Source organism: Camponotus vicinus, unplaced genomic scaffold (genome assembly GCF_025532165.1).
Source record: "Camponotus vicinus isolate PSW18456_S1 unplaced genomic scaffold, iyCamVici1.0 SCAF_11, whole genome shotgun sequence".
NCBI lineage: Eukaryota > Metazoa > Arthropoda > Insecta > Hymenoptera > Formicidae > Camponotus > Camponotus vicinus.
In genome coordinates, this window is record NW_028141947.1 from 9252356 (window position 1) to 9538008 (window position 285653).

Below are 285653 nucleotides of genomic sequence, written 5' to 3' on the forward strand. Positions count from 1 at the left end.
CGCGTTGATAAATATTCACGGTACCGATAGCGGAATCGTGGGAAAGGTAGACGTTATTAAAAATGAGGCGAAGCCACTACTTTATTCAGATCTGTTCAGCTACAGCAAATAAGCGGCCAAAAAAGAGTTTTTAATCAAAGATATATTAAAATCGTGTAATTCTCTCGATATAAAATGTATGAAACGTCCTTCAAAGAAGGAAGATGATCGATATATCTTAATATACGCGATTTATACATATTTTTTAAGCGATATGGAATTTGATAATTTAATAAAATTAAATTATACATAAATAAAATAATATATATAATTTAACACTATGTCAGTAGAAATATGATATGAACATTTATTTATTATTTCATTGTTACTAATGCTATTATCATGCGGTTTTAGGAGATGGACTGCATCGTGAATCAAATGATGAATGTCGCGGAATATCTCGGCTGGGATGTCACAGAGCTGAAACCGGTAAGCAGGAAAAGAGCTTTTAACTAACTATTAACGAACTATTCTGAAGATTGGAAAATCATCTTCCTATTAATAAATCCAATAATAATTTTCTATTCTAAGAAGATATCAACAAAATTATAAGAAATTTGCCGAAGCTGCCGCAATTGGAATATACGGGATCAATAAGTGGGAAATAAAACTTTATATTCCAGATCCTGCAGGATATGATGATAGAAATTGATTACGATGCAGATGGTACAGTCTCATTGGAGGAATGGAAACGAGGGGGTCTTACAACAATTCCTCTCTTGGTTCTTCTGGGTCTGGATTCCCACGTAAAAGAGGATGGGAATCATCTGTGGAGATTGAAGCATTTCAGCAAACCAGCGTATTGCAATCTTTGTCTAAATATGCTGGTTGGTCTCGGCAAAAAAGGACTTTGTTGCGTTTGTGAGTATAAGAAATCCATAATATTTTTCCTATTTCACGATGCTAGCATAAAACAAAATTGTGCAATCAATATCTCTAAAAATAGGACACAAGTACGTATTTTGTGCATACAATGCAACAAAATCAACGGATACATGCAATCATTAAATGACCAAGTTCTCTTTTTCAGTTTGCAAATACACAGTACATGAGAGATGCGTTCAAAGAGCGCCTGCCTCCTGTATAGCCACTTATGTCAAAAGCAAAAAAACATCCCAGACAATGATTCATCATTGGGTCGAAGGTAATTGCCACGGGAAATGTTCCAAGTGCAAAAAAACGATCAAAAGTTACAACGGCATCACCGGATTACATTGCAGATGGTGTCAATTAACAGTGAGTATAATCAAAGTGATACACAAAATACAAGGCAATAGGCATCTATCACACATATCGTTTCAATTAATTATATTTTATTATTAAAAAAATTAGAATTTATTTATAGCAATATAAAAAATAAAAGAATATTCTAAGTATATGGTTTAAAACTCAAGCATTAAAATATATGTATATATATATATATATATATATATATATATATATATATATATATATATAAATTTAGTAATTAAAAGAGAAAATGTTTTGTGTATTTAATTATGTTATATTACTTTTTTCTTTATATCTTCTTTAACAAGTTCATTTATTTAAAACTAAATAATTAGATAATGCAAGTAAAAATATTTTAATTTAAATAGTACGCAGTTAGAATGTTATAGATATGAGATATGTTAAATATAGATATGAGAATGTTGTAGATATGAAATTTTTATTAATTAAAACGATAATGGATGAGGATACTTATAACTGTATGGATATTTCCATGGGAATGTTGCAGTTGCATAATAGATGCGCATCACAAGTACGAGCGGAATGTACGCTTGGAGAGCATGCGGTACATATCCTTCCACCTACAGCGATTTGTCCCGTTGTGCTAGATAGACAAAGATCGTTATCGAGGGACAGCAAACGAGGTAGCAAACACGGTCAAGATAACTCATCGGTCAGCTCCGTAAGTGCAATATAATGATCCGCATTAATTGTCTCATTACGTGCCCTTTTCGTATAAAAGAAAGAACATACATGAAATACTTTCCTACTTATATGTTTAATTATTGGAAAAATTATAACTTGTTTAACTCTTTTGTAAAAGATTTTAATTTTAAAACGCGGTAGAATATTTTTAACTAACAAAATACATTATTTGAAGAAAATAATATTAAGAAAAATGTTTAAAGAAAATAACGAAATAAGAAAATAAAATTCAATGGGACCATAATAGAATAAACATATTCTGCAACACGAGTAAATGTAATGAACTTAATAGGGTGGTTTCCTAAGCTGCGGTAGTTCGAGTCAACAACCAGCTATGTCTTTTCAAATTTCACCACCGGACGACACGATACCGCTCTTAGTATTCATAAATCCAAAATCGGGTGGCCGACAAGGAGAGCGAATGCTACGAAAATTTCAATACATTTTGAACCCTCGACAGGTCCATAATCTAGCAATTGGTGGACCTATGCAGGGTTTGCAAATGTTTAAGGATGTGGAGAATTTTAAAGTAATCTGTTGTGGCGGCGATGGAACGGTTGGCTGGGTTTTAGAAACGATGGGTAATGCATCATGATTTAATAATATCTTATTTGATTATTATTTTATTTAATATTTGTTATTATTTTATAAAAAATTTATGAAATATTAAAAATATTTATTTTATTATTTTATTTTATTTAATTAAATTTATCGAAAAACTTGTGAAACGAATAGAAGTGTTATTGAATATTGTAGAAAATGCGAATAAAAATGGTTTTTTAATAAATTTTGTAATATGTTACGTGTTAGATATAAATTGTACAAATTATATATAAATTCAATAATAAATTACGGAACTTCGTCGAATATCATCCATATAAATTAGAAATGAAATTTAATAGATTTTTGATTAACTAATTACGAAAAATAAGTTATTATTTTGATGCTGCCTTAATAAAACATTAACGTTAATTAATATTATATTGATGTTATTTAATGTTAATGTAAGTTTTAATGGCATTGTAATCAGTGCTTTTACTACTATTTAATTCAGATCGTGTGCAATTTGAAAAACAACCTGCCGTTGGCGTTATACCTCTCGGCACAGGAAATGATCTCGCAAGGTGTTTACGCTGGGGTGGTGGTTACGAAGGAGAAGCAGTGCACAAAGTGCTTAAGGTAAAGTAAGCTATATATATTTTTAATATTTTAATAATATTCCAATTGTGAGAAATTATTTTTATTTTTTACACATTATTGTTTAAAAAATATGTGACTTATTTAATGCGCCATATCAGAGATTGCTGTAAGAATTCGCTATATGAAATCTAAATGATTCGCAGAAAATAGAAAAAGCGACGCAGGTAATGATGGATCGCTGGCAAATAGAAGTTTCGGATCAAAAGGACGAGAAGAAACCGAATCAAGACAGTATACCGTACAATATCATTAATAATTATTTCTCGGTAGGCGTTGACGCTGCCATTTGCGTCAAGTTCCATATGGAAAGAGAGAAAAATCCCGAGAAATTTAATAGCAGAATGAAAAATAAGCTGTGGTACTTTGAATACGCAACTACGGAACAGTTTGCTGCCAGTTGCAAAAACCTTCACGAAGATCTCGAAATAATCGTAAGCATAAATTAATAATTTTTCATTCGATTAGTAAACTAGTACATCGAATATCAAATACTCGATATTCAGATATATTAATTAATCAATCGTATCTATTTTATAATTTCGAATACGCAATAGATGAATTTGTAATCGTTCAATCAATTTCATGGAATTAATGGAATTCGTGACATTTCATCGATTGCAGTGCGATGGTACACCTCTAGATTTGGCGCATGGGCCATCTTTGCAAGGAGTCGCATTGCTAAACATTCCTTTCACTCATGGAGGTTCGAATCTTTGGGGTGAACATCATACGCGGCATCGTCTTGGTAAACGAAAAAAGCGACCGGATAAAGAACTTAGTACCAGTAGTTTCAATTCCGTAGATCTCACCGCCGCGATTCAAGGTGAGTTATTCATTTAACGTGCAAGAAATAATCAATTAAGCACGAACAATTTAATAAATGTATTTTTGCATCCCATTCGTGTGCATAAAATGTCACAAGCATAAATAGAATATATTTGAAGAATTACCTTTTTCGATGATATTATGTATTTACCGGCAGACATCGGGGATAATCTCATAGAAGTAATCGGTTTGGAGAACTGTTTGCACATGGGTCAAGTGAAGACTGGATTGCGACATTCCGGTAGAAGACTAGCCCAATGCAGCAGCGTCACTATCATTACAAGCAAACGATTCCCCATGCAAATCGACGGAGAACCTTGGATGCAAGGTCCTTGCACGGTGAGCTGAAACGAATAGTGAAATATATAAATATTTAGTACGATACTAAAATAAGCGGAACGTATATTTTAGCATGATATTTTTCACATGAAAAAGTTCTACCGGCTTAATTAGAGAGAACGGAACGGAAATATGTTTTCAGTAATTTTTATTAAATTTTGTTTTATAATAAATATAAATTTATCTTGAATTTTTATCAAAAGATATTTCGCACTGCATAAAACTTTATTATGTAAATGAATTTATTAAAACTTTATTATAAATGAATTATTTAGAATGAATATTTTTGTACTCTTATTTATTTTGTACTCTTAGTTTATTATATCATAATATTATATATGTAATGTACCATTTTATTTTTATATTGAACAAGTTGCAAATTGAATGAAAATGGTTCTCTGATATAGATTCGCATCACACATAAAAATCAAGTACCAATGTTGATGGCACCACCGCCAGACAAGGGTAAAGGCTTCTTCCGGTTTTTAAGGAGATGAATACAATAAGCTTTACGCTTTTAGCGAAGGAGGATGGATTCTATCGAGTGAAAAGATCAATTCTAACTCAATCTCTAATCCAGTCTTGTTATTGTCCGGCACGTTTAATCCTCTTTATTATGACAGCTGTATCGATTTCATACGTAGTCGCAGCTTTTCATCTAAATGCGAAGAACGCGAGCTCAGATACTCATTTAAACACGAAGAACGCGAGCGTCAACGCGTCATAGGTATTTTTATGTACAGTATTTTTCAAACTAAACGGAATTTTATGTCTTAGTCTTAGATATGCCAAGCGGTAGGCTCGACTGTCTTTAAGCCTTGAATGCTAGCAATTTTCGATCATTTTTTAATTCTCAATTGGCGAAATAAAAATATCGAGCGGAAAAGGATCAATTCGCCATACGATAATAATTCTGTCGCTTAACTTACGTATTGCCTTTCAGCTGCGAATCGATAGAGATTATATTAATATTAATAAAAAAGAAATTGTGATTAAAGTATCTTTCAGATTTAGCGAAAATAAACTCGTTTGCAAAGATGTCGCCCTTTCAATTAAGAGTCAAGTTACTTCGCGCAAGTCATCAATTGCTCGGCGAGAGCTTTCCGAATTCTGCTGCTTTTTATATGTGTGCAAATCGACTGGCGCACATATTTATGCAAGAAATAAACAACACATTGACACGGCGAATTGTGCGGTGTCGTGCAAACGAGAGTGGAGTTGTAACAACTACTTCAATTTAGAGCGCGTATGTGGATATAATTCTTTCAAGATCTATCGCCGAACAATTAGCACTTTTAGCGTAGAAAGGATGGGCAAACAATTGGACTGGACTGGTCGACATATTTTCGCTTACGTGATACGTGATATATTCCTAATTCTGGTTCTCCTTTGCACGAATCCGTCCGTCAATCTCACGAGTCACATACCTTCCTCTCTTAATTCTAAGTTTTTTGTAAGGCTTAGTCGTAAACGCTTAGATATAAATCAGGATCTATTTATTTATTTATTCAATGTATTTATTTATTTATTTTTCATATACTTTATAAGTCAGAGCAATATATCATAAGCATATCAACGAGCGAGTGCGGTTGCGTAGCACGTTGTAATGTGTGCTGTTTGGTTGTTAACATTTATGAGAAATCATGAATCACGAGTTAGAGAATTAATAGATATCATTTAACCCACATGCAGATTATAATTCTCGATAATAAATACAATATAATTTGTGTTTTTATGTCACACTTATTATATCATTTTTGATGATTGTAATTATTACTTTTCATATATATACTTCATATTTTTCATATACTACTTCATATACTACTATTTTTGCACTTTGTGCTTGTAAAGAACTATAAGTAAATTTTTCATAAATTCATTGATATATGTTCTCTTATTACGCGTACGAGCGCCTGTATTTTATATACTCTTGATGGCCCTATACTGTTAAGTAATAGAATGCTTCGAAGCACTTTTCCTTATTCTCTGCTACAGTTACTTCGATTAAAACTTTATATATCAATAACACTATTGGGCGATTCATTTTTTAGTATTTCCGTAAATGTTAAAAAAAGAAGTAGCCAATCTAGCCATTAAGTGTACTGTTTATTAAATCGTATAAATTCTATTTCCATGCACTTGTTAAACGCATTTTGTTAATGTATAATATATCAATTTTAAATCTAATGTAGCGAAACGAAATTTTGTTTTTGTAATTTTATTAAATGTGCTGTTTATTAAATCATATGAATTCTATTTCCATGCACTTGTTAAACGCATTTTGTTAATATGTAATATGAAATCTGAGATATGTATCAATCTTGAATCTAATGAGTAGTGAAACGAAATTTTATGTGTTTTTGTAATTATATATATATATACACATATATGCAGCCAAAGAGGAATAATATAGTAAATACGATTTAAAATCCCGCAGGGACCATCTCGATATATATAAACAAAGACGATTTTAAATTTTCATATCTTCGTGCAGACCGAGATTTTAATCTTTTGTAAGATGCTTAAACCGTCATCTCTCGCGGCTATCTAGATTTTACTTGCGTCTACTATGCGGAATAAATTAATGAAATGTGACAATTAGTTGATTTAAAAACGAAAATACCGTGTAAGTAAAATAGTATAGAATTTACATTTATGATGATTCAAAGTACAATATTACTTCCGCAAAGTAGATGATTTAGTCTTTTTCCAAGCACTGATCGCTCATAATCGTCATTGTTTTTTATCGCAATCTTCCGTGACGATTAATGCGGTTGATTATAGTTGATTAGAGTAATCGAAATATTACGCTTAACAAATGAAACTTGTAACCAATAAAAAGTCTTAATTTTCGAGTTGTTATCTATTAGTGATCAAATTTTAGGGGAATAAAAAATGAAGAGGAAAATGAAAAATCGTCGCGAGGACAAACAGGAGTCTATCCCTGCGGTCCATTTGACATGTGAATATTAACGGCACAATAACGACGATATTGTTTTTCTATTGGATTGGCGCAGTGTCTCAGTGTGCTTTGTCATTGTGTAACATTATATATGATGTAAAAAGACCCAAAAAATTTACTCATTTATGCGGCAGTACGAAAAGTAAGATATTTGCTTGAGAACTTGGAAATTCGAATGCACAATTTACGGCAACAAATCTCTAAATAGTTCCCGAGATAAAAGTCAGAAGATAAATGCCGTATTATATGTGAACGATATTCCAAGAAGAATCTAGCGAATATTCAGTATCTCAAGAACATGTAGCTATTTTATCGTAAAGAAAATACGTACAATAGCAAAGCGTGAATCGGACAAAGTATACATAAAAGTTATAAAATAGAATTTTATTGCAAAATTTTCACACACACACATGCATGATTCTAAAGCAAAATATAAATAAATCAACTGATTTTGCAAGATTGATATGTAGAACAAATAACATACAATATATATAATAATAATAAAAAAAATATCTATAAGATTAGGATGAAAATTTATGCTAAAATTGCAATTCTTTTTCGGACCATTAACGAATTTCAAACAAGAAAAATTCCTGAAGAGATTAGTATATTAAAGACAAAATAGATAACAGCAGTGCACATAATTTTATAAATTTAGATATAAATTAACAATTTATTTTAGAATAACAAATTTGCCTGTAATTTCCTTTCAATTTTTTTATTTTTCGTACGACTAAAATGCGTAGCAAATTACAGGAGATTTTGAACCTTTTATGTCGCTAATAATCGGGCAAATATTGAGCATTATTGAGAGCATTATTGAGATTATTTAATTATTATTACATATAATATATTACAGTCCGATTCACACTTTTCTCCTCTCGCTTTCGATGGTGATCCGCAAATACGTCTGATATACGAAACGTATGCGTTATAGTTGTTAAGCGCTACTTACGAATATCCGACATTAGCTGAATTTACTGCCATCTTTTTTTGGGTCTATGTACGTTTGAGCACTACTGCCATTTTCCAAAGGATAGACACGTACGCGAATGAAAAAAGCCTGTCTATAGTGTAATATAACATAAGAAATAAAGTGTAAATTTATATCACGTATATTTTTCCTATTAATGATTTTTCAATATTTCAGAATTTCGAAGCAATTGTCGTTTATCTTATCGAATAAAGATAGAAATATTCGCATGGCGCAAATAATTTTCCGACTTAAATGCGTATATATCAGATATTTAAGAATTTATCATATGTACATTTAACACTTGCCAGAGAGTTAATTTTTAAATATATATTTCTCTCTCTTTAATTTCTAAATATGTTATATATTTTTTACAAGTGAAAATTTTCTCTCAAATTTAAAAAAAATTCTCATTACCCTATTAACTTTTTTAAGATTTTCTTCAATTTTTATACTTTTTACGTTACATCTCTAAAGCTCTTCTTAGAAATCTTTTTCTTAAATGGAAATTGTTATATTCGATTAAGCAAATTTCCTCTTTCATTTGTATATTGTAAACGAGATGCATTTAAAAAAAAGAAAATATATATATATTCGAAAAAGAGAGAGAATATATATTTCATATTTCTTTTATATATTTAATATAACACTTACCAAGCAGAGTTAATCAGCACGGTACGAATATCGAAGCGTCCAATCGTCATGGCAATTGTCTAAAACAAAGGGTAAAATCTTTGTAGATCGCAAGAAAAAGACTTTAAACGTGTTAAAAATCTTCAATTAAAATGTTGATTAGACAGAAATACCTCATTCCGTGACAAAAACCGTATTAAAACCGCATCCGACGACGACTTTATCCTCGCGCACTTTCACACTTTCCGCCATGATGGCGACGCGATATTTCGAATCTTGTACATACGCGGAGGGAGCTTTACATTATTGTATTTCTTATTTCATCGGATGATATCTGCGCGCTATACATACACATTTTGTCGACTTCACCGGGATACAATTAACTATTCTCTTATTACTTAAATAAACGAAATCCGATAACGTTATATACAACGGAATACAAAAAATTGTGTATTTTTACCGTTCAAAAATGCTTACGCGCGCATGCTTTGGCGCTTCATGACGTAACAGCGTGGATGACATTTCATCGAACGACAGGCGTCGCGTCGAACGCGCTCATTGGCTACTACTGCGAGAAACCTTCGAAGCCCTAGAAATTCTCTAGCGGACAGCCAATCGGCATGGATGATCTTTCCATCGTACAAATGTGATATTGGCCTTTAAGATACATATCAATCTAATATCAGTCACGCATGAGTCAACGTCAGTGTGAGTACAGTATCAAACGAAAGGCCTTGTGAACGACACTGGTTTCCACTTTGCTTACTGACAAATGGACGAGAGCCGTCTGACGTTTCGCTCTCGTTGAAATTTCTAAATTGACCTCGCGTGCGCACGAATATCACGACGACCTGTCGGTGATGAACGCACAACTGCTCGATTGATCATATTCGTCTCTTGAACGAGCGACATAGCAGCATTTATGCCTGAGAGGTGCGTATGAGAGCCAGTTTATAATATATCGAATCTCGTGGGGAGGGGAGGGGAGGAGAGGGGGGAAGGGGCACGTTACATATACCGATTACACTGGTTAAGGTTAGGAATCGCTTGGACGAGCCGGGCGCGTATAATCTGTGGAATTTCGTTAAATCGTTATTTTGCAGGAACGCGACTGGCGAGATGAGTAAAACCGGGGAGGGCAATTTGAGGCATCTCCACTACGAGCAAACAGTGTAAGCATCTCCTAGAAATCGAACGCACGCTTTGACAATATATATGGTATATACATGGGTTTTGTCTCACTAAATGGCAAGACCGAATGCAGACATTATTACACAATTGTTATAGCTCCTCTATTCAGTTCTCTTGTAAAAATATAGAGATAAGGGAAGATTGTCCAAAATTTTAAAAATCCAATGTTTGTCACACTGTAAAATGATTATAACTTATCTGTTTATTAATTTGTCTCTATTCTGCTTTTTACAAACTTACATTTCTAAGCCATTTTTTTTTTTTTATATAACATTTTATGTGGAAAATTGAGATATATTGCATCGAGCGGTAAATTGTATGTATCATGGTTTTATAGCTCTTATCTCGAATATTGTATTTCAACTATCTCAAATTTCCATGTGAATGCTATAATAGCATATTCTTTCATTGATGTATTCTTTGCATTTATATTTGACTTTTTTTCTTTATATTTAAGAGAAAAATTAATGACCGTAATATATAAAATAAGTTTATTTTGTATAAAAAGAATTGTATATATAATATTCTGTTCCTGCAGGGAGTTCAATGGACGAGAGGATCAACATTCAGTAGAATTATGTAGCACAAATGTAACTATTATTCCTTCCCCTGGTGATCATGATCACGGTAGCTCAAAAGTAAAACTGAAAAATATCGTTGACTTTACTTGGGATCATCATCTTTATACTGGCCAATTGCTGGCTGTTCATGTATCTGGAAAATATTTAGCCTATGGCATAAAAGGAGGTAATATTTTAGAGAATTATTGATTTGCTATTTATGATTTTTTGCCAATGTAATCAAAATATCTCCTGCTTTACTTAATATACAATTGTTTCAATTATTAAAATTGATTCTTTAATTAAATATTTATATATCTAGAAAAAATTTGATTAAGTTATTATACTTAAGTTATTATATTTCTATTTAAATTTTTTTCTATCTTTTAGTTACTGGTACTGGTGGTGCATTAGTTCGTGTTGTATATAAAGAGTTGGAACATAGGGCTCTACTACGAGGAATGCGTGGTGCTATTCAAGATCTTGCATTCGCCCATGTTTCAAATGCGATTCTTGCCTGTATCGATTATACAGGATCTCTTTTTATACATACAATTGAACCAACACCATCTGAATTATTATGCAGTTTAGTATTACAAGTAGATGCGGAAGATGTTTCTCCAACTAGTCATCGAGTAATTTGGTGTCCATATATCCCAGAAGATGATGCTTCCGATGGAGATGAAGTATCAAAATTATTAGTTCTCACTCGTGGTTCTAAAGTTGAATTATGGTCTGTTGCAATGGTGGCATCAAGATTTAGATCAATAGAGGTATATTTAAGTATACAGTTTGACTACACTTAAGTGAAAATACACAATTGAAAAATATTTTTATCCTCTTTCTTCTGTCAGATAACAAATCCAGCTGTTAAAGAAAGCGGAGGGATGATGGAAATTGATCAACACTCAGGAACAATTATTGAAGCAACACTTAGTCCAGACGGTACTGCTTTAGCGACGGCTAGTACAGATGGAGAAGTAAAATTTTTCCAGGTCTTCCTGCATAATAATTCACACAATGGCCAACCACAACCACGTTGCTTACATCAATGGAAACCTCATGGAGGACGACCTATTTCCTGCCTATTTTTCCTCGATGATCACAAGCATTATCAACCCGAGTGAGTATTTTAAAGATATTAATTCAATTTAATATGTATAGATTCACTTATTAAATGGACTAATAAAAGTGTTACTATTTATTTCTCAGTGTTCAGTTTTGGAGGTTTGCTGTGACAGGATGTGACAATAATTCAGAATTGAAAGTATGGTCGTGCGAAGTGTGGAGTTGTTTACAAACGATTAAGTTTGCCCCAAATCCTTCTACTGGTAAAATGCCAGTGTTGAAAGCAGGCTTAGATCTTAGTGCCGGATATCTATTCCTATCGGATATTTATAATAAAATTTTATATATATTAAGTCTTTCAAAAGACAAAGGTGAAGCATTGGCTTGCATAAGCACGGTATCAGAGTTTCTCCTGCCATATCCTATTCTAAGTTTTGGAATCGTCGATGCCGATCAACGCAAGATTCGATCGAATGGCGAATCATTAGAAGACCTATGTACATGTGAAGAGATTGAAGAAAACGATGAACAACTTGTCATTTACATGTATCTAGTTCAACCAAAATCTTTACAAGAGTGTCACATTGCCTTTAAACCTGCTTCACAAGCAAGTGGCAATTATCTTATAGATACACTTACTCATGATTCGTTAGATTATTCCGAAGATTTGCCGGATATGGGAACCGTCACTCACAATGGTATTTCCGGTGAGAATTGCGAGAGAGAACGTTCTTTATCCACTACAATTGAAACAACGATTAATCATAATACCAGTGGCTTAAATCTGATGACACCCGATGCGTTTAGTTCACCTGCAAAAAAAGAGAATAACGAACTAGAGTCTAATTCTGGAAGCCCGGAATTAGGAAAAGTTTTATCCAACAGTCCTTCTCTTGCACAAGCAGTGCAAGCTTTGAACGTATCTGATCCACCACTTGCAAAAGACGAGATGGAGGAGCAGACCCCTGCTAGTTGTGGTAGCAGTCCTTCTAGAGAAGTAAGAGAAATTTTGTCTCTTACTAAACCAGACGAAGAAACCGAAATTGATAGCAAATCAGAAACAAAAACAAACGCCGACGAAGATTGGTCTAATATCCCAATGGTCTTGCTCAAAGATGTAAATGTACATGCTATGCAGGAATCGGAGGAATTTTCTGATGAGAATAATGAGAATAATTTACAAAGACAAAAGGCGAAAGATGAGCCGAAAGCGATATCTCTTTCAATCGATGATACTGGAACATCGTGGCGACCGAATAGTGATATCAATAATGTCGAATTGAATAACAAATTGAAATCTGTTTTAGAAATAATTCAAGACCAGTACCAAGAAATAAAAGAATTGCGGACAGAGGTAATCAGATTACGAGAAGAATCGCCATCCACGCGAATAGAATCTGCATTGGCGAGAATATCTCAGCAACAAAATGCAAGTCTAGAACAAACTCTGTACAATCAAATGGCGCGTCAACATGAATTTCTAAACACATTCGAAACAACGATCAAAGATAAGATTGAAAGTATCTTGCCACGTACAATTGAAGAAATGATAATGCCTTTAAAACATCAAATGAGATTAGACGCGAATCAAATGGATGAACTCTTTCAGAAGAATATAACTGAATTAATAAACAGTGCGCGTGTAAAAGATGCCTTAGCTTTGACAGCTGCAAATGCAGCTAAACCTGCTCTGGACGTTGCCTTTAAAGAAATATTCACAAGTTTTATTTTACCTGGCATGGAAAAGATTTGCCAAGTTATGTTTAAGCAAATTCAAGATATCTTTATTAAAGGCACTCATGAATGTAAATAGTATATGTATTTTATCATTATAAGAATAATTGTCTCTTTAATGTTTTATGTACATGATATCTCTTTACATAGATCTACAACATATTGATACCATCGTCGAGAAGCAATGTCAGCATCGCAATGAACAACTCAGTGAAGCATTATCAACATCAGTACGTGAAGAATTACAAACTGAACTGAATAGAATTTTAACGACAACACAAGATAGTACCATTCGAGCAATTCGTGATTCCATACGAGAAAATCTGAGTCAGCAGCTTACAGAAATTTCTAGTGCGCGGTAAGGGATATGTCGCAAACTCGAAGTTTAGAATTACTAATTAGATGCAGATAAAAATTTCAATAAATGTTTCTCAATTTACAGATCAAGAGCTACAACACCTGCTATACCTGTAGCTGCTGTAGCTGATGCTCAAGCACGTGTCATGTCTCTTCTTCAAAGAGGTCAATTAAATGCTGCTTTTCAACAGGCTTTAAGTGCAAGCGATTTAGGATTAGTAGTATTAGTATGCGAAAAAACGGAACCTTCGAGAGTATTTTCGTGTCCAGGAGTTCAGGGACAAGGTTCTAGATGTATCTTACAGCAACCTGTGATTCTTTCGCTTGTACAGCAGTTATCTGCTGATTTAGGACATCGTACAGAACTAAAACATAGGTAATTATATTCCTTTAATTTAGATTATATAAATCATATCGATTGACATAATATAAGAATAGGACAATTTTTGTCCTATTTGTAAAAATATAAACAAGAATCATATTTCTTTATTGTATACACAGGTGGCTAGAAGAAGCAATATTAAATTTAGATCCAACTGATCCTGTAACACGAGAACATATGGGCACCGTGCTAATAACTCTACAAAATCAATTGGCTGCATTTGTAGCAAATAATCCGAATCATCGATCAACGCGTCGCATGAAAATGCTCGCTATGGCTGCGCGTGCACTATTAAATCAGCATCCTTGACCGCCACACTTGTGAGATCATTTAAATATACAATATAAGATTTTGTACGTTTTGTTTAAAAACTACTTTTATCTAAAAAGCAATATTTGCGAAAGTTATGTTTAAGACTGGCAGTGATTTATATAAAATATGAAACAAATACTTTAATGAATTTACTACTCATGCTATATCAAAATATATTTAAATTCGATTTAATTTTATCTTATATCTATCTATGCATTTAATATGCGATTAATTATGTTATTCATTTTTATCTGTTTAAATATTTTACAATAAAAACTTTTTTTAAAGAGTTTTTATATAAACTGCTTAATTCAATTTTTGGACAAAAATAGAAATGTTTTAAGTTGAGCGCAAAATATTGATTTGACGATAAATTAATACTAGAAAATATTCAGTATTAATATTGATGAAAAAAAAAAAATATTTTTTGTTCTATCTTTAAACTCTGCATGAAGGATGTTATAGAAGGATGTAAAGATGAATTTTCACTTGTAAGTTGATAGTAAAAAGAAATATAAAAAAAAATATTTCTTCATATTTCATATTTAAATTTTGACCTTAAATATAATACATGGATTTCACTCACTATGAACTTGTTATATTTAATTATACTTATATGTGAAAATGTGGTTGTAAAAATTTTTAATTAAAATATCTAACTTTGAAAGAATTTTTTGCTTGATAATCATTTATAAACACAATCTTTTAGAGACAAAAATCTGTATTGAAATAAGTATAATTAATAATTATATTTAATTGAATAGTATAATTATATTTAATTGAATTGATAAGTATAATAATTAACATTGAATTGAATGATAAAGGTACATATATATATATATATGCATTTTTAATGTTAAATTGGGCTGATAATAAGTATTCAAAAATATTTTTATACATTTTTAATTTTATAATTTTTTAATTTTGAAAAATTTTTAATTTTCTGCCACTTTTTTTCATATAATAGTAAACTTACCAGTTATTTTACATATATAATACTGTAGTATATATAAAATGTAGTATTGGATTTTGAATGTCTGAAAGTTCTTAAAAATTACTTGTAAATAATGCTATGCTGTGTATATTGAAAAGATTATTTTTCAACATTTTTGTACTTTCTACATATAAAAGTTTTGAATTCCAGATTTATGTCAACTATATGTGTATATATTATATTATTAGTATATTATTTTATATATATATATATATATATTCAGATATGGCGTATTCTTGATACTGTACGTTATCTAATATTAACTAATATACTAAAGAATATTGTACTTTTTATCTACATCTGAAATTACTTTGAAACTGTAAGCATTATTCTTTTTTTAATGAGAAACAAAATCAAACGCATTCATTGTAAATTATTGCATTAAAAACAAGTAACATTTCTTATTCATCAATAACAAGTTTTATAGATATTGCATATTATAGTAGAATCAAGGAAAATTCACAAATTCTTTAAACTTTCTATAAGAAATCTTGTATTTATACATTTTTCAAATTCATTATAAGAATTCTATACAACCAATTAATTTATATTCATTAACAAATACGTTTATAAAATAAAATGTTAATAAGGTATATTTTAACTTAGAATAAAGATAAATGAATGCTTTATTCTTTTTTAATAAATCAATACACAGATACAATAAGTATTGTATCTTATATACAAGAAGGTACTATTTTTTTCTTTTCAATTATCACATTTCAATCATTTTTATTTTTTATATATCACATTCGTGGATTGTTCAAAATTCTTGTGAATTGAACAAAGTTCTATGTCTCACATTTATTCTTCAATTCTGTTACTAAAGCCTCTTTAATATGTGGTGCAATTTTAATCTTTCTTTTTCTGACTTTCCCAGATTTTATACTAGTTTTGCTCAATATTGTTTCTGGTTGTTTCTTTTTTTTCAAGCAACTAAGTGGATTTGGTCCTCCTTTTTTCTTCTTTTTCTTTAACTTACCATCTTTTTCTTGCATTATTCCTGCTTGCTTTTCTAATACCTTTATATTTTCTTTTTGCCATGTAGTCATACCTAAATCTTTTTGCATAACTTCTGCACATTTACGACTTGCTTCTGAAGGAGATTCTAATGTAGGTGTCTTTCCATGTAAATAAATTAGAGGAACTCCCGGAATTAACCTTAACCTATCTTGAAGCTCACGATCTTGCGTTGCAATAATGTATCTATAATAAATATAATTATATACAACCTTATATATATCATAAAAATATATCACATCTCCTATAATTATATTATATATCTAATTCTTCATGATTATATATATTTAATATATGAAAACTCATATAATGTACCTTGAACTATTATCTTTTCCTATCATAGATTGTAAACATTTTGAACCACTTATTGGTTTTTTCTCATGTCCACACTTGTGTATAGCATATTGTTTTACTATTTGTGTAGCACCATTAATTGACGTAGAAAATATACCAAGTTTTTCAGTTTCAGAAATAATACATGGTGTTGTTAACAATTTTAATTCAGATTGAAAGTATTTTTTAAGTTGCTCTTGTATATTGAATTTGTTCTGAAAAGTAATGAAGCATACAAAATATAAAAATAACAAATAAATATAAATTTAACATTGAAATCTAATAGAAAAAATTGAAAATTTTGTTTTATATATATATATATAGAACTAACCTGTAATGCTGCGAATGCAAAGGTACCATCAATAAGAATTTGAAATGGTTGATGAAATTTATAATTATTTACATAAAATCCAAGATTTTTTCTAGCTTTTTTATTTCGTAAGGTCATTTTCAAATTATAATTAAACTTTTTTTTCAAAAATTATACAAAAACAAAGAATACGTTCTATCTCTCTTATTTCACGCTATAGCTCTTTTATTCCACAGAGAAAATCAGGGATCCTCAAGGCTGCGTTCGGAAACATCACCCGAGTGCCCCCGGGTATCATTTTATCCTTGTTGTTCACCGAATGTTAAACAAGGATAAAGCGTCGTCTACAATGAGATTTTAAGGAGACTTAAGGCGTAAGACTTAAGAAATTGACCAATCACAGTCAAGTATTAAGAGAATAGTCTTACGCCTTAAGGTCCGAATTCATAGTCGTTTCTCAAATCTTAAGACTAGAGAATTTCTTAAATCTATCCTAATGCGACCATTTCATTGGTTGAATAGGATAGCTCAACCAATGAAATGGTCGTATTAGGATAGATTTAAGAAATTCTCTAGTCTTAAGATTTGAGAAACGACTATGAATTCGGACCTAAGTCTCCTTAAAATCTCATTGTAGACGACGCATAAAATGCAGAGAGAAGACTGAGGCCGGTATAGTCCGATCTTATATTTGAGATCGTCTTAAGTTCGAGCTTGAAATGCTACGCAGCCATTTGATTGGGTGCATCCAGAAGCACAACCGCTCACTGAGCGGCTAAGTAGCACTCGAATGTGATTGATGAATTCAAAGATAGAAACCAATCATATTCAATTGCTACTTAGCCGCTCAGTGAGCGGTTGTGCTTCTGGATGCACCCATTGGTTGAATGAGGTCTTAAGTCAATCTCGGACCAGACTTAGGGTGGGGTCCCATGGAGCGTATTACGATACGCGCGTATCGGGCGTATTGAAAATCTGACCAATCGCAGACGTTCCGCTGTTTGTGATACGGGAAAGTTACGTCTGCGATTGGTCAGATTTTTAATACGCCCGATACGCGCGTATTGTAATATGCTCCATGGGACCCCACCCTTAAGACAATCTTAAATATAAAGCCCCTTGCACAATGCTAGGCAACAGGCAATAGAAATAAGGAATAGAAACTATTCACCAATAAATACGCGGAACAGAAAATATTCGCCAATAGGAGCAGAGAATAGATATTATTTCTGTTCTTATTGCCTGTTGCCTAGCATTGTGCAAGGGGCTTAAGATCGGACTATGAATACCGGCTTGAGAGATGTCATGGCTCGCTTTTAGGTGATCCCTGGAAGCAATACTCCCTCTGTGGACATTAAAAACGTGAACATGAACTATAAAGCCAATGTCCACGAATGTTCTCAGAGGGTAACATATATGTCTCTCTGATAATATAAATAATATAAATAAAAATATAAATAATTTAATTAATAATAATTTATTATACAGGGTGTTGAAAAAAAAGGGTCACATATTTTGATAGCAGGTAGTATTGATCAAAACAAGAAGAAAAGGTCTAATTAACATGGGTCCTAAGACTAATATCTTCAAAGATACAAGCTATTTTGTTATTTGAGCTCTTTGTCATTTTCTTATTAGTCGTGTCATCTTTAGAATGTAATGAACAAAGGAGTAGGGGAGAGTGGGGTACAATGGGGATATCTTTTTTCTAGGTGCCTTAAAAAATAAAAAATAAACAAAGAGAGATAAAGAAACAATTTTTATTTTAATATGAAATGTAATCATTTATCTTCCATAAAAAAACTGAAGTAAAGAAACTGAATGTATGATAACAAAATAAAAACTCTTTTTTTACAAAAAACAAAAAATTTTAATGCTGACTCAGCATTAGAGGAGGTGCTCTATGTGATTGCCATTCACTCTCACGCATCTTTCAGCCCTACGTCTTAGAGAATCACGCACTTGTTCATTACATTCTAAAGATGACACGACTAATAAGAAAATGACAAAGAGCTCAAATAACAAAATAGCTTGTATCTTTGAAGATATTAGTCTTAGGACCCATGTTAATTAGACCTTTTCTTCTTGTTTTGATCAATACTACCTGCTATCAAAATATGTGACCCTTTTTCTTCAACACCCTGTATAAAAATATTAGTATGTTCTCTCTTTCCACGCTATTATTTATTTATTTATTTATGTGTGTTCTTTTTCTTCTCAACATCATTTATTTATTTTTTATTTATTTATTTATTTATTTATTTAGCTCGCTCTAAGTCAGTCTTCTAAAATGCAAAACTAAATATTATAGAATTTGACTTTGAAAATAAAATAATCGAATAAATTCAAATAATTAGCATAACGAAAGGTTCCGTGATAAGTTATTTAATAAATAATCAATTTTAATTAATTAATGAAAATACTTCTATAATTTAATATTCCGCGTTAGCGTATATTTTATAATATATAAAATATTTCGGCAACGAATTATCGATAACACGGTGTTCGACTTTGGCAATACAAAAAATAAACAGTAGCGCGCTATGTTAAAGCTTTAATATTAGAATTAACTATATTTCGACCAATGTTTTAATTTTCTCAATCCTTGTTACTAAACAATATACAATTTAATCGAAAATCGATTAAATGATAGAAATCCAAAATATTAAATAATTACTTCAATCGTTGCGATTTTTACGGACAATAATTATTATTATAATATTTAGAGTCACAAATATATTTCATCCGTGTTACTTTATCGTTCTACTTGACAATCTAAATGTAATTTGGATTGTGAGAGAACACGAAGTAAATCAATCGAATTATAGATGCAAATAAATTATAAATGCATTATAAATGCAAATAAATTATAGATGCAAATAATTAGCATAATGAAAGGATAAATTGTTTAATAAATAATCAATTTTAATCAATAAATTAAAATACTTCATTAATTTAATATTCCGCGTTAATGTACATTTTATAATATATAAAATATTTTGGCAACGAATTATTGATAACACGGTGTTCGACTTTGGCAATATAAAATATAAACAGTAGCGCGCTATGTTTCGGCTTTGTCTTTGACTCTCGAGTAATAAGGTAGTGGTGAGAAACGTTTCGTATTGTATTGTAATTTTTTTATTAAACACGATTACGATTAGTATCGAAACATAATTTGTTTTAAATATTAATATAAATTAATTAATTAAAAATTAAGTCACACGACATGAAACTGTATCGCAACTATAAATCTTTATCGAATCGCAATCATTCATTACCGTGAAAAATTGAAACAAAATATACATAAAAGGGGATAAGAGACTTAATTATGTTATGAACTTTCGATCATTGATGCTTATTATATTTCATTAACAATATTAGAATTAATTATATTTCGACCAATACCTTAAATTTTAACAATCCTTGTTAATTAAACAATGTACAATTTAATCGAGAATCGATTAAATGACAGGAATCCAAAATGTTAAATAATTGCTTCGATCGTTGCGATCTTTACGGACAATAATTATTATTTCAATACCTAGAGTCACAAATATATTTCATCCGTGTTACTTTATCGTTCTACTTGAAAATCTAAAAATAATTTGGATTATGAGAGAATACAAAGTAAAACAATCGAATTATAGATGCAAATAAATAGCATAACGAAAGGCTCCGTGATAAATTGTTAAAAAATAATTAATTGAAATCAATAAATTAAAATACTTCTATAATTTAATATTCCGCGCGCGAATATTTTATATTACAGAAAATATTTCGGCAACGAGAGAATTATCAATAACACCGTGTTCAACCTTGATAAACAGTATCGCGCTATTGTTAATACGTTACACGGCTTTATTATCATTCGCACAGTAACCTTGAGCAATAAAGTAGTGACGTTTCATATATTATCAAATTCTTTCCTTTCATAGTCGACCCTGGCGATATATAAACAGAACCGCGGTAATGTTCTTGACTTACGATCATTCGTTCAGTGGCTCTTGAGCAGTAAAGTAGTGATGTGAGACGTTTCATATATTATCAAATTCTTTCTCTAAACACAATTGCAAGTGCAACGAGGAACTTTTCGTGAATAAGTGTAAGTGCAACGAGGATTAAAGTGCCACGAGAAAAGAGCGAAGGAAGCAAAAGAAAAAAGGAGGTTTTGGAAGTGGATGGATCAATAAGATATGATGTAAGTCATTAATATAAATTATTTATCACATTCATTATTTATTATATTGTTGCGTCCCCGCGTCCCGTCCCGCTGAATGTATTCGTTACCCGTTGAATTCTTTCGAAGAAGATCGTTTTCGCGCGCGTTGTCAAGATATTGTTATAAACAACGACTGTCAGAGAGTCTAAGCCCAGCTATCAAGTTGTGCGGACGCGCGTCTATTTGTGATCCGTTTTACGATTATTCTGAATTCTTGTATGTTACTCGCGATTTATTAAAATTCTTGGGCACCTTAAATCGCGTTATTATTTACGAGTGTACGAGCGTCAGCATATGCTAAGTATTTTGCCGATTGTGTCGCGCGCGTTCGATATATATCGCGTTCGATACATACCGCGTTCCGCGGACGCAACAATATATAAATTATTTATCAATAATATATATATTCAAAATATACATATTTCTCGTTTCGTTTTATTTCTTTGATTGTGATTTAATAATGATTTTAAATTGTATAACATATATAATACATAAACTTATAAAAAATATTCCATTTTATTTTAAAATAATTAAAACATTTATAAAATTTTTTATTAATTAATATTTTCAGATACTTTTATGTTTTATAAAACATTTCAAATTAATATATTTATTTAAATATTTCATATATAAAAAAATAGAAATTTTTTTATTTATCATATTTTTAAAAGTTTATATCTAAGAAATATAAATTATTTTGTAATTACGCAGTTTATTATATTAAAATATATCTATTTAAAAGTAAAAATGTAAAAATTAATTGCGCACAATAATTAGGTTTAAAATCAATTATTTTGAACATTGCTTTGTATAATATATTCTCTCTTATCCTTTATATTTTTATTTATCGTTTATATTTGCGAATTTAAATTTGTGTACTATATTACAAATAAATTTCAAATTATGTATTATATTATATATAAAATTATATATAATATAACCCTCCCATGGGGTACACCTTGTCGCGGTGGGAGGGCTTAGTACTTGGATGGTGCCTTGAGGTTTATCTTAAATTTTTCTATTTATGATAAATCTTAAGGTGCCTGAATGGGAAGCTAAGTACCCTTTCGCGTCGTCGGTGCTGTCAACGTGCCGGCAAGCGCTTCGTTACCGCGTTTTCGCGTTGTAGTATTCTCGCGTCGTCGCGTTTTCGCGGAACTTTTGGACTTTTCATATAAAATCCCAATTTCACTTATTGTCACGAGTCTCTACTTCCGATGCCAACTAACTGGGATGTTTCGAGTTTGCACACGTTGCTATGCAACGTACACTCTTGCTTCGTGCTTCGTCAAGTGATTCGGCCCGAATTAGTTAGAAATCGATCGATTGCTCGGAATGGTCGTCAATGGGTCCCTTCTCTTTGCTCGTCTACAGCCACACGCACTACGTGTGTTAACCCTGTCGAGGAGTCGAGTGGATTCCCCTAGGCACAATTTTCGCTCGGTAAAAGGGGTTGCCTCCCCATTTTCTAAATTGCTGAATGTAAGCATTTAAAAAATGTGGGTATCCTCTTCTTTTGCCGTCTACTAGCCTGGTGTAGCATATAGCAACCGCGGGAGGCATAATATGTCCGGGCGGAGCACCTGAAATCGTGCTTAGCGGGCCCAGGTTCGATACGAGATAGGATAATTATGCGCGAAAAAGAGCTGGTGAACTTCATTTTCCTCTATTTCCGTCAATCGTTTCGTCTTCTTTCCGGTTTGGGCTTAATCCTTGCTCGTTGTATCGTTGCATTCCCGACCGGTTGACTCGAAGCTGATTCTCCTAAGTGAAATGGGATTTTCGCTCGTACCGAAACCGGGAGTGCCGTCTAATGTATAGGTATACATATTAAGTATATACATCGCGCGATCAAATATAAAATTTTTAATCGCATCGAAATAGTGCGGAAATCGTTAAGAATCGTGCGTAAAATAGCGAAAATAGCGATATAAAAATATCGCTCGTGAGTGCGGGAGTGCCGTTGAAAGTATCGCGCGTCAACAACATGAGAGGAAAAGGAGGCCTGGGAGAGGCATCAGGCACCTGTGAAGCAACTCTATGGTAAATAAATTATCGCTTATATATAATTATTTATTAATTGCGTACGCGCGATTTAAATTAAGTAATTAATCACGTAATTTAATTTTTTATGTACATGACTTAAACAAGAGAAAAAGAGAGAAATTTTTACATAAAAACTGTAATTTAAAAGTTTCTACATTCGAATAGTTTTTAATAGAATTATTAAATTATTACTTATTAGTAGAATTTTTTTTAAAATTTATAAAATTGTTTATCTGCTTATTATTTATGTGCGTCGGATATAAAATTAAATGCATATAATAATAATTTTTTGACCGTGACTACAATTTGAATCTTCTTTGTATGTTACAGACCAACAAACTATTGTGAGAGGAGGAGGAGGCCTGGGAGAGGCATCTTGCATCGGCGAAGCAACCTGATGGTGAATATTTATTATTTGTATATCAATTGTTATAAATCGTACGCACAATAATTCGTTCTTATAATTTAAAGGAATTAAAGAGAAAATTAGAGAGAGAAAGATTTTTATAAAAATCATATATAAAAATTTCTATTTAAAAAGTAATTTTAAAATTTATAAAATCTTCCCACGTGTTTATATCTGCTTATTATTTTACACACCGGATATGAAATTCCGCACAATAATAATTTTTTAAAATATTGATTGTATTTTGAGCTTTGTTATAAATGAATTTTATATTTGTATGTTACAGACAACCTAGCTTCGATAATGACAACTCTTCTGTGGCACATCAATGCTCCGGTAAGTAATAAAAACTTTTATTTAATTTTAAAGTAACGGATTCATAGAGATTGTAGATAAATCCGTTGCCTTAAAATGGATGAGCTAGAATAGATTAAATTAAATAACTTTTAATAAATTCGTTCGAAATATATTGCATCCATTGCGAAAATATATTGCAGTATTTTAATTATAAAGAAAAAGATAGAGAAAAGATTATTTTTGTATAGATTTTACCTAATTTATTAAAAATAAAGAACACAAAAAATTGTATCAATTACATCTAATGCTAATTTATTCGCTTATAACGCGCATTTATCTTATTCACTTATCTTACTCTAATTTCTTATTAGCTCATCCATTACAACATTTGTTGTAGATATTGTTTTTAAACTTAATGTAAAGCCAAATGATTAATTAATGAAATAACTTGTAATGTGATAAATGTAATATAATAAATGTTATACACATTAATTTTATATTTTATTATAAATTATGCATTATTATAAAAATTTATTAATTACATATATTATTATAATATCAATCAATTTTTGTTGGTAATCTGCACAGAGACTTTTATATTATAAGAATTTTATATATTATACCAGGCTGCTAACAGCTGAAGCCAGGATAACCATTTACATTTGGGCAGGATATACATATACAGATTAGATTAATATACATATTATGTCGTACTGTCAATTTTTGCCGGCATTTATTAAAATAAATATAAACTTCTACGAGATAGTGATTAAAATGAACATAAGTAGTTACAAAATATTAAAATATAGTATTTAAATAAATATAAGCAATAACAAGCAATTATTAAAATAAATATACAATGGATACTCATATAAATTACAATTGCATCTTTCGAGAGCGATAGTTATGTTATGTTAAATTCTGTGATACCCGGTATAAATTCTGTCCAGTTATAAATGGTTGCCTTTGTTTTACATTTTATCATATGAGATATGGCCGTGTTAGCAGTCTAATATAATATAGAAAAATTTGTAATTTGGCTTTATTTCAGTTTAAAAAATTAAATTGAATTTATTTTTAAAAATGCTAAAAAAATGAAAATATTTAAATTATTAATTTAAATTATTAAAATTATTTTCAGGAATACTAAAAGAAATTGCAAAATTATTAATGTTTAAGAAGATTGTAAATTGCGTAAATAGATTCTTATGTAAATTACACGAAAAATTATCCAAAGTATACGTATAATGATTATATAATAGTAATTCATTAAATTAACATATTTATTTTTATAGTATATATTCTTTAAATATTCATAAAAGAGTAACTATTTATATTTTCATATCAAAGAGTCATTAATAAATTCGGAAAATTTTTATATAAAATGTAAAAATTCGATGCTAAATTAATGATTAAATATAAGCGTTATAAAATTTGACGAACGCCTTTGTTATAGAATCGCGAGTCAATTATTATAAATTTTATGATATGCTTTCCGTTAGATTTATCTATTTATGAATTCCACATCGCGCGGAGCTAAATATTCTTAAAATAAATTATTAAATTATGATTGCGAAAATACCGTGTTCTTTCCGTGTTCTTTCCGTGTTCTTTCCGCGTTCTTTCTGCATTCTTTCCGCATTCTTTCCGCGTTCTTTTCGCATTCTTTTCACGTCCTTATAAAAGATTACCGTTTTAACAAAAGAATTTTATCGCTGTCCCTCTCGTCAGATAATATTCCTAAATATTGCTAATTAAATATAAAGAAATATCGAATAAAAGTGTGAAGATTCGATATAATAAGTCAACGATTAAATAATAACTTCACAAAATTTAACAATCACCTTCAATATTATAGAATCGCGAGTTAATTATTATGAATTTAATAATTAGTTTTTTCAGTTATATTTACAAATTTCGTATCGGAAAATATTCATAAATAAATTAATAAATTACGGTTGCGAAAACACCATGTTTTTCCCGCGTTCTTTTTGGCGTTCTTAGACGAGATTGTCGTTTTAATAAAAGAGTTATATTGCGTCATCGACTTTCCATCGTCGGTGCCGTCAACGTGTCGCGGACGGCGGCATTTCGTTACCGCATTTCCGCGTTGTAGTATTCTCGCGTCGTCGCGTTTTCGCGCTTCTGCGTTGGATTTTTCGTATAAAAATCCCAATTTCCTTATTGTCACGAGTTTCTACTTCCGATGCCAACTAACTGGGATGTTTCGAGTTTGCACACGTTGCTATGCAACGTACACTCTTGCTTCGTGCTTCGTCAAGTGATTCGGCCCGAATTAGTTAGAAATCGATCGATTGCTCGGAATGGTCGTCAATGGGTCCCTTCTCTTTGCTCGTCTACAGCCACACGCACTGCGTGTGTTAACCCTGTCGAGGAGTCGAGTGGATTCCCCTAGGCACGATTTTCGCTCGGTAAAAGGGGTTGCCTCCCCATTTTCTAAATTGCTGAATGTAAGCATTTAAAAAATGTGGGTATCTTCTTCTTTTGCCGTCTACTAGCCTGGTGTAGCATATAGCAACCGCGAGAGGCATAATATGGGGGCGGAGCACCTGAAATCGTGCTTAGCGAGTCCAGGTTCGATACGAGATAGGATAATTATGCGCGAAAAAGAGTTGGTGAACTTCATTTTCCTCTGTTTCCGTCAATCGTTTCGTCTTCTTTCCGGTTTGGGCTTAGTCCTTGCTCGTTGTATCGTTGCAATCCCGATCGGTTGAATCGAAGTTGATTCTCGTAAGTGAAATGGGATTTTCGCTCGTACCGAAACCGGGAGTACCGTCTAATGTATAGGTATACATATTAAGTATATACATCGCGCGATCAAATATAAAATTTTTAATACAAGTTCTTATACAAAATTATCGTTTTAACAAAAGATTTTTATCACTGTCCCTCTCGTCAGATAATATTTCTAAATATTGCTAATTAAATATACAGAATTATCGAATAAAAGTGTGAAGATTCGATGTGATAAGTCAACGATTAAATATTAGCTTCACAAAATATAACGATCACCTTCGATATTATAGAATCACGAGTTAATTATTATGAATTTATTAATTTGTTTTTTCAGTTATATTTGTATTTACGAATTTCGTATCGGAAAATATTCATAAATAAATTAATAAATTACGGTTGCGAAATCACCGTGATTTTCCCGCGTTCTTTTCGCATTCTTAGACGAAATTATCGTTTTAATAAAAGAGTTATCGTTGTTCCTTCCGTTAAATAAACGTTAATAAAAGTTGCGTGGCTCGTACCGCCGAGGAGTCAAAACGATTTTCATCATGGAGAATTATTTCTCACCGGTTCTTGTGAGATCCATTCGCGACGTCTAGTTCGGTGCCCTGTTAAAAATTGGGAATTTTTACTGTAAGATTGGAATTAATCCCAGGTTTTCCTGGCAATTTCCGAAAGCAATGATTTCGGTAGTAATTCAATGACGATACGCTTCTTTAACGTCGAATTAATTTAAATAATATATATTTAGATGAGAGAAATGTATCTTTCCTTTTCTTCGTTAAAAAATGTTCTTCATTATTAGGATTGGTATTATTATTGTCTATATAATGCCAGAAAGATTTAATAGTAGATTAAATATGGATATAGCGTTGTGTATAAACTTTAATTTTTCAAGAAATTTCATATTGTAATTAATTTTTATTAATTTTTTGATAAAGATGCTTACGAACGAATATATTTTATTAATTATTAATTAATTATCTCATTTGAAAAATTATTTCTTGGTACTGGGGATATTAATAGTAGTTATTAGTTTCTTTTAAGAAACTATTTGCAAGTATTGGACATCCATCGCCAATTTAGAATATTAGTTTTCAGATATATATATCATTTTATATATATGTATTTATTTATTATTTATTTATTGTTCTTAATCCATGCCTTACGGCTTTGGATGGACTTCCAGTCTTACAGAGCTTTACAAGTTTTGTATTCATTAACGTATAAAATATAAAATATAAAATGTGATATAATATATAAAATTAAAATAGAATAGAAATAGAAATAGAATAAAGTATAATATATAAAGTGTATAGAGTGTAAGGTGTAAGTTACAGTACTTGAATGGAATAAAATAAAATAAAATCTAAATCTAAAATCTAAAATCTACAATCTAAAATCTAAAATCTAAACTTTAGCGTAACAGGCGGGGAAAGTAATATGAGATATTATAAAATAAAATAAAATAAGATAAGATAAAATTAAATTAAATTAAATTGTAACTGCTGATAAGAGTAAAATAAAAGTAAAATCAGAATAAAATCAAAATCAAAATCAAAAATAAAATAAAAATATAATGAAAATAACGTTGCGAATAAGAAAACATTATCTGTCTTAGCTCCTATCTAATCTAATCTAGTCTAAATGAGTAAAATGTTAAATGTTATGTATTATATGTTATATGGAGTGTGTAAAAACTCTTAGATCTCCCTTTGTAGTTTAGTAATTCTTTGTGTTCTATCTTTATTATCTTTGGTATCTTTGGTATCTTTGGTTTCTTTGGCTTCTTTGGCTTCCTATTTTGTTGTTGTTCTTAGTCATTATTACTTCTTGTCTCTATCTTTCGTTGCACCTCGGGTTTCCTTGACTTGCGATGGTTTTATCCGCCTTCTCCGTCCTCTTCTCTTCTCGTATCTTGTCTATTTTTCTCATTATATTCAATCCGTTTCCCTCTTCGCTCAAGAATTCTTCCATTGATATTTCGTCTTTTGTTGCTTCGCATTCCTTTAGTACATGCTTTAGGCTTTCTTCTCCTTTTCCACATATCCTGCATTCTCTTTCTGTCTCCTCCTTCCAGTAGTATCCTCCTCTCACTTCGCTACCACATCTATATCTTGCAATTCTGCTCCTATCTTTCTTACTCTTTTTTCCTTTCAGATAATTCGGTACTCCTTCTGTCTTTATCTTTTTATATATATCGTTATATCTTGAATCCTCTGTTTTCCTCTTCCTCTCTTCTTTTTGTCGTTCTTCAATTCTTTCCATTATCTTTTCGGATATCTCTGTCTCCCCTTCTTCTCTCTTCTTTTTCAGTTCTTCTTTACCCATGTCTGCCTCCTCTAGTATCCTTCTCCTTTTCTTTTCCCATTTACTTTCTTCTCCACTTTCTCTCCTTTTCTCTATTTCTTTCATACATTCTATTATTATCTTCTTCTCCGATTGCCTTGCCTTTTCTTCATATTTTATTGCTCTTTTTATGGCCTCCGTTCTCAGTTCCTTCATTTTTGTTTCTTCTTCCAGTATGTAGTTTGGTGTCCTCCTGTCTAGTTTCAGTATCCATTTTATATATTTCCTCTTTATTTTCTCCATCCTTTCTTCGTTTCCCCATCCCCATATCTCTGCCCCGTATAGAGCCACGCTTCCTACTAACGCATTAAACATCTTTATTCTTCTTTCGTAGTCGTCCGCGAATATCCTTTCTCCTATGCTCCAGGTCTGCTTCATCGCCACCATCGCTCTTCTCATTCTTTCTACTATATGTTTCTCCGCTCCGCCGTTCTTTTGCATAATGTAACCTAGGTAGTTCATTTCTTTTACCTCTTCTATTTCTTCTTCTCCCCATTTCCATTCTCTTCTCTTTGTGCGTCCTCTTCTTTTCTCGAATACCATTACCTTTGATTTCCCTGCGCTTAAGGTTAATCCTTTCTTGTCAATGTATCTTTTAAATCTTTTCATCATCCCTTTAAGTTCTACTTCGCTTCTCGCCATCAACACAATATCGTCTGCATATGTTATCGACCATAGTTTCTCTTTTCCTATCACTACGCCTCCCGTTTGCTCCTTTTTCATTTCTCTTTCCAGATCCATTATGTATATATTGAATAATGTTGGACTCATGGGGCATCCTTGTCTGACTCCGCATTTCGTCCAGAATTCTTTGGACTTTCTATTTCCAACCTTTACTATATTCTTTGTCTCTTTGTATGTTTCCATAATTCTCCTTCTCAGTCTCTCTCCGATCCTTGCCTCCCTCAGCATCTCTCCTAGTTTTGCTCTGTCCACTCTGTCGAATGCCGCTTTGAGGTCTGCAAAGAAGGCAAAGATCTTACCTTTACTCTTTGATAATTCTCTGTTGACTATGTAGTTCAGTGTGAAGATTGCATCTGTTGTCCCTCTTCCTGTCCTGAAACCGAATTGTCCCTCCTCCATCCTTTCCTCCGCCACCTTCTTCATCTTTCCGTTCAGTATGCTAGCATATATTTTATATGCCGTATCCATTAGTGTTATTCCCCTATAGTTCTTCGCCTCCTTCCTGTCTCCTTTCTTGTATATTGGGCTTATTATCCCTTTGGTCCACTCCTCCGGTATTCCTCCTTCCTTCCAGATTTTTATATATATGTATAATAAAATACATGAACAAATTAACGTATCCAAAATATTTTTATAATTTTTGTTAATATGATATATTATATATACGCGAAATTATACATGAATGTTACATAAAATGTGCGAATACTTAATAATTTAGAGACGAATCGAATGGGTACCCTTATATCAGTAAGATATTAATTAAAAGAAAAAAAAAATATTAATTTAAACGTTACAAGAATAAGAATCTAGATAATTAATCTAGAATTAATTATATATTTAAAATTATTTCATTTATTTTATTTTGAACACTATTCGAATTGAAATTTTTTAAATCTTGCTGTTATCGGGTTCGATTCGTCTCGCGCGCGCAGACGGTACCCCAAATTATGTGTTCGCACATTTAACACAAACTCCAATAATGCATGTATTTTATTATTTATAAATATAATCGTTTGTAATCACATTTGATCAATGACAATGGTTATATCCATTTAATTTTCAATAAAGAAATATATTTCTTAGTAATGGAAGAACATGTTTTCTGACGTGAATATCAATTTCGTGAATTGAAAATAATGACGAGGGATAATTGTCTTTGATTTAATATTGAAATCATTGCTATCGGGAATAGTCCGGAAGATCCAGGATTCGTTCCCTCCTACGATGGAATTCCCGACGTTCAATAGATCACTTAACTTTTTTTCGCAGATTGATCTTGCGAAATCTGATGTAGAAACAAGATGTTAATCGTTCTCCATTTTTAAGATCGCTCCTCTTTTTATCGGATATTACCGGTATATCACTCGCGTATCTGCAATTGAATATTTTGAACATTATCGATTTATTTATTCGTCACGTTTTATCGCGAATTTTAAATCGCGGTTTATCTTATAAATATTCGCTAGTAAATCGGTCGGTGAATTGTATATTCACAAACATTACAGGCCTCAAATGATTGTTGAAATATTTTTGATTTTTTATACTTACGTGATAATAATTATATCGCGCTCGTGTCTATTGAGAGCTTCGATCATTATATTTATTTGTCGCGTTTTCTCGGGAATTTTAAATCGCGATTTATCTTATAATTTAATCGTTGACTTATACGTCGAAACTTTGTCTATCTTTCCACGTCTTTGAATATTGTCTTTTATAGTCTTCGCTAGTAGTGCAAATATTTTTTTTTTATTATTTAAGAAGATGACCGATAATTTTATTAATGATTCATCGCGATTATTTAAATCATTATATAAATCTTATTAAACTCTACTAATACATCGATAGTTAGAGATATCGCGATTTATCTTATAACTTAATATTATCTTATAATTTAATCGTTGACTTATACATCGAAACTTTGTCTACCTTTCCACGTCTTTGAATATTGTCTTTTATAGTCTGCGCTAATAGTGCAAATATTTTTTTTACTATTTAAGAAGATGATCGATAATTTTGTTAATGATTAAAATCGCGATTATTTAAATCATTATATAAATCTTATTGAACTTTACTAATACATCGATAGTTAGAGATATAGTTAGATAGTTAAATTATTAGAGAGAGACTTTGATAAAATTATTCGTTCCGTTATTCTCTATTAAACCCGTTATTCTCTATTAATTATATCACGCGTATCTATTAGGGGCTCCGATTATATTATAAAAATTATACATATCGCAATCAAATATTCCGAATATTGTCGAATTATTTATTTGTCGCGTCTTCTCGCGAATTGTAAATCACGATTTATCTTCTAAAAATTTGTAATAAATTCTATATTTGCAAATATTATAAATCTCAAATGTCTCGAAATATCTTCTCATTTGTTTGATAATAATTATGTCGCGCGCTGTCTATTAGCGGTTTCGATTATCATATTACAAAAATTATGCATATCGTAATCAACTATTCCTAATAATCGATTTATTTATTCCTTATCGCTCTCTCGCGAAGTTTAAATTGTTATTTATCTTGTACTTTAATCATTGATTTACATCGAAGCTTGATCTATCTTTTCGCGTTTTGAATATTAATAATCTACATAAAATGCGCCAGTAATGCAAATACTTTCTTTTACAATCGGAAAAACTATCAATAATTTTATTAATGACCCTTTTGATCACTATTATTTATGTTTAAGCGTTATTTATATAAAACTAATTTCTATTCTTAAATTCTATTATTGTATGTCGATTATTAATAATAAATATCGCGTAATTCATCATCGCTAATCAGCCTTGTTTGGACTATGTAGAAATTTTTAATAAATTTTATATTATACGTATATTTTGGATACTTTTGTAATTCTTTGTAATAATTTAAAATTATTCTTAAAAAATTAAATTGAATTTATTTTTAAAAATGTTTTAAAAATTAAATTTAAATTATCAAAATTATTTTCAAGAAGATTAAACAAATTGCATAATTATAAATGTTCAAGATATATTTTAGCATGTTATATTTGATTTTAAAAATTAAAAATATATCATATAAATGTGTAAATTAATATATAGCTATAATATTAAGTCCAAATGTTAATGTTATCAATATCAAATTATTTATGTTATTAAACATTTGAATAAATCGAGTACATTTATTTGATATTGATAACATCATAAATTGTATTTTGTAGATTGTACTTTGTAATTAATAAATTGTGTTTTGTAAATTGTAAATAGTTATAATTGTATATTAATTATAATCTAATTTTGATATTTTTAATTATTAACATAGTTGTATAAAATACAATTATAACTATAATTATATTACATGAAATTGTATTTACGATTGTAAATCGTATTGTGTCTATTTAAGATGTAAATTGTAAATAGTTATAATTGTATATTAATTATAATCTAATATTGATATTTTTAATTATTGACATAGTTGTATAAAATACAATTATAACTATAATTATATTACATGAAGTTGTATTTACGATTGTAAATTACGTGAATACATTCTTATGTAAATTACACGAAAAATTATCGAAAGTATACGTATAATGATGATATAATAGTAATTTCATTAAATTAACATATTTGATTCTATAGTCTATATTTTTGAAATATTCATAAAAGAGTAACTGTTTATATTTTCATATCAAAGAGTCACTAATAAATTCGGAAAATTTTTATATAAAATGTAGAATCGCGAGTCAATTATTATAAATTTAATGATATGCTTCCCGTTAGATTTATCTATTACGAATTCCATATCGCGCGGAACTGAATATTCTTAAAATAAATTATTAAATTATGATGGCGAAAATATCGTGCTCTTTCCGCGTTTTTATACAAGATTGTCATTTTAACAAAAGAATTTTATCGCTGTCTCTGTCGTCAGATAATATTGCTAAATATCGCTAATTAAATATAAAGAAATATCAAATAAGAGTGTGAAGATTCGATGTGATAAGTCAACGATTAAATATTAGCTTCAGAAAATTTAATGATCACCTACGATATTATAGAATCGCGAGTTAATTATTATGAATTTAATAATTTGTTTCTTCGGTTATATTTGTATTTAAGAATTTTTTTTCGTATCGGAAAATATTAATAAATAAATTAATAAATTACGGTTGCGAAAACACCGTGTTTTTCCCTCGTTCTTTTCGCGTTCTTAGACGAGATTATCGTTTTAATAAAAGAGTTATCGTTGTTCTTTTCGTTAGGTAAACGTTAATAAAAGTTGCGTGGCTCGTATCACCGAGGAGTCGAAACGATTTTCATCATGGAGAATTATTTCTTATCGGTTTTTGTAAGATCCATTCGCGACGTCTAGTTCGGTGCCCCGTTGAAAATTGGGAATTTTTATTGTAAGATTGGACCTAATCCCAGGTTTTCCTGGCAATTTCCGACAGCAATGATTTCAGTAATCATTCAACGACGAACGCTACACGCTTCTGTAAAATCGAATTAATTTAAATAATATATATTTAGATGTGAGAGAAATGCATCTATTCCTTTCTTCTCGTTAAAAATGTTCTGTCATTATTAGGATTGGTATTATTATTGTCTAATCCCAGAAAGATTTAATAGTAGATTAAATATGGATATAGCGTTGTGTATAAATTTTTATTTTTAAAGTAATTTCATATTGTAATAGTTTCTATTAACTGTTTGATAAAAATGATTACGAACAAATATATTTTATTATTAATTATTAATTATTTCTAGGTACTGGGGATATTAATATTAGTTTTTAGTTTCTTTTAAGAAACTATTTGCAGGTATTGGACATCCATCGCCATTTTAGAATATTAGTTTTTAGATATATACCATTTTATATATATGTGTAATAAAATACATGCACAAATTAACGTATCCAAAATATTTTTATAATTTTTATTAATATTATATATTATATATACGCGAAATTATACATGAATGTTACATAAAATGTGCCAATACTTAAAAATTTTGAGACGAATCGAATGGGTACCCCTATATCAGCAAGATATTGATTAAAAGAAAAAAAATTATTAATTTAAACATTATAAAAATAAGAATCTAGAGAATTAATCTAGAATTAATTATATATTTAAAATTATTTTATTTATTTTATTTTGCACACTACTCGAATTGAAATTTTTTAAATCTTGCTGTTATCGGGTTCGATTCGTCTCGCGCGCGCAAACGGTACCCCAAAATTATTGTGTTCGCACATTTAACACAAACTCCAATGATGCATGGATTTTATTATTTATAAATATAATCGTTCGTAATCATATCTCTATAAAAAAAATCGTTATATCCTTTTAATTTTTCAATAAAGAAATATATTTCCTAATAATGAAAGGACATGTTTCCTGACGTGCATATCAATTTCGTGAATTGAAGACAATGACGAGGGATAATTGTCGTTGATTTATTACTGAAATCATTGCTATTGGGAATAGTTCGGAAGATCCGGGATTCGTTCCCTCCTACAGTGAAGTTCCCGACGTTCAATGGATCACTTAACTTTTCTTCGCAAATTGATCTTGCGAAATCTGATGTAGAAACAAGATGTTAATCGTTCTCCATTTTTAAGATCGCTCCTCTTTTTATCGGTTATTACCGGTATGTCACTCGCGTATCTGCAATTGAATATTTTGAATATTATCGATTTAGTTATTCGCCGCGTTTTATCGCAAATTTTAAATCGCGATTTATCTTATAAAAATTCGCAAGTAAATCGGTCGGTGAATTGTATATTCACAAACATTACAGACCTCAAATGATTGTTGAAATATTTTTGATTTTTTATACTTACGTGATAATAATTATATCGCGCTCGTGTCTATTGAGAGCTTCGATCATTATATTTATTCGTCGCATTTTCTGGGGAATTTTAAATCGCGATTTATCTTATAATTTAATCGTTGACTTATACATTAAAGCTTTGTTTATCTTTCCACTTCTTTGAATATTGTTTTTAATAGTTCGTGCAAAATGCTGGTAGTGCAAATATTTTCTTCTATAATTTAAAAGACGATCGGTGACTATATTAATGAAAATCATTCGTTCCGTTATTTTCTATTAAACGTGGCCACAACGCGATTTTTAATTATATTTTAAAGCTTATAGAGCTCATTTCTTCTTATTCAGCTAATTATGCGCGAAATAGGATATGTATTTTATTCTCAATCGTGAAATTCGTATAAAGTCGCGTATATATTAATCACAAATAAATCGGACAGTGAATTTTATGTTCATAAACAATACGGATCACAAATATTTGCTAAAATATCTTCGTCTGTCAACATTTGTATGATAATAATTATATCGCACGCGTGTCTATTGATTCGATTATTATATTATAAAAATTATGCGTATCTCGCAATTGTGTGTGTGTGTGTGAATATTCGATTATTGTCGATTTATTTATTCGTCGCGTTTTCTCGCGAATTTTAAATCGCAATTTATTTTGTAATTTAATCTTTGATTTACATCAAAGCTTGTTCTATCTTTACACGTTTTAAATATTTCTTTTCATGGTTTGCACGAAATGCGTCAATAATGCAAATACTTTGTTCTACAATCGAAGAAATGATCAATAATTTTATTAATGACTCTTTTGATCATGATTATTTACGTTTATACGTTATTTATATCAAACTAATTAAATTCTATGTCGATTATTAATAATAAATATCGCGTAATTAATCATCACTAATCAGTCTTGTCTGGTCTATGTAAAAATTTTTATGTAAATTTTATATTTTACGTATACTTTGGACACTTTCGTGTAATAAATTTTATTTTGTATTAAGTTTAAAATTATAGTTTATATTAAATTTATATTATATTTTGTAATACATATTTCTAATGCATTGTATTATATATATTCTGCATTAAATTTTGTAATATATATATTTGTAATGTAATTATTTTTATATTACATAATTTAATATTTTGTAATGTGTTTTTTATGTAATTGCAAATTAATTATAATTTACGTTGTATATGTTATAATTATGTAATATATATTTTTTATATGTATTATATTCTCTGTTTAAAAACTCTATTAAAAAAAATAAAAAAATAAAAATTTTCCTCCCCTGTATCTCCACCTTAACGAAGGCATTTGCCAGGTGAGGAGGTTTCAGTACTCTCATGAACCTGAGAGCTACCCAGTGAGAAATGATAAGTCGGATAGACGTTTGTTAGACGTCTAAGATGTTTAATAAACGTCTATTGGACATCTATTAAACGTCTTAGACGTCTATTCGACTTATCATTTCTCACTGGGTATGCCGGCAGTAACATACGCCGATATTCATATAGTCTATTCTTATATTTAAAATCATTTGGACAACGTATGGGCACACATACATACACATATAGGTAAGTAATTTATAAAAATTATTATTATAAAAATTATTATTTATCATATTTATATATTATTTTCAAAATAATGATTGTTATACTCTGGTGCTACCGGCATTTCGTGCACATAGCACGGAACAAAACCAGAAATTGTGCACATTATACATATATTACCCTCTGAGAACATTCATGGGCCTTGGCTTTGTAGTTCATGTCCACGTTTTCAATGTCCATAGAGGGAGTATCGCTTTCAGGGATCACCTAAAAACAGACCATGACATCTCTCAGTCTTCTCTCTGATAAAATGATACCCGGGTACACTCGGGTGATGTTTCCGAACGCAGCCCAAGTGAGAGATGGGACAAAGCCGCCATTAATGAAATAGCGGAAGTGGCATTACGCGTCATTTTTGAATAAAAAAAATAACAATCGAAAATGTCTACATAAATTCAATTAAAAATTTTTTGTATCTATAGGATAAGAAATAAAATGATTGACATGTACATTATAAAATAAAATAATCATTGAGAAAATATAAAACATAAGAAAATAAAAAAACAATTTTTTTTAACAAATTCAAGAAATTTATTGCTTATATTATTGTATATATTCTTACATGCAAATACAATTCACTTACTTTAGGTGAAAAAGTCATGTCTATTAAATTATAATTAATATAACATATTAATTTGAAAGTGAGATAAATACAAATTTTTATTGTTATGGTTTATTAAAAACATTAAAAATAAATTATATATATATATATATATATAGAACATATATTATATTTTCGATATGTATTAATTATAAATAATATTATATCCTTGTCTGTTAAAAAAAATTTGAACAATACTACAAATATGTTTCGTTTCTTTCAAATTTTTTTATTTTTATATAAGAAAATTTACGCATTTTTACTTTTAGTATATTTTCTTATCGAAAAATGATTTAGTCTTATCATTTTTGTCATTTTATTCTATTTCAGATCCACTGATTATGACATGACAAATACTGGATTTCAAACCCTATAAATAAAAATGCAATATATTTAACATTAATATACAATTAAAAAATTATATATATATATGTGTGTGTGTGTGTGTGTGTGTGTAATATTTTATATTTACGTTTTCCCAAGCATAAAAATGCATAGATGTAAGCTTTTCTAATGGATCAATCATATGGACATTTAAACATTGCGATTGATCGATGAAAGGTCCACGACAGGCGGCCATTTCAAAAATAGTTTTTTGTGGCATTTCCCAAGCCGTTTTATAAAGAAGTTTTAATTCGTTTGGTATGTCCTCAATATTCTGTGGACAGAAACGAGAAAAGTTTATTTTACAGTATGTCGATTTTTTAAAGCATCTATATAACATAAAATCAATTTGTGTATATAAGTAAATTAAATAATAATTATTTACTTGTATAGATCCGTCATTATTAATGATTTTATTACATATGTTTTCATCCCAAAGTTTTTTTTCAATTAGATCTCGCAACAAACGTGGCTTAACAATTCGGAATTGTTTAGATAATGCATGTATCACATAAATGTTGCTTGTATATGGCTCAACTGATACATTATTTTCTAACATTTGTGCCATAAATGCATCTGACATTTGCGCTATTAATAAAGAATTGCGCACACCATGTTCTTCGATCTTTTTCTTTAATGTATTCCAGTCCCATAAATCTGTTGGTTTGGCATTCCACATATCGTACTGCAATATCTATGAAAAAAAAAGCAAAATTGCCTGGTTTATACATGAATAATCTTCATATGTAAAATTAAAAAATATTTTTTTAGAATACTTACACCTTTACTAATTGGACTACCTTTATATGATGCATATGAACCTTTCTTGATAGCTATTTCACAACTAGCTTCTAAAGCACCATAATAGAGGGTTTCAAAAATTTGAATATTGAGTTTGCGAGCTTCTTGGCTTTCAAATGGGTATCTCATTAAGATAAATGCATCTGCTAATCCTTGTACACCAATACCTAATGTTTTAAAAACAGATTTTTAAAAAATTAGATATTTAATGTGTAAATTATACACAGATACTTACCAATAGATCTATGTTTCTCACAAGATAATTTTATTTCCGGAAGAGGATAAAAATTAGCATCAATCATTTTATCCGAATTGTAAGTGACAATTTTCACAATTTCTTTAAGCTTATTAAAGTCAAAAGTTTTCTTAATAGGATCTACAAACATATTGACAGCAATTGAAGCTGTATTACACATAGCTATTTCGTCGGAACTTGAATACTGAATGATCTCAGTGGAGAAACCACTGCATTTAATTGTGCCCAAATTTTGATGATTTGTTTTTCTATTACAATGATCTTTATAAATTATATATGGAGTGCCTGTTTCAAATTGTGTTTGAATGATGAGAAGCCACAAATCCCTGGCTTTAATCTGTTTTCGAAAACGTCCTTCTTTTTCATATCTATAAATATATATTTATTTTGTAAATTATATAAATTATATACTTTATATAATATTTAATTTTGAAAATAGTATATTCAGAATATTGTAATAATTATGTACCTTGTATACAAAAGTTCAAATTCTTCACCATATGCTTCAATTAAATCAGGACATTCATGTGGACACATCAGGCTCCAAACATCATCATTAAAAACACGTTGCATAAATAAATCTGGAGTCCACAATGCATAAAACATATCTTTAGCTCTCAATTTTTCCTCGCCTATAATAGTTAATTTTAAAAAACATTTATATATGTATATAAATATGTGTGTATGTGTCCAAGAAGGTACTAAGAAAAATAACAAAAAATAATAACCAATATTCTTTTTAAGATCCAAAAACTCAAAGATATCAGCATGCCATGGTTCTAAATATACAGTAACTTGTTCTGTATTTTTTTTAGAAACAGTTGCAATAGATGTATTGTATGCTTTCAACATAGGTACCAATCCATTTGATACACCTCCTGTGCCTCTTATAGGTGTATTTTTTGCTCGAATACAATGCACATTGAATCCTACATCACCATTATAATGACAAAGAACAGCAGATCTTTCCAATGTATCCAATATTCCATCTATGCTATCTCCAGACATTGTCAGTAGAAATGAACTATAAGAATCATTCATTCAATAACACATATATTTAATGTATAAAACTACTTAAAAAAAAAAAATAATCACCTAGCCATTTGTTGTGTAACAGTACATGCAGTATCTAACGTCTGTGCAGGATATATAAAATATTGTTTTGAGAGAAAATTGTATGTTTCAATAGCTTTATCAACATCATCACCATGAATAGCTACAGCAACTCGCATCAGCATATGTTGTGGTCTTTCAACGACCTTTCCATTCAACTTTAATAAGTGATTAGTTTCCAACATTTTATATGTAGTATAACTATAATTAAAATCTCTGTCATATATTATTGCGGAATTTAATTTATCTGCATTGCTTTGAATAATTTTATAATATTTTTCACTGATTATAGGTAAATGTTTGTTTGTAATGGAGCTTTTTGCATCGTATAAATCAGCTATCACTTCTGCATAATATAACAAATATTAATAAATTATATCAAAAATAAACAATATACAATAACAATACATTTCTTACCACTAAAAGTCTTTTTTGTCTCTTTATGCAGATTAGATATGGCAATTCTAGCTGCTAAAATCGCATAATCTGGATGTTGATTGATCATACTTGCTGCAATTTCAGATGCCAAGTTGTCCAATTCAACTGTTGTTACGCCAGAATACAAATCAGTTATAACACGAAGCGCAATTACAGACTGTAAATAATATAAATATTATGTTTTTTCAGATTCATATAGTTTTGCATATATTATAATAAATTTTTATCAATTTTACAAACACTTTTTCAAGAAAATATTACATAAATTACGTTAATGCATATAAATAAACAAAAGTTATATCAATTAATTTCCTTATTTGTAATATACTTACTGGATCCACATAATTCATATCCAAATCGTAACATAATGTCTTGATTCTTGCAGTTATTTCATCGAAATGAACAGGTTCTTTACGTCCATCTAATAATAAATAAAAGTTATGCTTAAAGGCAGAAAATCAGTGAATGACATGTATTTGTTAAATGACAATGTATGCAAATGTATTTTTATTTTTTAATTACCGCGTTTTAGTACATGCATATTTCTTGTTCAGCCACTTTTAAAACAATTTATATCAATATTTTGATTTCTACTCAATTCTAAGTAATTCGAAACAATAATTATACAGTAACTAGAAACCATCAACTGATTGTTATGAAAATTTTACCCGCGAAACGGAAGTGGAAGCAACGTTACATACCGAGATTTTGCGCACGTGCAGCAATAATAGCACCAAATCCACCAAGGCTGTGTTCCATTTAACGATCGCAACGCTCACAGAATCATCTTATCCTTGTTGTTCGCTAAAAGTTAAACGAAGACACATCATGTTTACTAGAGACCCTATAATAAGAGACCCGACAACTGGCGGAAGTGTCCACAAAATGGCCGCGAATGCCGTGATCATATGGTCATTATATCATCTGTGATATATGGTCTTGTGTCGTACACTGCTGTGTCGTGTAAGTAACATGACTTTTTTATTTACACACATTAATCTGTGATAAGTAATAGCTGTATATAACATGTTTGCACTATTTTGTAGTTTGATTAAGAAAGTAGAAAAGTATTATCTTCGATGTATGTTAATAAATATTTACAATGTTGAATATGTCTTTAACCTTATTTTGCAAAGTAATTAACAGCAATGAGAAATGTTTATTTTAAAAAATTGTGTGTAATATGTATAAATATGAAAAGTAGAACAAAAAGTAACTAAATAATTATTTTTATAGATATAAAAATGCCAGCTTGTTGTGTGTCAAAATGTTTAAAACGCACAAAGAAAGGAATAAAAATTTTTATGGCTCGTTTCCCAACGAATCCAGAAAGAAGAGATGTTTGGATTGCTAACATAGGCAAACATAGACTAAGGAATTGGAAATCGACAACAGATCTGTTTGTATGTGAAGTAAGTAATATGTGAGAGATAAATTAATTTCATTTGAGTTATAAAAATAAAAATACTGACAATATATAAAAATTTTTTATAGACGCATTTTGCAAATAATATGTGGGAAAAAGTACGCGATGACGGGAAAAAAAAATTAAAAGGCAACGCTGTGCCCACAATTTTCCCTGCTCAATTGGAAATAAGCAGTACATCTATTAGTACAAACGTGAGTTTCCTTTCTTTGTGTATCTTTGTTAAAAACAGCAATAAGTATAACCTTTAAAGTATAACCTTTTCATGAAAATAACGAATTTTTTAGGATAAAACTAATGAATCTTCACAAAGGCAGTCTGGTGCATTTGAAACATTTAATGTTGAAGACAAGCAGCAAGAGGACTGTCTCGGAGCAGATGTTCCTGATATTATTCCATTGACATCGAGTAATGTTGCAAATCCAATAACAATTTATTACTCTTTCTGTGGTTACAAAATTCGACTTACTATAATATACCATTATGTTACTCATTATTTATAATTACTTATACGACTTCTTATATTATCTTATAGATTCCTCTATTCCTACCCATTCAAGAGAAATAAGCAACCAAGAACTTAATGAAGTTGAACGATTAAAGAAAGAGCTAAAAGAAGCCAATATAAAACTTAATTTGGCCCAGAAAATAATTTTGAAAAGTAATCGATCCGTAAATGTGTTAAAGAAGCATATTAAGAGGTTGACACAAATGAAAAACAATTCAAAAACCCAAAATTATTTGAGATTGGAATCATTACTCAAGCAATTGTTTAATGACGACCAAATAAGAGCTCTCATGCGTCCATCCTCTCGCGGCCATATGTGGTCTAATGATACTATTAAAAAAGCACTTCGATTGAAGTATGCATGCGGTTCCAGTGGTTATGAAGAATTACTGAAGCAAAAACACCCTCTACCGTGCGAACGTACACTTCAAAGGAAATTAACGAACAAAATATATAATAGTAAAACTATGGCGATGCATGCGACAATACGATAATTTACAATAAATATAATATAGTCATATCATTATGTATATGTATATGTATATATATATATAATATTAAATACATATTATCATATCTTTTTCACTTAATTTATTATTATTTCACTTATGCGATATATGCATGTTTCAAAAAACATATTATTCATATATCATTACTTCTCAGTGATACTATATTTAAATAAATTCGGAGAGTGAGTGTATTTCAATCCAAATTGTCTGCTTCTTCGCGCTGGATCAGCAAGGGTTCCTATTGGGCGGCGCCATTTTGTGGACACAAGTTACGTGCACCAATCACGCGGACTCCCAAGAAGTCGGGTCTCTCTTTTAGGGTCTCTAGGTGATCCCTGAAAGCGATACTCCCTCTATGGACATTGAAAACGTGGACATGAACTACAAAGCCAATGTCCATGAATGTTCTCAGAGGGTAATATATAATGTGCACAATTTCTGGTTTTGTTCCGTGCTATGTGCACGAAATGCCGGTAGCACCAGAGTATAACAATCATTATTTTGAAAATAATATATAAATATGATAAATAATAATTTTTATAAATAACACCTATATGTGTATGTATGTGTGTCCATACATTGTCCAAATGATTTTAAATATAAGAATAGACAATATGAATATCGGCGTATGTTACCGCCGGCATAGCTCTCAGGTTCATGAGAGTACTGAAACCTCCTCACCTGGCAAATGCCTTCGTTAAGACGGAGATACAGGGGAGGCAAAATTGAGGAGGAAAAATTTTATTTTTTTTATTTTTTTTAATAGAGTTTTTAAACAAAGAATATATAATACATATAAAAAATATATACATAATTATAATATTACATAATTATAATATATACAACGCAAATTATAATTAATTTGCAATTACATAAAAAACACATTACAAATTATTAAATTATGTAATATAAAAATAATTACATTACAAATATATATATTACAAAATTTAATGCAGAATATATAAAATACAATGCATTAGAAATATGTATTACAAAATATAATACAAATTTAATATAAACTATAATTTTAAACCTAATACAAAATAAAATTTATTACACGAAAGTGTCCAAAGTATACGTATAATATAAAATTTACTAAAAATTTTTACATAGACCAGACAAAACTGATTAGTGATGGTTAATTACGCGATATTTATTATTAATAATCGACATAGAATAATAGAATTTAAGTTTTTAGTTTTTAGTTTTATATAAATAACGTATAAACGTAAATAATCAAGATCAAAAGAGTCATTAATAAAATTATCGATCATTTTTTCGATTGTAGAACAAAGTATTTGCATTATTGACGCATTTTGCGCAGGCCATGAAAAGAAATATTTAAAACGTGTAAAGATAAAACAAGCTTTGATGTAAATCAAAGATTAAATTACAAAATAAATTGCGATTTAAAATTCGAGAAAACGCGACGAATAAATAAATCGACAATAATCGAATATTCACACAATTGCGAGATACGCATAACTTTTATAATATAATAATCGAATCAATAGACACGCGTGCGATATAATTATTATCACACAAATGTTGACAGACGAAGATATTTTAGCAAACAATTGTGATCCGTATTGATTATGAACATAAAATTCACTGTCCGATGTATTTGCGATTAATATATACGCGACGTTATCGATAATTCGTTGCCGAAATATTTTACATATTATAAAATATACATTAACGTGGAATATTAAATTATGGAAGTATTTTAATTTATTGATTAAAATTGATTATTTATTAAACAATTTATCACGGAGCTAATTATTTGAATTTATTCGATTATTTTACCGCGCTTTTCCGAAGTCAAATTCTATAATATTTTGTTTTGCATTTTAAAAGACTGACTTATAGCAAACTAAATAAATCAATAAATAAATTATGTTGAAAAGAAAAAGAAGACACATAAATAAATAAATAAAAAGTAGCGCGGAAAGAGAGAACATACTAATATTTTTATATAATAAATTATTATTAATTAAATTATTTATATTTTTATTTATATTATTTATATTATCAGAGAGACATATATGTTATCCTCTGAGAACATTCGTGGACATTGGCTTTGTAGTTCATGTTCACGTTTTTAATGTCCACAGAGGGAGTATCGCTTCCAAGGACCTAAAAGCGGGCCATGACATCTCTCAGTCTTCTCTCTGTATATATAAAATTATGACAGGTAAGTCTCTTCCAAAAGAAAAAAAATAAATAAAATAACTATATTTATATACAAAGCCCAATGTAGCAAAATGATTTATTAAAAGACAACAACACTAAATGATGGATGAAAGTTATCATATGTATGATAACCAATTATATTATAGAATCGACAATCATCTATAATTTGGAGCAAATAAAAATAAGACTCGTTATTCTTCAAATTACATTCATATATATATATATATATATATATATATATATATATATATATATATATATATGACGGATAAAAATTTTGAAGGATGAAAGGGCAAAATTGATTGGAATAAAAAAAGTGTATATCGAAAAAAGGTGTTTCATATCGCGCGCGCTTACGTGTAAATGCGGCTTAAAATTACAGTCAATTCACGCACGAACAAGAGGAGGGGGTTGAGGGGGCAGGGGGCGAAGGGGCGAAGAGGAGGGAGATTGACACGCGCGCTGTCGCGCGAGCGCGAGATTCAGCGAGATGCACTGCTATATATGTATGTCACCGAGGTGGTGTGGTGCACGGAGATCCGTTGTATGCTGGAGCCGTTAAATATTAACAACGTACCGCGGATGTTTTTACCGGAATGACGCCCCGCGAGTGACGGGCCCATGTGTCGCGGACGTTCGGACGGCAGCTAGACGGCTGCGCGGCCGTGCTCGGCCCGGCTCGGGACGAGTCGCGAGTAAAGCGAGATATGTGGACGCGGCCATGTTTCCCGCTAGCAGAAATCCTATCCATTAATAATTCGCGTTAATCGTGGTGGTCACGAATCGTGCGGAGCGTGCAGGATGCCGAAATGCGACGTGAAGACAAGATATCTGCCAGCTACGTTCGCGTGGACGGTCCTACTCGGCACCACGGCGCTCTTCTTCATCTTCCCGTAAGTTGTCGTCGCGCGAGCACGACAATCTGTCGGAGTGTTCCGATATGGGAGCCTCTCCGCGCCTATTCCTCTTGTTCTCTTTTTTTTTTCCCTCTTTTACTTTCTTCGCCGTCGAGAGTATCAGTTTACATCGCTGTCGTTTGTGTTCACGCAGGTGCTCGAACTATTATGTCTCTCGATGGGGTTTATGGGTACCGGCTCTGCAAGGAGTCATCACCTTCTTCGTGGTGATAAACTTCTCCCTGGCGACGTTTATGGATCCCGGTGTTATACCGAAAGGTATGACATTTCAAGACGAATTTTATTCGATATATTTACATAGCGAGTTATCATATGCGACAGACGATAGATATGGAGAAATCCCTGTTGTTCCTTTTTAAAGCACCTCCTGACGAAGAACGTGAGGACGACTTTCGAGCTCCCTTGTACAAGAGCGTCGAGATCAATGGCATCACTGTACGCATGAAGTGGTGCGTCACCTGCAAGTTTTATCGACCTCCACGTTGCTCGCATTGCAGTGTCTGTAATCATTGTATCGAGGTACATATGTTTCTCTTTTGTTAGCATTCATTGAAAAATGAATCAATGTTTGTTTAAATAAATTATGTATATATTTTTAGACATTCGACCATCACTGCCCATGGGTGAACAACTGCATCGGTAGGAGGAATTATAGATATTTCTTCTTTTTCCTCCTATCGCTCAGTTTTCATATGCTCAGTATATTCGGGCTTTGTTTATACTATGTACTGGAACATAAACAGCAACTGAGTGAAGTTAATACTATTGTGGCGTATCCTTTACATAAGAAATAATTTTTGGAGAAGTAGTAAAAGTGTGTTGCATGTAAATCTGACATTGATTTTATGAGATCCTTAACTTTAGTACAGACTCGTACTCATGGGAGTGGTAGTGCTCTTATTCATTCCAATCTTTGGACTGACCGGCTTTCATGTAGTCCTCGTTTCCAGAGGGCGAACCACTAATGAACAGGTAACAGGCAAATTTAATGGGGGCTACAATCCTTTTTCACGTGGCTGTCTACGCAATTGCTGTTATACACAGTTTGGACCACAATACCCAAGGTATTGCAAGGAGCCAAGGTATTGTAAAATTAATTTTCTATACAAAAGTTACTTTATTATAACGCACTTTTTCCATATTTTGCAGTTTACTTAAGCCTGACAAATATTCGGGAAAGCGACGTGGAGCTTGTGCATCAGAGATATCTACTATAGGCAGTGAGAACCAGGTAAAGACCTACATGGATAGCAGCAATGGTGTTAGAAATGCCAGTTCAAATGCTTACAATAAGGTAAGAGCTAGTGCAGTTTTGCTTTTCTTCATATTCTGTGTACAAGATGACTTTAATTTAAAATGCTTGGACTTGAGCTATTATCATCGTAACTCGTTCAATTTATTATTTATTAGCATAATTACAAAACACAAATGGACAAATTTTAAAAGCCTACATTCTTGAGCACTTTCCTGCTTATATGCAGTGCATGTATTTAAGCATGACTAGTAATATAGTATTACTATTGTTAATAAATGTATTTATGAATCTTGTTTGCAAGTTGTTTCTTATAGTATTTTAGCGCTTCTTAGTATTAGATGTTTTACTAAAATTATTATACAAACATATTAATATATAAATATTTTTACACATCTTTTTTATGATATCTGTAGAGTTACAGCGATGATACCTCCTCTATCAGTTCCATTCAATCCAGAGTTCTGAAATGTCTTCACTTTTAACTGGTTTACATACATATCCAATCCATCCCACAAACTCATCCTAATGCTCATAGAAAATGTGTAATGTATCATAATATATTTTTGCTTGAAATATTTCCTGAGCTGAAATGAATAACGCATTGGTCTCATCTTTACAGTTATCTCCTGGACGAGATGGATCGGATACGGATATGGAACCGACGGCGTCTCAATCCGCGGACTGTGAACCTACGCCCCCGTTGCAAAGACACGGTTCCAAAAGCAATTTTTTCCTGCCACCTGTGGAGAACAGTGAATCTCCCAGGCATCCTCCGCCATCGCAGCTTCGCCATCCACTGCATTATCCTAGAGGCAGTCCACATCCGAGGCCAAGGTACGTGCGATAAATACACAACAGTAATTGACATTCGAAACGCTCTTTAATATATTACTCGTTCTATTTGTAGAGGGATGAACGGATCTCGAAGTCATACACCCGATCCATTATCACCAGAGACGAGTGGTTCGCCCGCCACAGTCCCTCAACGTGGTCAAGGTCCGGGTGGCGCAAGTCCAACGATGCAACAACGCATCAAAGCTATTGGAGTACCTACTCCGCTTGCCATATCCAGTCCTATACGAAGGTACATTATACTTTATACATCTGAAAGAGACCAAACTATATATATATTATATATATAGCTCGATTTAGCTTGGAAAAATTGTCTTCTTTAATCGTCTAATGTAAACATATTTACATGTGATACAAAGATAACGAAGTTGTTTTTTTGATCGAGTTTTTATACTTGGTCAGCTCTTGAAATACTTGCATTATAATTTCTAATGTACTATACTTTTAATTATATATATATATATACATATCTCTCGATTTTCGCGATTTTCACATTGCACAAAATTATCTCAATGTAGAGAGCAAGAGGGAAGCGCCACACTAGTAATAGTTACATTGCATCTCTTGAGCACGCTGCCAATATACAAATTGAACGATATTCCTCTTACGATATCCTCTTTGCTATACCCTTTAATACGATGTCGGCCTGTTTTGTCAAGATGTCCTTATATTCCTTGTACTGTCAAACACCTCACTCTTGCTCTTCTTTCTCCTCTTCTGTTCACCATTATTCTCACCTTCCGAATGACGAAGGAACGTGTCAAAAAGGAAAATTGCGCAATGTAGCTTATAATAATATTGTAGAGGATTAGTCTCTGCATGTATATACTACAAGATATATGGTATATAGATAAGTTTGTGTCCCACTGCAGGGGGTGGTAACTGCAAGGAGCTGCTTTCTACCATCATGTTGCAACCTACTGCAGGTAAACACGAACTTCATCCTACGAGGACATACCGTAGTTTACAATTATGCTTTCTTGCATATATTATATCTTTGTATATATAGAAAAACATATGGTTATAAAAATATATATACTGTTGTACACATACATGCACTACCACATAGACATACACAAACATATATACATATATATTTCCTAGATTCGCTATCTTTTACGTTTCTTGAATAGATGCTAATTTTTTAACAGGAATGATGCGCTGCTCTCTCTCCTGTATGTCTCGCCAGAGCCGTATTTGTATGGCTACAATGCTCAAGCACTCGCATATTCATCTTGGTTCACTGTACTGTGCATTTGTCGATTACTCGAAAGCATTTTGTATTTCTGAGAAGATATCGGAGAAACCTAAGATTTACGTGTCTGTTTACAGATCAAATCCAGGTACACCGACGCAGGTTCGTCGGCCGGATTTCATAGGCGTGAGCGAAGCACCGACGTATTATGACGTACAACAGGGAAACAATACACAAGGAATAAGTGTTGCTAGTGCTGTCGTTACTGGCTACAGTCCGCAACGGCGTTTCCTCTCGGAAAGCGAGCTTGTGCGACAAGGCACTGATCATCCGTATTCGAGAACCAATAACACAACGGTCGACAACATACGCGAATTGGCGGGTTCGCCGCAACGCGGTGTTTACATGTGGAAAGACAACTCGCCTGGCAGCTATCCTACTGCCGCCGGTGGAGGAGCGATGAGCGGTGCGCCCCATCAATCGCCTTCCCAACGGCCGCCCCCGCCCTATGACTATTATCGCTCGAATCCCACAAGCCCGACAACTCAGCAGTACGCCACGAACGCACCCAGAGCGGCATATCATCCAGCTGTGAGGGGTGGAGTGCCAGTCTTCCCGCCACATCAGTCGCCGCAGATTAAGCGGAAAGCGGCTACGATGGCGACACCCACCACACCGACTTCATCGGGAGACGCCCGGCGTCGACCGATGTCCTTCGTCAGAGCCCTCGAAATGACTGACTCGATGGAAATGGTTTCGGCGCCTAATGATCCGAGATCGTCGCAAAGACCAACGACACCGACACCGGACCGGGCGAGCGTATACGACATGAACTACGAGATATCCGTATAGCCCAGCTTTTCCGTCTCCGTGCCATCCTGCGGCTGGACGGAGATTCTACGAGAGCCGCCGAGCAGTCTACGTATCTCACGCTCCAATGAGGAAAGAATGTACAGTACCGTTTACGAGATATCCGTCTGAATTCTTCCGCGATCGATGCATTTTAGATCGCGCTTAACGTAAGCGTTAAATTAAAACGCAAGCCCGTGGTTGGTCCTTTTATTATAGCCGTGGGATCGCCGTTATTCTTGGAACTTACCGCAGTAATCAGGCTACATCAGGCAATTGTACATCTGGATAAATCGCTATTAGTGATGTGTTGCGTGTGTGTGTGTGTGTGTGCACGAATTATTTTGAGATTGACAGTATGTGTAGAAATATATATATATGTATGTATGTATACATATATATACATGTATATCGCACTCACTTTCAGCAAGAAAGTCGGTTCATCGATATCTTCGCTGACAAACGATTCATTGTGTGAATTTATATGAAGTAAAGTAAATATTTGCGCGATGAATCTTTGTTTTTTCGATTCTTCCTTCGGCATTGGAATCTTACAACAATACGACGGTAGAGAAAGCTTGCATTTTACACAAAAATGTACCAACATGCAAGTATTTTGTCGTGTTATGTAACATTATCGATTTAGTCATTGTTAAATTGGAAAAGATGTAGATTTTGGAAAAGAAGTAGATTCCAGATGCATAGCAGCAAAACATGTCCGTTACGTCAACAATAACAGTGTTCGGTCTGACTGACGATCCGAATTAACGAGTCGTGGAGACGTCAACGAAAGTATATCCCGAGCGCACAGAGGTTAACCTTTATTGGAAACATCACCGATAAATCGGCCCTCTCGCTTGACAGAAGCAATATTTTTTAGTACACGTTTAAGGTCAGTTTAGATTTTTATACAATGATACTACGAGTCTCATCCTCATAAAGAATGCGATATTAATTCAATGTCATCTTTTCCGTTTTCTTTTTTTTCTATTTGTATCTCCATTGTCTATATAAGTAAATGATTTGATAAAATGGGAGGAGCGTTAGGGATCACACTTTATTAAATCCTTATTAGCTCTTCGGATACCAGAAAAGTCCGTCTCCATTAAAAAAAGAAAAAAAAGTTACGTCATTATCGGGATAGAGAATAACAAATTCTGTGTAAAATAATCGTGAAATATGTAGTAAATTTTTAATATACATATTTAACACACAATATTTATACGCGTAAATGATAAAAAGAATATAAGACTTTATATAATTTGACCTGTTTGTTATAAATGATGATTTTATGGATGTGCCCACTAATATATTTTATTTCTATATAAAAGTTTTGTGAAAAAGAGAATATGAGTACGAGTGTAAAAATAATGTGTGAATGAGTTTAATTGCATTTTCAGAAGAATGGAAAGTACACACAGTCCTAGTTTCTCAAATATAATGTATACAGGGGTGGCTGTTTATATGCGCGTGAATATAAAAAATAAAAACTATTTTAATTTTGTTAACAAAAAAAAATTGTAATATATGTATTGCATAAATCATTGCTGCATCCATTGCTACTGTTAAATTTATGATGCACCCCGCTTTTGAAATTGCATGACGGTTTCTCTATTGTATATGTGTATGAGAAGCCAGTATTATATTAGTTATATTAAATTAATACAGGTTGCAACGTGATATTAATTGAAATTTGCGCACGCATTCGTTTCACAATGTGTGCGGAATTGACTTGGTGTTACACACAGCACATATCATTTCGAGACAACGTCAGACATCGAATATTTTAGATTGAAGAAACTTACATTTGGCAGATATAATAACTGTTCGAAATAATATTACGAGGATTATAAGCATTTCTTCCGTATTTCTGCTAAGCTATATTTAGAATTCATTTAACGCGGAAACTCTCTTTGGATCCTGTTTTCATTAAGATAACAAACTGTGCCAAAAATTTCCTGTACTCTTCAATCGTGTAGCCTTGCTTAAAATAGCATTTAACGAGACAACGGTACAATGTTACGAATTGACTAAGGTAATAATGTGTAAGGTATGACGAGTGTTAAATGTTTATAATTCGGTGTACTTGTACATATAACATTACTTCTCTATCACTTAAATGTACATACATATACATTCGGTACTTACGTATCGCCGCAGCAATCTACAGAATAAAAGTCATGGAACATAGTAAATTGTACTGTGTTGTATCGTGGCAATATTTTTGATGCAATATTTTCTGTCTTTTTGTTAAGCCTGTTATTTTATTAAGAAGAGATCACGCGTTATATCGTTAGATTAATCGGTTTTAAATCCAATCAATTTAATTACAAACAAAATTTATTAATATTAAAATATATCTCAACTAAACAAAATGTTGCATGAATATATTGATGGACATTTTGTATTGTCTCATGTTTTTTCATAAATTTGAGAATCATTTAAATATACAAACTATCAAATAAAGTAAAACTATAAACTGTATATAAATTAAAAGTAATTTTGCTATTTTTTTATTGTAAATAAATATTTATATGATCGTTCATTTTTATTATGATTAAGGTGAAAATAATTTGAGACTTGAAACTGAAATATATATATATTATATTACTAAATATATATATATTATATTACTATTATATTACTCACCAAAATACTTATCTGTCTTGAGAAATATTATTATTTTCAAAATAATGGTTTAGTTTTTTAAATAAATCAGCATATATATATATATATATATTATGTGTGTGTATGTATATAATTTATAAAAAAGGATATTTATAAAAATTATGATCTGCTTTTTTTCTGTTGACAATATGAAATATAATTTGTGTAGTTCTTATAGTTCCAGTTTCTTCAGATGTTCTTGTTTTGTATGATAATTAATATGCATCTTCTGTTTCCAAATCCAAACCTTTAATTTTAATACAATATTAATACTTCATACTTAATAAATGTTAATAAATTATTTGATATGTACAAAATAATAGAATCTTACCGTGATAACGATAGGAGGTATGATATTTCACACTTTCATTAAAATATATATTTGGATGTTTGAACAAACTATCATTAAAACAATTATGTTTAATTTCATAATATTTGTTACATGCTGCAGAATATTGGCCATCCTTAGATAAGTTCATTATTGTTGATCTTTCTGGTTTAAATATTAGAGCAAATAAAATAAAAATCCATTCTGTGTGTGTGTTTTTGTATATAAATTAACATCTAGTACATACTTACCCAATGCATTGAAACCACAGTTAGTAAGTTCATTTTCCAGTATATCCTGCAGCATGTGTTTAAAAGGACATCCGTGATAGTCTCTGGGTCCAACAATTGATTCCATAATTTTTAAGCACGTAAAGGGTTGATAATCTCGTCGACTACCTTCCTGTCCAAAAGCAAATCTTACTTGATAGCTATATTCTTTGTTAAACATAGCCTCATCCATAATTTTTGTGAACTCATTTTTCCATAGAATCATTGCATCGGACAAAGAAATTCCTATGCCCTTCAGAAACAAACAATATTGTATTCTACCACCATGTGTAAGATGATGATTCTTTCTTAATGCTTTGTGAAGCACTCTCATACAAAGAGGATAAGATGTTTCTGAAAGCTATAACAAAACAATCGCCATTTATAAGAATGTTTAACATGTTAATTATTACAAGATATTATAAAATTCAAACTTGTCATAATGATAAAACTATCAGTGATTAACAAATAATATACATTTACCTTATCCAATCGATCAAGTGAAACATATTGTTGTAGCTCTTTATCTTGTACTAGTATAGTATTCTCAATATGAATATTATTTTCTAAATTGGCAAAAATGTGAGTGAATCTTTCGTCATTATATAAATTAGCTCTATCTTCACGTGCAGCCTAGAATGTAATAACAGAATAGAAAATAATTGTTAACAGATTTATAATAATTATTTTTGTATATTTCACAAATGCTTACTTCAAAACTTGATATTAGAATTCTCTTAAAATATGGCACAAATACAAATGCTATTTCTCCTTCAGGTACAAAAGCTTCACCATTCATAACAAAAACTTTACGTTTTTTGACTAAACTAGTTACATGAGAGAAAAGCACTTTGTAAAATTGTATACTATTGATGTTACTAATATGTAGAGAAGACATTTGAAGATATTCCTTGATATCTTCTTTTTCACTTTGACTGATCTAAAAATAACAGAATATTTTACTTAAGATATATGAAAAATAACAAATTCAAATGATATAACAAGCGATAATCAACGTACAGGTGTAAAATTAAAGTTATTAATGCGCATAAATTGCTTGATTCCTTCGTTATTTAACGAAGAAAATCTCCATTTGAACAATCTTGCTTCTTGCTTAAAAAACCAGCGCTTTTTGAGTGCATTGAAGGCAACCACAGATTTTAATATAAAATGAGATATATGATCTCTTCTTCTAACACGTATATCTTCATCTGTATGTGATTCACATCCAGAACTATTAATCAATCTCGCAAATTCATCTATTCCTTCTTTGTACAATTCTTTGACCAAGGCAACTTTGCGTTGTGACACAGACATTGTCAATTTTTCTAAATGTATACGTTCCACCAAAGTAAGAACTATATATACACAAAATAATAATATATTAATTATATGGAAAAAAGACATATATAATAAGTATGATATTATATGTTGTGAAATACATTTAAATTAACCTTTAAGTCGTGTCTCACATATTTCTTTCAGTTCATCTAGCATTATCTCTCCAAATGGAACATTTTGATATAATTGCAGATCATGAGAATACATATCGCCAAGTTTTTTCGGCGACTCAATAGGAATTTGAAAGTTTGCCATGGATAGCATATATTTCTTGAATAAGATTTTTAATAGAATTCAAAACGTATAATAAATTAAATATATAAGCTAATTAAGTTCTGTTTTATCACAATTGACATTTCGCTTGTCATTTAAATGCTCAACAAGTATCGCTAATACTGTTACATTTCAAACTGATTGCGATACGAAAACGATCTAGCATCCATAATCGCATAACTGCAATCAGAAGTGAACTGTCACTTTCTTTTTCATTCATAAAGAAGAAAAAATGCTTGTTGTGTAAAAATAATGAATTAATCCTAAAAAACACTATAAAAATTAATTTATTTATTTTTAAATAATTTTCAATTTTTTTGTGTAAATTAATGATCTTTATTTACATCCTTAGACCCATCTTTCTTTTTCTCATTACCTTTCTTCCTATTTATTGTAGCAGAGAATTGCAATTTTACATATATTTTTGCGAAAAGATAATTGGAAGGTAAAATGAAAGAAGAAAACAATTTATTGAATAAATTAATGATAATTTATATTTTTTATCCCGCCTTCCTTCTCCTTTTTTTCCTTTCATATTTCATTGCAAAAAATTACAATAGTACATATTGCGCGAAAGAAAAAGATATGTACACATATGCGCATAAAAAAGTCGACTAATTACAAAATCTTAAATAAAAAATATATATCACATGGATGTAAATATTTTGAAATATTGATGTAATATTTTAAAATATTTTTTTCTACACGTCGACGCATCTTGTGTACATCAATTATGTGGTCTTTATTGGGAGCGTCACGTTTGACCACAGCCAATTATATCGACTTGTGCCTAGGGAAATCTGCAACGATTGACCAATTAGAGAGTCCTATTTTGAATTGGCCAATTGGCGACGTGGTTAATCGGGTGCCATCCTCCTTATAAGGCTCGAGGACTCATTTGACTGACCAATCAGAATGAAAGAAGCAAAGATTCTTCGCTCTGATTGGTCAAGCACTTGGAAGTTTTTGCAGGGTCAAATGGAACGAAGCAACAATACTCACTAATGCTGTGACGATCTAGCGGTAATCATATTTATGTTTATCCATGCAAAGTGTATGTATATAATTATTTTAACGATTTAATAGCGCATTGTGCGATTTTTTGATATTGCTATGATCAGATATTGCTACGTGATCAACTTTATTCGCGTACATATCTATAGCGGGCACTTTACGAATGATATATCTGACAATGGTCCATATTCTGAATCCTCTTTTATCGATAAAAGTGCCTCTAAAAGTGGCTTATAGCCAATCAGAAGGCTTATAAGCCACTTTTAGAAGCACTTTTATCGATAAAAGAAAATTCAGAATATGGACCAATGAGTAGTCCGGATATGAACCATGTACTACGTCTGTTATCGATGTAGTTTATGTCCACTTTTTCAGGAAGCGCACTAGAACATGCGTCCGCTGAAGCGGGATGGCCGCTTTCAAGCTTCTCTCTGCTGTAAGTGTACTACGCGAGAACTAAATACCTCGGTAATCCGCCATTATTGTCGTTTACGCGGCGTATCATTGACTTTTCTTTAGAATTGGCTTTGTTTTTCGGGCGCTGGCCGAAGTGCAATTAAGAAAAATTGATCATCGTTAATCATGTAAGTAATTCTGTTGCGTTCGATCGATATCGGCCGTTTAATTGTGATCATTCGATTTTAACCTTTCCTCTGTGTCGTATGTGTTTAGGGCTCGAAGCCGGAAGGATAGCACGGGTAAGAGCGATTCTGAAGCTACAGACAAAGAGAATAAGAAAGAGAGAACCCGAGAAAAGGAACGAAAGAAGCGGGCTGCTTCTTCTTCCAGCAGTGGAAGTAGGTTAGTAAAATCAAAAAGACTGAAAATACAAGTTAAGTTTGTGTGTTTACTGTGCAAGTATTTTATTGATATTTGTGAAATTTGTTTAATTTGTAGCTCGTCAGACAGCAGTTCTGGATCTTCGAGTTCTAGTAGCGGCAGTAGCTCCAGATCAAGTTCAACTTCCAGTAGTTCATCAAGCAGTTCAGCTAGTTCTTCCGGTAGTTCCAGAGACCGAGGAAGAAAACGCAGTCGTAGCAAAAGTGTTGATGCTTCGCGGAGACACGATAATAAGGAAAAGGAAAGGGATAAAGAGAGAGAACGAGATAGAGATAGGGATAGAGATCGCGAAAAGGAGAAGAAAAAGGGAAGCAATTCTATTCCTGATAAACCTAAACCTAAAGGACGCTCTAGGTATTTCACTCGTTGTAAAATGACTTTCTTCCTGGTTAATTAGCAAGTTATTGTCATTATTTTTCACAACTTTGCAGATCTCCTTCCCCACGTAGAAAGCGTAGAGAACGTTCACCAATCCCTAGACCAACAAAAATACATATTGGCCATCTGACACGGAATGTTACTAAAGAACATGTCATGGAAATATTTTCGGCATACGGTCAGATAAAAATGGTTGACTTTGCAATGGATAAACTTCATCCTAATCAAGGAAGAGGATTTGCGTACGTCGAATTTGATACTGCGGATGAAGCTGAAAATGCTATGAAACATATGGATGGAGGTGAGTGTAAATTGATCATTTAAACATTATTTTGGTATTAATGGACGTTGTAATTTGTTCACAGGTCAGATAGATGGTCAAGAAATTACGGCTGCCCCAGTATTATTGCCGAAACCTCGACCGCTGCTGATGAGACGCATGTCTCCTGGCATGGGAAGACGTATGCCACCGCGATGGATAGGCGGTGGCAGAAATACGCCACCACGTTATCGCAGACGCACTCCACCTATGAATCGTCGTAGAAGTCCACGACCACCACGACGCCGAATAAGGACTCGATCGCGAAGCCCACCGGGAAATCCGCGGCATCGACACCGTCGTTATACAAGATCCAGCACTAGTAGCTCACGATAGTTTTTTATCGCATTGTACATACATTGTATTTTTTGAACTTGATATCACCACGACATTGTTGTACGATCATATTATCATATTAAATAATACACGTATAACAGCTATATCGGATTGTGAATGTGTTTACCAATTCATGGCAATCATAGACTCATTTATGAATATCACAATTTCATGTTTTGTCAAATAAGCACTTTTGAAATATACTAATTTCACAACATGTAATGGTAACACATTTTATAGTTAATTAACATCTTAAGTCTTTACAAAAATAAATAGCATTGACATTATTCACGACATCGTGATGAAATATATAAACATTTTTAGTATATAAATTAGTGTAACTATTTGTTAAAAAAATTGATATTAGCATATATAATTATATAATTTATATATATATATATATAATTATACAGGGTGTCCGATTCGTGAGGGACCAAACGAAAAGTGATGATAGATTGGGTCAAACTAAGAAGAAAAGTCCTCTACCATTTTGCAAAATTCGCAATAATTATTAAGTAATAAGCAAAAATGTCACATGAAGGTTTAATTTTTTAAATGGAACCCCCTATTTTTTATTATGTATTCTTATAGCTTATCTCGAGAGCTTTCCAAAACACTATAATAAAGTATTTCTTCATTGAGTACTTTTCGAGTTATGGGACTTGAAATAATTTCTTAATTTTACACAAACCATAAAATATCTAGTAAAATATTCATTTTTCGATTATCTTACCTTAATACTTTTATATGCAAAATAATGAGAGGAATCAATTGGTGTAAAAAAAAAGTTGTTTTTAAGAAAAAATATGTAATTGTTAATTGCAAATTACATATTTTTTTTTAAAAAACAATTATGTTTTTTCTTTACACCAATTGATTCCTCTCATTGTTTTGTATATAAAAGTATTAAGGTAAGATAATCGAAAAATGAATATTTTACTAGATATTTTATGGTTTATGTAAAATTAAGAAATTATTTCAAGCCTCATAACTCGAAAAGTACTCAATGAAGAAATACTTTATTATAGTGTTTTGTAAAGCTCTCGAGATAAGCTATAAGAATACATAATAAAAAATAGGGGGTTCCATTTAAAAAATTAAAGGTAACCTTCATGTGACATTTTTGCTTATTACTTAATAATTATTGCGAATTTTGCAAAATGGTAGAGCACTTTTCTTCTTAGTTTGACCCAATCTATCATCACTTTTCGTTTGGTCCCTCACGAATCGGACACCCTGTATATTGAATATATATAACTGTCTCTTCAATCAGTTATGTCTTAATTATACTGTGTGCACAAAAAATAGATTGTGAAATCCAGTCAATAATGATTGAGTAATTTTTACATATGGATAAATAATAAAGATGGATATGTGTGAAATAAATTTTTCAGAAATTGCATATTGTTATTAATAATATAACGTAAAAGTAATTAACTAGTAAGTCTTTAAGGGAATCCGAGAGAAAAGGTTGGTAAAAATATTGAAAACAAGATTGATAGAAACTATGATTATTAGATCCTTTTACAAAGAATCAGTTTTAGAAAAAACCTATTCACACAAAATCCTCTTTACTTTGCGATATCTACACGAACAAAATCATTACATCGCATTGTAACTTTGCATCGATGAAAAATATCTACAATTTTTAAACTGCGTGTAATATATAATTATATATATATATAAATATACGTGTATATGTGTGTATATACATATAATTATACACGCCATGTATAATTGTTAATTGTATAATATACAGTTTTATGGTGACTTTACAGTATAAACGAAATAGGGTTTATAAGAATCTGGTTTATAAGAATCTGATTTATAAGAATCATATTCAAAGTTCCTTTTTTTTTTTTTTTTTTTTTTTGGGAGGTACCAGGAATATTCTAATGTAACCTGGTCCATGGCACAGAACTTAGAGATCTTATATTGGCTTTCTGGTAACACAACGACGCATATGGCTGAGAATCGAGATAATGATCGGAAAAGAAAATAAAATCGCCGTAGTTTGTCTTGTAAACGTAAAAATCGGGCTTTATGAACATATTCTTTGATTGAAGCAACTTTTTGGCACGCACGAGCTGCTATTATATTAAGCGTCATCCTGTGTTTTTCGAAAGAACATCTCTAATCGCTGTAACTTTATCTTGATAGTTTGATTTATTTGCACTTGTCAAATCTCTATTTGTTACGATTTACGCGATAGGAAATTAAAAAATAATTTACTACTCTTGAATCATTTTTCTTTTTATATCACAGGAAAGCACCGGAGTGCTATTGTAGTCAGCATGCAAATGAAAAAAGCACGTGCTCGAAAGCCAAAGAACTTTCCACTTTATATATGCCCTCTCTCCTTTTTTTCTCTACTGTCTCTAATATACAAATTAAAATCTAAGAAGTGAAATTTATACATTTGATCATTTTTATATTACATCAATTAAATTAAGGGCAAATCTTACATCCGCATTCGTACACCTGTAGCAGTAGAGATTCAAGTTCGTTTATACGCGCCGCAATAAATAAATAATTAAATAATTTTTGAATAATAATAGAGATCCACTCTTTCTTCTTGAATGCTTTTTTTTTCTTTTTTATATAACCATCGCCTCGCATTCTATAATAACTATTTTAATATTACACACGATACTTTTTTAATCTGTACGCATAGTTATCATCGTCGTGATTACGGCTTGTTATCACTATAAACAGTCAGATCACTGAAACTGCAGAAATCACAAAACATCAGCATGATTATTTGTGACACATTAGCGATGCCGTGCGCCTTCCATAGTCATTTTTCATTAATCGTTAGCTGCCGTTATAGGTGGTACAGTGGCATTATTAGCAAGGCATCTTCGTTACGTTTTCTTACGTATAGTTCTACGCGCGTCTTGTAATTTTTCTCTCTCTTAAGATAGCTATAAATATTACATATATAATATCTATATACACTTTCTTTTTTCAGATAACGCGCTTTTTTTCTGTTAGCAAAATATCAGCACCGGACTCCGAACGCTACGGGGAGGGAGGAGGGGAAGGAGATGGAGGATGGAGACGCTTAAAATGTCGGTCCGTCAGTGCGTTCTCTCGCGGAAACCGAGGACGCTGAAACAATGTATCATCGGGACTGCGATCCATCTTCCTTCTTGTGAATATCCGCGTGCATAATGGTATTTTCGAGCGGACGCGTCGGTACTCCTGGACCGGGCCCTGCTCTATGATGCATATGCAAATTGCTGAGCGGACCTGGACTAGGATCCTTACTCCTGAGAGCATTCACCGGTGGAGGAGGATAACTGGCGTATAGTTTCGCTCGTTCTTCTTCCTCTCTGAATGCCGCCGCCATTAATGGATTGTATCGTAACTGTTGCAAGGGATCGTATCGATAATCCCGGAAGGGATCACCTGGCCAAGGAGCTCCCGGTTGACCAGCGGGTGCGGATGGCGGTGGAAAATGTTGTATCGGATGTGCGCTTAAACTGGGAAGTATGCTACTACGTGGCATAGAATGCGAAGCCGGCATACTATGTGGATGCCTCGAGAGATAAGTATGCGGATGCGGATGATATCTCGGATCGGGCAGTGGATTTGGTCCTGGCGCGGACCCGGTCGTTCCGGGACCGGGTACCGGTGGTCGTGGAAGCATTACAATCTCGTCGTCTTTGCTGCGTGGCTCCTCTTTTATGCGCACTTCGGTATCCAAAGGCGCCGAGCCGTTTCTGAGTGGTGAACGATCTCGAGAAACAATCATGTGTTGCCGATTTTGATGAAGTAGTCTTTCGCGCTCCATCTCGCGTCTTTCCATCTCACGGCGTTCCTTATCCCGCCTCTCTCGTTCTCGTTCGGCTGCCGCCTCCTGTTGTTTCCTCTTCTCCTCTTTTTCGCGTTCCCGCCTTTCTCTCTCGCGTTGTTCTTCTCTCTCCCTTTCCCTTTCTCTCTCGCGTCTGATACGCTCGCGTTCCCGTTCGGCACGTTCACGCTCCCGTTCGCGCTCTCTTTCCCGCTCGCGTTCACGTTCCCGTTCTTCCAACTCGGCGCGCCTGTCTATCGTGGGTGGTTCCGGTTTCAAACCCCACGAAACAGTGGTCGGCGGAAATCCGGTAGTAGCACGTTGTAATCTACAAAAAGTTGTACATATATTTTTTAATATATCTTTATTTCTTGAACAAAATAGAAAGAAAATGATAAAAAAAGAATAATAATGATAGCTGATTAGTAATGTAATATTATATAGACGTAACATACCCTCGCCATGGATCATGTACCGAACTAAGTCCACCCAGAGGCGGCATTTCTCTTGGCGGAAAGGTTGAAAGACCCGGAAAATTGGGATTCGGCGCACCGAACGTTGAAGGATATCTTCCAAAAGGAGACATTCCTGTTCCTAATATAAAACAATTATAATTAATACACTAAAGAAATAATGTATATAACTACAATAATTTGAATACAAACATTTAAATAAATGTGAATTTTTGTTACCTCTATTACCTAAATGTGAAGCTGGTGTAGATAGAAAACCAACGGGATGAGGTGGGGGTGGTGCAGGATGCGCAGATGGCATGTTAGTGGGAAATGGAGGTGCCATTGATGGTGCACCAAGTCCAAGACCACTGCCTGGTCCCCCTGGATAAAGATGGCCTGGTGGTCTTAATAACTCAGTTTTTGTACTAACAACACTTCCTGCCTTAGCTTCAGCCTGTTGCTTTTGTTGATGATGATAAATTTCCCACGCAATGCGTACATGCATCGCATTCCATTTTCCACTTTTCTGTATTTAAAAAAAAAAATCAATCATTGAAGATATATGCACAATGAAATGTACAGTATAAAATGTCAAGCTTTTTATATATATATTTTTTTTTATAAATGTACCTTTGGCGCAAATGAAGTTAAATGATTAGGTGGCACGAAGGGTGTCGAAGGCGGACCAATTCCAGGATGAAGAAGGCCAGTATTAAAACCGGAATAACCGGAAAGATTTACATTTCCACGAAAAAATGGCGACTCAACTCCTCCCAATTTTGGTATATCCTTAAACTACATATTGATAAGTTTAGACATAATATTGATAAAATATAAAAGAGATATAAATCTTCGATCATTAGATAGTAGATGTTTCTTACAATTGGAGGTGGAAAAAGCGTTGTTGCTGCAGCCGGTGGCAGTAACGGTGTTGTATGTTGATGTACATGTGTGTGCTGATGCTGATGATGATGCATTTCTGTTCGAAGGTATGCCGGTGGACCCAAATTTCCCACTCCAACATTTCTATCCTGAGACGCTAAGAACCTATTATCAAGTTCTCTCCTCAAGAGATCTGCTTGACCTGCAACATGTGTCACCCCTTCTTTTGGTTAGCGCATTTATTATCTGTGCCTATGTTTATATAGATATATAATATATTGGAAAAAATTTGATTATAAGCTTACTTGTTTGAAACAGAGACTCCGCGGAAAACGGATTTGGATTGGTCGTCGGTGGAGGAAGCGAAGACAGTGAAGTATGCGGGCTTGAACTAGACACAGGTGGTGGTAAAGGCGCCGCAAACATCGGTGGTGGAAATGTGTGTATACCTAGTGGTACCGGTGGCGGAGTTGGCCTCGGAACAGATGTAGCTGTTGCCGGAGATAGCTGAGAAGCCGTGTTGCTGCTATTTTTTGTACAGGTAAAATATTATCAATATTATTTTTTAAGCAATACATTTCACTTTGTGATTTAAAAATTTGTTGGCTTACCTAATCCAACCTTGTGGTTTGGTGTATGCAGGTAGACTAGAATTGGCTGGAGAAGAGGTGTTTGGCACACTAACAGGCGTTATGCTGCCGCGACTTAGACTACTCACGTTGCTGCTGTAACAAATATTACAATTATCATAAAAATTTCCTGTCTGTCTGTAATGAATCAAGCAACTTTGACAGCTGTATCTGTAATACTATAAAAAAAAGAAAATATTTTACCTGTAACTATCTCTTTCCCGACTAGGACTGTGTCCACGTGGAGAATTATTGTTTCGTCCGGACAGACTACAGGCTACCATGTCTCTATGGGCGATAGAATTTGCCGTGGTAACTGTATTAGTTATGGTGGACACGCATGTCGTAGTGGCAGCGCTCAATGGAGTATTATTATGACTCGCAAGGTTATTTCCTATGGTCTGTTTATTTATGTTCGTACAGGGAGAAGCTCTACTTCCTCTCTAAAATACAATTATTACCCTCATTATTAATACTTGTATTTCACAACTTGGAACAAATAATAGTCAACAATAATACAATGTGTATCTTACCACATCTGCGCGTGATGAAGCAGAATGAGAAGGAGATGGTACCGCAGGAGGAAGATACGGGCTATGATTTAAAGCAGTATACGGAGTGTAGAGCGGTGGATACGAAGGTTGTGTCTGCGGATATGCAGCTATAGGAATTGGCGGTGGATAACTCGTGGTAGCCGCTCCGTTCGAAGGTGCTGCTGGCGTGACACCTAAACTGGCTACCGCTGGACTAGTTGTATGACTTGACGAGACGAGGGGCACATTAGGTGGATGTAATGCAGGTATCGTAGTATGTGGCTGCTGGGACAGGGAAGGTGGTGGCAGAGCAGGGGAAGCTGGCCGCTGTTGCGGAGCTATTGCACGTGGATTCGCTGCCAAAGGACTAGTCATCTGAAATATCATTGATAAACATAATTTTTTTCTATGCGTAAATTTTTATAACATGGAGTTATACTTACAGGAGGCTGGGATATGTGTGGAGGCAACGTTGGACTGGGAGGACTCGGCGCTGTTGGAACTGGTGCAGATGCAGGCACAGGAGGCGGTATAGGTGCCGGAGCATCCGTTGCTGGATTAGAAATTTGCCCACCCGTATCCGGTGGAGATCCACCTGCCCCGTTTGCGGGTGGCAAAACGTGTGGCGAAGAAGAGGGCAATTCGTCTAGAAAAAATAAATAAGATATACGTTACATAGAAGAAAGAGATATGAGAATAATATTTATAATTCTGAAACATAAATATGTTGCTCATATTTGTATTTGTTATGTTAGAAAACATTACTTACATTTACGTGCAAGAGGTGGTGGGGTAGAAGATTCAAAGAGTATCGATTCGGCATCCGAGCCCTGTAACATAAAAATAATGATTAAAATGAAACAATATATATATAAATATTTCCTTTATAAATATTAAAAAATGTGAACATACCTTATCGTCTTCTCCTTCACTATCACACTGAAACAAAGAAACAATTTATAAATAATCTCGTTAATATATCACGTTTATTATTATAAAGAGAAATATAGGATTTATATTTACAAGATATTTCTTATCAGCAATACTTACGATATAACCTTTACCCGAACTGCAATGACTGCTAGCCTGTATTATAAAAATAGATTTGAGTAAACATGTAAGTATATTTTACGAGTAAACACACTAATTTATGACTTTACATTCGATGATAAAGAAATGTACATTGATCTTTGTATGTGGTAAATAAGTTTTTGTTAACTATAGACAGGTTAACATTTATTTACCATATAAACTCTAAGTTATATGAATTTAATTGAATTATAGTATATGAGATTACATCGCTGAGATGGTCCCTGGAACTGTCTGCGTCCTGGCAATCCCTAGGTATACCAGGGCCGTGCAATTGTTCAGATGCTCTACCACTATCGTCACTTGTACCTGCATCTAGGCCCTGTAAAAGAAATTTCCATACATTGTCACGTGGTACTTCTCAAAATCAGATCAGTAAGAAATTCAATTGCTTACATAATTCGATCAAGATACCTGGTTTAACGTCGAGGGTGTCAGTATGGAATTATGTGTGTAATGGTTGTGCTTGAAATTATTTTTGATGTGGTGCTCGTGCCTGTTATTCTGTCCTGTATCCACTTTTGGTTTCTCTTCCACTATCGACAACAATGTATGCAGCTTCTTGACATTATTTTTACCAGCTAACTTTATTGCACTCTGAAAACATACAAAATAATATATAAATATATATATACAAATATACAATATAATACATATATGTATATATGACATTTATATTTTACACATATAAATATAATTTTTCTAGATTAATTTTATATTAATTGGTTCTACAAATCATCTTGAAAATATTAAAAATATAAAGAAACAATATTTATAGCAGTAATGCACAATTATTGTCATAAATTTTAATTTTACACTTAATATGAAGGAGAAATTTTTATTTGTATTACATTTTTTATACATATATAAAATAAAAAGTAAATAAAAATTATGCAAGAATCTCGCCGTTGTTGCTGTCAGTAACGAAATACTAGGCACGAGAAGCGCTAATCTGACAATAATTATCAATCTATAATTAAATCGGTCCACAAATATAGATGCCCACCTGTGTTCGCGAGAAATGAGAGGCAACGCCGCTATCGAATTCCCGAAAGTCGCTAGTTGTATCCCGCTCGCGAATCCGCGGTGTCGTGTTTCATTTCTCGCGCCCGCGCGATACCCGCTGCCGCTCTAGTAACGCACGGTGACGATACCGACGTCGCCGATAGCCATGCTCTCCGACTGCACGATCGAGTGTTTTCGCACTGTCTCACCGCTAGACGCACCTCGGGAACACATACAAACACCCCGCGCAGGACAGGAATCTCGCCGCGAAAATAACTCGGTTGGAGCGACGAGGGAGAAAGATGAGAAACAAGGACGACGACGACGACGTCGGAAGGATCGTCGACGACGCGTAGAGTCGAGAGTCCGCGGCGGAACGATCGCGGAACTTTCACACGCTGTTGCGCGCGACCGCCGGCGAAAAAAAGGTCGGACGTAGTTGGGCGAGACGGGAGAGAAGGCCTCCTTCTCTCCGTCAGAACGAGCCTTCAAACCGCGACACCAGGGCACATTTCCGAGCGCGCTGCCGCCTTCTCTTTCTTTCCGCGAGCGAACGAAACGAATAAAACCGTTTACCGTTGATACGCGATAGCGGGTCTCTGCGATTCTCCGCCGACGAGGAGGAGGAGGACGACGACGACGACGGGGACGACGATGACGAGTCGGTGGCGCGAGCAACTGATTTTTCGCGATCGCGCACGGCGCGGGATAATTTCCTCGCCGCGGACGGGCGTTCGCAAGATGACAGAGGGATTTCGCAGACACCCGTGTCTCGTGTGTGCGCGATGCAGCACGGGAGCGCTGCTGGTGGGGGGGAGCGATGAAAGAGAGCGGGGAGCGAGGAGAAGAAGCGAGAGAAAGAGCCGCGAGGAGACGACGATGGGAGGGGATGAGAGGATGAGGGAGACGGAGCGAGAGGGCTGGCGAGGGAAAGAGCGAGGAAGAAAGAGAAGACATTGACCGAACGAGCAGCCGCGCGACGAGGCCTCTTCGCTTGTGCCAGGCCAGCTGGAAGGAACGAACCACGATCCGATTGCTCTTTCTCTCTCTCTCTCTCTCTTTCCCTTCGTCTCTATCCTTCTTTTACGCTCTCTTTCTCAAACACATGGCTATGGGATGTCGTGCTCCTCGCTTCTCCCTCCGCCTTTCTCTCTCCCTCCCGTATCACGGGCGGGTACCAAAGAAAAGAAGGGAAAAAGCCACTAGAGACCTCGCGGTTGGCGCAAAAAACCACCGCCGCCGCTGCTACCACCACCATCATCATCGTCGTCGTCGTCGTCGTCGCCACCACTGCCCGGCAAAAACCACACTCCACCTGCGCACGTGTGCCAACTGCGAGTCGAAACCCCCTAGGACGTGTTCGTCGCGGTCGGATCGCGTGTTCCGCGGTGTGACGCGAATTAATTGAATAAAAACCTTCGCGCCCGATCGGGGAAGCTGCTTCGTGGAAGAAAGATACCCGCGAGGGCACTCGAGTGTAGATCGAATTCTACATCGTCGGAAAGGGTTCTCGGTACCGATCGTCCTCGCGAGAGCAAAGAATTTTTCGTGGAGTACGTAGCGTGTATTTTTTTCCTTCTTTTTTCCCGGGCGAAGATGCCAAGACATGATTGATGAGAGCTATCACAGTTGGCAAACTCCTCGTTCATTCATACGGCTAAACTGAATCAGCTGACGCGCATTACTCTCCGAGATAGTCGCATATTGTGCTTGTACGATGTGATGTTTTGTCAGATTGAGATTAACAGGGGTCTTGTACCACTAAATGAGACGTCACTTTAGAAAGAGATCGCGAATTATCGATTATTTTCCGAGTATGTAGGATCTTGGAGTTATTTTTAACGATAATAAAACCGCGATCTCTGAAACGCATCTTTTAATAAATTCGTTTTTTTTTACTCTGCGAATCAGATACAGCACGAATTCACTTAGCTTTCATAAGAATAATATTTATGGCAAATACTATAGAAAAGTTTTCAAATGATCGTTGTCTGTGTAAGAATAGAATATACGCGCATACAATCTGACACTTATCACTTTGTAAATATTACAAAGATTATTTTAGATAAGTGAGTATATAAAAAAAAAATCATATGATTTTCAATCTACGCAATAAAATTCCATCTACAAAAATGGAGCAAATATACTTTGATTGACGTTGATATGCCGTTGTATAAGAACGTACACTATCATTGTGTATACCCACAATGTGATTAAATCCTTTCTCCCGTTTGTCCGATTACGTTGCATGCAAGAATGTATGGGTTTAATTCTGCAAGCCCTGGCTTTTACTACAGGTATGTCACAATGTTTCTTTCGCAAGAAATATGCGCACGATAATTCATTATGGCTACATAATCGAAATATGCTGCAGTTAGTGTAGAATGTCTAATATAGCACAAGTCCATTAACTGTATAACGTATTATTACGCATCCTGAATCGCCTTTATTATAGTGTTTGTGAAAATCTAAATATGAGAATAAATACCTTCGAGTGAATAGAACGGAAAGAAAAATCGCCAGCGAAGCAACAGTTGTACGAGTGCAATTCGAGCTGCGAATCGCTTGTTAATGCCATAATGAATTCGTGCTGTTAATTCGTTTACCACTCTCAAGGTTCTGTCTTTATTATGAAAATTTAATTAGAGAATTACTTAGAATTACTCGTACGCGAAAAAAAGACTGGCGCGGTTTAATTTTTTTTAAAAAGTGCTCGTGTCAAAAAAGTTACCTTATGAGCATGTGTAGAGAACTATTCTTTTTTTTGCAAGTCACGGTTTATATTATTCGAAGTAACGCGATGCGATAACGCGTTCTTATACATTACACACACTTGGCGAAAAGTTTCTTCACACACAACGTTGCATTTTAAATTGTACATATAATTTATATCGCTCTCCACATTTCTTTCATTCGACTGTGATTAGTGTAAAAATAAATCTAGATTTCCCCTCTCTCCCTCCCTCCAATGATTATGAAACATACACTTTACTGTTATAATAAAAATCATGATTACAAAAAGATAAGATAGATTATCGATATAAATATGTTTATTTCTTTCGTATTTATTTAGCTATAAATTTCTTGTAAAAATGTATGAAAAAGGTGAGAGAATTAATGTGATTCAGGCTCTTGAAATATAGAAATCATTAATACATGTTTACGAATTGAAAAATTGGATGCAGATAAATTTGCTTCTTTTTCAATAAATAATTTGCTATTTAATATTCAATGAATAGTGATCAATGAGTAGCAATTATTTTAAAAAAACATTTATGCAAGAAAATATATATTGGAGAATAATTTATATATCAGATTTGTGCGCGTGTATGTCTTGCAATAATTGAAGCATTTCATTGTGTTTTAAAAGAATATCTCGTAAAATAATATCTCTTATTATCAATTTTCTGCTTAGTAAAGTTGTACATTAATTAAAAGTTTTGTCACAAATAATTATCATATCTTTAAATTTCGAGCCATCTTCATATATGTGAAGAAAAATAATTATACGTAACCCTGTTTTTTTTTTTTAATTTATAAATATTTATAACTCTGCCTTGAACTGTTTCTTATGCAAAATGTATTCAAATTTATTCATAACCAAAGAATGTAACTTATGACTGTCTGTGACAAAAAAACGCATCTCCTGTAAAATCGCCTACAAATTCTAATTTCCACTTCTAGATTATAATCAAGTACACGCAGGACAAACGTCATATTTATAAATTTTGGTTCATCTTCGCCGATCGAGGGGCTAAGATGAGCTGAATCTCGCTTGTTCGCGCAAGATTTGCACCCGAAGAAGCGAGGAACGCGGCGCGCCTGAAGAGAGCGAACGAAGTAGAAGCGCTCGCGCAGAGGCATAGGCACGGTAAGCGAAGTTCCTCGACACGACGCGAACCGGTGCGGAGGGAAGGTCGTTCTCTCGGACGCGCGGACGTTCCACCGAGCCGGACGAGCGTGCGTTGCATTCGGCTACTAAAGTCGTCCGGCCGCGCTCGCAACGTTGCCGGCGCGGGCGTCCCGTTCCGTTCGTTTCGTATGTTGACACGACCGGGCTCCGCTCTAATCAGTTGCCCGTCGCACATATACCCTCGCCGCGACATTGGCTGCGTTCAGCAGAAAAAGCTGCTTTCCAACTGTTGTAAAATTCGTGAATCTGATTGGTGTATATGCTCTTAGATTCAGTCAAAATTAAGAGCATACACCAATCAGGCTCACGAATTTTACAACAGTTGCAAAGCAGCTTTTTCTGCTGAACGCAGCCATTAATACGCTCTCGTGTACACACGGAGGTATAACAGGGTATACGTCGACGCGCATTTACTCGTGAAACGCCGTTAATGCACTCGCAGGACCGGGATGCCGGTGATGCATCCTGCGTGCAATGGCCAATCTTGTCGAGAGCGAGGAAGATAAGGATCGATCGATCGTTAAATCGAGTGCGGAAATTCATGAACCAGCAAAAATGACGATTTCCCTACAGACGTGTCTTTCGTTGGCTTCTTACGCTCTTCGAACGTCCCGTTGGTCTAATGCGCACAGTATGTCCATGTTACATTGCAGCAATATTGCTGCAATGTAACAACAATAGTCTGTGCTGTACGGGATAATATAAAATCGATTTTCTTATATTTAAACGTTTATCGATGAAGTAAAAGCGCGGCTATACTATAGATAATACGAAGTTACAAGAGGTCATTCACCTGGAGCGTTAAAATTGCTAAGCTTGATTGCAGAAATATATTATATACCTTAATTTATACCTTAATATATACCTTAATTTGGTGCAAATTAAATTATTTACGTACGAAATAAATATGCATAAATTATGCGACATGACACGCGAGTTTAAAATTCAACTTTTTATTTTCACGTTTGTATATTCATTTTTATCTCGGTGTATAGTAGAAAAGTACAACCATGAATTTTATAGATTTAAAATTACGTTGTTGATGTAGACAACTTTTTTTTTGGCGCGAGCGGGTTTTTACGATCTTACCTACTTTTCCATTTAAGCGTTAATGAAATCATTACCATTAATAACGGTGTTTGAGCAAAATGTCGTATAAATAAAATATAAATATAAATTCTCTGTGTACACTTTGACGGATCAAAACATACGCGATTCGATAAGTGTATGAAAGGATATATCTGGCTTTAAATCTTATTAAAGTAAATAGGTTTGTTTCTGCCGAGTAAAACTTGAAACGAAACAATCCGTCCAATTATTATATTTCTGCAGCTACTAAATTACATACGCCGTTATAATCTTGCAAAAATCGTGATAAAAAATGATGGTCGTGCAAATTTCAAATGTATAATTGTTCAAATAATTATTACATATTTCCAACCATTTTAATAATTTTTACAGTGCTCTCATGCTTAAAAAAAATTGAATCCACTCGTTTACTGATACTGACAGAAGCTAGATTGCACGCCTGGGCGAGAAGGATTTTCCGGAAGAGCGAGCAAGATAAATCACTCGATAACGCGCAGCTTATAACGAGCGTTAAATTTGACAACAACATTTTCCTTTTTGCCTCCGCGTCATAACTCGTGTGTTCGTTCACCGTTAAAGATTCCGCACAACATACGCTGACTTTTCCCGGCGAGTGGCTACGGGGAGGGCAGACGGGAAGAGGGGGAGGTGTGATGCGCGGACATATGGTTTGACAAAGATTTTCGGCCGTTTGCCAGCGCCGGGAATTGACGTAGCGGTGAACGGCGCCTGGCGATCGTCCAAAGTTATATGAAGGTAAACACGTATCATCGCGAGCATTGTTTGCACTCGCGGATTTACGGCAAAATCGTCGTGCCATATTTCCGCGGGTATGTGTGCGTGCGCGCTCGCCCACGCACACACGCGCACACGATCCGTTCATTAGAGACGCACGTCATTAAGCGCGCCCGCTAAAATGCGGCGAATAGCGGCGGTTAACGCGATGTGCGAACTCTTCGACAAGATGAGAGTCCCCTGACTCTCACCTCATTTAATCTCGTATCCTATAATAATCCTATAATAATAATGTATAGTGCGCATCGCGTCTACATGAAATCGTATTTGAAATTTGCAGATTCGCTATTATCTTTTACTCTAGCTCCTGCTCGTAATTGCAAATTTATGTATAACGTACTTTGTATATTCAAATCAGTCCTATCAATCTGAACGGTGTTACTCTCCTTCATCTCTCTCTTTCTAAATATTTAAAATATTGTATAAATATCTCGGTACAAAAATCCTATTTAAAATTTTGTGCCAAAATACAGTATTAAATTAAGAGAAAATGCTCAACTGTGCAGAGGATTTATTGATGAAATGAAAATTAATTTTTAATTTATAAAAGATTTTTATAAATTAAAAATTAATTTTCATTTCATCATCATATTTTGAAAACTATTGTTTCCAAATTAACGCTTTCAATTGATCAAACAATCCTGCCACAAATGGAGCACGAACTTATTATTCTTCCATATGACAAAAACAGATACATATGTATCGGAAGCACAAAATCACCTAGCAAAGATATTAGATCATCTGCGAGATATTTATCCGGTGCGAGAAGGCGCATTCGCTTGCGCGGGATAATAAACGAAAGACGGGTCGGATTGTTTGGCTTAGCCCGGCGGCTGAGCACGGCAGTGTGTTTAAAAATATTGTCAAGATATACCACCGAGGAATAACGTCCTCGGTGAAAAGAGATACGGCTCGTTTTCCGTCGCGGACGGGGAAAAGTTCTTATCGCGTCCCGATGCGTTTTTCGCGTTTAAAACGACGTAAACAGAGAAAGAGGAATGCGATTACGAGCGGCAGGGACGAGCTTTAATCCTACGTTGATTCAAACGAGAAAGCTGCGTTATTACTCAACTGATAAAATTATGTTGCATCTCCGTTAAAGTAGCGTAGCACAAGTTTGTTAATTGCCTCCGTATAATATCGCGCATTTATTAGTGGAGTTATTAGTACATATTAATTTTATTAATTTTATACATATTTTATTACACTTTGCTTCTTTTTTGTAAACTTAAGACTTAACTTTGCATAGGAAAGAATACAAGTGATTAGCACAAATATATATTTTCATATACATTGATTTATTATTTATTAATTGTATTATTATAAGTAACGAATAAAATTACGTTTTAAATTATTCCCACAAAGATTAAAAAGAGATGCGCAACCGAAAATAATATTTCGTAGGATAGATTACCTAATAGAAATTATGTAAAAAAGCGAAATTTCTGCTTGTCGGTTCATTAAAAAAAAAAAAAAAAAACATGTTTTATAACTCGTGTCTTTCCTGTTTCAAAAGTTGGACACCGCCTTTTATTGGACCTTTCGGTCCATTAAAAATGAAAAGCACGTCGTATTTTAGACACGTGCTCGTCCAGTTACGCCACTGGCCCGGTTGGTCGGATCGTCGGGCAATAAAGCATTTATCCCGACGTGGACGAAAAGAAAAGAAAAAAAGAAAGGACAGAGGGGGACGAACACAATGAGAGGGAAAGAAGGGGAGAAAAAAATAGCGGACCGACAAACCAGTAAAGAGATTTAGGTGCGAGAGGAGGCGGCGCGATAAAGTCTCTCCCGGGCGATTATTTCGCGCGCGCAAAAATCTTTGGGCCGATTTACATAGCCGCGAACCGCGGTAATTTGACCGGCTCGAGATATTATCGCGCTCTTATTTTACGATTCCTCGGTGCTCTCTCGTTCTCCTCCTCCCTCTCTCTCTTTTAAATCGTCGCGCCAGAGACGACGATTTGAAAATAAGTACTCCGCCATTATCCTCGCGCGTGCTACTCCATTCGCGCGACGTGTTCCTAATGTTTATTGCGGATAATGTTGCCGTTTGATCGCTTCCGCGTGCGAATAATCGCCCTTGGGTCGTACCGTCGCTTTTCCAGAGAAAATCCGCCGATCCTTGGATCTCTCCGATTCTTCGATCGTATCACAATGCGCAGCCGAGTAAAATTTTTAGATTAGACATATTGCCGATTATTTAAAAAAATGATAAAATATACAGGGTGTTTCTTAATAAGCGAAAAATTTTAGGAGATGATTCTTTGTCGAAAATTAAGGAGGTTTTTCATATAAACATTAAAAAGTTCTAATAAAAAATTGAATAGGGGTTGCTAGTTTCATCCCCTTATAATAATACGAGAGATTGAAAAAAATATCAATAAATAACCTTTTTACTAGTAGAAAATATCCATCTAATTTCATTTCTTTAACCTCCCTTAATTTTCGACAAAGAATCATTTCCTAAAATTTTTCGCACTTATTAAGAAACACCCTGTATAATGATAATTTGTCATCATTATAATTGTTTTTGATAACAGTTGTCGAGTTATGAAAAGACATGAGCGCGATATGAGAAATGTTTTATCGATATCAAAAATGTTTCAAGAATTATAATCTCCGTGTTTCTTTTCTTTGAAATGTTATCTCTTTTGGGAAATTTGGATTGATAACTATTGTCCTCAATATACATCTCACAATCATAAAACATGTTTGGAACATTCTTTTATGCGTCTTGTAGTAACAATGCTATTCAGAAAGATATCAATTTATCTTTGAAAAAAGTTGTTTCAATTCCTCTGAAAAGAGTGCATATGAAAGAATGCATATCTCTATCGTATCACGACATATCTGAGCTTCTTGTGTGAAAATCAGAGTAGTACATCTAAAATGGTTTTTCGTTAGACGAGCTTCTTTCTCGCAAAAGCGACCGCGATGTAAAGGTGGATGCGAGAGTAAAAGACGGACTTTCTTTCGTATCTCGAGGAATTACGGAGAAAAGTAGGTCACTTTTCATACAGGTGCGGACGACTCCTTTGTCGCCGGACATCGTCGATGCGATTCCCCATATCGATCACTAATCCGCGTGCGATTAAAAGCATTTTTTTCACCCTTTTCACACGAAAAATGTACGCGCGGAAAAAAAAACGCGTTACGATAACGTGCCATTTTTCATCCATATTATTCGCCTGGAGATAAATCGATATATTTTGTCAAATTAATGGAAATGTTTATTTCGTCATGCATACCTCGATATCATTTCGTTGATAATTAATCGCTGGTAATTATCAACGGATCTCATGTATTTGCCATCGGTACCGTTGAATCTCATTTATTTATCAGTATTAATAAGAGCTTTTGTATAATTAACTAAAAGCGATAAATGGGTAATGCAGTTTTTATTAATACTCTGCAGATTTTAAAGGATAATGATGTAGAAGCGAACACGGCCGAGTCGATCGAGTACATTTTGATTTATTATTAAAATATGCTACCTCGTTACATATTCATCATTGTATCGCGTAATTCACAGGATAATAGAATTATTCGTCGATGATAGCCAATTGCAATATATTACCTTTGAGTACCTAGGTGATTTTTATAAATTGCTCCCCGTAAAGTAATTCAAAGCGTATGCTTAATTATGCGATAATTAAGTTGCAACGCGTCACCCGATTGTTACCTCGTACGGCAATTAGTGGGCTGCCGATCGGTCGAGTTTATTATTTTTTAACGAACTGTGAATAAGCCGTAGCCCGATGCGCTCTCGAATTATTTCACCGAGTGGTCGAACAAAACGAAAAAAAAAAAAAAGTTATAAAACGTGAAAACAGAAGAGCAATAGATTCCGTTCGCGCAAAATAAAACCGTTCTATGCAATAATCTCTCTCAATGTTATTTCAACTGACGCTGAAACTGCATATGTATTTCAAATTATTACAAATCCCTGATAGTCTTTCAAGCTGAAAATAAATGGGCAAAAACGCAATCGATACGTATCAAAAAAATGTATAACGCATAAATAGATCGCATAACATTTATTTCTCGATGACATTGTGTCATAAACAAGTAATAATTATTATAACAAGTAATTTGTAAACTTATTATTACATAACAAGTAATAATAAGAATAATAATTTTCCTTTTAAAATGCTTCCCTGAAACAAGGAAACTAGCAAGTTCAATGTTGTAGATATCGAAAAATATCGCGTTTACTAAAATTACAGGAAAGCCAGCGATACGATTGCCATATTATATAACAAAATGTAACTCATATATAATGAAACATATAACAGGTAGAATATTTTACATGCGATATCCGCGATGCAAATAAAATAAATTATAAATTCCCTCATACACAAACGCAGACATAGACACATGTCATACATGCGTATTCAAAATTCCTATATTTCGCCGCAAAAATAAAATTCATATCTCGGTGCCGTAAACTTTTGAACGCGGTTGATTTCTCCGCTTTCTCTTTCATTCACGTCTCGCTCCCGACCTTTGCTAGAAATTCGCAACGCAGACTCCCGGGTTCGCATATATGCATATATCCGACTATATATGTTTTGACCGGGCGATCTCCGTTGACAGATCACGTGACAGAATTTGACCGACCTCGCTTCCCAACGCGTGCAACGCACAGCAGCAGCAGCAGCAGCAACTCTGATTTATTGAGTGGCGCACCGCTGCTGACCTCACTCTCTCGGCGCGGCTAACGACACCGCGAGCGAGCCCTCGGTATAATCTGGACCGAACGCCGGCGGTTTCGGCCGACGCGAAATTACGTTTCTCGGCCGACGAACTCGAGAGCTCCTCTTCCTCGCGCTCCTTCTCGCACCCTCTCGCGCTCTCGCGCACCGGGAAGACTCGTTCGGACGATATAAAAGTTTCGAGACACCCGGTCGTTGGCGAGAAAAAGCCGCGAGACACCGTTCGCCATCTCCCAGAAACGAGTACGTAATCCGAGGTGGTACATCGGGTCTTATCGCCGACCCTTTATCAGCGCGAATTAGCGGAAGGGGAGGCTCGGTATTTATTTTACATCGACCGCGCGAGATATTTGCATCCGTACGTGTATGACTGTTCGATTCGCAATTTATATGCATATTTTTTTACAACGTAGATAAAGTTTCATACTTTTTTTCTTTATCGAATTATAACAAAAAATACTATAATAAAGCAAGTGAGCTTTTCCAACGTTATTTTTATGTTTTATATTGCCTCTCGAAATACGAGAAATAATTCTAATATAGATCTGTTCTCTCCATTATTTTTTCTCGATGCAATGAGGAAAAATTATACATGCACATATTGATCTAAATCTGATTTGCTAAAAGGGACTGTATGATTACGTATCAAATTATATAATTCTCTTTGTACAACATTTATAACGTCCGTCGTCTACATCTCAATATCAGCAATGTTTATAATATTATAATAATTATATATAATTTGATATTTGATACAAGTCGCGATAATAAATGATCGATTGAATTATATCGTTAATTAAAATATTTTACGTTACACCCTAATCTCACTTTTTTATTGCTACCAATGAGACAATATCACTCGAAATTTATTTTATACAAATTAGAACGAATAATAAGTCATACTTAATAAGATTGCAACAGCCGTATCGGTGCTTCTTAGCTCATAATGCTGGCTCATTTATTACGTCGACGTGACACTCATTCCGAATTCAGGAGTGTGTGCGTCGACGATTATCGATCACCCGGCGCTTTAGGCTTTTTAATAGAAAAGCCATCTTTGGGATCGTCAACGAGGTCGATAATCAACGAGCTCGATATTTCGATCAACGTAAATGGACAATGACTCTCCGCGAGAGGAGAGTACGTTCTAATATAATGTAGTTTGCGGACAATTTAATAGGCAACGATAAGTCCGTTCCCCGTTAAACTATTCACAGAGCACGCCATTTATTGTTGGCTCTTTACGACGCGAAATCTTTTTAGCCCAATCGGTTATAAATAACTATTCCAATATTTCCCAAAGTGATCTTAGTATTTTTAAGTTTGTTATACGCATTTGTTATACAAAATGCAACGAAAATTACAATTAAATGTAGAAGGAAATAATCTTCGATGAAAAAATATATGGAGAGCGTGAAAACAGTTTTTGTTTGCATACGAGTCTACTTCCGGAAAAAAAGGGACATTAAAAATTCAATTCAATTTAGCCGATCTCGCCAGCAACCACTATTTTTCTCGTGGCTGTGCATATCGCGTGATTCGCTGATATTTTGTTGAAATAAATAAATTGACTCGAATAACATTGCTAAATCATAATAAACCATATGAAATATTATATGCAAATGCGAAAAAGGAAATATTGACTGTATCCCGCGTACATAATAATCGGAATTTATTAGAGGGGAGAAAAAGAAATCCATTAGTGGTGATTAGCAGGGAATCTGCGTGTGTGTTGTAGTAGCTCATATTTCCTGGACATAATCTGATCGCGAATAATAATTAATGAATGCTGTGATTTCATTACGCGCCTTAAAAAAAAAAAAAGTGTAGTTGCAAAATGTTTTGTAACTACGTTAAGCGTTAAATTGCATGTTATTAATCGCGGACATTTAATTAGCGAAGAGAGAGATACGTTGAAAATCGCAGCCGCGTTTACATTAAACCCGCGTAGAGTGGCTCCGGGCGTTGTTACAACATAATTACGCATGCACATATATTTCACGGCGATTTTAGCGCGCGCGTCGATACTTTTCCGAAAACGAAACGAGAAACGAAACGATCTTGTCACCGAGGAGGCCGACAGGTGACGAAATAAAATAAACGGAAAGGAATGACAGTTGAAAGACTGTTGTGAGAATCGGCGTCTGGCAGCGAGACCGGAGCACGCATTCCAGGATCGGCGATACCAAAAGGATCTGCCTCCTCTCCTGCCTCTCCACACGCGCCGACGACGATGGCAGAAGGACACGGTGGAAACGGGCGAAAACGCGCCTTTGACATCGGACGCGCCAAATGCAATCCGAACGACACTCCCGCCGAAACATTTCGCAAATCGGAGTCGAATGTTTAGCGGTGAGCAATTTCACTCGCTCAGACAAGGCCGTCTCGCTTTACTCGTACCAAATAAGAAAACCAAGGTCGCGCGCACCGATACGTTGTTTTTAACAGGCTCGAATTCCCTCTCGCCGTCTTATCCGAGAGACAGTGAGAATCGATCGTCGTTCCATCTCGGAGCATTCGCGATAACGAAGGATTAATATAAATAAATAATAAATAATAATAATAATAATAAATAATAATAACCCGAGAGAAAAGCGCGAAAAATATTTTCTATTAATTAGCGACAGATTACGGCGGTGCCTTTAATTAAGAAAATAAGAAAATAAAAACCGAAAGGATTTTTTCACCGCGTCTTTTGAACGTTTGAGACTTGATTTATGCCAAAATATTTATTCGGGAATGATGGAAAGACCCGTTTAGACGGTCCGCGTATTCCGTTTCGTCATTTGCGATAACAATAACATCGCATTTTACGCTTCAATGCTTTTAAAAGATACCGATTGTTTTTCAGCGCCAATATCGCAAGGATGTATAATGTGTTATAAAAATATTCCGTTATATTGCATATATATATATATATATATATATATATATATATGAAAAAGAAGTGTTCTCATATAAACCTCATATAAATAAACAAATTTTATTATTAAACCGACGAAAAATGACTGACGTTTTCCTTATAAAATTTATGAAATCAATCTACGTGTTTGCCAAAATGTCCTCAGATTATGCGCCAAAACGAAAATGAGCATTTCTGCGAATTAATATCCAAAAAATAAAGTAATGCTTTCTTATTTTTCTTTTAAATAATAATTATTGTTATTAAAATATTAATATATACGAATATATATGTATCTAATGGACTTGAATTTATTATTAATAATTATTTATTAATTATTTATGAATATTATTTCGATTTAATCTTGCACATGTAAAAAAGAAACGATCTTTTTATTAAACGAAGAATATATCGTAGATACCGATATCAACTGTATGCACTTATGTAATATAAGTGCCACGATTATATTACATTATCAAAAAACACAGAGCAGTCATAAAGAGAGACACGTGTCTGGCTTCGTCACTTTTGTCCTTCGATTGTGACACGAGTATAAACGACGGCATAAAGTAAAAGAAGCCACGAGGCGATAAATTCATGAAGTCGGTTGCATAAACAAGCATAGCGAGCGTAATGATTATGGTAATGAGCGGTTACCTATGGTGATACGTATTTTGCGGCCGTCTCGCAAAATGGTTGCCCGAAGATAAACTTCGCTTTTTCGCGAAATGAAAACAAACGCGAGAAAGGCCGGAAAACCGGTAGCTCGTGTGACGGAAGTTTGTCAGATATTGAATTAGCTTACAAAGCAGCGCGTGCGCGTATTACCCCAATGATTATCCTGATATTTGCGTAAGAAAGTTATCGATCTCGGGCAAGGATTTCCATATTTTTAATACATGAGAAAGTTTGTGAATAATTTCATGTAACGAAGATGTAACAACTTCTATCGAGAATGTATTTCGTACTTACTTAATATTTGAAATTCAATTAACGATGAAGTCAGTGGAGCTAACTTTATCTCTGAATATTTCGGGTATATAAAATCTTTCTGCGGGAGAGAAATTTTTGCGTTATTGCGATCGAATGGAGCTTCGTTTCACAGATTTCGCGATCCCGTGTTATTTGGAAAATGACGTATCGACACTATGCGTTATTTAGAGAGTACAATATATGCTATAAATGCGGATTATACTTTTATTGCTATAGTGACACACATGAAAACAGAATAGATGCGTAAATCGCTGGGATCGAGAGACTGAAGGGTTGCAACAGGCGAGCCACCTGCAGATTCAAGCCGGCTGCACGGATATTGTCGTCGTAAATACGGGGTAACCTTGATAAATAAACTATGATGTTACATCGATACGCATAAAGATCCTTATATCCTTTCGTTTTATTAAGTAAAAAAGACGAGACAAAATCGATAAAGTCCACATCGTGCCGCATATCACACTAAAATCGCACCAGGCTTTGAACATGGTTTACTTTGGAAATATGTGTGTGTGTGTGTGTGTTTACTAAGTCGAGAAATAAGCATCTATAACCTTTGCAACGATAACTACATAATTATTAATTTGCAAAGCAAATCGTCGTTTATAGATCGATATCAAAAACTGCATAGTTTTACTTTTTATTCCAACAAATAATGATAGAAAATTAGAATAATTAAGGAATATATGGAAGCTTAATTATATTTTATTTGTAATGTAATCATTTCAAGGAAATATATATTTAGAAATAGAATAATTAATATTGTGTAATTACTTAATTTTAAAATGTTTGAATTTTATCAAACGAAATATATAAAATCTTACGTAAAGGAAATAGATTTCACACAAGTAAATATTAAATCTCTCTTTGATAATGCAGATTCATACAGATAGAAATCAACAGATATTCATTCGAAATAATATCGCAAGTAATTATCTTGAATGTAATTTTGCATCGCGAAGATTAAATTTATTTAAATTTTTACGAATTTGTATTGTGTCAATCTCTTTAATAAAGGGGCGACAATCGGAGACACACCCGACAGACAATAAAAGGTAACGATTAACTTTCTGGCCGCGTTAAATCACGATAAAAGCGTGTAATTGTGCGGCGTGTCTTCGAGTTAATTTGCGGATTTAAAACGCGACGCGTCGCGTTGTATCAAGTTTTTACAGCGAGAAATAATAATTTCGAGCACGCGTACATATAGATAAATCACAAAGATGCAATGTGCAATTAACAACATGACTTGGAATCAGCTGTCATGCAACGCGCCGTAAAACCGCAAAAATAGAAAGTTATGAGCGAGGCGTTAATTCATTTTCTTCTCGCCGCTCTTTATGATCAATTCGCAAATAAAAAGCACCAATGACGAGATGACCTTAATGTAGGGCTAACGTGCGAGAATTCATATGCGATGAATGCAAGATCAATTACGTTTACTTGCAATGGAAAAAACAAACTTTTTATTAATCATTACTGCTCCCTTTTAATTATATATAAAGACAAGTTTTTTGTTGAAATACTTATTTCTTTCATAAATTAATATTAATGACACTAATAAAAGCTAAGAGATTAAATCCTTAGTCATTATCGATGCGATGTAAAAAAGTGAATCGCTAATTAGAATTAGATGATCGAAACAGTGGATGCAGAACGATGCGGCTCAATGCCAGCGAATTTAGAGCAAGAGGAGAGAATCAAATATCTCGCGATATATCAAAGGTTAGGCAAAGTGCACACTCGAGAGTTTTATTATCGAGGATCGCTCTCGGAGAAAACTCTCAATTAGACACTCATTAAGTGTCGCTCTCAATGTACGATGGAAATTTTACTGTCGAGGATTGCTTGCAGAGAATAAAATTTTCAAGAGCTACTCCGGATGACGTATACACCGATGAGTTTTATTATAGCGATGAATCGTATTTGTCGCAATAATCTAATTAATTTTTAAGCAAGCAGCAAGAAAGAACAAAGCGTCCAGTTTTATTTCTACGCCAAATAATTTTACGAGATTTATTTTTATTATCTGCAAAGTTTTTTAAACGTTTATAAAAAATTGATTCGGTCTGATTATTAAATAAGATTGGATTCTAAGATTGTGAAAAATTGTTTTGTAAAAAAGTATATATATTTTATAAATAATATAATAGAAAGGAATATATATATATATATATATATATATATATATATATATATATATATGTGTGTGAAGGAATATTAATAATACACACGTGTCGCAATATTTACAAGGTCGCAATTCGTTATGATGCAAATTTATGTCAATAAGCGAAAAAATAAGCATCGCGAACAATTTACGATATCTCTTATCGACGAGCTCTTGCGAGCTTACTTATCTGTCCTCGAAACATATCTAGAGTATATTCGAGTAATTTCCGTCTTAAATCAGTTGTATCTTTGTTATGACCAAGTAACACTTGTTAGATTCTTAATCGAATTTTCGATTATATTAATTCTCTTATAAAGTTTTCGTTTGTTAAACTTTTCATATTAGAAGATATCGTTATTGTATGCATTCCAATGAATACAGATTAATCCTCATATTATATTATTTTAATATAGCATAAAATAATTTGTATACACGGACTAGATTAACAGTAGGATTTTAGAGATAATATGCTCTCGTATTTAAAAAAGCAGCTTCCACAAATTTTGACTTTCCAGCTCCGTTTACCTTTTAACACTTGTATGTAGGTTTATATAAAGAGGGAAATTTTCCCTCTTTATATAAACGGAGAAAAGTGCGTGATGGAGAAAAAAAATGTGTGCTCGGTACATATTATGCGGAGTTAAAGCGCGAGTAAAATTCGGATTTCTCTCACGCGGCAAACAAATTTTCATCTCGCTGTTCGTTCGCGCGAGATCCCCGCGAGTCTGCGTCGCGAATACCGTTACACGCCGCAAAGAAATGGTCAGTACGTGCATTACAGCGATGTGCGATCCGCGATGAAGGAGAGAGGCCGCGAGAGGAGATGACGATCAGCCGTTATCAGCTGCCGATATCGCGCGTTCCAAAGGCCGGTTGCACCTAACCATTCGATTCGGTTTCACTCCAACCACGATCGGAACCGCACGAATGACCAAGGTTTATCAGAGCCAACGGCGTATTTTCGTAATTCGCTGATTGGAGGGAGGAGTATCTCGGGCTGTGTTCGGAAAATAAAATGGCTGTGATATTAATCTGATATAAACCGCTTATCGCAATATAAAAGCAGGCGTCCTCTCTCTCTCTTTCTCTCTATTTTTTTCTCTCTCCTTCGTTCAGCACGCATGGTTTGTGAATTTATATTCTTTCCTGTTTGTTTTCGGGCCAGAGCTTCTCAAACTTTCCCCGGTTTTAATATACGATACGTATGTATGCATTTTGCGGCGACGAATCATTTTTTTTTTTTCGTACATCTTTCACGATTGCTCGAAATTAAATTTTATGCGATTGGAAGCATTGTTTTTATTTGTTTTAGATAACGATGCAATAATTGTTGCGTTTGTATTTTGTATTTTCGGAATTTGCGGAACTCGGTTTGAGAACCACTGATCTGTTCTGTCAATATTTTGCAAGAACTTAATTTATGTTATCTCAACTCACTAAAAATAACGATTGATCATTATTTCCCAATCAACTTTATATTACTTCGTATGAACCTATCTATTCGAATGAATTTGATAAAATTTATCGAGAGAGTACTGCGTTTTCTTTAACAGAATTTCTCTTTAAAAATCGTAAAATAAATAAACCCTTTCTTATCGTACATATTAATTAAATTATTCCCTCTTTACAATCGAAACGTAAAAATGCAAGAAATCATTAGGTAGCCATTAGCAGAATGATAATCCATTATCAAGTGTATCATCATATCTTTTCAATGCCCCATAATTAATAGTAAACACGATTTGTCGAAAATGACTCAACAACTAATCATAAATAACCGTAAGTACATAACCGTAAATGATAATGTAGTCAAATATTAAGGTAAAATAACGTGATGATCTATTCAACAACAATAAAATTTCGCTTTTTATCAATCGACAAGCATATTAACTAGACAGGACGACAAACTTAACACATGGAGTATTGGACGCAATGGGTCTGTTTTCTTTCAATCACATTAACTGACACCATGCTGTGAAGGGTAGTCAAAGAAGATAATTTCCTTTTTTCCTCGGCAAAAAATTGGAAATTTTCAGAATTTCAGTTCTCTCGTCCCTTTAGATTTATATCAAAATTATATAAAATGCTTTATAAAATGAAAATTTTGATTTAATATATTTCGAAGAGTAATTCCATATCGATATTAAGTACTTTTCGTGTTACTTTATGTTAGAATGAACATGTAATAAACTTGATATGCGTGACTAATGAACAAAACCAGGTTAATTCAAGAATAATGTTTCAGAATGTAGGTCTAGTGCTCGAAATCCAAAGATCAAATTTAATTTGAACTTTATACAGTTGATATAATTCCGTATAATTTAAATTCAAAAGAAAATTGACTCGCAAATAACTGAATGCTTTTCTTGAACCCTCCTTATGTCTGCATTTTGTAAGCAGTTGAAACTTTGCATTTCTGCTTGTAAATCGAGTGACCATTGATATCCCTTCGAGTGTTGCACAAATTGTCTTTGCATTTCTGCTTCGAATCGTACTCAACCAAGCGATTTTTTCGCATCCGGATATCTTTGTTCTAGTCTCGACTCGGGAGAAAAAATATCAATAGATTCAAAACAAACGTAGCAAACAAAAGCACCGTCCGTACACACACTTTGGATGACGTTAGGTAACCGAACGACATTGCGGGAATCAAAAGTACACAAAGATAATCGAATAAGATAAAAAAAGAAATAAAAAGGAAGAAAGAAAAGACGCGGAAACGGTCTCTCACCTCGAGATCCTCGTACGTGCGGAAAGCGAGGATAGCGAATCCGTCGATAATGTCCTCCTCGAAGGGTGGCTCCTTTTGGTTGGCGGCCGCGAGGGAAGACTTCTTGCGAGGCCTCGGGGGTCGCGGTGGCCTGGGCGGCCGCGAGTGTCCGTCCCGCGGATGACCGGTCTTGGCACCGAGGCCACCGCCGCCGCCGGCGGGGTCCTCGTCCTCGCCGCTGTGGCTGTCCTCCTCGTCGTTCGGCGGCCGTTGCCGCGACTGCTGCGACTGTTGCTGCTGCTGTTGCTGTTGCTTCGCGGTGGCCAGGCTCTCCCTCTGCGCCAGCATGCGCTGCGCCCGCTCCCGTCGTCGGTTCTTCTGGCTACGCTGCTTCGCCTCGATCTCCATCTTCGCGCGACCACCTCCTTGGCACTTCACTGAAACGTCCGATATCTTGTAGCCGATATCTCCGATATCACCCGCGGCGCGGCCTCGTGGTCAACGTAGACGTAGACGTAGGACGACGCGGAGGAAGGTGACGCACGGGACGACGACAAAGGCAGTACAAGAGCAGACGACAGCAACGATGATCGTAGCAGCGTTCTCGTCGTGCATTCTATGGTCGTCTCGACCGATGGCAAGAGAGCGGAGAGGGAGCGAGAGAAAGAAAAGCGAGACGGGGAGAGAGAGGGAGAGAAGACGGGGGAAGGACGAGAGGAGGGCGAGGGAAGAAAGGAAGACGAGGGGACGCAGAGTATTAGAGGAACGAGCAAAGGCGAGTAGGTAGGAAGAGAAGCGAACAGGGGAATGAACAGGGCAGAGAGAAAGAGAAAGACAGAGGGAGAGAGAGAGAGAGAGCGCGCACTACACTGCCTCGGGATACGCACTCGTGAGACGACTTACTGTCGGCATGCACTCTGTCGTACGTATGTACACACGCTGGCCTCCGCGATACTCCTTTCCTGCGCCCGTCCAACGAGTTCTTCTCGACGCGATGCGTGGCCGCGATACCGCCAGCACGAGAGAGGCCGCGATGTCACATCGATCGTGCGCGCTGGTCGAAGAAGAGTCCCGGATGCGTGTGGCGAGGAAGCACGCGAGAAACACGCACGCAGAGACGAGATAGAGATAGAGATAGAGAGAGAGAGAGAGAGAGAGAGAGAAAGAGACAGACAGATGGACAGGGAGATAGAGATAGAGAGAGAGAGAGACACACACACACACACCGAGATGGAGCACTTTGCGGACGAGACGGTCGCCCAAGATCGGCGAGTACACACTCGGAGTACCAACGTGCACGTAAGAAGGCTGGAGTAGTGGACGCGCACCACCGTTGACACACGCACGCACGCACACACGCGCACGCACGCGCTATTTAACGTCCGACGGTTTTGCTATATCTCTCTCCTCTCCTTCGCTATACTCGCACAATCGCGAATCACGGGCACGCACGAAGCACGAGAGGCTCGGGAAGCTCGCGGCGCACGGCGGGGTGATTGATCATACGTTCCGTCTCCCGTTCCGTCTTCCTTCCGTTGGTCGTCGCAGCCGTCGTCCACGTTGCAATTGTGGTCGCGCGCGCTACCGTTATCATCCTCCTCGCGTTATCGTCACGATCACGTCCCTCTTCCTCCTTCTTCCACTCCACCGCCTCCTCCTTCCCCGCCTCCTCGCTTCCTCCTCTTCCTCCTCGCCACCGTTGTCGTCGCCGTCGACGTTCGTTGGCGAGACGACGTTGGCGTCGTCCACCACCTCCAGCACTGCCACTCCGTCGTTGTCTCGTCCCCGCGACGTCACGTCGTCTCTCGCAACGTCTCGAATCGGCAGCGCACCGCCTTAACGTGTGCGGGGCAGCGCGTCTTGCGCGTACATGCGTGCGTGCGTTGATCCGTCCGTCCGTCTGGTCGGTCGGCTGGCTGGTCGGTTGGCTGGCGCAGCGCCGCGCTTATCGTTGTCGTCGCGGCACGGCGGTGCCTCCGCGATCTGCCGTTGTCAGATGCATCCCGCGACGAATGCACGTAGCGCACCGATTGTTTAGAATGGCGGATCGAACGGGCACGCACGGTTGCCGCATCGTGCGGTGTGGAAAAATGGCCGCGCCGAGAGACCTGCCAGCGGGATCCGCTCCCGTCTCCTCTACCTCGGTCTACCTGACTGACTGACTGACTGACTGTCCACTTGTCTTTCCTGCGTACTCCGTCCCGAGGCTCTCTCGTACCGCGAGAGAGGAAGAGGGAGGGAGGGAGGGAGGGAGAGAGAGAGAGAGCGCGCGCGTACACACGGCGCACGACGACCAACGTCCTAATGTCACGGGACGGTGACGCGTGACGTACGCCGTCGTTGACGCATATTACACGTCGCCCTGGCACGTACTACACGTTTGATACACCGGGGTTAATATCCGAGAGGGACGAATAGCTAGAAAGAGACGGAGAGAGAGAGAGAGAGAGCGAGCGAGAGTGACAGGAGTGCGGGGGAGAGGGGACGGGACAGAGACGAAGCGAGAAAGCCGCGGTCCACGGCGAAAGGCACACGCCCCGAATTACGCGCGAACGACGCGATCTCGCCGCCGATTCCGTCCGCCGTCGACGCTACGCATTCCTGTCATTCCGCCTGACGGCGCCTAGAGTCTCGTCTCTGTCGCGCCACCGGCCGCTGCGAGAGAATATGGCGTACTTTTACCCTATACGGGCCTCCGCACATACGGCTCTACGTGGACGCGCGGATGCAGAAACGGAGAATCGCGTTCGCTAGTGTAGTGCGTTCCCTCGCCTCTGGGGTCGTGCCTCTCGTTTCGGAGCGTTGCCTCGGCTCTCCTCGCTTTCTCTCTCCCTCTCTCTGGCTGCGACTCCTCTTTACCTCGTTGACGAGCCCTCCTCTCTCCTCTGTCATTTCTCCTCGACTGGACGCGACTAGGTACTTTTCGTTTCCTCCCTAGAAGAGCGCCCCGAGTCGACCATGCTGCGACGCGTGGCGCCCTCTACGTTGTTTCCGACTCGCTCCGCCAGATGTCGCTACGTACTCCGCGCCGCTTCGCTCCCTCTCCCTCCTCCTCCTCCTCCGGTATCGATTTTCGATACACTCTATGGCGGTAATTTTGGTATAATCGTGCGGAGAATGGGAAAGCCGAATCATGAATCCGGCGAGGCGAACGACTGTTAACGTCTTCGTGGCTCAACTACGAATGCTCGGTGAGCTTAGCGCCTTTTTCATGCCCGCTTTCGTTAATTGGAATCATAACGCGCGAATTTTTACGGTAGACAAATGTTTCTGCACTTTGCGCTTTACGATTCAAGTTTTCAAGCGAATAAAGTAGGAGATAGTTAAAGAAGATTATCTACGACAAACATGGCATTATGCAAAATTTGTAAAGATAAGAAAAGTTAAAGATTTGCAGAAGGAAAATATTTTATTATCGATAGAACATACACTTTATCGATCTTTATCGAGTTGCTATTGACATGAGTATAACCCTCATTTAGATCATTCTCATATGTTTACATTAGTCTGTATTGCATGGCTTGCACTGAAATTTTATTTATGATGACTTTAGGCGCCGAGGATACTGATTCGTTGTCATTGTCCTTAAAATGATGAGGGAGAACACATCGGATGTACAGCGCAAACCGAGCTGACGATGACGTCACTGACGCGATGACTGGCCGCGTCTCTTTCCCGCATCGGTTAAGCCGCACCTGGAAAGGCGCGTCTCCTTTGGACCAGTTTGCCGCAACAATTACTTACGCCCGCTTTTGCGAGAGCGCATCTCTGACCATTTCACGCAGCCAGTTTTGGAAAACGGTATGTTTTCAAATCCATATAAATAAACCTGTATCACGACGGCTTCTATATCGGTCGTCTACCTGTCTACCTACAGTAGGAGTACAGAGTGTCCGAAAAAGCATGCAAATGATCGGTCGCTCTCAGCGAATTTCAAACATCTTGTATGCATGATTATGATCTTTTCAAAATCTTGATAAAACAATATTAAATCATGCTTTTTAATACGCAAATAAATTTTGAATAAATTTAAAATATACACTGAGAGAAAAAAGTTGTTAACTTGACTAAACCGTTTAACTAAATTATTATTTTTTTGATTGAAATATTTAACTATTTAAATTAAATAATACATATTAAATCTAACATGATATCTATTTAACTTAAATATTTAAATATTTCAATTTAAAAAAATAATAATTTAATCGAACGGTTTGGTCAAGTTAACAACTTTTTCTTTTCAGTGTAGATTTTAAAATAAGTACATTTCAAAATGAAGCTATAGCTTAGATTTTTCTTTTATTAAGAAGGAATTTATATTTGACGCAATGAAATCACTTTATCGATATTCGACATTCGTAATCATGAAACAAATATAAGTCAGACTACATAATTGAAGAATATGGAAATATCATTGTTACGCAATCGTTAACGCTCGCAGCAATTAGTATTGACATTGACATCGTTTTCCCGATATATCAAACTCGTTATGCGTATTGGCGTCGAGATGATTAAACGTGCACATTCCAAAGTATCCATAAGTTCGATCTACTTACACAATTCGCCGCGGCTGCGTAGAATCAAATTGCCGTCAAGGAAAGCGAGAAAATTACGAGCGTAAATGGAGAGAACGGCACGTAATAGATATATTTCTCATATAGTTGTCGAGCTTTCTGATTCTTGATTTACGATCGCAATTTACGTTTCATATCGCACATTACATTACATATATATCTAAGTCGTGCAATGTGAAATTTAGATTGCGATGTTGATTATAAATCAGAAAGCCGACAACTATATAAAGACGATACCCAATCACTATCATGATTAATTAGCGGCGTGAAAAACATCGATAAAATGATCTTTTTACTTTCACAAATCAATCCAGATCTGTCCGCAATCACATGGCGAATCAATAGCATACTGATCTGCTCTGTCACTGACAAATATATATATAAATAATATAAAATATAAATTATTTTGATATAAATATCGTATAAATTTTATTCAAAATTTTTTTATAAAATTATATTCTTTATAAAATTTATACGTCAAGCAGTAATAAATTAATTTTATCCTTCTTTGCATTTCTTTTAGCGCTTTATAAGGTAAATTGCGACCGATTTAACCACATCTACGACTAATTAAAAAGTAATCGCTTATACGTGTAACATGATTTTCGACAAGAGAAATAAAGTGGATAATAAACATCTAGCAACAGGTTGATCATTCAAAGACATAATGATAGCGATGATTTTCGTTGTGAGGCGATTCTATTTGTCGAAGGAAACAGAGCAGATCGGTATACTATTGATTTGTTATGTAATCGCATGTGGATAGATCTCGATTAACTTGTGAAGATAAAAAGATCATATACTGCTTTTCATACTAATTAATCATAATAGTAATTGGGCGTCGTCTTTTTAGGTCAGCCTTGTACGATATTGCGCATAAGTAAGAATTATAGAGACACGCGTCAATGGAACTCGAAGGCGATGTATTTTGATTATGAGCGCGGATGAATCACTTTACATGATGCCAAATCCGTGCGCGATATAAGGCATTCGGCTGGAACGCGCGCATTTGCATATTAACGACCTCGAACGAACGCTAAGAATGGGCTTCTGAAAATGTATATTCGCAGGCACACCGTCGCGCAGTCGAAACGTACTTACTTATCGCGATGGCTCCATTTGGAGAACCACCTTGCTAAGTAGATGCGTACATTTAGTAGAGACTTGATAAAGACAAGAAATCGCATGCTTAAAAACCTTTTTGGATTACTCGTTTGCTAATTCGTTTCTTTCAAGCAAATTAGGTTTTCAAATATCAGGTATAAATTATTATTGTTACTCGACGATGCAATTTTATTATCTTTCCTCAGTCAAGTTTCTACATCTTTTTAAAACTGTACGATATAATTGATTTCTTTGTTGAATATATTTTAGTAAAATCTAATATTTCTTACATTACATGTTTTATTCCCACATATTCATTTCTCTCACGAGATGTACTCAGAAATTAATCTGTTCAGATTAATTATAACCATAAATGATCTCGATTTTATTCGTATAAAGTTTTAGATCAGATGTTTCACGAGAGCATGTTATATTTGAATTCCAAAGAAAATACATGGCGTTTTTATTTCAATAATATTCTAAAAACGATAAAAATAAGCGTCGGCAAAATATGTATGAGTCAGGATAAAGCTATATCTCAAAAAGTCTCAAGGCGATTGTGGGTTTTAATGGGTTAATGGGACGTTAATCTCCGTCTCTCACGGTGAGTCTCTGATTGGACGACCATGCCATTGTGGTAAAGATACACACAGTGCTTGTCCATTCGGGTGTGTACTCAGTATCGCGTACGTGCCTATTTACAGTGGCTTCGCCCTGATAATCTTCTCACCTCCTACTGTTCGAGATGTCCCGCTCCGACAGTCTTGGCATGAGATAGAGCAAAGATATTTTCTCTGTAAAAAAATTTCAATGTGTAGACATTTCTCTCCTTTCAATTTGATTTAATTTTAATCATTTAATGACCTATAAAATGTTGAAAGTGTAAAAACATTTGTTATCTCCTATGGAGTATTTATTGAAGCACTTTCAAGCTACTCAAATACGAAATGAAAGATATTGCTAGTGTAATTCGCACCATTGAAACTCTTTTGCGTGTAATAGATGCGATAGTTAATTAAAAATCTGGATCTATTCGAAATCTATTATAAGATTCGTTAGATGATAGAAAAAGATATCTCATATTCTTATCTGTTCTTTTAATTGATATGATTAGATTTCTTAAAAGATTCTGCTCGACATTGTCGGTTAATGGAAAGATTCAAATTATATATTAGAATTTCATAATAAACCGAGTTAATATTCCGTGATCATTTAACGTTTGTCACTTTGTACACTTCTTTTTAGGAAACCGATGAAGAAGCTTTTACAATCGATGTGTAGTATCTTTATTTTTTTTAGAAGTTGCATAGAATTCCGAAAATGTGTTAGATGAATCTTCCAGATGATAGGTGTACGGATTACATATTCTAGGGCGCCATACCTGCTAGATTCGATCCTGAGATGCCCGGTGGATCCGTCAGAAAGTACTCGACGGCCGGACAGTATCGCGAGCGCTGGCGCGAAAGCATGCGGCGCGAGTCTCGTCGAGTACTTTCGTTTCGCGCGTCGTGAATTCATTCGCATCACTCGTCATTCATCGCCAAATTATCCCAGCGGCAAGGTCTAGTAATTTCTTCATTTAGATTCAATTAAGCGACTCGAACCGCTCACCATACATTAATTTTTTTTGTTAAATTTGACGAAAGTAGTGCCGATCCTTTGAGATCGGCAATTTTAAATCCGCCCATAAGAAAATAAGCGTGATTGTGCGAATCACATCGAGGTGTCTAGGTAAGTGTATAAACACTTCGTCGCGCTCTTTCTCCTCTTCTTTCCACCATTAAATTTCAATGTTTTATCTTTGCTCTGATTCTTCTTTTACGCCGATACGTGCATGCATTTTGCATTTCCGAGAAAGAATCGACGAACGGCTTTTCCTAGGATATTACGCGAGTGGTATTGTCAGACTCTTACATAACGAGCTATGCAGCCAGAAGCGATGAGAATCTTCCCAGTGCGCGAGTGTGTTAAAAGTGATGTGTTTTCATTCGATAGATCCGTTCAATTTCGATCATAATGATAATGATGATCATTGATAAAGATCAACGGATCGGCAAAATCGTTGTCGCGTAGACCTCAAACTATATTTGGCGTGAAAGCCAAGGTATCGTTCCCGTATATGATTGATCTTCAATGTCGCACGGTCCTAAAATGGATTCGAGTGCGATCGAACGAGCCCGCTTCACATTTTCAACCAAGATGGCGACGTCTTTGACGAGGTCACGTGTTGCATCCGCGCTGCATGCTAAATTGTTGGTCCATTTGCTCGCGATGCTTTTCGCCGCGCATTGAAATCACCGCGGCCGGCAATTCAAATATTTCATGCACTGCGTATATTTTATCTTAATTTGTTTATTTAGCCTCTCCAATTTCGCTACTATTAATTGAGTAATTTAATGTTCTGTTTATTTATGTTAAATTTATATTGCAATCAGTATGCATTACAGGTATAATTGCATTAAGTTAATTAAAGTTGATGAAACTTTGTTGATATAATTTTTTGAGAAAAAAAATATATATGTACATTTTAATCAAAGAGAAAATTTTTCTTTCAAAATAAGATATTAAATAGATATTTATTTAAAATACATTTCCTTATAAAAAGTTTTATATAAATAATACTTAAAAATAAACTTTATTAATGATATATTCGACGAACATGTAAAAAAATGTTATTGAAAATTCTTCAAATATTATGAAAATATAAAAAAAAATTGGCAATGAATATATATTTATATATGAATTGATACATATAATTATGTCAATTATTTTAATTTACTTTCATGAAAAAAATATTGCAGAACTGATTGATAATTCGAACACGATCGTAGATGTATGAATAAGGAATAAAATTATCAATTAATTTTTTATTGATGTGTAATTTAACGATGCGCTTCTACCAGAATAATTATTTTTTACATCGAATTTACTATATTCTCACCATTCATTCTATTCTAGACAAAGTGTGTAAAATGTCACGGACAACTTTTCGAATCGTTTACTTATACGTGCTGACGCATCCCTGACGTCACACGCATATCCAATAAGGTGAGACTGACATGGTTGTATCGGATTGCTGAAGAAAACGTGTTGTCGATGCAAAGTGCATGTTTGTCCTCTTAGATCTATTTATGAGATATAAAACGTTCGTTGGCGTGATTTTCTTCAAAGCAACTTGAAAGCAAAGGAATCGGAGATATTAATAGACACATTTTTGTAAAATTAATCTTATAAGTACAATAATCTTAAATGTACATCATTCTATACGATGAGTGTAAAAAAAATGTTTACTAACATTTACTAAAATATTTATTTTATTAAAAACAATACATTTTAATTAAATTTCTTGGCTATTTTCTGATATAATTAAATTGTATGGCAAGATAATTATCATAATTATCATGCAACTAAAAAATTTATAATTAACAGTATCAGATAAGTGAAACGTCACGGCACACGCATTAAAAGATTATACTATAATTATACCCTGTGTACCACAAACTTTCATGAAATACCTGAAAATGGCATTAAGCACATTTCATAGTAATATGCAGTTATTTTAAAACCACATTTTACGATCATACATCCTAAGGGTAGAAAAAATTGAAATATTTATACGTGTACTTGTCTGTAGAAGTGGGGAAAACGCGTGCGTAATTCTAACCGCAAGGACGCAAGTGTTCAGAGGCGTAGGCAAGGTTCTCTTTAAAGCGGATTAAATTGCTCTGCTTGGAAAATTCATTATGATCAAGCGGCGATTAAGATTGCGAACAAGAGTTAAGAGAGCGCTTAATACTTGGTATAATTGCCAACACAACAATGAAACATTATCAAAGTAATACATCGCACGCTGATACCAGTATTATCTCTCAATTAGAGAAAATAATTATGTAGTTTTTTATTCTACTATTATAATAGTTAACTCTATACTTTTTATTTTTTATTACAGTACATTATAATAATTAACTCTATACTTTTTATTCTTTATTTCCAATATCACTTGCTAATGCTATCACTAGTTCCCTCAATTTCTTCTCAATTTCTCGAATCATTACTCTCAGCTTTTACGGTGATGAATCGATCGTTTCTCAATCGCGCATCAATTAGCCTTTCGGTCAAACAAACAACTCAATCTGAGCTACGATCAAGGATTCGCGCGAATGATTAAGGGAAAAGTACGCCATTGAAATATAGAACATAGGCAACCGGCCGTATGTGGTGTCTTTAACCATCTCGATATCATATCGCGTGGACCACATCGAAGTGGCAACTGCAGAACCGCGGCCTTCGGCTTCTATATGCGCAGAAAGAGCTTCTCGATGAATTATTGCGGCCTCATGTTTTATACACGCACTCGTCTTCTCGTATTTTCCACACGCACATCGACGACGTAGCGGAAGAATCGAAAAGAGGGCTCTGCACTTTCGGCGCGATATTAATATCTCGAATTGAATCGCGTATTAAGCGGAATTTGACATCAAAGGCATTGGATAATCAAAGTGTTAATTTAATTCGCTTAATGCGTCCAAAAATCTTTGATATCGATATTATTTTCGTTAATATATTAATGTATTTTTTTTTACTTGATGAATACGACGACGATTTTTTTTCGCTATAAATTAAAATAATATTTCCTCTATCAGAGTTTCACTTAAATAACGTACGTTTTTGTTATTTATGTGCAGAGAAACCGAAATTCATGGTATGTCAATTGAATTTCTCTTCGCAAAGATTGATAGAGTGACCCGACAGAAACACCAAGATTTCATAGTAGACATGATCGAATGATGGAGGTAATTTCAACACGCCGGTACGAAGTCCGTCCACCGACAAACACCCATTCCTCTATTCTCGTGAGTAACTTTTCTCCAGCTCTTTAAAATCCATTTCTTTTTTCAAGTATTTGCTCGTCTTTTCTTCGGAAGTTGTCTTACACATTTGCAATTTCCTAATATATGAAAAATTGATAAAATGATAAGTTATTCAGAAATAAGTTGAAGAGAGAAATATGAAAATTTGCCGAGTAAAAAATAAATAGGGGCTAAAACTGCAAAATCGATCAAAAACAATTTCTCGAATAAAAAATTAACTTTGATAGATAAATTCACTATTTCATAAATTCATTGTTTGCGAAATTTCTTTCGATTAATTTCCTTTTAATAATATTTTTTGAAGTTTTCAATAATTTTTTAATTAATTATTTTTGATTGACTCGAATAAGTGTGTTAGATCGATTTCCCGCAAATCATTCGTGCGTCTATTCAGAATTGATCTTGTGAATAATCTTACATCACGTTAACGTCCCTGTCGGATCGGAATCCGCCGGGTGTCGGTCAGGAGTTTAGTCGCGTGTAACATGGAGTAAGAAAGCGGTTACGGCAAAGTTATTTGCGGTAGACGTACTTCTAGCGATACGTAACTTCCCTGGAATGTCCTTAACCAAAAGGAATCGCCGTTTCGCTTCTTCGCTGATACTCGTAGGCGGATTTACATGCGTATTGTTTCCTTTTCCAGGTTGACCCTGAGAACTCCGTGGCATTAGTCAAAGAAGGTAAATTATTTAAAAGAAATGTTAATCTACGAACGAAAATGGTAATCTATGGTCATTCATATTATCACAGCGCGTAAACTGAAAAGGTGATGCTATTAACATCGGCATAACTCATCATATAATTAGAAAAACAATAAACAACAGGAATGTATGATAAATGTGAAATAGCAGGTAGATAAGATATTCCAAACACATAGTCAATCCATATTCAAATCATAGGAGACGAATATATAATTAGAATTTCTCTTTTATCTCTTCGTTTTTGATGAGTTCAAACATGCGAACGCGTTATCAATGTTAAGTGGAGGTACTAAAAATGTCATAAGATATCTAACCCACTCAAGAGATTCTAATATTTGAGTATATCGCATATTCTCCTGTCAAAACCCTCATTTCTGTTATTTAAATAAAAGATTAGATAGTGTGAGTCAGGTATTCTAGAAACATAAATCAACAAATGCATCCTCTTTTCTGTTTGCTTTCTTCGGTAAACATCACGATCGCAGAAATAACTGTTTACTTGGTGCATAGCTATTGTTTGGCATAGTCCGAAATGTTTGCAAAAGCGATAGATGATTAGAAATTATAAAAGATATTTCTGCTATTTCGTTTTGTTGTTTTCTCCCGCCGATTTATCACCTGCGTTTTATACCCGTTTGTTCTGGACTGGGAGATTACTTTTGCGCAACGAGCGAGACTGAAAAGACACCCGCTTCCGGTTTTTAGAGGAATGGGAGACTCGCAAGAAAAAGGAGATCACGACCACCCGTCAGATCGAGACCAGGGTGAAACGGCAGGTCGTTCTCGAAGATGGCGAAGTCGTTGTCGATTCTGGTCCTCTCGTTACCACGAACACTACCGAGGATGTCGAGCAACAGGAACATACGACTCAAGAGGTTTGCACGTGTTTATTATGCGAGTAATAAATTTTGAAATAAAAAGTATATTTATAAAAGAAAAAGAGATATAAATTTTGAATATAGCGGAATCTCTCAACAAGTATGATATATAAATTTATAATTGGATTTAATAATGTCAAATCATTCTCTTGATCTGAAATTTTTCTATAATTTCATCTTTTTATCTTTCTTCCTTTATATACAAGTCAAAATTTTGAGGAAATAAAAGATATAAAAACCAATTGCAAAAGCTTTGTCTCACTCTTTTTACGAGATGCATCTATTGTTCGTTGAGTCTACATACATTCGCGCATCGGAATGGAACTCAGCTTCCTTTGTAACATCACGCGCAAACGTGTACGGAACGTGCTTTTAACGTTCGCGAACCGGTGTTTAGAGACGCACGACCGGGGATCAACCACAGGAGGTCGACTGGCGGCCGGCGGCAGGTGGTACTGTGACCGGAAGTGGCGGTAACATCGTGCAAAAGGAGCTCAACGAGACGGTGGTGAGAAGTCGCGAGGAGATCGAGGAGAAGCTTGAGACGGAGGATTGTCAACAGCTGGGGGATATCTCGGATGAAGTATGTATATATACATATATATGCACACACGCGATGCACCCACACCTGAATTCCACCTGCGCGTGCCGCAGGGAATACGGCTTTAGCGCATTCTCTTTCCCGGCATCTCACGCGCCGCGAAAAGGTCGTGCTGTTTGTTCTCTCTTTAAAGATTCCCCGTCCCATCTGATAACTCACACGCGCATCGTTGTGTTGGGTAAAGACGTATCTTATGTTAGCTCGACGGGATTCGGTCAACACGATGTGCTAGAAGATCTTACGAAATAATTTCTAAAAATTTTTAAAAAAGATACATGAAATTTAAACAATGTTTATAATATTAATATTGTCAATTTTTGTTAATACTAGACTTATTATTAACTAGACTTTTATATGCAAAGAGGAGACTTGAGATAAAAATATTGCAATGTAATTTTTGTATTATTCTATAACATTCAACATGAAACTTTGAAGAAATTTTTTGATCATACTATGAAATATCTTTTATTTAACTGGAAATATTTTTTCTTTATCTTCTTTTTATAAAAGATAATTAGATAAATATGTATATATATCCATTTGCTTCTAAATTAATATATTGTTTTCTGATAACTGTTTCACTGTCGCGTTTATTTCTGTAGTGCAAAGTGTAAATTAAGAGTATTAATTTGACGTTGCCTAACATAGTAATAACAACATACGGATAGTATTACTTTTTGAATGACATAATGGACACATGGTGCACTTACGCGCGTCTATTACGCATATACAAGTGAAAGAAAATAGTATTAGAAATATAAAAAAAACCCTTTCCTTCGATATTGATCTATGCAACCGCATCCACGGTACAATCGCAATGAGATTTCACAAACCTCGCGAGGATACCCGGGAGAAGAGGACTGGATTGCGAAAGACGGGCAACAGGTATACGCGCAAAAGACGTTCTCGCGCGCATGAACGATTCAGGACGGAGGAGGTCAGATCGTTCTGGACGAAGAGGACGAAGGAAGGACGGAGTTAAATGGCGAACGGCGAACTGGAAAGCGAGAGAACGAGGGAGAAAGAGACCGATAGAAATCGAGAGAAAGAGAGAAGGAGAGAGAGAAAAAGACAGAGGGAAAGGGATCTCGAGAAGTGGAAGTCGATGATCTCTCGATTTTGCTCTCCCTTCACCCAATGGCGATGAAGGAGCCATGAGATGCCGCAGCCGCAGTCTCAGCAGCTGTTCCGTACGTCTCGCGACCGCACGAGTGCGATCAGCCGCGAATTCAGCCGCGATAGTGTCCCGTGTTTGACGATAGCGACGAGAGGGATATCGTCTCCGACAGAATTTGTCTGTTTCTTCGCGCTGTTCTGATCCTTCACAATCGTAGCCTCGAGATTCCTCGCTTGTCGTCGTCGTCGTCGTCGTCGGACCGGACCAGTTGTCCTCGCGCGAGAGATGCCGCGAGAGATAACCGGCCGGAAATACACGCGCTGCTTAATCGGACGCGACATATCGACGGGACGTATCCGTTTTTCTCTTCAGCGAGACACAATAATCGTTGACAGTCATATTTTGAAGCTGGAATAGCTTTGCTCCAGAGTGCATAACGCGTCAAGTAGACCGGAACATAGAGTCGATCGTAATCGTGTCGGAGCACGGTGGACAATTTTTCCGGTGCGTATTATGACGATTCGTCATGCTCGTCATGTTTTCGACGTATTCGCACACAGATACCGGTCGTTTTCTCGGCGAAGGTCAGGAGAATCGCGTCGTGTCATCGTAAAGCCGGCACTTTGCATAATTTTTAATTCATTTGTCATGGCTTACACGCATACAAATGAGTGTCATGCATCTCGTAACTAATTGACATACATTGTAGAATAGCGAATTTGAAGAGATTTACTGTTGCGAGCTCTCTCGAGTTTTAAAGGGAAACTACAAATGTATAAAAATTAGAATTACAGTTTTCATATTTTCGAATGTAAATCAACGATTAAAATCATGCTATTAAGATAAAAAATGTTTTAATCTGCGATCGGTAATCGCAGAATTATTTATCGCAAATTGTCAGGGAGATCTTATTACGATACAATGAGCTAGTTTGCGAAAAGTAATAATAACCGGTAATTGTAATTGCAATTTTCTCTTATTAAGTTCAAGTAATTTAGATGCTATCATAGTATAAATGTTCGTGTTAATTGAAATTCATCAAAGATACCTCGGCGATAATTTTCAAGCTTATCACGTTTTGATCTGTATTTATCAGCGTACAGTTGCGTGCACTTGTTCCATTACAATTATTCTTGAACGTTGCATCCCTCTTGAAAAAAGCAATGTATTTTCGGAAGAAAGATGCAAACAGGCAGAGCCGGACCAGCCGGTTCTTCTGATGAGATTTCGAAATATGTATATCGGGAGGAGAGGAAGACTTTCGCGCGGAGGTAATAAACTGGTCTGACGGGGGTTAATGCAGATACATCTGGTTTTCAGGCATATCAGAAGGCAGTGCGTAACAATAGAGGCGACTTGCGAGTCGCTCTTGCTGAATCTTCGAAACAGTTGGCGCCGCAGTCCGGTCCACGGGTCATTCAGCACACAACCAGGTCGAACAAAGTCATCGACACCGAGAAGACCTTGGAGAAAAAGGAACTGAAGGCTGATGGATTAATCGTTACCGAGAAGAAGCGAACGGTCGAGCACGAAGAGGTGAGCCGCGCAAAAACCTGCTAATACACTTTTGCTTTCAATTTTCTCTTCTTGTCTAAATCTACTTTGCTAATTTAACTTTCTTTAACGAAAGAGAAAGACAATATATTATTATTATTGATGTTATATTATTAAACAATAATAAATATTTATACAAAATAAATAATATTGATATATTAATAGTAAAAATTATACATGCAACAATGCAAATAATATTAATGATTGTTTTCATTTCAGATCAACGACAACGAGGTTCCGGACGACGGTGAAAACGACGACGACGCCGCGGAAACGAGAAAAGAAGGCTCGCAAAGATACGTGAAGAAGAGAGAAGAAGACGTGGTAGACTACATCTCGGCCGGCGAGAGAGTCGGCCGAGAAATGCGCTACGTTGCAGAGACAACCGAAGGAGAACGAATAGGCGACTGGTCACCATCACCGACGGGTATGCGGACGACTCGTTTCCACAAATACTCCGGTAAGTCGCCTTTCTCTATTCATTTTCTACCATCACGTTCCACATGTTTACGAATCGTTGGCAGTCACGCGATAATTGTGCGCGATATTGAAGTGTAAGCATTGATGGCTGATAAATTTACGATCTTCCTTTCCATTTTTAAGTATATTATCATCACACTCTCTAGAGTATATTCAATAATATTTCATATATTCAATTATCAAAATTTTATATTTAACAGACACTGTTTGAAGTTTTGATCTTGAGCAATTGAAGTCTAAAAAAAGTCTCTCATCAGTTCAATTTTCTATAAAAAAAGAAAATTGCAAATTACTACAGGCTTCTCGGATGCCGGGCGAAAAGATGCTTTAACAAAAAAGTCGTTGGATCTGGAAGAAGAGGATGAGGCGAGAAAATTCGAAACGTCCAAATGGCTAGAGAGTCACTTTGGCAGCGATTCGCGTTCTTCTCACGGATCTCTTGATGCCGATGATTCTCCTCTTCCAACTAGCACTAATACGAGCTACATCAACGTCACTATGAAATCTTGCACTCCGAAAGAACGCGAATATGAAAATGTAAACTCCAGCCGCCATCAAAGACGTGGTAGAGATTCGACTTCACCTTCAGGATATTATCATGGAATCAGTGAATGGTCGGAACGATATCAAGGAAGAGGTATAAAAACAATTTCATTATAATCTTTAGTATTAATTCGACAACACTTACGTTTAAATACATATTATGTAATATACGTCAAATTATTTTTACATAATAAAAATAATATGATATTAAAATATGAATATTTTTAATATATTCTACGTAGAGAAACAAAATCACGCACGATCAAGTTCTCCAGTTCGATATGTGGAATCTGTTCGTACCAACGGACATGCCCATGGGCATAAGAGAAATCCAATTGAATCATCATATTCGAAAACTTACGAATCGTTTCGACGCGAGTATCAAAATTCTATGGAGGAACGACAACGTACACCTTCCCCACCGATTCGTCGGAGATCAAAAGAACAAGTATAAACATTTTTCTCCTTTATTCTATATGTGAGATAACAATATTTATTATTTAATAAATAATTGATAAGAAAATAATATTAAATGATGAAAAAGTTTCTATTATTTTTATTGTTCATTGTTAAATATAATTATAAGTATATTGAACAACTTATCAATATGTATCGTGTAAGATTTATAAAATGTTTCATTGTAGTATGTAGTATTGAATTTTATTCATATAATTTTTAGTGGGCAAAATCTGAAGAAAAGATTAATTTGAACGAATCACAGCCGGGTCGTACTTCAAGTCCTGTACACGTAGTACAAAGAACCTGGGAGAGTCGCAATCGTGATGTTCAAGCACAGACTCCAGAAAGAGACGATTATAAGAATATTTCGCCGCGATCGCGATCAATCTCACCAAAGTTGCCCACAATCAATCGCGAAGAAAAGAAGTCTGACACTTCACGAGGATCGAAAAGTAAGTTTTTTTTCCTTTTCCCTTCAGTTCAAGATAATTAAATCTGGTCACGTATTTATAGAAAAACTACATCATTAGTTAATTCTATATATTGTCAAATTAAAAAACAAATTGATAAAAGTTAAACTTGATGAGAATTATTAAAATTAGCATTAATAACATTTTAAAAATTTGCAATAATACTTATGGCTGATGCATTTAAAAAATGGTATATTGTAAATCTTTTTACAGATTGTGGTTCTAAATATAAGATTGGTGAATCCTTTCGGAAATTGGTAGGGAAATTACGTTCAGCCAGTACAGAAAGGAAGAACAAGCGAGCAAGCAGTAATTCGGCCTCGCAATTGACTCAGACCGATGACAATGGTCCGACTTATTTACAATACAACGTCGTCGACCGGAATATTCCGCTCGTCAGCGAAAGAGATGTGATAGAGGATAAACCGCCTGAGAGACCGCCGCGGTCGCCACGAAATGTTAACGTGCCGAACAAAGTCACCAAAATAACCACCAAGACGGCCAATCAAATCATTCAAGAGCAATGGCAACGTAGTGAATCTACACCGCCGCCTTTACAGAGGTATTACTTGGGCGAGGATCCTTTCGGCGGCAGCATCTATGGTCGCGAAAAAGGGTACACAGAGATCGGCAGAGATCGGCAACGACACGGAAGACCGCGGAGCTCTGGTAGAGTTACCATAGATTCTGAAAACAGGTAATCGAAATATGACTCGATATATGACATAGTTAATTGAGAGCGAGACAAATTTCAGCTGAGTTTTTATTATTTAGATTAAATCGCATTGTAAATAACTCATTATAACTGTTCATTATCGAGGCATTTTTACTATTGAAATTGTATTTCTTATAAAGTGTTGTATGTTCTTCTTTTTATCTATATCTTTGTTTCAATTAGACACTAAGAATTTTTATGGACTAAGTTATAGAGAAGGATCGATTAAACAAATAATATATTCATATTTTATACGTGAATTCAAAATAAAATTTATTTTGAATATATATACTTTAAACATAACAAAATATATAAAAAGATGTTAAAAAATTATGAAGCATAATTGATTTTTACCATCAAAAAGAATAAATTGCGAATTGAAAATAAAAATACGAAGAAGAAGCTCTATAATTTAATCCGAAATATATTCTATACATATAATGCATGAAATGTTTGTTTCGAAAATATTTTATAATTTCCAATATATTGTCGGCAAAAATTTGTCTCTCACTATCAGAGTCCGTCCTATTAAAATAGAAAACTCGTTATCTCGCGTTGTCGCTTGATCGCCAAAGGCAGAGTTAGCTGTATACAAGCTTCAGGAGCCAAATTACGCAAACGTCTAAATCCGCTTGGGTGTCTTTAAGTCTTAAGTCATCTCGATGAATCCAAACTCGCTTCGATTTCGGGTGAAGGCTGCATGCAGGGACGCATGAATCGTACGTGTATGATGAATCGTACACTACTGGGCTCATTCGACGAGAAAAAGTTATCTTGTATGACTCGGAAAGAATCATCTTTTGGGAACGACCGCGTTTCAGCGTTGCCTCCAGCTCCCTCGGCAGGTTTAGCAAATCCACCAGCAGACTGGTCGGCGATTACGAAAAAGAGGAGCAGTTCCGGTCCATCCAGACATTACCGCGAAATCTGCACTCCACCGGTGCTGGACAAATGGCTCGTTCGCAGACAACATCGCAAATTAGACGACACCAGGCTAAACCTCACATTGGTAGACACGGCAAGAAACCAGGTCAGCAACACAGTAGCATGATCAACATATCGATCAAGAACGCAGTGAATACTCCGTCCAAGTTGAACATGACGAGTACATACAGCACTCTTCAAGCACCGCCGAAACCCGAACGGACATATAAATCTTCGCTATCGCGCAGCAAAAGCTTTAACGTCGAAGTCGACAAGAACGGCGTCGACATCTCGACACATGCACCATATACCTCCAATTTGCACCTGAACCGGTTGGACGAAACACCGCCGCTGAAGAGCCCGGGCATTCTCGCCAGCATTAGTCGTAGTAACAGAGATCTTTTAAGAGAAGGTAAATATTAAGGTGGTCCCGTCAGTGATCGTATATATCAAGTTTTAAATTGTATTTTCTTCTTTCTCCCCTCTCCTCTTTCTTCCTGACAAGCATACGCAAAGATCCTCCACTTTAGCGTGAGCAAAAATTACAGCTCTAGTAAAATAACGAATATATATACATATATATATATATATATATATATATATATATTATATATATTTTACATGTATTATAGATTTTTGTACGTATATATTTTCGGTAATCTTTGACTGTATTTATTCTTCTGTAGAGAGAGGTCCACTGCCACTGATCCCTCCTATCCTTAACTGCATCATTGATGATCACACATGTTTGTTCTATGTAGATATATAATACTGTTATATCGTCAAATTTATCCTCATTAATCAGTTGACCTTTTTTATTTCCACATTTATGTATTTTAATGTGGAGTACTATCGTACTCGATATGAGTAAATAATAAAACAGACATATCTTTGAAACTGCCCAACAAATTAGCAGATGGTGCTAGAATTTATATAATAGTCGATAATTTTATTTAAATGAGGAAAAATAGTATAAGTTTTTATGCAATATGTGCAATATTTTTTTTTACAAACTTTTTATGTGAGTCAGATTGAGTCACACTAAGATTGAAATACGTTGAAAAATTATGACATAATTCCAAATCTTTCTAAATTTTTCTAATTAAAAAAATTCTATTTTTTAACATTTATGTGCTACGTATTCTTAATTTAAATTAAATTACTCTGATATTCTCACAAAAAAACGTATAATTGGTACTAATTTTGGTGATAACAATGTGAACATGATATACAATGTGTCTCGTGTTTATCGTTTTTTTATTGTTCATATATTCTTTAAACGCTTCGAAATATATTTTTTATTAACAAATAGTTCTACTTGATTAGTTCTTTTCAGTTAAAAAAGATAACCAAAAGAAGGTATCGAAAACTTGAAACACTCTGTATATCGGTTAACATGTATAAGTTTTATTAAATGAATAATAAGTATATAAGTTTCATAAAGATTCGATATTACTTATATTTTTGGTTTATATATAATATAAACATGTAATAAGTTTCTTTTCTATCACTTTTGTGTGCATCCATTATCTCTTTTATTAAAAAATATATTGGATGTTTAGAAATATTTTTACATAATATTATATATTTTAAAAACGTAAGCAGATAATTAACTAATAAATTTATTTAATAAAACATAAAATTTATGTAAAAAATTATACATTATTATACAATATTAAAGTAAAAAAATTGCAATATCATCTTGTTCGGTTGTAAAAAGTTGCATTTAAATTTATATAAATATTTTAAACTTATTTTATCTTCTTTTTGTGGGCGACTCCAGTAGATAACTTTCGAAATTCTTTAATAGCAAAAAATGTAATCGTTGCGTTTACGATGTATGTGCCAATGCATACTACACAAATAATATTGAATACATATAATATATATGCCAAGTATATAGATAAAATATTAGAAAGTATTCCCAAAGCTACAACAGCAGCAGAACAGGAATAGTTATTAATTGTACCTATGAAAGAAATGTTTTATCATTAATATGTGAAAGAATATAGATACAGATTATTCATTAATAATTGAATACGTACTTAAAACTGCAATCTGAGTATAAAATATTAAACCATATATAGGATTCGGGATGTTAAATATGGAATTTTTTGGCATTAGTCCAAATCCTTTGCCATATCTGAAATACAATATATTAATTGATTATTGTTATATGTATCTTAAATAATTTCATGATCATACACATATACTCCAATTTAAAATCATGTCATGTATCATACAATTTTTATTTTATTTAATATATTTATACTACTCTCTTTGTATTATTGATTTTAAATCGCGTTGAAAAGAACAATATATCTTATTCTTTATATCATCATAAATTTCAATATACTTTGTTTTTAAAAATTCGCGCTTAAAGGCAATAATCATGGCAGATCATGTGGTGTCTCGTCGATCGCGATGATGCGGAGCAACGAGTAGAGTAGTATAACGCGATTTGTATGTACAACTTTCAATCTGATAAATCGTTAAATATTGATACATGATATGTCTTGCTGCTTTGATTATTCGACGCGATTAAATCAGAATTTTATTCAAACAAATTTTATTCAAACATGAGAAATTATTCGCTAAATGAAAAATAAAATAAAATCACATGAAATGGTAATTAAATATATGGAATAAAAATTGTAAATAAAATAGAATAATGTATAAAACAGATGATATATAATTAATATCACATTTAGTGAAACATATGGTGAGAAACATTGTTATCAATCGATATGCGATTATATGCTGACGCAATATTTCTTACGTTCACTTACTCGGTCATAAACACTTTAGTACAGCTGACATGCTCCGAAATGTCACACATGGCTTTGTATGAATCATCCTGTTCCTTTTTAGTTTCCACGACGTACGCATAATACGATAATGTCAAACCAACAATGCACGCGGATAAAATTCCGATGTTGATTTTTCGCAACGCGCAGTTTCCAGCTGACATCCTGTTGAAGAATTGAATATCACTGGACACTTACTGGAATATAAAATTATCTCTATGTCACTATGTACATATATGTATATATATATATATAGATATCACATATATACACGCTGTGTGTTTGTACTCTGAGATTCACCAACGATGTAATCGTACACGTGTACTATAAGTGATCCTGAGATGATGCTTCTCGGTGACGCATTCGCGTTTGAATAATTATGCTGATAACGCGATCGATAATAGAGTATTAAGACAACGGCATGTTGAATTTAACTCATTGTCACATCGATTTACGTTTGAAGTGCATTGATATAGAAATCTATTTTCTTTCAACAAACACATTTGCATAAAATTTGCCAAAACATCAAGGAAAAATATTGTGGAAATTAAATTTTGCCATACAATCCGATCAATCAAAATCTTTATTTTTTTAATTTGTACATTACTTAGTAGATTCTTAAATAAGTTTATCTACAAGAGAACAGATAGTCTCTGTGTTATATTCAAAGATAGAATAGAATTCAGAAAGAGCAAGACATTTATTTATATATAGTTGCCATTACTTATATCTTTCAAATCTTCGTTTTAAAAATAATATCAGTGATTACTTATAAGACTTACAAATCAAAGTTCAGATTTCAAAAAAATAATTCTGTCTTAAAATACATATTTCACAACATAATTCTTAATATTAAGAGAGTACCTATATGTGTGTGAAAAAATTTGTATTCGATTTACTAAAAATAATATATTCTACTTTGAATTTTAAGAAATCTTTATAATGAATGAAAATAATATTCGGTAAATAAATTTTAAAAATATAAGCTAGTTAACTAGTTATAATATATGTTAATTTTATTTGTAAAAAAAAGTTAATTGTAAGAGTAATGGACTAGCTTTTTTTTTTTAAGTTTTGTCCACACACATACAATGTATTTTGCCCAGATTTCAAGTATCTCGGTTTGATATTTTTGCGCTTATTCTTGTGGAGCCATTGCTCTGGCTTGAGCTTTAACACGCTTCTCATATTCCAGACGATTTTGGCTGTAAAAAAAAATAGGCAATGATAATCTTTAAATATTGATATTTTTATATCTTGTAATAAGTCTCATAAACAATACCAATATATTGTGTATGCTTCTGCTTGAGCTGGATCTTTGACATTTGGTTCATTTAGTAAATCCTGGATACCAAGAAGGATCTGTTTGATCGTGATAGCTGGTCGCCAATCTTTCTCCTCGTCCAAAAGCGACAAGCAAACTGTACCAGATGGATAAACGTTTGGATGGAACAGCGGAGGTTCAAATTTACATTTTGGTGGACTCGATGGATAATCATCTTTGAAAATCATACGTAGCTTATACAATCCACCTTCCCAAGGAGTCTGCAAAACTACGTGTTCAATACCAATGTACATAATTCTGTAATTCATCTGAAAGAAGTTTACCCACAGATTTTTTTCCCGGTATTGCACATTCCCAACTCATTAAGTTGAGAGAACCATCCGGGTTTTTGGTTGGTCTAGCCACAAAACCCTGCAATCAATGATTATTTTTGCATCATCCTCTGCTAATAAAAATTTAGATATTTCTATAAAAAATGCTAGAGTGATATTTCTATGAGAATTTTTGAAAATTTCGAGGAATCTTTATATTACAGATTTCAAGCTACAATTATCATATTCTCGAGAACTTAAAATTCCACTTTGCACGCAAATGTTATAAGATATTAATATATTAATATCAATATATTAATTACAGATTAACCTATTCCTTCTAGGCAAACTAGTCACTTCAACACTTATCAATTAATTAAATGAAAAATTTGTCGAGCCATTTCTCTTATTTATTTTATAAGGATGCGAGCCATTGTTTACAGTCGCGGAATCGTGAGCGACGCATTTCGCGCGCGCGAAAAATGAGACGATGCCGGTTGTCGCAGGGACGTGGTCTGCTGGACCCGGAAACTCACGAAGGGATGATCCTTCCTCCATGCTTTTCGCTCCTCGGCGAGCCTGGCGATCGCTATGCCTGACATTAGGTTTGCGACGATCTCCGGATGACAGGATACGCTCTCACGGTCGGACGATGCAAAACGGAGCCCACGTTCTCTCGACGCCCACTTGATATAAATACGGAGATAGTCCACCGAATTGGAATGTTTTGCCGGATGCTGTTTTGATGAAATGCACGAGGACGCAGCCGATGGCCAGCCGGAGGGTTACACGCTGATCGCGTCCGTAAAAGCGCTAAGGATTCGTTTGCGCTCGCACGGTTAGGACCGCGGAGAGGATTTTCACAGATAAAACGGATCATTTGAGGCTCGGTCGATAAAGAAGGCCGGTCTTCGTGGAATGCATTTACGCGCCAATAAGAATGGCTAAAAACTTGTCCAAGTCATTGATTGACATGTCCAGAAATTAATCGTATATGGCTCGCGATTTAAAATTTATCGCTCGCATGTTCCTGTCATTTCAACGCTGAGAATGATAGATCCAAGCTATCAAGAGAGATAATTTTAAAGAACACGAAGAAAAATTGTAACTTTTTATGATTCAGATAAATAACTTTAATTAATTTGCTTCTGTTACTTGTCGCATAATTTCTATTTAGGTAATTAATATTATTATACATTTTTCGATAAAATTATTGAATAATTCTTCTTTTTGCGAATATATATCATGTCATGTCTATATATATTTTATAATCTCGAAACTTTTTAAATGTATTTCCTTGTCAAAGATTTGACAGATAAACATTTTGTAGTTATCATAATAAATATCTGTATTAATAGATTAAATCGATTAAACTTTTTTTATTTTTTAAATCTTTGCTAATTTTGTATCGTCGCATTTATTTTAAAATATCTTTGAATGACTATATCTTTGAGACTTTATGCAAACAACACACAATTTTCTTATTAAATAGATTTACTAATATTTATTCGAATCAGTTTTTTTCCCTGCGATAGTATAATATATTTCGTACATTATAAACAAGAATTACATATTTTTACATTTTACAATTTTTTCGAAAATTTATAACAATGTTTGCGTCATTCACCGTTTGACGTTTCAAGTTGCACTGTTTGAAAAATGCATTATCATAATCTGCATCACTGCACAAGGCAGATTGCATCTCTGCATGCTGCGCTTGTTATCGCGCAATATGTTCACTACACATTAAGCTATCGTTTTAGTTATCCACCTGCTGACATGCCGAATATACGGCTTCTATTTTCTCATTAGCATCACTGCCATTCTTCAGACAACACCCGTTGTGATCGTACATGTGATGCGAATCCGTTGCTAGATCGACATCGCGTTAAAAGAGTGCCGAGTGATACAAAAATTTGTTTATGATAGACAAACACATATTTGTTTGCAAATTTGTTTGCAAACACTCGTCAACACTTATTTTTATTTATAGCATCTTAAAGTATTTTAAGCGACGAGAATGTCAGCGCAACGAACTTTTTTGTGGGTATTTAAATTTTATTCTATTTTTCTGGATCTAATATTTTGTACAGATTAATAAATTAGTTGTTGTCTATAGCTTGTAAAAGATTGTACATAGTTTCTTTAAAGTTATATGAAATCCTTTGAAATACATATTAATTGCAAACTGAAAACTCGTGTTTAGAAACCATTAGAAGGCATGTTTATAAAATTTTATTAAGAATATTTAATCATTATATTGCTAGATATTTATTGATGAATTATAATTATCTATCAAAGAATGATGTTAATATAATAATACAGTTTTTAAATTATTTGAAACAATAAACTTTATTTAATTTAAATCTATGAATAATTATTAATCAGATATTACTTATGCATTTACATATTGCGCGTAAGTAGAAAAGTTGTACTTAATTAGTAATAAATCACATTATTGCTAAAATTCGTGATGAAATTCTTTGCGCGAAGGATGGGCCATCATTAGCAGAGATAACTGTAACAATATTTGCACGATATTTAGTATCAGCGCGGCAAATTTCGCGTTGACAATCAAAGCGCGAAGATATTTGTGTCGCGTGATTTGTTCGCATTCATTAGGCATGCTTAAGCATGAAACAGAATTATTTGAAAGGTTAAGTTTAATTAATCGTGAAAAAGTACTGATAAGTTAAGACAGCTGCGATACGATTAAAAGGTGATAGATGAGGGAGATATTAAATGCGAGGTATTAAATTATATATATAAATTAATATATAATGAGGAAAAGACACATAATGATGCATTGGTCTCGTTATCGCGTCTTGCACAAACAATGAAAAACTGCCAAGTAATAAAGATTATAAATCTCTCACGCGCATTTTTCCGTTACATACTTTTACGAGAATCCGTGAATTATGTAACATTGTTAAATAAAGTTCAAGATTTTGTTATATGATTAAATACCCAGCAAACACAGAATATTGTAGCAACATTGCTGCAATGTTGTAATATTGCCGCAATGTTGCCGTAATATTCTGTGTTTGCTGGGTAAAGTACAAATTTTCGCGTAATCGTATGTAGATATTTAAATATAATGATGAGCAAAGTTAAATTCCATTAAAGAACATGCCATCGCGATTATTTCTCAGCAATTTAATTTCTCAAGATTTTTTGCACGGTTATACAAATAAAATCATTTCAATTACAGAATCGCATTTTTCTATATATATGTACATTTCTCGCATGGCTTTACGAAGGACGATGATATTTGTTATTGGCATCATCCACATGCCAACGACTATCCCGAATGCGATTTTGTGAAAAGTCGGCAACGTCTCGTCTGTTTCAACGGTCTTAAGGACGAATGGAAAGCAAAGTAAGTAAAGTGTTGTTAGAAAATAAATTTAAAATATAAATTCTACATTTTCGGAAATTTTTTAAATTATCGAGCTAGAGAATCGTTCATTCTTTGATACGAAATTAAATTGTTTGAAATTTATGACTATAAATTGTCTATGATAACATTCCTATGGATGATTTCCTTATGGATGACATCCTTATTGGATTTTCAGGGCTGAAAATGTGCAGATTCTTATTCTTTGCGAGTGGCCAAAAGCAACGTTTGATCCAAATGTTCTACGAGGATTCACGTCTTTGCGAAAATTAATGATCGCAAATAGTAATTTAACTCAATTGTCAACTGCATTTCCGATCGAGACACAATTTCTTGAGGTAGAGAATGTTTGTCAAATGCTCGGAAAGCAATTGAGAGCTTTGTGTTTAGAATTTACTAAGGTTGCTTCTTCGAATTTTCATGAACAATAGAATAATAATAATAATAATAATTGTAACGTTATTTCGTCTATTAAGAGACTAAAATAGAAATTAGCAATCTGTATAGGAAGATATTGATCATGAAAATTCATTTTTATGCGTGTATGTGTGTGTGTGCGAAATATATCTTACGTATAGATTTTATCTTGAGAATATTTATGAGAACTTGGTGGGGAGGTGTTTATATTAATAGAAAATCAATATAACCGGCACCAAACTGCATACATTTCCAAAAGATGCGTTTTCTAATCTGCGCTCTTTGAGATGTCTTGATTTAAAAAACAATGCTCTCGAAGAGATCAACATAACGGCTTTTAATATGCCTGCATTGAAGCATATTCTTCTGACTGGTAAGGATAATTTCATAAAGTTTTTAGTTACATACATCTAGAAAAATCATATACATCTAGATCGTCCTCAAAATGTGCATTTCTTTCAAAAGTAAAATTTATAAATGAAAAATAATAATTAAGAAATGTGACAAATTAAAATATATTAATCTACTTATATTAAAAATCATAAATAACATTTTTTCTTGTATACGGAGATAGTTTATTAGTCCTCAGCAACGAATTGTTTAATTAAGGAATCACATAATGTGCGCGTCATGGATAATTAATGAAGATATACTGACGAAGGTAATCCATTGAGATGTACGGAGGATACAGCATGGATTTTGGACCCCAACGAAGGATCAGCCGCGAGTAAAGTCGTCGACAAAGACAAATTACTTTGCGCTACGCCGTATGATGGAAGACCGCTTCTCCCGATCGTCGAGATAATCGCGGTAACGAGAAAATACACTCCTCTCTTGTAACTGAAGAGCTGGGTAGAATGTATAATATATACATTATTTGTATATTAAATTTCTCATATTAACTACATCAATATAATTTTTAGATATTAAAAGAGGAATGCAAGCAAACAATTTGTGATTGTGAATTGATTTATGTGATTGGTGCGGGCATGTTTACACAGAAACAGCTTATAGCTTTCACTTCAGTCAATTGTAGCCATCGCGATCTAACTGAAATGCCCAATTTTTTACCTGCGAATACGACGACTCTTCGCCTAACTGGAAATAAGGTTCTATCTGATTCTTGTTTTTTTCACATGAAATATGAATAAAAATGAAAGAGAATTATAGACAGAATTCACATTATATATATGCATTTTTGCTAATATATTTTAAACAATAAATATCAATATATGAATCTAATTTAATATAAAATATTTTATTCTTTCTCTTACTATTCTTGTATAATGGATATATATATCACAGATATAGATCCGTGATTATATAGGTTATTAGGTAGATAAAATATGTATGTGGCAGAAATACTTTTAATTTCTTGTTTACTGTGCAGATTACGGACCTAACTCCACTCACGACAAATCCCTCCTACAAGTCGGTTCGAGATCTTTACATGGACGATAATCTAGTAGAATCTATCGTTCGGCTAGAAGGATCAGATTGGCTAGACCATTTTCGGCTCCTTAATCTCCGAGGGAATAAACTCATCGATGTTAGTTCATCATATCGAAGTGAATCGAATTACTTGTGAAGACTTGAATTTATTTTGCGCGGTAGACATGTTGAAGTAAAGGAAAAATTGATTGAACTAATTCCATGCAGTCGATGATTAAGAAAATCAAAATTAAACACGATTTAAGAAGATTAGAAATTATGCGCACTGTTCTATATCAACATAAAACTCGTTACTGTTTAATGAGTCTATAGATATAGTTTATGATTCTTTGTTCTGCCTCTTTCAGTTGCCTACTTACGCTCTGGAAAACGCATTGTTGCACAACAGCAATGTAGCTGACCTATATCTCGGTAATAATTCGTGGACATGTGACTGTCATTTTACACCGAGTTTTCAGGTATGATTCTACTATATATTTAAACGTATTTAAAATTGACAAAAAACAATTTTATTGGCAATTAATTATTCTTTTCGTTTAATTGAGGTCAGCACATTTTTTATCTAAAATTTTTAAAGAATTACAAAATAATTATGAATAAAAGTTAAATAAAGATAGGAGGAGATGAAAAAGAATTGTGCAATAGTAAATCTAATTTTTAATTTCTAATATCTGATATTCATGAATTCAATAATGTTCACGCTTTTTTAATGAACGCAGCATAATTCATAATTTTTATTAATTTAACAAAGTGCTATTTATATCTTTGTAGGATCTTTTGATTAGGCATTCAAACTTGGTAAAAGATATCAATGACATAAGATGCGCTCTCACAAGCGACAACGATAACTCGAACAAACAGGTGACTATTTGCATGTTTTTCTTATCAAGACGTATTATTGAAAAATAGATGTATGAATAATGAAATTGAGATGCAATTACATCGCGCTTTAATGTAATAAAATTGGTTTGTAGATTCGCGATCTTACGAGGACAGAGATCTGCATTTCACCGGATGAAGACTCTTGGTTTCATCCCCTCGATATTTTGAACATTGTATTGGCATCATTAATATTCCTTGTGCTTGGTAAGCTTTTGTACGATTATTGGTCTTTTAAGAAAACTGGAAAGCTACCTTGGATCGTTGCCAAAATACCATGATAATGCTATAAGTCTTTTATTTTTTGTAAAAGGATGAAGTGTTTAATTTTATTAAAACACTAATGGAGACTATAATGATAAAATCTTTGTATTAAAATATTTTCTTAATCAGGTTCTTTCTAATATTTGTGTTGTAAAGTTGTGTGTAAGTTGTTTGATTTTGATCAATCTTTTTTCAACATGATAAAGAAAATCAAATGTGAATTTAAATCAAGCGTAGAAGAATTCAACAGCATTATATATATATATACATATTGAAATTTTATTATTACAAACAAGTATGAAATAAATCATATCTTAGTATTTGATAAATCTCTTGAGTGATATCAGCTTACATTGTTTGTTGTTCCGTTTCTTGAATATATTTTTGATATAAATTTTCAGCAGCCGCAATCTTAGCACTATCTTTTCTAGAGCCTTGTCCTAAGAAATATTAGAAAAAATATTAAATTATTAATAATTATTTAGACGAAGAAAGAAACATAATAAATTATTGCGCTTCTTTTATGTCAAATTTTTTATTGAAATGTCAAATAATATTAAATCTTTGTACGTGATAGAATAAAAAAAACTGACTGAAATATTGATTTAATATATATTGGCATATATATATTGACTTTTATATTTTAAAAGAGCATATATATACCAATTCCAATACGGCCTAAAGCTATGCATTGAGCTGCATACATGAACCCTTGAGTTGTTCTCAAATTGCGTATAGAGTACTCAGGAGTAGGTTCACCTTTCTCGAGGCAAAATTTATAGAGCTTCTGCGACGCGTTTTTTAATTCGTCTTGATGAAGTGCTATTATCTCTAACATCCTAGATATCAGATATATAGGATTAGAAAATAAGCGTACATTTTTTTTAGATTTTTTAAATACTTGTTTAGTACTTTTGTATGTGCATATATTAAGTATAAATTAATTTTCACTATGCTCTTACTCAATTTTTTATATTATATGAAATGGATCCATTATTTAAAATGAATGAATTTTTTTCTTATTCCGACAAACTTTATATTGCTAAAATTTATATTCTGATTTATTATATTACATTATTGAACTTACTCTTCTCGCGAAAAATCAGATAATCCGCAGATGAACGACGAAAGTTTCGAGCCATCCATCTGACGCTCGGCTACCATCCATAATATTTTTGCCGCCAATTCGTTTTTAGCCAGATCCTTGGTCGCGGAACAAGACATTGCTGGCACATTATCCAAACTATGTTTAACAACGTGTAAAGAAGCACTTGCAACATTTTTGGACGTTAGATAAAGGACAAGTTATTAATAATTAAGAAATAATAAGCATTGTAATTTGCACTGTTACCGAAAGATGAAAAAATAGTATCTAACATCTATAATGATAATTCTATTTGTAAAATATAAAGTACTACCGCGAAATCCACACAGATCACCATTTATCACATATAGATTCGATTTCGGTTTATATTCGTATTTGATTGACACTTTGCACCGCTTCGCATATTCCTCAAGAATAGTCAATGGCGAACGAGGATTTGCAATTACTGCGGAACATTTTGCAGTGATATCCTATAATATGTGAATGCTTTTATCGGAATAAAGTACTAAAAATAATTTTGCATAAGTTAAAGACATCTTCATAAGAAATAAAATCATAAATTAGAAAATGTAATAATACAAATCTATAAAAGTTTGAACATGATTTTGAAAAGATTTGTGTTGTTTACTTTTATTTAAGCATGTTATATAAATATAATATAAAAATGCATCTGATACCTGCAAATTATTGTTTATAATTTTTACATCATCGGTCCTGTTAGGTTTATAAGCATCAGTTTCATCACATTTATTGATCATAAGCAAACAATTATCTATATTTATGTTTGGCTGAGTTTCTGTATCATTATCATCTAAAAGCAAATTTATATCTAAAAGTACATTTTTTGTGTTATATGTGTTGTTAATTGCAAAATTAATTTTATATACACGTACTATAGATATCGATATTTTCTGTGCCATTATCGTTGTACCATTCTTGTAATGCATCATCAGCGACTTTTGTCCACCCTTCCAAACTATTCTTTTCTTCTATTGTTTCTACCAATTATAAATTACGTAACATTATAGATATTTTCAGATGTGTGCTGACAAGTACTTTTAAAGGATTCTACTTTTTACAAATGTCATATCACTCACTTTCCTCAGAACTAACATTGATCTCTTTATCACCGCTATCCGTTATATTCGTGTCTGATTCCCCTTGGGAATTCTGACATTTATTCATCGAACTCGTTTTGAAATGTTGAACGACTTTATCGACTCTTGAAGGTGAATTCAAATAATATCTCTGATTGGGATATTTTTCTTCACACTGAATAGATTGTCCACTATGATGTTGAGATAAGTCGATTTGCTTTTCGTCAATATCGTGCGTTATAAGTTGCATTTCAATATTCTCGGTGGTTTCGGGGTGTTCTAAAATCTTGGAAAAAGTACATTTTCGTTTAAAATTCCGATCAATAAAATAGTAATGTAACAATAAGTGAAAAATACGTCGATCTACGTACATTCGTTTCATCTTCAGCGAGAACGAATTCTATATCTGACACTATCGTCGTGTTAGAGTCCTGAGAATCCGGGAAAAGAGCTGTGTGAAACGAGTTGGACGTGTCTATAATATCAAATGAGTATTAGATAATAGATTATGTTAGACATTATTCATGTTTAAATATTAAAGAGATTTAAAAAATTTCATTTATAAAAATTGTTGAAATTTTTAAAATATTTAAAAACTGAAATTAGACACAAAATTATTTCATTCGCAATAATTTGATAAATAATATTGTGTTATATTGATAATTGTAAATGGATCTAGTAACTAATATTGAGCTAACTTTATAAAATTCTAAAAAAATCGGCATATGATTTATAGATGCGACAATTTGTCAGTAAATCCATATTAATTCCAAATATAATTGAAACGAACAAATGGATGTAGGTCACTTATGTATATTACATCATATTTCTATGAAAGATAAATTTTCCTCGTGAATAAATTATTTGTATTTCTCATTCTATCATGAATACCATTAATTTAATAGCGTGATAATTATAATGAGGTTAATCAAGTGCATGGCTAAATGCAGACTCTGCATAATTAGATCACGCTACTGTAATCATTAATTTCAAGCTATTATTTTATTATTCAAACCATTTTATTATTACGTACTAAATTCATATTTTATATGCAAATTATAAAAAAATTAAATTATAAAAATTCTGTTGTTTGAGAGAAATTGCTGTAAAAGAACATCATATATGCATGAAGAGCTTCTTGATCGATTGCACGAGGAATTGTACCGTTTCCTTGAGCGCAGGGTGTCTTGAGTTGCTGCAACAGATCCTCGGCCCGTTCAATTACCGTTTCCATTTCGCAGAGAAGCGGTGCCGCCTGCGGAAATCGCCGTGTAATGGTGTCCCAAATGATCTCAGCATCTTCGACACCGTGCAACGATCTCGGCGGTTCCAATTTGGCATGTATCGCCGTATCGGCGAACGATGCGCTTCCGTTGGACATTCGAGGATTCCTTCTTTTCGCGGACCTGTTTACGACGTGATGAATATTTCATCGAGATCGACGCGATAAATCTGTCAGACCACAAGCGCGCGGTTTTACATTTCTCGCGGATGGAAAATTGACGGGTGGAAAATGTCAAGAGGCAAACAACGTAAGAGCGCGATATTGATGTCGCGTGCGATCTCTCTCTCTCTCTCTCTCTCTCTTTTGTGATATAAAATTTTATCAGATCGTATAAATAAAAATTAAGCTGATATAATTAGTTAGAAAATAGAAAGAGAAAGCATTTATTTTGAGAAATGCAATCGTAAAAATCATATTCAAAGATTTTATGTGATTAATTTATCGTATGTTGTTATACAAAAAGTTACTCTTTCTGTATTTTAAAACCATCTTCATTATTCTAAATATCATAAATATAACTGTCTTCTATATTTTTCGAAGGATTCCCTTTCAAAGGATTTCAAAAAAAATTAATATATTGCAAATCATAATTTTTTTAAATCGTAAATAATTATTTTCAATGTGATGGATTTTGTATGAAAAGTATACACTCATATGATAATGTATTCGAAAATCATTATAAGGATATCTTGTATTACGAGAGATCGAACAAAAATTACACCATGCGCATTATGATGCACGAATAATATGGATTTATCAATTTAAATTAATTTTAATATATATAAATAATATTAAGATTCCAAGGAATAAAGTAATTTAATCGTGAGGCAGAATATTCGTAAAAAGTCTATCTAAATTATATAAAAATTTGTCTGTATGTAATATATTTAAACAGCGAAGAACTTTTAAAAATTAAAATTATTCTAAATATGTTTTGTTTCTTTCTTTTTGTATATCTTTTCATTCTTTACTATTGTAATTATATTGTATATGTATTGACTCTATTAACTATCTTTCTTCATCATATGCAATGTATTTAGTTAATGTTTAATTATTATTTAAAAAAATCAGAGAATTGATATAAAAAAATCTAATTTGAATAATTCTAAATTCTAACGATTCCTCTTTTATCAGGTTTCATAGTTCTTTTACAGTCATCCTTTATCGTACTGATTCATGTAGAATCCCATTGGATCCTATTGAATCCCATATATTGGATCACAATTCTTCAGATGATTCTTCATGAGTAAAAGCATACACTTTTTCTCTACGAGAAAATGATTTAGAGAGTGAAACGAATAATGAATTAATAACATACTTCCGACTACTGTTCTGCTGGATTTCTTTAACGCGATGGTATTTTATTAAAATTATAAACACGGGATTACAATACATCGTGTAACGCGTAATACTTGCTTAGAAACGTCGTTGAATCAAGGCCTCTTTGATTCAAAACTCTTTACCATCCACTTTTTTAGCTACGTGTGTGCGAGCCAGTTTGTGCTACGGCATTTTTTTTCGTGTACGTACTTACATACATGCATATTACTATATTTTCATAATCGTAGGACGCATTCTCGATTGAGCGCGAGACGTGGAGTCGAGTCATATCAACATCGAGTCATATAAATCTCATAATGTGACGTGCACGCTCCACGATTTAGACTTTTACCCGTCGAAGAAATCAAATTCCATACGGATTCGCTCGAAGTTACGGCATGAAGACAGGAACGACTTTTCGTACGTGCTTTTTAATGGCCGGGTCACATCGACATTTCGTGCCTGTAGAAAGATATTGGTAATATAAATCGTCGTCCCCCATGAAACGATGCGTCTTACTATGTGTATTACATTGGTTTTCATCGTCGAGGGACTTGCGTTTATTTATTTATTTAGAGACAGATGTGAGAACTCTACCGGCTCGTGGATATATCAAAAATTTCACGAGAAATGAGTTCTTCTTTGACAGAATCACTTTGTAAAAAATAAAAAAAAAAAGAGAATTTCGAGAGAATTTCTGTTTGAAAGGATCGTTCCTCGTCATTCATGAAAACGATCGCTACTTGAGTCTTGCTAGGCAGTAGTAATAGATGGAGGCGCGCTTAAATTAATTTCGAACTTTCGATATGTTAGAGTAAATTTTAACATGTCTTTAATATTGCAATCGCGCGCTTAACACATCGAGGAGCTTGGCGTATGCACAGTTTCGCTTCTGATGCACGCTACGTTATTCGCTAGTACGTTACTTGCTTTCGAATTCCATGTCTTTATAGTATATAGTATGTCATATACTCGAACAGTTTTTCGTATTCGGGTAGAAAGAGACTTATAAAACTTTATGAATAAATAATATAACTGCGGCAGTATTCGTGTAGATAGACGATGTCTTATATAGGTAGTGAATTATTCACGGAGCAATTCATGAGACTGGCGAAAGATATCTTAACGCGACCGGCGTAGGAATTTTTAAACTTTGTGACACGAAGTCTATGTATATGAGTTTGCAAAGATGTACAAAAATACCACAATTAACACGTTAGAAAACGTTAGAATCGCGATTGCAATAAATTCTAATTTAACGGCCATTTTTATATAAAATTATGCAATATACAAGCCATTGTTCAAAACAGTGGTGTAAGCAATTTTTCTCCTCACTTTGAAGTAGACAAGAAAAGTTTACGAAGATATAAAATCCAATTGCTTTATCGCGATCACTCGCGATATTTTTCTTAAAAGAGAAGTAATATATCTAGAATTTTTTATTTCACTCTAATTTTTACGTCTCAAACTTTTATTTTTGTCGACTTATACCGCTATTCCGTCCAATGGCTCACTATAAACTCGCTTCTCAATCAACTTTTCTCGAGTTTACTTATTACTCGAGTTTGGACCACGTATCTTTTTTCGAACGATTAATGATCTAGAAGTTATATGCTGGACAGCGTTAAGATATCGACGTCAAGGAAGATCGCATCGAAAGATCGCGATCCATCTTCGCTGATGGTTTCGAGGATGCGTATATGCGAACGTGAGTTCACGCGAGAGATTTATTTCCGATTGTTGATACGCTTACTTCTATCACAGCATACAGACGTACGTTTAAACGCGCTTTACCATACAGTGTCTATAATAGGCTAACGCATGAAGATCGCGTCCATTGTTCGCTTAATCGTTTCGTTTGCTTAATTCCTGTTGCATTCGCAATAGAATTACGGCGTACACGCTCTTCTTCGGCATTCAATTAGTTACACATGGATATCTACGTTCGAGCCACGCGCATCGATACCAAACCTATTAGATTAATGCGAGTGAACTATCTACGTATCTCATGCTGTCTCTCATAAATCACCTATAAAGTTTAGATAGTTGAAAACCGCGGATCAGGGGATAATATAAAAAAAAATGATCATTGAATTGATGTGGAATAGAATTACAGTGAGACGAATGACTAAATCATTGCATAAATAAATGACAGTATAATGGGCATTAATATATTGCACAATAATGCAATATAATGCATAACTAATTAGCTAAATAATGCACTAGTAGATAACACGCAAAGACTATTTGCGATAATGATTAAGATTACAAAGGGCATTTATCGATAAAATGAGGATCCACTTAAATTTAATTAGATTCTTTATAATATTCATTAGAGCCAATAATATGGTTCTGAGGATGTCATGTTGACTACTAGATTTGCGAATGTACGATGAACGTGAAATTTTAATTAAATCCTGACGTTATTATAATTTAATAATCATCTTTTAATAATAAAAAACAATTTTATGCAGTTACCTTAATACGAATCACTGTAACATATTCAAGCGATTAATTTGACAAATGATGAGCTAATTTCATTAACGGATAGATAAAATCTAGATAAGTGCAAAGGATCCGATTATAACGGATTTTCTCGCAGATCTCAAGAAATTAGTGTTAACGATAAGCACGAGTGTCGTCTCAGGACGCATGCAATCAGGAGCAATCAGGAATACAATCGAATATTTCTCAATCTTTTCTCAATATACACTCAGTTTAATGCCGCGAATATCACTCGCGTATCGCACAACTTTTAGCATCCTATCTTTTCTCGTCAATTCGCATGAAAACTATCTGTGAAGAGCTTCTCTCGCGTTTTAGCGCTCGCATTTTCATCCTTCTCTCTCTTCATCTCGTTATTTTTATCGTCGTAGTCGCGTCGTAGACGTTATGTTTACGACGTTCATCCGATAACCGACCGAAAGTGCACTCAACGAAAACAGCATATCCTACGTCTTTTAGAAGCATTGTATATGTGCGTATATAAACGCCAATTTCGCTGCTCTTCGTCCACTCGCGCGTATCTTGTTACTCTTAAATCGTGTGTATATCTAAACCTACCATGATACTGCGGTGTTATTGTAAATGCCATATATACGAGCGTACGAGAGGTGCGTGTACATCTTCCTCTCATCGACTCGTTAGAATTATAGGCGTCTTGCAATCCATTCTTGCGCGATAAGCGGATTGTCATCCATCCTGATTTAATGAGTCGAACCGTAATCTGCTTATTCAAAGTAGACTAATCGTTATAAGATTAGATTGAAGGAACAGAGAATTCGAAGATGGAACCATTTTCGCCACCAATTGAGTGCTTCATCTCGTGCGCTCGCTTCTATGTGCTTTGGATATATTCTACGGGATTTCGTACGATTACTGCAAGAGTATGTATATGTATGTGTGTGTATGCACGTGCGCGTGTAATGTGTGTGCTCTTGGGATGGGAGTGTCTGGCTGCCGTACACTCCGGTCCGTTACTTCAGGGGTAGCGGAAACAGGTAAAGGAAGGGAGGGGGCCAGAGCGAGGTAGGCATTTAAAAATCATGACTATTCACACGGTGGTCTCGATATTGGCAATGGCGTATTGTCAACAAATACTGTCCTTCCCATAATTCTCCAGGTACATCTCCTGGGGCGTGGCTAGGTTGTAGCGTCCACTCAATCGGCTTCCGGTCAAGCCGTTATTGTGGTGGGTGTGATTCACGTGGAGATGATTGACGTTCAGGGCGACGTTTTTCTTCTTCTTGCGCGCCTTGTGCCGATAGAGGCAGTACTTGAGGCAACCGGTGGCCAGTAAGAGGATCAGAAATATACCCAGAGCACCGGCACCCACCGCGACGTACAGCAGCGTAACCCCGAAACGGTAGGAGCAATTAGCCTCTTCCTCGTCGAAGCCCGAAGGACAATGGCGCACGCCGTCGCACCACAGAACCGAGCTGATGCACGCTTGAATCTCTGGACATCTGACGAGAGATAAGATATTTTCGATTACATTTTGATTTTATTTTTATACTTATTTATATTTATTTACACTTATTTATATTTATTTTACTTACAACAAGTAAATGTTTAAAAAATTTCTAAATTCTTTACTTTACTTGGATATTTAAAAATTCTACATAATGGAAATCGCAACAAACCTGTAGGGGCAATCTTCTGCGGGTAATATGGCGAATGCGTTAGCGCCTAGATTGGATGTGGTTGGTGAACGTTTGGAGATCGCGATCCACGTGACGGCGTGGAAACCGGGTTCCCGCTGGAGAAACTCCACAACGAAGCTGCGGGAATGCTGTGCCATTGCCACGCTCGCGTTCACGGCGCTATAGTTCCAGCCGCCTGAGAAGAAGTCGACTGTCCTGGCTGTGTCGACGCCACCCTCTGGACAGATCACGCTGCGTTCTTTCGTATTTGCAGCCGAATAGACGATGATTCTATTCAAGGTCAAGCAATCTTCGACGTTATCCAGGGTGATGCTATAGCCAGCAGTTCTCAAATACAAGAAGTTGATGCGCGCGTCTTCGGGCTCGATCAGCCACGGTTCATTCACGCATTGCGTCGCCGTGAGATCTTCCGTGTTCGTCAAGATCTCCTCTACCGCGGCCACGCCGGGGATCACCCGCGGTAGCGGACTTCTAATTGAGATCTCGCCGCTGGTGCCGCGCAATCGTCGTTCTTCGAGTCTCGTCGAACATCCATGCTCATTCGATTCGGCGCCCACGGGAACGAAACGATATTCTCCCTCGAAAAAGAAATCTCGGTAATCCTGGGTAACGTTCATGAGCGTGACAGTGAACCTGACCTCCACCATGTTTGATGTCAGAGTTCGCACGACGATTCTCTCGCTCACGTTCGAGCATAAACAATCGCGAACCTGTAAATAAAGAATTAATATTGTTGAGTAAATAAAGATATAGTCATCTTTGGCAGACTTTTAAATATACAGGGGAGAGAAGTAGTCATACGTACAAGTTCGACTCCTTGCCAAGGATATTCTGCGACAACCAGATTCGCCATGCCAAACTTCTTAACATCTGCCATGCGCCGATCGCACGTCCATCGGTTCACCAACGGGTCTATGTAAGATGTGCAGCCCTTGCCGCCGAAGGATGCCCTGACGAAAGACAGCTCTATCCTGTGATCGGGCTCGGCCTCAAATTTATATACGCAGCTCAGATTCTGAGCCCCGCCGCGACCGTAGAAGAAAACGCTCTTTGGTGATGCGAATTTGCCGGTATTAGACAAGGAAGAAGAGGAGGAAGATGACGATAGGGACAATGTGGAAGACGTGGATGAGGTCGACGATGTTGAGGTGAACACGTGGTTGCACGAAATGGCTTCGTGCACGAACTCGTAACGCAGCACGAAACTTATCGGATAGAGCGCACTACCCTGGCGCAATATATGTTCCAGGGTGAGATCGCGGCCGGTCGACACGTAACTCTCTGCGAGACTGCACGGTCGCGTGTGACGGCTACTGTTGCGCAGCAAACTGTGGTCGCACAACCGCGGTATGTCATCCTTACAGAACTGTCCCATCAGTGTAACATTCTGCAACGATTATTACACAATGGCATCAGGATGGAATACCGAGTGCTTAATTGACTTGATAATAATTCAGACATCTTAATGGTCTTGTATTACATAACGTAAATATTAATATAAACAATTTCTTTAATAAATCGTTAATTATATCCGTCCAATATCTTTAGGTTTCATAGAAGAAATATTATCGATTATACAATAAATTCTTTTTTACGAGATTTTTATAAAAGCACAGGGCGCTCTCCTTTAATTTTCTGTTTATATCAGTACATATTATTTTAGTAACAAAGTTATTTTAGTATGAAACTTAATATGAAATTTATTTTAGCACGAAATGAAAAAGTTATCAAATAATAAACTTTGTAGTTGATTCAGTTTGTACGTACTTTTCGACTAGAAGCGAGTTTGTCCATATTGATATCACCATCCCATATCAGAAGCTTTGCGTTGCAATCAGAAGTAGAATCGATATTTGCAGCCGCTTCCACGGTGGCGGCATAATATTTAACGAACGATAACCAAACAATCTCATTAAGCTTTCCTTGGAAGTGATAACGACAGGTAGTATTTGGCGGTAAAGAATGTTTCGGATTTTCCAGAATGCCCGATGAGTTCTCGTCGCCGGATATATAAAAATCGCAGTTCTCGTTTTCCTTCACAAAACTTCGAGATTTTTCATCGACAAAGATCACCTGTACACGCATGAAAATATGACATATGATTTATAAACAAGATATCGAGAGACAAATATTTTTATCGGATATATTTAATATTTTTACTTTTATTTAGATTTGATTAAAATAAACCCTTTATTAGTTTTTATAAAAGTCGTTATAAATGTTTATATTTTATAACAAATTTCTAGCACGGTGTACATACGACATTTTTGTAAAATGTTACAGTAATGTTACAGCATCCAGAGAATTACCTGAACCTCGAGTTCAAATCCCGGCAGGAAAGACAATGGAACCGGATGAAACGGATTGTCGTACGGGGATGTATGAAACTCCAACAACATCGTATTGTGACTACTGACGATGTCGGGTACCGCATCTCCTCCGCACAATCTTACGAGCACACGATCTGAAGTTGAACCTCCGTCATATACCGTCAAGTAGTCTTGCACGACGTTACACTGATCCCACACCCTTGAAAAGCATGCAAATTTTAGTTGGAAAATTTACTCCGTTTCACTCCCATTCGTTTCGCTCTCTCGTTCATGGTTTCTTTTGATTTTTATAAAAAGTTTCTTTTATGGAAAAAGAATGCTCGCGGAATACATATGTTAATTTAATACTTATTAAACATGTCGGCAACTTACCTAAGCACTCGTTGACTTCTGTCGTACTTGACGACCTGGTCCTTAATGTGTATCTTGTGACTGTTTCGTTGACTAACGGCGAGTAAAGCTCGATGGCCCACTGGCGCGCGGTTTTGCTCCACCCGATAGTAGCAAGTGACATTCCTGGGGTAAACTCCGGGATAATTCGGTGACTGCAGTCGGCAAGCTCTAGTATCACATTTGGTGAGGACACGATCGCAATACGTGCCGTTCACCAGCTCGCCGCGCCATGTGGACATACTGCTGTTTCCGTATCTGAGATGTGCTTCGCTTCTTCTCAGGAACTTGTACGATAGCTTGAAGTCGAAGTTGTAGCCGATTCCCTGAGACAGAAAAATTGCGAAACTGTGCCACGACCGTAACACGACCGCGTCCCTTTTTATTCTCAAACACCTTCCCGTCGTCGATCAAATTTTTATAAATAGATGGACACTCTTTAATAATGATTGTAAGTGAAGAATTTATTCTAATAAATTTCAAAATTCGATAGCGAGAAAACAAATGATGTACCTCTCTTACAATTTTTTCGAAAATAAAAAGTAACTTCACAGATATTATTTTATCCAAATTACAATTTTTCGATCTGGAGCATAATTTCGATAAAAGAATCTCGCGCAAGTTTCATATTGTTGCAGCGAAATTGTGCAAAATCAGAACGCGCATTCCCGTGAGCTAACGCAATTTCTTACCTGTTCTGATAAACGTAGTAAATATAAAGTCAGATTGATGGAAGGAGTTTCGCTGTAATAGACGGTGTAGCCCCACGCGCTGCCGCACCATTGTCCTCCTGTCGCAGGACGACCTTCCTCGCGAATAGTCATAAAACCATCTGGACATCCTTCCGACGTAAAAGATAGAAAGCGGCCAACCGTGAAGGTATCAAAAGTTAACTGTAACACGAGGGCATTATTCTAAAAGTTATGAGTAGGCGAATATCCGCGTTCCGCAACTGGCTAACGGTTTTTGTTGCAGAAATAAAATTACAGATATCAAAAGTTGGAACCACAAGTTGAAAAGTCATTGACTTTTTGCGTGGTTATAATAGAAAAAATATTTCGTTAATTATCTCGTAATGTTAAAATTTAAATTGTAGCAAAAATAAAATAAAATGTGAACAAAATATTTCAGCAATTTAAAAATAATTATATTATTGTCGTAATGTAAAAAAAATACATTAAAGGACTATTATATTAATTTCTGTAAATTTTCTATAATATAAAAGTTGTATGTTATTTTTGCATAGCATATATACTAACTCAATTTTGCTTTATAATTTAATGCATTATAATTTTGTTTTATAATTTAATGCATTATAATTTTGTAATATTGTATTTAATATTTTCTATAATTCAGCAGAAAAAGATCTGAACGATTTTAGCGCAGTTTCGGACATTCTCACGTCTTCTTTACACTTCTGTCATCCGGATTGATCTTTTTTACACTTCTGTCATCTCCGGATTGATTTATCGCGATAAATAAAAGTTGCCCTAGACTCCTCACTGTATTCCGCTAACAACATAAATATCGATTCTATTATTGCGGGGAGATATAATAATCGATGTGTCAATATCAATCGGAATCAAAAATGCACTCGGTAACTTTGATTCATGAGATCAAGGATTTGTAGAGTAAGCGTATTCCATGATGGTGGAATGTTTACTCAGCGCGCGCGAGAGCCTGATTTAATTTCGCCAATAAACGCGATAAGAATCGTAAAAGCCAAGGATATAAATTATTATCCGGGCTCCGACGCGGCGCGGCGGCGCGGCCCGGCTGTCTGCTCCATAACAGACTCCCACGCCGGTCGCGGGGCCACCACCCCAGTCAGCATTATTTTCTACAACTACATCATTTCTATGTCCGACCTGGACTAGATCCCCGAGATCGGATCCGGCGGCAGTAAAGTTGAGATGACACAGGAATGGCAGTCGATCCTCCCTTGGTCGGCGTATCTCCACTCTGTAGGTCCGACCGACGTCACCGTACAACGTCCGATTGCAAGCTGGAATGTTTTTGATATGCAATAATTATACGTGCAAATATGTGCATATAAACAGCGTATAATTCTTCGTCCTGGATTAATAACGAAGCGTGTAATAATATCCGAGAAAATTTCAACTACGCGCACGAGAGAGATGCTTCGTACATCAAAATATATAATGTCCGATACAAGTGAAAATGTTCTCGCTATAATCGTGTGGAAAAGATATATCGTGGAGAATATCAATATAGCATGTCGTATAATGGCGCTTAATATATATGGTGAGACGAAATATTATTTGCAGCAAAATATTAACTCCTCTAACTACTTTCACGATTTGTATATCAGGTCGTACAGAGTAGCAAGCTGAAATGTTTTTATTACGCAATTATTATGCGCGAAAAATAAATCCTGGAGTGTAATTATTCCAGATTATAAAAACGCGGCGCATGATAAAATATTATTTTGTAAAAAGGTATATCAACTCTTGAAATAAATCTCTCTTGCGGAATGTAATCTGTACGCACACAGCCAGAGATTTATATACACGTTAATTACACAAAAATATACATTGCTACTTTTAAATATATATTTTTCACTTAAAGTTCGTCAATCAGATTTATTTTCAGCAATATGTACTTAAGAAATTAATAACGGCTCGAAATACACCAGCGCAAACACATTCAAGTATTAATTAATCAAAATCTTTCTATACTTTGCTTATTTTCTTATTTTATAACTGCTGTGCGTTTCTAAGTGTAAATAATTATTCTTCATAATTAGCTGTATATTTTAATGTATAATTTGAAATTCCACGAAGGAATTGGATCACGAATGGATGCTATAACAAATACCATTATCGTTCTATTGAGACGTATCATGCATATATTATTGAAATTAAAAATTTACAACGAAAATGTGATATTTGTATAACATAATTATATTTGAACCTCGCGAATCGATTAAATTTCATATGCAGTGGTAATTAGTATTATATCAATAACAAGTGGTTAATTTATTTATCTCGTTATAAATTATTGAATAAAAATTATTTGACGGTACATGTTATAACAAAAGCCACATATCGAAACGAACACTAATGGGACTAATAACATATATTCCATTAATAAAATTTTATAACGCGATATAGTTTTGATTTTTACACGAATGGAGCTAAAATGATAATGCAGTTAAATAATTACTGGCTCGAAACATTATCCGCTCGGATGAGCGAAAACTTTCCTGGTTTAATATATATGCAGTAATTCGTAATATTATGAATATATGGAGTAAATATGTATTCGCTTGCTCGTTTATAATAATTATTTTTCTGCTTAATTTTATAGACACGTGCATCGGTTTTTACGATAATGCTTTTTACTTATATTATGCGTTTCTACATATTTAATTGTTCATTCGATAATAATTTATTATATCCGATAGAGATATTCCGACGTAAAATTTAAAAACAGTTGTTTTTATCCTTAAAGATGTAAAGCTGATGATATGAAATTCACTTTGGATTTCGATTACTTCGATCATTCAACAGTAACAGGGTATAAATTCGAATTTAATGCGAGAATCGAATCGCAATAAAATACTAAATTTTGTTTTCAGGAAGGAAAATGATCGCTTGGAAGTAGCCATTCATTATTATCTTCGGCAGATCTCGACATATATCGATTCTCTCCGAGGAAAACTCGCCTCGTTTAAAACTTATCTCCGTTCGCCCGCGGATTCGATACTCACGAGTGCAGTATCTCGGCTCGTCGGACTTGTCGTCGCAGTCATTCTCGCCGTCGCAGTACTTGTCCTGCGCGACGCAATGTCCGCTGGTGCCGCATTGGAACTCGGACGGTCGGCAGAGCGACTCGCCGTTGCTGCCAGCGGGCTCCGACGTCGGGCTGGACGTCGACGAGCTCGACGACGACGAGGACTCGGGTGACGTCGCGCCGGAATAGACCGCGTATCCGCTCGGGTATCCGGAGTAATCCGACGACGAGATACCGAGAGAGTGGTAACTAGCCGAGCCAGCCTCGATCGAGGCCGCAATCGCGGCTGCGATCAGCAGCAACCGCCGACACACCAACATGCCCCCTCACCCTGGAAACAAGATTATAAATTGCATCAGTAAAAACTTTTATATATCAAATACGTGGAAGATATTACAAATATATATGTATGTAGTATTCTAACTTTGTCTCGTCACGCAATCATGAGATTTAGCACAACATGAGAGTTTGTATTCGCTGTAGGATTACCTTTTTTCGTAAAAGATATTTAAATATAATTTTATTATTATTATTTATTTTGTTTTTGTTGGAAAAATATTAGATAAATTTAAGCATATTTTATAATCGTCCTGATTATATATATAAATTAATGTTAAATGAAATGAATAAAATATATATCTCTTGTGACAAATTCATTTTAAATAGCATGTAAAATTCTTAATTGAATTTTGCCTCGAGTTTTATTAGAGATTTTAGGTCGTCTAAAATGAGCTTAGTCTCATCGATAAATAATTGTGTTAGAAATAATATATGTGGAATCGATATATAATATATATCTTACTAACTTCATCCAATACTGTTCTGTATCAGACATCTACGGCTTCTGATAGTAATGGTAGTTTTATAAGTCTTTATCTGCACACAAAGTTCACAGACAATAGAGTTCTAAGGGCTCTACAAATTATCAATAAATGGCATGAACTATCTGATTCTATCAAGAAGAAGAAAGTCTTGTTTAATCTTTATACTAGGAAAGAAAGTGATTCACGTATAAATAAAATAATATATTTTTAGTCATTTGTTGCATTGATACTTTGAGGGCATGAGAAGAAGAAACGGTATAATTCAGAATCTTGAAAAAGTAAATTAATATTGCAGAAAGACCTAAGGAAAGTCTTGGCAAGACTTTGGATATATTTATTGGTCGAGGATATATTCTTAAAAAGAACCAAATAAATAGTCGTAATATTTCACGGCTTGCAGGTGTTGCTTCAGCTCGTTTCGCGTAACGCTTTTTAGCGACAGCTCTTTTACACACAGCAAAGCCCTTCTCTTTTGTGGTTACATTTTTCTTCCACCGTGTGTATTCTCCTCTTGTTGCTTCAATTTCACGTATATAGTTTTGGTGAGATAATTATTTTGATAAAAGTGGAATAATATTTTTTTCCCTATTGTTCTTAAACATTAAATATATTTCAGCTTTTTAAATCATTTTACAAAAATAATTATCGCCAGATTTGTGTTATTTTGAATGTTTCATATAAATGTGAGAAAAATATCACTCTTTCGACATTTTTCTAGAATTTTTCTGATTTTTAATATATTCGGCTCAACGATCAATGAGTCGCCCGATTGCGTGAGAATAAAACGTTCCTCGCTTTACCTCGATCCACTCGTTCTTTCTCTATGTCACAGAGGCTGCGGAGAGGGCTGTGGGACGTGAATCATCAACAACATTGGTTTGTCCGATTTAAAGTCTTCCCTTCTTGTGCTCTCCATCTCTCTTACAACTGGATCCTTCATTTTTCATGATACTTTATCCATTCCACTAAAGTCCTTTCTTTCTCAGTGTCGTAAACGATTACTCAAATACGCCTCGAGAATTTCTTACATCAAGATGTTCCAACTCGACACATTCTCTTTTACATTAAATAAAAAATATAAAGACTTTAATAATTTACACGACAAGCCTTATTGATGAAAGGAAATATATAAATAAAGCGACAAAATAAGCTTCGGGAAAATGCGTTTATTTTGTGCTCTTTAATTGAACATAAGAAGATTCCGTTCATCTCGATGTGCGACAAAGTTCCGAAACATAAAATGAATATCCCAGCTTTAACTCGTTAAGACACTAAATGCAACTCGGTCGGAGATTCCCGCAGAGTGTTTAGAGAGAAGCGGATTATGCTAATTCTATTCAGAAAACTAACTCCTCTTACGTAATGGACTCACCAATGTTCTCTGAACAAATACCGGGGATCTATTAATTCGTACATTTCATTCCGTACGGATCGATATTGCGCGAGTATTCACAACAAAGTTCACCGTTCTTATCCGGGCGAAGCTCGCTAACACCAAACGCACGTTTACAAAGTAAATGCGACGCCGCCGCCGCGATACTTGCGTCATTCCGCCTTTTAACCCCGCGTTGTACATGCCTCTCCGCAAAACCCATCGGTTGTCACATGAATAATATCCATGCTAATGTAACGTCGTCACGAATGTCAACGTTAACGAGCGACACGACAGCGCGGAAAGAACTCGTGGAATAAAAATCTGACTTCACCAACAAGCGAGTAAAAATAGACTCGGACGCGTTGAGCGACTACGGATGAGAATCGAGCGAATGGAGGGTAGGTGCGAGGGGGTTGCGCGGGGGTGGAATCCGCAATAAAAGATAACCGGATTCAAGTGCGGAGACTGCGTTGCACGCGAGCGACAGTAAAGGCTCTCTGCTTATTAAGTAGAGAGGAGCGGAATCTGGAACCCCCCACGAGAACGTGTAGCGTCCAGGCGGACAACGGAATATGGTAATTCGCTCGATGGGCCAGCCAGAGTGGAACGGGACTGCCTCACTTCGCAAATATATATGCGCCATACGAGTGTCACTGAGATTGCACGCGTGTGAAGTTTACGCGATCGTATTCGCAGAAAAACAGTTTACGCCTCGATCGATTACCTTAAATTAAGTCACGTACCCGAAATATCGTAAAAATGTTTCACGCGTTACAGGTATTAAAAGATATATATCAGTAGAAGCGTCCTCTTCGTTTTTTTGAATACTATTGAATATCGCGCTAGATGCGGAAATATATTTTAAAATATTTCGCATCTAGCGTGTATTGAAATAAATGAAAATATAAAAGAAGCGACACGTACCAAAGATAAAAAAATTTTGACAAAAATTTTTTTCTCTTTAAAGAAGATATATATTTATTTAGAAGAGCCGTAAAATAATATTTTTGCGCCTATTTTGTATTTTATTTTGAATTTTACATTTACGAGATTATATATAACTACATAAATTAAATTTATTTAATTCATTTCGCTTGAAATTACATACGTTGCAATAATCTCACCTTGTAAAACTTTTTAAATGTCTAAAACTCGTCGGAAAAGAATTTTTTACGAGAGGTTCGTTTCGCTACTCCCTCAATTACTGTAACGTCCGCAGGACTCGCTCTCTACGGCGCTCTTAAAAATCGGTTCTGACCCTTATCCCACGATAGGCACTGAAAAAGTGGTCTTTCACCAATCTGGCATGGCGAAGTGGAGGGAAGACTCGTGTGTTAAATTGCCCGTACCGGCCTGGGAAATTGGGTCGATGCACGAGAAAATCGACTGCAGATTGAGAGAGAAGGAGAGAGAGGAGAGGAGCTTCCAGAGCATCGAGGATCGAGCTTCGTCGATGCGAAATTGGAGCTGGAAATCGTGGCGTAAGAAGCCAAAAGGGGATTCGAAGGAAGCGCAGAAGGACGAGCAGAGAGAAAGAGAAACAAGAAGCGAGAGCAAGTTAGAGTCGATCGAACGAAACGCCAGGGATCGACGATTTTCGCGATCGTTCGAATTTTCGTCCATCAAACTGACTACGTTTCGATGGCTGGCATCCCTTCGCCGCGGTGTTTAAAGTCGAAGAAATTGGCGCGGATCGAAGACGAGCGATTTCGGCGTAACAACCGAAAGTAGCAGCAGTCCTCACGCTCCGATTCGATTTTATATGCCGTCGTTACCGGACGCTTGCATCTATTCAATAACGACTCGAGCGTAATTTAAGTTTTCGCTTAAGCGTACACATTACGCTCCTGCGAATTCCTTCAATTCCTCGTCCCGGATTTTCTTCGAGTTTCAGCGAGTATCCTTCGCGCGCGATGCCAGTGCAATTCTCCTTCGAGACGAGGAATAAATGCATAATAAATGCCACAATGTGCGCAACTAGCGAGATTGATTGTCTGTTGCCGAAAAAGAGATCGGGGAATCATCCCGTACGCAAAAGCATGCATTCGTTGCTAGTATTTGTTAGAATCTACCAAAATAAATCTCTATTTTGTTTTTAATTTCCGAAAGCAGCGAGCATTTTAAAATATGTACGAGGATTGTAAAAGAAAAGACTTCTGTGTAATGTAAAATTTCCTTTTTTTCTTTTTACAGAGACAAACTGAATTGCAGCCAAGAGATAGTTGAAAGATGATTGAATTGGCTGGAGCAAAGCGTGCGATTACGTAGAAACTTAAATTACGCAAATCATCATTGAATAGGTGTAAATGTTCGGTGATTGCATACAAATTCCAATCGAAATGTGATGAAGATTCGATCCTTTTTTATGAAAACACTATAAAACTTCTGCCAACGTGTAAGCTCAAATGAGACTTAATTACGACTCTTTTTGAAGTGGAACAATATTTTTCGATAATGAGATATTTAACTGTCATTTTTAATGAATTTTTAAATATCTAAATGATTATATTTTTGTGATTTTATTTAATATCTAAATGAGCATATTTTTGTGATTTTATTTAATTTGTATAATAATTAATATAATAATTAATTCCCCTTTATATTATTAAAGAAAACATAATGCATTGTCTTATTTATCCTGTACTCTTAATAGGTTGACTTCATCTCATTAATTAAAATAGAAATACTAAAAGCGTATCTTATTTTAATTAATTTTGTATACGGAAGAAATAATTGAATTGTTGGATGGAAGAACAAATATTTAAATAAATTCCAATTCTGTTCTCATATGAAGAAATCAAATTATTAAAGATAGTGAGATTAATTTAAAATCTTTATTCTATCGTAGTATTATTTTCGTAGTATTTTTTATGATTTTATAAAGAAAGTTAATATAAGTTTGTGTCTAAAAACTGTATAAAAACTTATGGATATATGAGAACTTTATTTTTATATATTGATGTATAGTTCTTTTATGTGGCCAATTATGATTAGATTTAAGAAAAGCAATCAAAGTTTATATTCTTCTTTATACATTTAATACACAGATATGCATAAGCGATACAATCTAACAAATTACCATAAAATATCATAGTTATTCTTTAAAAAAATTGCAAAAAATTCCATCATCTCTCTTTTAAAAAGTGACATTTTATGTTTAAGATAACATGAACACAATTTGTTTTAAATGTACCTATACGTTTGCACTGAGATCGTTTTATCACGCAAAGTACTCTTCAAAAAACAGTTGTCGTAGTAAATAAGCGCGACGGATACGATAAAAAGCAGAAAAATTTTCTACGCGGCCTCTTCTTTTGGCAGAAACAAAAGATCGCTTAAATCGCGACCGAAAAATCTCCTTAACCGAGTTGCGAAGAATCCGCAAAACTTGACGAGCATCGACCAGCCTGTTGCTTTAACTTGCCTTAACTTGTGCCTTCATCGTTTCCGTTTTGCTCGAGACAAAGAGCCCCGAAGACAACATCTGCCTTTTCCTAGAGAGCTCGTTTCCGTCGCCGCGCGCAAGACACGAAAATCAATATCCATTTCCATTCGAAACATCGCGCCGGTCATATCACGGTGTCTTCCGGTCGGCACTTCTCTCAGCATAGTACTCTGCCTGTTTCCACTTTCGAGGGACAGCCAGTGGTCGCTAAGGGTCGCTTCCCCTCCCAGATATGGCACAGATATCCGGTGGTTATTCTTGGATATCCGCTTGGATATCCAATTGTCTTGCAATATTCAAGACGTTAATACATTTAGAGTGGAAGATGTGATTTTCTTTATAACGATTGTCTAATTTATATATACCTAATATATAGTGAGCCGCATTTAACTTGTCGTTCTTATTGTTTTATTATTAATTGTCGCGTACAAACGTTCCTTAAATATTTTCGGAATATTGATTTCTCCTTTTGTCGTTTGTGTAAAAAAAAAAGATTTAAAAACAAGTATAAATATACTGGATGCATTTCTACGAATTTTTATCTCCTGTAAATAAAAAATGACGTAATTTATTTATAACGATTCGGTATAAAATATAGCATCATCAAGTAGCGAATAAAAGCGATACGAGAATAAATATTGAAAAAACTCTATCGAGGACACATGTATTGAGTATCCAAGAATATCCATCGGATATCTGCGTTGCGTTGGACCGCGGTCACCGAAAATCGACCCTTCGATCCGATAGTTCCCAATGAGGCTCATACCTGGTGGTAGGCCGATACGATCGCGGCCGACCGGCCAGATCTATTCGATCCGGAATAGTCGGCATTCAGAGCCGGCGGTCTGTCCGGCCGGACGCAACGAAGCCCGACCGCATATCTGGTTCTACTACTTTGTCGCGCCAGCTGATCCGCGATCATGATGTGGCGCGGCGCGACGCGGCGTTCGACGCTGCAGATATCTAGTGTATATTCGTGGACGGTCAAATGTGTCCGAAAGCTTTTGCGTTCGCAAAATCGCTGCTCCAGCAGAAAAGCGCTGAGCGAACAAAAGCCAGTTCCAGCCCGAAGGGCAGACGTCTAATTTCCGTAAAAACGCTCGCGTCGCTGGAATTTGGCTCGCATGCGACCGATAGCTCATTGTTACCGCGTATCTGTGTACAGCAGCAGGATCCAGGATACATTGATCCGTAAGATAGGTATAAATACTCGGTAAGCTTCAGAAAAATCCTTCTCGAACATATAAAGGAAAATGCACTGAAGAGAGAAATGTGCAGTCATTTATTTTTCTATAAAAACGTTTCCGCCCATTCTGCTATAGTTTCGCGATCATGCTATTATTCAGCATATTATCGCGATGATTAGAAAATTATCCATATTTAATATATTTCAGATATTGCAAAATATTGTAAGATATTATTATAAGATAAGATAAATATTAGGATTGATATTTTTAATATAATATTATTTATTATAATATTATAATATTATAATAATATTAGAATATTAATATTATCATAATTTATTGTAACATTAGATATATTAAATACGTTCATCTTAAATGTAGACTAAAAGGTCATTATATCATAAAGATTTTAGACTGTACACAGTGTGACAATTTTCCACCCAGACTTTAAATCTCCTGCCTAAACGCGTGGCGCTATTTGTCGGAACTATATATCGTTAGAAAGGTGAGAATGTCTTCTATACGTCAAGCGAAGTTTCAACGCTGTGCCATGTAAGATGGCTGAGTTATGACATTTCACGTGACAGTCCAAAAAAAATTGTGTCGGAAAATTATAATGGAACAACGTGTTATCTATTCAAAAGAAATGATTAGCTTCGCTGTAAACAATCCCAACTTCACAAAATCTATAATAACTGGAGACGAGACATGGTGCTTTCAATATGATCCCGAAACAAAGCGCCAAAGTACCTGGAAGTCATCCGGAGAACCGAAAGTCCAAAAAACACGTCAAATACCATCAAAAATCAAAGTAATGCTGATCGCCTTCTACGATAGCAAGGGTCTGATGCATCACGAGTTTCTTCCAAGTGGCCAAACAGTAACGGGAACATTCTACCTTGAAGTTCTACGGCGTTTGGTTGCAAGAATTCGACGTGTTCGGCCAGAATACAAAGATCCGGAAAGTTGGTGCTTGTTGCACGACAACGCACCATCTCACAATGCCATCATTGTACGCCAATTTCTAGCGAAAAATCAGATCTGCTTGACCAACCGTCGTATTCGCCGGATTTGGCACCGTGTGACTTCTTTCTGTTCCCGAAACTGAAATTAGTACTTAAGGGTTGTTTTTTCAAGGATGTAGATACCATCAAAGCTGCGGCGACGCGACAAAAGGCAGTACCGGTCAAGGACATGTACCACTCATTTGAATCGCTATTGAGTCGCTGTCAAAAGTGTATAGATGCGGAAGGGGAATATTTTGAATAACAAATAAAGAGTTTTAAAAATTATTTAATTGTTGGATTTTATGAGGAAAGTCTGGGTGGAAAATTGTCACACTGTATATTTCAGTTAAACGTACCATATAATCTTAATTATATAATTTATGCATTATAACTTGCGAGAATGCTTATACATATTCATCTAAATCCATTCTATAAATAAGAAGACTTACATTTTAATTGGTATCCTACAGATCAATATGCTGCATCTGTATGTCTGTGATTTTATAGTTTTAGAATTATTGCCCACAGTCTTGTTTTTTTCAGGATTATATAGCGCGTCATAAGACATACGTAATGTGACTACTTTTTCTAGAAACATGGATTTTCGTGTATGTGTACAAAGTGTGGTCGCTGCAAGTTGAATGGTCGGGGAAAAGTGCCAGCAAAAGGAGCGAAAAATGGAAAAATAAATATCGTACTGTAGTAATGCGAAGCGTTGCCAAAAATCTCAAGTTTCTCTACTCTTGCATCATGAAGTAAAATACGTTTATAAATAAAGTTACTAAAATTTGATCGTAGAACAAGAGCTTCGTCCAGAGTAGTAGATTTTAATTTTATTTTTGCCAATATATGTGGCAGCATCGAGTGATTTCGATCATTATTTAACATTGGATTTGCGTTTACATAAAAATTTTAAGCGCATATAGAAATACTCGATCGCTTAATTAATAAATTAGCAATGCAAGGTTAAATTAAAATCTAAAAAACAGATTACGCGCGATATTATCTGAGGGAAAATAAAAACGTACATTCAATATCCGTTGTTAAAATTGAATTTTATAGAATCTTGATTCTGCCCAGTAATTCTGTTATAATCGCATTCGTGATTTAAAATTTCAAGCGCGCTCGCGTCTGTTGCGGCAATTGTGTTTTCAATTGACATAAAAAAATCACTCACACATTAAGCGGAATAAACGCTGTAATTGTCTCGTTTATGTCATTAAACTGTTCACCCCAACGATGAGAATATATATCTTTTAAATAGGACACTCTTTCGAAATCGTGCAATTTTGTAACGTATTATTGTGCAATATAATATTACATAAAAAATGATTTAATATAACAGTTTTATTTTTGCCCAAACAAAGAGAATCGCAAATTTCACGTTACTATAAAGTTTTGTAACTGAATTAAATTTTTTGGAAATTAATTTTTTTGATAATTGATTATTGATGTAACGGTATAAATTATATAAAATATTTTCGATTACATTTATACACACACTGCGTATGATTATCTTTATACATATGCTATGTGATACTTTAGATATAATGTAAATATATATTAATGTAAAGTTCTGATTTTTAAATTCCTTCGTTCATATCGCGATTTTCTTAAATTTAGTTTTCTTAGTACGCTTATTATTGCGAAAAATATAATATTGCAAAAAAGAGGGAGACAAAAGTAGGAAAAGGAATAAGAACCCTCCGCTAGCGAAGTTTGTTATCGAATTGCTAACCGATCGACCGACTAAGAAAACAAATACAAGCAATCCCAGAGGAAGAAATAACGGTAGTTTTCTTCTTGATATAGCGTGAGCTGAGTAAGTAAACGGCGAAGCAATGCGACTTGGTATCATCAGGATTTTTATCTACGTCCTGTAATTTCTCTCTAGCACTCTTTCTCTCGTCGAATATAACATGGTATAAAGACGTATCCAGATATGACCTACATTTGATTATACGACATACTTATATATGTGTAACTCGCTGTATTGATCATACTTTAAATATGAAGAAAGTTGAAAATAATATTAACTTAAGAATCTCATATTATAAATTAAAATTCAGATTTTTAAAAATATAGATTAAAGTTAGAGATTTTTAAAAATATGAGGAAAATTATATTAACTTTATTTTTTAGCATAGATGTATCCTTTTCTCTCTCTCTCTCTCTCTTTTCTCTTTTTTACTCTTATTATTCTCAATATTTTATATAAGAAAGATACAATAGCAATCAATATTAGTTCTCATCGCGATTAATCTAAAATTATATCTAAAATAATATCTCACAAAATCTGCAAAGATTACATTTCGATGTCCTTTGAATTCTTATAGAGAAACAAGGTCTTTTGATAAAATGATTATATAATTACGTCATTATATCGCTTTGAAGTACTCATATGAATTCTTATCATATATATATATATGATAAGAATGTATCATATATATATATATATATATATATATATATATATATATATATATATATATATGATACATTCTTATCATATATATATATATATATATATATATATATTGTGTAATAATGATAATAATAATAATAACCACAAATCAATACTTGGTTAAGCATGGAAAGCCAAAAATGCGGTTTATGCACAATTAATTTTGCGGCTATCGAGTTATCTATTCTATATCGAAAATCGAACGAGTTCCCTTAGAGAATGACTGTTCTTTTCCGTACAGTTTAAAAAACAAAATCAACTTTTTAACTTGAATTGAGATTGTAAATTGTGATCAATGCATATATATACATACAAAGCGTTAAAAGTTTTAACTAAATCCAATTATCTATATAAACGATAATTTGTTGCCGTAACAATACAGTCCATTCACATTGAAGTACAGAACAATGTATAAGATAAAAAATTCCAAAAATAATCGTAAAAACGAGTTAATTCTGTTTGACAAAATAGCAATTTCGCTTAAAGTACTTTAGTATCAGTCTGTTTTATAAAAAATTCAGAGAAAAAAATAACACAGTTCATTGTATCACATTATAATTAGTATAAGTGTTACATTATAATTAAAAGTAACAAATTCTTTATTGTTGCCGTCGCAATAACGCAACTTTTATTTATTAATAAAAAAAATAATATCGAATCTCTCCTTTGTAATACATTTAACTTTTTTTCTTAGCAAGAAAATAGTTAAATTCTTATAAAGATTATAATTTCATTTTACAAACCTTATTATTCATTTAAGAAAATACAACAACAACACAACACATGCTGAAATCTCGCAAAGATCCCATTCGATCGAGCATTAAATTCTGGGCTTTAGAGACACCATGTGCGCGTTTCCTGCACCCGATAAGTGTGACCGTGCTGCAAGATAGAAACTCGTAATTCGTGGATATAAACTACGAGCCTGGCTTCTGTCTAGAAATAGTGCGAGCATTTACCGGCGCAATCTAGCATCGTCAGAATATCTTATCTAACGATCCGACGATCTCTTCCGTTCGTCGCCACCTACGAGCGCAGTCATACATCATTCTGTGTCGGGGAACGTTCTATAGAGACACGCGCTCTATATAACTATCACAAAGTCTGATTCTTTCATTTCCTTTTTTTTTTCCTTTTTTTTTACTTTCGCCGTATCTTTTCGATATGCGCGTGCCTGGACGCCAAGAGCCAGGAACTCGTTTCATTATATTGTTCTACCCGCTCTCTGCCTCCGCTTTTCTCTCATTCTCTCTCCGGCTTCTTTTCATCCTGATCGTCATCACGTCCGTCGTTCTCTTATTCGCATGCGGGAAAAAGAATCTCGGTCAACGGAATAATAGCGTACGATTGTTGGGTATTTCTCCCGATTAATCCTCATCCTCGTCGAGATTGCGAAGATACGCGCGTACAAAATATAAGCTATATATATATCTGAATGAATACGCGCCTCGTCGTTCTAGCAGATAAGAGCGCCATCGACGTCGACAGTATCATTCAACCCCTTTTCTTCTCGTGGGAACACAATCAGAACTGCGAGATGTAATCTCCCCGGACGGAAAAGTTTACGACAAGAAGCGTTAATTAATTAACCATTAAACCGCCGTCGTATCTGTACTTTCGTTAATGTCGTGCGAGAGTGTTAAACACTTTGGAATAATTTCAGAAAATGAATCTTCCGTGCGTTGCTACACGTCAGGTCGCATGGCTGCGACCGAGATAGTCACATCGACAGAGCACCCTTTTTTCTCTCTTTCGAGCGGTAATCAAAGCACCGCGTTGAATCCCCTTTGAAAGATGTAGAGGGATATCGGAAGAAGCAGTTGAGTGTGGGTGGGACGATCCGCGCGGATAAAAATGAACGATGATAATGAAGCTTCTTGCCAGAACGTCATTTCTTTCGCTTAATATAATGCATTTCGCAATAAGCGACAAAGGCAACGGCGATTGCTAAAGAATAATTTGTTAGTCCGATATTACATTTCATTAACGCTTTTTTTATATTATTTCATATTAAAAATATACACATATGTGTGCGACACATTAACATTACTCCATAATGTTTTTGTGGAATAATATATTACTTATTATTGCATAATCTTATTATGTTTCACTTAGAGATATTAAAATGAAGGACAATTTCATTAAGCGATAAAACTTGTTAAAAACCTCGTATTTATTCGTTCGACGATAATGAAGGAAGAATTAATAATAACAAATATTTCCATGACAAAATAATTTATAAGAAATAATAGATAATGCAAAGGGAGTTGAGTTTCTCTCTGTTCTCACCATAATCTCACATTTGAGTAAAGAGTAATATCTGAAATATTAAAATATAATAGTCAAGAAGATCGACAGAATATATCTTTAGCAACTCCAACATCTCTTATATGATATATTTACAGAGGATATCTCTCTTATGCAGAGGAGACCGAACTGTTCCGATTTCTTCAATAGAAGATTATCGAGATATCTTCGAGATATCCCAGCGGTCCTTCGATCCAGTTTCCATCACCGAAAGGTCGATCGAAAAATTCGATAAAGGCCTTCATAAATGTCTTGTTCGCGCAGTGACAGGGCGTAGGAAAAGGGCGCGGAAGTGGCGCGCGAGGAAATCGATAATGGCGAATATCTGCCATAACCGCTCGCCATTAAACCCCCCTTCCCCCGGGTCAGCCAGCGTGTCTCACTAAATTCCCTCGGGCCATAATGCAGTCGTCACGTCCGGAGGATTAATACGCCCGCCGTGCATTTATTCAACGTGGCGTTTGTTGTTTCGTCCGCAGTCAAATGAACGGCGACGAGGCGAGCGGGGGAGGGAGGGGGAGGGAGCGATCGGGATCAAAATTTACTGCCGCTCCTAGTCCGGGGCCCTTCGAACAAAACCGTTCCGGTGAGAGATCGATGCGACGATCGGACTAGACGGCCGGCGAGATCCCAGGCGAGGGCGGTCGGTCGGGGTTGCAGCAACGGATGCATACGAACTGGTGCTCGCCGTATGCATCGCTAGCTGTTTCGCGGTCGCGTTAACGCGCCGTATTGTCTTTCACAATATTTGCCCGTGCGAAGAGCTCCGAGGCAATAGACGTCGCATGATTACAGTAACTGGTGACTTAGGTAGGCCCCCTGTATTTGTAGATCGTGAGGGTATAATCGATTCGCGACGCGATGAACTTCTCAGATATACACTTGAGATACTCGTATGTAGTACTAAAACATTCGAACGAACAAATACTATAAGAATCTAATCATCATAGGTTAAGGACAGGGAAATATATGAGATATGTAGATAATGAAAGAAAAATATTAAGTAAGATTGGAGAGTCTGGAAATGTAATCTTGACTTTTCTGAAAGAATTATACAGGGTGTCCCGAAACTAACGCTTGATATTTTAAAGGCAGATTCTCTGGCCAATTTAAAAACGATTTTTCCTCAGCGAAAATGTCGCGGCACTAATAGTTTTCGAGTTATAAACGATTGAAAATAAAGGATTTTTCGCAAATTAAGACTTATGGAAATAAAATATTAATAAAGTCACATTCTTTAGTTAATTTTAGGTAGAGTTTACTTTAATAGAATTTTAATTTAAGGCTCAGTTAGAAAGATACATGATGACAAAAATTGGGAATATGCAAAAAATAATGATCTCCCTCGACATTTTCGCTGAGGAAAAATCGTTTTTAAATTGGCCAGAGAAGCTGCCTTTAAAATATCAAGCGTTAGTTTCGGGACACCCTGTATAAATTGTGAATACTCCTCTTGATAGTCTACACAATTTGCATTTATGTTACTGCGTAGATATAAAATTTGGAATGTAGGTAAAGTTTTCTCTCCAACTATTGTTAAGTAACAATTACATAATATATGTTAAATTAAATAATATCTACAACAAGCAGATAGATATAATTTTATTTTGTTAAATTATAAATTTTTTAAAATTTCCTTCTTTGAGTCCTCTTTACACTTCACACACTTCATGACGCTTTATTAATTTTGAAATTAAGTTTCTTTTAGGAATTTCAATTAGGAATTACAATTATTCTTCTTAGGAATTACAATTATTTATAAAATAGCGAGAATAACGTCAACATCAATATAGAAAAATCTGGACAATGCGTTGTATCCAAGAGATATCGATAAGATATCTGTTAAGTATTCGTATCGCATGGATGTTTGCCCAATTTTTTTTCTACTACAAATCGTTCACCGTATACAAAATCGCCCACGCGTTTCCTCTCTGAATGCGTGCTTCAATTTTTCCATCGACAATGCCCGGCCGCGCACTTTGATCTTTTATAGAACAACGCAATTTATGGTTCGCTTTTTACCGAAGTTTGCCTGTTATACATCCGCACAAACGTTCCCACGATGGGACCGGTCGTTTCCACTTCGCGGTCTCAGCTCTCTGTAATTGCGTCACGTAAAACTAGAAGAAGAAACTTTTGCAAATGGAGTCATTCGTTATCGACCGTGGCTCTCTGCGGAATGGCGAGCAAAGCGCTACGCGACTTTTACTCGCCAGAGCGAATTCATTAAAAGCGATGATCCAGCCATCCATTCTCCGGAACGGGAACGTTTAAAAATCCAATCTGTGTAGCATGCGATTCTCCACGATCGAGGGATGGAAAACGTCGCTTTCGCGCGTAAAAGAGATCTCGCGCTGCGTTGCAATTGTGTGTCTTTCTCTCTCTCTCTCTCTTTCTCTTTTGTTCCGTCAATGTTTAAACATGAAGCGCCATGAAATATGCATGCGTGTTTCGAATAAATAAAAATTTACGCATCTCTCTTGCCGCTTGGATCAGCAGCATGTCTCGATATACGATGCCGGTTACGAAAGTGCACACGTTGCATGCGTGCCTCCGAGGTGCGAAGTTCTTTCGTGTGTGCAGAGTGCGCAATCGATATCACTCATTATTTTGGTAGCGCGGCTCCAATACGCTCGCGAGTATCCCCGGGTTAGATCTGTCGGATTCGTGACATTTATTTCGCGATTCTTCGCGTCGTGGAGAATAATTAAAATTGGCGCAGAGAGATGTTCGTGCGGTTTCCGCTATGACGATCGTCGGCTTAATATCGCCGGGTTCGTCACGTAGTTGGCAAGTAAGAAAAACGAGGAAAGTAGCCCCCGACCGACCGAGAATACGAATTTTCAGTAGGTGCTGCTCGGCAAAGTGATAAAATTTAATTATTCATAACGGTATCGTCTACTCGGGGAACATGACAGGAACTCTGATGACAAAGAGTATAATAGTTAATTGATGTCTTCGTAGAGGTTGAGATATGAGAGATATCCCCTTTACTGGTTAGCAAAATTGCATATCACATAATATTAATCGTGAATTACATCAGCGAGAAATCATTAATAGCTAGCGCGTAATATTTTGTTATGCCACGTAAATTCATTTTAATCTTGATTATTTAATCGATCGACTTGAAACTTTTCTCGTAAATAACCTTCTCTTCGTTAAATACCGAAATTTTCGAATAATTGAAGTTCTCATTTCTCATTAATTATAATGTAGATTGATGAATGGTCCCTTTTCCCTACCGCACGAAATTAACATGAGTAATAAATTGATAAGTGTGAAGAAACACATGCCCGTGTACAATCCATTAATGCATAAATTATTCACGATCATCTGCATACACACGTCCGCACTCGCCCCTCGCTTTGGAATAACGCTGCAAAATTCCCTCGCATCGTCAGTTATTCCTTCACAACTGCGCGTGTACGAATCCCGTTAACGAGCAATTAACGTGATCCTACCTTTTAAGTGGGTTAGAACAATCTGAAATATTCAAACGCGTGCAGCTTTTGGCAACTTGTCGAGATACTGGCGAATATTCTTCGCCTGTATTCACTGTTTATAAAAATCTCTCTTGAGACAAAATTTCAAAGTATTTTCTGATTTCAATTCGGACATCAATTCGAATTAATCTAATCTGAAGAGAGTTGAAAATGTTCTTCTGTTATCTATATTTATCGATCAGATAGGTTTATTCCAGCTTAATCAGATTTTACTCCAGCTTAACTAAAATTCAATATTTGGTCTGTCTCATATTTGCAAAACTATTTCAGAGTTCTTTAACACAATAAAATAAAGATAAATATTTTTAATACAAAGTGGCTATAAAAATTCCTTGAAAAATCAATTTCGCGAAAGTTGATCATATTCGGTACTCAAATTTTCATATCTCAGTAAAATGTTTAAGTGCATCAATTAATTCTTAACTCGCTACTTTGGTTCAAATTAAATATCCGTTTTTCCCGATTCTTTTTTCTCATTGATTTTTATCTTATTAATTTTTAAATATAGCTATACACATAGATATATCTGCTAATACATACAGAGGCAACACAAACAGATAAAAACTTGGAAAATCCAAGTTAAGTTCCCTGTAAAAGCGGATAAAACGTGATTCACGACAGGATGGTTTACAAGGTACGGAATAATTGGTGTCCGCGCCTGGATTTCGCGAGGCGCGTAAACGCGTATCTCTCGTTCCGGCTATCTCTAGCGAGAAATACGACGAAAGAAGGCAAAGTTTAAACAATGCGACGCGATGCAACGGCGCAGTCGTGTCGCGTCGCGTCCACGTTGTTGTTAATCCGACCGTGCCGTGCGAGACAACTCCGAAGCACGAAATAATGCTGCGAAATTCTCTGCTGTTGGATTACAATCGTTTTGTTTTAAGGACCGAGCTCCCGTTTGCGCGAGACGGTGTGTACACGTGCCTGCGCGCCTGTACCGGCTCCGCCAGTTTACGACTAGTTTCCAAAGGAACAAAGGGAGCGTTGTTTCGGGGAATGTAATTATTCGGTCCATTTTGTAACGCCGAACTCGCGCGTACCGCGATTAAAGGGCCTCTACGTTGCGCGTTAATCGACCGAATCAATTTATTTTTTCCAATGCGCGCCGCCGATTTACTTTTTTGGACCGGTCTCCCTGATGGTCGTTTTCGACGGATCAGCGGTTTTTTTCGTTTAAAAATTTCATTCAATTTCGATATGTGGGTCCGAAGCGATTGTTCTATCGGCTATTCAAATAACAAGTGCCGCACTTGTAATTCCATCCAGCTCTATCACAGTATTATCATATGTAATTACGGTCCTTTTTAATCTCTTAATCCTAAGACGCAAAGCTAGCGTAGCTTTTAAATCAATTAGGATTTGTGTTCGAAGAGCAACTTGCAATTTAATTCCTAATGAAATACAATTTGATTATTATAGCAGAACTAATTGTATTGTTGAAACGGGATAGTAGTTCAATTAGAAATCATATTGATATTCGATTTTCAATGTAGATATCTAAATATCCGGATTTGCAGAATGATGAGTATTGTGACGCAATCGCGCAAGTATAATGTTTCCCAAAGATAATGTTTCACGTAAATAATTCTTTTATTGGATCAAATTTGCTCGATAGAGCAGCATGATATAGTTCTCGAATTATAATCAATTGAAACATTTACAGTTAATATACGATTATACAGTTAAAATACGATTATGCAGTTAAAATATTTACGTAAATTAAGCTGTAGAGAAATAAGAAAGAAAAATGATTTCCCGTTTTTCGCTTTTAATTTCAAATAAATTTTATTTTTAAACATTTGTATTTTTAAAATCAATGATGAAATAACTATTTATTTAATAGTAAAAATTATTTAATATTGAATTATTTAATATTAAATTTAGAAAATGCCAATAAAATTAATTTTCGTTAAAAAGATTTCTATTCCGAGTATGTTCAAAAAATTGTCAAGACATACTTGAAGATAAAGAGAATATATCTCGCAATCATTGAATAATCTATATATAGATACACAAAATTTTAATTTAAATATCGATTTGATATAGAGAGAGATTCAAGAAAATAAAATATTAATTCTAAATATATATACTTTGATAGATAAAAATTTAAAATAACTTTCATTGAGTATAATCGATAGCTAAAGAATCTACGTTTAAATAACTTTAGACATTATAAAGTATTAGCATTAACGATTAACTCGATCATGATTTGCGTGTGTTCTATAGTTACTAATTTTAAATGCAATGTTAAATATTTTCAATGCCTAAAAATATTCAATTATATTTCAGAAATAAAAACAAATTATTTAAATTAAGAACCAATCAAATGCATTACTCAAAATGATCTGTCGTAAAGCATCACGTTTATGAAATAAAATCATATATTAAAGATTTTTACATGTAGTTAGGAGCTTGATAAAGAATACAAAAATAAAATCCTCTATGTTACTTCTTTGAAAAGACTTTTCTCTTGTCTATGACTGCTCATGCATATTTCGTTAATCCGCAGCTCTTTTGCCGTTTACACGATCTCCTTTACATTATAGCCCGTTGCACGAAAAGCGTAAGTATAAGTAGAAAAAGACTGCATGTCTTCAGCCCATCACGAAAGGCGAACAGAGGAAGTATTTGAATTTGTGATTTCGTCTTAAAATATAAAATATATTCGTGTATATCGTTAGTATATATCTTCAGAATTAAAAAATCTGTACCAATTTCACATTGTAAAATTTTAAATAGATTTGTCGCATAAAGAAAGAAAGAAAACTTGCGCCAACAAAAAGGAAAAAAAAATTTTACACGATAATCTATATAGATATTAGTCATTTAGCCATCAATAGATAAACAAAGTTACTCAAGTCCTTGTAATATGTTGAAAATCTCATTTCTCAAGTCCTGCTGCTTATAAAGAATCCCAGATCTAATATCTTATCTTCGATGTAGAAAAAAAGCGCAGAACGATATTAGAATCGACGGAGAAGTCTCTCGAGATCTCCGTGATGTCACCGTGGAATGATCCTCGCATAATCTAATTTTCTCTTATTTCATACTCGCATTGGTGTTCCTCGCGCTTTTCCGCCAAGCAAACAATAATTTATCACGTCGTAAATTCTTCACGAGGATTTCATATGGTGAGGAAGGAGAGAGGCTGGACGGGGCCGTGGAAGAGCTCTCGAGAAGGAACACGCCGGTAGAGGACCAAGGGAGCGTAGACTGAAGAGGGCTGAAAAGGGCTGAAGAGGGTAGGGGCGAAAACGCAGAGATAAAGAAAGAAATCATCGAGAGGGAGCCCGGTCGACGTCATCCTCGTCGTCCTCGTCGTCCTCGCTAATATTCCGGGCGATCGTGGGACAGGACGCAGCTGCGCGCATGACGGATACGCCCCTGGCATAAAGGCGACATTTAGGTCGCCGCCAGCTTTTACCGGGCCGCGATGTACACGCGACGAGCATACAGCCGACGATGACGATGGGTCTCTGTTGCTGTTGTTGCTACCGGCGGTGCGTCTCGCTCCGGTGCATTGTTCACCCGCCCGCTTCGGCTGAGTCTACCGCGACCACTACTACTGAACCACCATCCCCCGTCGTGTAATAAGGATGCGCTGTGCGATAATGTACTGGCTGCCGCCGAAAGAGCGACGAAACGCGTCTTTTACTCTTTGCGAGCCCATCTGTTGTGTCTTGTATATTCAAATATCTCGGAATTATATATCTCTTGCATTTTTTCTAGTATCTAAAAATCATTTACGAAAAACTTGACATTTAATAAGAAATCTGAAATTGAGAATATAAGTCTTTCTTTGCGAAAGTACCTTTAAACAGGTCAGATATATTGTATAAGTTATAACGGATACGAGAAATTATCTAGTCTGTCAATCGTTTGTAAAAATAGTGAAAAAAAAGATGACAAATTACGTAAAACTGAATGCGAATTGCGATTCCTCGCGCATATGTCCTGCACGAAGGAACAGGGAAGCCGTGAAACATGAGTTTCCACAGCGGTCGTTCCCCGAGGAAATTAGTGCGGCATCGCCGAAAAACATTTCAGCAAAACGTAGTGTCGCGTCTAACGATGAGTCGCGAGCCCCTCCGATTTATCGCAAATTCGTCTCGTGTTCAAACGGAATTCAAAATAAGGAACGTATACACGTATACCGTAACAGCAGACGATGGTTTCGCTCCAATGAAGTATGCTTTGGAAATTAGCGGCATTCCAACGAGATTATGAAAATGATACTTTCAATTTTAAAAATTGCCATATACGTAAAATTCCTCCTTTTAAATAAAAATTTTAAAATATATATTTAATTTTACATTTGTCAGGTACATAATTTAATCCGCGATTGCTTTAAAGGAATAAAATATCATTCCAGTACAGAGATAGAATTTTAAAAAGTTTGAAAAAATAGAGAATCATATTAATATATTGTATTCAAAATTAAACAGAAGCAGTATTCCAGATATCCAAATTTAACTCCAATAAAGTTCATTAGCCAAGAGTTAAGTGCAGATTCAACGTCAACGATTTCACGTTCATCTCACGTTCATTGTGTACTTTTTATCCGGAAAAATCAGAAGAGAAGATGAAAGGTAAATATACAAGTGAAATGTATATGAAGTGTCTCATTCGTTCTAGTGTTAAGCCCCGCGCGATATTAAAAATTCATCGCAATCTAGCTTCTCCGTGGCAGCCAGTCACGCTCGCCGCTATCGTCGTTCCTTATACACGGTCATCTTCATTTCCGTGAGCGAACTCGGGCGACGGTTAAATGACAATAATTTGACAGCTGCGAGCGCATACCGAGATAGGAGCTGGCTTATAACAGACGAAAGTTATCGCCGACCCGGGCGCCAATTTTGATCCTGACAGGGCATCACGTTGCACGCCGTCGCCGCTGTATTTCCAAATATCTCCATACGTACGCATATAGCATGTACACGTAACGTTATGTACTGGCTGTCCCGGAACTATTCATGTCAATTACGGATATTAAAAAGTTTAAATAAACGCAATTTAGTTGAGACAAATAATATTCAACTTCAAGCGCTTAAAAATATAGAGACTCTCGAGTGAATCCTGCGGATTTAAAAATAAATATTGAAAGATGATTCTTCATTTAATTACAAGTAAATCTTATCATAGATTTATTAGAATTTTATTCTAAAGAAGAATTAATTGCAAAGATTTATTATGATATAAAATGTAAAAATAACAAACTGATGAGGCAAGATGATGTTGAACTTTTATGAAAGAACAGATGGATTTTAAATTGATCAAAGGATATCCGTCATACCCGAAAGCAGTGTCCAGATAATCCTGGAACACCGTGTATGTATAACCGGGAATAACGACTGTTCTGCTATCTATGCCAGTAGTAACTGTTTCGTCGTGCGGAATGAGTTTCCGCCGGGACGTGCGAGTCTCGGAGTCCCAGAGAGAGCCCCGAGTAACATTTCTTCGGAGCAGCATGGTAGCTGCGGCGATGGTGGCAGCAGCAGCAGGATATCGGCAATTTCTATCTGAATTGCGGTCGACATTAAAGTCGAGTTTATTCCGAGAAATTCTGTCGCGATGGAAAAATATGGACTGACCGACCACCACCACCACCGTTGAGGCGTCGCCGCCACTGGCTTCGGTTTTTAATGCTACCAAACAAATGACTCGGTCGTTTTTCTGCCTATTTTTTTTTTCAACGACCGAGGCGACGTTAACAATATTTGCGCGATCTTTGCCATGGCTGACCGCGGGCCGCAATTTGTTTGCGCTCGTGTACGCGAGGTAACAATGCGACGAGGAATTTTCGAACACGGAGCAGCCGTCTATCCGTCCGCGCGCATTGTAATTATTCTACCGCTTTGTTTTCCGCGTGACGCACTGACGACTACGTGTTACAACAGTCGCGGTAAAGAGTGTAGCCTCGTTAGTTTATTTGAACGTTTGATCTCCGACGATGGAGCTTCCGCAGCGGCGCGACTGCGGAATAATTATTTGCTCAAGTCGTTTTTATCATCGAACAGCTGAAGTGTAACGTTAACATTAACTCGATTTTATTTCATAATCCAGTTCCTTTTAAATTTAGAAGAGAATATATTACTGTAAAGTTCGAGAAATTAAAATATAATTATAATAAAGAGTGTGTGTAAAGGAAAAATAGAATATTTGTAGAACAAATTATAATATATATATATTTTTTTTTATAAATATATGAAAGAAAGAAATAAGCTTTTTAATTAAAAATGTGTTACAATTTCAATTATAATAAAAAGTTTAACATATATATTTATGTGTTTTGTGTAATTACCTAAATAAACTGTAATGCATGTTAAAAAATATGTTTAGAAAATATGCAGTTGTATACGTAATTGTATTTTATAAACTATTTTTATGTTATAATAAATCGGATAAGAAATATCTTATTTTCCTTCGTATCAATTGTATTTTCATCTCATCACCACCGATAGACATTCAAGAAATATTTTAAAAGGGGTTTTATATATATATGTATGTGTATATACATATATATATATATATATATATATATATATATATATATATATATATATAGAGAGAGAGAGAGAGAGAGAGAGAGAGAGAAAGAGAACAAAAAAAAAAAGATAGAAAGTAGAAGAATAAATGGTGATTTTTAATTCGCTCCAGATTGGTTTTACAATTTATTTGGAGCACGTATCTACTCTCTGAGTCCTTCGATGGCCACGTCATCTGCTATCAACTGCTTGTCATTATAGGTAACGGCACGGTGCTAAGCTTAGTTATAAAGCTTCCATCTCAACGTGTGAGATCTTTTCACTAACAAGCGTTTTTTAAAACGACACATTAACGATGATGTTGTATGGGAAGCATCAATAAAATCCATAATTAAAAAAGTTTAGAAAACCTCTTTTCGAACTGTTAGAGAAACGTCGGAAATAAGAGGAAGGAGAAAGTAATTAAAAGTCTCAAAGTTAAACATGGGAAATGAAGAAAGACGAGAAGGTCTCGTTATTGACAAAAAAGTAATGCTGTGATAAATATGATATTGCTTGAGATCGACTGATAACATTGCATGGGAAAATATCAGGTCGTGCAATCATATCACCTCATGAAAAATAATGAATGCATTCTGACTCTTGTTTTACGTTCTCGGTTTTTCCTCTACATCCATTCGTATAAGAAAAATATAAAAAATCGCTGAAATTACACAGCATTCAAACAGATGTGCAAAGTTTTATGCTATGCCAAAATATTTCATGCTTCATTGATTTAAAAAATTGTGCAGTCTACTTCAAGAGCAAAATTCGAAAGCGTTATTTATACTGCTTTTATTATCAACATAAAAAATTTTTTATATAATCAAAATATAAAAGTGTGTATAATATATATAAAATTTTATAAAGATTAATTGACTGCAATATCGAGTTTTCGATATAACGTTCTGTCGAGAAAAAAAAATAGATGAATATTTGAATTTATTAATAAAGTTGATTTTATTATATTTTATTAGATTCCAATAAAAACACTTAAAAAAAAAGTAACGTACCATCATTTTCCTCAGAGCGACTATTTGAATATTTATTTTAGAAAATATGGATTCCAAAATATCTATCATTAAATATCAATTATTGATAAAAGTGGCGGAACATCTTTGTTCATCACAGACAAGGAATTTCTATAGACATTGTTTAACTCTATTCCGCGCTAAGCAATCTTAAAAGGGTGATTAGCTTTTGAAAAATCAGCACCTGTCACCGATAAATATTTCCGCGGAATGATGCAACAAATAATGCGGATGAAAGAATAAAAAGAAATATCACTCGGTGCGCGGAATTTTTAGCGGTCGTTCGCATATCGAGAAACGTCCGCAAAGTAGAAAAAAGTATCGCGGATAATAGCGCGACCGCGGTGTGTATCAGCACGCGATAAGTTATTGCTGAATCAGTCGCGCAACACGGACGGCGGGATCAATCTCGGTTGCTAGATAGGACCGAAAATATCGACGCGGCATCTATCGATGACGAGTTACGATGCGGCGTAAAAAAAGAAAAAAAAAAATACCCACGCGATAGAGGGAATGCGCAACGAAATAGGAATGTGGATGTATATCGGTTGGGTGTTTTGATGGGAGCGGAAAAGCGTCCGCGAAAGGAATCGTTCGCGGGTCGCGAAACTGAGAAATCATTTCCCGGGGCGTGACTTTTGCGGAGAGATTATTTTTGGTGTTCTGTCTCTATTTTATGCACTGATCGATATGAGGGTTTTTTTTTCATTTTTTTTTTAATCCCCGCATCGCGCCGGAAAAATTGAAAAAATACTGCCAACTTACAAAAGAGATTAAAGGGTAATATGCGCTTCTCTCGCTTCTCTCTTTTCAAAATAACGATCGTTCATATTATAAATTTTCATCACGTTCACTATTATTAAGAAATATCTCATTGAATTTTAAATATATAATTGAAATCAGGTGGAAGCAGCATATGTTCCAAGTTGAAGTAAAAGAAAATATAAAAAAAAAATTTTTACTTTTTCAGATATTATTAATGTATGTCATCAATAATTGATAATGTCAATCGCAAAATTTCACATGATATTTTCGTGACATTATCTAGCTGAAAATTATTTTTGTGGGAAAAATCAAAAGTCCAATAAAGTAAAAATTACAAATTCAAAAGACACACGGAATTGTATTGATTATTCCTTCAAATAAGGTAATAAATGAGAACTTTATTCTTGATGTACATTAACAGATTAAAAGTACGTAGAGAGAGCGAAAGTAGGGAACTTATAATCAAAATTTTATCAAACGGTATTGAATCTGACACTTGTAACGAGTTCGAATCTCGTAAAGCAACTTTCTACATAATATTGCGCCCGAATAGGAAATATAATTTATGATAATCACTTATTTTTAATATATCATTCATTTTTAATATTGCAAAAATTCAACAGAGGCATATATGTATCGTAAATGTCGCGCGAATGTATTGGAATATCGGTTAAAGTGTTGTATCCAGCACTGCGGCTACTAAAAAAGTGAAGCCATGTCCCAATATTTGAATTCGCGTAGGAACAAATGTTATTTTTCATATCGCATATACGACGCATACGAAAACAAACGTTTTACAATTTCGACAAAAAATTTGCGATATCACGTAGCAAAGAATATAGTTATTGAAATTGTATAATATCAATAGATTATATGCAGTGGTATGTATCCCGTAAATACACACGGGAGGATCTTTTTAAATCTCCGATACAATTTTTTAATTATTTCACAACTGAGTAAGCGCGCATTCATGAATGCGTCTGTAGTGAATGTTTAATTGTCAGCAGAAAGGCAATCGCGTTTGCAGAGTAAATGTAAAAGCATGAAACTCACTGTCATAATCATTTCACATTTACGCACAAGAACGATATTTATATAACCTTATTTGGTATCAAACGAGCTGTATTACTGGATAAAGTTGTCATATCTCTCTCCCAATAATTTTTAATAGCTATCATTAAAGAGAGGGCGAAAGTATTTTATAACCAATAATTTAAATAAAAGATTAATATGACTAGCGTTTTAATACCGTAATATAACAAGTTTATCATTTATTACAACATGTTTTCTTATAATTATATAAGTATATATGTATGTTTAATTGCTGTGTTAGATATAATTGAAAAAATGTAATGTTTTAGTACTGGAATTTGTATTGATTTTGATTAGTTTGAGTGATTAGTGTTTACAGTTGTAAAATTTTTGAAAACATACAACACAAGTCAATTTTGTCGACCAATTTTATACTCTTACATTTTTTAACACGTTTCGCTTCCGTTATTGATTTATATATTTATATATTTATACACAAATACAGAGATATACGCAATGTTTTCGCATTAATGCACCCATCTTAAAAATCAACATGACGGTCAAAGAAATTGAATTCCTACCGACGTATTGATTGTGAACAAAAAAATTACGAAGTTATAACTCGTTCGCATAAATATATCTGTCGAAACGTCATTCGCACCGCCATTCTAAAATGGAATTAAAAATCGCGTGTATTTAAAACACAAGTCACTCGAATAATCGAGATTAGCCTCTGGCGAACGTTTTATATATATTTCGCTTTTTCTCTTCTTCGTTGAATACGACGTCGCGCACGGTCACGTTTAATCAACGGCCCGATTCCTGGATGAATTAATTCCACAATTTAATGCACCTGTCACACGCGTTTTCTCGCATGTGTACGTCTCATCTATATGCACGAGTAACGTCATTAAATCGACAGATTAGCGAAGCGGCTTGGATTTTGTTTCGCGCCCCATTCGTTACGGCCAGCGCCGCTGACATAATTCGTATGATTTTGTTTGTTTGCCAATCGTAATAATTTCCCGGTGCCCAAAACGTAAAAATTGCAAAATGCTGCATCACAGCAGCTGTATTGGAAAATTTCGGGATCTGTATCAACGAACAGGAAGATTTGTGTCGTCGCTTGACTATCAACTGCACCGCGTAAATCGCCATCGAGTGACAAGTTCGCCGTTCGAGTAAGCGACGTAACTTTATTCGATCAACTTTATCCTAGCAAGGAACTAAAGCCGGTATTTGTCCGTCACGATCGCTTGTGTCGTCGTAAAAAGTATCCGTTGATTCGCTTCAAAGTTTATTTCACATTTCATTTATCACTTTTTTCGTTTGTTGCGTGCGACATCATGGCAAATTGTTTCATTAAAGTTACGCAACGGTCGAAAACTATTATGCAAATAGTCGTATGCACCCAATAAACGTTAAATTTATCAACTTTTAACACATCTTTTCTTCCTTGGTGTTTGCTATAATTACGTTCATTTAAATTTACAGAAAAGTTGATGTCAATATATAGTATAATATAATATCAATGTTATCAATGTCATTCATTTTAACATTAATAATATAAAGTTGTAAATTATAAAAGACTTAAGAAAAATTATTTGTAAATCGAAAATTAAAGCTTCAATAAAAATTTGATTTTAGGAAAATTGTTTAAATTTAGTATGAAAAAGAAAAAAAGAGGGAGAGATGAAGCGCTCACGTATCCAAATATTTTAAAAACTTTACTTTTATATTTTAAAGAAGACTACTGCGCTTTATCTTACAAATTTACAATTTTTATTTATAGTTTTTAAAACAATTTTAACTAAAAATTTTAATAAATTATATGGAAGTGTAAATAAGCACATGCTGTTTAACGCTTTTACTTTTTTATATACTTCTGTCGCATGGAAATTTATATAAATATTTGACTAAAAATCTAAAATGTCTTACACATATGCGGATATTTATTTACCGTATACAATTTTTCTTTAATGAATAATCTATAGAATATCACCTTAATTATTTATCTAATATCGTAGTGTCCTTTTTATTACGAGTTAATATGTTACACATCTCTAAACTTTCTGAAAACTTCTCGTGCATTTTCGTTACCATTGAATTTCAACGATCTATGTAACAGGTAAAGAGAGAGAGTTCATTTCAAGTAATGCACTACGCAACTTAATTAAATTAAATGATTTTCCTGCCTTACTAGCAACTCATAAATAATTACGATAAATATATAATTTTCCACGAAATTTATTAACCTTGTACATTAATTTTCCGCGAAATTTATTAACCTCATTTATGTATAAATTATTTAGTGTGCAAATATTTTATTTTTAAGGATGTCGATAATAAGGCTTAATTGGCGAGGAAGCCTTAACTATTAATCGAAGTAAATATATATCACGTAAAATATGTATTATACGATCGAGAAGCAAAGTAAACTCTCGACTCGTTAATGCTAAAATCTGGCAGGTCCACTCGGTGCGGAAACTAATCTGACATAACTACTGCGGTGACTACTTCTTATTTAGCCGATAGCTACCAAACACGGTGTGTCGTTACTCAAAAGGCCGACAGACATAATTGGGTAATTTCCAGTACCGGGAGAGATCCGCCGCTTGCGAGAGCCGCGGAATTGGATTAACAGATTAGTGAACTGCGACCTGATATACGGCCCCGGGCCGCTTTTCGTTTTGCTTTTACGTTCTAATTCCATCCATGACTCCGTTCGAAATTGTAATTGTAATAATTTCCTGCCGTTGTACATGTGTTTTACCCGGTAACACCCTCGAGAAAACGCGTTTGAATTGTTCGTACGTACATGCACGTACCAGCTATCTGGTGATTTGCCTACGTACCAGCTGCCTCGTAAATGCCTCAAGGATATACAGAGATTGCGAGCGTTGCCATGCATCCCCCCCCGTGGAGAAAAATTTAGATCCCGGAGATATATCGCGAAGTTACGTAAATAGCATAAAATTCTTCACGGGGCAGGAGGCGAGCCGGTTAATATAGCAGTAATAACGGACTGGTGCACTTATTTTGATGTACATTAGCGATCTTACGTGCAGATTTAGCGCATGGTACACGATAATTAATTGCATTTTCGAGCTCGTTGATTAAATGTTGATAAATAGGCTCATACACCTCTCTCATAACGATCTTAATAGAGTTATTAAATATTAAGTTCAAAATTAAGCTCCTTCTCAGGCAATTTTAGTGTTAAGTTTCACATTCATCTTACCCGGCATCTCGAAATAATTAAAAATTCCACGCTTATTTCAAAAGTATTTTCTATTTTTTCTAAATTTATATATAATATTATATATATTTATATATAATCGCATTGCCGTAAGAGATAATATTTTATGTGGATCTGTAACAAGAATTATAGTTCAAGAGATTGCGATTAGTTCCAGTTAATGAATATAACAAGCATGACTTAACATAAGAAATATAACATCAAGTATATTTAGTTTAATTTCCAAGTAACTTTGAGCATTAGTGGTTTTCTATCTTATTCGTTTCTTGTGGTGTTGTCTAAATTATTAAAAGCATTACTTCCAACTATCGTATATTTTAATGCCCATTATTAGAGAGTAATGTGCTTTACTCTAGCGTGTCCTTAAAGACGTCAAAGACAGATAAAATTCTCATAGATATAGAATGCTGTATATGTCCAATTAAAAATATATTGATTTAATAAAAAAATTGTATTTTTTTGTGAATATATAAATTTATTTTAATAAACAGCTGATTTGATAATAAAAAATACTTTATAGCGATTAATTATTAAATCTATTTTCGAAATGGTGTTTTCAGTTATTTAAATAAGCCAAGACAAGCGGACTTTTTGTTGTATGATAGATTCGCATTGATACATTATGTAGCATCCTGGCTTTTATCGTGAACAAAGAAAGTAGCATCGACTCTTTATTTAGTTAGGCAAAACGTTACGATGCGCGCGTGGAGTACATATGTTCTCGCATAATCTACGGGGTAATCGATCATGGAAATCCCATAAAAAGTCTCAAGACATGTCTACCCCATCGGTCTTGAAGTGTCAAACGAGAATTAATAGCCGCGTCCTAGTAATATACAATGTATACTCTCCCTAACCCGCTGGTGCACAATGAATAAAGATGAGCGGCAAATCGCTTTATCGGACAAGTAGAAACAAAAGAAAAAGAGAAAGATGAGAAAAAATAAAGGGGACGAAAAAGGGAGGGATGGAACTAATGAAAAAAACGAGATATAAGAAAATACGAGACTCTCGATATAAATGGAAAAGAAATTAATAATCGAACTCTGTAACTAGAGAGCTTTTTGAGATCTTAATACTGCTGAGAGCTTCTGTGACGATGAATACGCAACTCAGCGATGAACAGGAAATAAACGCTTTGGCGAGGTAAGATCGGATAAAAAGATTAATGACAGAAAACCGTTCCTGGGATTGCGATTTTATTAAGGAGACTCAAAGCGGATTTTCCGATGCCAGCTTGATTTACCCACTTCCGTGAATATCGACGAGGAATACGCGCCAGTATCTGTTAACCGTGTACTCGAGCTTGTATTATTTTGCTAAAAGGGCCGTTTTTCGAGGTGCTAATGATTTATATTTCGTACAGAGAAATTACGAGAGCTTTACCGGTCTGCGTGCAACGTAAAACGTTAAGGATTTCCGATACCTACATCGGCCATTTTAAATTGCAGAGGCAATGTAGTAAATGAGCGGTATCTTTGCTTATAACTTACATTTCCAATAAATATCTTGAATTTAATTCTTGAAATATCATCTAATTTTTCAATGTGCATATAAATAAATAATTGATTCATAAAATATAAAAATTATATATAAAAGAGCACTTTGGAAAGGCATGTAATTCTAAAAATATCTTGCAAAAATTACTTTCTATTACTATTTCATTCTATTACTATTTCTAAAAAAAAATGATAGAATACAAATATTTATCTACATGAAAAAGAATATCATGTAAAGCTCATGAAACTAATTTCTGACATTTTTAGAATAAAATTGTTTAAAAAATGAACAATTTAATTGTTAATGTTACTTTTTTTCGCTCTTAAATAAGTAAAAGAAAAATACTTTTATGGAATAAAAGAAGTAGATAGTAACTGACTAATTCAATTACGTGTTAAGCGAGAAGAAAAGATCTGGTACCCTGATATGTCTCATACTGTTCCTCTTTCAAAATCGCAGATATAGCGATATACGCTCATGCTTGACTCATCATCCTGTTTCGAAACGTGAAAAGGAAGGAAACGAGAAAGACGAGAGACGTATCTAGTACACATCTACATGCACACGAAGCAGAAAACGCGTCGCGCGTGCAAAAGCGGTCCTTCTAGCGGAAGATCCCCCCGGTCTTTTAAATCCGGACGCGTCTCGGTACGCTCGGGATACAATATATCTTTGCGCCAATGCCCGGCGGTTCATTATACAAGGCCGGCTCGCCAAAGTTAAAAAACTAAAACTTCGACGCGAGAGTCGGAGTTTTCACTCCGTAAAGATTTACGCCTCTCGTCTGTAATTTAATACGGGATACTTTCTCGGGTTCCTTTCGAGGAGTCCCGCCTCTCCTCGGCACCTCTCCCGGTTTTGCCGGGAAACGTGAGTGGACTTTGTATCTCGGTTTACCGAGCGTATCGGGAGCCGGGAAACGGCAGGAAAGTGGCGCGCAAGGAGAAAAAAAAAAAAGAAAAAGTACAAAAAACAGGCGAATGAAAAAAAAAGGACGAGAGCGGAAAGGAACGACGGAGAGAACCGGCGAAATATGGATATTTCAGTATCGTTATTCATCGTGCTCGGATATCTAATTACAATGATGAGAAAGGATCTGGCCGGGTGTCTGTGTCCGCCTGTGCGAAAAATTCGCACGAGCACCGTCGATGGCGGTGCGGCTTCCCGTATTCCCTCCCTTCGAAGATCGAGCGACGCAATGATTTATCACCGTCTCTCGCGCGCGTGCGAAATTATTCCTTTTTCCGAAACGTGGACCGACGATACTTTTACATCCCCATCGATCTCCAACTGTCGAACTGGCATTAGTTGTCGCTAAAGTAGCTGCTGGTGTCTTTGAGAAGGAGGAGAAGAAGCAGGAGAAGAAGGAAGGGTAGGAAAAGCGAGGATTGCAGACGAGCAGGTCTGAATCTAATTCAAACAGGGCGTCTTGTGAAGATAAGTTAGGCTGCTTGAGCGCTATTTATGTACTTGCAATGTACAAAGGGTGATCATATTTCCCGACTCCAAATTCGGGACAAGTTGGAGAATTTGTTGAATTTGTGCTGTATATATTGTTGAAAGAGAGCTCTGAGTAAATTCTCACAAAAATAAATTCAATAGAAACTTTTTAAATTGTCCCTACTTACACGTATGTTAAATATATTTCCTTTATAATTTATGAATTAATTTTTTTGTTTTTATTGCATGTTTATTTAATTGTACAACTTTTTAATTAAATCCCCTGATTTTTACCTTATTCAAAAACATTATTAATTAATTAATATTTATTCGTTAATAATGAGAGAATGGAATCACGTTATCCCTTTTTTGTCGGGCCGGAAAAGCTACTACGCGAAGCGCATTATCGCTAACGTACATTTAAAATCTGCTCTGACTGACTGATCGTCGATAGACTGACGTCCTATCTGCGGCATTATGGTAATTGATGATTCAAATTCCGCACGAAATTCTACGAAGACTTCGTTATCGCGGTAAAACCGCGAGTGCGCAAGAGAGCGTACAAAATTCATGGATTATTCCAAATAATTCAACCATAGAAAAATTCAGTGTTCCGTAACAACGAAATCTCGTTTCTCTTTTCCTCCCTCTTTCTCTGGGCGAAAATCTGGAAAACTTGGACGACAATTATTTATTAAAACGAGAGGGATGAATTATTTTTCATCGCATTTTCAGATTCCGTCAATCCGTTCCATCATGGGATCTCTGCGCGTGCAGTCGCCAATATTTTATTTATATTTTCAACCGTTACCCAATTGTCTTTCAACCGCGATTCGGTCAATTGTTCTCGACGAATCGCTTGTGCAAATGCGAGCGCGTTGCAACGCCGTCTGCAACAATGACGCGTAATAACCGTGGCGTTTTTTTAATTAGCATCGCGGAGCACAACGCGGTTTATCTCGCTGGCCGTTTACCCAAACACACGAGAGCGCTCCGCTGAAATTACGTCGACCTCGTTTTCACGCGGACATCGGCGAACCGGTAAAATTGAGATCGCGTTCTCTTCCTCTTACGCGTTTTTTCCTATTTTTAGATAAATCTCATTTGCATAATAGCACCGCACGAAGGACGAGCGCGCGACGCGTTCTCGCCTACGGCGTGTGAATGGTTGAAGAGAGCGGTCGCGGACGAATTGCTCTCGTTTACAATGGACGCGAAAAAGTCATCGCAAAAATCGCTGCTGCGAAATTCGTAAAAAAAATTTGAGTAATGTGCGGATGACAGCTGCGTTAAGACTCAAAATCTATGGATATTTGAAGTCTCTATAAAGCTGATTGATGCATCTTTGATGTACTTGCAATAATTTTTCAAAAATTGTCAATTAATTCTCCTTTATTTTCATTGTTTTTATTTTATAATAATAATAATGTGTGAAAATATATCCTAATATTTGTTTTTTTCTGTTTTTGCTCCGTTTTTCTTATATGATTTGCTACATGATTTTACAATAATAATACAATTAATTAGATAAAAAAATTAAATATGTAACGTTATTCCCCATTAATTTACCATATTATTAAATTATGTTTGAATTTATCTATCAAGAAACAGTTTAAAAAGGAAAAGAATTTTGTAATGATTAATAAACTTATGATAACAGCAACAATTACGACATCAAGCAGGTAACTTGAGTTTTACGTTCACCGGGGAACTGGAACGCGACATTATCACGAATATCGGATCGCGGGACGAAGATATATACGAAATACAACGCCGCTCTGCAACCCGAGTGCAGCATCCAAGTTGCCAGTGTGCATGTACACTATAGATAGCTCGTTCGCGCGCGAAGGACGTGTAAAACGGTCTCAATCGCCTTATCTGCCCGAGATGATTCGATTCGAGTCAGGCTGTCAGCTCTGACAATCGTACCCGTTCGAGCGGTCGATTACGCGCGCCGTAATAGACTGCCATTCGCCTACGAGAATCCGTTGTGTAGCGGACAGGTTCGACGAGACTACGCGGATGTAGGCAAGAAGATTCTACATGCCTGGTCTTTGCGAGTATGCTTTACTTCGATCCCGGATTTGCAAGGTGAACACATGTACAAGTGTATATCCGTTTGTTTGCCCGAGTAAGGCTTTATCGCTTTACAATCCTTAGATAAGAATAAAAGAGGGACACAAAAGACAATACAAGTAATTTTTAAAATTATTTTTAAGAGGAAGAGCTTTTTACATGTTTGACAAGAGCTGACCACTGTAAAAAAATCATCATTGAGATTATTTAAAAGCTGTAAAAGAATGCGTATGAGAGATATATATTTTATAATATCGGAGAGAGATATATTAAATTAGTAAGTAATCGTGTACGTTCGTTTTATCATTATGTCAGTTTGTATATGTTAATCCCAAGAGAAATCTCTCTTTCTTTTTCCCTCTACAATATATGCAGTTACGTTGAAAAGGTTAATCAAAGTGACTACGTAGACGTAAACATTGATTAACGATTTTAGCGATGACGGCTATTAGCGATAGTATTGCAAAGTTCTCTTTAATCTAAATTTATTCACTAAATATTTTCCTTGCGCGATTAAAGATCACGCGATACTAATGAACGACTTAGAATGATTTATTATTCGGCAGTCGCGATATGACGTACATTTTGCTCCTTTTCTTGGCTGTGTCGTTGCACCCGCACGTAAAATGTAAATCCTAAAGAAACTAATCAAATCGTTACGCTTTACGACTCACCGCTCGTAAAGAAACGTCGTCCTGCCATTCTCGCTTTGACCCTTTAACTGTGAGTACTTTTTCAATGTTTAAAAGCAAATCTTTTCAAGATTCGATCATGCGGCTCTTCTTGTTCCATTTATAAAATCAACAGAACGCGCAAATTTTTGTAAATTCTCGTAAAACGCGATGAGCAAATCAAAAGGTACAGGCAAACTTCTTATTTACCTTTCCATTTATTTTAAATGATAAAATATAAGAGCAAACACACAATATAACTGTTATAATCTCCGCTCTATTTGACTTTTAATTTTTTATCCTCAATAATGACCGTTGCTCATAAAATGAATTATGTGCATTTTTCAAGATTTGCACATTCGAGACCTTCTTTCTGGTCAAAGTTTATTCACGGAACTATTTACTAAATTACCGCCATTTAATAAAATAATTCTTTCTCTATTATATCAACGTTCATCCGAGTTGTCATAAATTGTGTAAAAATCAAATTATCACACGTTCTAATTTCTTTGATAGAGGAACTTAGCTATTGTTACGCGCAACATTGTAAAACACAAATTTCATAGATTACATTTAATAATTAGAGATTTGGCTCAAGTAATCAAAAAATTAAAATAAAAAAAATGGCATAAGAGCCAACGCGTGGTAGTTGGAGCGCAGAGAAGCAACAACACTTCTTTCTTTTTTCAATATTAGTTTATTAAAAAACACATTATAATAACAAAAAACGAACGTTTCGGATCATCTTTTGATCCTTCTTCAGCGCGATGTTAACAATTTATATTACAGATAGTGACGCGTTACATTAAACGAGCCATCTGGTGAGCTATGCTTCTAACTATTAATTTAAGCAAAAAAGCTTATTCACGTGTAATATCTTTCGGTATTTATTTTATTATTTTTATTCTCGATTTGTAAGATCTGCTGTGACATCGCATAGTATAACTATAGTATATTTGACTGTTGGAAGCAGAGCGCTTACTAGACCTCCGCGGGATACAATTTAGCGTCACCTACGCGTCGAGAACAAATTCGTTTAATGTAACGCGTCACTATCTGTAATATAAATTGTTAACATCGCGCTGAAGAAGGATCAAAAGATGATCCGAAACGTTCGTTTTTTGTTATTATAATGTATTTTTTAATAAACTAATATTGAAAAAAGAAAGAAATGTTGTTGCTTCTCTGCGCTCCAACTACCGCGCGTTGGCTCTTATGCCATTTTTTTTTTTAATTCATAGATTACCTAAAAAAATTGTCAATCTTTTAAAATCAGTTACTTAAATAAGTTCACATAGTGAAAAATTAAATTTATTCTTATAATAAAAACTATATAAGTGCATTCAATAATGGTAACTCGAAAATATTTCTTATTCTTATACATCTTTGATTTAAATTCGTATTTTGTCATCTATTTTATAAATCTTTTTATTGCCAAGATAACAAAATTATCCAAGAGAGAAAGAGAGTAGATGTTTTCTAACATTAACTTATAATACATAATATATGTATGTGATAAAATTTTGTAAAATCTTTTTTCTTCGTTAAAAATCTTTCACGAAACGATAAGTTTCGGTCGACAAAGTTTTCTCATTAAAGTCTCTTAAATACTGTATTTCCAAAATCCGGACGGTTTCTCCCGGGACATTCTGTATAAGGGCGAAAAATGGCTGTCAAGGGTGCAGTGAAGGCGCTTAAACGTCGTGCTCGGCGAACTCTTCCACGTAAGAAGTTATAGCGCTTGTAGCTTTACTATTTTTTTTTTTGAGTTACCCTCCTAATTGAAGCATACACGCGGAGTACTTGTAATTACTTGCAGGAATGTGTACACGATCGCGTGCAATGTAAGTGGTATTACCATATTGTTTAGTCAGGCGAAAGAGGATACAAAGCGACGGGGCGACCCGGGGGCGTCCGTTCCCCATTGGCGACGCGTTTAAAAACTTTATCGGCCTGTCGGTTTCACCTACGATTCGCATTAATTTGCACTGATTTGCATTACGGCTTTGCTCACAGCTTTCGACAAACCGAAATTTGCATTAGCCCGTTAGCCAAAGCGACGAATAGTGTCGGCCCGCACGTTTCCGTATAATTGGTCGGATTGCCCTTTAGAAATAGCACGAGATTTGCGTAACTTCGCGACGTGAAATCGATTTGACAAATTCCCTCTCTTCTTCTCCCTCTCTCTCTCTCTCTCTCTCTCTCTCTCGCCACCCTCGTTCCCGTGCAGGCTTATACTCTCGGATTGCCGTTAAACCGACTGCTCCAGGATTTGAAAAACAGAGCTTGAAAACGATGACGACGCGAGTGCAGCAAAACTAGCGTAAACCTGTCGCTTGGAGAAATCTCGCGCGATTTACGTTATGTCGCCTCGAAACGCGCCGCTCGGCTCCAGCGAAACGTGACATCGGGATTAATTCTCAATCTTTTCCTCGGAAGCTACTCTACGTATACGGAGATAATCAGCGTCGAGTGCTTCCATATGTAAAACGTTCTGTAAATGGAAATTACGCGTAATGTGCCGCGAGGCACATTAAGAATATGAGAAGAATATGTTGCAGCCATTTTCCATATTTATATTCAATGTTTTGCTTTACTGTGTTTTTACTATCGTTATATTCAATGCACTATATGATTTTGGAATTTATAGATAATATTATACGCGCATAACGGCTATATTGAAGGGGATATAAAATTAAGTAGAAAAGGCAGAGCTTGAAAATGGCTATTTAAATTGTCGGCACATATAGCACGAAACGTATTCCTTTGAAATGTGTTTAATGGAAATTCTCGTATGTGTGAGTACGTATGCAGTTAACTAAACGTTATTTTAGACGTGCACTGTGTAGTTACGCGATCGCTCATTCTCTTTTTTTTCACAAGTAGATAAATTCGATCTTTTTACGAAAAACGCGCGAATAAACCGCGCGCCGATATACGACTATTCGCCAATTGCTATGGAAAAAAAAGTGCTGAAACAATACGATAAACGTCATCGGTTTTGTTCGCCTCGCGTCTCCCGATCCGTATTAATTTACATTACAAATATGCCATTGGATTCCGACGAATCAAAATTTGCATTATTCTCGTCGCGCGCCGGTGTGAGTTAATGGATATAGAGTGGGCATTCGATTCTGCAAGTTGCACGACTACTATTCAACTGTGGAGTCTGTTCCTTGATTGGGCAGCGCTTGAAATGGGACAAATCGATTTAAGTTCTGCTTCCTAAATACTAGCATATATTACAATATCAATAATCAGAAATTACAAATTACGCACAGAAGTTATGTTAGCGATCTAATGAGCTTTCAATAATTAATCAAAAGTAACTGTGCAACATAAAAATAAATTGCTTTAAATATTCATCTATAAAATATCATTATATTCTTCGCTTTTTTTATTTGAACACTATTTAAATAGTCTATAAATTTATATCAATATTTCATTCTCTATCCACATTTCAATATTCTTTTCATTATATATGCTACATGCATAATGTATAGTACCATCATATTTTTTTAAATTACATAATATATTCTTTTTCTTTTTATTACTATTTTTTTCTGTGATATCGTTGGACGTGTCTTTTCTATCCATGCATGTTAATTGCTTATAATATTATTAATTAATTACATTGAGAGCAAATTGCACAAATTTATTATATTGTAGAAATTATGTAAATTTAGAATTTTTTAAATACAATTATATTTTATATGTAGCGTTAATACAGCTTCATTAATGCTTTATATTATACTATCAATACAGGCTAACTATCGCCTGATGGTACTATGCGTAAAATCGACGAACGTTAAACCACCCCCGTGTTACGTTGTACACTAACTAGTTACTTCCAGGTCGAAGTTAACTATCAGACTAGTATAAGATCAGGAACTTGTAGTAACGCCGGTAACGTTCCTTCCGCTCGTCAGATTATTCGATTGTGCGCATATCGAGAGCGACGAGCCGCTTCCCATTAGGATGAATTCACGCGCGAGAACTTGCCAAGTTTAGCACATCTGGTTTTGTCATAAGTTAGATCGGCACAACATATCAGACAACGTCCATAATATGCCAAATTAAACCGTGGACCATCCAAATTTATCATCTTTTAAAACAAATGGAAAATTTAATATATTGCATTTACATTTTGAACGCTTATGAATCCGTATTTCCACAAACTGTTATCCGAACTGAACTTCATAAATGAGACTGCGTCCAAAGTTTCGTAATATATACGTCAGTGAAAACGAATTTTGATGTAACAGGTTAGCGTACTCTCGTAAAAAAAAAATATACAATAATTTGTTAACATTTCGTGAACATCATGCGAAAATATTTCTTTTGATTGTTATAAACGGGATATTTCGCGATTTTTAAATTGCAACAACTGTCTTACAATTAGTTACAAACGAAATAATTCATTCGATAATATTTTTAAATGCACCTGTAAAAATAACGATCATAAAGAGATTATTAAACATTATATATATTATTATATCAATATATTAATAAATTAAGAGATTTTAAAATTTATCCCATAAATTGAGATTGTGTTATCATATTATATATGATTATCTTGTTAATCGTCATGATTCTATAATGGAAATACGTCGATGTCCATTTAATACATTTTTAATTTACATATTTCAAATATATTTCGTTCATCGAGAAAGCTGAACACGCGCTTTGGATATGGAAGACCACATCCCAAAGCATTTCGGAAGCAGACGATCGATCTCGCGTCACTGTTGCTAGAATCGCTCGTTTCCTTGTACATCCTGTTCCCGAAAGACATCCCGCGAATACCTCGTTCTTATGCACGGTACGCGACACGAGATACATTCCTGATCCGATATGTTGATCCCGAGAAAAACAAAAACAATCGAATTGTAGGATTATATTGCTATAGTGTCGTGCGTATATGCAAAGTTACGCTAGGAAAATTACTAATAAATCATTTATAATTTGTAATTCTCTGTTTTCACTCAGAAGAAATTAATTCGCGTGCGAAGACCATCAGACGGAAGTGATGATCGTAAAGAATTTTTTTATACATATTCGTGTATTTTCGAAATCTCATTAATTGCAAAATGCGAAAAATTGGAAGTTCCAAGGAGAGGCGAAGTTTCAGCGAAGATATTTAAAGTCACTTAGAAAATTTCAGTTAGCTTTTTAGCAGCAATGATCGACGATGCGCGTGATCCTTCGGATGAAGTGAAACCGGAAACGTGAGCGCGGATTTCGTTCGCCGGACCAACCGAAAAGCGTATTAGACGGCACTTTCTAGGAGTGCTTACTAACGACCACACATATTTGTCGGATTCGCAGTTTGATGAATGGAAACTGTGCTCTCTATCTAAACCAGAGTTAAATGCGCACGTTGAACGCTCCCCGAGCAACTCGGCCGCGCACGTTGCGTTTATTATCGCGATTGAGAGTAAAGTTCGTGAAGACGGTCCCGAGTGAATTACGTTTCAAACTAATATTGTGGACGTGCATATAGAGATAACTCGATTATTTTTATTCCGATCTTTAGGAAAGGGTTGATTAACCCGACTTATAAAGGGAATAAAGAAGTATTAAGTTGATTGCGCCGTATTAATAATTAATTGCGATATAATTTAATGCCTATCTGTTTCATATCCGTCCAATAATAAATGAGAATTAATAGATGTAATAGATGAAGCCAATAATATAGAATACGATACAATATTAATTTCACGATAATGAATTGTGAATGCAATATCACGCACGGGCTGATCTAATTGGATTATGTATTTAGCAAAAGTAAGCACGCGTGATGGAAGTTAAGCACTGCTTTTCGCTCGAGGCAAAAATGGACTATTATGAGCACGTAACTTAGGTAGTAATCTCTCGTGCGGCAAGTGAACAGTTCATAAAGTGACTAGTATTAATCTCTTTCGAATTGCATTCCTATCATATAAGTATAATTGCAAAATAGTAATATGTATGTTAATATTTTATTTCTCACTTACGCTCACATTTTAAAATTGGTTTTGCAAAGAAAAGGAGAGAGAACAATCGATAGCAATATACATTTAAAAATCAAACTTTTTCTAATATTTTTTTGTTAAAATTTAGGTATAGTATAATTGAAAACAGAGAAGAGAGAATGTTTCAACAGAAAAGAAAATATATATCCTAAAAAATATATATTCTAAAAAATCTCTGAATAAACTCGTACGTCTCTTCTTCAACTTAGCAGAAACTGACAGAGAATTGACAGGCAACGTTAAGAGAGATATATATTCGAGAACAAATTTTACCCGAATTTACACCAATCAATCGTTGGTTTTCTGCCAACACCACATGTTCCTGATCACGATTACAACAGAAATGCAAAATGATAAAGATATATTACCTCTCGTTATATTTTATAAAGATATTTCTTATTCATTCACTAAAAATTGCACTAATTACGATAGAGCTTTAAATTTAATCTTTCGAGTTATGCACTAAATTTTATAAAATTGAATGTTGAAAATATTATCATTACAAGTAACACGAATCGATATTTAACATACAAATGAAATAAAAATATTATAATTTATATTTCATAATTTATAATTTTATATAATCACTTGAAACACTCGTCGAGTAATTAAAAGACTACTTAAATATTTCAAGAACTTCTTTTTGCATACAAATAGTATACGGACTTGTGTTCTTTGATAAAAACGCACTTTAGCACCTTGGAACATTTACTGTGTTACGAACCATGGAAGGTCGGATTCCTACCATTAAAGTAACAGTGTTTCACTTTGTATGTCGGCGCTAACTAGATGGTTCTTGTATAAAACAAAATAAATTTACAAATATATATCTTTCGAAAATAAAAGACTGAAATGTGACCAATATATTTCACAGAAATTTTTAACAATGCAAAATCTCTCTTGACTCTGCAAATGTCTGTATTTACCAAGATTTGCTTATATTATTTTCAATAATTGAATAAGTTCTGAAAATTTTAATAAGCAAGCACAATAAAAAAAACGTGAATTTAATTTCCTATAATATTATTGTAAACTGTTGAGAGTAGACATTGCGATCAGATTCTTTTTTATATTCTTATATACGTATCATCTTCTGTAACGTAGTGGTTAGTATGAAGTTTTTGGAAAGAGATTCGCTTTCAGATAAGTCACTAACACGATATCGATATCGAAGTCTCTTTTACGTGGGCGATGCCCAACAAATCTCCTTGGATTCCTTCAATCTTTCCCGACGAGATGCGCGTTTTTCCCCCGCGGCGAGAGAATCCAAAGAAGGAAACCCAAAGTCTCTCGTAACCCGAGTCGGCTATCCTGCCTCCCGTCGATCCGAGCTCTCGAGGAAAGCTCAGGGCGATTACATCGAATTCTTTTTCCCGGAGTAGACCACCCGTTCGACCTATCGGTCGCCCTGTCTCGTCACACACCCTTCTCCCTCTGTCGTCGTCCAGCTCACCCCCGTTTCCCCTTGATTCCAGCTACCCCTTGATCCTTCGACACACGCAGCCCCGTTCGAGTGTTTACTCGCGTGCTCGAGTTCTGTCAGTATCACACGCTGTCCACCAAACAAATCGATCTCTCCTCACCCAGTTTGCGTGAACGGGACTTTCGGACCGTGCACGGCTTGACCGATTTTTCTGTCAGCTCAGAAAAATTGCGAGCCGGATACGAAGATGAACCGCCCATCGAAAACGTATCGAACGTCGTTGCAACCGTAAATTTTGCAGCGCGTGTACGAATGGGCAGAGCTTCGCATCGAATTACAGTAGCAATTGCAATCATGTATAGGAAGCAGCTCAATTTCATGTTGTACTGGACTGTAAAGAATCGAATTTCAAAAGTCATGTTTACACACATATATATATATACATAATAGACAAGCGATACAACCAGATCTAAAAATTTATTTATACATTTTTTAAAATCTACGCTTGTTGAAATTCTCGCCTATTCTTTTTTACAATATCCACAGCAAGAATCAAGGGATAATCTTATATCCGTCACGAGATAGAGATGTCCGGAAACGATATAAATGGATCTTAATAGGCCTTCGACCCTTCTGCAGTGTAATTATATCAAAGCGCTCGTCGGTGTGTTCCCGAGCTTCTCTCCCTAGCTACAACGCGCTCCATTATTGCACGGAAATCCTGAATCCATAATAGGATCTGAATTGATCGCACATATACGATCTGCGGCTAACAATCCGTCGTTCTGTATTCGGCCCTGAGGGAGAACGCGGAAGGGCAAACAAAGGCGAGCACGCTCGCGCGCGCGACCAGCTGCGCGCACGGGGGATGAAAACGGGGGTGTCGCGCTCGCGGGCGGTCGCTGCGCCTTTGACCGCCGTTGACCGCGTCGTGTCAGCGTCGTGTTACTTACATGTCCAAGGATCGGCCACGTTGAACGCCTCACTTAGGTGTACCAAGAAGAGGGTTGGTCTCAACAACGAGCAGGACGTCGTCGAGAGTACGCGCGACACGGTGCACGCGTGTCCTGATTGTGATGAACGCGCGCGCACACACGTACGCTGCCACGCATTCACACGCACGCAGTTTTCAGTCGTCGTAGCAGTTCTTCCCTCGAATCACTGCGCACTCAATTTTCCATCACCGTCGTCGCTTTTCGCGCCAGACACTGTCGTCGTCGTCATCGTCGTCGTCGTCGTTATCCACGACATTGTCATTGGCGACGTCTTCAACGTGGCACTGATCCAGCAGCGCGGCTGTATCACAACACGACTTCCCTCACCGATGACAGACGCGTAGCATGACGTGTATGTAATGTATCTTTCGCGCGGAGATCACGCACGTCGCGCTACTAGACGATACGAGCGAGATATCGCGAGTTCCGCGTCGTAAACGAGCCCTTCCTTCTCGTCGCTATCACCCGAGTAAACCAGGTACCTCTTTTTTTCTTGACCAGCCGGTTAAGCTATCGGGCCGGAAAAGAACGAAGGGCGAGGGCTGGTTGGAGATCTGTTTGAGGCGCTGCGAAAGCTTCGGATGCAATTTTCGGGATGAAAAGAATTACGCTCGCGCACGACGATAGCGAGCTGTATATTCGCCGTACGAAGTCGTGCGCGACGAGCGAGACGGGTCTCGCAGACGTTAGCGAGCACTCTGCACGAGCTCTGTCGGCCAGGGATACACGAACGTACGAACGAACGAACGAACGGACGAACGCAGTGGTAGAACGAACCGAACGGGGCGGCCAAAACGCGTCGGAGAAGGAGTAGGAGCGAATATAGGATGCGGCGGCGGCGGCGGCAGCGGCGACGGCGGCGGAGGAAAGAGGAGGAAGAGGAGGCAGAGGCGGAGAAGGGCGGCGAACGAAGGGATGACGCGGGGTAAAGAGCGGCGTAGGCGCTCGGGGGACGACGGGGTTGATGGCAAAACGGGGGTGGCTCACCAAGCCCGGTGGTCTCGCGCGCGCTCGCTCGCTCCGCTTGTTCGGCCGCTAGTCGGCCGCCGTCGCCGCGCCAGGCTGGCTCGTTTTCGCTCACCCCTGCTTGCGCAGCATCCGCGCCGCTGCCACTACCATCCTCATCACCACCACCGTATCCACCTCCACCTCTACTTCCACCCGCCGCCGTTGTCGCGACCCGGCCAAACCCAGACCTGGCGCGGCGTAGGTACCGCGGGCTCGCGACTCCCGAGCTCCAGGCCGCCCCAGCTGCTCGTGCCCCACCACTCGCGCGAACATCCCCTTCCGGATCCCAGTGCCGTACACGGATGTAACGGCACCTCGGCCGCCTGCGGCTGTCGGACGAAGGCGCGAATCGACGAATTGATCCGGTAATGAGCGCGCGGGCTATTGCTCGATGGGTGGGATGATGCTCGCGTCGCGGCTGTCGAGCATGACGACGAAGAAGAATCGAAAATATGTAGGAATGCCGCGCTTAATTGCGACTACTTCCGCGAGGGCTAGATACGGAAACGACGATATTCCTCGTGGGCCCCCTTTTCGGACGAAGAGCTCTGGACGTAGTCGCGCGCTGGTGGCCGAAGGTATTGACGAATCAAGGGGCGCCGGCTGAAGATCGAGACGCGCGCTTACTCTCGAGTCTTAGAACCTCGCACACCTTTTCGAATGCCTCTTAATCTCGAATACGATGATAAATGATGCGATCCCTGAAGGGAATCGGGTGTAGGTTAAGCTTGAGAAGAGCGTGTCGCGCAAAAATCGAACGTATTGACATATTAAGGGTTGCAGATTATGACACACGAGAGAGCGTTTCGCATTAAGCACTCTTGTAATCCTTTTCGCGTTCATTACTTTCGAATAAGCAAAAAAAAGCAGATATATCACAATGCATTTAAAAGAGGGAGATGTACGGAAAGCGGCTGATGTCGACAGAAGCGTGCCACGCTTTCAGAGAAGGTTTCATATTAAGCCGGATAGTATCGAGGGATAGGTAACTGGATAAGAGCGGATAAAATCGGATAGAAATCCCATCGGAATATATTTGGATCCATGCGGATTTTTCTCGATACCATAAGTTCCTATATGGAATTTTTCGGCGACCGGGAAGGGGTGGGTAAAACCCAGACTGAGAGCCCAGGCGAGACCGACGACGCCGATGAACTCTGCGGGGATCCGCGGCGGCGGAGGAGGCTCACGAAGATATTTTTATGAAAAATTCAGCTCGCACGTTTGTGGCGAGGAATTTTTTAACGAGCGACGCGGCAAAAAGTTTGCCTCGAATTGGAAATTCCGACTGCATTAGCGAACTTTCGTGTTCGGGATGCGCGCGGACGCGCGCCCACCACGGTCCGGTTATTATACGCTAAGAGAGCATAGTGCGCGCGCGAACAGTCAAGAACGCTTTAGAGAAGAAAAGAAAAAGCAAGGAAGGAGGAAAAAGAGGAAAGAACGTCGGAGACATTACTCGACCTAGTTTCTTGCCTCTAGTAGTCGGACCGCGCTTGTCTCGCGCTTCTACGTAAATGGCCCCTCTCTTAAAACGGCCTGGCAATCAAATACGTATAAATGGACCATCTTCCGTGTCTCTAGACGCAGATTTTATGAGAGACGCTCGCGTGCAAAGAAAAAGAATCGTAATACGAATCGCACACGTTACAAAATTTCTCCAACGTTCGATTATTACACATATGAGAGAGCTTTATGTGCGAGTTTTCGCACACGGGATTTTTATTTCCCTGGTGTGGCTATCAACTTGTCTTAATTTATTCAAGAGAAAAGCCAATAATAATTAGCTTCAACAATAAGAGACAAAATCCGCGTTTAATTATCCGGGTAGAAATTATCGATTCCGGCTATTTGCCACTTGAATTAATTAGGTAACGAATCACAAAGGTGAACTTATTCTCGGATATTGAATAATTAAAGCGCAGTATGAAAACGTTCTTTATATCCGAATCGCGTATAGAAACTCGCGGAATTAACAAAGAACTAGCATTAAGGAGAGAAACAATTTCCCCAAAGAAAGAGAGAGAAAAAGAGAGCCTTCTGATATTATTTTATTTTGCAACGTTTCGATGCCGTTTGATTCTTTTTGCGGTAGCGTCGAAAGAGTTATTCTCTTTGACGGCGAACGCGTAAGAATGATCTGTCTAGAGAGGGAAAGAGAATAAAGTAATTTAATTGACTGATGACGGACTATGAAGCTACGATGAGTGTTTTCCCCAAAGTAATCGCTTTAGTGTAACTGAACGCGCTAAATATTCCGTTTGAATAAATAATCGCATCTCGCGGATCGATTTGCGCCGACAACGCGGCGCCTGCCGAAAGACGGAGCGACCCTCTAAAAATCGAAAAAAAGAAAAAAAAAATAGTAATAGTCTTCGGTTATAATCGATAATTCGAATTTTATCTTGTGAAAATGAGATTAGAGATGCTTACTTTGAGAATATTGAAGCATCCAGGGACGTGATAGAAAGTAATTTATAACAAGTGTAACTTTCCCGAAATTTTTTTACGTATTTGCACACTATCTTTTCTTTGAAGAATTATAACGAATTAGTATAAATTTAATTAATAGTAGAATAAGTATAAATTTAATTTACACAGATTATTTTACGAATACTGTATTTACGCTGAACATTGTATTGTATAGAAGCGGATATAACGCCTGAGAGAATTATGTGTCCCAGGGCGACAATAAACATCTGTCTATCTCTATTTATGTCTATCTATACTAATTAAGTTAAGTTTGTATTAAACAAAATTAATAAAATTAATTGTTTCTTAATAAACTTAATTGTTTCTTTATTTCCTTTACAATACAATAATAAATCCATGAAAACATGCACCCGGAAAAACGTAGTTTTTAATTACCATTTGTCAATATATGCGCGCGGTTTAAAAGTGCCTATTAAATGTCCCATTAAATTCATTATTCGTATGTATATGCGTGTGGATGGAGACACGCACTTTTCGTACGCGCCCACGAGCGTGTCATTATTTCGCTCGGTCGCAACAATGAACGCGAAATCGTTCTCCGATGCGGGCCGTCGTTGGCGAAAAGAGGAGAGCATAATGATACTAAATTTCCCGTGACAAACGACGCGGCCACTCCGACGGAATACCGGCGGTACCATTTTTAAAGCTCACGCTCCGCTAAAAACGCTCGCGGGACACGCTCGAAGGCGCATCGTGTACGCGTATACGTGTTACATAAATGTACACGTATCAACTGTAAGCGTATACACTTGTTATGCGTGTGCGTCTGCGAACGTGTACACATGTATTACACATACACGCGACGAAAGCGGCGAGCGTGTCACGAGCCAAAATCTCTCGCGTATTAAATTCGAGTCTCGTGGGCCTGACAGTCGCCAGTCATTTAGAGAGTGGTCCAAGGCTCTTGAGTGCCGCCTTACGGCACTAACGTCGGCAACGCCGATCTCGTCCGCCACCCCCGGATCCTCCACAGGGAAGGACACGGGTTCCTTTACCCTCTCTTTGGTCTCTCTCTTCTTCTCCCTCTCTCTCTCTTTTCCTCCCCGTTCTAGCAACGGGTCAAGCTCCTCGCGATCAGCATCGAGCCGCACCACATCGTGTAACACTGTGCCCTGTACACGCGCGATGAGTCCACTTGAACGAATATCTTACGACGCAACGGAGGAGACAGCTGCTCGTCTTTTCTCTCGAGGGCGAGAGAAAAGCGCGACGACACACAGTCACCATTTATAGCATCCTGGACTATACAAGGAGATGAACATGCACGACCGTGTGTATATAGGGTGTCATGTGATACGTGCGGAAAATACTTCTGAGATAGATTCGAGAAAAATAAGAAAACACAGCTATATCCTACGTTCAAGGTACTATTAGCTATTGCGAGAGCGAATGTCTTTCAGCGTACGTACAAATGAATCTATTTCTGTGTTTCGGGAATTAGATCCCATCTTATAAGTATTTCATGTTATGTGCCACCCTGTATGGTTCAGGGGCAATTGGGGACAAGGGAATACAGAGGTGGAAAGGCGAAGAGACGCCTTTTTTCCGATCGATCCTTTAAATTTGATTTTCAGGATGAACATTCGGCTCCGAAACTGCCAACAATTGCGTGAGCTGACTTTAATCCCAGAAAACCCGAAAAAATTGTAGACGTTTTAGATCTACATAAAACATAGTGCGAGCTATTTTTTATTTTTACAGTTAGGCTATCAGTTTACAAAAAAAAATCTTTTAAACTATTTATATATCATACACACAAATATTGCATCACTTATAGAAATGGAAAAGCCATTATTTTAAGCAAAAATATATATAAATATTACCAAATTATAATTTATTACAGTTATTTTATATTTTAATATTGTAAAAAGTGAAAATTATAACAAATAATAAAAGAAATATTAAATTTTTGATTCTTCAAAATTCCCTTCGCTTTCAATACTGTCGCGCATACTCTTGGCATTCTTGACAATAGTTTTTTAAAAGTTGTTACTGATATTTGATTCCAGATATTTGATTACTGATATTTGTTTGCAAACATGTTGGAATCCAATATCAGTAACAACTTTAAAAAAACTGTTGTCAAGAATGCCAAGAGTATGTGCGGCAGTATTAAAAGCAAAGAGAGACTATTTTGAAGAATCAAAAATTTAATATTTGTTATTTTTTGTTATAATTTTTAATTTTTACGATATTATAAAGCATAAAATAACTGTAATAAAATTAATTTGATAATGTTTATATGTTTTTGTTCATTATCAAATGACTTCCCTATTTTTGTAATGCGTATTTTTGACCTACTTTATATATATAAAAAGTAGAACAAATTAAATAGGCGGGAAGAGAAATAAAAAAAATATTTAAATTTAAATTAATCATAAATATGAGAAACAGAAATTAAAGTGAATAAATATATCACTGAATAAATGTCACGCAAGCATTTAAATGTTAATTGCAATTATATAATAATTACATACCATTGTAAGCATAACAGCCGTAATTAATAGTAGCATTATTAATAAAAACGTGAGCACATGAAATCGAAATTGTATAGTTCTGGAAATAAGTATGCGAACATAGTTGAAAAGTAAACGGAATCATACGTCATATCAGAACCTCGCACATCACTTTAAAGGAAATTCCAATGTGCGCAAGGCTGCAGCACAAAAGCTTTCTTGATATGCTACGGCGAAATGCGAGCGATTGTATAGGTTTCGTGGATTGGACCTTGAGTCCTTGTTAGCGGTGGTTCTAAATTGAAATTCCTCGGACAGATAAGGGGAACCTCCCGTCGAGATACTGAATGTTCCACATCGGTGGTATCCTGGGAACAACGCATCGAGTTGCAAGAAGTAAGAAACAAATACAAGAAGCAAATATACTCCAGCGTTTTTATTGAGAATGCCATTAACAACGCGCGCCGTTGATTAGTACAAGAAGTTTCTCGAATTTAAGGAGGTAGGATTAAACGTAAAGTTATCGACCAAGGACTATTTGTGCGTGTGTATGTGCTTGTGGCAAATAATTCTATATAATAAAAATTATTTTTTTAATAATTCAACAATAGAAAAATTCTGAAAATATCGAAAAATATAGCATATATAAAATATATTCATAATGTTATAAAAATTTTTTGTAAACCGTAGTTTTTCTTTTCGAGGATATCATAAAGGATTATAAATTTTACAAACTTTACAAAATACTTTTTTCTACATGATTGCTTTCTCTTTACAGTTTGGCATATTTTTATGTTCTTTTTTTATTTTTTCAATATATAGAAATTGAGTACTTGTATTTTAAACGACGAATCGTATTCATAAAAGTGAGTAATTTATTACAAAAATTTTGTCATCCTATTATCAACAATGCTGAGAAAATTTCGAATATTTTCTATTCTCGATCATTACACAATTAAGTCTTACTCATTACATTTCAGTGTATAATGCAGGCTTACGCCTATCTCTTTTAAATTATACGACCTACACATTTGATTCTACCTCGAGTGATATAAAAATGCAAAAGATGTGAGAAAATCACCTAATGGATGTTTCTCTCTCAAAGATTATGATGCTTTCATAATCTTTGCTTATATACACATATATACATATACAGATACACATTTATACCATAATGTTTCTTGCTTTTTGCTACTAATCTTGAAAAAAATTCTCTGCACAAAAATATGCAAAGATTACTGTCATATGTATAAAGTAAGAGAATAATATTATAGCACTTTTGAAAAAATTTTGAAAGAAATAAAATTGATTTTTTATCTTAATTTTAAACCATATTGTTCTCGCACAAATATATATAAATATTTAGATAAATAGATTATTTAGATATATTTGGATAAAATTTTATCTAAGCATCTCTCTTTCTCTCTCTATCTTTAAGATAGAGATTTCTGTTGATATCTAAAATATAAAATATAAAAAATATTTTCTATATCATTCCGATATCATATGTGTCGACTTGCTAATAAAAAAAAATAACAAATTGCAAAAAAAATAATGTCAAAACTTTGACACTGAATAGAAACGGAAGAGTTTCTCTTACACGCGATCGATGCTATGTGTTTAATTTTCGCGAAAATCATTTGTCATTTTTGAGTGTCGCTGCATGACACGGTCAATGGGCAAGTTTGCCCGAACGTATCATACACGACAAGAAAAGTACTTGGCCCCTTTGCGTGCAAAGATAGCAAGGATCAAGGATAGAAAAGAGAGAAAAAAAAGAGCATCTGACAGAAGGAAAGAAAGAGAGACGAGATAGTTCAGGACAGTAAGAAATGAGGGCAGGTTTTTTTCTCTATTCACGATCGATCCATCGAGTCTGATTTCTGCGAGGAACATCCGTCTTCTGTGCGGTCGCTCGATGAGTCCATTTCGACATTCCAAACGTCGCGACATCGTTTGTCTGTCGCGTTAGTGCCTTCACGAGAACACAAGGGTGTAATGTTTGGAAAAAAAACGATTTTATCGAACGAAAAGAATGTAGTGTATCTGATTCTCAGTGACTTTTAATTAAGCGCACTCTCAACAGTTCGTTTGACTCTTAAAAATTCTCTTAAAAAGTCTGCTTCGCGCGCGAATCAATTTTATAATTTATAATCTGTATGCTTTTCTGCAAATTAAAAATTTCTCATAAAATTTATTGTATTTCGATAAGAAAATACAATAGATTTTATAGATATATTAACAATTTCTCAAGAATGAATGCAATAATCAGGCATTTTATTAATTTAAAAAATTTTATATTAATTAATTTATAGTTGCATGATTATTGTCGTATGGAAGACGCTTGAAATAAAGTATCTGGAAAATCAGTGCTGATGGTTCGCGTTAAGGAAGATTAGTCGACCGCGAAGCACCAATAAGCAGATCAGCGATGCGAGGAATCCGGAAGGAAATGCGAGGTAAGAGAAAGATGTAAAGACAAAGCGCGGCCAGCTCTTTCGCCATTCGATCGATCTTTCGAGTCTGATTTTCGCGAGAGACATTCGTCTCCGCTACGAACTCTCGAACTCACCGGACAAGTACGTGATGGGCGCAGGTGGAAGATAAATGGGGAGTTACACTAGGACAGCGTAAAAATGGATTCTTCTCTCTCTCTCTCTCTCTCTCTCTCTCTTTCTCGCTGCACGCTGTTACAGATGTATCTCAAGCATCTGTTGCAACGATTTTGTGGCAATATTGTTAGCGCGTTATCAGTATCATCGTATTTTAAACCGAATCATTAATAAAAATTATTTAACATAATTGGAGATAAAAATGTTTATGTAATAATTTAGAGTGCGTATATATATTTATGATTTTATGATGAAAACAGATCTGTCAATAATTTACGAATTTTAAACTTTATTGACCTATTATTCTATAAATATGCTCGTATATCTCAATTATATTAGCATCTCACGTCCTCAGTACGTCATTATTTTAAAAAATATTAATTTTCTTTCAATGTTTATAATTATTTCGTAATCCCGATATCGCGCAATTACATGTGCTTGGAGAGTTATCGGAATCATTCTTTTAAATTATTCAATATAAATGCAATCGTGCGCGCATCCGTGAGTAACGTTAAATACTTAATGGTTTCGACTGTAATTGAATGTGCACTTACTGCCAATAATTTACATAATTATGAAATTTGAAACATTCGCGGATTTCGCTCGCGGACTTACCGTGACATGGAAACTATCCTAGGTAATGTCCACGCGTGCGGCATAGTACGTTGCCAAAAATGGATAACGTCCCAGCAATATTCGCGCTGGCGTTCATTCATTGTTAATCTGCCTCAGCGCGGGAACAATTAGCTCCCCTTCAATTTTTTACACTGCGGTCAGGCGAGACAAGGAAAATATTTTGCGTTCGCGAGTTTTCTCGTATTTAAAATTCCAGCAAAAACATGTATTGTATCGTAACGAATATTTCGACGGAAAAAAAAGACAGGGTACGCAAAAGCAACAAAGCGAGGTCTCGAATTTTTCAACGATCATGTCGCCATTGTGCCCGTCGACGCGTTTAGGGGCGGAATTTTGTAGCATCGGTCATCGGCGAATATCGAATCAGTGATTTTCGGAAAATCGTCTTATCCGAAAGACGAAATTGTCTGCAGGCTTTCCGCGGAAAATCAATACTCGCTGTACATGAAAGATGAACTAGAATGTTACGGTTTCTGGCAACGGTGACGCAAAGTTACATCACTAGTTCGGAACATTTTTAACTATTTCTTCGAATTTTGTTTGTTTGATCAACTAGTTTCCCCAACGGCGAGCTTTGATGCCAAACCACGGTATTCACGACCCGAAATATACGTAAACCGTTCGCGCATCGATCGCTCGCATCAAAAGTACAGTGCACGAGAAACGTTTCTAAGCCGTTCGCGATTCGTGAGCGAACTTCCCACGGTTTAACGTCCTTAGAAGGAACGTTGACGAATACTATTCCCAATATACATTCCGAATAGACGACGACGTAACACTCGGGCAATACGTGTGAATACATTTAAGGGAACGATCACGAATATTGCCAGTTTTTGATCACCGCGAAAATAAGCAATGCAAAAGCGCTGCTTCATATTATTTTATCGAAAAATTCGCAGATAGATCTATATATGAGTCATCTATAATGCAAAATAGCAAACTACAATATTTTCCTTAAAGAAGATTAGCCAAAAATAAATACAGAATTCGTTCTTATATATAATTATTTCTTGTTTTAATGTTAAATTCTGTGATGAATTAAATTCAATTCTTTTCTTATAAACAAATTTTGACAAAATTCACTATATAGTATTATGTTTTATAATATTCAACATTGAATATATATCGATAATAAAACTTTAAATTAAAATTTTTAAAGAGCACAAGTTTCACTAAAATTTTAATGAACAACGAGGCATCCCAGTAGCTTAGTTTGCAGAAGCTTTTACGACTAATTACCATAAGAAATAATTGATCTAAGTTGGTCCAAATAAACCGTTATTAAATTTAAAATCGGTATTCACAAGCAATGAACTGACATTTTATATGTGTAAAAAATTATATTTAATAAGTTGCTATTTTTTCTTTTTTTAAATATTTTATGTGCGTGTGAAATCCACATTAGTTTTTTTAAAATATCGCACTATGAATTTTGTGGAAAAAGTTTGCAGAGTTGGTTCATTGTATGTCTTGAAAAATTAAAATTGCTAAAATATTATTAACATTTCTATGCATTACCATAATTCTGTTAGAAAATATAATGAATTTATATACGGATAAGTTACATATTAAAACATGTTCTCGATTATCTAATTAAAAATATGTATATTTCAAAAAATATAGTTATTTTGCACAATTTCTATTTTACTTTTATATATAATATCATTATATTTTTTCTTATTAGATTAGGTTATACTTTAAAAAAGATATTTTTTAAGAGAATTGTTTATAGAGAGTTTATACAATCCTTCTATAATATATTTGTTGCAACAGCGATATGGAAGTAAGCTTTAACTAAATTTTGAACGTTATTTTTTTAACATGAAATAGACAAGAGAAAACAGATGACGATAAAAATATATAGAGTGCCTAGTAAGAAAGTAATCATTGCAATCTGTCGGATTTAACATCGATGTCTTAAAGATTTCAGATCTATTTTAAGTCCATTGTTGGCATTAATGCACCATTTGCGAGATCATTTTGCGTTATAAAGACAAATTTCAAATTAAAGTGGCTGTTAATATTTATAAACAATCCTTATGAAAAGAGTATTGCCGTTAATGGGGGAGTTAATGCGCATCATTAACTCAAAGAGTAATAACTATTTTAAGAACATCAAGCACAAAATAGTAATATAGAATACGATAATAGTAGTAATAAACATGAAGAATCGAATATTTTGCTCAATGCTTTCTATAGGAATAACGGGACATCTTTTAGATTCTTTAATTTTCCTCAAGCAATATCTATCTTTCGCGAAAGGATCAATGTTCGATTACTGAAAATAATTTTCCGCATCCTTCATTTCTTGTTTGTTGTCCCAAGATTAGTTTTCTCTCGTTCAAATAATTTTCAAAAAATAATACATGTTTCACATGCAATTTAACATGAACATATGGTATCTTTATATCTCAAAATTTCGTCAATTATAAAATAAAAATTATTAATGCATAAAATAGATAATAATTACAGCAATCGTTTATTTTAAAATTTATAGAAAATATAATTAAATATCTTGAAAACAATTTGAGATATATCAGATAAAAATTCTTTTGGATTTCCACATTTTATATAAAAATTTGAAAAGTTTTCAGTGTACGTTCGTCAAGCAACCAAGCGATTAAATCGATTATGAAAAATCTGTGCTAAAAAAATCACACATACGAGTTGTGTTACAAACAATGGTAAATTGTTTTCATCTGACAATGAGATGAGGTCAATAGAAACTTCAAAATTTTTTACTCGTTATTTTTAAAATAATGCTTGAAGTATATATTTTTGTAATAAAATCACATCTACATACACACATTTAGGGAAAAAGTTTTCAAAATATTTTCAGATATCTTTTGGAGTCATTATGTTATCAATCATGCGTGTCATATAAGCCATTATAAAATGTATAGTACAATACACAAGATTGATGGAAACAGCAAATCTCTTATTTATCGGGATAACGTGTGTTCATTCGAGGCACTTAGCAGAGCGAATCTGCTCGACGGAAACAGAATTTTTCTCATTCTTAATGTATAGTGCACACGAAAGCTGTCTCCAATGTGGACGTGAAAATGTATAGAAGTAAAAAAATACCATTAATTCTTTTCCAATCAATCGATTTCCGAGCTCGATTACCGTCGACTCGGTTGTACTGGCGTGATACAAATTGTGCGCGCATTTTCTACAAGCTAATTTAACGTCAGACGAGAATTACCAAGCAAGTCAAGAAGACTAAGATTTTTATGCAGAAATCGATTGAGATATCAGACAGACCGAAACATTATTGAAGATGATTGCAATTATTTTGCGAGATGTTACGTATTAAGATTAATGATAATTTATTTTGTTTGTGGCATAAAAAATAACTCATTTAAAGTCATTTTAAGAAAAGTAGATATAAATATTTGAGATTTTTAGCATTTTTGAAAAATGTATTATAAAACATATGTAGACTATGATAAAATTTTATTCTAAATTATATAATAATAATAATTTCTAATTATTGTAAGCAATGTAATAAAGATATAAAGATCTTTGCAAAATAAAATTAAAACTGCTCGAGTCGAAAATTGTTTCCTATTTTCGATCTTAATGTTCAATCTAACATTTACTTTGATACTTTAAGTCAGATTATCCTATTTTGAAACTATTTAATCTATAGTTTTACTGAAAGCTTCTTTTTTAAACTTCTAAATGAGAAACTCGTTTACTGCCCATTTGAGATATAATAGGAACTTCAATATATAATTTCTATATAAATAAAATCAAAATCCTTTATAAACATCAAAATAAAAACAAAATTTCAACTTGGATACAAATAAAAAATATATTAGTTAAACTTCTGTGGTTTTTATTTCAACAAAATTTTAATTTAATAGTTAAAACTTAAAAAAATGAAATTACATTGCTAGAAAGAGATTAACAGAAGATTGTATAACCAAAGACTTTGGCATAGAATCACGCATAATTTGAAAAAATAATGCCTTGAGGAAATTGAAAGTATAATTGCAATTTTTTTTGTACTTTCCACACAACTTGTTGAATAAAGTTCTTAATTCGAAAAGCGAAATTATTTTAAGATTAGATGCGAGAACGGTAAAAATAATGAAATTGTGAACAAATACATCGAGGTATTAGAATTTTGCGGAAAAAAAATTTATCCGCGCAGGATAAATTTTTATAATGAACGCAGTCATTCGTTTCATCTTTCTCATCCGGATTTATCGGTATTTCGATTTTACGAACATTGGAAAGTTTTCGCGGCTGATTTGCATCTCACAGTTTATCTATACTATTGATATATCGATGAAAACTTATAGGAATAGCCGCGCATATGCTAATGAGAACTACGCGGATAAATGAAAAATAAGTGTTAATCAGACGAGTCTGTGAATTTTGATCGAAATTTAATTGCATAATATTAATTTTTTACGCATAATGCGTACGTATTTGGTCTGTTATCTCGCTAACAAGTATCCCCGGTCAGGCGAAATTCAAACTAAATCGGCCAAGGATACGACGTGACTTTATGAGATCTCTCTTATATCAACGTTATCTCGACTATTCTATCCTTGCTCCATATAAAGAGCGTGCCCTCGCAAAGTCCAGATGCACTAGACTTTTTTCCCTCGAGACCTGGTTTTTGTCGTCCACCAATTAACCGACTCGAAAGTGCTCCTTTTACATTCTCCGCGTGCGCTTATTGCACCCGTCTCTTCCTGCCGTAAAATCGTTCGCCAGATGTAAATTGCGGACGCGTCTAATATCTCTGATTCACGCGAGAGGCAACCCTCCAATTCCTCATAGCGATATACACTGTATCTCTATAACCCGTACTGATTAAGGACATATTCGAATTAGCAAGATATGTTAGATTACCGGATTTTAAATAAATAATCACGTGCTTTATAGTTATTCGTAACAATTTATAAAATATGTATGTTTTCTTGCAGTGTAAATTAAATTTTCGCACTTATTTAAGTCTAATTTTACTTAATCAAAATTTAAGTCGCGATTGTCATGTCGTGCATTTAAAATTAAAATAAAGTAATGTTGATTTCAAATTTCTGAATATATATAAAATCAATGAAATTCGAAATATTGGAAAATTTATATTTCCGACATTGATGTTATTATTCTCACTAGAGAGTATTGATACAGGAATAAGTCACGGGGTGCTACATAACACCTTACGAAGGTGTGGGTCTTTGCGAGCCCGGCTACTTTCGGATCGACCGGCCAGATCCGGGCTACGCGCATATGAATGATACTATCGCGGCGAAATATTGTTGCCATAGTTAACGAGATCGATCTCCGAGAGGTAGCATACGAACGCTCGTGCGCGTAGAGCCAAGTTGATCTTCGCTTCACCCGCACTTCCTCCCTTTCCTCTCCCTCTCTCTCCCTCTCTCTCTTTCTCTTTTCGCACTGATGTGTGCCAGCATTTCAATCGCCCACTGTCGAAAAGTGAGATATAGCTAATCGGCCATAAGCTTCCATCCATGTTCGTTGGCGCCCACGGATAGAGGTACATCTCCCGTGATATCCAACCTGTCCTTTGTGAGAGTTTACACGAATTTTGAACCATCGATGCGCGATCTCTTCTTGGGTTGGGCTGGGTTGCACGATACATCTTTTGTTCGCCGTTGTTAAATGATGCATCATCGATTGTTGAATACGTACAATCGGCGAAACACAATATCAGTCCGTTTATGCCGTGAGTCAAATTTCGGAACAATATTGTTTCTACTTCGCGTATGTACAAGTATAATTCAAAAAAAGATCTACGTTTTAATTAATCGGAAAAGGATCATCTACCGATTTAATCAATAAAATACATCAATCGATATTAAATAAATATTGATATATTTTATATGAGAGTTCATATAGATATTTTCTCGCGTAACAAGGGCAATGTAACTAGTGTGAAAAATAAATTTTGCGCTGAAAACAATGCAAATATCTTTCTTATGTTTTTCTGTTAAAATGAATTTTGCGCTACGCTTCATAAACACATACAAATATAATTAAATTAAAGAAATTACACAATGTGCATATACTAATATTGATAAAATCTTTTTCATGTACTTTTTTATCTTGTATTTCCGGAAAATGTTTTCAATTTGCATCAACTAATTAAATAAAAATATTAAATTAAAAGAAAAAATATTAGCTACACAATATCGATTAATTCATTAAAATAACATCAAATGAAAAAAAATAAAATATCTAATATAACATTAAACCAATCGCGATCTTTGAACTTTAAACAATTACGTTCAGCATCATGGATGCAAGGCAAGAAATACGAGCTGATGAGTTTTTTCTATAAAAGAAATGTACCCATTTTATCAAGATTCTCAAAATTTCACCGGTGGCACATGCGAGATAAGCATGTCGCATAAGCGCCGCTGGGAAATTCAAGCTCCCATTCGCAAAAGAGAGAGAGAAAAATAAATAAAGAGAGAGAGGGGGGGAAAAAGAGCTGAAGGCTTTTCGATAAGCTTTCCGGTTAGTTCTCAAGTTTTCGATTAGTTTTTCGGTTACGCGACTCGCGATTTCCCGCGGATATAAGCGTTCGTTGTATCCGCGGGATATAGATTATCGGATATTTACCGCGGTAGTCACTGAGGAGGGGGAGAATGCAAGGGGAAAGGGACGGGTGTTGGAGCAAGGGGAAAATCCCAGGCACTGTTGAGGATGCGATTGAGATTAAACGGAAATGCGAGTCTACCTGCCGCAACGGCCCCGCTTTTATTCGCGCCCTGCTTTGCGACTTGGGTGATTTTGCCTCGAGAGAGCTCTATATACATGTATATATACATATACATATATATATATAATATACATATACATATAATATACATATACATATACATATAATATATATATATATATATATATATATATATATATATATATATATATCTATCCGTAAAATTGAATTTCAATCTCTTTCTTTAGCGCGAAGGAGCGGCTACTATATTCGATGAAGGCACGCGACGCATAATCTTATTGTTTGTAATGGCACTCGCCGTAACGCGCGCGAGAAAATTCGCGGCTGTATTGCACATAAACGGGAATACCGTCTGCTATTTTGCGCTCGTTAAATCTGCATACTACAGGCCACTCGACCGACCGAATATCCTTATAGTCATACATTTCTGCGACGAGTTTTATGTCAAATTATGTTGCCGACGAGAATTCGATGAAAAACTCATTCGTCGAGTCTTTTGAATTTACACACTTGTATAAACATCTATAGACAATTAAATTGACTCGATCATTTTAGAAGAGAATATTACTTTTTTCAAAATTCTTATTTTTTTAGAAAGTAAAAATATTAATACAATTAATATAATTGTATATCATATTCTATGTAATCTCAATTTATCATTTTTCTTTTTATCAAAATAGAATTTTTATATACAAATAATGCTTAGAAATAATCATGTATTAAAAATTCATTTTTATCTTATTAAAAAAAAACTTTAAAAAACTTTTTTGAAATTAAAAATATTACATCTCAAATTAAAAATATATTCAATCAAAGCAATAAGAAAGATTTGACGAGAAATTAAAAATATATTCAAAGCAATAAGAAAGATTTGACGAGAAATTCAAATTAAATTAAATTAAACTAAAGATAATTAAAGATTAACTCTTCGCAAGTAATTAGATCAATAAAGAATGATTATCAATAAAAAATGTTATTCTAAATTATTGAAATTATAACAAGTATCACACGATCAGTTGAAGTCTTACTGTACATGATGATGAATCTATGTTTATTTGATATCATAGAATGGTACTATCAAATTAATTAATACATCTTGTGATTGGAATACGCTCGTATGCTTCGACACGGACAAGCTACATAAATACCCGCTTTACTAACAATAAGCCTCTGTATTCTGTGTAATAAATGTATCGGCAGACGCGCGCGGCAATCATTCTTCGAACCGGACGGCCAGCCTAAAACGAAAGTTCAAGGGAGGATACGGGCTATGTCAAAGTTAAGTCTGGAATGTGGATTACGTATACTTGCGAAGACGTAGTTAACCCCACGCTAGCACTGATATACTAATTGAATTAGTTATTTCGAAGCAGAAAGTTAAGGGCACGTCTGCGCCAAGTTTTCAACATGAAATAGCTGGCAGAATCGACGTGCTAGCACACCGAGTTCGAAAGTTCTTATTAACCCGGAAGTTTCGTTCAGTATCGCGCCTGAGTGTTATTTAATCACTAATTCGAAGAATATATGTGTGGCCTCGCGCGCTTTTATGAGGAACGAAGTGGGGAGAGAGAACTTTTCTCCGATTAATTTCGACGCCCTGAGGGCCAACATTGATTATTAACAACAAATCCTGAAATAGAACTGTAATTTCTGTGGAATCTTCTTCGCAAAAGATTGTCCGTTTTAATTACCGCGATTGTCTTTACCAAATTTCGCCTTTTACTTTATCTTATATGTGCATTTACTCGGTATACTCGACTTTCAGTTTTTATCTTATTCGACAAACGTTGCGTAAAACGAGGAAATGAATAATTATAATCTTGCGTTAACCGCATTTATCGAGGTCTAATTTGCATAGGATAATATTCGCAAAATTAGAGGAATTAATAATTCATTATATTGAAAACAAAATCCTCTACTTAAAGCTTTCCAATCTACCACTTTGAAAAAATGTGCTGATTCTTCTTCTTTGACGATAAATGCGATTAAATTACGCATATAAAAAGCATTTTATCTCGAATTATGAATTGATTTTTTCGTTTCTAAAATAGATTTAATAACAGTTTTATTCTTAACAACAAGAGTTATGCATATTAGACCGTGAGTAAAAAATCATTATCGAAAGAAATTGCTTAAAATAGATTTCAAGTAAATACTTGAAAAATATATTTAAAGAAGAATAAGATTTTATTATTTATATTAATATCTATATACGAACTAAATTATTAATCTAATAATTAAGCTGTAATGTTTGATTTTACATTTCTATGAAAAAGGTATCATGACTCACCGGAAAGATGTATGTAGTTTGTTGTAGTACACCACGAAATGCTGCATCTGTAAAAAACAAAACTTAAGATAAGACTTGTGTATAATTTAGGAAGATACTTAAACTAATATTCGAAAATATATATATATATATATATATATATATATATATATATATATATATGGCACAATATATATACACATATATGTATATATGTATATCAATATATGTACATTATACACGTACAGGAAGCTAATGGCATGCCGGGACTAGTGTTGAATCACTTCACTTGCACGGATTGCAGGGTTTACAGTGGTACCGCAAGGGAGATACCAGGGTGATCTTGCCACACTACAGGAGATATAAGCCGCTTTATGTTCTCCTGTCCCATCTACAGCTGTAACGTTGTCGCTCGCAAAGTTAGTGCCGATTGACGCGTAGATAGCAGGTTGGCTCGTGAATTTAAAGCTGATACCTTCCACGACGTTTTACTATTATTAAGTCGATCCTCTAAAACATTAATGCAAAAAAAACACACATGCATTATTACTCATCTCGACGACGTTCGTGTAGCAACTGGTACATCTCCTCGCTATTAAGACACATTTATTTTTTATACGATTCGTAGACGCGACTCGTAAAAAATAACGTGACGGACGAAGCTCTCGCGCCAAATATTTTATATCGAGAAACGACCGCTTTCCGAAGCGATAAAAATTTTAACTGTATAAATAATTAGAGACGCAAGAAGAGATAATATAAGAGCGGTACTGTGTTACGGCAACAAGATTATTTTATATTTAATTTCTTCGACACATATAAAAATCAACAAATGATGCTCATGCATCACACGCGATAGTTTTAAATTCAAGATATATATATAGTCGGTCACTAACGCGGTTGCTGCATAATAAAACACGGTTAACATGACGCCATTTTATATAAAAGTTTATTATGTAGATCCTATGCTTCTAATTTGAAAGTTTTTATATTATTATATAAAACGTCAGATTTCAGATTTTAAATTGTCATACCTTAGGTATATCAGTTATGCATTAGCCGTACGATTCGGCGCGTGATACGAGGAGTAATGTGTACGTAAGTTTCTACGGGGAGAGAAGCGGGGATACACTGGAAGTTCGCGCGCTTAAAGTTTCGATATGATGCTCGAACGATCGCGTGCTGATTGCGCGGTATTTGTCGGGCTACTATCGGACCGTTACTACTTGTAAGATCCAAGAGTACGGAATACACTGATTGCAGGCTTGTAGCTCGAGCAAACTTCACCCCTTGCCCGTGTTTGTGCTGTCTGTTCGTGAAAGTTATCATCTCCCGAATGAAGTTTGCACTTTTCCGCGCACGTAAAGAGATCATCGCGATTCCGAAGGGTAAGGCAGGAAGAAGTGACGGCGGCAAGCAAGGGGGACTGGGCATAATTTATGACGGATAAAATCAATGATGACTCGACTCATTTGCGATTTACATTTTGACTATATATTTTTAGATTTTATTACTGCTGATAAGGCGCACGGAAAAATGTAATTAAATGGCGAAATCAGACAACGATAACAATCTCGTATTGTAACTTATATCTAGGATACATATATTGCTTTTATTATTTTCGGATAATACAATGCGTGAGGAGCGGAGTTTATGTATCATTTGTGAATATCTAATCAGTTCCATTATAACGACAATTTTATATTATATTTTTGTGAAATATATTCCTATTGTAATATTTGTAATTATCTTTTAAAAAAGAATTTTTATCTTTCGTATAAATCATTATTCAAATAAACGTGTTTAAAATTTATCTTTAAATAAAAAAAAAAAGTTTCATATATTAACATATATTACCAGTGATATAAAAATACAACAAAACATCGTTTATATTTTGAAAATAATATTCACGGTATTTTTATATTTAAAAAATAGAATAGAATGAGATTATAAAAATATATGTGTGTGTGTGTGTGTGTATGATTATATATATATATATATATGTGTGTGTGTATGTATGTATGTATGTGTGTTGTATATTACAAATGAAAAATTTTAATTATACCCATGTATGGAGGAGGTTCATGATATCATGTTTCGATATCACGAACTTTGTAGAATGCAGATATGAGTGAATTTATTTGAATAATATCGCGACATCCAGAGGCCAGCCTTTTCTCTATTTCTGCCATTTTGCACAATAAATCGATAAATACAGAGTTGGGAAAATCAACTAAAAGAAAACGTTTATTAATAATAATTATAAATATTTGACATATGTGCATGTCAAAACATATAGTAATACATACTTTTAATTACACATAAATGAATTTCCGTCAATATATCCTGCAATGCAAGTCCTTTGTTCAACTTCAGTTCTTGAATTTCTTAATAATATATATTAAAGATTATATAATTTTTATATAAAGAAAATTGTTATATAGATTTACTATAAAAAAAAGGATACTTTTGTAACATGTATCATAAGATTCATTAAGCAACCAGTTTATAATGGTATTAATATCACTTGGTAATGGATGTCCAACACAGTTATATACATTCTCTTGATTTACTACGCCATAAGCAAACCATGTACTTTGAAGTACACTTAATACTTTTCTCATATCACCACCACTTAATGTCATTAATGCTTCCTTTCCATCTTCTGTTACTTTTAAGCTATAAGATTTTTTATTAATAAATTATGTATGTAAAAGAAATCATAAATAAATAATTAAATATAAAGTGAAATTTTGCTTACTTTTCTGCTTCAATAACGTGATTTAATCTTGGCATTATTTGTTCTGCTGCAAGAGGCAGAAATCTAAATCTCGTACAACGAGATTGTAAAGCTGGGATGATTTTACTAAGGTAATTGCATATGATGCAAAAACGTACATTATCCGTATATTTCTCAATAACTAGAAATAATATATAGAATGTAAAGAATTTGAAGTCTACAAATATATCAAAATTGTTACCTACTTCTTCTGAGTGCATTTTGAGCATCAATTGTCATGGCATCTGCTTCATCCAAAATAATTAACTTAAATGCAGATTTGTACATAGTGCCTGTACTGGCAAAACTTAAAATTTGGCCTCGAACAATACCAATGCCTCTGTCATCAGAAGCATTTAATTCCAACACCTAATATGTAACAAGTAATTACTGCATATGAATAAAGAAAAAACATGAGATTATTTAACAATAAATATATTACCATTGAATTAAATTGTGTTGGAGTATAAAGTTTACGAGCACATGCTAATATAGTACTGGTCTTTCCTGTCCCAGGTGGTCCATAAAGAAGCAGATGTGGTAATTGATTTTCGTCGATGAATTTGTTTACTGTGTAACAGACAAATTTGCACTTTACTCATTATAATAATTTAGCCAATAAAGTATATAAGTATAAAGTATATAAATATATAAAAATTTCCATATATATTTACTTACTCGTCCTTATTATTGTCTCGTGAGAAATAAGTTCATCCAAACTTTTGGGACGGTATTTCTCGACCCTAAAATATATAACAAGATTTTCAGTTAGCAGGTTTTTAATCATTAACATTTTAAATATTGTACTCACCATGGTAAATTAGCATGTTGTTTATCAGTGGTGGATGTCATTTTGTCAATATAAAACTATTAGTTTGAAACTTATGTTTTAACGATTTGAAGGTTATTTTATTGCCGCGCGTTTTGCTAATTAGACGTTTCCCCCATCAACCATAGAATGTAATCTTTTGTAGATGGTATACCGATTTCAACAAGGATGATATCCATAGATGATGCAAGAAGGAGAACGGCTATTACGATGTTTCTCTTGGAATGTTTTCCAGTCAAGCAGTCGGTAACGTCATCAATCTTCAATTTCCCGGGTCTATTGAGCACACTTGTCGCGCCTTTCTCTTTGGTGTATAGATGACGTTTACAGATATTCAACAAAAATGACTTTGGAACAAAGAGATTGGAGATTCTTGTCAGAAATGTGGATATACAAATAGTTTTTAATACATTTATTGTGTGTATATAATAAGAGTCATCAATTATGACACTTTTATTAGTGAATTTGACCGATAGTACGGATATTTACGACTGGTGATTTCCTAGCTGAGATCCTTGTTGACAATTCTTCAATAAAATGTTAGTGTGGGAGATCATGTATATCATAATATGTCAAACAATACGTATAATTGTAATTAAAAAAAAATTTCATGTGGCATTTTATCATGCATCAATATAAATGTGTGGTATCTACTATTATTTTGAATTCCTTTTTTGAATTCATAAATATTTACAGATGTTTAGTCCTATACAAATAAAACATGAATGTACAACTGTAGAAGATGTAAATACCAATAATAGAATCAGGACTTCAGATAATTCAATATATCCTTTTATCAATCAAGATGTTGAATACAAACACCGTCAGTTATCTCAATTTTGGGAGCAAACACAATTATCGAATGAGACACCTACAAAAAATGAAGTTCAAGATCAACACACTATGTTCCAGGCAGAAGCAAGTATCTATATATTATTATGTAAGTAATTAGTATATTCATTATATATATTTAATTCTATGTATTTGCATCCTAGGATACTGGGAGCTTACCATATATGAAGAATTATGCGCAAAATAATGTATTCTATCAAGTTAATCAAGAAGATGGCAACAATCAAATACAGACAAATAATCAATGTCTCCAGAGTACAAACAGTGTTGTCATAGTAGAGAATAAACAATCACAATTATCACAAGATTTGCAAAATGTAGGAAATATTAATCAGACATTAACAGCACAAGCATCAATTGTAAAAAATAATCGTCTTGGGAGACCGTCAAAAAGCTCCACAGAATCTAATATGGGAAAAAAATCGAAATGTCAATGTGAGATTTGCTTTAAAGAATTTGGACATAAGAGCAATTTATTTATACACATGAGAACTCATAATGGAGAACGGCCATATAAATGTAATCAATGTGAAAAGTGTTTTACGCACAGTGGAAATTTGGCTATTCATATGAGAACACATTCTGGTGAACGACCATATGGTTGCCAGATATGTGGTAAAATGTTCAGTCATAGTGGTAATCTTTCTACTCATTTGAGAACTCATTCAGGTGTGAAACCTTACAAATGTAGCGTGTGTGCTAAAGAATTTAGACATAGCGGCAACTTATCAATACATGAGAGAATACATTCCGGAGTTAAACCATTTCAATGTAAAATCTGTGGGAAGGAATTCTATCATAGCGGTAATTTGACAACTCATATGAAGAAACATCCTGTAAATACAAACACAAATGCAATTGACTGTGAAAATGAGCAGAAGCATATATTACATCCTGAGATAGATGTTAACAATACTGCTGCTTCAAATTATTTTAATAATGTATCTTTAATGCTCAATGATGACATTAAACCTATACACAATACTAATAATGTGGTTCCTATAAAAAATGAAAGTACAGAAGATACTGTATTAAACACTGTAGGATGATTAGCATTCTAATTGGTTAAATAATATTAATATTATTATACACAAGTATATAATTTGAATCATATAATTTGTTACGCAAACTAATACCTTGATAACTAATCAAGATTTTTGAAAAATTCATGATTTTGAAGAAGAAAAAATATGAAATATATGTGTAATATATAACTTCTAAAAAAAAAATTCATTTCAGACCATGTGATTATTTCAAACTTTTTTATTACATAATATATATTTAATAGTAATATATATCGAACAATATAGACATTTTTTTAAATATTTTTTATTAAAAAAATAATATTTTGATAGGCTTTAATTTGTAACACATTACGTGATTCATCCAGCATATTAAGAATTTTTAGATTATTGAATCTTTATAGCATTTTTTTTAATGCTGTACACTTGTAAATGAATAATTTTTTTACTGAAAAAGGCAACAAATTGCCTTTATTTCTACTTTGTGCAGTTACATGATAGTCTTCCTGTATTATCTTAATGTAACATTATTATATTGTAATATGAGATTCGATTTGAAAATTTTATAGATTTATTTATATAATAGATCAGTGAAATATTAATTATATAATCTGTGATGTTTTTGAGTTACTAAGAGAGGATCTGACAAGATAATGAAAACTTTATTTTATAAAAAAATTTTATTTATATAAATTAGTAACATATTTCATACTTTCCTTGTTTAATTATATATTTATATAAGTACTTGATACTTTTAAACTTAATCGCCCTCGGATTAAATGAGCAAATCATTACAATTATTATTAGCATCTTTTGAGTATATAAAGTAATGCATATAAAAATAACAAAAATAAATAGTACAGTTTGTATGAATCTTTGTTTTCCTATGTGCAATTTTACATGTAATAAATTAATGATAAAAATGCTTGTTAAAACATTTTCTTGTTGTCATGTTATTTTTTATTTTTTTTCTTATATATAATTTTTTTCAAGGAATGTTATTTCTATACTTTTCATTCTTTTATATCATATTTCACATTATAGACATTGGCTGAGTGATAGTTTGCAAGTGAGATAAGTTAAATACTATATAACTTTTAGTCGCGCGAACGCGAACATAAAATTCTATCTTATTTAACATTTTTAAATACTTTTTATATAATAATATATAATAAATTTTTAAACAAACTAATAAACTTGTCTTTTATGTGTAAAATTTTTTAGTTTTAATTATGTACAATTCAGTTTAAATACTTATTTACCAATTTGAATTTCAGATATAATCTATATTGCTAATATAGATATTTTATATGTAAGATATTCTAATACTGCATAATTTCCTCACATAATCTCACAGACAAGGATCAATATTTTTATTAAGAAGAAATTTGTGTTTTATGTATGTGATCCCAATATTACTATAAGAGATTTACTATCTTTTTTTTTTTTAATATGCTATTATAAAATTATTAATTTATATTAGATATAAAAAACTATGGAATGTAGATTATTTTACTGGATATTAATGTTTGTTTAAAGTCATTGGTATAGACTAGGGTAACTACGATGTTATCATAAACATTATTTTAGAAAAATTTTCTTTCTGTTTGAGCCCTTTACTATGCTGCTTACTTTCATTAAATAAATATAATTATTTAATGAAACAATTATATGCAATTAACGTACAACTTTTAAGGGGACAGTCATGTTCCGCGGTAAACGTGCTGCAAGAGCTTCTGCTACATTTTCAGAGAGTTCATGCCAAATATATTTTCCAATTATAGGCACATCTTCCAAAGGTAATTTGAAAGACACCAATAATGTCAAACATAGACCGTCTCCTCCTTGTCCACCACTAAATTCGACAGACAATAAACCATGCGGCTTATGTTGTGCTACATCGTTCCCGAATATTTCCTAAAGAACATGCGATAAACGCGTGAATATACATTTATATAGCAAACTTATTCTTTCCCTTTAAACTACTTAATTTTTAAGCTTATTTCCTAATGTTTTTATTTTTTCTATAGACAGAAATATAATATCGGATATTTAGAAAAAATCTATTTAGAATATAAAGAAAATATCTCTATTTAGAAAGAGAAAAACATATATTTAAGTTTCTATGTAAGTAGATTTAAAAGTAGATTTTTAAATTATTATATAAAATATATATAATCAATTGCAATATATACTCACTGTCATAAAGCTATGCAAAGTAGACAATAAATTACGATTTGGATTGATTTCACAAATTGGTGGATTATATTGTTCAGTATCAGATATAAGCACATGTAATCTGTTCCTATTTTGACAGAATTTATTAATTCATTTTTTATTTTGTGTCTATTAATTTAAATATAATTATATTGTTATATATTATTATAATTGAAATTTTATTAAATATTTATATCACTTACGTTGCCCTTTCTTTAGATGTGACTATTAATCTCAGCAATAGTTTTGCATGTGGTTTGGCCATAGGCATTAAATAAGGATGTTGAGAAGTAGATTTATTTGAAACATAACTTCTGCCTCTGTCTAAGAGATATATAATATCATTAGACCTTAGTGGCAAGTCATTTATGTTTCTTATCCAACATGCCTGTAAGGATTCCTCATTTGCTTGATCAGGTGTTTTTAGAACACCGCCAACTATATCTCCAGTAAATACAAAGCGAAACCATGTGCCATTTGCACATTCTACCAATATTAGAGTTGTTGGTGCTATTACTAGACCTGTCTCTTCTAAGACTTCCCTTTTTACAGCACTTATGAGGTTTTCGTTTTTCTCCACTCTGCCAGCTGGTAAATACCATTTTCCAGTACAAGAAGCTTTTGCTTCTTGCATCATTAATACTTCACCTTGATCATTTATAACAACAGCAGCGACTATGTATGTCACTGTTTTCGAGCAAATGGGAATATGTCCTGTTAGTTGACCTGATTTTGCAGCTATAATATAAAATAATTTAATATTAAATCATTTTTCTATTGTGAACAAAAAATCTTTTAATAATATTATAACAATAATTAGTATATAGATAATTCGACATACCTATTGTGTCACTCGCCAAAATATGTACATTACATATGTCATCATTTTCTAATGCTTGTCCGGCAAGCAGTAATTGAACTTGATTCTCTATAAAATCTGACATGTTATATATAAACAAAAATATTATTGTGTTGCGTGCAAAGTAAAATGCAATTAAGATATATATTAAGTGAAAATTATCGTTACCGACTTTATATGATCAATGATTAATAAACAACATGAAAGTGACAGGTGACAGCTATCAGCTTGTAAATATGCATAAAAATAAATCTCAAGGTACAGAGAAGACTGAGAGATGTCATGGCCTGCTTTTAGGTGATCCCTGAAAGCGATACTCCCTCTACAAACATTAAAAACTTGGACATGAACTACAAAGCCACGAATGTTCTCAGAGGGTAATATATAACGTGCACAACTTCTGGTTTTGTTCCGTGCTATGTGCACGAAATGCCGGTAGCATCAGTGCTGTACAGCAAGATGCTTATGTATATATAAATTAGTAGTAAATAAATTATTCAATCGCGAAAGATACTGTAATCTTCCAATGTAATGTTCAAAGATGAAATAAATATTTTTCTATATTCATTGTCATATATTTATTCAGAGTTGGGAACGTTACTTCAAAAAAGTAACGCGTTACCGTTACTTTTCGTGAAAAGTAACTCGTTACCGTTATTCGTTACTTTTTTTTTTTTCTTTTTTGACAAGAGAGGGGAAAATGCTTTTTACGCACACCTCAGTCCCCGTAGACTGAGGTAGTGTGGGACTCGGTCTATTTAACGGCCCCTACCCACTAAAAACCCCTCTCTGTACGCTCCACCTGTAAGGCTTGGCTCCCGGACGGTACCCGCTTACGCATTACCTGTCCGGGAGACACCGTTATTCGTTACTAATTTTGAAATGTAACTCGTTACCGTTACCGTTACTAAGAAAGTAACGATTCGTTACTTTTTCGTTACATTTTATAATACAAAAATTAAATTAATTTATTTTAAAATATAATTATTATTATATAGTATTTATTATAATTGATTTTAAAATATAATTATTACTTTTATATATTTGACAATTATAAATTATTCCATCATTGATGTTCTTCATATTCAATTTTTCATTTATTGTAATTTAAAAATTTTAGATTTATGAATACAGAGAAAAACATCATGCATGTATATAATTTTCCAAAATATTTGTAAACTGTTTTGTAATAGGAATAAATTTTTCAATTACTAAGGGGATACTATCCAGGATTACAGAATTAAAGTAACGATAAAAGTAACGGTTAAACTCGTTACCGTTACTGTAAAAATGTAACGACGTTACCGTTACCGTTACAGACAGAAAAAAGTAATGATCGTTACCGAAAAAAAGTAACGGTAACGGTAACGACGTTACAAGTAACGCGTTACTTCTCCCAACTCTGTATTTATTATATATTTTTATTTATAAAACACAAAATACCTGCTGTGGGATAAAAACATTTTTAAATGTCTCTTCTATTATATAAAATATAAAGAATTCATATGTTCCATTCTAATATAGCCAACATTATTTATATATTTTTATACTAATTTTCATACTAGCATAATATTTTTATGCTTAATATTTGATATAATACAATGTACTAAATTATAAAATTTAATATAATTACAAAATAGTATTACTATTAATAAATAGGTTGTATGCATACTGTCTTTTAGTTTCTAATCATTTCCAATCACTATACATTTCTATCCAATATATTCTCTTCTTCGAGTTCTTGGATTATTATGGTTTATTGTATTCCTTTGTGTTAACATCATAAAGATTACCATCACTTGTCATGCTATGGAGTCCATTGGAATACTTTCTTTGTTCTCAGGTAGATATTCAAATCACTGTAGTTGCCTTTTTGTATTTTCTCGATTATTGTCTCTTTTTCTTTCATTTTATTCAAAAATATTAAGATAATATAATATATATTTATATAATTTTGGTATTTCTATTAGTCTGACTCTTCCCCTTCGACTTGTCCGGCATGGCTGACCCTACCGGTAACTACGGCCGATATTCATAATTCACTCTTATATTTAAGATCGTCTTAAGTAAGTTGGAATATAACTATTTTACTAACTAAACGGAATCTTAAAAAGCAATCTAAGATCATACTTAAAATGATCTTAAATATAAGAATAATCTATATGAATATTGGCGTACATTACCGCCGGCATAGGTCTCAGGTTCACGAGAGTACTCAAATCTCCCCACCTGGCAAATGCCTTCGTTAAGGTAGAGAAACATCGAGGAAAAATTTTTTTAATTTCTTTTTTATTTTATTTTTATTTTCTTTTAATACAGAGTTTCTGAACAGAAAATATAATACACATATAAAATATATATTACATAATTATAATATATGCAACATAAATTACAATTAATTTGCAATTATATAAAAAACATTATAAAATAAATTACAAATTAAATTATTAACTAACATAAAAAATATTAACATAAACATACTAACATAAACATATTAAATTATTAATTAACATAAAAATAATTACAAATATATATATTACAAAAATATATGACAAATATATAACAAAATATAATACAAATTTAATATAAAATATAATTCGAAATTTAATACAAAATAATTTATTACATGGAATAATTTATTACACGAAAATGTACGTATAAAATATATGTATAATATAAAATTTACTAAAAATTTTTACGTAGTCCAGACGAGACTGATCAGCGAAGATTAATTATGCGACATTTATTATTAATAATAGATCTGCAATAATAGAATTTAATAAGTTTTCTATAACGTAACTAATCGTGATCAAAAGAGTCATTAATAAAATTATTGATCGTTTCTTCGATTGTAAAAGAAAGTAATTTGCATTACTGGCGCATTTTGTATAGATTATCAGAGGAATATTCAAAATGAAAAGATAGAATAAACTTCGAAATCAACAATTAAATTACTAAATAAATCGCAATTTAAAATTCGCGAGAAAACGCGACGAATAAATAAATCGACAATAATCGGAATATTCGATTGCGAGATACGTATAATTTTTATAATATGATAATCGAAACCATCAATAGACACGCGTGCGATATAATTATTATCACACAAATGATGACAGACGAAGATATTTTGGCAAACATTTGTGATCCGTATTGTTTATGAACATAAAATTCACTGTTCGATTTATTTGCGATTAATACGCGACTTTATACGAGATTCGCGATTGAGACTAAAACACATCCCGTCTTGCGCGTGATAGGCTAAATAAGATAAAATGAGCTTTATCAGCTTTAAAATATTTAAAAAATCGCATTATCGCCATGTTTAATAGAGAATAACGGATCGCATGATTTTATCAAAGTCCCTCAAATAACCGATGTAATAGTAGAGTTTAATAAGATTTAAATAATGTAAACAATCGCGATTAAAACAGTTATTAATAAAGTTATCGATCTTTTAAATTATAGAATAAAATATTTGCACTACTAGCACATTTTGCGTGGATTTAAAGACAATATTCAAAGACATGGAAAGATAGATACGAAGCTTCGATGTAAGTCAACGAGTAAATTGTGTAAGATAATATTAAATTATAAGATAAATCGCGACTTAAAATTCCCGAGAAAACGCGACGAATAAATAAATCTATAATATTCGGAATATCCGATTGCGCGATATTAATTTATATTAATTTTTTATAATATAATTATTGAAACGCTCTCAATAAACATTATCATCGCGCGCGATATAATTATTATCATAAATACGAAGATATTTCGACAGACAATTTGATGTCTATAATGTTTGCGAATATAATTCTCACTATACGAGTCATTTGCGAATTTTTATAAGATAAATCACGATTTGAATTCACGAGAAAAGACGACGAATGAATAAATCTATAATATTCAAAATATACGATTACGCATAATTCTTATAACATAATTCGACGCCATTTGATACGCGCATGACCGATAAAAAGAGGAGCGATCTTAAAAATGGAGAACGATTAATATCTTGTTTCTACATCAGATTTCACAAGATCAATCTGCGAAGAAAAGTTAAGTGATCTATTGAACATCGGGAACTTCACTGTAAGAGGGAACGAATCCTGGATCTTCCGGACTATTCCCAATAGCAATGATTTCAGTAATAAATCAACGACAATTATCCCTCGTCATTGTCTTCAATTCACGAAATTGATATGCACGTCAGGAAACATGTTCTTTCATTATTAGGAAATATATTTCTTTATTGAAAATTAAAAGGATATAACGATTTTTTTTATAGAGATATGATTACGAACGATTATATTTATAAATAATAAAATCCATGCATCATTGGAGTTTGTGTTAAATGTGCGAACACAATAATTTTGGGGTACCGTTTGCGCGCGCGAGACGAATCGAACCTGATAACAGCAAGATTTAAAAAATTTCAATTCGAATAGTGTGCAAAATAAAATAAATCAAATAATTTTAAATATATAATTAATTCTAGATTAATTCTCTAGATTTTTATTCTTATAATGTTTAAATTAATAATTTTTTTTCTTTTAATCAATATCTTGCTGATATAGGGGTACCCATTCGATTCGTCTCAAAATTTTTAAGTATTCGCACATTTTATGTATAATTCAACATTCATGTATAATTTCGCGTATATATAATATATAATATTAATAAAAATTATAAAAATATTTTGGATACATTAATTTGTGCATGTATTTTATTATACATATATATAAAATGGTATATATCTAAAAACTAATATTCTAAAATGGCGATGGATGTCCAATACCTGCAAATAGTTTTTTTAAATAAACTAAAAACTAATATTAATATCCCCAGTACCTAGAAATAATTAATAATTAATAATAAAATATATTCGTTCGTAATCATTTTTATCAAACAGTTAATAGAAACTATTACAATATGAAATTACTTGAAAAATAAAAATTTATACACAACGCTATATCCATATTTAATCTACTATTAAATCTTTCTGGCATTAGACAATAATAATACCAATCCTAATAATGGCAGAACATTTTTAACGAGAAGAAAAGAATAGATGCATTTCTCTCACATCTAAATATATATTATTTAAATTAATTCGATTTTACAGAAGCGTGTGGCGTTCGCTGTTGAATGACTACCGAAATCATTGCTGTCGGAAATTGCCAGGAAAACCTGGGATTAGTTCCAATCTTACAATAAAAATTCCCAATTTTCAACGGGGCACCGAACTAGACGTCGCGAATGGATCTTACAAAAACCGATAAGAAATAATTCTCCATGATGAAAATCGTTTCGACTCCTCGGTGGTACGAGCCACGCAACTTTCATTAACGTTTATCTAACGAAAAGAACAACGATAACTCTTTTATTAAAACGATAATCTCGTCTAAGAACGCGAAAAGAACGAGGGAAAAACACGGTGCTTTCGCAACCGTAATTTATTAATTTATTTATTAATATTTTCCGATACGAAAAAAAATTCTTAAATACAAATATAACCGAAGAAACAAATTATTAAATTCATAATAATTAACTCGCGATTCTATAATATCGTAGGTGATCATTAAATTTTCTGAAGCTAATATTTAATCGTTGACTTATCACATCGAATCTTCACACTCTTATTTGATATTTCTTTATATTTAATTAGCGATATTTAGCAATATTATCTGACGACAGGGACAGCGATAAAATTCTTTTGTTAAAATGACAATCTTGTATAAAAACGCGGAAAGAGCACGATATTTTCGCCATCATAATTTATTAATTTATTTTATGAGTATTCAGTTCCGCGCGATGGAATTCATAAATAGATAAATGTAACGGAAAGCATACCATTAAATTTATAATAATTGACTTGCGATTCTATAACGAAAGCGTTCGTTAAATTTTATGAAGCTAATATTTAATCATTAATTTAGCATCGAATTTATATACTATTTGCAATATTTTTTATATTTAATATCAATTATCAAGAAATAATTATAATAATCAAGAATTAACAATATTTGTAATCTATATAATATTTATAAAATTTGAAATGTATAAAATTATATATATATATATATATATATATATATATATATATATATATATATATTTATAAAATTTATATATAAAATTTCTCAAATTTATTAGTGACTCTTTGATATGAAAATACAAGCAATTAATTTTGAATATTTTAAAAATATATACTATAGAAACAAAATTTTAATTTAATGAATTTCTATTATATTATCACATTAAACGTATACTTTCGGTAATTTTCCATGTAATTTACATAGAAATGCATTGATATAATTAACAATCATAAATACAATTTCACATAATATAATTATAGTTATAATTGTATTTTATACACATTTATATCAATAATTAAAAATATCAATATTAGATTATAATTAATATACAATTATAACTATTTACAATTTACAACACACAAATTACAAAATACAATTTACAATATACATAAAATACAATTTACAAAATACATAATTTATGATGTTGTCAATATCAAATAAATATATTTGATTTATTCAAATGTTCAATAACATAAATAATTTGATATTGACAGCATTAACATTTGGATTTAACATTATGTAATTCACACATTTATATGATATATTTTTAATTTTTAAAATAACATATGTTCAAGATATATTTTAATATGTTATAATTATGCAGTTTGTTTAATCTCTCTAAAAATAACTTTGATAATTTAAATTTCATTTTTAAAACATTTTTAAAAATAAATTTAATTTAATTTTTTAAAAATAATTTTAATTTGTTACAAAGAATTACACGAAAATGTCCAAAATATACGTATAATATAAAATTTATTAAAAATTCTATATAAAAAAATCTATATAATCCAAACAAGACTGATTAGCGATGATTAATTACGCGATTTATTATTAATAATCGACATGCAATAATAGAATTTAAGAATAGAAATTAGTTTTATATAAATAACGTTTAAACGTAAATAATCGTGACCAAAAGAGTTAATAAAATTGATCGTTTCTTCGATTGAAGACGAAAGCATTTGCATTAATAAAATTATTGATCATTTTATCGATTGTAGAAGAAAGTATTTGCATTACTGGCGCATTTTGTGTAGCTTATTAATATTCAAAACGCGAAAAGATAGGGCAAGCTTCGATGTAAATAAATGATTAAAATACAAGATGAATGACGATTTAAAATTCGCGAGAAAAAATAATGAATAAATAAATCGATAATATTAGGAATATTCGATTACGATACGCATAATTTTTGTATAATATGATAATCGAAACCGTCAATACACAGCGCGTGACATAATTATTATCACACAAATGCGAAGATATTTCGAGACATTTGTGATCTGTAATATTTGCGGATATAGAATTTATTCCGATTTATTTGTGAATTTTTAAAAGATAAATCGCGATTTAAAATTCGCGAGAAGACGCGACAAATAAATAAGTCGACAATATTCGGAATATTTGATTGTGATATGTATAATTTTTATAATATAATCAGAGTCCCTAATAGACACGCACGATATAATTACTATCACATACAAGTACGAAAATATTTCGACAGACATTTAAGGTCTGTAATATTTGCGAATTTGAAAAAATACATATTGCATCTCGCGCATAATTAGTTAAATGAAATAAAATGAATCTTAAGACTTTACAATTTTAAATATAATTAACATATAATTAAAAAATCGCGTTGTTCGTCACGTTTAATAGAGAATAACGGAATGAGTGATTTTATCAAAGTCCCTCTCTAATAATTTAACTATCTAACTATATCTCTAATTCTCGATGTATTAGTAGAGTTTAATAAGATTTAAATAATGTTTTAAACAATCGCGATTAATCATTAACAAAATTATCGTCTTTTTAAATAGTAAAGAAAAATATTTGCACTATTAGTGCAGACTATAAAAGACAATATTCAAGCACGTGGAAAGATAGACAAAGCTTCGACGTACAAGTCAACGATTAAATTAAGATAATATTAAGTTATAAGATAAATCGCGATTGAAAATTCCCGAGAAAACGCGACGACTAAATAAATCGATAATATTCGGAATATCCGATTGCGATATGTATATCTTTTATAATATAATAATCAAAGCGCCCTCAATAGACATTATTATCGCGCGCGATATAATTATTATCACATAAATACGAAGATATTTCGACAGACAATTTGATGTCTGTAATGTTTACGAATATAGTACTCACTGTCCGAGTCATTTGCGAATTTTTATAAGATAAATCACGATTTGAATTCACGAGAAAACACGACGAATAAATAAGTCGATAATATGCGGAATATTTGATCACGATACGTATAATTTTTATATTTGATCGCGCGATGTATATACTTAATATGTATATACTTTAGACGGCACTCCCGGTTTCGGTACGAGCGAAAATCCCATTTCACTTACGAGACTCAGCTTTGAGTCAACAGGTCGGGAATGCAACGATACAACGAGCAAGGACTAGGCCCAAACCGGAAAGAAGACAAAACGATTGACGGAAATAGAGGAAAATGAAGTTCACCAGCTCTTTTTCGCGCATAATTATCCTATCTCGTATCGAACCTGGACCCGCTAAGCACGATTTCAGGTGACCCGCACGGATGCTATATCACTAGCGCAGTACACAAGGCTGATAGACGGTAAAAGAAGAGGATACCCACATTTTTTAAATGCTAACATTCAGCAATTTAAAAAATGGGGAGGCAACCCCTTTTACCGAGCGAAAATCGTGCCTAGGGGAATCCACTCGACTCCTCGACAGGGTTAACACACGCTGGGCGTGTGGCTGTAGACGAGCAAAGAGAAGGGACCCATTAACGACCATTCCGAACAATCGATCGAGTCCTAGACAATTCGGGCCGAATCACTTGACGAAGTAGAGCGTGACCATCACTAAGCCGATCGAGCGCGAAGCTCGAACCCGCGCGCCCATGTACATTTTGTACTGGACATACGTTCTGCGCGGCCGGCATCACCAAGTGCCGCGATGCACAAGGCGCGAGTGTACGTTGCATAGCAACGTGTGCAAACTCGGTGAAACATCCCAGTTAATTGGCATCGGAAGTAGAGACTCGTGACAATAAATGAAATTGGGATTTTATATGAAAAAGTCCAAAAGTTCCGCGAAAACGCGATGACGCGAGAAAGCTAAACGCGAAAACGCGGTGACGAAATGCCGCCGTCCGCGACACGTTGACGGCATCGACGACGGAAAGTCGACGACGCAATGTGCGTTCAACGCATTAAAAGAGCATTATGGGATCTTACAATAAAAATGCCCAATTTTTAACAGGGCACCGAACTAGACGTCGCGAATGGATCTCACAAGAACCGATGAGAAAAAATTCTCCATGATGAAAATCGTTTCGACTCCTCGGCGGTACGAGCCACGCAACTTTCATTAACGTTTATTTAACGAAAGGAACAACGACAATCTCGTCTAAGAATGCGAAAAGAACGCGGGAAAAACACCGTGTTTTCGCAACCGTAATTTATTAATTTATTTATGAATATTTTCCGATACGAAATTCGTAAATATAAATATAACTGAAGAAACAAATTATTAAATTCATAATAATTAATTCGCGATTCTTTAATAGCGAAGGTTATCGCGATAAATTTTGTGAAGCTAATATTTAATCGTTGACTTATCACATCGAATCTTCACTCTCTTATTCGATATTTCTTTATATTTAAATAGCAATATTTAGGAATATTATCTGACGAGAGGGACAGGGATAAAATTCTTTTGTTAAAACGATAATCTTGTATAATTACGCGAAAAGAACGCGGAAAGAGCACGGAATTTCGCAATCATAATTTATTAATTTATTTTACGAATACGAGTATTCAGTTCCGCGTGACATGAAATTCATAAATAGATAAATCTAACGAAAAGCATATCATTAAATTTATAATAATTGAATCGCGATTCTATAACGAAGGCGTTCGTCAAATTTTGTAAAGCTTATATTCGATCATTAATTTAGTATCGAATTTTTACATTAATATTATATAATCGTTATACGTATACTTTCAATTATTTTTCGTGTAATTTACATAAGAATGTATTCACGTAATTTAAAATCGTAAATACAATTTTATGTAATATCATTATAGTTATAATTGTATTTTATACAATACTATGTCAATAATTAAAAATATCAATATTGGATTATAATTAATATACAATTATAACTATTTACAATTTACAAAATACAATTTATGATGTTATCAATATCAAATATATGTACTCGATTTATTCAAATGTTTAATAACATAAATAATTTGATATTAATAGCATCAATATTTGGACTTAATATTATAGCTATATATTAATTTACACATATATATGATATATTTTTAATTTTTAAAATATATCTTGAACATTTATAATTATACAATTTGTTGAATCTTCTTGAAAATAATTTTGATAATTTAAATTTCATTTTTAAAACTTTTTAAAAACTAAATTCAATTTAATTTTTTAAAAATAATTTTAATTTATTACAAAGAATTACACGAAAGTATCAAAAATATATGAATAATATAAAATTTATTAAAAATTTCTACATAGTCCAAACAAGACTGATTAGCAATGATGAATTACGCGATATTTATTATTAATAATTGACATACAATAATAAAATTTAAGAATAGAAATTAGTTTTATATAAATAACGTTTAAACGTAAATAATCGTGATCAAAAGAGTCATTAATAAAATTATTGATCGTTTTTTTGATTGTAGAGAAAAGTATTTGCATTACTGGCGCATTTTATGTAGGTTATCAATATTCAAAACGCGAAAAGATAGAGCAAGCGTCGATTATAAATCAGTGATTTAAATACAAAATAAATGACGATTTAAAATTTGCGAGAAAAAATAACGAATAAATAAATCGATAATATTAGGAATATTCGATTACGATACGCATAATTTTTGTATAATATGAAAATTGAAACCGTCGATAGACAGCGCGCGACGAAATTATTATCAAACAAATACGAAGATATTTCGAGATCTATAATATTTGCTAATATAGAATTTATTGTCTGATTTATTTGCGAATTTTTAGAAGATAAATCACGATTTACAATTCGCGAGAAGACGCGACAAATAAATAAATCGACAATATTCGGAATATTCGATTGCGATATGTATAATTTTTATAATATAATCGGTGCCGCTATAGACACGCGCGATATAATTACTATCACACACAAGTGCGAAGATATTTCGACAGACATTTAAGGTCTGTAATATTCGCGAATTTATTTGCGATTTATTTGCGATTAATACGCTATTTTATATAAATGTCGCGATTGAAAAAATACATATTGAAAATACATGTTGCATCTCGCGCATGATTAGTTAAATGAAATAAAATGAATCTTAAGACTTTACAATTTTGAATATAATTAACATATAATTAAAAAATCGCGTTGTTCGTCACACTTAATAGAGAATAACGGAACGAATGATTTTATCAAAGTCCCTCTCTAATAATTTAACTATCTAACTATATCTCTAATTGTCGATGTATTAGTAGAGTTTAATAAGATTTATATAATGATTTAAATAGTCGCGATTAATCATTAATAAAATTATCGTCTATTTAAATAGTAGAAAAAAAATATTTGCACTACTAGCGCAGACTATAAAAGACAATATTCAAACACGTGGAAAGATAGACAAAGTTTCGATGTAAGTCAGCGATTAAGTTAGATAAATCGTGATTTAAAATTCGTGAGAAAACGCGACGAATAAATAAATTGATAATACACGGAATATTCGATACGTATAATTTTTATAATATAATAATCGCGAAGTCCTCAATAGATACGCGCGCAATATAATTATGCTGTCACATATAAGTGCGAAGATATATATCGACAGACATTCGAGGTCTGTAATATTTGCGAATATAAAATTCACTATCCGATTTATTTGCGATTAACACGCAATTTTATATGAACGCCGTCAAATAAGATACATATCCTATCTCGCGTATGATTAGTTAAATAAGATAAAATGGAAAATTTTTATAATATGATAATCGAAATCATCAAGACGCGTGCGCGATATATTATTATCACTCAAATTATCACACAATTTGTAAATAATCGCGATTAAAACATTCATTAAGAAAATTATCGATCGTCTTTTAAATAGTAGCAAAAAATATTCGCACTACTAGCGCCTTTTGCGCGGACTATTAAAAACAATATTCAAAGACGTGGAAGGATAAACAAAGGTTCAATGTATAAGTCAACGATTAAATTATAAGATAAATCACGATTTAAAATTCCCGAGAAAACGCGACAAATAAATAAATCGGTAATATTCGGAATATCCGATTGCGCGATATCTATATTAATTTTTATAATATAATAACCGAAGCGCTTCTCGATAGACATTATTATCGCGCGCGATATAATTATTATCATAAATGCGAAGATATTTCGACAGACAATTTGATGTCTATAATGTTTGCCAATATAGTTCTCACTATCCGAGTCATTTGCGAATCTTTATAAGATAAATCGCGATTTGAATTTACGAGAAAACGCGACGAATAAAATAAATCGATAATATTCGGAATATCCGATTGCGACATGTATTAATTTTTATAATATGATAATCGAAGCGCCCTCAATAGACACGAATAAATAAATCTATAATATTCAAAATATACGATTGCGCATAATTCTTATAATATAATTCGACGTCATTTGATACGCGGATGACATACCGGTAATATCCAATAAGAGAGGAGCGATCTTAAAAATGGAGAACGATTAACATCTTGTTTCTCATCAGATTTCGCAAGATCAATCTGCGAAGAAAAGTTAAGTGATCCATTGAACGTCGGGAACTTCACTGTAGGAGGGAACGAATCCCGGATCTTCCGAACTATTCCCAATAGCAATGATTTCAGTAATAAATCAACGACAATTCCCTCGTCATTATCTTCTATTCACGAAATTGATATGCACGTCAGAAAACATGTTCTTTCATTATTAAGAAATATATTTCTTTATTGAAAATTAAATGGATTTAACGATTTTTTTTATAGAAATGTGATTACGAACGATTATATTTATAAATAATAAAATCCATGCACCATTGAAGTTTGTGTTAAATGTGCGAACACAATAATTTTGGGGTACCGTTTGCGCGCGCGAGACGAATCGAACCCGATAACAGCAAGATTTAAAAAATTTCAATTCGAATAGTGTGCAAAATAAAATAAATAAAATAATTTTAAATATATAATTAATTCTAGATTAATTTTCTAAATTCTTATTCTTATAATGTTTAAATTAATAATTTTTTTTCTTTTAATCAATATCTTGCTGATATAAGGGTACCCATTCGATTCGTCTCAAAATTTTTAAGTATTCGCACATTTTATGTAACATTCATGTATAATTTCGCGTACATATAATATATAATATTAATAAAAATTATAAAAATATTTTGGATACGTTAATTTGTGCATGTATTTTATTATACATATATATAAAATGGTATATATCTAAAAACTAATATTCTAAAATGGCGATGGATGTCCAATACCTGCAAATAGTTTCTTAAAAGAAACTAAAAACTAATATTAATATCCCCAGTACCTAGAAATAATTAATAATTAATAATAAAATATATTCGTTCGTAATCATTTTTATCAAACAATTAATAAAAACTATTACAATATGAAATTACTTGAAAAATAAAAATTTATACACAACGCTATATCCATATTTAATCTACTATTAAATCTTTCTGGCATTAGACAATAATAATACCAATCCTAATAATGACAGAACATTTTTAACGAGAAGAAAAAAATAGATGCATTTTCTCTCACATCTAAATATATATTATTTAAATTAATTCGACTTTAAAGAAGCGTATGGCGTTCGTCGTTGAATGACTACCGAAATCATTGCTGTCGGAAATTGCCAGGAAAACCTGGGATTAGTTCCAATCTTACAATAAAAATTCCCAATTTTCAACGAGGCACCGAACTAGATGTCGCGAATGGATCTTACAAAAACTGATAAGAAATAATTCTCCATGATGAAAATCGTTTCGACTCCTCGGCGGTACGAGTCACGCAACTTTCATTAACGTTTACCTAACGAAAAAAACAACGATAAGACTCTTATATTACAACGACAATCTCGTCTAAGAACGCGAAAAGAACGAGGGAAAAACACGGTGTTTTCGCAACCGTAATTTATTAATTTATTTATAAATATTTTCCGATACGAAATTCGTAAATACACAAATATAACCGAAGAAACAAATTATTAAATTCATAATAATTAACTCGCGATTCTATAATATCGAAGGTGATCGTTTAATTTTATGAAGCTAATATTTAATCGTTGACTTAACATCGAATCTTCACACTCTTATTCCATATTTCTTTTATTTAATTAGCGCAATATTCAGGAATATTATTTCACGAAAGGGACAGCGATAAGATCCTTTATTAAAATGGCAATTTCGTCTAAGAACGCGAAAAGAACGAAGGAAAAACACGGTGTTTTCGCAACCGTAATTTATTAATTTATTAATGAATATTTTCCGGCACGAAATTCGTAAGTGTACCAATATAATAACTGAAAAAATAAATTATTAAATTCATAATAATTAACGCGCGATTCTATAATATTGAAGGCGATCGTTAAATTTTGTGATGCTAATACTTAATCGCTAACTTAACATCGACTCTTTATACTCTTATTCGATATTTTTTTATTTTTAATTAGCAATATTTAAGAATATTATTTGAGAGGGACGGCAATAAGATCCTTTATTAAAACGGCAATCTCGTCTAAAAACGCGAAAAGAACGCGGAAAGAGCACGGTATTTTCGCTATCATAATTTATTTAATGAATATTCAGTTCCGCGCGATATGGAATTCATAAATAGATAAATCTAACGAAAAGTGTATCATTAAATTTATAATTGAGCCGCGATTCTATAACGAAGACGTTCGTCAAATTTTGTGAAGCTTGTATTTAATCATTAATTTAACATCGTATTTTTACATTTTTTATATTTAATACCGACACGAAAATTAGCAATATTTGTAAAGTTTCTAATCAAATATTTATGAAATTTAAAATATATAAAATTATACATATATATCTAAAATTTATATATAAAAATTTTCCGAATTTATTAATGACTCTTTGATATGGAAATACAAACAGTTACTCTTTTATGATTATTTCAATAAATATATAGAATTAAATGTGTTAATTTAATAAATTATTATTATATAATTATTATACGTATACTTTGGATAATTTTTCGTGTAATTTGCATAAGAATGTATTCATGATATTTTTTAAACACTAATAATTATGTACAATTTTCTTAATATTCCTGAAAAAAATAATTTAAATAATTTAGATTTTATTTTTAAAGCATTTTTAAAAATAAATTCAATTTCATTTTTTAAACTGAAATAAAGCCAAATTACAAATTTCTATATATTGTATTAGAGTGCTAACACGGCCATATTTCATATGGTAAAATATAAAACAAGAGCAACCGTTTATAATTGGGCAGAATTTATTCCGGGTATCACAGAATTTAACATAACACTGTCACTCTCGAAAGATGCAATTGTAATTTATATAATTATTGCTTGTATATTTATTTTAATACTATATTTTAATATTTTATAACTGCTTATATTTATTTTTGTCATTATCTTGTAGCAGTTTATATTTATTTTAATAAATGCCGGCAAATTGAAATACGACACAATATATATATATTAATCTAATCTGTATATCCTGCCCAATTGTAAATGATTATCCTGGCTTCAGCTATTAGCAGCCTAGTATAATATATAAAATTCTGATAATATAAAAGCCTCTGCCCAGATTACCAATAAAAATTGATTGATATTATAATAATATATATAAATAATAAATTTTTTATAGTAATACATAATTTATAATAAAATATAAAATTAATATGTGTATAACATTAATCATATTACATTTATCATATTACAAGTTATTTCATTAATAATTAATTTGGCTTTATATTAAGCTTAAACAATATCTACAACAAATTCTATAATGAATGAGCTGTAAGATATTAGAAATAGGATAAGTGAATAAGATAAATGCACGTTATAAGAATAAATTAGGATCAGATGTAATTGATAAAATTTTTAGTGTTCTTTTCAAAAAATTAAATAAAATTTATACAAAAATAATCTTTTCTCGATCTTCTTTCTTTATAATTAAAATACTGCAATATATTTTCGCGATGGATGCATTACATTTCGAACGAATCTATTAAAAGTTATTTAATTTAAACTATCCTAGCTCATCCATTTTAAGGCAACGGATTTATCTACAATCTACATCTGCAATCTCTATGGATCCGTTACATTAAAATTAAATAAAAGTTTTTGTCACTCACGGGGCCATTGATGTGCAACAGCGGAGTTGTCGTTATCGAAGTTACAGGGTTGTTATTGAAGTTACGGAGTTGTCTTTATCGAAACTATGTTGTCGTTATTGAAACTACGTCTGTAACATGCAAATATAAAATTCATTTATAACACAGCTCAAAATACAATCAATATTTCAAAAAATTATTATTGTGCGGAATTTCATATCCGGTGTGTAAAATAATAAGCAGATATAAACACGTATGGAAAGAATTTATAAAGTTTGAAATTATTTTTTAAATAGAAATTTTTAATATGATTTTTATAAAAATCTTTCTCTTTAATTTTTTCTTTAATTCCTTTAAATTATAAGAACGAATTATTGTGCGATTTATAACAATCGATATACAAATAATAAATATTCACCATCAAGTTGCTTCGCCGATGCAAGATGCCTCTCCCAGGTCTCCTCCTCCTCTCACAATAGTTCATTGATCTGTAACATACAAAGAAGATTCCAATTGTAGTTACGGTCAAAAAATTAACATTTCAAAAAATTATTATTATATGTATTTAATTTTATATCCAACGCATATAACAATAAGCAGATAAACAACTTTATAAATTTTGAAAAAGATTCTACTATTAACTAATAATTTAATATTTCTATTAATAAATTTATAATTATAATTCTATTAATAAATTATAATTCTTTTTAATAAGTTTAATGATTTAATAATTCTATTAAAAGCTATTCGAAAGTAAAAGCTTTTAGATTACAGTTTTCATGTAAAAATTTCTCACTTTTTCTCTTGTTTAAGTTATGTAAATAAAAAGTTAAGTCATGTAAATGACTTAACTTTTGACTATGTTAAGTCATGTAAATAAAAAGTTAAATTACGCGATTAATTACTTAATTTAAATCTCGCGTACGCAATTAATAAATTATATATAAGCGATAATTTATTTACCATAGAGTTGCTTTACCGGTGCCTGATGTTTCTCCCAGGCCTCCTCCTTCTCTGATGTTGTTAACGCGCGATACTTTCAACGGCACTCCCGCACTCACGAGCGATATTTTTATATCGCTATTTCCGCTATTTTACTAGCGATACTTAACGGTGTCCACACTATTTCGATGCGAAGCTCGAATCCGCGCGCCCATGTACATTTTGTACTGAACATACGTTCTGCGCGGCCGGCATCACCAAGTGCCGCGATGCACAATGCGCGAGTGTACGTTGCATAGCAACGTGTGCAAACTCGGTGAAACATCCCAGTTAATTGGCTTCGGAAGTAGAGACTCGTGACAATAAATGAAATTGGGATTTTTATATGAAAAAGTCCAAAAGTTCCGCGAAAACGCGACGACGCGAGAATACTACAACGCGAAAACGCTTGGTAACGAAGCGCTTGCCGTCCGCGACACGTTGATGGCACCGACGACGCAAAAGGGTACTTAGCTTCCCATTCAGGCACCTTAAGATTTATCATAAATAGAAAAATTTAAGATAAACCTCAAGGCACCATCCAAGTACTAAGCCCTCCCACCGCGACAAGGTGTACCCCATGGGAGGGTTATATTATATATAATTTTATATATAATATAATATATAATTTATTTTGTAATATACTATATGAATTTTAATTTGCAAATATAAATGATAAATAAAAATATAAAAGATAAGAGAAAATCTATTATATAAAACAATGTTCAAAATAATTAATTTTAAAACTAATTATTGTGCGGAATTAACGTTTACATTTTTACTTTTAAATAGATATATTTTTATAAATTGCATAATTACAAAATAATTTATATTTCTTAGATATAAACTTTTAAAAATATGATAAATAAAAAAGTTTCTATTTTTCTTTATTTTTTCTACGTTACAATTTAAAATCACTATTGAATCACAATTAAAGAAATAAAACCAAACAAGAAATATGTAAATTTTGAATATATTGTTACGTTCGCGGTGGCGACTTCGAGATATCGGAGCGCGTTCAACATAATCGGGCACTCGCGTACCGCATAAAATAACAAGACACTTTTAACGGAAATTAAGAATTTTAATTAGAAACACAGAATACACAAACAACAAATAATAACAGGGGAAATCTCGCGATAACGACCGATAATGTAAAACGCGTCCTGTAGAATAGCTTGACAGCTATCCTTCGACTCAGCTGACCATCGTTGTTATCCAACAATATATACTATTGATAAATAATTTATATATTGTTGCGTCCGCGATATATATCGAACGCGCGCGACACAATCGATCGGCACACGCTGACGATCGCACAGTAAATAATAACGCGGTTTATATATAAGGTACACAAGAACTTTAATAAACCACGAGTAACATACAAGAATTCAGAATAATCGTAAAACGGATCACAGATAGACGCGCGTCCGCACAGTTTGACAGCTGGGGTCAGACTCTCTGACAGTCGTTGTTTATAACATCTTAACAACACGCGCGGAAACGATCTTGTTCCGTCAACGTACTTTCCACCGAAAGAATTCAACGGGTGGCGAATACATTCAGGGGGATGGGACGCGAGGACGCAACAATATAATAAATAACGAATGTGATAAATAATTTATATTAATGACTTACATCATATCTCTTATTGATCCATTCATTTCCAAGACTTCCTTTTTTCTTTTGCTTTCTTCGCTTTTTCCTCGTGGCACTTCAATCCTCGTTACACTCATTTGAATTCCTCGTTGCACTTACACTCATACACGAAAAGTTCCTCGTTGCACTTGCAATTGTGTTTAGAGAAAGAATTTGATAATATATGGAACGTCTCACATCACTACTTCACTTCTCAAGAGCCACTGAGCGAATGATCGTAAGTCAGAAACATTACCGCGGTACTGTTTATATCGCTAAGGTTGACTATGTAAAGGAAGAATTTGATAATATATGGAACGTCTCACATCACTACTTCACTGCTCAAGAGCCACTGAGCGAATGATCGTAAGTCAGAAATATTACCGCGGTACTGTTTATATCGTCAAGGTTGACTATATAAAGAAAGAATTTGATAATATGTGAAACGTCTCTCACGTCACTACTCAAAGTCACTGTGCGAATGATAATAAAGCCGTGTAACATATTAACAATAGCGCGATACTGTTTATCAAGGTCGAACACGGTGTTATTGATAATTCTCTCGTTGCCGAAATATTTTCTGTAATATAAATATTCGTACGCGGAATATTAAATTATAGAAGTATTTTAATTTATTGATTAAGATTAATTGATTATTTATTAAACCATTCATCATGAAGTCTTTCGTTATGCTAATTATTTGCATTTATAATTCGATTGTTTTATTTCGTGTTCTCTCACAATCCCCCTCCCCTCCAAATTATATTTAGATTGTCAAGTAGAATGGTAAAGTAACACGGATGGAATATATTTGTGACTCTAAGTATTAAAATAATAATTATTGTCCGTAAAGATTGCAAACATCGATGTGATTATTTAATATGTTGGATTCCTATCACATTAATCGATTCTCGATTAAATTGTATATTGTTTAATTAACCAGGATCAAGAATATTTAAAGCAGTGATCGAAATATATTTAATTCTAATATTGTTAAAGAAATATTATAATAAGCATCAATGATCGAAAGGTCATAACATAATTAATTCTCTTATCCCCTTTTATATATCCCCTGTTTCAATTTTTATTCGCAGCAATGAATTATTGCAATTCGATAAAGATTTATTGTTGCGATACAGTTTCTTGTCGTTAATTAAATTTTAATTAATTAATTTTTATTAATATTTATAGCAAATTATGTTTCGATACTAATCGTAATCGTGTTTAGTGAAAAAATTACAATATATGAAGCGTTTCTCACCGCTACTTTATTACTCGAGAGTCACCGTGCGAATGATGACAAAGCCATAACATAGCGCGCTACTGTTTACATTTTATATTGCCAAAGTCGAACACCATGTTATCGATAATTGCCAAAATGTTTTATATATTGATAATGAATGATCGTGATTCGATAAAGATTTATCGTTGCGATACAGTTTCGTGTTAATTAATTTTTAATTAATTAATTTTTATTAATATTTACAGCAAATTATATTTTCGATGTGAAATTGATTTTTACAAGCAGAAATTATTACTTTAATGATATTTATATAATCAAATATAATTCTACCGTGACGCTTTCTCTCGTTCTATTATTTAAATGTAATTTAGATTCAAAACGCACAGCACACAAAACAATCGAATCATAAATCGAAGTAATTAACATAATGAAAAGCTTCGTGATACGTCAATCCTTTAACAAATATTATTTAATTAATCTATATAATCTAAAACACTCCTATACATTTTAATATTCCGTATATGTTAAAGTACGTAAAATATTTCGGCAATAAATGGACAATAACACGTTCGGTCTTGGCGGCGTGTTTACATGTCACGGTCTTGATATCATTCGCATGGTAACATTCGAGGAGTAAGATGCGAAATACTTTGTATATTATTAAATTTTCTCTTTAACAATAAAACGCAATCGCGATTAATATTGAAATATAATTCGCTATGATAATTATTATTAATACTTGCTAAATTTTTAATTGTAATTATTACGCAATCGGGAGTGCCGTGCGAAGTATCTCACGATCATTGCGTATACTAATCTTAATTAACTAATCTTAATCTTATTTTCGGGAGTGAATGTGAGTGCAACAAAAAAATAGCAAAGGAGAGGAAAAGCAAGTCTGAAAAAGCACTGGAACAACGTACGGAGCAACAATATGCGGTAAGTAATTCATAAATTATTTATCATTTATATTCAGACTGTATTATATATATCATTTATATATATTAGATTTATATATCATTTATATTCAGATCATTTTATATATTGCTTGTCCTTTTTTCATTTTCTCGATAACGATTCTCTCTCTCTCTCTCTCTCTCTCATTCTAAATTATCTAAATTATTTAAATTTTTAAATTATATTAGTATAATCCTAATCCTATCGTATCCTATCGTATCATATCGTATCGTATCGTATCGTATCCTAATCCTATTATATCATATCATTCTTCAGAAGAATGACTGTGATTGGTCAATATCGTCTAGTAAACTATCTCAGAGCAATTGAACCTAACCACTTGAAAACGCTATATTACTGGTTTTAAATTACGAAATTCCCTATGTGCAAGTTATCCAAAAGGTTCTCTCTGTATTTCGTGAGAGAGCATTAGTGCATAACGAATTTTTAAACCAGAGAGAAGACTGAGAGATGTCATGGCCCGCTTTTAGGTGATCCCTGGAAGCGATACTCCCTCTGTGGACATTAAAAACGTGAACATGAACTACAAAGCCAATGTCCACGAATGTTCTCAGAGAGTAACATATATGTCTCTCTGATAATATAAATAATATAAATAAAAATATAAATAATTTAATTAATAATAATTTATTACATAAAAATATTAGTATGTTCTCTCTTTTCACGCTATTATTTATTTATTTATTTATGTGTCTTCTTTTTCTTCTCAACATCATTTATTTATTTATTTATTTAGCTCGCTATAAATCAATCTTTTAAAATGCAAAACTAAATATTATAGAATGTGACTTCGGAAAAGCGCGGTAAAATAATCGAATAAATTCAAATAATTAGCTCCGTGATAAATTGTTTAATAAATAATCAATTTTAATCAATAAATTAAAATACTTCCATAATTTAATATTCCACGTTAATGTATATTTTATAATATATAAAATATTTCGGCAACGAATTATCGATAACACGGCGTTCGACTTTGGCAATATAAAATATAAACAATAGCGCGCTATACGTTACCGCTTTGTTATCATTCGCACGGTGACTCTCGAATAATAAAGTAGTGGTGAGAAACGCTTCGAATATTGTAATTTTTTTACTAAACACAACTACGATTAGTATCGAAACATAATTTGCTTTAAATATTAATAAAAATTAATTAATTAAAAAATAATTAACGACATGAAACTGTATCGCAACGATAAATCTTTATCGAATCGTAATGTTTCATTACCGCGATTAAAAATTGAAACAGGGGATACATAAAAGGGGATAAGAGATTTAATTATGTAATGATCTTTCGATCATTGATGCTAATTATAATATTTCTTTAACAATATTAGAATTAAATATATTTCGAACAATGCTTTAAATTTTCTCAATCCTTGTTAATTAAACAATATACAATTTAATCGAGAATCGATTAAATTATAGGAATCCAAAATATTAAATAATCACTTCGATCGTTGCGATTTTTACGGACAATAATTATTATTTTAATATTTAGAGTCACAAATATATTTCATCCGTTACTTTATCGTTCTACTTGACAATCTAAATATAATTTGGATTGTGAGAGAACACGAAGTAAAACAATCGAATTATATGATAGATGTAAATAATTAGCATAAGGAAAGGCTCCGTGACAAATTGTTTAATATAATAAATAATCAATTTTAATCAATAAATTAAAATACTTCCATAATTTAATATTCCGCTTATGTATATTTTATAGTATATAAAATATTTCGGCAATGAATTATAAATAACATTATGTTCGACTTTGACGACGTAAACAATAGCGTGCTATTGTTTGTACGTTACGGTTTTGCTATCATTTGTTCAGTGACATTCGAGCAGTAAAGTAATGATGGAAAATGCTTCGTATGTTAATTAATTGTTTAATAAATAATCGTTTAATTAATCTATAAATTGAAAAACTTCTACAATTTAATATTTTCATGTATAACAGTACATGTTATAGTACGTAAAATAATTCGGCAACGAATTATCGATAACATGGTGTTCGACTTTGGCAATATAAACAATAGCGCGCTATTATTAATATGTTAGGGCTTTATTATCATTCGCACGGTGACACTCGAGCGATAAAGTAGTGGTACGAAACGCTTCGCATATTGTCGAATTTTTTTTCTAAACACGATTACGATTAGTATCGAAACATAATTTGATATAATTACTAATAATTAAAAACTAATTAACCTATGATAAACGATATGAAAATGTATCGCAACGATAAATCTTTATCGAATCGCAATCATTAATTACTGCGAATAAAAATTGAAAAAGGAGATACATAAAAGGGAATAAAGAAATTAATTTTATTATGAGCTTTCGATTATTGATGCTTGTTATAATAATTTCCCTAACGATACTTATTAAAATTAAATAAATTTCGACCAATGCTTTAAATTTTCTTAATCGGCAATCACTCGTAGAATATTTCAACGACGAATTATAACAATAACATAATATAAGTCGATCTTGGCGATATAAACAGTATCGCGGTAAAGGTTTTGATTTACGATCATTCGCACAGTAACCTTAAGCAATAAAGTAGTGACGTTTCATATATTATCAAATTCTTTCTTTACATAGTCAACCTTGGCGATATAAACAGTATCGCGGTAAAGGTTTTGATTTACGATCATTCGCACAGTAACCTTAAGCAGTAAAGTAGTGACGTTTCATATATTATCAAATTCTTTCTTTATATAGTCAACCTTGGCGATATAAACAGTACCACGGTAATGTTTCTGACTTACGATCATTCGCTCAGTGGCTCTTGAACAGTGAAGTAGTGATGTGAGACGTTCCATATATTATCAAATTCTTTCTCTAAACACAATTGCAAGTGCAACGAGGAACTTTTCGTGAATGAGTGTAAGTGCAACGAAGAATTCAAATGAGTGCAACGAGGATTGGAGTGCCACGAGGAAAAAGTGAAGAAAACAAAAGAAAAAAAGGAGGTCTTGGAAATGGATGGATCAATAAGATATGATGTAAGTCATTAATATTTTAATTATTTATCACATTCATTATTTATTATATTTTTACGTCCCCGCGTCCCATCCCCCTGGATGTATTCGCCACCTGTTGAATTCTTTCGGCGAGAAGTACGTCGACGGAAGATCATTTTCGCGCGCGTTGTCAAGATATTGTTATAAACAACGACTGTCAGAGAGTCTGAGCCCAGCTGTCAAGCTGTGCCGACGCGCGTCTATCTGTGATCCGTTTTACGATTATTCTGAATTCTTGTATGTTACTCGTGGTTTATTAAAGTTCTTATCTATTCGTTCGATACCTTAAACCGCGTTATTATTTACTGCGCGAACGTCAGCGTGTGCCAATCGATTGTGTCGCGCGCGTTCGATATATATCGTTTCGCGAACGCAACAATATATAAATTATTTATCAATAGTATATATTGTTGTATAACAATGATGATCAGCTGAGTCGAAGAATAGCTGTCAAGCTATCCGGACGCGTTTTACATTACGGGTTATCGCGAGATTTCCCCTGTTATTATTTGTTGTTTGTGTATTCTGTGTTTCTAATTAAAGTTCTTAATTTCCGTTAAGAGTGTCTTATCTTATACGCGGTTCGCGAGTGCCCCATTGTGTTGAACGCGCTTCGATATCTCGAAGTCACCGCCGCGGACGTAACAATATTCAAAATATACATATTTCTCGTTTTATTTCTTTGATTGTGATTCAATAGTGATTTAAAATTGTGTAACATATATAATACATATACTTATAAAAAATATTCCATTTTATTTTAAAATAATTAAAACATTTATAAAATGTTTATTAATTAATATTTTCAGATACTTCTTATATTTTACAAAATATTTCATATTAATATATTTATTTAAATACTTCATATATAAAAAAATAGAAATTTTTTATTTATCATATTTTTAAAAGTTTATATTTAAGAAATATAAATTATTTTGTAATTACGCAATTTATAACATTAAAATATATCTATTTAAAAGTAAAAATGTAAAAATTAATTCCGCGCAATAATTAGTTTTAAAATCAATTATTTTGAACATTGCTTTATATAATAGATTTTCTCTTATCTTTTATATTTTTATTTATCGTTTATATTTGCGAATTAAAATTTATATAGTATATTACAAAATAAATTATATATTATATTATATATAAAATTATATATAATATAACCCTCCCATGGGGTACACCTTGTCGCGGTGGGAGGGCTTAGTACTTGGATGGTGCCTTCAGGTTTATCTTAAATTTTTCTATTTATGATAAATCTTAAGGTGCCTGAATGGGAAGCTAAGTACCCTTTTGCGTCGTCGGTGCCGTCAACGTGTCGCGGACGGCAAGCACTTCGTTACCAAGCGTTTTCGCGTTGTAGTATTCTCGCGTCGTCGCGTTTTCGCGGAACTTTTGGACTTTTTCATATAAAAATCCCAATTTCATTTATTGTCACGAGTCTCTACTTCCGAAGCCAATTAACTGGGATGTTTCACCGAGTTTGCACACGTTGCTATGCAACGTACACTCGCGCATTGTGCATCGCGGCACTTGGTGATGCCGGCCGCGCAGAACGTATGTCCAGTACAAAATGTACATGGGCGCGCGGATTCAAGCTTCGCATCGAAATAGTGTGGACACCGTTAAGTATCGCTAGTAAAATAGCGGAAATAGCGATATAAAAATATCGCTCGTGAGTGCGGGAGTGCCGTTGAAAGTATCGCGCGTTAACAACATCAGAGAAGGAGGAGGCCTGGGAGAAACATCAGGCACCGGTAAAGCAACTCTATGGTAAATAAATTATCGCTTATATATAATTTATTAATTGCGTACGCGAGATTTAAATTAAGTAATTAATCGCGTAATTTAACTTTTTATTTACATGACTTAACATAGTCAAAAGTTAAGTCATTTACATGACTTAACTTTTTATTTACATAACTTAAACAAGAGAAAAAGTGAGAAATTTTTACATGAAAACTGTAATCTAAAAGCTTTTACTTTCGAATAGCTTTTAATAGAATTATTAAATCATTAAACTTATTAAAAAGAATTATAAATTATTAATAGAATTATAATTATAAATTTATTAATAGAAATATTAAATTATTAGTTAATAGTAGAATCTTTTTCAAAATTTATAAAGTTGTTTATCTGCTTATTGTTATATGCGTCGGATATAAAATTAAATACATATAATAATAATTTTTTGAAATGTTAATTTTTTGACCGTGACTACAATTGGAATCTTCTTTGTATGTTACAGATCAATGAACTATTGTGAGATGAGGAGGAGGCCTGGGAGAGACATCTTGCATCGGCGAAGCAACTTGATGGTGAATATTTATTATTTGTATATCAATTGTTATAAATCGCACAATAATTCGTTCTTATAATTTAAAGGAATTAAAGAAAAAATTAAAGAGAAAGATTTTTATAAAAATCATATATAAAAATTTCTATTTAAAAAATAATTTCAAGCTTTATAAATTCTTCCCACACGTGTTTATATCTGGTTATTATTTTACACACCGGATATGAAATTCCGCACAATAATAATTTTTTGAAATATTGATTGTATTTTGAGCTGTTATAAATGAATTTTATATTTGCATGTTACAGATGTAGTTTCAATAACGACAATTCCGTAACTTCGATAACGACAACTCCGCTGTTGCACATCAATGGCCCCGTGAATGACAAAAACTTTTATTTAATTTTAATGTAACGGATCCATAGAGATTGCAGATGTAGACTGTAGATAAATCCGTTGCCTTAAAATGGATGAGCTAGGATAGTTTAAATTAAATAACTTTTAATAGATTCGTTCGAAATGTAATGCATCCATCGCGAAAATATATTGCAGTATTTTAATTATAAAGAAAGAAGATCGAGAAAAGATTATTTTTGTATAAATTTTATTTAATTTTTTGAAAAGAACACTAAAAATTTTATCAATTACATCTGATCCTAATTTATTCTTATAACGTGCATTTATCTTATTCACTTATCCTATTTCTAATATCTTACAGCTCATTCATTATAGAATTTGTTGTAGATATTGTTTAAGCTTAATATAAAGCCAAATTAATCATTAATGAAATAACTTGTAATATGATAAATGTAATATGATTAATGTTATACACATATTAATTTTATATTTTATTATAAATTATGTATTACTATAAAAAATTTATTATTTATATATATTATTATAATATCAATTAATTTTTATTGGTAATCTGGACAGAGGCTTTTATATTATCAGAATTTTATATATTATACTAGGCTGCTAATAGCTGAAGCCAGGATAATCATTTACAATTGGGCAGGATATACAGATTAGATTAATATATATATATTGTGTCGTATTTCAATTTGTCGGCATTTATTAAAATAAATATAAACTGCTACAAGATAATGACAAAAATAAATATAAGCAGTTATAAAATATTAAAATATAGTATTAAAATAAATATAAGCTATAACCAGCAATTATTAAAATAAGAAGCGTAAAATATACAAGCAATAATCATATAAATTACAATTGCATCTTTCGAGAGTGACAGTGTTATGTTAAATTCTGTAATACTCGGCATAAATTCTGACCAATTATAAACGTTTGCCATTGTTTTACATTTTATCATATGAGATATGACCGTGTTAGCAGTCTAATACAATATATAGAAATTTGTAATTTGGCTTTATTTCAGTTTAAAAAATGAAATTGAATTTATTTTTAAAAATGCTTTAAAAATAAAATCTAAATTATTTAAATTATTTTTTTCAGGAATATTAAGAAAATTGTACATAATTATTAGTGTTTAAAAAATATCATGAATACATTCTTATGCAAATTACACGAAAAATTATCCAAAGTATACGTATAATAATTATATAATAATAATTTATTAAATTAACATATTTAATTCTATATATTTATTGAAATAATCATAAAAGAGTAACTGTTTGTATTTCCATATCAAAGAGTCATTAATAAATTCGGAAAATTTTATATATAAATTTTAGATATATATGTATAATTTTATATATTTTAAATTTCATAAATATTTGATTAGAAACTTTACAAATATTGCTAATTTTCGTGTCGGTATTAAATATAAAAAATGTAAAAATGTAAAAATACGATGTTAAATTAATGATTAAATACAAGCTTCACAAAATTTGACGAACGTCTTCGTTATAGAATCGCGGCTCAATTATAAATTTAATGATACACTTTTCGTTAGATTTATCTATTTATGAATTCCATATCGCGCGGAACTGAATATTCATTAAATAAATTATGATAGCGAAAATACCGTGCTCTTTCCGCGTTCTTTTCGCGTTTTTAGACGGTTTTAGAGATTGCCGTTTTAATAAAGGATCTTATTGCCGTCCCTCTCAAATAATATTCTTAAATATTGCTAATTAAAAATAAAAAAATATCGAATAAGAGTATAAAGAGTCGATGTTAAGTTAGCGATTAAGTATTAGCATCACAAAATTTAACGATCGCCTTCAATATTATAGAATCGCGCGTTAATTATTATGAATTTAATAATTTATTTTTTCAGTTATTATATTGGTACACTTACGAATTTCGTGCCGGAAAATATTCATTAATAAATTAATAAATTACGGTTGCGAAAACACCGTGTTTTTCCTTCGTTCTTTTCGCGTTCTTAGACGAAATTGCCATTTTAATAAAGGATCTTATCGCTGTCCCTTTCGTGAAATAATATTACCTGACTATTGCGCTAATTAAATAAAAGAAATATGGAATAAGAGTGTGAAGATTCGATGTTAAGTCAACGATTAAATATTAGCTTCATAAAATTAAACGATCACCTTCGATATTATAGAATCGCGAGTTAATTATTATGAATTTAATAATTTGTTTCTTCGGTTATATTTGTGTATTTACGAATTTCGTATCGGAAAATATTTATAAATAAATTAATAAATTACGGTTGCGAAAACACCGTGTTTTTCCCTCGTTCTTTTCGCGTTCTTAGACGAGATTGTCGTTGTAATATAAGAGTCTTATCGTTGTTCTTTTCGTTAGGTAAACGTTAATGAAAGTTGCGTGACTCGTACCGCCGAGGAGTCGAAACGATTTTCATCATGGAGAATTATTTCTTATCGGTTTTTGTAAGATCCATTCGCGACGTCTAGTTCGGTGCCCCGTTGAAAATTGGGAATTTTTATTGTAAGATTGGAACTAATCCCAGGTTTTCCTGGCAATTTCCGACAGCAATGATTTCGGTAGTCATTCAACGACGAACGCCATACGCTTCTTTAAAGTCGAATTAATTTAAATAATATATATTTAGATGTGAGAGAAAATGCATCTATTTTTTTCTTCTCGTTAAAAATGTTCTGTCATTATTAGGATTGGTATTATTATTGTCTAATGCCAGAAAGATTTAATAGTAGATTAAATATGGATATAGCGTTGTGTATAAATTTTTATTTTTCAAGTAATTTCATATTGTAATAGTTTTTATTAATTGTTTGATAAAAATGATTACGAACGAATATATTTTATTATTAATTATTAATTATTTCTAGGTACTGGGGATATTAATATTAGTTTTTAGTTTCTTTTAAGAAACTATTTGCAGGTATTGGACATCCATCGCCATTTTAGAATATTAGTTTTTAGATATATACCATTTTATATATATGTATAATAAAATACATGCACAAATTAACGTATCCAAAATATTTTTATAATTTTTATTAATATTATATATTATATGTACGCGAAATTATACATGAATGTTACATAAAATGTGCGAATACTTAAAAATTTTGAGACGAATCGAATGGGTACCCTTATATCAGCAAGATATTGATTAAAAGAAAAAAAATTATTAATTTAAACATTATAAGAATAAGAATTTAGAAAATTAATCTAGAATTAATTATATATTTAAAATTATTTTATTTATTTTATTTTGCACACTATTCGAATTGAAATTTTTTAAATCTTGCTGTTATCGGGTTCGATTCGTCTCGCGCGCGCAAACGGTACCCCAAAATTATTGTGTTCGCACATTTAACACAAACTTCAATGGTGCATGGATTTTATTATTTATAAATATAATCGTTCGTAATCACATTTCTATAAAAAAAATCGTTATATCCATTTAATTTTCAATAAAGAAATATATTTCTTAATAATGAAAGAACATGTTTTCTGACGTGCATATCAATTTCGTGAATAGAAGATAATGACGAGGGAATTGTCGTTGATTTATTACTGAAATCATTGCTATTGGGAATAGTCCGGAAGATCCGGGATTCGTTCCCTCCTACAGTGAAGTTCCCGACGTTCAATGGATCACTTAACTTTTCTTCGCAGATTGATCTTGCGAAATCTGATGAGAAACAAGATGTTAATCGTTCTCCATTTTTAAGATCGCTCCTCTTTTATTGGATATTACCGGTATGTCATCCGCGTATCAAATGACGTCGAATTATATTATAAGAATTATGCGCAATCGTATATTTTGAATATTATAGATTTATTTATTCGTGTCTATTGAGGGCGCTTCGATTATCATATTATAAAAATTAATACATGTCGCAATCGGATATTCCGAATATTATCGATTTATTTTATTCGTCGCGTTTTCTCGTAAATTCAAATCGCGATTTATCTTATAAAGATTCGCAAATGACTCGGATAGTGAGAACTATATTGGCAAACATTATAGACATCAAATTGTCTGTCGAAATATCTTCGCATTTATGATAATGACTATATCGCGCGCGATAATAATGTCTATCGAGAAGCGCTTCGGTTATTATATTATAAAAATTAATATAGATATCGCGCAATCGGATATTCCGAATATTACCGATTTATTTATTTGTCGCGTTTTCTCGGGAATTTTAAATCGTGATTTATCTTATAATTTAATCGTTGACTTATATATTGAACCTTTGTTTATCCTTCCACGTCTTTGAATATTGTTTTTAATAGTCCGCGCAAAAGGCGCTAGTAGTGCGAATATTTTTTGCTACTATTTAAAAAACGATCGATAATTTTCTTAATGAATGTTTTAATCGCGATTATTTACAAATTGTGTGATAATTTGAGTGATAATAATATATCGCGCACGCGTCTTGATGATTTCGATTATCATATTATAAAAATTTTCCATTTTATCTTATTTAACTAATCATACGCGAGATAGGATATGTATCTTATTTGACGGCGTTCATATAAAATTGCGTGTTAATCGCAAATAAATCGGATAGTGAATTTTATATTCGCAAATATTACAGACCTCGAATGTCTGTCGATATATATCTTCGCACTTATATGTGACAGCATAATTATATTGCGCGCGTATCTATTGAGGACTTCGCGATTATTATATTATAAAAATTATACGTATCGAATATTCCGTGTATTATCAATTTATTTATTCGTCGCGTTTTCTCACGAATTTTAAATCACGATTTATCTAACTTAATCGCTGACTTACATCGAAACTTTGTCTATCTTTCCACGTGTTTGAATATTGTCTTTTATAGTCTGCGCTAGTAGTGCAAATATTTTTTTTCTACTATTTAAATAGACGATAATTTTATTAATGATTAATCGCGACTATTTAAATCATTATATAAATCTTATTAAACTCTACTAATACATCGACAATTAGAGATATAGTTAGATAGTTAAATTATTAGAGAGGGACTTTGATAAAATCATTCGTTCCGTTATTCTCTATTAAGCGTGACGAACAACGCGATTTTTTAATTATATGTTAATTATATTCAAAATTGTAAAGTCTTAAGATTCATTTTATTTCATTTAACTAATCATGCGCGAGATGCAACATGTATTTTCAATATGTATTTTTTCAATCGCGACATTTATATAAAATAGCGTATTAATCGCAAATAAATCGCAAATAAATTCGCGAATATTACAGACCTTAAATGTCTGTCGAAATATCTTCGCACTTGTGTGTGATAGTAATTATATCGCGCGTGTCTATAGCGGCACCGATTATATTATAAAAATTATACATATCGCAATCGAATATTCCGAATATTGTCGATTTATTTATTTGTCGCGTCTTCTCGCGAATTGTAAATCGTGATTTATCTTCTAAAAATTCGCAAATAAATCAGACAATAAATTCTATATTAGCAAATATTATAGATCTCGAAATATCTTCGTATTTGTTTGATAATAATTTCGTCGCGCGCTGTCTATCGACGGTTTCAATTTTCATATTATACAAAAATTATGCGTATCGTAATCGAATATTCCTAATATTATCGATTTATTTATTCGTTATTTTTTCTCGCAAATTTTAAATCGTCATTTATTTTGTATTTAAATCACTGATTTATAATCGACGCTTGCTCTATCTTTTCGCGTTTTGAATATTGATAACCTACATAAAATGCGCCAGTAATGCAAATACTTTTCTCTACAATCAAAAAAACGATCAATAATTTTATTAATGACTCTTTTGATCACGATTATTTACGTTTAAACGTTATTTATATAAAACTAATTTCTATTCTTAAATTTTATTATTGTATGTCAATTATTAATAATAAATATCGCGTAATTCATCATTGCTAATCAGTCTTGTTTGGACTATGTAGAAATTTTTAATAAATTTTATATTATTCATATATTTTTGATACTTTCGTGTAATTCTTTGTAATAAATTAAAATTATTTTTAAAAAATTAAATTGAATTTAGTTTTTAAAAAGTTTTAAAAATGAAATTTAAATTATCAAAATTATTTTCAAGAAGATTCAACAAATTGTATAATTATAAATGTTCAAGATATATTTTAAAAATTAAAAATATATCATATATATGTGTAAATTAATATATAGCTATAATATTAAGTCCAAATATTGATGCTATTAATATCAAATTATTTATGTTATTAAACATTTGAATAAATCGAGTACATATATTTGATATTGATAACATCATAAATTGTATTTTGTAAATTGTAAATAGTTATAATTGTATATTAATTATAATCCAATATTGATATTTTTAATTATTGACATAGTTTTGTATAAAATACAATTATAACTATAATGATATTACATAAAATTGTATTTACGATTTTAAATTACGTGAATACATTCTTATGTAAATTACACGAAAAATAATTGAAAGTATACGTATAACGATTATATAATATTAATGTAAAAATTCGATACTAAATTAATGATCGAATATAAGCTTTACAAAATTTGACGAACGCCTTCGTTATAGAATCGCGATTCAATTATTATAAATTTAATGATATGCTTTTCGTTAGATTTATCTATTTATGAATTTCATGTCACGCGGAACTGAATACTCGTAAAATATTCGTAAAATAAATTAATAAATTATGATTGCGAAATTCCGTGCTCTTTCCGCGTTCTTTTCGCGTAATTATACAAGATTATCGTTTTAATAAAAGAATTTTATCCCTGTCCCTCTCGTCAGATAATATTCCTAAATATTGCTATTTAAATATAAAGAAATATCGAATAAGAGAGTGAAGATTCGATGTGATAAGTCAACGATTAAATATTAGCTTCACAAAATTTATCGCGATAACCTTCGCTATTAAAGAATCGCGAATTAATTATTATGAATTTAATAATTTGTTTCTTCAGTTATATTCATATTTACGAATTTCGTATCGGAAAATATTCATAAATAAATTAATAAATTACGGTTGCGAAAACACGGTGTTTTTCCCGCGTTCTTTTCGCATTCTTAGACGAGATTGTCGTTGTTCCTTTCGTTAAATAAACGTTAATGAAAGTTGCGTGGCTCGTACCGCCGAGGAGTCGAAACGATTTTCATCATGGAGAATTTTTTCTCATCGGTTCTTGTGAGATCCATTCGCGACGTCTAGTTCGGTGCCCTGTTGAAAATTGGGAATTTTTATTGTAAGATCCCACAATGGCTCTTATGTGGCACGTGCATTTAATGCGTTGAACGCATTGCGTCGTCGGTGCCGTCAACGTGTCGCGGACGGCGGCGTCTCGTTACCGCGTTTTCGCGTTTAGCTTTCTCGCGTCATCGCGTTTTCGCGAAACTTTTGGACTTTTTCATATAAAATCCCAATTTCATTTATTGTCACGAGTCTCTACTTCCGATGCCAATTAACTGGGATGTTTCACCGAGTTTGCACACGTTGCTATGCAACGTACACTCGCGCCTTGTGCATCGCGGCACTTGGTGATGCCGGCCGCGCAGAACGTATGTCCAGTACAAAATGTACATGGGCGCGCGGGTTCGAGCTTCGCGCTCGATCGGCTTAGTGATGGTCACGCTCTACTTCGTCAAGTGATTCGGCCCGAATTGTCTAGGACTCGATCGATTGTTCGGAATGGTCGTTAATGGGTCCCTTCTCTTTGCTCGTCTACAGCCACACGCCCAGCGTGTGTTAACCCTGTCGAGGAGTCGAGTGGATTCCCCTAGGCACGATTTTCGCTCGGTAAAAGGGGTTGCCTCCCCATTTTCTAAATTGCTGAATGTTAGCATTTAAAAAATGTGGGTATCCTCTTCTTTTACCGTCTACTAGCCTTGTGTACTGCGCTAGTGATATAGCATCCGTGCGGGTCACCTGAAATCGTGCTTAGCGGGTCCAGGTTCGATACGAGATAGGATAATTATGCGCGAAAAAGAGCTGGTGAACTTCATTTTCCTCTATTTCCGTCAATCGTTTCGTCTTCTTTCCGGTTTGGGCCTAGTCCTTGCTCGTTGTATCGTTGCATTCCCGACCAGTTGGCTCGAAGCTGATTCTCAAAAGTGAAATGGGATTTTCGCTCGTACCGAAACCGGGAATGCTGTCCAAAGTATATACATATTAAGTATATACATCGCGCGATCAAATATAAAAATTATATGTATCGTGAACAAATATTCCGCATATTATCGACTTATTTATTCGTCGCGTTTTCTCGTGATTTCAAATCATGATTTATCTTATAAAGATTCGCAAATGACTCGGACAGTGAGTACTATATTCGTAAACATTACAGACATCAAATTGTCTGTCGAAATATCTTCGCATTTATGTGATAATAATTATATCGCGCGCGATAATAATGTCTATTGAGGGCGCTTTGATTATTATATTATAAAAGATATACATATCGCAATCGGATATTCCGAATACTATCGATTTATTTAGTCGTCGCGTTTTCTCGAGAATTTTAAATCGCGATTTATCTTATAACTTAATATTATCTTAATTTAATCGTTGACTTGTACGTCGAAGCTTTGTCTATCTTTCCACGTGTTTGAAAATTGTCTTTTATAGTCTGCGCTAATAGTGCAAATATTTTTCTTTACTATTTAAAAAGACGATAATTTTATTAATGATTAATCGCGATTGTTTAAATCATTATTTAAATCTTATTAAACTCTACTAATACATCGACAGTTAGAGATATAGTTAGATAGTTAAATTATTAGAGAGGGACTTTGATAAAATCATTCGTTCCGTTATTCCCTATTAAACGTGGCGAACAACGCGATTTTTTAATTATATGTTAATTACATTTAAAATATGTAAAGTCTTAAGATTCATTTTATTTCATTTAACTAATTATGCGCGAGATGCAATATTTATTTTCAACATGTATTTTTTCAATCGCGACATTTATATAAAATAGACATTTATATTAATCGCAAATAAATTCGCAAATATTACAGACCTTAAATGTCTGTTGAAATGTCTTCGCACTTGTGTGTGATAGTAATTATATCGCGCGTGTTTATTAGGGCTCCGATTATATTATAAAAATTATACATACCGCAATCAAATATTCCGAATATTGTCGATTTATTTATTTGTCGCGTCTTCTCGGAAATTGTAAATCGCGATATATCTTCTAAATATTCGCAAATACATATATCAGACAATAAATTCTATATCCGCAAATATTATAGATCTCAAATGTCACGAAATATTTTCGCATTTGTTTGATAATAATTATGTCGCGCGCTGTCTGTTGGCGGTTTCGATTATCAATTACATAAATTATTCATTATTATTACAAAAATTATGCATATCGTAATTGAATATTCCTAATATTATCGATTTATTTATTCGTTATCGTATTTATCCGTTTTCTCACGAATTTTAAATCGTTATTGATCTTGTATTTTAATGTATTTTGACTTACATCGAAGCTTGATCTATCTTTTCGCGTTTTGAATAAAATTCTATTATGTCGATTAATAATAATAAATATCGCGTAATTCATCATCGCTAATCAGTCTTGTTTGTAGAACTTTTTAATAAATTTTATAGTATACGTATATTTTAAATACTTTCGTGTAATTCTTTGTAATAAATTAAAATTGTTTTTAAAAAATTAAATGTAATTTATTTTTAAAAATATTTTAAAAATGAAATTTAAATTATCAGTTATTTTCAAAAAGATAAAACAAATTGCATAATTGTAAATGTTCAAAATATATTTTAACATGTTATATTTTATTTAAAAAATTAAAAATTAAATATATAATTTACACATATATGTGATATATAATATTAAGTCCAAATGTTAATGCTGTCAATATCAAATTATTTATGTTATTAAACATTTGATAATAAAACGAATCCATTTATTTGATATTGATAACATCATAAATTCTATTTTGTAAGTTGTAATTTGTAAGTAGTAAATTGTGTTTTATAAATTGTAAATAGTTATAATTGTATATTAATTATAATTTAATATTGATATTTTTAATTATTGATATTTTTGATATTGATATTTAATATTGATATTTTTATTTTATTGAGATAATTGTGTATAAAATACAATTATAACTATAATTATATTATATAAAATTGTATTTAAGATTGTCAATTATATCAATGCATTCTTATGTAAATTACAGGAAAAATGGTCGAAAGTATACGTATAATGGTTATATAATAGTAATTTGTTAAATTAACATATTTGTTTCTATAGTACATATTTTTGAAATATTCATAAAAGAGTAACTATTTATATATTCATATCAAAGAATCATTAATAAATTCGGGAAATTTTTATATGAAATGTAAAAATTCGATGCTAAATTAATGATTAAATGTAAGCTTTATAAAATATGACGAACGTCTTCGTTATAGAATCGCGAGTCAATTATTATAAATTTAATGATATACTTTTCGTTAGATTTATCTATTTATGAATTCCATATTGCGCGGAACTGAATACTCGTCTTCGTAAAATAAATGAATAAATTATGATTACGAAAATACCGTGCATTTCCGCGTTCTTTTCGCGTTGTTTTCGCGTTCTTATACAAAATTATTGTTTTAACAAAAGAATTTTCCCTCTCGTTAGATAATATTCCTAAATATTGCTAATTATATATAAAGAAATATCGAATAAGTGAAGATTCGATGTTATAAGTCAACGATTAAATATTAGCTTCACAGAATTTAACGATCACCTTCGATATTATAAAATCGCGAGTTAATTATTATGAATTTAATAATTTGTTTCTTCGGTTATATTTGTGTATTTACGAATTTCGTATCGGAAAATATTTATAAATAAATTAATAAATTACGGTTGCGAAAACACCGTGCTTTTCCCTCGTTCTCTTCGCGTTCTTAGACGAGATTATCGTTTTAATAAAAGAGTAATCGTTGTTCTTTTCGTTAGGTAAACGTTAATGAAAGTTGCGTGACTCGTACCACCGAGGAGTCGAAACGATTTTCATCATGGAGAATTATTTCTTATCGGTTTTTGTAAGATCCATTCGCGACGTCTAGTTCGGTGCCCCGTTGAAAATTGGGAATTTTTATTGTAAGATTGGAACTAATCCCAGGTTTTCCTGGCAATTTCCGACAGCAATGATTTCGGTAGTCATTCAACGACGAACGCCATACGCTTCTTTAAAGTCGAATTAATTTAAATAATATATATTTAGATGTGAGAGAAAATGCATCTATTTTTTTCTTCTCGTTAAAAATGTTCTGTCATTATTAGGATTGGTATTATTATTGTCTAATGCCAGAAAGATTTAATAGTAGATTAAATATGGATATAGCGTTGTGTATAAATTTTTATTTTTCAAGTAATTTCATATTGTAATAGTTTTTATTAATTGTTTGATAAAAATGATTACGAACGAATATATTTTATTATTAATTATTAATTATTTCTAGGTACTGGGGATATTAATATTAGTTTTTAGTTTCTTTTAAGAAACTATTTGCAGGTATTGGACATCCATCGCCATTTTAGAATATTAGTTTTTAGATATATACCATTTTATATATATGTATAATAAAATACATGCACAAATTAACGTATCCAAAATATTTTTATAATTTTTATTAATATTATATATTATATATACGCGAAATTATACATGAATGTTACATAAAGTGTGCGAATACTTAAAAATTTTGAGACGAATCGAATGGGTACCCTTATATCAGCAAGATATTGATTAAAAAAAAAAAATTATTAATTTAAACATTATAAGAATAAGAAAATTTTAGAAAATTAATCTAGAATTAATTATATATTTAAAATTATTTGATTTATTTTATTTTGCACACTATTCGAATTGAAATTTTTTTAATCTTGCTGTTATCGGGTTCGATTCGTCTCGCGCGCGCAAACGGTACCCCAAAATTATTGTGTTCGTACATTTAACACAAACTCCAATGGTGCATGGATTTTATTATTTATAAATATAATCGTTCGTAATCACATTTCTATAAAAATTGCTATATCCATTTAATTTTTAATAAAGAAATATATTTCTTAATAATGGAAGAACATGTTTTCTGACGTGAATATCAATTACGTGAATCGAAGATAATGACGAGGGAATTGTCGTTGATTTATTACTGAAATCATTGCTATTGGGAATAGTCCGGAAGATCGGAGATTCGTTCCCTCCTACAGTGAAGTTCCCGACGTTCAATGGATCACTTAACTTTTTTTCGCAGATTGATCTTGCGAAATCTGATGAGAAACAAGATGCTAATCGTTTTCCATTTTTAAGATCGCTCCTCTTTTTATCGCATATTACCGGTATATCACCCGCGTATGTGATAACTTCGATTATTATATTATAAAAATTATATGCAATTAAATATTTGAAATATTATCGATTTATTTATTCGTCGCGTTTTCTCGTGAATTCAAGTCGCGATTTATCTTATAAAGGATTCGCAAATGAATCGGACAGTGAGTACTATATTCGTAAACATTATTGACATCAAATTGTCTGTCGAAATATTTTCGCATTTATATGATATTAATTATATCGCGCGCGATAATAATGTCTATTGAGGGCGCTTCGATTATTATATTATAAAAGATATACATATCGCAATCGGATATTCCAGATATTATCGATTTAATTATTCGTCGGGAATTTTAAATCGCGATTTATTTTATAATTTAATATTTTATAATTTAATCGTTGACTTACATCGAATCTTTGTCTATCTTTCCACGTCTTTGAATATTGTCTTTAATAGTCCGCGCAAAATGCACCAATAATGCAAATACTTTCTCCTACAATCGAAGAAACGATCAATAATTTTATTAATGACTTTTTTGATCATGATTATTTACGTTTATACGTTATTTATATAAATCTAATTAAATTCTATTAAATTCTATTATTGTATGTCGATTATTAATAATAAATATCGCGTAATTAATCATCACTAATCAGTCTTGTCTGGTCTATATAAAAATTTTTAGTAAATTTTATATTATACGTATACTTTGGACACTTTCGTGTAATTCTGTATAATAAATTTTATTTTGTATTAAATTTCAAATATTTTATATTAAATTTGTATTATATTTTGTAATATACATTGTATATTATATATTCTGTATTAAATTTTGTAATATATTTTGTAATATATTTTGTAATATATATATTTGTAATGTAATTATTTTTATACTACATAATTTAATATTTTGTAATGTGTTTTTTATGTAAATTGCAAATTATAATTTTAATTTACGTTGTATACATTATAATTATGTAATATATATTTTATATATGTATTATATTCTCTGTTTGGAAACTCTGTATTAAAAGAAAATAAAAATAAAATAAAAATTTTCCTCCTCAATGTATCTCCCCACCTTAACGAAGACATTTGCTGGGTGAGGAGGTTTCAGTACTCTTATGAACCTGAGAGCTATGCCGGCGGTAACATACGCTGATATTCATATTCTTATATTTAAATTCATTTTAATAATGATCTTAGATCGCCTCTTAAGATTCCGTACAGTTATTAAAATAGTTGTGTAACAATTTCCAACGTATGGGCACACACATACAGGTAAGTACGTATAGGTAAATAATTTATAAAAATTATTTATCACGTTTATATATTATTTTCAAAATAATGATTTAATCGTTTTATAAATAATCAATTAAATAATCTATAAATATTAAAATTCTTCATTAATATTTCGCGTGTATAATATATAATGCATAGAATATTTCGGCAACGAATTACCAATAATATGTTCAGCTTTGCTGATATAAACAGTAACGCGTTATTGTTTACATATTACGGTCTCGTTGTCATGTGTGTGTGTGTGTGTGTGTGTGTGTGTGTGTGTATAGATGTAAAAATGTTTTAAGGCTTCAAAATTACAGTTATATTAAATTTTAAGATTACCTTTGATTAAATAAATCCCAGTATGGGTCCTAGGTGATTGTGCGAATAGTTCCCAGAGACCGGATATTAGTGTTCAAAGATGAGTCGTCTGAGAGGTTTTTTAGTTGCCCAACACTACCCCATCAGATCCGATCGATGCGCTATAAAGTGTATTTCTCCCTGCGCGAAAAAACAAAATTGAATTAATTAATACATTATTCAAAAACAATCGAATAAATTCAAATAATTAGCTCCGTGATGAATTGTTTAATAAATAATCAAATTTAATCAATAAATTAAAATCTAATAATTTAATATTCCGCTCGTGTATATTTTATAGTATATAAAATATTTCGACGAATTATCAATAACATAATGGTCGACTTTTACAACGTAAACAATAGCGTGCTATTGTTTGTATGTTATGGTTTTGTTATCATTTGCTCGGTGACATTCGAGCAGTAAAGTAATGATGCGAAATGCTTTGTATGTTAATTAATTGTTTAATAAATAATCGTTTAATTAATCTATAAATTGAAAAACTTCTACAATTTAATATTTTCATGTATATATTATAGTACGTAAAATATTTCGGCAACGATTTATCAATAACACGGTGTTCGACTTTTGACAATATAAACAATAGCACGCTATTATTAATATGTTACGGCTTTGTTATCATTCGCACGGTGATACTCGAGCAATAAAGTGGTACGAAACGCTTCGCATATTATCGAATTTCTTTCTAAATACGATTACGATTAATATCGAAACAATTTGATATAATTATTAATAATTAAAAATTAATTAACTTATGAAAAACGACATAAAATTGTATCGCAGCGATAAATCCTTATCGAATCGTAATCATTAATTACTGCGAATAACAATTGAAACAAAGGATACATAAAAGGGGATAAAAGAATTAATTTTGTTATAATCTTTCGATTATTAATGCTTATTATAATAATTTCTCTAACGATACTTATTAAAATTAAATAAATTTCGATCAATTTTAAATTTTCTTAATCGGCAATCACTCATAGAATATTTCAACGACGAATTATAACAATAACATAGTATAAGTCGGCCTTGGCGATATAAACAGTATCGCGATAATGTTTATGATACGATCATTCGCACAGTATCCTTGAACAATAAAGTAGTGACGTTTCATATATTATCAAATTCTTCCTTTCCATAGTCAACCTTGGCGATATAAACAGTACCGCGGTAATGTTTCTGACTTACGATCATTCGCTCAGTGGCTCTCGAGCAGTGAGGTAGTGATGTGAGACGTTCCATATATTATCAAATTCTTTCTCTAACGACAATTGCAAGTGCAACGAGAAACTTTTCGTGAGTGAGTGTAAGTGCAACGAGGAGTTCAATCGAGTGTAACGAGGATTGAAGTGCCACGAGGAAAAAGCGAAGAAAGCAAAAGAAAAAAGGAGATCTTGGAAATGGATGGATCAATAAGATATGATGTAAGTCATTAATATTTTAATTATTTATTACATTAATTATTTATTATATTGTTGCGTCCCCGCGTCCCATCCCCTTGGATGTATTCGTCACCCGTTGAATTCTTTCGGCGGGAAGTACGTCGACGGAACAAGATTGTTTCCGCGCGCGTTGTCAAGATGTTATAAACAACGACTGTCAGAGAGTCTGAGCCCAGCTGTCAAACTGTGCGGACGCGCGTCTATCTCTGATCCGTTTTACGATTATTCTGAATTTTTCTGAAGCGTGTGTCGATCGATTGTGTCACACGCGTTCGATATATATCGTTTCGCGGACGCAACAATGTATAAATTATTTATCAATAGTATATATTGTTGTATAACAACGACGGTCAGCTGAGTCGAAGGATAGCTGTCAAGCTATTCTTCCGGACGCGTTTTACATTACGGGTCGTTAACGCGAGATTTCCCCTGTTATTATTTGTTGTTTGTGTATTCTGTGTTTCTAATTAAAATTCTTAATTTCCGTTAAGAGTGTCTTGTTATTTTACGCGGTACGCGAGTGCCCGATTGTGTTGAACGCGCTTCGATATCTCGAAGTCGCCGCCGCGGATGTAACAATATATTGAAAATTTATATATTTCTCGTTTGGTTTTATTTCTTTAATTGTGATTCAATAGTGATTTTAAATTGTAATATAGAAAAAATAGAAAAAAATAGAAATTTTTTTATTTATCATATTTTTAAAAGTTTATATCTAAGAAATATAAATTATTTTGTAATATGCAATTTATAACATTAAAATATATCTATTTAAAAGTAAAAATGTAAAAATTAATTGCGCGCAATAATTAGTTTTAAAATCAATTATTTTGAACATTGCTTTATATAATAGATTTTCTCTTATCTTTTATATTTTTATTTATCGTTTATATTTGCGAATTAAAATTTATATAGTATGTTACAAAATAAATTATATATTATATTATATATAAAATTATATATAATATAACCCTCCCATGGGGTACACCTTGTCGCGGTGGGAGGGCTTAGTACTTGGATGGTGCCTTGAGGTTTATCTTAAATTTTTCTATTTATGATAAATCTTAAGGAGCCTGAAGAGGAAGCCAAGTACCCTTTCGCGTCGTCGGTGCCGTCAACGTGCCGCGGACGGCAAGCGCTTCGTTACCGCGTTTTCGCGTTGTAGTATTCTCGCGTCGTCGCGTTTTCGCGAAACTTTTGGACTTTTTCATATAAAATCCCAATTTCATTTATTGTCACGAGTCTCTACTTCAGATGCCAATTAACTGGGATGTTTCACCGAGTTTGCACACGTTGCTATGCAACGTACACTCGCGCCTTGTGCATCGCGGCACTTGGTGATGCCGGCCGCGCAGAACGTATGTCCAGTACAAAATGTACATGGGCGCGCGGGTTCGAGCTTCGCGCTCGATCGGCTTAGTGATGGTCACGCTCTACTTCGTCAAGTGATTCGGCCCGAATTGTCTAGGACTCGATCGATTGTTCGGAATGGTCGTTAATGGGTCCCTTCTCTTTGCTCGTCTACAGCCACACGCCCAGCGTGTGTTAACCCTGTCGAGGAGTCGAGTGGATTCCCCTAGGCACGATTTTCGCTCGGTAAAAGGGGTTGCCTCCCCATTTTCTAAATTGCTGAATGTTAGCATTTAAAAAATGTGGGTATCCTCTTCTTTTACCGTCTACTAGCCTTGTGTACTGCGCTAGTGATATAGCATCCGTGCGGGTCACCTGAAATCGTGCTTAGCGGGTCCAGGTTCGATATGAGATAGGATAATTATGCGCGAAAAAGAGCTGGTGAACTTCATTTTCCTCTATTTCCGTCAATCGTTTCATCTTCTTTCCGGTTTGGGCCTAGTCCTTGCTCGTTGTATCGTTGCATTCCCGACCGGTTGGCTCGAAGCTGATTCTCAAAAGTGAAATGGGATTTTCGCTCGTACCGAAACCGGGTGCCGTTAAAAGTATATACATATTAAGTATATACACGCGCGATCAAATATACAATTTTTAATCGCATCGAAATAGTGCGGACATCGTTAAGTATCGCGCGTAAAATAGCGGAAATAGCGATATAAAAATATCGCTCGTGAGTGCGGGAGTGTCGTTGAAAGTATCGCGCGTTAACAACATCAGAGAAGGAGGAGGTCTGGGAGAGACATCAGGCACCGGTAAAGCAACTCTATGGTAAATAAATTATATTACTTATATATAATTATTTATTAATTTCTACGCGAGATTTAAATTAAGTAATTAATCGCGTAATTTAACTTTTTATTTACATGACTTAAACAAGAGAAAAAAGCGAGAAATTTTTACATGAAAACTGTAATCTAAAAGTTTTTACTTTTGAATAGCTTTTAATAGTATTATTAAATCATTAAACTTATTAAAAAGAATTATAATTTATTAATAGAATTATAATTATAAACTTCTTAATAGAAATATTAAATTATTAGTTAATAGTAGAATCTTTTTCAAAATTTATAAAATTGTTTATCTGCTTATTGTTATATGCGTTGGATATAAAATTAAATACATATAATAATAATTTTTTGAAATGTTAATTTTTTGACCGTAACTACAATTGGAATCTTCTTTGTATGTTACAGATCAATGAACTATTGTGAGAGGAGGAGGAGGCCTGGGAGAGGCATCTTGCATCGGCGAAGCAACTTGATGGTGAATATTTATTATTTGTATATCGATTGTTATAAATCGCACAATAATTCGTTCTTATAATTTAAAGGAATTAAAGAAAAAATTAAAGAGAAAGATTTTTATAAAAATCATATTAAAAATTTCTATTTAAAAAATAATTTCAAACTTTATAAATTCTTTCCATACGTGTTTATATCTGCTTATTATTTTACACACCGGATATGAAATTCCGCACAATAATAATTTTTTGAAATATTGATTGTATTTTGAGCTGTGTTATAAATGAATTTTATATTTGCATGTTACAGACGTAGTTTCAATAACGACAACATAGTTTCGATAAAGACAACTCCGTAACTTCAATAACAACCCTGTAACTTCGATAACGACAACTCCGTTATTGCACATCAATGGCCCGGTGAGTGACAAAAACTTTTATTTAATTTTAATGTAACGGATCCATAGAGATTGCAGATGTAGATTGTAGATAAATCCGTTGCCTTAAAATGGATGAGCTAGGATAGTTTAAATTAAATAATTTTTAATAGATTCGTTCGAAATGTAATGCATCACGAAAATATATTGCAGTATTTTAACTATAAAGAAAGAAGATCGAGAAAAGAGATTATTTTTGTATAAATTTTACCTAATTTATTGAAAAGAACACTAAAAATTTTATCAATTACATCTGATGCTAATTTATTTTTATAACGCGCATTTATCTTATTCACTTATCTTATTTCTAATATCTTATAGCTCATCCATTATAGAATTTGTTGTAGATATTGTTTTTAAGCTTAATATAAAGCCAAATAAATCATTAATGAAATAACTTGTAATATGATAAATGTAATATGATTAATGTTATACACATATTAATTTTATATTTTATTATAAATTGTGTATTACTATAAAAATTTATTATTTATATATATTATTATAATATCAATCAATCTTTATTGGTAATCTGGACAGAGGTTTTTATATTATCAGAATTTTATATATTATACTAGGCTGCTAACAACTAAAGTCAGGATAACCATTTACAATTGGGCAGGATACATATACAGATTAGATTAATATATACATATTATTTCATTTCGCCGGCATTTATTAAAATAAATATAAACTGCAACGAGATAAAAATAAATATAAGCAGTTATAAAATATTAAAATATAGTATTAAAATAAATATACAAGCAATAATTATATAAATTACAATTGCATCTTTCGAGAGTGACAGTGTTATGTTAAATTCTGTGATACCCGGAATAAATTCTGCCCAATTATAAACGGTTGCTCTTGTTTTATATTTTACCATATGAAATATGGCCGTGTTAGCACTCTAATACAATATATAGAAATTTGTAATTTGGCTTTATTTCAGTTTAAAAAATGAAATTGAATTTATTTTTAAAAATGCTTTAAAAATAAAATCTAAATTATTTAAATTATTTTTTTCAGGAATATTAAGAAAATTGTACATAATTATTAGTGTTTAAAAAATATCATGAATACATTCTTATGCAAATTACACGAAAAATTATCCAAAGTATACGTATAATAATTATATAATAATAATTTATTAAATTAACACATTTAATTCTATATATTTATTGAAATAATCATAAAAGAGTAACTGTTTGTATTTCCATATCAAAGAGTCATTAATAAATTCGGAAAATTTTTATATATAAATTTTAGATATATATGTATAATTTTATATATTTTAAATTTCATAAATATTTGATTAGAAACTTTACAAATATTGCTAATTTTCGTGTCGGTATTAAATATAAAAAATGTAAAAATACGATGTTAAATTAATGATTAAATACAAGCTTCACAAAATTTGACGAACGTCTTCGTTATAGAATCGCGGCTCAATTATAAATTTAATGATACACTTTTCGTTAGATTTATCTATTTATGAATTCCATATCGCGCGGAACTGAATATTCATTAAATAAATTATGATAGCGAAAATACCGTGCTCTTTCCGCGTTCTTTTCGCGTTTTTAGACGGTTTTAGAGATTGCCGTTTTAATAAAGGATCTTATTGCCGTCCCTCTCAAATAATATTCTTAAATATTGCTAATTAAAAATAAAAAAATATCGAATAAGAGTATAAAGAGTCGATGTTAAGTTAGCGATTAAGTATTAGCATCACAAAATTTAACGATCGCCTTCAATATTATAGAATCGCGCGTTAATTATTATGAATATAATAATTTATTTTTTCAGTTATTATATTGGTACACTTACGAATTTCGTGCCGGAAAATATTCATTAATAAATTAATAAATTACGGTTGCGAAAACACCGTGTTTTTCCTTCGTTCTTTTCGCGTTCTTAGACGAAATTGCCATTTTAATAAAGGATCTTATCGCTGTCCCTTTCGTGAAATAATATTACCTGACTATTGCGCTAATTAAATAAAAGAAATATGGAATAAGAGTGTGAAGATTCGATGTTAAGTCAACGATTAAATATTAGCTTCATAAAATTAAACGATCACCTTCGATATTATAGAATCGCGAGTTAATTATTATGAATTTAATAATTTGTTTCTTCGGTTATATTTGTGTATTTACGAATTTCGTATCGGAAAATATTTATAAATAAATTAATAAATTACGGTTGCGAAAACACCGTGTTTTTCCCTCGTTCTTTTCGCGTTCTTAGACGAGATTGTCGTTGTAATATAAGAGTCTTATCGTTGTTTTTTTCGTTAGGTAAACGTTAATGAAAGTTGCGTGACTCGTACCGCTGAGGAGTCGAAACGATTTTCATCATGGAGAATTATTTCTTATCGGTTTTTGTAAGATCCATTCGCGACGTCTAGTTCGGTGCCCCGTTGAAAATTGGGAATTTTTATTGTAAGATTGGAACTAATCCCAGGTTTTCCTGGCAATTTCCGACAGCAATGATTTCGGTAGTCATTCAACGACGAACGCCATACGCTTCTTTAAAGTCGAATTAATTTAAATAATATATATTTAGATGTGAGAGAAAATGCATCTATTTTTTTCTTCTCGTTAAAAATGTTCTGTCATTATTAGGATTGGTATTATTATTGTCTAATGCCAGAAAGATTTAATAGTAGATTAAATATGGATATAGCGTTGTGTATAAATTTTTATTTTTCAAGTAATTTCATATTGTAATAGTTTTTATTAATTGTTTGATAAAAATGATTACGAACGAATATATTTTATTATTAATTATTAATTATTTCTAGGTACTGGGGATATTAATATTAGTTTTTAGTTTCTTTTAAGAAACTATTTGCAGGTATTGGACATCCATCGCCATTTTAGAATATTAGTTTTTAGATATATACCATTTTATATATATGTATAATAAAATACATGCACAAATTAACGTATCCAAAATATTTTTATAATTTTTATTAATATTATATATTATATGTACGCGAAATTATACATGAATGTTACATAAAATGTGCGAATACTTAAAAATTTTGAGACGAATCGAATGGGTACCCTTATATCAGCAAGATATTGATTAAAAGAAAAAAAATTATTAATTTAAACATTATAAGAATAAGAATTTAGAAAATTAATCTAGAATTAATTATATATTTAAAATTATTTTATTTATTTTATTTTGCACACTATTCGAATTGAAATTTTTTAAATCTTGCTGTTATCGGGTTCGATTCGTCTCGCGCGCGCAAACGGTACCCCAAAATTATTGTGTTCGCACATTTAACACAAACTTCAATGGTGCATGGATTTTATTATTTATAAATATAATCGTTCGTAATCACATTTCTATAAAAAAAATCGTTATATCCATTTAATTTTCAATAAAGAAATATATTTCTTAATAATGAAAGAACATGTTTTCTGACGTGCATATCAATTTCGTGAATAGAAGATAATGACGAGGGAATTGTCGTTGATTTATTACTGAAATCATTGCTATTGGGAATAGTCCGGAAGATCCGGGATTCGTTCCCTCCTACAGTGAAGTTCCCGACGTTCAATGGATCACTTAACTTTTCTTCGCAGATTGATCTTGCGAAATCTGATGAGAAACAAGATGTTAATCGTTCTCCATTTTTAAGATCGCTCCTCTTTTATTGGATATTACCGGTATGTCATCCGCGTATCAAATGACGTCGAATTATATTATAAGAATTATGCGCAATCGTATATTTTGAATATTATAGATTTATTTATTCGTGTCTATTGAGGGCGCTTCGATTATCATATTATAAAAATTAATACATGTCGCAATCGGATATTCCGAATATTATCGATTTATTTTATTCGTCGCGTTTTCTCGTAAATTCAAATCGCGATTTATCTTATAAAGATTCGCAAATGACTCGGATAGTGAGAACTATATTGGCAAACATTATAGACATCAAATTGTCTGTCGAAATATCTTCGCATTTATGATAATGACTATATCGCGCGCGATAATAATGTCTATCGAGAAGCGCTTCGGTTATTATATTATAAAAATTAATATAGATATCGCGCAATCGGATATTCCGAATATTACCGATTTATTTATTTGTCGCGTTTTCTCGGGAATTTTAAATCGTGATTTATCTTATAATTTAATCGTTGACTTATATATTGAACCTTTGTTTATCCTTCCACGTCTTTGAATATTGTTTTTAATAGTCCGCGCAAAAGGCGCTAGTAGTGCGAATATTTTTTGCTACTATTTAAAAAACGATCGATAATTTTCTTAATGAATGTTTTAATCGCGATTATTTACAAATTGTGTGATAATTTGAGTGATAATAATATATCGCGCACGCGTCTTGATGATTTCGATTATCATATTATAAAAATTTTCCATTTTATCTTATTTAACTAATCATACGCGAGATAGGATATGTATCTTATTTGACGGCGTTCATATAAAATTGCGTGTTAATCGCAAATAAATCGGATAGTGAATTTTATATTCGCAAATATTACAGACCTCGAATGTCTGTCGATATATATCTTCGCACTTATATGTGACAGCATAATTATATTGCGCGCGTATCTATTGAGGACTTCGCGATTATTATATTATAAAAATTATACGTATCGAATATTCCGTGTATTATCAATTTATTTATTCGTCGCGTTTTCTCACGAATTTTAAATCACGATTTATCTAACTTAATCGCTGACTTACATCGAAACTTTGTCTATCTTTCCACGTGTTTGAATATTGTCTTTTATAGTCTGCGCTAGTAGTGCAAATATTTTTTTTCTACTATTTAAATAGACGATAATTTTATTAATGATTAATCGCGACTATTTAAATCATTATATAAATCTTATTAAACTCTACTAATACATCGACAATTAGAGATATAGTTAGATAGTTAAATTATTAGAGAGGGACTTTGATAAAATCATTCGTTCCGTTATTCTCTATTAAGCGTGACGAACAACGCGATTTTTTAATTATATGTTAATTATATTCAAAATTGTAAAGTCTTAAGATTCATTTTATTTCATTTAACTAATCATGCGCGAGATGCAACATGTATTTTCAATATGTATTTTTTCAATCGCGACATTTATATAAAATAGCGTATTAATCGCAAATAAATCGCAAATAAATTCGCGAATATTACAGACCTTAAATGTCTGTCGAAATATCTTCGCACTTGTGTGTGATAGTAATTATATCGCGCGTGTCTATAGCGGCACCGATTATATTATAAAAATTATACATATCGCAATCGAATATTCCGAATATTGTCGATTTATTTATTTGTCGCGTCTTCTCGCGAATTGTAAATCGTGATTTATCTTCTAAAAATTCGCAAATAAATCAGACAATAAATTCTATATTAGCAAATATTATAGATCTCGAAATATCTTCGTATTTGTTTGATAATAATTTCGTCGCGCGCTGTCTATCGACGGTTTCAATTTTCATATTATACAAAAATTATGCGTATCGTAATCGAATATTCCTAATATTATCGATTTATTTATTCGTTATTTTTTCTCGCAAATTTTAAATCGTCATTTATTTTGTATTTAAATCACTGATTTATAATCGACGCTTGCTCTATCTTTTCGCGTTTTGAATATTGATAACCTACATAAAATGCGCCAGTAATGCAAATACTTTTCTCTACAATCAAAAAAACGATCAATAATTTTATTAATGACTCTTTTGATCACGATTATTTACGTTTAAACGTTATTTATATAAAACTAATTTCTATTCTTAAATTTTATTATTGTATGTCAATTATTAATAATAAATATCGCGTAATTCATCATTGCTAATCAGTCTTGTTTGGACTATGTAGAAATTTTTAATAAATTTTATATTATTCATATATTTTTGATACTTTCGTGTAATTCTTTGTAATAAATTAAAATTATTTTTAAAAAATTAAATTGAATTTAGTTTTTAAAAAGTTTTAAAAATGAAATTTAAATTATCAAAATTATTTTCAAGAAGATTCAACAAATTGTATAATTATAAATGTTCAAGATATATTTTAAAAATTAAAAATATATCATATATATGTGTAAATTAATATATAGCTATAATATTAAGTCCAAATATTGATGCTATTAATATCAAATTATTTATGTTATTAAACATTTGAATAAATCGAGTACATATATTTGATATTGATAACATCATAAATTGTATTTTGTAAATTGTAAATAGTTATAATTGTATATTAATTATAATCCAATATTGATATTTTTAATTATTGACATAGTTTTGTATAAAATACAATTATAACTATAATGATATTACATAAAATTGTATTTACGATTTTAAATTACGTGAATACATTCTTATGTAAATTACACGAAAAATAATTGAAAGTATACGTATAACGATTATATAATATTAATGTAAAAATTCGATACTAAATTAATGATCGAATATAAGCTTTACAAAATTTGACGAACGCCTTCGTTATAGAATCGCGATTCAATTATTATAAATTTAATGATATGCTTTTCGTTAGATTTATCTATTTATGAATTTCATGTCACGCGGAACTGAATACTCGTAAAATATTCGTAAAATAAATTAATAAATTATGATTGCGAAATTCCGTGCTCTTTCCGCGTTCTTTTCGCGTAATTATACAAGATTATCGTTTTAATAAAAGAATTTTATCCCTGTCCCTCTCGTCAGATAATATTCCTAAATATTGCTATTTAAATATAAAGAAATATCGAATAAGAGAGTGAAGATTCGATGTGATAAGTCAACGATTAAATATTAGCTTCACAAAATTTATCGCGATAACCTTCGCTATTAAAGAATCGCGAATTAATTATTATGAATTTAATAATTTGTTTCTTCAGTTATATTCATATTTACGAATTTCGTATCGGAAAATATTCATAAATAAATTAATAAATTACGGTTGCGAAAACACGGTGTTTTTCCCGCGTTCTTTTCGCATTCTTAGACGAGATTGTCGTTGTTCCTTTCGTTAAATAAACGTTAATGAAAGTTGCGTGGCTCGTACCGCCGAGGAGTCGAAACGATTTTCATCATGGAGAATTTTTTCTCATCGGTTCTTGTGAGATCCATTCGCGACGTCTAGTTCGGTGCCCTGTTGAAAATTGGGAATTTTTATTGTAAGATCCCACAATGGCTCTTATGTGGCACGTGCATTTAATGCGTTGAACGCATTGCGTCGTCGGTGCCGTCAACGTGTCGCGGACGGCGGCGTCTCGTTACCGCGTTTTCGCGTTTAGCTTTCTCGCGTCATCGCGTTTTCGCGAAACTTTTGGACTTTTTCATATAAAATCCCAATTTCATTTATTGTCACGAGTCTCTACTTCCGATGCCAATTAACTGGGATGTTTCACCGAGTTTGCACACGTTGCTATGCAACGTACACTCGCGCCTTGTGCATCGCGGCACTTGGTGATGCCGGCCGCGCAGAACGTATGTCCAGTACAAAATGTACATGGGCGCGCGGGTTCGAGCTTCGCGCTCGATCGGCTTAGTGATGGTCACGCTCTACTTCGTCAAGTGATTCGGCCCGAATTGTCTAGGACTCGATCGATTGTTCGGAATGGTCGTTAATGGGTCCCTTCTCTTTGCTCGTCTACAGCCACACGCCCAGCGTGTGTTAACCCTGTCGAGGAGTCGAGTGGATTCCCCTAGGCACGATTTTCGCTCGGTAAAAGGGGTTGCCTCCCCATTTTCTAAATTGCTGAATGTTAGCATTTAAAAAATGTGGGTATCCTCTTCTTTTACCGTCTACTAGCCTTGTGTACTGCGCTAGTGATATAGCATCCGTGCGGGTCACCTGAAATCGTGCTTAGCGGGTCCAGGTTCGATACGAGATAGGATAATTATGCGCGAAAAAGAGCTGGTGAACTTCATTTTCCTCTATTTCCGTCAATCGTTTCGTCTTCTTTCCGGTTTGGGCCTAGTCCTTGCTCGTTGTATCGTTGCATTCCCGACCGGTTGGCTCGAAGCTGATTTTAGTAAGTGAAATGGGATTTTCGCTCGTACCGAAACCGGGAATGCTGTCCAAAGTATATACATATTAAGTATATACATCGCGCGATCAAATATAAAAATTATATGTATCGTGAACAAATATTCCGCATATTATCGACTTATTTATTCGTCGCGTTTTCTCGTGATTTCAAATCATGATTTATCTTATAAAGATTCGCAAATGACTCGGACAGTGAGTACTATATTCGTAAATATTACAGACATCAAATTGTCTGTCGAAATATCTTCGCATTTATGTGATAATAATTATATCGCGCGCGATAATAATGTCTATTGAGGGCGCTTTGATTATTATATTATAAAAGATATACATATCGCAATCGGATATTCCGAATACTATCGATTTATTTAGTCGTCGCGTTTTCTCGAGAATTTTAAATCGCGATTTATCTTATAACTTAATATTATCTTAATTTAATCGTTGACTTGTACGTCGAAGCTTTGTCTATCTTTCCACGTGTTTGAAAATTGTCTTTTATAGTCTGCGCTAATAGTGCAAATATTTTTCTTTACTATTTAAAAAGACGATAATTTTATTAATGATTAATCGCGATTGTTTAAATCATTATTTAAATCTTATTAAACTCTACTAATACATCGACAGTTAGAGATATAGTTAGATAGTTAAATTATTAGAGAGGGACTTTGATAAAATCATTCGTTCCGTTATTCCCTATTAAACGTGGCGAACAACGCGATTTTTTAATTATATGTTAATTACATTTAAAATATGTAAAGTCTTAAGATTCATTTTATTTCATTTAACTAATTATGCGCGAGATGCAATATTTATTTTCAACATGTATTTTTTCAATCGCGACATTTATATAAAATAGACATTTATATTAATCGCAAATAAATTCGCAAATATTACAGACCTTAAATGTCTGTTGAAATGTCTTCGCACTTGTGTGTGATAGTAATTATATCGCGCGTGTTTATTAGGGCTCCGATTATATTATAAAAATTATACATACCGCAATCAAATATTCCGAATATTGTCGATTTATTTATTTGTCGCGTCTTCTCGGAAATTGTAAATCGCGATATATCTTCTAAATATTCGCAAATACATATATCAGACAATAAATTCTATATCCGCAAATATTATAGATCTCAAATGTCACGAAATATTTTCGCATTTGTTTGATAATAATTATGTCGCGCGCTGTCTGTTGGCGGTTTCGATTATCAATTACATAAATTATTCATTATTATTACAAAAATTATGCATATCGTAATTGAATATTCCTAATATTATCGATTTATTTATTCGTTATCGTATTTATCCGTTTTCTCACGAATTTTAAATCGTTATTGATCTTGTATTTTAATGTATTTTGACTTACATCGAAGCTTGATCTATCTTTTCGCGTTTTGAATAAAATTCTATTATGTCGATTAATAATAATAAATATCGCGTAATTCATCATCGCTAATCAGTCTTGTTTGTAGAACTTTTTAATAAATTTTATAGTATACGTATATTTTAAATACTTTCGTGTAATTCTTTGTAATAAATTAAAATTGTTTTTAAAAAATTAAATGTAATTTATTTTTAAAAATATTTTAAAAATGAAATTTAAATTATCAGTTATTTTCAAAAAGATAAAACAAATTGCATAATTGTAAATGTTCAAAATATATTTTAACATGTTATATTTTATTTAAAAAATTAAAAATTAAATATATAATTTACACATATATGTGATATATAATATTAAGTCCAAATGTTAATGCTGTCAATATCAAATTATTTATGTTATTAAACATTTGATAATAAAACGAATCCATTTATTTGATATTGATAACATCATAAATTCTATTTTGTAAGTTGTAATTTGTAAGTAGTAAATTGTGTTTTATAAATTGTAAATAGTTATAATTGTATATTAATTATAATTTAATATTGATATTTTTAATTATTGATATTTTTGATATTGATATTTAATATTGATATTTTTATTTTATTGAGATAATTGTGTATAAAATACAATTATAACTATAATTATATTATATAAAATTGTATTTAAGATTGTCAATTATATCAATGCATTCTTATGTAAATTACAGGAAAAATGGTCGAAAGTATACGTATAATGGTTATATAATAGTAATTTGTTAAATTAACATATTTGTTTCTATAGTACATATTTTTGAAATATTCATAAAAGAGTAACTATTTATATATTCATATCAAAGAATCATTAATAAATTCGGGAAATTTTTATATGAAATGTAAAAATTCGATGCTAAATTAATGATTAAATGTAAGCTTTATAAAATATGACGAACGTCTTCGTTATAGAATCGCGAGTCAATTATTATAAATTTAATGATATACTTTTCGTTAGATTTATCTATTTATGAATTCCATATTGCGCGGAACTGAATACTCGTCTTCGTAAAATAAATGAATAAATTATGATTACGAAAATACCGTGCATTTCCGCGTTCTTTTCGCGTTGTTTTCGCGTTCTTATACAAAATTATTGTTTTAACAAAAGAATTTTCCCTCTCGTTAGATAATATTCCTAAATATTGCTAATTATATATAAAGAAATATCGAATAAGTGAAGATTCGATGTTATAAGTCAACGATTAAATATTAGCTTCACAGAATTTAACGATCACCTTCGATATTATAAAATCGCGAGTTAATTATTATGAATTTAATAATTTGTTTCTTCGGTTATATTTGTGTATTTACGAATTTCGTATCGGAAAATATTTATAAATAAATTAATAAATTACGGTTGCGAAAACACCGTGCTTTTCCCTCGTTCTCTTCGCGTTCTTAGACGAGATTATCGTTTTAATAAAAGAGTAATCGTTGTTCTTTTCGTTAGGTAAACGTTAATGAAAGTTGCGTGACTCGTACCACCGAGGAGTCGAAACGATTTTCATCATGGAGAATTATTTCTTATCGGTTTTTGTAAGATCCATTCGCGACGTCTAGTTCGGTGCCCCGTTGAAAATTGGGAATTTTTATTGTAAGATTGGAACTAATCCCAGGTTTTCCTGGCAATTTCCGACAGCAATGATTTCGGTAGTCATTCAACGACGAACGCCATACGCTTCTTTAAAGTCGAATTAATTTAAATAATATATATTTAGATGTGAGAGAAAATGCATCTATTTTTTTCTTCTCGTTAAAAATGTTCTGTCATTATTAGGATTGGTATTATTATTGTCTAATGCCAGAAAGATTTAATAGTAGATTAAATATGGATATAGCGTTGTGTATAAATTTTTATTTTTCAAGTAATTTCATATTGTAATAGTTTTTATTAATTGTTTGATAAAAATGATTACGAACGAATATATTTTATTATTAATTATTAATTATTTCTAGGTACTGGGGATATTAATATTAGTTTTTAGTTTCTTTTAAGAAACTATTTGCAGGTATTGGACATCCATCGCCATTTTAGAATATTAGTTTTTAGATATATACCATTTTATATATATGTATAATAAAATACATGCACAAATTAACGTATCCAAAATATTTTTATAATTTTTATTAATATTATATATTATATATACGCGAAATTATACATGAATGTTACATAAAGTGTGCGAATACTTAAAAATTTTGAGACGAATCGAATGGGTACCCTTATATCAGCAAGATATTGATTAAAAAAAAAAAATTATTAATTTAAACATTATAAGAATAAGAAAATTTTAGAAAATTAATCTAGAATTAATTATATATTTAAAATTATTTGATTTATTTTATTTTGCACACTATTCGAATTGAAATTTTTTTAATCTTGCTGTTATCGGGTTCGATTCGTCTCGCGCGCGCAAACGGTACCCCAAAATTATTGTGTTCGTACATTTAACACAAACTCCAATGGTGCATGGATTTTATTATTTATAAATATAATCGTTCGTAATCACATTTCTATAAAAATTGCTATATCCATTTAATTTTTAATAAAGAAATATATTTCTTAATAATGGAAGAACATGTTTTCTGACGTGAATATCAATTACGTGAATCGAAGATAATGACGAGGGAATTGTCGTTGATTTATTACTGAAATCATTGCTATTGGGAATAGTCCGGAAGATCGGAGATTCGTTCCCTCCTACAGTGAAGTTCCCGACGTTCAATGGATCACTTAACTTTTTTTCGCAGATTGATCTTGCGAAATCTGATGAGAAACAAGATGCTAATCGTTTTCCATTTTTAAGATCGCTCCTCTTTTTATCGCATATTACCGGTATATCACCCGCGTATGTGATAACTTCGATTATTATATTATAAAAATTATATGCAATTAAATATTTGAAATATTATCGATTTATTTATTCGTCGCGTTTTCTCGTGAATTCAAGTCGCGATTTATCTTATAAAGGATTCGCAAATGAATCGGACAGTGAGTACTATATTCGTAAACATTATTGACATCAAATTGTCTGTCGAAATATTTTCGCATTTATATGATATTAATTATATCGCGCGCGATAATAATGTCTATTGAGGGCGCTTCGATTATTATATTATAAAAGATATACATATCGCAATCGGATATTCCAGATATTATCGATTTAATTATTCGTCGGGAATTTTAAATCGCGATTTATTTTATAATTTAATATTTTATAATTTAATCGTTGACTTACATCGAATCTTTGTCTATCTTTCCACGTCTTTGAATATTGTCTTTAATAGTCCGCGCAAAATGCACCAATAATGCAAATACTTTCTCCTACAATCGAAGAAACGATCAATAATTTTATTAATGACTTTTTTGATCATGATTATTTACGTTTATACGTTATTTATATAAATCTAATTAAATTCTATTAAATTCTATTATTGTATGTCGATTATTAATAATAAATATCGCGTAATTAATCATCACTAATCAGTCTTGTCTGGTCTATATAAAAATTTTTAGTAAATTTTATATTATACGTATACTTTGGACACTTTCGTGTAATTCTGTATAATAAATTTTATTTTGTATTAAATTTCAAATATTTTATATTAAATTTGTATTATATTTTGTAATATACATTGTATATTATATATTCTGTATTAAATTTTGTAATATATTTTGTAATATATTTTGTAATATATATATTTGTAATGTAATTATTTTTATACTACATAATTTAATATTTTGTAATGTGTTTTTTATGTAAATTGCAAATTATAATTTTAATTTACGTTGTATACATTATAATTATGTAATATATATTTTATATATGTATTATATTCTCTGTTTGGAAACTCTGTATTAAAAGAAAATAAAAATAAAATAAAAATTTTCCTCCTCAATGTATCTCCCCACCTTAACGAAGACATTTGCTGGGTGAGGAGGTTTCAGTACTCTTATGAACCTGAGAGCTATGCCGGCGGTAACATACGCTGATATTCATATTCTTATATTTAAATTCATTTTAATAATGATCTTAGATCGCCTCTTAAGATTCCGTACAGTTATTAAAATAGTTGTGTAACAATTTCCAACGTATGGGCACACACATACAGGTAAGTACGTATAGGTAAATAATTTATAAAAATTATTTATCACGTTTATATATTATTTTCAAAATAATGATTTAATCGTTTTATAAATAATCAATTAAATAATCTATAAATATTAAAATTCTTCATTAATATTTCGCGTGTATAATATATAATGCATAGAATATTTCGGCAACGAATTACCAATAATATGTTCAGCTTTGCTGATATAAACAGTAACGCGTTATTGTTTACATATTACGGTCTCGTTGTCATGTGTGTGTGTGTGTGTGTGTGTGTGTGTGTGTGTATAGATGTAAAAATGTTTTAAGGCTTCAAAATTACAGTTATATTAAATTTTAAGATTACCTTTGATTAAATAAATCCCAGTATGGGTCCTAGGTGATTGTGCGAATAGTTCCCAGAGACCGGATATTAGTGTTCAAAGATGAGTCGTCTGAGAGGTTTTTTAGTTGCCCAACACTACCCCATCAGATCCGATCGATGCGCTATAAAGTGTATTTCTCCCTGCGCGAAAAAACAAAATTGAATTAATTAATACATTATTCAAAAACAATCGAATAAATTCAAATAATTAGCTCCGTGATGAATTGTTTAATAAATAATCAAATTTAATCAATAAATTAAAATCTAATAATTTAATATTCCGCTCGTGTATATTTTATAGTATATAAAATATTTCGACGAATTATCAATAACATAATGGTCGACTTTTACAACGTAAACAATAGCGTGCTATTGTTTGTATGTTATGGTTTTGTTATCATTTGCTCGGTGACATTCGAGCAGTAAAGTAATGATGCGAAATGCTTTGTATGTTAATTAATTGTTTAATAAATAATCGTTTAATTAATCTATAAATTGAAAAACTTCTACAATTTAATATTTTCATGTATATATTATAGTACGTAAAATATTTCGGCAACGATTTATCAATAACACGGTGTTCGACTTTTGACAATATAAACAATAGCACGCTATTATTAATATGTTACGGCTTTGTTATCATTCGCACGGTGATACTCGAGCAATAAAGTGGTACGAAACGCTTCGCATATTATCGAATTTCTTTCTAAATACGATTACGATTAATATCGAAACAATTTGATATAATTATTAATAATTAAAAATTAATTAACTTATGAAAAACGACATAAAATTGTATCGCAGCGATAAATCCTTATCGAATCGTAATCATTAATTACTGCGAATAACAATTGAAACAAAGGATACATAAAAGGGGATAAAAGAATTAATTTTGTTATAATCTTTCGATTATTAATGCTTATTATAATAATTTCTCTAACGATACTTATTAAAATTAAATAAATTTCGATCAATTTTAAATTTTCTTAATCGGCAATCACTCATAGAATATTTCAACGACGAATTATAACAATAACATAGTATAAGTCGGCCTTGGCGATATAAACAGTATCGCGATAATGTTTATGATACGATCATTCGCACAGTATCCTTGAACAATAAAGTAGTGACGTTTCATATATTATCAAATTCTTCCTTTCCATAGTCAACCTTGGCGATATAAACAGTACCGCGGTAATGTTTCTGACTTACGATCATTCGCTCAGTGGCTCTCGAGCAGTGAGGTAGTGATGTGAGACGTTCCATATATTATCAAATTCTTTCTCTAACGACAATTGCAAGTGCAACGAGAAACTTTTCGTGAGTGAGTGTAAGTGCAACGAGGAGTTCAATCGAGTGTAACGAGGATTGAAGTGCCACGAGGAAAAAGCGAAGAAAGCAAAAGAAAAAAGGAGATCTTGGAAATGGATGGATCAATAAGATATGATGTAAGTCATTAATATTTTAATTATTTATTACATTAATTATTTATTATATTGTTGCGTCCCCGCGTCCCATCCCCTTGGATGTATTCGTCACCCGTTGAATTCTTTCGGCGGGAAGTACGTCGACGGAACAAGATTGTTTCCGCGCGCGTTGTCAAGATGTTATAAACAACGACTGTCAGAGAGTCTGAGCCCAGCTGTCAAACTGTGCGGACGCGCGTCTATCTCTGATCCGTTTTACGATTATTCTGAATTTTTCTGAAGCGTGTGTCGATCGATTGTGTCACACGCGTTCGATATATATCGTTTCGCGGACGCAACAATGTATAAATTATTTATCAATAGTATATATTGTTGTATAACAACGACGGTCAGCTGAGTCGAAGGATAGCTGTCAAGCTATTCTTCCGGACGCGTTTTACATTACGGGTCGTTAACGCGAGATTTCCCCTGTTATTATTTGTTGTTTGTGTATTCTGTGTTTCTAATTAAAATTCTTAATTTCCGTTAAGAGTGTCTTGTTATTTTACGCGGTACGCGAGTGCCCGATTGTGTTGAACGCGCTTCGATATCTCGAAGTCGCCGCCGCGGATGTAACAATATATTGAAAATTTATATATTTCTCGTTTGGTTTTATTTCTTTAATTGTGATTCAATAGTGATTTTAAATTGTAATATAGAAAAAATAGAAAAAAATAGAAATTTTTTTATTTATCATATTTTTAAAAGTTTATATCTAAGAAATATAAATTATTTTGTAATATGCAATTTATAACATTAAAATATATCTATTTAAAAGTAAAAATGTAAAAATTAATTGCGCGCAATAATTAGTTTTAAAATCAATTATTTTGAACATTGCTTTATATAATAGATTTTCTCTTATCTTTTATATTTTTATTTATCGTTTATATTTGCGAATTAAAATTTATATAGTATGTTACAAAATAAATTATATATTATATTATATATAAAATTATATATAATATAACCCTCCCATGGGGTACACCTTGTCGCGGTGGGAGGGCTTAGTACTTGGATGGTGCCTTGAGGTTTATCTTAAATTTTTCTATTTATGATAAATCTTAAGGAGCCTGAAGAGGAAGCCAAGTACCCTTTCGCGTCGTCGGTGCCGTCAACGTGCCGCGGACGGCAAGCGCTTCGTTACCGCGTTTTCGCGTTGTAGTATTCTCGCGTCGTCGCGTTTTCGCGAAACTTTTGGACTTTTTCATATAAAATCCCAATTTCATTTATTGTCACGAGTCTCTACTTCAGATGCCAATTAACTGGGATGTTTCACCGAGTTTGCACACGTTGCTATGCAACGTACACTCGCGCCTTGTGCATCGCGGCACTTGGTGATGCCGGCCGCGCAGAACGTATGTCCAGTACAAAATGTACATGGGCGCGCGGGTTCGAGCTTCGCGCTCGATCGGCTTAGTGATGGTCACGCTCTACTTCGTCAAGTGATTCGGCCCGAATTGTCTAGGACTCGATCGATTGTTCGGAATGGTCGTTAATGGGTCCCTTCTCTTTGCTCGTCTACAGCCACACGCCCAGCGTGTGTTAACCCTGTCGAGGAGTCGAGTGGATTCCCCTAGGCACGATTTTCGCTCGGTAAAAGGGGTTGCCTCCCCATTTTCTAAATTGCTGAATGTTAGCATTTAAAAAATGTGGGTATCCTCTTCTTTTACCGTCTACTAGCCTTGTGTACTGCGCTAGTGATATAGCATCCGTGCGGGTCACCTGAAATCGTGCTTAGCGGGTCCAGGTTCGATATGAGATAGGATAATTATGCGCGAAAAAGAGCTGGTGAACTTCATTTTCCTCTATTTCCGTCAATCGTTTCATCTTCTTTCCGGTTTGGGCCTAGTCCTTGCTCGTTGTATCGTTGCATTCCCGACCGGTTGGCTCGAAGCTGATTCTCAAAAGTGAAATGGGATTTTCGCTCGTACCGAAACCGGGTGCCGTTAAAAGTATATACATATTAAGTATATACACGCGCGATCAAATATACAATTTTTAATCGCATCGAAATAGTGCGGACATCGTTAAGTATCGCGCGTAAAATAGCGGAAATAGCGATATAAAAATATCGCTCGTGAGTGCGGGAGTGTCGTTGAAAGTATCGCGCGTTAACAACATCAGAGAAGGAGGAGGTCTGGGAGAGACATCAGGCACCGGTAAAGCAACTCTATGGTAAATAAATTATATTACTTATATATAATTATTTATTAATTTCTACGCGAGATTTAAATTAAGTAATTAATCGCGTAATTTAACTTTTTATTTACATGACTTAAACAAGAGAAAAAAGCGAGAAATTTTTACATGAAAACTGTAATCTAAAAGTTTTTACTTTTGAATAGCTTTTAATAGTATTATTAAATCATTAAACTTATTAAAAAGAATTATAATTTATTAATAGAATTATAATTATAAACTTCTTAATAGAAATATTAAATTATTAGTTAATAGTAGAATCTTTTTCAAAATTTATAAAATTGTTTATCTGCTTATTGTTATATGCGTTGGATATAAAATTAAATACATATAATAATAATTTTTTGAAATGTTAATTTTTTGACCGTAACTACAATTGGAATCTTCTTTGTATGTTACAGATCAATGAACTATTGTGAGAGGAGGAGGAGGCCTGGGAGAGGCATCTTGCATCGGCGAAGCAACTTGATGGTGAATATTTATTATTTGTATATCGATTGTTATAAATCGCACAATAATTCGTTCTTATAATTTAAAGGAATTAAAGAAAAAATTAAAGAGAAAGATTTTTATAAAAATCATATTAAAAATTTCTATTTAAAAAATAATTTCAAACTTTATAAATTCTTTCCATACGTGTTTATATCTGCTTATTATTTTACACACCGGATATGAAATTCCGCACAATAATAATTTTTTGAAATATTGATTGTATTTTGAGCTGTGTTATAAATGAATTTTATATTTGCATGTTACAGACGTAGTTTCAATAACGACAACATAGTTTCGATAAAGACAACTCCGTAACTTCAATAACAACCCTGTAACTTCGATAACGACAACTCCGTTATTGCACATCAATGGCCCGGTGAGTGACAAAAACTTTTATTTAATTTTAATGTAACGGATCCATAGAGATTGCAGATGTAGATTGTAGATAAATCCGTTGCCTTAAAATGGATGAGCTAGGATAGTTTAAATTAAATAATTTTTAATAGATTCGTTCGAAATGTAATGCATCACGAAAATATATTGCAGTATTTTAACTATAAAGAAAGAAGATCGAGAAAAGAGATTATTTTTGTATAAATTTTACCTAATTTATTGAAAAGAACACTAAAAATTTTATCAATTACATCTGATGCTAATTTATTTTTATAACGCGCATTTATCTTATTCACTTATCTTATTTCTAATATCTTATAGCTCATCCATTATAGAATTTGTTGTAGATATTGTTTTTAAGCTTAATATAAAGCCAAATAAATCATTAATGAAATAACTTGTAATATGATAAATGTAATATGATTAATGTTATACACATATTAATTTTATATTTTATTATAAATTGTGTATTACTATAAAAATTTATTATTTATATATATTATTATAATATCAATCAATCTTTATTGGTAATCTGGACAGAGGTTTTTATATTATCAGAATTTTATATATTATACTAGGCTGCTAACAACTAAAGTCAGGATAACCATTTACAATTGGGCAGGATACATATACAGATTAGATTAATATATACATATTATTTCATTTCGCCGGCATTTATTAAAATAAATATAAACTGCAACGAGATAAAAATAAATATAAGCAGTTATAAAATATTAAAATATAGTATTAAAATAAATATACAAGCAATAATTATATAAATTACAATTGCATCTTTCGAGAGTGACAGTGTTATGTTAAATTCTGTGATACCCGGAATAAATTCTGCCCAATTATAAACGGTTGCTCTTGTTTTATATTTTACCATATGAAATATGGCCGTGTTAGCACTCTAATACAATATATAGAAATTTGTAATTTGGCTTTATTTCAGTTTAAAAAATGAAATTGAATTTATTTTTAAAAATGCTTTAAAAATAAAATCTAAATTATTTAAATTATTTTTTTCAGGAATATTAAGAAAATTGTACATAATTATTAGTGTTTAAAAAATATCATGAATACATTCTTATGCAAATTACACGAAAAATTATCCAAAGTATACGTATAATAATTATATAATAATAATTTATTAAATTAACACATTTAATTCTATATATTTATTGAAATAATCATAAAAGAGTAACTGTTTGTATTTCCATATCAAAGAGTCATTAATAAATTCGGAAAATTTTTATATATAAATTTTAGATATATATGTATAATTTTATATATTTTAAATTTCATAAATATTTGATTAGAAACTTTACAAATATTGCTAATTTTCGTGTCGGTATTAAATATAAAAAATGTAAAAATACGATGTTAAATTAATGATTAAATACAAGCTTCACAAAATTTGACGAACGTCTTCGTTATAGAATCGCGGCTCAATTATAAATTTAATGATACACTTTTCGTTAGATTTATCTATTTATGAATTCCATATCGCGCGGAACTGAATATTCATTAAATAAATTATGATAGCGAAAATACCGTGCTCTTTCCGCGTTCTTTTCGCGTTTTTAGACGGTTTTAGAGATTGCCGTTTTAATAAAGGATCTTATTGCCGTCCCTCTCAAATAATATTCTTAAATATTGCTAATTAAAAATAAAAAAATATCGAATAAGAGTATAAAGAGTCGATGTTAAGTTAGCGATTAAGTATTAGCATCACAAAATTTAACGATCGCCTTCAATATTATAGAATCGCGCGTTAATTATTATGAATATAATAATTTATTTTTTCAGTTATTATATTGGTACACTTACGAATTTCGTGCCGGAAAATATTCATTAATAAATTAATAAATTACGGTTGCGAAAACACCGTGTTTTTCCTTCGTTCTTTTCGCGTTCTTAGACGAAATTGCCATTTTAATAAAGGATCTTATCGCTGTCCCTTTCGTGAAATAATATTACCTGACTATTGCGCTAATTAAATAAAAGAAATATGGAATAAGAGTGTGAAGATTCGATGTTAAGTCAACGATTAAATATTAGCTTCATAAAATTAAACGATCACCTTCGATATTATAGAATCGCGAGTTAATTATTATGAATTTAATAATTTGTTTCTTCGGTTATATTTGTGTATTTACGAATTTCGTATCGGAAAATATTTATAAATAAATTAATAAATTACGGTTGCGAAAACACCGTGTTTTTCCCTCGTTCTTTTCGCGTTCTTAGACGAGATTGTCGTTGTAATATAAGAGTCTTATCGTTGTTTTTTTCGTTAGGTAAACGTTAATGAAAGTTGCGTGACTCGTACCGCTGAGGAGTCGAAACGATTTTCATCATGGAGAATTATTTCTTATCGGTTTTTGTAAGATCCATTCGCGACGTCTAGTTCGGTGCCCCGTTGAAAATTGGGAATTTTTATTGTAAGATTGGAACTAATCCCAGGTTTTCCTGGCAATTTCCGACAGCAATGATTTCGGTAGTCATTCAACGACGAACGCCATACGCTTCTTTAAAGTCGAATTAATTTAAATAATATATATTTAGATGTGAGAGAAAATGCATCTATTTTTTTCTTCTCGTTAAAAATGTTCTGTCATTATTAGGATTGGTATTATTATTGTCTAATGCCAGAAAGATTTAATAGTAGATTAAATATGGATATAGCGTTGTGTATAAATTTTTATTTTTCAAGTAATTTCATATTGTAATAGTTTTTATTAATTGTTTGATAAAAATGATTACGAACGAATATATTTTATTATTAATTATTAATTATTTCTAGGTACTGGGGATATTAATATTAGTTTTTAGTTTCTTTTAAGAAACTATTTGCAGGTATTGGACATCCATCGCCATTTTAGAATATTAGTTTTTAGATATATACCATTTTATATATATGTATAATAAAATACATGCACAAATTAACGTATCCAAAATATTTTTATAATTTTTATTAATATTATATATTATATGTACGCGAAATTATACATGAATGTTACATAAAATGTGCGAATACTTAAAAATTTTGAGACGAATCGAATGGGTACCCTTATATCAGCAAGATATTGATTAAAAGAAAAAAAATTATTAATTTAAACATTATAAGAATAAGAATTTAGAAAATTAATCTAGAATTAATTATATATTTAAAATTATTTTATTTATTTTATTTTGCACACTATTCGAATTGAAATTTTTTAAATCTTGCTGTTATCGGGTTCGATTCGTCTCGCGCGCGCAAACGGTACCCCAAAATTATTGTGTTCGCACATTTAACACAAACTTCAATGGTGCATGGATTTTATTATTTATAAATATAATCGTTCGTAATCACATTTCTATAAAAAAAATCGTTATATCCATTTAATTTTCAATAAAGAAATATATTTCTTAATAATGAAAGAACATGTTTTCTGACGTGCATATCAATTTCGTGAATAGAAGATAATGACGAGGGAATTGTCGTTGATTTATTACTGAAATCATTGCTATTGGGAATAGTCCGGAAGATCCGGGATTCGTTCCCTCCTACAGTGAAGTTCCCGACGTTCAATGGATCACTTAACTTTTCTTCGCAGATTGATCTTGCGAAATCTGATGAGAAACAAGATGTTAATCGTTCTCCATTTTTAAGATCGCTCCTCTTTTATTGGATATTACCGGTATGTCATCCGCGTATCAAATGACGTCGAATTATATTATAAGAATTATGCGCAATCGTATATTTTGAATATTATAGATTTATTTATTCGTGTCTATTGAGGGCGCTTCGATTATCATATTATAAAAATTAATACATGTCGCAATCGGATATTCCGAATATTATCGATTTATTTTATTCGTCGCGTTTTCTCGTAAATTCAAATCGCGATTTATCTTATAAAGATTCGCAAATGACTCGGATAGTGAGAACTATATTGGCAAACATTATAGACATCAAATTGTCTGTCGAAATATCTTCGCATTTATGATAATGACTATATCGCGCGCGATAATAATGTCTATCGAGAAGCGCTTCGGTTATTATATTATAAAAATTAATATAGATATCGCGCAATCGGATATTCCGAATATTACCGATTTATTTATTTGTCGCGTTTTCTCGGGAATTTTAAATCGTGATTTATCTTATAATTTAATCGTTGACTTATATATTGAACCTTTGTTTATCCTTCCACGTCTTTGAATATTGTTTTTAATAGTCCGCGCAAAAGGCGCTAGTAGTGCGAATATTTTTTGCTACTATTTAAAAAACGATCGATAATTTTCTTAATGAATGTTTTAATCGCGATTATTTACAAATTGTGTGATAATTTGAGTGATAATAATATATCGCGCACGCGTCTTGATGATTTCGATTATCATATTATAAAAATTTTCCATTTTATCTTATTTAACTAATCATACGCGAGATAGGATATGTATCTTATTTGACGGCGTTCATATAAAATTGCGTGTTAATCGCAAATAAATCGGATAGTGAATTTTATATTCGCAAATATTACAGACCTCGAATGTCTGTCGATATATATCTTCGCACTTATATGTGACAGCATAATTATATTGCGCGCGTATCTATTGAGGACTTCGCGATTATTATATTATAAAAATTATACGTATCGAATATTCCGTGTATTATCAATTTATTTATTCGTCGCGTTTTCTCACGAATTTTAAATCACGATTTATCTAACTTAATCGCTGACTTACATCGAAACTTTGTCTATCTTTCCACGTGTTTGAATATTGTCTTTTATAGTCTGCGCTAGTAGTGCAAATATTTTTTTTCTACTATTTAAATAGACGATAATTTTATTAATGATTAATCGCGACTATTTAAATCATTATATAAATCTTATTAAACTCTACTAATACATCGACAATTAGAGATATAGTTAGATAGTTAAATTATTAGAGAGGGACTTTGATAAAATCATTCGTTCCGTTATTCTCTATTAAGCGTGACGAACAACGCGATTTTTTAATTATATGTTAATTATATTCAAAATTGTAAAGTCTTAAGATTCATTTTATTTCATTTAACTAATCATGCGCGAGATGCAACATGTATTTTCAATATGTATTTTTTCAATCGCGACATTTATATAAAATAGCGTATTAATCGCAAATAAATCGCAAATAAATTCGCGAATATTACAGACCTTAAATGTCTGTCGAAATATCTTCGCACTTGTGTGTGATAGTAATTATATCGCGCGTGTCTATAGCGGCACCGATTATATTATAAAAATTATACATATCGCAATCGAATATTCCGAATATTGTCGATTTATTTATTTGTCGCGTCTTCTCGCGAATTGTAAATCGTGATTTATCTTCTAAAAATTCGCAAATAAATCAGACAATAAATTCTATATTAGCAAATATTATAGATCTCGAAATATCTTCGTATTTGTTTGATAATAATTTCGTCGCGCGCTGTCTATCGACGGTTTCAATTTTCATATTATACAAAAATTATGCGTATCGTAATCGAATATTCCTAATATTATCGATTTATTTATTCGTTATTTTTTCTCGCAAATTTTAAATCGTCATTTATTTTGTATTTAAATCACTGATTTATAATCGACGCTTGCTCTATCTTTTCGCGTTTTGAATATTGATAACCTACATAAAATGCGCCAGTAATGCAAATACTTTTCTCTACAATCAAAAAAACGATCAATAATTTTATTAATGACTCTTTTGATCACGATTATTTACGTTTAAACGTTATTTATATAAAACTAATTTCTATTCTTAAATTTTATTATTGTATGTCAATTATTAATAATAAATATCGCGTAATTCATCATTGCTAATCAGTCTTGTTTGGACTATGTAGAAATTTTTAATAAATTTTATATTATTCATATATTTTTGATACTTTCGTGTAATTCTTTGTAATAAATTAAAATTATTTTTAAAAAATTAAATTGAATTTAGTTTTTAAAAAGTTTTAAAAATGAAATTTAAATTATCAAAATTATTTTCAAGAAGATTCAACAAATTGTATAATTATAAATGTTCAAGATATATTTTAAAAATTAAAAATATATCATATATATGTGTAAATTAATATATAGCTATAATATTAAGTCCAAATATTGATGCTATTAATATCAAATTATTTATGTTATTAAACATTTGAATAAATCGAGTACATATATTTGATATTGATAACATCATAAATTGTATTTTGTAAATTGTAAATAGTTATAATTGTATATTAATTATAATCCAATATTGATATTTTTAATTATTGACATAGTTTTGTATAAAATACAATTATAACTATAATGATATTACATAAAATTGTATTTACGATTTTAAATTACGTGAATACATTCTTATGTAAATTACACGAAAAATAATTGAAAGTATACGTATAACGATTATATAATATTAATGTAAAAATTCGATACTAAATTAATGATCGAATATAAGCTTTACAAAATTTGACGAACGCCTTCGTTATAGAATCGCGATTCAATTATTATAAATTTAATGATATGCTTTTCGTTAGATTTATCTATTTATGAATTTCATGTCACGCGGAACTGAATACTCGTAAAATATTCGTAAAATAAATTAATAAATTATGATTGCGAAATTCCGTGCTCTTTCCGCGTTCTTTTCGCGTAATTATACAAGATTATCGTTTTAATAAAAGAATTTTATCCCTGTCCCTCTCGTCAGATAATATTCCTAAATATTGCTATTTAAATATAAAGAAATATCGAATAAGAGAGTGAAGATTCGATGTGATAAGTCAACGATTAAATATTAGCTTCACAAAATTTATCGCGATAACCTTCGCTATTAAAGAATCGCGAATTAATTATTATGAATTTAATAATTTGTTTCTTCAGTTATATTCATATTTACGAATTTCGTATCGGAAAATATTCATAAATAAATTAATAAATTACGGTTGCGAAAACACGGTGTTTTTCCCGCGTTCTTTTCGCATTCTTAGACGAGATTGTCGTTGTTCCTTTCGTTAAATAAACGTTAATGAAAGTTGCGTGGCTCGTACCGCCGAGGAGTCGAAACGATTTTCATCATGGAGAATTTTTTCTCATCGGTTCTTGTGAGATCCATTCGCGACGTCTAGTTCGGTGCCCTGTTGAAAATTGGGAATTTTTATTGTAAGATCCCACAATGGCTCTTATGTGGCACGTGCATTTAATGCGTTGAACGCATTGCGTCGTCGGTGCCGTCAACGTGTCGCGGACGGCGGCGTCTCGTTACCGCGTTTTCGCGTTTAGCTTTCTCGCGTCATCGCGTTTTCGCGAAACTTTTGGACTTTTTCATATAAAATCCCAATTTCATTTATTGTCACGAGTCTCTACTTCCGATGCCAATTAACTGGGATGTTTCACCGAGTTTGCACACGTTGCTATGCAACGTACACTCGCGCCTTGTGCATCGCGGCACTTGGTGATGCCGGCCGCGCAGAACGTATGTCCAGTACAAAATGTACATGGGCGCGCGGGTTCGAGCTTCGCGCTCGATCGGCTTAGTGATGGTCACGCTCTACTTCGTCAAGTGATTCGGCCCGAATTGTCTAGGACTCGATCGATTGTTCGGAATGGTCGTTAATGGGTCCCTTCTCTTTGCTCGTCTACAGCCACACGCCCAGCGTGTGTTAACCCTGTCGAGGAGTCGAGTGGATTCCCCTAGGCACGATTTTCGCTCGGTAAAAGGGGTTGCCTCCCCATTTTCTAAATTGCTGAATGTTAGCATTTAAAAAATGTGGGTATCCTCTTCTTTTACCGTCTACTAGCCTTGTGTACTGCGCTAGTGATATAGCATCCGTGCGGGTCACCTGAAATCGTGCTTAGCGGGTCCAGGTTCGATACGAGATAGGATAATTATGCGCGAAAAAGAGCTGGTGAACTTCATTTTCCTCTATTTCCGTCAATCGTTTCGTCTTCTTTCCGGTTTGGGCCTAGTCCTTGCTCGTTGTATCGTTGCATTCCCGACCGGTTGGCTCGAAGCTGATTCTCAAAAGTGAAATGGGATTTTCGCTCGTACCGAAACCGGGAATGCTGTCCAAAGTATATACATATTAAGTATATACATCGCGCGATCAAATATAAAAATTATATGTATCGTGAACAAATATTCCGCATATTATCGACTTATTTATTCGTCGCGTTTTCTCGTGATTTCAAATCATGATTTATCTTATAAAGATTCGCAAATGACTCGGACAGTGAGTACTATATTCGTAAACATTACAGACATCAAATTGTCTGTCGAAATATCTTCGCATTTATGTGATAATAATTATATCGCGCGCGATAATAATGTCTATTGAGGGCGCTTTGATTATTATATTATAAAAGATATACATATCGCAATCGGATATTCCGAATACTATCGATTTATTTAGTCGTCGCGTTTTCTCGAGAATTTTAAATCGCGATTTATCTTATAACTTAATATTATCTTAATTTAATCGTTGACTTGTACGTCGAAGCTTTGTCTATCTTTCCACGTGTTTGAAAATTGTCTTTTATAGTCTGCGCTAATAGTGCAAATATTTTTCTTTACTATTTAAAAAGACGATAATTTTATTAATGATTAATCGCGATTGTTTAAATCATTATTTAAATCTTATTAAACTCTACTAATACATCGACAGTTAGAGATATAGTTAGATAGTTAAATTATTAGAGAGGGACTTTGATAAAATCATTCGTTCCGTTATTCCCTATTAAACGTGGCGAACAACGCGATTTTTTAATTATATGTTAATTACATTTAAAATATGTAAAGTCTTAAGATTCATTTTATTTCATTTAACTAATTATGCGCGAGATGCAATATTTATTTTCAACATGTATTTTTTCAATCGCGACATTTATATAAAATAGACATTTATATTAATCGCAAATAAATTCGCAAATATTACAGACCTTAAATGTCTGTTGAAATGTCTTCGCACTTGTGTGTGATAGTAATTATATCGCGCGTGTTTATTAGGGCTCCGATTATATTATAAAAATTATACATACCGCAATCAAATATTCCGAATATTGTCGATTTATTTATTTGTCGCGTCTTCTCGGAAATTGTAAATCGCGATATATCTTCTAAATATTCGCAAATACATATATCAGACAATAAATTCTATATCCGCAAATATTATAGATCTCAAATGTCACGAAATATTTTCGCATTTGTTTGATAATAATTATGTCGCGCGCTGTCTGTTGGCGGTTTCGATTATCAATTACATAAATTATTCATTATTATTACAAAAATTATGCATATCGTAATTGAATATTCCTAATATTATCGATTTATTTATTCGTTATCGTATTTATCCGTTTTCTCACGAATTTTAAATCGTTATTGATCTTGTATTTTAATGTATTTTGACTTACATCGAAGCTTGATCTATCTTTTCGCGTTTTGAATAAAATTCTATTATGTCGATTAATAATAATAAATATCGCGTAATTCATCATCGCTAATCAGTCTTGTTTGTAGAACTTTTTAATAAATTTTATAGTATACGTATATTTTAAATACTTTCGTGTAATTCTTTGTAATAAATTAAAATTGTTTTTAAAAAATTAAATGTAATTTATTTTTAAAAATATTTTAAAAATGAAATTTAAATTATCAGTTATTTTCAAAAAGATAAAACAAATTGCATAATTGTAAATGTTCAAAATATATTTTAACATGTTATATTTTATTTAAAAAATTAAAAATTAAATATATAATTTACACATATATGTGATATATAATATTAAGTCCAAATGTTAATGCTGTCAATATCAAATTATTTATGTTATTAAACATTTGATAATAAAACGAATCCATTTATTTGATATTGATAACATCATAAATTCTATTTTGTAAGTTGTAATTTGTAAGTAGTAAATTGTGTTTTATAAATTGTAAATAGTTATAATTGTATATTAATTATAATTTAATATTGATATTTTTAATTATTGATATTTTTGATATTGATATTTAATATTGATATTTTTATTTTATTGAGATAATTGTGTATAAAATACAATTATAACTATAATTATATTATATAAAATTGTATTTAAGATTGTCAATTATATCAATGCATTCTTATGTAAATTACAGGAAAAATGGTCGAAAGTATACGTATAATGGTTATATAATAGTAATTTGTTAAATTAACATATTTGTTTCTATAGTACATATTTTTGAAATATTCATAAAAGAGTAACTATTTATATATTCATATCAAAGAATCATTAATAAATTCGGGAAATTTTTATATGAAATGTAAAAATTCGATGCTAAATTAATGATTAAATGTAAGCTTTATAAAATATGACGAACGTCTTCGTTATAGAATCGCGAGTCAATTATTATAAATTTAATGATATACTTTTCGTTAGATTTATCTATTTATGAATTCCATATTGCGCGGAACTGAATACTCGTCTTCGTAAAATAAATGAATAAATTATGATTACGAAAATACCGTGCATTTCCGCGTTCTTTTCGCGTTGTTTTCGCGTTCTTATACAAAATTATTGTTTTAACAAAAGAATTTTCCCTCTCGTTAGATAATATTCCTAAATATTGCTAATTATATATAAAGAAATATCGAATAAGTGAAGATTCGATGTTATAAGTCAACGATTAAATATTAGCTTCACAGAATTTAACGATCACCTTCGATATTATAAAATCGCGAGTTAATTATTATGAATTTAATAATTTGTTTCTTCGGTTATATTTGTGTATTTACGAATTTCGTATCGGAAAATATTTATAAATAAATTAATAAATTACGGTTGCGAAAACACCGTGCTTTTCCCTCGTTCTCTTCGCGTTCTTAGACGAGATTATCGTTTTAATAAAAGAGTAATCGTTGTTCTTTTCGTTAGGTAAACGTTAATGAAAGTTGCGTGACTCGTACCACCGAGGAGTCGAAACGATTTTCATCATGGAGAATTATTTCTTATCGGTTTTTGTAAGATCCATTCGCGACGTCTAGTTCGGTGCCCCGTTGAAAATTGGGAATTTTTATTGTAAGATTGGAACTAATCCCAGGTTTTCCTGGCAATTTCCGACAGCAATGATTTCGGTAGTCATTCAACGACGAACGCCATACGCTTCTTTAAAGTCGAATTAATTTAAATAATATATATTTAGATGTGAGAGAAAATGCATCTATTTTTTTCTTCTCGTTAAAAATGTTCTGTCATTATTAGGATTGGTATTATTATTGTCTAATGCCAGAAAGATTTAATAGTAGATTAAATATGGATATAGCGTTGTGTATAAATTTTTATTTTTCAAGTAATTTCATATTGTAATAGTTTTTATTAATTGTTTGATAAAAATGATTACGAACGAATATATTTTATTATTAATTATTAATTATTTCTAGGTACTGGGGATATTAATATTAGTTTTTAGTTTCTTTTAAGAAACTATTTGCAGGTATTGGACATCCATCGCCATTTTAGAATATTAGTTTTTAGATATATACCATTTTATATATATGTATAATAAAATACATGCACAAATTAACGTATCCAAAATATTTTTATAATTTTTATTAATATTATATATTATATATACGCGAAATTATACATGAATGTTACATAAAGTGTGCGAATACTTAAAAATTTTGAGACGAATCGAATGGGTACCCTTATATCAGCAAGATATTGATTAAAAAAAAAAAATTATTAATTTAAACATTATAAGAATAAGAAAATTTTAGAAAATTAATCTAGAATTAATTATATATTTAAAATTATTTGATTTATTTTATTTTGCACACTATTCGAATTGAAATTTTTTTAATCTTGCTGTTATCGGGTTCGATTCGTCTCGCGCGCGCAAACGGTACCCCAAAATTATTGTGTTCGTACATTTAACACAAACTCCAATGGTGCATGGATTTTATTATTTATAAATATAATCGTTCGTAATCACATTTCTATAAAAATTGCTATATCCATTTAATTTTTAATAAAGAAATATATTTCTTAATAATGGAAGAACATGTTTTCTGACGTGAATATCAATTACGTGAATCGAAGATAATGACGAGGGAATTGTCGTTGATTTATTACTGAAATCATTGCTATTGGGAATAGTCCGGAAGATCGGAGATTCGTTCCCTCCTACAGTGAAGTTCCCGACGTTCAATGGATCACTTAACTTTTTTTCGCAGATTGATCTTGCGAAATCTGATGAGAAACAAGATGCTAATCGTTTTCCATTTTTAAGATCGCTCCTCTTTTTATCGCATATTACCGGTATATCACCCGCGTATGTGATAACTTCGATTATTATATTATAAAAATTATATGCAATTAAATATTTGAAATATTATCGATTTATTTATTCGTCGCGTTTTCTCGTGAATTCAAGTCGCGATTTATCTTATAAAGGATTCGCAAATGAATCGGACAGTGAGTACTATATTCGTAAACATTATTGACATCAAATTGTCTGTCGAAATATTTTCGCATTTATATGATATTAATTATATCGCGCGCGATAATAATGTCTATTGAGGGCGCTTCGATTATTATATTATAAAAGATATACATATCGCAATCGGATATTCCAGATATTATCGATTTAATTATTCGTCGGGAATTTTAAATCGCGATTTATTTTATAATTTAATATTTTATAATTTAATCGTTGACTTACATCGAATCTTTGTCTATCTTTCCACGTCTTTGAATATTGTCTTTAATAGTCCGCGCAAAATGCACCAATAATGCAAATACTTTCTCCTACAATCGAAGAAACGATCAATAATTTTATTAATGACTTTTTTGATCATGATTATTTACGTTTATACGTTATTTATATAAATCTAATTAAATTCTATTAAATTCTATTATTGTATGTCGATTATTAATAATAAATATCGCGTAATTAATCATCACTAATCAGTCTTGTCTGGTCTATATAAAAATTTTTAGTAAATTTTATATTATACGTATACTTTGGACACTTTCGTGTAATTCTGTATAATAAATTTTATTTTGTATTAAATTTCAAATATTTTATATTAAATTTGTATTATATTTTGTAATATACATTGTATATTATATATTCTGTATTAAATTTTGTAATATATTTTGTAATATATTTTGTAATATATATATTTGTAATGTAATTATTTTTATACTACATAATTTAATATTTTGTAATGTGTTTTTTATGTAAATTGCAAATTATAATTTTAATTTACGTTGTATACATTATAATTATGTAATATATATTTTATATATGTATTATATTCTCTGTTTGGAAACTCTGTATTAAAAGAAAATAAAAATAAAATAAAAATTTTCCTCCTCAATGTATCTCCCCACCTTAACGAAGACATTTGCTGGGTGAGGAGGTTTCAGTACTCTTATGAACCTGAGAGCTATGCCGGCGGTAACATACGCTGATATTCATATTCTTATATTTAAATTCATTTTAATAATGATCTTAGATCGCCTCTTAAGATTCCGTACAGTTATTAAAATAGTTGTGTAACAATTTCCAACGTATGGGCACACACATACAGGTAAGTACGTATAGGTAAATAATTTATAAAAATTATTTATCACGTTTATATATTATTTTCAAAATAATGATTTAATCGTTTTATAAATAATCAATTAAATAATCTATAAATATTAAAATTCTTCATTAATATTTCGCGTGTATAATATATAATGCATAGAATATTTCGGCAACGAATTACCAATAATATGTTCAGCTTTGCTGATATAAACAGTAACGCGTTATTGTTTACATATTACGGTCTCGTTGTCATGTGTGTGTGTGTGTGTGTGTGTGTGTGTGTGTGTATAGATGTAAAAATGTTTTAAGGCTTCAAAATTACAGTTATATTAAATTTTAAGATTACCTTTGATTAAATAAATCCCAGTATGGGTCCTAGGTGATTGTGCGAATAGTTCCCAGAGACCGGATATTAGTGTTCAAAGATGAGTCGTCTGAGAGGTTTTTTAGTTGCCCAACACTACCCCATCAGATCCGATCGATGCGCTATAAAGTGTATTTCTCCCTGCGCGAAAAAACAAAATTGAATTAATTAATACATTATTCAAAAACAATCGAATAAATTCAAATAATTAGCTCCGTGATGAATTGTTTAATAAATAATCAAATTTAATCAATAAATTAAAATCTAATAATTTAATATTCCGCTCGTGTATATTTTATAGTATATAAAATATTTCGACGAATTATCAATAACATAATGGTCGACTTTTACAACGTAAACAATAGCGTGCTATTGTTTGTATGTTATGGTTTTGTTATCATTTGCTCGGTGACATTCGAGCAGTAAAGTAATGATGCGAAATGCTTTGTATGTTAATTAATTGTTTAATAAATAATCGTTTAATTAATCTATAAATTGAAAAACTTCTACAATTTAATATTTTCATGTATATATTATAGTACGTAAAATATTTCGGCAACGATTTATCAATAACACGGTGTTCGACTTTTGACAATATAAACAATAGCACGCTATTATTAATATGTTACGGCTTTGTTATCATTCGCACGGTGATACTCGAGCAATAAAGTGGTACGAAACGCTTCGCATATTATCGAATTTCTTTCTAAATACGATTACGATTAATATCGAAACAATTTGATATAATTATTAATAATTAAAAATTAATTAACTTATGAAAAACGACATAAAATTGTATCGCAGCGATAAATCCTTATCGAATCGTAATCATTAATTACTGCGAATAACAATTGAAACAAAGGATACATAAAAGGGGATAAAAGAATTAATTTTGTTATAATCTTTCGATTATTAATGCTTATTATAATAATTTCTCTAACGATACTTATTAAAATTAAATAAATTTCGATCAATTTTAAATTTTCTTAATCGGCAATCACTCATAGAATATTTCAACGACGAATTATAACAATAACATAGTATAAGTCGGCCTTGGCGATATAAACAGTATCGCGATAATGTTTATGATACGATCATTCGCACAGTATCCTTGAACAATAAAGTAGTGACGTTTCATATATTATCAAATTCTTCCTTTCCATAGTCAACCTTGGCGATATAAACAGTACCGCGGTAATGTTTCTGACTTACGATCATTCGCTCAGTGGCTCTCGAGCAGTGAGGTAGTGATGTGAGACGTTCCATATATTATCAAATTCTTTCTCTAACGACAATTGCAAGTGCAACGAGAAACTTTTCGTGAGTGAGTGTAAGTGCAACGAGGAGTTCAATCGAGTGTAACGAGGATTGAAGTGCCACGAGGAAAAAGCGAAGAAAGCAAAAGAAAAAAGGAGATCTTGGAAATGGATGGATCAATAAGATATGATGTAAGTCATTAATATTTTAATTATTTATTACATTAATTATTTATTATATTGTTGCGTCCCCGCGTCCCATCCCCTTGGATGTATTCGTCACCCGTTGAATTCTTTCGGCGGGAAGTACGTCGACGGAACAAGATTGTTTCCGCGCGCGTTGTCAAGATGTTATAAACAACGACTGTCAGAGAGTCTGAGCCCAGCTGTCAAACTGTGCGGACGCGCGTCTATCTCTGATCCGTTTTACGATTATTCTGAATTTTTCTGAAGCGTGTGTCGATCGATTGTGTCACACGCGTTCGATATATATCGTTTCGCGGACGCAACAATGTATAAATTATTTATCAATAGTATATATTGTTGTATAACAACGACGGTCAGCTGAGTCGAAGGATAGCTGTCAAGCTATTCTTCCGGACGCGTTTTACATTACGGGTCGTTAACGCGAGATTTCCCCTGTTATTATTTGTTGTTTGTGTATTCTGTGTTTCTAATTAAAATTCTTAATTTCCGTTAAGAGTGTCTTGTTATTTTACGCGGTACGCGAGTGCCCGATTGTGTTGAACGCGCTTCGATATCTCGAAGTCGCCGCCGCGGATGTAACAATATATTGAAAATTTATATATTTCTCGTTTGGTTTTATTTCTTTAATTGTGATTCAATAGTGATTTTAAATTGTAATATAGAAAAAATAGAAAAAAATAGAAATTTTTTTATTTATCATATTTTTAAAAGTTTATATCTAAGAAATATAAATTATTTTGTAATATGCAATTTATAACATTAAAATATATCTATTTAAAAGTAAAAATGTAAAAATTAATTGCGCGCAATAATTAGTTTTAAAATCAATTATTTTGAACATTGCTTTATATAATAGATTTTCTCTTATCTTTTATATTTTTATTTATCGTTTATATTTGCGAATTAAAATTTATATAGTATGTTACAAAATAAATTATATATTATATTATATATAAAATTATATATAATATAACCCTCCCATGGGGTACACCTTGTCGCGGTGGGAGGGCTTAGTACTTGGATGGTGCCTTGAGGTTTATCTTAAATTTTTCTATTTATGATAAATCTTAAGGAGCCTGAAGAGGAAGCCAAGTACCCTTTCGCGTCGTCGGTGCCGTAAACGTGCCGCGGACGGCAAGCGCTTCGTTACCGCGTTTTCGCGTTGTAATATTCTCGCGTCGCGTTTTCGCGGAACTTTTGGACTTTTTCATATAAAATCCCAATTTCATTTATTGTCACGAGTCTCTACTTCCGATGCCAACTAACTGGGATGTTTCGAGTTTGCACACGTTGCTATACAACGTACACTCGCGCTTCGTGCTTCGTGCTTCGTCAAGTGATTCGGCCCGAATTAGTTAGAACTCGATCGATTGCTCGGAATGGTCGTCAATGGGTCTCTTCTCTTTGCTCGTCTACAGCCACACGCACTGCGTGTGTTAACCCTGTCGAGGAGTCGAGTGAATTCCCCTAGGCACGATTTTCGCTCGGTAAAAGGGGTTGCCTCCTCATTTTCTAAATTGCTGAATGTTAGCATTTAAAAAATGTGGGTATCCTCTTCTTTTGCCGTCTACTAGCCTGGTGTAGCATATAGCAACCGCGGAAGGCATAATATGTCCGGGCGGAGCACCTGAAATCGTGCTTAGCGGGTTCAGGTTCGATACGAGATAGGATAATTATGTGCGAAAACGAGTTGGTGAACTTCATTTTCCTCTATTTCCGTCAATCGTTTCGTCTTCTTTCCGGTTTGGGCTTAGTCCTTGCTCGTTGTATCGTTGCATTCCCGACCTGTTGATTCGAAGCTGATTCTCGTAAGTAAAATGGGATTTTCGCTCGTACCGAAACCGGGAGTGCCGTTCAAAGTATATACATATTAAGTATATACATCGCGCGATCAAATAGAAAATTTTTTATCGTACCGAAATAGTGCGGGAACCGTTTAGTATCGCGCGTAAAATAGCGAAAATAGCGATATAAAAATATCGCTCGTGAGTGCGGGAGTGCCGTTAAGTATCGCGCGCCTAAGACTGAGAGGAGGAGGAGGCCTAGGAAAGGCATCAGGCTCCGGCAGAGCAACCTTCTGGTAAGCAATTTATTTATTTGTAATTATATATTAAATATTAAATATATTTATTATAATTTAAATTAAACAATTAATCGCAACAATTAATTTGATGTTTTTATTTATATTTTTTTATTTATATTTAAATAAGAGAGAATTAAAGAAAAAGATTTTTAAATTAAAGCTATAATCTTATAAAGGTATAAGCTTTTATAAAGTTATAAGAGAATTATTAGTAACGTTTTTTAAAATTTATAGAACTATTTTATTAATCTGCTATTATTATATGCATCGAATATAATATTTAATGTATACAATAATTTTTGAAATATTAATTATTTTGAACGCTGCTACATTGGAATCTTCTTTTGTATGTTATAGATCGATGCAACAGCCTTGATGATCTGAGAGGAGGAGCAGGCCTAGGAGAGGCATCCTGCACCGGCGGAACAACCTGATGGTGAATATTATTATTTATATATTAATTGTTATAAATTGTTAACTTGTTATAAACGAACAATAATTCGATCTTATTATTTAAATGAATTAAAAAGAAAGATTTTTATAAAAGTCATATAAAATTTTCTATTTAAAAACAGTCAAAAATTTATAAAATTTTTCCATGCGTGTTTATCTGCTTATTATTTTACACATCGGATATAAAATTCCGCGCGATAAAAATTTTTTTTAATATTAATTGCATTTTGTGAGCATTATTATAAATGAATTTTATATTTGTATGTTACAGACAACTAGCTTCGATAACAACAACTCCGCTGTTGCGCATCAGTGCCGGTGAGTGAAAAAAACTTTTATTTAACTTTAAGGTAACGGATTCGTAGAGATTGCAGATGTAGATTGTAGATTGTAGATAAATCCGTTGCCTTAAAATGGATGAGCTAGGATGGATCAAATTAAATAAATTAAATAAAATAATTAAATTAAATTAATTAAATTAAATAATTTTAATAAGTTCTTTCGAACTTATGCTTTACATCTATTGCGAAAATATATTGAAATATTAATTAAAAAAAGAAGAGAACAAGAAAAGATTCTTTTGTAAAGATTTTGTCTAATTTATTAAATAAAGGACACCCATTAACAATTATTAATTTTATCAATTTTTGATGCTAATTTATTCTTATAATACGCACTTATTTTCTAATTGCTCATAGCTCATCCATCGTAGAATTTGTTTGTAGATATTGTTTTTAAACTTTACTTTAACTTAATATAAAGCCAAATGATTAATTAATTAAATAATTTGTAATATGATAAATACACACATTAATTTTATATTTTATTATAAAATATAATTTATAGAAATTTGTAGTAATTTGGCTTTATTTCAGTTAAAATAAAGTTATATTCAATATTTAACGAACGATCGTTACTAAATGAGCGTAAATATTTTATGCTCTTTTGCCGGTAATTATCCGGCAAAAGAAGGAGTAATTATCTCCTTCTTCGATCTCTGATTAGAGATCAAGAAAAAAAGTGGCCAGGATCAACGAAAGGTAGGTTCAACTGGCCTGAAGAGTACGGTTAGGGTACGCGGTTAGGGCACGTGACTAAAATATATAGATGATTAGGTGGGGTGATGATTAGAGATAGGTTCCTCAAATCTCTAATAATTTTAGTTAATCAGGAAGTAGGGTTGTTAAGGCTATTAAGTAAAATCATTAGAATTATTCTATTAATATTAGGGTTGTTAGGGCTCTTAAGATCATTAGAATTCTGTAATAGTAGGATTGTTAGAGCTATTAAAATTATTAGAATCCTTTAATAATAGGGTTGTGAGGGCTATTAAGTAAGATTCATTCTTTCTTTTAATATTCCAATAATCCTAGGGGTAAATTAAAATTATTTTCATTAAGTTGAATTTATTTTTAAAAACGTTATAAAAATAAATATAACATGTTTTAAAAATAAAAATGTTTTAAAAGTGAAATTTAAATTATCAAAATTATATTCAGAAATATTAAAGAAATTGCATAATTATTAACGTTTAAGAAATCTTAACACGTTATATTTTATTTTAAAACCTAAAAATATATGTGTATTAAATCAAATATAATTTTAAATCCAAATGTTAATGCTATCAATATCAAATTATTATATCAATGTTATTCAATATTTGAATAAATCGAATATTATTATTTGATATTGATAGCATCATAAATTTGTAAATTGTAAATTGTAAATTATAAATAGTTATAATTGTATTTTAATTATAATCTAACATTGATATTTTAATTGTAAAATACAATACAATTATAACTATAATTATATTATATGAAATTGTGTTTACGATTGTAAATTCTTATGTAAATTACACGAAAAATTATCGAAAATATACGTATAATGATTACATAATAGTAATTAACATAATAGTAATTCATTAAATTAAAGTATTTGTTTCTGAAGTATATATTTTTGTAATATTCATAAAAGTGTAACTGTTTGTATTTTCATGTCAAAGAGTCATTAATAAATTTGGAAAATTTTTATATAAAATGTAAAAATTCGATGCTAAATTAATGATTAAATATAAGCATTATAAAATTTGACGAATGCCTTCGTTACAGAATCGCGAGTCAATTATTATAAATTTAATGATATGCTTTCCGTTAGCTTTATTTATTTATGAATTCCATATCGCGCGGAACTGAATATTCTTAAAATAAATTATTAAATTATGGTTGGGAAAATACCGTGTTCTTTCCGCGTTCTCTTCGCGTCCTTATACAAGATTATCATTTTAACAAAAGAATTTTATCGCTATCCCTCTCGTCAGATAATATTCCTAAATATTGCTAATTAAATATAAAGAAATGTCGAATAAGAGAGTGAAGATTCGATATGATAAGTCAACGATTAAATATTAACTTTACAAAATTTAACGATCACCTTCGATATTATAGAATCGCGAGTTAATTATTATGAATTTAATAATTTGTTTTTTCAGTTATATTTGTATTTACGAATTTTATATCGGAAAATATTCATAAATAAATTAATAAATTATGGTTGCGAAATCACCGTGTTTTTCCCACGTTCTTTTCGCGTTCTTAGACGAGA

General features: G+C 33.0%; 18 protein-coding genes and 3 long non-coding RNA genes across 48 annotated transcripts in view; 10 read left to right on the top strand and 11 right to left on the bottom strand.

Moving 5' to 3' along the window:
* Window positions 1-8416, top strand: part of Dgk (diacyl glycerol kinase 1) — an 87785-nt gene extending 79369 nt beyond the window's left edge. For all 4 annotated transcript variants that reach the window (XM_083081118.1, XM_083081119.1, XM_083081121.1 and 1 more), the window contains 10 exons: window positions 394-468; window positions 663-900; window positions 1070-1275; window positions 1778-1951; window positions 2267-2555; window positions 3029-3153; window positions 3318-3605; window positions 3796-3997; window positions 4157-4338; window positions 4746-8416. In XM_083081118.1, the coding sequence (XP_082937244.1) occupies window positions 394-468; window positions 663-900; window positions 1070-1275; window positions 1778-1951; window positions 2267-2555; window positions 3029-3153; window positions 3318-3605; window positions 3796-3997; window positions 4157-4338; window positions 4746-4835 (1869 nt within the window). In that variant the 3' untranslated portion in view covers window positions 4836-8416. The remainder of the gene's footprint in view (window positions 1-393; window positions 469-662; window positions 901-1069; window positions 1276-1777; window positions 1952-2266; window positions 2556-3028; window positions 3154-3317; window positions 3606-3795; window positions 3998-4156; window positions 4339-4745) is intronic.
* A 1183-nt stretch (window positions 8417-9599) lies between these two features.
* On the top strand, window positions 9600-15163 carry Ge-1 (Enhancer of mRNA-decapping protein 4 homolog Ge-1). The gene is made up of 9 exons (XM_083081647.1): window positions 9600-9839; window positions 10010-10078; window positions 10636-10844; window positions 11048-11430; window positions 11512-11780; window positions 11870-13530; window positions 13610-13817; window positions 13902-14192; window positions 14318-15163. Exons 1-9 carry the CDS (start codon window positions 9829-9831, stop codon window positions 14505-14507), a joined length of 3291 nt encoding a protein of 1096 aa, XP_082937773.1. The 5' UTR covers window positions 9600-9828; the 3' UTR covers window positions 14508-15163.
* Window positions 15164-16112: 949 nt separating this feature from the next.
* LOC145961456 (rRNA-processing protein UTP23 homolog) lies at window positions 16113-17515 on the bottom strand. The gene is made up of 3 exons (XM_083081648.1): window positions 17186-17515; window positions 16837-17069; window positions 16113-16707 (listed from the first exon to the last, which is right to left on the bottom strand). Exons 1-3 carry the CDS (start codon window positions 17300-17302, stop codon window positions 16293-16295), a joined length of 765 nt encoding a protein of 254 aa, XP_082937774.1. The 5' UTR covers window positions 17303-17515; the 3' UTR covers window positions 16113-16292.
* A 4833-nt stretch (window positions 17516-22348) lies between these two features.
* LOC145961694 (uncharacterized) lies at window positions 22349-45582 on the top strand. 2 transcript variants are annotated; one of them, XR_014435689.1, is made up of 4 exons: window positions 22349-23429; window positions 23763-23832; window positions 24125-24174; window positions 45506-45582. It is a non-coding gene; the product is annotated as an uncharacterized LOC145961694 (long non-coding RNA). The 2 variants fall into 2 exon arrangements; XR_014435690.1 differs by lacking the exon at window positions 45506-45582 and adding an exon at window positions 25277-25356.
* LOC145961443 (ribonucleoside-diphosphate reductase large subunit-like) lies at window positions 38105-41787 on the bottom strand. Of its 2 annotated transcripts, none has more exons than XM_083081608.1 (11): window positions 41650-41787; window positions 41281-41369; window positions 40928-41105; window positions 40493-40856; window positions 40126-40421; window positions 39867-40029; window positions 39377-39765; window positions 39121-39308; window positions 38726-39034; window positions 38429-38614; window positions 38105-38326 (listed from the first exon to the last, which is right to left on the bottom strand). In XM_083081608.1, the coding sequence occupies exons 1-11, from the start codon at window positions 41705-41707 to the stop codon at window positions 38273-38275; spliced, it is 2274 nt and encodes a 757-aa protein (XP_082937734.1). In that variant the 5' UTR covers window positions 41708-41787; the 3' UTR covers window positions 38105-38272. The 2 variants fall into 2 exon arrangements, with proteins under 2 accessions (XP_082937734.1, XP_082937735.1); XM_083081609.1 differs by lacking the exon at window positions 41650-41787 and adding an exon at window positions 41471-41632 and having other exon boundaries at window positions 38106-38326.
* On the top strand, window positions 41789-43467 carry LOC145961444 (uncharacterized). 3 transcript variants are annotated; one of them, XM_083081611.1, is made up of 5 exons: window positions 41789-41911; window positions 42185-42360; window positions 42443-42568; window positions 42662-42782; window positions 42910-43467. In XM_083081611.1, the coding sequence occupies exons 1-5, from the start codon at window positions 41857-41859 to the stop codon at window positions 43374-43376; spliced, it is 945 nt and encodes a 314-aa protein (XP_082937737.1). In that variant the 5' UTR covers window positions 41789-41856; the 3' UTR covers window positions 43377-43467. The 3 variants fall into 3 exon arrangements, with proteins under 3 accessions (XP_082937737.1, XP_082937739.1, XP_082937738.1); XM_083081613.1 differs by having other exon boundaries at window positions 42185-42351; XM_083081612.1 differs by lacking the exon at window positions 41789-41911 and adding an exon at window positions 41960-42029.
* Window positions 45583-46028: 446 nt separating the features above from the next.
* Zdhhc8 (zinc finger DHHC-type containing 8) lies at window positions 46029-52887 on the top strand. Of its 2 annotated transcripts, none has more exons than XM_083082095.1 (9): window positions 46029-46477; window positions 46635-46759; window positions 46863-47020; window positions 47101-47273; window positions 47371-47583; window positions 47651-47795; window positions 48376-48590; window positions 48664-48840; window positions 49941-52887. In XM_083082095.1, exons 1-9 carry the CDS (start codon window positions 46386-46388, stop codon window positions 50653-50655), a joined length of 2013 nt encoding a protein of 670 aa, XP_082938221.1. In that variant the 5' UTR covers window positions 46029-46385; the 3' UTR covers window positions 50656-52887. The 2 variants fall into 2 exon arrangements, with proteins under 2 accessions (XP_082938221.1, XP_082938223.1); XM_083082097.1 differs by having other exon boundaries at window positions 46030-46477; window positions 47371-47565.
* LOC145961665 (DNA primase large subunit) lies at window positions 51635-56210 on the bottom strand. The gene is made up of 8 exons (XM_083082098.1): window positions 55907-56210; window positions 55371-55710; window positions 54937-55274; window positions 54629-54856; window positions 54400-54549; window positions 53899-54277; window positions 53651-53812; window positions 51635-53566 (listed from the first exon to the last, which is right to left on the bottom strand). The coding sequence occupies exons 2-8, from the start codon at window positions 55519-55521 to the stop codon at window positions 53535-53537; spliced, it is 1440 nt and encodes a 479-aa protein (XP_082938224.1). The 5' UTR covers window positions 55522-55710; window positions 55907-56210; the 3' UTR covers window positions 51635-53534.
* Window positions 56211-56919: 709 nt separating this feature from the next.
* LOC145961669 (uncharacterized) lies at window positions 56920-58521 on the top strand. Its single transcript, XM_083082114.1, has 6 exons — window positions 56920-56980; window positions 57064-57128; window positions 57217-57345; window positions 57442-57738; window positions 57816-58063; window positions 58128-58521. Coding segments are annotated over exons 2-6 (966 nt in total). The 5' UTR covers window positions 56920-56980; window positions 57064-57126; the 3' UTR covers window positions 58418-58521.
* Window positions 58522-60652: 2131 nt separating this feature from the next.
* On the bottom strand, window positions 60653-88934 carry Tay (tay bridge kinase). 8 transcript variants are annotated; one of them, XM_083082105.1, is made up of 17 exons: window positions 88773-88934; window positions 86118-86533; window positions 66216-66398; window positions 66010-66123; window positions 65763-65798; window positions 65625-65651; window positions 65482-65542; window positions 65156-65358; window positions 64713-65087; window positions 64384-64622; window positions 64162-64275; window positions 63856-64076; window positions 63550-63773; window positions 63299-63463; window positions 62906-63194; window positions 62669-62807; window positions 60653-62541 (listed from the first exon to the last, which is right to left on the bottom strand). In XM_083082105.1, coding segments are annotated over exons 1-17 (3807 nt in total). In that variant the 5' UTR covers window positions 88774-88934; the 3' UTR covers window positions 60653-61541. The 8 variants fall into 8 exon arrangements, with proteins under 8 accessions (XP_082938231.1, XP_082938227.1, XP_082938230.1 ...); XM_083082101.1 differs by lacking the exon at window positions 88773-88934 and adding an exon at window positions 87603-88737 and having other exon boundaries at window positions 64162-64272; XM_083082104.1 differs by lacking the exon at window positions 88773-88934 and adding an exon at window positions 87603-88737 and having other exon boundaries at window positions 63550-63752.
* Window positions 88935-89703: 769 nt separating this feature from the next.
* Chas (chascon) lies at window positions 89704-107258 on the top strand. Of its 7 annotated transcripts, none has more exons than XM_083082107.1 (13): window positions 93208-93505; window positions 94733-94822; window positions 96460-96627; window positions 97289-97325; window positions 98052-98221; window positions 98622-98807; window positions 101263-101478; window positions 101716-101956; window positions 102275-102613; window positions 102762-102967; window positions 103199-103430; window positions 103662-104145; window positions 104985-107258. In XM_083082107.1, the coding sequence occupies exons 3-13, from the start codon at window positions 96559-96561 to the stop codon at window positions 105508-105510; spliced, it is 2706 nt and encodes a 901-aa protein (XP_082938233.1). In that variant the 5' UTR covers window positions 93208-93505; window positions 94733-94822; window positions 96460-96558; the 3' UTR covers window positions 105511-107258. The 7 variants fall into 7 exon arrangements, with proteins under 7 accessions (XP_082938237.1, XP_082938238.1, XP_082938233.1 ...); XM_083082113.1 differs by having other exon boundaries at window positions 93209-93505; window positions 104739-104994; XM_083082109.1 differs by having other exon boundaries at window positions 93213-93335.
* On the bottom strand, window positions 94978-98946 carry LOC145961673 (uncharacterized). Of its 2 annotated transcripts, none has more exons than XR_014435677.1 (2): window positions 97178-98946; window positions 94978-96722 (listed from the first exon to the last, which is right to left on the bottom strand). It is a non-coding gene; the product is annotated as an uncharacterized LOC145961673 (long non-coding RNA). The 2 variants fall into 2 exon arrangements; XR_014435678.1 differs by having other exon boundaries at window positions 97064-98946.
* On the bottom strand, window positions 106694-108237 carry Vkor (Vitamin-K epoxide reductase). Of its 3 annotated transcripts, none has more exons than XM_083082116.1 (4): window positions 108166-108237; window positions 107877-108091; window positions 107133-107230; window positions 106694-107056 (listed from the first exon to the last, which is right to left on the bottom strand). In XM_083082116.1, exons 2-4 carry the CDS (start codon window positions 108056-108058, stop codon window positions 106839-106841), a joined length of 498 nt encoding a protein of 165 aa, XP_082938242.1. In that variant the 5' UTR covers window positions 108059-108091; window positions 108166-108237; the 3' UTR covers window positions 106694-106838. The 3 variants fall into 3 exon arrangements, with proteins under 3 accessions (XP_082938242.1, XP_082938243.1, XP_082938241.1); XM_083082117.1 differs by having other exon boundaries at window positions 108183-108200; XM_083082115.1 differs by having other exon boundaries at window positions 107877-108184.
* A 222-nt stretch (window positions 108238-108459) lies between these two features.
* Lwr (ubiquitin conjugating enzyme lesswright) lies at window positions 108460-110353 on the bottom strand. Its single transcript, XM_083082118.1, has 4 exons — window positions 110027-110353; window positions 109507-109590; window positions 109177-109439; window positions 108460-109099 (listed from the first exon to the last, which is right to left on the bottom strand). The coding sequence occupies exons 1-4, from the start codon at window positions 110090-110092 to the stop codon at window positions 109033-109035; spliced, it is 480 nt and encodes a 159-aa protein (XP_082938244.1). The 5' UTR covers window positions 110093-110353; the 3' UTR covers window positions 108460-109032.
* An 874-nt stretch (window positions 110354-111227) lies between these two features.
* Window positions 111228-116314, top strand: Swi2 (Protein singed wings 2). Of its 2 annotated transcripts, none has more exons than XM_083082121.1 (10): window positions 111228-111533; window positions 112702-112869; window positions 113066-113225; window positions 113521-113677; window positions 113966-114114; window positions 114228-114413; window positions 114695-114853; window positions 115104-115214; window positions 115528-115617; window positions 115731-116314. In XM_083082121.1, exons 1-10 carry the CDS (start codon window positions 111511-111513, stop codon window positions 115914-115916), a joined length of 1389 nt encoding a protein of 462 aa, XP_082938247.1. In that variant the 5' UTR covers window positions 111228-111510; the 3' UTR covers window positions 115917-116314. The 2 variants fall into 2 exon arrangements, with proteins under 2 accessions (XP_082938247.1, XP_082938248.1); XM_083082122.1 differs by lacking the exon at window positions 111228-111533 and adding an exon at window positions 112138-112239.
* Window positions 116159-119637, bottom strand: LOC145961674 (uncharacterized). Its single transcript, XM_083082120.1, has 9 exons — window positions 119266-119637; window positions 118473-118576; window positions 118102-118387; window positions 117898-118002; window positions 117682-117815; window positions 117318-117474; window positions 116987-117125; window positions 116563-116738; window positions 116159-116339 (listed from the first exon to the last, which is right to left on the bottom strand). Exons 1-9 carry the CDS (start codon window positions 119480-119482, stop codon window positions 116248-116250), a joined length of 1410 nt encoding a protein of 469 aa, XP_082938246.1. The 5' UTR covers window positions 119483-119637; the 3' UTR covers window positions 116159-116247.
* A 1085-nt stretch (window positions 119638-120722) lies between these two features.
* Window positions 120723-193737, bottom strand: LOC145961436 (uncharacterized). 2 transcript variants are annotated; one of them, XM_083081599.1, is made up of 12 exons: window positions 193429-193737; window positions 192641-192904; window positions 192416-192462; window positions 131323-131676; window positions 129458-129594; window positions 128282-128482; window positions 127572-127915; window positions 127179-127398; window positions 126637-126942; window positions 125675-126256; window positions 124849-125579; window positions 120723-124671 (listed from the first exon to the last, which is right to left on the bottom strand). In XM_083081599.1, the coding sequence occupies exons 4-12, from the start codon at window positions 131663-131665 to the stop codon at window positions 124296-124298; spliced, it is 3240 nt and encodes a 1079-aa protein (XP_082937725.1). In that variant the 5' UTR covers window positions 131666-131676; window positions 192416-192462; window positions 192641-192904; window positions 193429-193737; the 3' UTR covers window positions 120723-124295. The 2 variants fall into 2 exon arrangements, with proteins under 2 accessions (XP_082937725.1, XP_082937726.1); XM_083081600.1 differs by lacking the exons at window positions 192416-192462; window positions 192641-192904; window positions 193429-193737 and adding an exon at window positions 174149-175345.
* Window positions 128145-131913, top strand: LOC145961437 (uncharacterized). Its single transcript, XR_014435639.1, has 3 exons — window positions 128145-128468; window positions 129467-129854; window positions 131191-131913. It is a non-coding gene; the product is annotated as an uncharacterized LOC145961437 (long non-coding RNA).
* Window positions 193738-193862: 125 nt separating the features above from the next.
* On the bottom strand, window positions 193863-196981 carry Rfc3 (replication factor C subunit RfC3). Its single transcript, XM_083081725.1, has 8 exons — window positions 195985-196981; window positions 195852-195916; window positions 195616-195743; window positions 195380-195542; window positions 195156-195315; window positions 194862-195073; window positions 194704-194781; window positions 193863-194627 (listed from the first exon to the last, which is right to left on the bottom strand). Exons 1-8 carry the CDS (start codon window positions 196023-196025, stop codon window positions 194485-194487), a joined length of 990 nt encoding a protein of 329 aa, XP_082937851.1. The 5' UTR covers window positions 196026-196981; the 3' UTR covers window positions 193863-194484.
* LOC145961495 (uncharacterized) lies at window positions 196279-198731 on the top strand. 2 transcript variants are annotated; one of them, XM_083081724.1, is made up of 3 exons: window positions 196279-196541; window positions 196699-196924; window positions 196998-198731. In XM_083081724.1, the coding sequence occupies exons 2-3, from the start codon at window positions 196808-196810 to the stop codon at window positions 197901-197903; spliced, it is 1023 nt and encodes a 340-aa protein (XP_082937850.1). In that variant the 5' UTR covers window positions 196279-196541; window positions 196699-196807; the 3' UTR covers window positions 197904-198731. The 2 variants fall into 2 exon arrangements, with proteins under 2 accessions (XP_082937850.1, XP_082937849.1); XM_083081723.1 differs by having other exon boundaries at window positions 196282-196541; window positions 196699-196920.
* Window positions 198732-198734: 3 nt separating this feature from the next.
* Window positions 198735-201202, bottom strand: LOC145961497 (8-oxo-dGDP phosphatase NUDT18). Its single transcript, XM_083081726.1, has 4 exons — window positions 200935-201202; window positions 200297-200831; window positions 200076-200181; window positions 198735-199793 (listed from the first exon to the last, which is right to left on the bottom strand). Exons 1-4 carry the CDS (start codon window positions 201035-201037, stop codon window positions 199554-199556), a joined length of 984 nt encoding a protein of 327 aa, XP_082937852.1. The 5' UTR covers window positions 201038-201202; the 3' UTR covers window positions 198735-199553.
* Between the last annotated feature and the right edge of the window lie 84451 nt (window positions 201203-285653).

Excerpts from the sequence above, each read along its gene's own strand:
- LOC145961497 (XM_083081726.1), bottom strand. The coding sequence starts at position 201,037 with ATGTCAGATTTTATAGAGAATCAAGTTCAATTACTGCTTGCCGGACAA. Across the intron at positions 200,832-200,934 it reads TTTGGCGAGTGACACAATAG|CTGCAAAATCAGGTCAACTA; the intron begins GTATGTCGAATT and ends TTTATATTATAG. Across the intron at positions 200,182-200,296 it reads ACATCTAAAGAAAGGGCAAC|GAACAGATTACATGTGCTTA; the intron begins GTAAGTGATATA and ends CTGTCAAAATAG.
- Ge-1 (XM_083081647.1), top strand. Across the intron at positions 10,079-10,635 it reads CTCCACTACGAGCAAACAGT|GGAGTTCAATGGACGAGAGG; the intron begins GTAAGCATCTCC and ends CTGTTCCTGCAG. Across the intron at positions 11,781-11,869 it reads CACAAGCATTATCAACCCGA|TGTTCAGTTTTGGAGGTTTG; the intron begins GTGAGTATTTTA and ends TTTATTTCTCAG.
- Rfc3 (XM_083081725.1), bottom strand. The coding sequence starts at position 196,025 with ATGACATCCACCACTGATAAACAACATGCTAATTTACCATG. Across the intron at positions 195,744-195,851 it reads CGAGACAATAATAAGGACGA|TAAACAAATTCATCGACGAA; the intron begins GTAAGTAAATAT and ends TCTGTTACACAG. Across the intron at positions 195,543-195,615 it reads CAACACAATTTAATTCAATG|GTGTTGGAATTAAATGCTTC; the intron begins GTAATATATTTA and ends GTTACATATTAG.
- Vkor (XM_083082116.1), bottom strand. The coding sequence starts at position 108,058 with ATGTCAGCTGGAAACTGCGCGTTGCGAAAAATCAACATCGGAATTTTA. Across the intron at positions 107,231-107,876 it reads ACTAAAGTGTTTATGACCGA|ATATGGCAAAGGATTTGGAC; the intron begins GTAAGTGAACGT and ends ATTGTATTTCAG. Across the intron at positions 107,057-107,132 it reads TACTCAGATTGCAGTTTTAA|GTACAATTAATAACTATTCC; the intron begins GTACGTATTCAA and ends TTTCTTTCATAG.
- LOC145961669 (XM_083082114.1), top strand. Across the intron at positions 57,739-57,815 it reads AAACCTAAAGGACGCTCTAG|ATCTCCTTCCCCACGTAGAA; the intron begins GTATTTCACTCG and ends ACAACTTTGCAG. Across the intron at positions 58,064-58,127 it reads TATGAAACATATGGATGGAG|GTCAGATAGATGGTCAAGAA; the intron begins GTGAGTGTAAAT and ends ATTTGTTCACAG.
- LOC145961674 (XM_083082120.1), bottom strand. The coding sequence starts at position 119,482 with ATGTCCAACGGAAGCGCATCGTTCGCCGATACGGCGATACATGCCAAA. Across the intron at positions 117,816-117,897 it reads AGAAAATATCGATATCTATA|ATGATAATGATACAGAAACT; the intron begins GTACGTGTATAT and ends ATTTGCTTTTAG. Across the intron at positions 117,126-117,317 it reads TGATCTGTGTGGATTTCGCG|CAATGTCTTGTTCCGCGACC; the intron begins GTAGTACTTTAT and ends ATAATGTGCCAG.
- LOC145961495 (XM_083081723.1), top strand. The coding sequence starts at position 196,699 with ATGTTTAGTCCTATACAAATAAAACATGAATGTACAACTGTAGAAGAT. Across the intron at positions 196,921-196,997 it reads ACACTATGTTCCAGGCAGAA|GATACTGGGAGCTTACCATA; the intron begins GCAAGTATCTAT and ends TTTGCATCCTAG.
- LOC145961456 (XM_083081648.1), bottom strand. The coding sequence starts at position 17,302 with ATGACCTTACGAAATAAAAAAGCTAGAAAAAATCTTGGATTTTATGTA. Across the intron at positions 17,070-17,185 it reads TTGCATTCGCAGCATTACAG|AACAAATTCAATATACAAGA; the intron begins GTTAGTTCTATA and ends ATTACTTTTCAG. Across the intron at positions 16,708-16,836 it reads GGAAAAGATAATAGTTCAAG|ATACATTATTGCAACGCAAG; the intron begins GTACATTATATG and ends TATTTATTATAG.
- Tay (XM_083082099.1), bottom strand. The coding sequence starts at position 87,690 with ATGATAACGGTAGCGCGCGCGACCACAATTGCAACGTGGACGACGGCT. Across the intron at positions 63,464-63,549 it reads CGCTTTTTCCACCTCCAATT|TTTAAGGATATACCAAAATT; the intron begins GTAAGAAACATC and ends ATCAATATGTAG. Across the intron at positions 62,542-62,668 it reads GTACATGATCCATGGCGAGG|ATTACAACGTGCTACTACCG; the intron begins GTATGTTACGTC and ends AACTTTTTGTAG.
- Zdhhc8 (XM_083082095.1), top strand. The coding sequence starts at position 46,386 with ATGCCGAAATGCGACGTGAAGACAAGATATCTGCCAGCTACGTTCGCG. Across the intron at positions 47,021-47,100 it reads TCTGTAATCATTGTATCGAG|ACATTCGACCATCACTGCCC; the intron begins GTACATATGTTT and ends ATATATTTTTAG. Across the intron at positions 47,274-47,370 it reads GAAGTTAATACTATTGTGGC|ACTCGTACTCATGGGAGTGG; the intron begins GTATCCTTTACA and ends ACTTTAGTACAG.
- LOC145961444 (XM_083081611.1), top strand. The coding sequence starts at position 41,857 with ATGGTCATTATATCATCTGTGATATATGGTCTTGTGTCGTACACTGCT. Across the intron at positions 41,912-42,184 it reads GTCGTACACTGCTGTGTCGT|ATATAAAAATGCCAGCTTGT; the intron begins GTAAGTAACATG and ends TTATTTTTATAG. Across the intron at positions 42,361-42,442 it reads CAGATCTGTTTGTATGTGAA|ACGCATTTTGCAAATAATAT; the intron begins GTAAGTAATATG and ends AATTTTTTATAG.
- Lwr (XM_083082118.1), bottom strand. The coding sequence starts at position 110,092 with ATGTCAGGCATAGCGATCGCCAGGCTCGCCGAGGAGCGAAAAGCATGG. Across the intron at positions 109,440-109,506 it reads CAATACCGGGAAAAAAATCT|ACTCCTTGGGAAGGTGGATT; the intron begins GTGGGTAAACTT and ends GTAGTTTTGCAG. Across the intron at positions 109,100-109,176 it reads GAAGCATACACAATATATTG|CCAAAATCGTCTGGAATATG; the intron begins GTATTGTTTATG and ends TTTTTTTTACAG.
- Chas (XM_083082111.1), top strand. The coding sequence starts at position 96,559 with ATGATGGAGGTAATTTCAACACGCCGGTACGAAGTCCGTCCACCGACA. Across the intron at positions 98,808-101,262 it reads TGGGGGATATCTCGGATGAA|GCATATCAGAAGGCAGTGCG; the intron begins GTATGTATATAT and ends TCTGGTTTTCAG. Across the intron at positions 101,479-101,715 it reads GAACGGTCGAGCACGAAGAG|ATCAACGACAACGAGGTTCC; the intron begins GTGAGCCGCGCA and ends TTTTCATTTCAG.
- Swi2 (XM_083082121.1), top strand. The coding sequence starts at position 111,511 with ATGTCAGCGCAACGAACTTTTTT. Across the intron at positions 113,226-113,520 it reads TCGAGACACAATTTCTTGAG|AAAATCAATATAACCGGCAC; the intron begins GTAGAGAATGTT and ends TTATATTAATAG. Across the intron at positions 113,678-113,965 it reads GAAGCATATTCTTCTGACTG|GTAATCCATTGAGATGTACG; the intron begins GTAAGGATAATT and ends ATACTGACGAAG.
- LOC145961665 (XM_083082098.1), bottom strand. The coding sequence starts at position 55,521 with ATGCTATCCATGGCAAACTTTCAAATTCCTATTGAGTCGCCGAAAAAA. Across the intron at positions 54,550-54,628 it reads TTCTAATATCAAGTTTTGAA|GCTGCACGTGAAGATAGAGC; the intron begins GTAAGCATTTGT and ends ATTACATTCTAG. Across the intron at positions 53,813-53,898 it reads CTGTGGTTTCAATGCATTGG|AAAGATCAACAATAATGAAC; the intron begins GTAAGTATGTAC and ends TATTTAAACCAG.
- LOC145961443 (XM_083081608.1), bottom strand. The coding sequence starts at position 41,707 with ATGGAACACAGCCTTGGTGGATTTGGTGCTATTATTGCTGCACGTGCG. Across the intron at positions 40,422-40,492 it reads GTTACACAACAAATGGCTAG|TTCATTTCTACTGACAATGT; the intron begins GTGATTATTTTT and ends TGATTCTTATAG. Across the intron at positions 39,309-39,376 it reads TGAGAAACATAGATCTATTG|GTATTGGTGTACAAGGATTA; the intron begins GTAAGTATCTGT and ends TTAAAACATTAG.
- LOC145961436 (XM_083081599.1), bottom strand. The coding sequence starts at position 131,665 with ATGTTGGTGTGTCGGCGGTTGCTGCTGATCGCAGCCGCGATTGCGGCC. Across the intron at positions 127,399-127,571 it reads AGAAGTCAACGAGTGCTTAG|GGTGTGGGATCAGTGTAACG; the intron begins GTAAGTTGCCGA and ends ATGCTTTTCAAG. Across the intron at positions 125,580-125,674 it reads CTTGGCAAGGAGTCGAACTT|GTTCGCGATTGTTTATGCTC; the intron begins GTACGTATGACT and ends CTTTATTTACAG.